The sequence below is a fragment of the Lepidochelys olivacea genome (genome assembly GCF_965140295.1).
Source record: "Lepidochelys olivacea isolate rLepOli2 genome assembly, chromosome: 9".
Classification (NCBI taxonomy): Eukaryota; Metazoa; Chordata; order Testudines; family Cheloniidae; genus Lepidochelys; species Lepidochelys olivacea.
In genome coordinates, this window is record NC_140419.1 from 35,808,521 (window position 1) to 36,096,878 (window position 288,358).

Consider the following 288,358-nt stretch of genomic DNA (forward strand, 5'->3'; position numbering starts at 1 on the left):
AAGCAGGAGAGGAAGTGGTGAAGGGAAAAAAGGAAAAATAAATGGGAGAGGAAGGGGATAGGGCAGAGAGAAAGTAAGGGGATGAATAACAATTGTAATATATGAAATATACAGAGCAAATTTGATCCCAAAGCACATCCGAAAAAAAGAAAAGAATTGGACAGAAAAGTAAAGAGAGAAAGGGAGAGAAGGAAATGAAAAAAAAATGCTCCACAAATGAAGAGAAGAATAAAACAACCAGTTGTCACAGAGAGAAAAATCTCAATTTAAAGGTGACAGGTGTGTAATTTTGTTTTAAAGGGAAAGCTAGCCCATAAAAGAGATGTTTTTAGGTTTAAAAAGTAATTGCCAGATGTTTTCATTCATGCCTTTGAGCAGTGTTTCTTTTCAGTTCTCTAGTTTTTGTAAATTTTATTTAGCTTCATGCTGTTTCATTGCCGACACTCTGTCAGCTATCACTGTAGTACTGAGTAATGTTGGCCCATCACCGCTCTATTAGCTATTCAATTTTTTGCCTTGCTGGGGGCAGGTTACTTATTATTAAGCAAGACAGACTATGTATGTCTGACTATGTGGCCACTTTGGTGACAGGCTAAAGTAACCCAGACTGATTTGCAAGAGAGAGGTGACCAGTTCTCTACCCAAGGTTATAGAGATCATTTTTAAAACACAAAAGCAATGTACAGAGGGCATGGGGGTTACTTTGAGGTGGGAGAGAGTGGAGATACTCCACTATATGGGCCCAAGTCATTGAGTCCACCCCCAAGAGCTGGGGTAGAGGGAGCTAACGAAACTTCAGTATAGCAGTTATGGCCACTTAGTAGCTCTGTTGCCCAACTGCAACCTGAAAGCAGAGAAATGGCTTATCCTGGGGTCCTGCATATGGCTCTCGAAGCAAAAATTGCTTCTTTAGATCTTCTGCCTCCGGGGTGTGCTCCAGTTCCTGTAGAAATCAATGGAAACACTTTTGTTGGATCAGGCACTTTGCATAAAGCAAAGCTGAAATGACAAACACGGATACTTTCCTCCGGCATACTAAGTGTATCACTCATTATTACCATAAACTTTTAGAATCTTGATTAGAATGATCTTTTGTTTAAAATGAACCACTACTTTACCAAGGACACTCCTTTTGCCAGTTTCAAATCTGGAGGGAGCGATGGGCCAACAAAGAAGTGCTAGTTCTTGTTCCTTGTAATATGTCTTTGACAGCAACTATTTTAATATCAAGCCATACCCTTATAGTGGCTTCACCAGATCTTTGGTTGGGGATGGGAGCAGAAAGGATAGGGCCTACCCCCTCATGAAATGAGCAGTTCCCAAATCCTGCAGAACCCCATATCTCATTATAGCCAAACCCAAACATTTAAAAATCACGAGTCAGGCTCTCCAGATATCATGAGAGTGGCTTAAAAATTAAAAGAGTTTTTAAAATCAAAGTTGAATTCTTTTTATTTGTTTTCTGGTTTGAAAGCCTTTCGGTTCATATTTTCAAGCTTTTCTTTGCAACCATGAGGTCTAGAACTCTTTTTTTTTTTTTTTAACTGAAATGGGAGATACTGTCAATCACAGAACTGCAGGATCTGGAACTTTAACAAAATATTGCAAGAATTGGCAATACTGGAAGACCAGGGTCATTCATACAGAGGCCATGTAGTTCTGTACCAGCTTTGGAGCACAGAGGACTGGCCATCCCCAACATCTTCATGGCATGGCCCGCCTGCCCACTACAGTCACCATGGAATTCCCCTGCAGAGGCTCTGTTTCACATTCAATAGATCCTGAAGTTGACAACAGGCTGGGATCACTTGGGGCTGCATTGACTTTTAAGCAGATTCCTTACACTGTTGATCGGAACATGATGCATATTTGCCCTGCCTCACTTGTGGATTCTGCAGACCGTTGTAGTGCCATCAAGGTGACACTCCTCCTTCCACTCAGAAAGGGGGAGATCAGGAGATGAGGAATTTTTCCGCTTGCAGATTCATTGGGCAAGTTCTGGCCCTTGGCTCGGAAGAATATTGCTCTAGTGATCCCTCAAGTTGAGAACGAAACTAATGGCATTCACGTAACCAGGCCTAACCAGAGAGTATTAAAATGATCAATTAATTGCTCCCTAATAAAAAATTTCATCAGAATAAATATAAAAGCCCATGATTTCACTTTTCCTCAAGAGAGTGTTGAATGCAAATCCTAATAAACAAGCAGTATTAAATTATATACCAAACAAACAGAAATAAAAGGCAGGATATTTTAAACTATTGCTTTTATTATAATTCCACTGGAGCACAAATAAATAAGCACTAAATTATTGTAAAATATTGTCAATGCACTAAAGAAAGCAGAATCTCCAAACAACATCTTATTACTTCAGAAGTATCAAAGTACAGTTAATTACATCTTACTTAAAAAAATCAAGTACAAAAATGAAAAGAAAATTATTATGTATTTATACTGTGTATATAGAAATGGCTAATAATATATGATTACAGTTATCCTCTAGCTACTCCTTACTCCTACACAATTTCAGGCACATACCTGACATTTCTAACAAAATATGAAAAAAAAAAGCAGTATGACATTCAGTTTTAAGATATCGGTAAACATATTACATTGGAATGAACACAGAATGGTTTCTTCTTCTTTAAAAACCCTGTATTTAAAAACATAATGCCATAGTCCACTAAAAGAAAAATACCATTTTATACCATTAATTTAATTTAATTTGTTAAAAAGAGCAATAAAAGTAAGCATACATTTGCTAATATACGTAAACACATTTTTAGTGCAAGAATAACGAGACCTGTGACTTTACTGTGCTTTCTTGAAATCACAGTGCACTTTACACAAATTGCTACACTATAATGTTTAACTTTAGGAATTTAAAGCAAAGTAAGTGCATACCAAACAATTTCATATATACAGTCTCCATAAGTGTGTGTAGATATGTGGCCTGTATGTATATTCAAATTGCATATTTATATAACTGCAGCTTTAATGAGCACATGTTGCTAAACACGATCATTCACCCTGTGATATAGAAACTGCTGAGACAATAGGGAATGTAGAAAATGTTTAGACACCATTTTGATGGTACGTTCTCTGCAGTGAATATTCACCTTTTATTCTCAGGCTGTGCACTCTGCCTAATGATAATGTTGTCAAATGGTCAGAGCATAAGACAGGGACCTTATCCTAGCTCTGGCTTTGATTGGCTTTGGCAAGTCACTCAGCATCTCTGCCTCAATCTCACTTTCTATAAAATAAAATGTATCCTTCCTCACATAGGTGTGTGGTTTAATTCACGTTTGTAAAGTGCTTTGAAGATAAGTGCTAAGTTCTATTTTAATTTTTCATGTGGCGTCAAACAATAATAAATATAAGCTATTGTTTGCATGGGATACAATGGTGGTCTGCAAGCATTTGGGCTAATTAACGGATGATGACTATGGTGCTGAACTATATAAGCAAAGCACTAAGTGGTTTTTGTGGTAGTTTAAATGGTCAAGCAAATCTGTTTATGACCAGAATGCTTCAGTACCATGATAATTATTCCTATAATATGTCAATATGAAAAGGATACTGTACAAAAACTTGAACGATTGTATATAAAATTGTTTATTCTCTCCCAAAGGTTTGTATTGTTGCCTCTTTTGAAGGTTTTTCAAGATGTTCCCATTGGAGGCATGAATGTCAGTGATGAACAACTGCTCTTGGGGAATACTTCCAAAGGGAATATTAAAGTTTTTAAAATGACTAATTGCTTAAGGAAATGTGTACAAGAAGTATCATGACTGAACACATACACACAGAAAGATTTGGTGCAGTTTGTGAAAGGGACCAAGTGAAAAAAAATCTCACATTGATTATATGAAAGTCTTTTCTTGGCATATAATCACCCATAACAAGGAAGATAATGCATTTCACCATTCTAAACATTTTCTGAGTAATGAACCTGTTATCTCAACATATTCCGCATGACTAGCAAGTCATTCTCTTTCCAGCAGATTCTGGAGCATTGCAAGATCTCTTGAGTTTTTCTTCTGCCATTTTCTTTCTTTTATGAAAAAAATGAGTAGGCAGAATATACAATTGGTGCCTTTTGGGTACAAGATTTATTTAAAGATTCCTTCACAATTTGTGGTTTTTATGTTTTCTGTCTTTTGGATTGTGGGGGCTTCTTTAAATTTTCATCTAAATTTTGTACCCATTTCAGCCTCTGTATATCCAACAACACACACACATTTCATATATACAGTATGTATATAGATGAGAGTGTGTATGTGTGCATATATGCACCTATACATATACACACACATTATAGCATAATGCTAATATACATACACACATATGAACACACACTTTTATCTTATACAGAAATCCTCAATTTGGACATCAAAATATACATTAGTTAATTAGTTATAAAATATTTAAAAACTTTATTATTATTTCAGAGACTGGAAAGAAACTACTACTGATAAAGTGTTACTCAAACTTTAGTAATATAGATTACAAAAAAACCCTACTAAAATTGGTCATTTTTGGTTTTTTTGATCAGCAGTGATGCCCAGGGCATTGCTGCAATATAGTTTCAAAGAAAAGCCAATATGACAATAAGTTCAAACAACACATTTTTTCTTCTCAGAGAATATAATTTTAAAGGACTATTAAAGAGGAATTTTCATGCTGCCAAATTTCAGAAGCATCGATAGAACTTTAAATATACAAAATATATGTGATAGCATCATTTTATCACTCCATGGCAATACGGATATTGTTCACCCTAAAGCGTTTCTTTTGGAAGATATTTTAATGCACAGCTCTCACCCTCATATGCAATATAAGCCATCTCTTTCTCCTGTTAAAACCAAGAGGTCATAATTCTTTGGTCATGACATAGCATTCTCTTAGGATGGGTGTGATGTCACAGAGGACTATGACCCAATTATCTGATCAGCCAGGAACAGGAAATGGTTACGTGAGAGAAAGGTGCTCTGTGGGTCTGATCCAAAGCCAAGTGAAGCCAATGGGAGTCTTTCCATTGATGTCAATGGAGTTTGGGTCAGGCCTTTTTAAATAATGCTTTCCAATTTGATACAGACCCAACTAGGGATGTTTGGGGTACTTAAAAATAATGTAAACAGATTTTGTTACCTTTACTTTCTGGACCAAAGACAAATGTGGACAGGAATCATGGGTGCATTGCCACTGTTTTAACCTGCTAAACAATGGGTTAACTCATTATCATGTGATGTACAGTTCTTAGTCACAGTGAACCATGGTCTCCTCTAGTCAGCAGAATAAAAGAAGGAAGAGCCTTTAGACCTTTCTGCAGTAAATTTTGTTTACTTGGTTAGCCAAATGTAGCCTAGGAACTATCACTGGAGACTTTAATAACTGATTGACATAAAAAGAAGGGCAATTTATAATAGTAAATTTACCAAAAATCTGATGCAGAACAACTCTTTTTTAATGCAATTTGGACATCCAAATTAAGCATTTTTATTTGCATTGTTTACAGTTTTTACTACTTCCTGCCAAAACCTTTCCCAGAAGAACAAAAGCAACGGATGTCTCTAATGAATATGACTCTAGTGAACTTCTACAGCCCTAGCACCAGGTTGATTTGTACATTGTACTTGTTAAACAAAAGTACAACCACATGCTTTTGTACAGAGGCCAAATTTAGGCAGGTAAGATCATTAAAAATGACAACAACAAAAAAGAGCATTAGGATACCACATATAAAATAGTTAATAAAACAATATAACAGTAATTATATTATATAGTAAAATTCTTCATAAATTTTTGAATTATATATTTTAAACAGTGTATTAGTTCAGGTGTTTTCAATAGATTGGCAAAATATTTACATTTCAATATCTTCTGGATCCAAAAAAATCCTTAATAAATATGCATGCCTTAATCAGCTGGCAATCTATACTTTTCCTTTAAATTGACAGGTGAGCACCACATTGGTATGTTTTTCACTAAGTAGTTCGTCACCTGCAGATTAAGTTTCATGTCACAGGCATTGCCTTATTAAGAAAGGAGGCTACTTGTGCATCTTACAACATTGTGGTGATGGCATCAGCAACAGTCTGGTCATATCGCTGTGTCCCAGAAAACAGTTTGTTGTTTGGAATAAGGAGGAGGGCTGTATTTCTTGGTCCCAGTGTTCTTCTTCCAACTCGGCAAAATGGGCATGCTGTCCTGTTTGCAAAGTCCTTTCTCTGATTTCTGTCGAGCCTTTATTTCTTTGCACAAACAACGCTTTTTCTCAATCATTTCCAGCATTGTATGGTCCCCATGCAACCACTGCATACATGTCACCTATCAAAAAAATAATGCATACAAATAACTGCTTAGCCATAGATTATATTTAGAGTGTTGGCTCCTTGTGGTTACCATGATGTTTGTGAAGGATTATCCATGATTTTATGAACACAAAATCCTTATGCACTAAAAGGAATAAACACAAAAATCTACTTATATATACTAGACAAAGACATAAAGGGAAAATAAAAATAATCCTTGTTAACATTGCAAGCCTAATGCAAGCTAATAAGGTAACTGTTTTTGCCAAATGACGGCTGTTTATTTCTGGATTTTAAATAATATAGATCTTTAAAAGGCACATGGATCTTACCAATATCCTACAGTGTTGAAGGTAAAAATTCTATCCACTCAAAACCATGTTTTATGATGCCTGCCAAATCCAATTTGTCACATTAGAACTGTGGTGTTAATATAAATATAAAGCTAAATACGTTTGGGATTTTTTGTATGATTTAATGAATCCTATTCCGGTCAGATGGTTTAACCTATGCTGTTCTTTGAAGTGTTTCATTAACAAAAAAGCAGAAAGTTGTTTTAAATCTGAACATCTTCATTCATTCACTCTATTGCAAACTATGGTCCTGATCCAGCAAAGCAGTTAAGCATTTGCTTAGTTAAAAGCATATGGGTCATCCTGCTGAAGTCAGGGGAAATAGCTTCTTATCAGTTCAGTGGGGCGACTCATAAATATCGTATGAAGTGCATCACTGGATTGGGGCCTAAACAGCTAACTTTCAAATGTGTCAGTAAATGGATCAATGGATTTTGAGCATATCCTTGCTGTACATCTGCTTGTGTGCACAGATCAGGTAACTCTGCTTTTAGCAAACTTGATGTGCATATAAAAGTGCTGGTTTGTGTGTCAAGATGTGTATTTTGCCTATGCCTTTAACCGCACAGTTGCTCTTGTATAACTGTGAGGCTAAATTTGGAGGCACAGTTTTCATGGCTCTTCTGAACTTGTAGTGAAAATGTATATACTGTAAGCTAATATGGAGAATACGTTTTAAGTTTCACAAGAAATGTTTGTTTACAATTAACTTTATACAGGTAAACATAATCTATGGGCATTCTTTCACCTCCAGGTATGGCAAACAACAGTTTAGAAAAGCACAAAGGCCCTGGTCATTGTTGAAGTCAATGGAGAACCTTCCATTGATATCAATGGGCAATTGTTAATTTGAAATCTACTCAGTAAAAAAGAGAGAGGGAGAGAGAAAGAATAAAAAAAATTGGCACTGCACCTGCCCCTGAGTTCACAAAACAGGAGAAAATGAGTAACCAAGCAGGCAGACCTAGCAGAAATATTAATTATGCACACAGTGATCTCAGTCGCACAAAATAGACAAATTGAAAAAAACAGAAACCCATATATTTTGCTTACAAATGACTTTCAATAAGAGTATTGTTACTTGCAATGCTGGTTTTCAGACAAAACCATGTTCCTTTAAACTGACACAACAAATTCTTCACCTTGACTTCCGTTTAGGATAGGATTTTGTGCAGTACTGTTTTTGGAAGAGCTGATGACAGTGTAATCCTAAACCAGATTAGATATGAGATGTGGTATGGAACATTCTTGCTAACCTAGAATAATGCAGGTAACATATGTACAGCATACCTTTCCTGAACTGAATGAAGTTAAAAGTCAACTAGGAGCCTCATCTGCTTTGCAATTTCTATTTGAGGGTTTGGCTCTCACTTTAGGCGTGTTGTGTCATTTACGACAGACTCCATATGGCAGATGTCATGGTGAGTCAACAAAGTTATTAGACTTGTTATGAGCGCTTTGGGCCTGATCTAAAGCTTGTTGAAGTCAGTGGAGAGATTCCCATTGGCTTCAATGGACTTTGGATCCGAACCCGTGTGACTAAGAGTTTTCCTTGCCACTCTGTCCAAGTGCAATATTTTATTACATACACAGTTGTGTCTTCTTTTTTGTTGGATCCCTCAATGTGGCAGGCCAGGCGCATAGTCTGCACACAATTCGTCAAACAGAATATCCAAAATATATGACCGCATACCAGCATCTGGGCAGAGTTTGACCGAACAGACACTTGAGAGTGGATTTCACTTACAGGCATGCGGAAATACCCTTTTTTTTACCCACCCAGTAAGGGAACAGTGCAAGTTCTAATATGAAATGTATGCCTTATACTATACTCATCAGCTGTAATGCACTGGAAAGCCATCATCAGCACATACCATTACTATCAAGAATAAATTTAATTCATGTTTTCATCCACACACTCGCCCCATTGTGCTCTATTAGAGTTTGCCTAGTTCGATATTTTCTAATGGATTAAGACTTTCACATGCTTTGAAGGAACTGAAGCTGAATCTTTACATCCTAAAAAGTAAAACACCAATTGCAAATCCCTAAAGATGGAAATGGTATTCCAGAATTTGTCTGCATATTAGCAGCCACAAAACAGCTCTGGAATTCCCTGTATCACTGAGCTAAAATAAACTCAAGTACAGAGAATGCAACATTCTTTTGTATTGGTTAGAGCTAGATGAATAGTTCGTAAAGAGCAATTTACTTCATGTCCAATCTATGAGATATCTGAATGCCCTTAACTCCCTGAGAGGAGATACTCAGCTTCTTTGATGTTTAGCATGCAAAGGTTTCTCCTCCAGGATAAATGATGTGTGTATGAAAGCCAAGAAAGAAAAGTTAGTGTCCTCTGTAATCAGCCTTACATCATTATTTGACAAAAGAAACCTGCCTGTAAGCTTTTCTAAAACAAATCTAAATCATACCGGTATCCTTTATTTAAGCAAGATCATTTACCACAAGTTGTGTCATCCCTTAACCAACATATATTTGCAACACATTTAAGGCTTTTGTAAAGAAACACATTGCACAACTTGCATTACGCAACCAAAAACATATGACCAATAATAAAATAATCATATGATAATATTAGACGTGTGTGTGTGTGTGTATACACATCTGAACATATATATTATACATAAAAACATTGTTTATATTAAAAATAAGTCACAGAGATCTGAAACAACTGGGCAGGAAAGAAGAAAAATGGAGAGGTATGGCATTCTGGTTTAGCTTGATTTAGGGCCTAGTTGTCAAAATAAGGCCTCTAATTTTGTGCACATAATCATTTCTATGAGGGCCTCCATTCATGGTAATTTGCATGCACACAACATTTAAGCATGATGCTTAAGTATGTGAATAGTAAAATGTATGGGAGAAATCATGTGCCCAAATGATTGTCTGAACAACATTGTCAGAGCAAAATTGGAAAATGTGGCCTTAGATGTAAACATTACATTTTAAAAAGGCCAGTCCATTTTGAGGGCCTGATCCTGCACCCATGGAAGTCAATGGGAATTTTGCCATTAATTTATACAGGAGTACGTTCAGCTCCTTATATGACCATATGCCTTTTAGAATGCCCTGAAATAGCAAATTAAAAAAGCCACATATGAAGGTTTTTGAAAATGGGAGAATGAGGATCTCAGCTTGGGACCTTCAACTCCAAATAACATTTCTGAAGGGGGAAAACTATCATGAAAGTTTTGAAAAAGAAATCAGTCTAGTGGTTAAAAAGAAAGGCCTGTGAGCCAAGAGATGTGGGTTCCATTTTAGCTGTGTTATCAGATTTCTGGATGATCTTGGAAAATCAACTAACCTTAGTGCCTCAGTTTTCTCATTTGTAAAAATGTATTGGTATTTACCTCCCAAAGCTGTCAAGACTAACTTCATTAATGTTTGCAAAATGCTATAATAGGGAAATAATAATATAATTTTTTTCAGCTCAGAGAAACCATACTTCCCAATTTTAAACTCTAATGATATTGTTTTGTCGAATTAAATTATAAAACTATGGAGTTACATTAAAAGGAAAACTATTATTCATGGGAGAAGTTTGATGAGGAGAGGTTTTATACCTTTCTTACAAACGTCTTCCTTTCTTTCTTTTCCTGACAGAAACTCGCAATGTGGAAAAATTCTGTCTCACTGATATGGAATGCAGAGGAGATGATAATTCATTAATCTTCATAAAGAACTGCAGCAAACTGTCAAAAAGTTTGGTTAATAAGCCCTGCAAAGCTTTGGGTGACATCCAGGCTCCATTTAAGTCAATGGCAAAACTCCCATTGACTTCAATGAAGCCAGGATTTCTCCCTTTGTCACTACGCAGGTTCTTCCTTATGAATCTGAATGCATTTGTTAAGGATATTGAGCCTGATCCAATGCTCTTAAAGTCAATGGGAGGCTTTCCATTGATTCTAGTGGACTTCGGATCAGGGCCATGATGAAGAATGAAATTTAAAAATCCATGTTAATGCAGAAATCACATGCGGGAAAACTCTTTGCTGATACAGGAGGCAACTTTCAGGGTGCCTCATTTTGAACAGAAATTGTATTGTTGTTTTATTTGGTGTCTGTAACTTAGTCATGAGCTACGGAGGTGATTACATCAAAGAGATGGAATTGGGGAGCAAGTAAGAGAGGGAGAGATTTGGCTCCCCAAAACAGCATTATGGAAGGGATTTTTACACCTCAAACACATCAGACAGTTGTAATTCAGGAGAGCCCTAAATAATTAGACGTTATGTGGCCATGCTGTGTGGGGTGTGAGGAGGATTGGCTCCACCTCCCAAGCAAGGGAGAAGCCACAGGCCCAATACCCTTAACAAATGTATTCAGACTCATAATGAAGACCTGCCTAGTGACGAAGGGAGAAATCCTGGCTTCACTGGACTGATGGATATCTTGCTATTAATAATATAGGATGGATATTTATACTCTTGGACCTCTCTGCAGAGAATACTGATATCCTACCTGTGAAAGGTCGCAGTGTTCTAGGGTAGCATTGGGAAATGGTTTGAATCTTTCCTCAATGCTGCATCCAAAGGTCAGTAATGAGCAACTGTACCTCTGCCACCAAACCCCCTTCACCTGTGGAGCACCATTCTATTCTGTAGAACTCCTGCCTTATTCAGTATTCACATGCAGCCAATAGGAGAAATTCTGAGGCTTCCTTTGCGCCTACATGTCAACAATATGGCAATGACATAACTCTGCTGTTCACACCCCATGATAACACCACTGTCACCCAGCCATCTCAGTGTTTAGCTAGAGTAGCACATGGAGTAGGAAGAGCAGGCAGAAATTAAATCCTAGTGAGATGAAAGTAATGCTGACGAGTAGAAGAAGCACTTCAACCAGCTTGCTAACAGAGTGATGCATCAGCCAGTCAAAGATGTGTGCCCACAAGGCATCAACACAGACCAATTTTTTTTTCAACTTCTCACTGCCATCGCTAATATTGGACATGCCTGATTCTGCGAGAAATCCATACTACCCCCTCCAAGTGGTTAGGAAACTGCATCTCAACCTTACTGTTGACACCTAGCTTTGACCATGCATGCTTCCTTGGATTATTACAACGCAAGTTTTTAGACATGAAAGCATCAGCCCTGAAAAAACTCTGACTGGTGCAGAATACACCTCCTCAGAATCATGGCATACTATGAGCACATTTCCTCTGCACTCCACTGCCTCCCTTTAGATAGAACATCACATCAGAGTGTCTCATTCCTTATTTTAAAGGTTCTAAATGGTCAAGGGGCTCAAGATGCCTAAAAGCTTCATTCACTCTCCTGGACTTTGACCACTCTTGGCAGTCCATTCCTCATAACAAAGCTGTTTCCATCAGGACAAACTCTAATGAGCTGGAGACAGGCCTTTCTAAAAGGTGGGTTTAAAACTGTGGAATTCACTCCCACAGGAACTAACGATGACACAAACATCAATACTTTCCAGTACAAATGCAAAACTCATAGTTTGACCTTGCTTTCTTACAAAGCTACATATCACAGATATGTTTTTTTTTAAAATATAGGCTATTGAAAGAGAAAGGAAGGAAGGGAAGCAAAATGCTAACTGTTTATTCTTAACTCAAGGAAGTGCTCAGATAGCTGAGTGATGGGCATGGTATAAGAATCTAAGCAGAATAGAATTTTAAAGGAAAATAGGGAATGTTCTCCTAGAAGCTTCTACTGCAGCAGATAATACTTACAGTCATGAGTCAGAAGGCAAAGCTACAAGGTCAGGAAAGAATTATGAGAATATTACCAGGGCACTACAAACACACTTAGAAACCACGAATTTCTTGACAGGGAGATGACTGAATATAAGTACTTGGGGCAGAACTTCAGCCATCATAAATGGGCATAGCTCCATTGAGTCCTAAGCGGCTGCTTACACCCACATCAACTAAGGATCAGGGCCCTATATTCCAGAGTGATAGACAAACAAATGAGATAGATGGATAAGAAAGGCAGGTAAGGGTGTGTATGGCATTAATTACAACAACAAAAAGATTTTTAAATCAAGAAAAATAAGTACAATGAATGCAACAATTCTTTTCCTTTGTTAAACTAAGCAGGTTAATTTTGTTTTGATAGAGGGAGTAATAAGCATGCGTGGAATAAGGTCAGAAGGAAATATTTTTGACATCCCGACTAATAATATTAAGCAGTTACTGCTAGATACAGCCCTCATCACTCATTAGCTATAGCCATTAGAAACAGTTATTCCCCCATATCTTTTGTCAGTAAATGATACAAAGTCTTGTATTTTAATATGAGATGCTTCTCTGCTGACTTTCAAGAGTCTGGACACTCAACATATAACACAAGACATAAATTGTGTTAACACACTAAACAAACACTTCTTTAGTAGTTAGTAAATACATATACATAACTGAAAAAATATGGAAACACCTTCAAGTTACGTACATACCAAACCATATCCAACAAAAGCAAAAGCATGAAGGAAAGAGAGGGGGAGAGAGAAAGGAAGACGGGACTGAACATATAAAATGAAAAACGCTCGGTATCAGGTCTGTGAACCTGTTTCTCTATTAGGCATAGTAACTTTGTCTGTTCAGGTAATATCTGTTGTTGAATTTCACCCCTAAGGCTTATGTGCCCCCTAAGTCCCACATGAGTTCTGTTTCGACGGATTAAATGATGCGTAAGGTAGGCTCATGCTGGTTCTCTGCACGGGGGTTAGCTTCATCCTACATATCATATTTTCAGAGCTGGTTGAAAAATAGGATGTAATTTGCAAAAAAAAACTTCATGAAAATCTGGTTTAATTTTTGTTGTTGACTTTCATGAAAAAATTATTGAAATTTTACAGCCAGCTCTACAGCAAGTCACAAACCAGGCCAAAAATGTTGACATTATTTTCATTATTTAAAATTTTGATGAAAAATTGCAAACATTATCAACCAATGGTATATTTCATACTTTGGACCCTTTTTTATCCTGTGTGAACTTTTTCCATGATCCAAATAGAGCATCTCTTACTAATGCTCATATCAAGGCATTGTGAAGAACAGATTAGATTATGTAATGTTCCATTTTCTTATGTTCTCAGCAGGGAAGTCTTTGCTGTTGGGAGGCTTGCTTGTTTGTTTTTAATATGGTTGGAATATTAGGTGGTATTTGAAGCTCTAGCCAATAAGGCATGCCCATACTTCAATGGGTGTTTCCATAATTTTTTCCCCAGTACTGTATAATCACACTTACTTTGCTGTAACTGTACAGGTTATTAGGCTGAGGAAGAGGCTGTTCTCTTCTGGTCCTTGAGGTTTTCTTCCCTCTCCTATTGGATGGGCAGTGGGGCTGACTCTTCATTTACGGAAGTATGGGGAAAACCAAATAATGCTTATGTGATCATGAATGTCATGTACAGATATGCCCTTTTTCTTCATGATTACCATATACCATACTAAAAATGACAGTCCAACATTTAATGTAAGGATATACAAAGTGATCTTAGAATGAATGAAATTAAAAACCAACCACAACATTGTTTTGAAGTGATTAGAAATGGCTTCAGCATCTGAAAACAAAGCAACAAAGCTATGTAATATGGTCTGTGAACAGTGCAACAAATGATTTCAATACAGCGAAGCATGCTATTGGTTTCCATCAGGCTAATAATAGGTGAAGAAGAAAGGCTTACTGAAAGCCACTTACCATCCTCTATGAGGAAGTGAGAATGGGCTCAGCATTGCTCCCTCCCCACTTGCCTGTTCTGACATGGCAGTCTCCACACTCTCTTTCCCACTGAGAATCTAGGTGGCACTTTCTCTTGTTTTCCAGCCATCTTGTCAACTGACGTATTTCCACTTGGAAGGGTGTGGAATCACATGACCTCTGATGTTGTCTGGGTCCCACTGGTGCATGTGGGATATGGCTATTCTATGGAGCAGTAGTTATTTCACATTCTCTGAGCTGACACACTTGGCTTGACATAACACAGATTCCCTCACCTTATATTCACAAGCAGGATTCACTCACTGCAGTAACTCAGCAGCCATCCTGTTTCAGAAAGACATAAGGTGACATCCTGATCCTTCTGGAGTCAATGAGAGTTTGGCCACTGACTTCAACTGGGCCAGGGTGTCACCAGCGGTTTGCTAAAACAAATATTAATAAAAGCAAATGTTTCAGCAAAGTCTCTTAAAGATATTTTGAACATTTATATTATGTTGTAAAGGTTTAATTTGGCTAGTCTACTAAAACCACTGCACGGCACCTGTATTGGGAGGATCAGATTCCACTTACACTTCTGCAGGTATAAAGCCAGAGTAATACCATGTAGTTACATGTTGTTACCAGTAGTTACCATGGAGTTACTCTGGATTTACACCGACATAAATGAGAGCAGAATTTGGGCCAGCATATGCAGTCATCTGCTTAGCTCTGCACTGGCTAATCAGTTATTCCACAGTTGTTATATTCAAACATGAATTGGTTATTAGTACAGTGTTACTCAATAGTGACAATATATGCAGGGATGCACAAAGCACACCAAGTGAACAGAGAAAGCAGGTGCTCTCCGCACAATGGCTAGAGCATGTGATAAATTTCCCCCGGGAGCTGAAGGCACCTCTATTTGATCTTTTCTAGACAGCATTCTGAGCCAGCCCTTGGTTACATCAGTGTTCATGCTACAGTGTTACCTATGCATTCACATGCTTATATAGCAGTCACAAATACAAAGGTTGCATTATGCATAACCAGAGAAAAGTCTTTGCCTCCAGTATTCACAAATGCTCCCTTCCAATAAGCACAATGAATAACCTCTCCATTGATGTTTGACTTGTGTAGTCCAAACATAGAGGGATGTGGGGCCATAATAGCTGAAAAAGAGATGATGCCTGCTAAAAAGAACCAAATAAAGCTCTAAGAATAGACTATATTAAGCAGTTGTTATATAGATTTTGATAGCAGCATATGTCTGATTAACATATGTGAATACACATTGGAAGTTTAAAAAACATTTATTCTCGTTTTCTTAATGCTTTTATCCTTTGCTGTCTGTGTTTCCCTTGGGATACAAGCCAGCATGAATCTATTTGGTGTTTTCGTTTATGAACCAAAATCTTTAATGTTGCTAGCACAGATCTGCAAATAAAAATTTGCTAGTTTAACCTGAGCTCCTTCTGCTATGGCAATGAAGCACAAACCTATGACAATGGTGTCTATTTGTTTCTAGTACCTAGGTGATAGAGGGTATATATTTTTAAGCAGATTTGTACATTCTGGTACATTCTGGAGGTGATTCCCCCAGGCCACAGCCATAATTTTAACATCATGATGGAAAAAATATTGTGAAGTTTTATTTGTCTCTCCCCCTACGCCCCCAAACACTACAAAAAGTATGTGTGTATGTCAAAGTTTATGCTACAGGGATATTTTATAGTAAAATTATGTGAATCATTCTTCAGGGCTTGTTCAGATCATGATATAGGCCCTAATCCAGCAAGATACTTAAGCACATAAGAAATATTATCAACTTCAGGGGGAATAATTATGTGATTAAAGTTATGAAATAAATATTAAATATTAAATAAAGCTTAAATATCTTGCTTGAATCAGGCCCACCATGATTAAAGGAATTTTAGCCTAGGTACAACTTTGCACAATTGGCCACGTACTTTGTTGTTTGCCTTCCTCTGAAGTATCAGGTTGTGATCATTGATACAGGCAGGTAATAAACAGACCAACAGTCTTTTCTGTTATGGTAAATCCCATGGTCCTAAAACTCTGCAAACTCATTTTAAATACAAATGATATTACCAGAAATGATACACAATGTCCCTATAACAACTGCTGTAGCATTTGCTGTAAATCTTGACTTATAATTTGATATAACATAAAAAGAAACCTCTTGATGTACTGTATCTTACCAAAAATATGGGTCTACCAAAAATAGAGATAGGGTAAGTTACATAGTCTTGTCTTTAAATGCTGGGTTAACAACAAGAGCAGACAAAAGTACTTGGAACTTCAGGAATTCCAGTAGATTGTGTCAGATACAAATAATCTTTATTCTCAAATTTAATTAACCAATGTTTAAACCATTTAGCATATCTGATCTCAATCTTCCAGTTTCATGATTCAGATTTCCAATTACTAACCATCACAGTTACTTCATACTAAGCAAACATAGCACGTAATCCTCAACTAGCTTTCCTTTGGTCTTTAATGTCAAATTAACTAGTTACCCTCAGACTGTTACTGTAGTTTTCAATAAAACAAACTTTTTGAATGATAAATTAACATTCCTTCATTCAGTTCTCATGCTAATAAATACATTAAGTGCACTCTTGTGCCACAGATCTTCTTGACCTGGTATTAACTTATTTAGAAGCATGACTATTCCTTATGAAAGCTAATCTAGCTATTAAACAAATGGTTTGAAATGTATTACCTGACATAGTGTTATTTAACACATCATGGACTGCAAATATTACAAATGTGCAAAGTAAGAATTATAGAACAGCAAATGTTATGTATAAAGTAGTCTTATGACATCTAATTTATGTGGCAGAGAAACATACACCACAGTCACATTGAGGCCACTCAGGAAAACCAAACCTTAGTCTATGCCTTTTCCCCAGAACTAAGAAATAAACACAGGGCTCAAGCAAACGGTGTGATACATCTTCTTGTTAACCCTGAAAATGGAGAGGGAAATGAAATATTGTGTTAGGGCCGCCAAAGGGGAGATAAGGGGCAGGCTACCCAGACACTACTGAATTTGATTGAGATAGAGACTTTTTATTACCACACAGCATTTACATTGCAGTGCCTAGAAACAAAACTATATCAGAATTTCAGCTCTTGGAAGAGAAGCAGGATAGTATAAAGAAAACACATGTTTAACTTTTCTGAATTTAATTAATCTATTTCCTGGTAATTAAGAATAAGAAGGGCCTGAGCCTTTAGCTTTTACTCCCATACACAATCCTTACTCATGCATCTAATCCCATTTGAATTAGTAGATTCCATGTGTTAATAAGGGTTGTCTAAGGCAGGACCCTTACATTCTTAGGACCCACCCCCCTGTGTTTAGGAAGGGTCTGATATAGCAATGAGTCACTCAGCAAAAGGCAGCCGGACACATACACTTAGTGAGGGACCCAGATCCCAATCTGCAGCATTGAAGTCAATGGGAGTTTTGTCATTGACTTAAAAAGGAACAAGACCGAGCCATTGGGAGGAAGAAATGGATTGTGGTGCCCCTCGATCCTTCATGTCATGTTACCACGTGACCCAAGAGAAGGGAGAGAAGCTGGCAGTAGCTGAAATTTCCAGAACTCTGATACAGGTGCTGTAAACTGTCCAGAGAAGCTCCAGATTTTTAAGCAGGGGCCAAGTTTTGTGGATCTCGGCCCAGTTTAATCTTAATCCACCCCTGCTCCTATTGATATCAGTGACAAAATTGACAGTGACTTCTGTGAGAGAAGGTTCAGTCCCAGGAGCAACACTTTTCTTTCTCAAGCACTGGAATTAGAACTGTAGTATGTCACTATCAAATATGGGAATGAATTCATAATAATGATGCTCTTTATCACCAGCCTTTCTTAAAATGATGCATAATAACCTATTTGTGATTTATTCCTTCAAACGTACATATGGATTTAGCTAATCTTGATTATTGCTCCAAATTGAGAGTACAAGTCTCTTTTTCTTCTTTAAATGTTTATGTTTGTATAAAGTTCTCAACAAAACATGTTCTCAACAAAATGGACACAAAAGGCTTCCTCCTTGTCTAAAAACAATCATTTAAAGATTGAAGATGAAAGAGAAAAAGTTAGCATATTTAGTCCATGGAGAAAATGCCTCCACAGATAAAGTCCTGGTAGTCAGAACTCCTTGGTGGTCTGCTCATGTAGCATGATAAATTCACAAACTCAATCGGACCATGCACCTGTACAAGAATCTGCAGGCCTGGGGTCTCATATTCTAAAGTTGTCTTACATATATGCAATATAGCACTGTGTTCTGTTCCATTTCTTCTTTGATTATGGCCAAATCAAGTCCATGGTTGTTTTTTAAAGTGAACATCATTTGTCAAGGATGGTATCATTATATCATGGGAAAAAATGAATGTAGGATAGTAAGGCATTTAAATGAATCATTATGTGTGAGTGAAAGATAACATTGAGCTATTCAGAGTTGGCAAAGTTTCGGCATGTGGGAATATCATCCGTCTTTCTACATGCATAGAATTGTGCTTAAAAGGCAAAGGTATCCCATGTGTTATTAGTTACTAAGATATACTTTAATTATAAAAGTGCTGAATGGAAGATATTACTATCCAACATTGCTATAGTATGTTTCATTCTGAAGGATCCCAAAGAACATTTCTAAAATAGTGTACAGGAGCCAGTTCACCACCATCGTTAGCGTGGATTTTGGCTCAGGGCAATGTTATACAACCATTTACGTCAGGAACTGTTAAACAATGTAGTAACCAAATACAATGCATGGGTGATTTATGGCAATCCATAAACATCAAGTACAGTTATGGAATGTGTCCTTTTTAAATGATTGGATCTTTGTTGTTGAGACAAAGGACATGAGAAAAAAAATTCCTTGAAAGTCTCCTGGGACCCCTCAATTATAGCCTATGGGTAAAATGGGACTTTTGCTGTTGACTTCAAGGGGGTCAGGATTTCACCCTCTGACTTTAAAAATGAAAGATTTTCTTGCATGTGACTTCATTTAGAATGAAGGCCTTTCACAATGGTGCCTATGTTACTGCCAGTAAAACATTCTAAAAATTCCTCAGTATTTCCTCTGTAAAGATTTGTCTTCTTTCTAACAGCTTTCTAAGTAGCTGCTGACACTATGCTGCAATAACTTATTATTCACTGAGGCCAATCCAGCTGGACAAAATCCCTGAAGAGAAATAATAAAACTAGCATTAAATGGCAACAAAGTTGCCACACTTAAAAATAAATATGGCTTATGTAAGCATATATAATTCTTCATAGAAGACTTTATCCAGTAAAGCACTTAAACACATGCTCCACTTTAAGTATGTTAATACAGTGTTTCGCAAATGGTGGGTCTGATCCACCAGTGGGTTGCGGGAAGGTTCTAGATGGGTTGCAGGTCCTAGGTAAACATAAACTTCTCATGGCTCGGTGTGGCAGGGAGGACCTGGTGTTGGGGGTCTGGGTTGGGGAAAGGGTTGGAGAGTGAGTTCACCCCATACTCTCCCCACAGCAGTGGTTCCTGGATTCCTCTTCCTGCTCTGAGCATTGTGATCTGGCAGATGATTTGAAGCCAGGTCACAGCAGTTTGAGTGACGCTGCGACCCCATGCGCCAGATCATAACACCTGGAGTGGGGAGCGTACCCCAGCTCTTCAGGTCAGGAGCCACCACTAGGGGGTGAGTGCGGGGTGGGCTCGCTCTCCACCCCCTCACCAGACCCTCCCCTCCGCACTCGGCTGGGACTAGAATCGCAGTGCTGGGGCAGAGGGTGCATTTATGTAAGAGTGCGTCACAAAAAAGACAGTTGTTTGGGTCGCCTTCATAAAAAGTTTGGGAACCACTAGCTTGTAACCATCTATATAACACACTTTAGTCTGCAACATGCTTTTAACCTCTCGTCAGCATTTATTAACCCTTTGTAAACTATTTATAAATGTATTCTTACTGTAAAGTGTGACTGACATTTTTACCTGAACCTAAAACTCCACTGCACTGAAAAGGAGTTTCTTTCAAATGAAGAATACAAAATATTAATGAAAACAATACCTTGTCACTTAGAAAAGCAGCGTAATTAACTGACCAATGCCCTGATCCTACAAACATTTATGCATGTGGGTGACTTTATGCACGTAAGTCGTTCTTTGAGTTCAGTAGAACTCTTCACATGAGACAAGTCAGCATTTGCAGGATTGGCACCCAATTGTCTGAGAGCATTAGTTGCAAATGGAAACACTTGATGAACACAAGATGAAAAAAACCGAATGGACAAAATGCAGAATGTTTCCAAACACCTTTCAATCACAAATGACCACTGAAAGATGAGTCTAGGAGAAACAGAGTCAGCATTGCAAACTTAGGTTCAATAAAATACCTTTTAAGGAACAGTAACATGTAAAGCAATAGAAAAATAATCATTGTTAAAGTTCTCATTTAAAATACATGACATTTTTATTTTCATAGTTGAACAAGACAAAATGAAGGTAAAAGTAAGTTATCAAAAGTGGGTGCTGGCATTCATACTTCTTTGCAATCAATGTACACTTAATGTATATGAATAGCCATATATTTCTAATGAAAGACTATGAACAAACACACATACATATACATAGATATATAAACATACTATACATACATACATGGGTGAATATACATATTTATGTGCATACAGTATACAGACAAGATACTATACAACTACAGTAAGTGCAATATACTGTATAAGACTATACAAACATTGAGGGACTCTGATGAAAACATGACAACTATGAGAGCAAATTTGAGTGATTTATGATGTAATTTCCTGTCCTGTGGCATGTTTTATGCATCACACAATTAGAACAGAAAAACATGGTACAGAATATTCAGTTCATATACAAAAAGGCAAGACAACAGAGTGCATGGGGATAGCTGAAATGTGCATGATCAGACAAATAAGGTGGTTTTGTCTAGAATACAGGATCTTCATGTTCCTTTACAGAGGGTGCCTATATATAAATCCATGCTTTCATGAATTCTCTTTTCATGCCGTTGTTTGTAATTTCTGTTTGTTTTCTTTATGAATACTGTAAAATTCTTGCCCTGAGTTGAACATAAATACAGAAAGGAAAAAAAGGAAACTGCTTGCTTTTTGTTTTATTTGTTTTTTGTTTAAAACCAAGGCACAGTGTTTTCAGTAGTGATCGTAACACCATTTACAATAAATACCACAATGGTTATTGTCCTGGCACTACTTCTCTTGTTAACATGATTAAACAAATTGGTTGCATTCAAAAGTCTCAGAACAAATTCTGGAATTAATTTAAGGGGTTTTAAGAGAGTAAGTCAGTTATAAGAGGGCGCCTTAAAGAGATATTCCCTAAAGGAGCAAGGAGTTTTGCAAGATAAAATTCAATTATAGCTAACTTACTAATGTTTAGGAATAACATATTATTTTACTCTCTCCTTAGCATAAATTACAGTATAATGAAATGAAATTTTGAATGCAAGTTACTTCCATTTTTAATAGAACCACGTACAAAGCTCCAAGAGCAGTTAAATAGTAGATGAAGCACCTCTACTTAATTTTTAATTTCTCTGTATAGGCAGGACAGGAAAGTGATTTCATAAATGCATTTCACAAGCCTCAAGAGGTTTAGCCTAACAGTATCAGCCCAATGAAACCATAAGAATTTGAGGCTGCTTACCATCAATAATTGTATCTCACCCCATCTCAGCAATTTGGATGTCTTCTATTGGTGAGGTTCTTTATTCTCACTTTTGCTTTTATGTCCATTCAATTAATAAGGTGACTAAATAATCATAAACACGGTTATGTGAATGAATAAAAGTGAATCACAGATCTTTATATCATCCAAGATAGGTTGTGTATCTGAAAGCACAGGGCCAGATCCTGAGCTGAGAAGCACTCAGAAGTGGTACAGAGGTTGTGGGGTGTGTGAAGGTGGCTTTAAACCAACCCTGTACTTCCCTAATCCTGGGTATGCCTTGTACTGGACTGGTCCCTTAAGCTATTCTGATTTGTGTTGGCTTTTATTGGCCCCAAGGGTCTTTGATGGCAGCCTGGAAAGCATATCTTGGCCTTGCTCCCTTTCTTCTGGCCACACTACCTACTTACCCATGACAGGGTGGCACATCAGGTGCTAGGGACATATTACACTATCTAAGGGATTCCCTGTGTAGGAAGATCTTCCTTCGATTGCATCCAGCTGTTTTGCGGCTGCTTTGCACAGCTGGAGCAGCATAAAACAGTCCCAGTGCACCAACGGACCGGGACCACACTATGTGGAAGAGCTCAAAGAGCAAGCTGACCATACAGGGGGAGCAGGCTCCATTCTTTGATAATGCTCCCTGGACACTGGGCTGCTCTGAGAGGAATTGTGCCGCAGTGAAGCATAATCTCTTCCAGAGCTTCCCAGGGCTGAAATTCCCCCCTTTGCAAAGGACCCCGATCAGACTTACAGCTATCTATCTGCAGTAACCTGGGCCATAAGCACCTCAGTCTCTGAGCACCTTGCAATCTTTCAGGTAGTTATCCCCACAACAGCCAAGGAGGTAGAGCAGTGCTATTATCCCCAATCTACAGATTGGGAACTGAGAGGCTAAGTGACTTGCCCAAGGCCACACATGGAATTTGTGGAAAAGGCAGGACTTAAACTCAGGCCTCCCTGGTCACCGCCGTGACCACTGGACCAGCCTTCCAGTTTGCTTTGGTGATTAAGTGGGACTTCTGTGATATAGAGGCTTTGTGATGGCCCTCTGCACTGGGGCCTCTTTCTACTCGAGCTATACGCTAAAATGTGATCCTTTTTACACTGTGATTTTCCAACAATCAACTGAAAATCCAGCCACTGGTTTGTAGCATGCACAAAAATCCTACATAATAAACACAGCCGGAGGGCCCTTGGCATAGAGCACTACTGCCACACGCCACCTAGTGGCAGAACTCCTCACCTGCTGCTTGCCTCCGCCCCATCCCCCAGACTTCTGTTACTGTTTTAGCTCCCACCCTGCCCTTTCCTGATGGTCACTAAGGGCATCACATGTGACTGCAATCAACAGAAGAGGCTGATTTGCTTATCCTATATTTCTGGTGAGGTCCTTGCCCATTTCAGGACACCATGCTTCTTGCAATGATGCTTTAATGTGGGCTGTGTGCTAGGAACTGGATTTGGCTGCCCTTTTGGTTGGAAATAAACCTCACTGGTAGATTTTGATTTGTCTTCTGATTTTTTTACTTACTTCAGATTGGCTGCAGTGCCCTTGCCAGTTGTGGCACAACAGGCCAAACAGTGCTGCATCAGGGCTCACCACACCTATCGTTGGTTAACCTCTACAAGGACCGATGCAGCCACACAGCTTTCCCTAGCTGTCAACTTTTTACCTGGGTCTCCCATGTATTGCAAAACACACCCCTGTCCCTACCAAAGAGAGATACAGCATTACAAGTGGATAGAAACAAGCTTCCTAAACCCCCATAGTCTGTGACAATGAATGAAATCCCACAGTTGGGTAATGCTACAGCAACCACTTCCAGGAGACCACTGAAAGATCTGCCCCTTCCCTTGTGAAAATACCATGGCTTATCTCCAGGCTTCATCACACAACTAGAAGAGCTGGTCAAAAGCAGGGACACATTTTTCATAAAAAACCACTGTGAAAATGTGTCCCTTTCTTTATCAAAATGTAGTTACATTTGAAAAGTTTTAAGCAGCTCTACTCCTAGGGGACATACATCCTGCAGGTAGCAGTGCTTGCTTTCAAGTTTTCAAACCTCAGCTAAGAAACATAAGTACGAATCTTAAAAGAGTAGAGCAACCTTCCCCCACCCCATCTTAATTCCCAAATATCCATTTTTCTTGAATGGCCACCAGCCATGTTGAGCCTTGAGACGGGGTGGTGATAAGGAGAGATGCCTCAAATGGTCACTGAGGGATGCTAGGCAAAAGGGCTGAGGAGCTCAAGATTTTATCTTCCTGTCCCCTTAACTGATTCTCTTTCCTAGAGAAAAACCTTCTCAAAGCCTGCTTGGATGGTCAGTTCTCCCTTTCCACAGGCATCACCTGCTCCAAAACCTGTCCCAGAGACTTTGGGCCACATTTTCAAAGGCATCTCAATGTGATTTAGTCATTTGCACACACAAATAATAAAATATGCACAGGGAAATCGGTAGTTGAATGTGCAAACACTCTATTTGTGCAAGCAAGGGTAAGGCCAGCTTTGAAAACATGTTCCTTTGTCTCTATAGACAGTAAACCGCCCACACAAAATCTAAAGATTATCATCTGATATAGGCCTACTTCTCCACTCTGTTACACCAGGTTTATGCCTGAGATGGCATAAATAGACCCATAATCTATATACTTTGCAGTAGGGGCCCTGGAACCTACTTCAACTGTATGGTACACCCAGAGCTTCCATAGACCAGTGGTCTGATTTTGCATCTACTGAAAACAGTGGCAAGACTCACAGTCTTTGGCAAAGACTGTCAAAGTCACAAGACTTTGGCACTTCTGACAGTGATTTCAGTCCATGAGGTGAAGGATGCTGGACTCTGGAGAGATTTGGTGATTGCATCTATTTCAATTTTTTAATAAATCCACCATTTGTGGAAGGGTTGTTTTTTGTAACGATTTGTATCATTTTGGACTAATTCTCTGATACGTAAAGCCCGTATTTCAAGCGGAAACTCAGCATAATGCAATGTGGCACCTTTCCTAAGGCAGTAAATTTTTTCACATTGTGTGCTTCCAAAATGTTGACAGCTATTTAGTTGGATTGCCCACAGTAGAATTTTTCCTTAGTGCATGCAAAATAGCTGTCCTTGGGAAAAAAAGATTTTAAAATAGTCCCATTGCTCCCTCTTGTGGTCAGATCAAAGAAAGACAACCTAGATACAGGTTTCAGAGTAGCAGCTGTGTTAGTCTGTATCCGGAAAAAAAAAAAAAGGAGTACTCGTGGCACCTTAGAGACTAACAAATTTATTTGAGCATAAGCTTTCGTGAGCTACAGCTCACTTCATCGGATGCATGCGGTGGAAACTCACTTCATCGGATGCATGCAGTGGAAAATTCACGAAAGCTTATGCTCAAATAAATTTGTTAACCTAGATACAGGGAACATTACACATCTCTAGCGCTCTGCATAACTCATGCTATGAATCCCAAGGTTTCATTAGAAATTCAAAGCTCATCCCAGATTTGTGAACTTTTGCTTAGGAATGGGACCAAGCCATTGCTCACATTTTGAGTGGAGACAGCTGATATACTGACTTGGGTCTGAATGTTGTTATTAGGGTCTGTCTACACTAGGCCAGACTGGAATCCCAAATCCACACACTCTCAAAATTTAGAGGGTGCCTTAAAATCTGAATCCTGTGGCCCCAGTTGACCTCTACTTTTGACCATACACAGGCCCATCTCCTTCTCCTATGTACCACCAGCAGCTCTCCCTATGCCCCCATCCCTGTCACATGTAGCACTCCCCTGGCACCCTCTTCCTCCAAGCCAGACAGGTGACTCTCTTCTGGCCCTTTCTCTCATAGATCTCCAGGAGCTCTATCAGGCAGCCCAGGAAGGCCCATCTCCTGCAGATCATCAGCCCAGAAACCAGCAGCAGCCTCCCCGCAAACCCAATGTGAATACGTCTCCTCAGAACCTGTCTAAATTCAGGAGTCTCCAGTTCAGTGAGTGGTGCCGGGGAAAAGGGGGTAGAAAAGGAGCTCAGGTTGTTTCTCAATTTCTGAGTAGGGAGAGAGATGCACAGGTGGAAGGGTGCGGTGAGGGGGAGGAGGGGTAGGGCAAGTGTTCATATGGCATCTCAAACACCCAGGAGAGGAGAGAGCACGTTTGGAAGCAGAGTTTTTTTGATACGACTTGTGCTTGCAGGATAGAATCACAACCTAACTAGCCTGCTCCTGGGGTTCCTGCCTTTCCCAGCAGCTCAGACATGGCTAGGAATGTTCTAAGGCCTGCAGGGCTTCCCCCAACTCCATCAGTAATTAGATACAAACTAGCTTACTGTTCAAAGGGTTGAGTGACAACCACCCCAAGCCATTCCCTCTTGCAGTCTTGCAATAGCTACTGCACACAACCATTCGATGTGAGGCACAGTTATACTATGGTCTTTTCTGTGATATCCCGCCCTGTCCTTCCTCCCTCCAATTTCCTACTAAATTCGATCAGAGAAAAACATCCATTTCATATTTGCTGTTCTAGCTCCCTCTGGTGGCAACTGAGCTTCATTGTAGAGAACATAATCTCTACAAGCTTCACTAACAAATTCACCATGTTTTTTGGTCAAAACTGGTTTGCACAGGATCACAGTCCTGGCTGTTCAAGAGTCCAGCACCGAACAAACCCAGTTTTCCAGCAGTCAGATCTTGTAGGTGAAGTTTAGGCTGGAAATCCTGTACACATTGGCTTGGATTCCCTCTGGGCTGGCTGCTTCAGTGGATCACTGACCTGGACTCTCCTCTCACTGACAGGATTCCATACCAGGCTCCCTCCACTGGCTTCAGTGGGGTTATTTGTGACTCATTCCAGTGACAGTGAGAAGAGGCTCAGGCTCACTACCCTGAATACAGCACAAATGGCAGCCTCCCAAAAGCATCGTCAGGCAAAAACAGCTCCAAAGAACCACTGCTGCTTTGCGAATGCAGCTCAAACGGCAAGGCTGTTTGCATCACATGCACCCCTTTGCTCTGTGTCCCTTCCAGGAGAAGCTGGCAAGGACTCAGTCAGAACAACGTGACTTTCAAATGGGGCTCCAGCCTTTCTGGGCAAGAACTGTGTTTGTACAGCTTCTGGCACAATAGCATCCTGGTCTATGACTGGAGCTCCCAAGTGCTACAGCAAATAAACTAATGAGAATAGGTTCCCCCTCCCAAGATTTAGTTAAAATGGCTTTTATCCCTTTTTATCTCAATTTGAGTTGAGCTGGAAGTTAAAGTACAAGAAGTTAAAGTACCACGGCATTGCTTGTCGGAAGCAGCATTGCAGAGTGGAAAGTTCTCATGGCACTGCACTGAGCAAACTCTCTGAAGATGCAGCTGTCTGCTACTAAACCCACCCACACTGAATACTTCACATGAATTCTGAGGCTAGACAAATTCACTGAGAAATCCCTGGTTGCTAAGGACCAAACCCTATTCGGTAGGAGTTTTGACACTGACTTAAATTCAGAGTTGTTGTAGGCACCTCTTAAAGAGCTCCATCAAAATCTCCCCTTGTCTCTGGGTCATTTTGGGTTACATTGTTACTTGAGCTGCTTAGGGGCATGAGAGGGAATAAGAAACCCTTTTGGTAATCCTTACATCCAAATACATAGGAGTATGTGGGTGCTGTGTGTCATTTATCTATCTATCCTAGGTACTTGAATGGCCCCCCCTTACAGTAGTTTCTGAGAACCTCACAAAACTCCTGTGAGATGGGGCCGTGCTATTATTCCCATTGTCAATATGGGGAACTGAGGCACAGAGAGGACCAAAGTCACACAGAAAATCTGTGGCAGTGCCAGGACTTGAACCCAGGTCTCAAATACTACGCTACTGTCCTAACCACTGGACCACCTTCCTCCTTCTAATCCCCACAGTTCTGCCTGTGGAGCAGGTGGGCCAAGGAGGGGTCAGCGGGGGAAAATGGGCATAGCCAAGGCTTCCCAGTGCATCAGCCAGCACAGCCACCAGCATGGGGGTATAGACCAGCAGCAAATTAGAGCAAAGGGGAAGCAGGAAAGGGATCTAGCCTTTCAGTTCCTTCCCTAAACCATCCCAGACACTGGGCTTGAGGCAAAAGCCACAGACTACTCCTCAATATACATCCTGAAGAATTTCTTACTGGTGTAGTCGCCAGTGATTGTACAATCAGCCATATGAGTCTCAATCATATACAAAAAGAAACTCCTGCCAAACCAAGGAAACTCACAATTAATCTATATTGTTTGTTCTCTTCTCCACAGATATTGAAGAGGTCTCCAAACACTGAGCACAACAAGGACAGTTAAGGAATGACCCATAATACATAACAACATGCTTAGAGCACAGTACATGTGGGTTTGCATTTTCAGATATTTAGAACTTACAAAACTATAAAATATTTGCGTGTGATTGTGTTAGCAGAGTATAAAATGTAATTGAAAGAAGTGTACAAGATGGTGGGTTAGCCTGCCCTCTGAATTTCTTTGCATGTATTGTTTTCGGGCAGGATGTATAATACATCAAACTTTCTCAGGGTCTGTGGGCCACATCTTGCAATCCTTACCCATCAAATCCCCTCTGTATCCATCTGTTGCCTCTTGTCTTGTACTTAGATTGTGACATCTTTGGGATTTTTGTTCTGTGTTTGTACAGCACCTGGCAGAATGGGGTTTTGGCCCATGAGTGGGGCTCTCAGGCACTAAGGTAATACAAATAATAAATAATGTTATGTTGGAAGGTGTTAATGGTTGCCATTAAGTGGTCTTTGATTTAGGCAGCCACAGATCGGATTAAAGCTGATGGCTGCGCTAATCATGCTTCTTTAAATTTAGGCTAAATGCAAGGAGCAAATAAGACTCTTTATGGAGTGAGCTAGCTGGAAACAACAGAAGCCACTGCTAAAGGTAATAGGTGCATGGCAAGGCCTGATCAGAAGCTAAGCTGTGAGGGTTGAGTAGTTCCCTGTTTGCAGACACAGGGACTTTGGGTTTGTTTGCGTGTGTATGTTAGAGAAAGAAAACAAGCAGACTCAACAGAAGCAGTCGCAAGCATGGCCCTGTAAGGGATCAGGGACTGGGTGTTCCTTGGGGCACAGAACTGATTGGCAGACCAGACTTGAAACTTGTGAGCAAGGAAACTGCCTGCTGTTGTTTGTTCCTACTGTGGTCACGGCAACAGACCTTTGTGTACATGATTGTACCAAAGAATACCCTGGACTTGTATCGTCCATTTTTCCTCCTAACAGAAACAATCCTGGAAGGCCCCAAATATTGCCTAAGCCCTTGGCCCAAAGGGGTAATAATAATAAGTGCCCCACTCCTCTGAAGTTTATGGACAAGCTTGACTTCAGTGAGACCACTTGTGTGTAATTGTTCACAAACATGAGAAAAGGAGAGGTCACAGTCTGTCTCAAAGTAGCTCCCTGAGGAGTTAGACACTACTCAGCATGAGTAAGGCTGGAGGAACCTGGCCCTTTTATTGTAGTCCCTTCACCCTGGTAGCACCCTGATAGCAACATGCTGATGTCAGTTTCTTCCTGATATCCTTCAGGAACCATCTCCAGCTTGGATTTATGATACTGAATGATCAAAATGGCTTTTACTATGAAGTCTATATCAATTCTGTTATGAGCATCAATTTTTACAGTTACCATTTCCCTCATATTCAAGCAGGATGACAGAATACCTCAGTTCAGAAAGTTCTCCACCTACCTCTAACGACTCTATTTCTTTTATATCATGGAGGTTTAATAGGGCTGGTGTGATCTGTTATTGATCCTTGTCGTTCTTGATTGATTTGTGTTCATTTTTCAACAACAGAATTCATTAAGTGTGAAAGTCAGGAAACCAGTCCCTCTTAAGAAGCCTGACAACTGTGGGTTATTTACTGACTCCTCTGGCACTTTTGTACAGTATTGCTGTGGGAATATAGAAGCTTTGGCCTGACAGAAATGTAAACAAAAAAGTACCGCTGAACTGTTTATGTTCCAGGAGGCATAGGGGGCATATATTAATTCTGAAAGCAGAGATCCCAAATCATAGAAATTTGAATTCATTAGAGAAATATTTGTCCAGGTGCTTTAAAAAAATTATAACAATAATAAAAAATAAAAAATAATAATTAATAATTTGCTCTTCTAAAGGAAATCAAAGCACATTGCAGAAATTGATTAATTATAGCATAAGCACAACGCTCTGAGGCATGTAATTATTACTGTACCCATTTTACACATGACTAAACTGAGGCACAAGGGCTAGACTTGTGGCTGACGCAATATGGGAGTACTCACATGCTTAAAGTTAGGCACATGCTTAAATACCTTGTTGCATCAGGGGCAGAGTGCTTAGGTGGCTCTGCACGCTGCCTCCCACCCCGTGCACTGGCTCCGCAGTTCCCACTGGCTGGGAACCGCAGCCAATGGGAGCTGTGGGGGGAGCGCCTGCAGGAGGGGGCAGTGCACAGAGCTGCTTAGCTGCACCTCCGCCTAGGAGCAGCAGGGACAGGTTGCCACTCGAGGGGAGCCGCCCGAGGTGAGTGCCACTTGGATTTCATACCCCAAAACCCCTCTTGCGTACCAACCCCCTGCCTTAAGCCCCCTCCTGCACACAAACTCCCTCCCAGAGCCCGGGCCCTGCACTCCTCCCATGCCCCAACCTCCTACCCCACATCCCCTCCTGCACTCCGAACCCGTCGTGGCCATTTTTCCGCCCAGAACAGCAGGGACATGTTGCCACTTCCAGGGAGCCACGTGGAGCGAGGCAGGAAGCCTACCGGCCCTGCACCAACGGGATTATAAACCAGACTTTCTACGAAGATTAGAAATGCTGGTTTGTAGAGCTTTCCGATTGGTACAGGGCCGAATAACACAGCTTTTACTGTATACAGCATACCCAAATATACACCAAAAAATAGACAGCTAGAAGACACAGCAACTTCTATAGATGCCACTAGGTGGAGCCATCAGTCCAAGAAACAGATTGACAGAGCCAGAAGAGTACCCAGAAGTTACCTACTACAGGACAGGCCCAACAAAGAAAGTAACAGAACACCACTAGCCATCACCTTCAGCCCCCAACTAAAGCCTCTCCAACGCATCATCAAGGATCTACAACCTATCCTGAAAGATGAACCCTCACTCTCACAGATCTTGGGAGACAAGCCAGTCCTTGTTTACAGACAGCCCCCCATCCTGAAACAAATACTCACCAGCAACCACACATCACACAACAAACACACTAACCCAGGAACCTATCCTTGCAACAAAGCCCGTTGCCAACTGTGTCCACATATCTATTCAGGGGACACCGTCATAGGGCCTAATCACATCAGCCACACTATCAGAGGCTCGTTCACCTGCACATCTACCAATGTGATATATGTCATCATGTGCTAGCAATGCCCCTCTGCCATGTACATTGGCCAAACAAGGCAGTCTCTACGTAAAAGAATAAATGGACACAAATCAGACGTCAGGAATTATAACATTCAAAAACCAGTCGGAGAACACTTCGGTCTCTTTGGTCACTCGATTACAGACCTAAAAGTGGCAATACTTCAACAAAAAAAACTTCAAAAACAGACTCCAGCAAGACACTGCTGAATTGGAATTAATTTGCAAACTGGACACCATTAAATTAGGCTTGAATAAAGACTGGGAGTGGATGGGTCATTACACAAAGTAAAATTATTTCCCCATGCTAATTTTTCCTTCTACTGTTACTCACATCCTCTTGTCAACTGTTGGAAATGAGCCATCCTGATTATCACTACAAAAGATTTTTTTTCTCCTGCTGATAATAGCTCACCTTAACTGATTACTCTTGTTATAGTTGGTATGGCAACACCCATTTTTTCCATGTTCTCTGTGTATATATATCTTCCTACTGTATTTTCCACTGCATGCATCCGATGAAGTGGGCTTTAGCCCACAAAAGCTTATGCTCAAATAAATTTGTTAGTCTCTAAGGTGCCACAAGTACTCCTCGTTCTTTTTGCAATTTTAAAGGCACCTAACTTTCTTCATTATTATATAGACCAGTGATTCTCAACCTTTCCATACTACGGTACCCCTTTCAAGAGTCTGATTTGTCTTGTGCACCCGCAAGTTTCACCTCACTTAAAAACTTATAAAATTGGACATAAAAATACATTACTTTCTCATTAGTACCATATAATTATAAAATAAAACAATTGGAATATAAATAGTGTACTTACATTTCAGTGTATAATGCACAGAACAGTATAAACAAATAATTGTCTGTATGAAATTTTAATTTGCACTGATTTCGCTAGTGCTTTTTATGTAGCCTGTTGTAAAACTAAGCAAATATCTAGATAAGTTGATGAACCCCCTCGAAGAACTCTATGTACTCCCAAGGGTTAAACGTACTCCTTGTTGAGAACCACTGATGTAGAGAGACAAGATGGGTGAGATACTACATTTTATTGGACCAACTTCTGTTGGTGAAAGAGGCAAGCTTTGGAGCTACACAGAGCTATTCTTCAGGTTTTTATCATGTATCAGGGCTTTCTGCTCCTTTGCTTAGTACCATTCACAGGGGTGGTATAGTAAACAAAAGTTTGTTGGAGTTGACAGTTATGGGGAGGAATTTTTGGCTTTTGGTTTTCAAATACAGTTCAAAGATACTTTTGGGGGAAAACATTTTCAGCCCATCTTTAACCAGGCCTCCATTTCTGGAGCTGTAACTTTGCAAGGGCAAATAACTCTGGGACTAGAATGGAGGAGGGGATTTGAAAATCTGGCCCTATGATGTATAATTCATCACAAAGCTTCCATATATTACAATGCAAATAAAGTCATGTAACTAAATTAGCACCACTAACTTGGACTAGATTATGCAGTAAAAAAACCTGATTTGCGACATTCTGAAGTGCAAGGTGGATTATGCAGCCCATTCCTTCACTGTGGGATTGCAGAGTACAGGGAGCAAGATTTTCACGAACAGGAGCTAAAAGGTATGCTCTGAAGTAAATATTTAGGCACCTAAATAAGTAACCTGATTTTCCAAAGTGTTCCAATTTACTTCAAGAGGAGCTACAGGATACTTGCCACTTCTGCAAATGAGGTCACTCGGGAGCCTAACCCTGGTTTTGAAAAAATTGGCCATCCCTAGGAAAAGCCACACTACAGGTGAAGTGTACATTATATTTTCTTACCAGGCACCCTAGCAAGAGAATAGACTCCACGGAAACTTCTTCCCCCAAATGTCTTTGGATCGGGAAGGGCCCCTACAACGTTCAGCTAATCTAATGTTCTTCCAGCTCATTAGCCCTATCCATTCTGCCTGGGTAGACTGGATCTGAGTAGGTAAAAAAATTATGCAACCAAAGAATAAGGACATGAAGATCTGTTCTCTTTAGCTGTAACTCCCAGAGCATATCTTTTCTACACAGAGTGTAGCATGCTCAGCAGTTCTGGAAACCAGATCACTTATTTAGGGGATGTCTAGACTCATAGGACACATAACCAGGGGCCCCATGGCCTGACCACTTTTTATGCAGAAGCCACTCAAGACAATCTGACACCCTAGGCAAAACCTCCTCATATGCCAACTGTGATGAGGGGCAGCCAGGCCATATGGGAGTGAGAGGCACTGCAACTGGCCTCCTAGGTCCATTGCGATGGGGCGGCTGGGCCAAATTTGCCTTGTGAGGCAGCTGCCCAGAAATCTGCTGCCCTAAGCAGCTGCCTACTTTGCCTATAGCTAGAGCCCAACTTTTATGGTGGAAGTAGAGACTGGAGGTGAGCAGTGCCCAGAGCAGCAGCAGGATAAGCATGCTGGATCCACAGCATGGTCAGCCCTGCCACAGTGAGTGTACTGTATGGAGCAAATCTATGCCCCCTCCCCACCACATACCTGAGCTTCAGCAACAAAGTAGTGAAGCTGGGGCAGCAGGGGATAGCTGCTCAAGTACATCACCAGGGTACCACTCAGGGCTGCACAGTTTGTGCTGCCCCCGTGCCACTGTGGCTTCACTGTGGCTATTGTTATTCAAGTTCCCTAGATCAAAGCTAGCTCTGTTACGTCTACATGTGCTGGGGTCACACCTCTGACTGCAGTGTAGACAGACCCCAAGATATCAAAATATGGATTTAGGCACCAGTTTCAAAACTTTAGGCACCGATTTTAAAATTCTTGTCCATAGAAATCTGATTTTAAAAGGGTTTACTAATGGATACATTCCTTTGGGGAAGTATGGTGTGTATATCTTTACATGACAGCTGTGCCTATGCTGTTAGCATGTGAACTTCCATCTTTCCTTTACTATAGTAGTAAAGTAACCAGGGAGAGAATGAGAGAACCCTTCCCCTGCATGGGATATTGGGAGGTTGGGGTTATTCTCTCACCCAGGACTGAGATATATGAACTCTGCATTGTGTGCTCTTGGGAGAAGCCCTAAGGGCCACATGATGGGAGCTTTAAGCAGAAAAGAATAAGGGATTAACTGAAGGTCACTCAACCTGTTGTAGCAACTAGCAACCTGTTGTAGACATCATCTTTATGGCAGGAAGACTGCTTATTTGCACCACATCCACTATCTCTGCTTAACTATTTACCTTGCTAACTGGGCTGAGCTGAGAGAAGAGCCATTAAAAGTTCAGAGCAAGAGTGTTTCCTGTAGCACTGTGTAATTTTCTAGTGCTTTCTCCATTCTTCTTTTAAAAGGAAGTTAGGCTCCTGTAGACAAAGATGTCCTGTGACCTTTATTCCCTCTTGTGGACGAGTTATTATTCTTAATCCTGGCACAGCTTTTGAATTCTACTATGATCATTACTGGAAAATTTAAACATTCTTACTCTGCTTACATCGAATATACCTGTTACCAACCCCATTCAGGGAGGTACCAGAATTTAGAAGGTTTATGCACCAACCAGAGATTGGAGACAATAGTATAGGAGCTACACTGCTGTCTTCCAACTAAAGAAAAAAACCAAACCAAACCAAACAGCTAACTGACAGCATGAAGGATGCTGCACATTTGCAGATAAGGTACAAGGTTCACAAAAATAGGCCCGCAAGAAGGCTCTGCATCGCAAAAGTGATGAAATATAGGCATCAGAACTAAAGAAGGATTTTTTCCTCAAGGGTTTCTATTCCTTCAGGGAATGGGCTTTCTTTATTAATATGTGCTAACAGAACTGCCATAAACATGCAACTCAGTACAAGGAATTTTGCTATAATAGTCCTAATCTAACAACAAGAACAACCAGAACAAAAATCAGTTTGCAAAATCCATTTGGAGCCACAAATTGGCAATAGATACATTTGCTATTTTTTAAACTGGTATCTGAAATTCTTTCCTTGTTAACAAACAAGACTGCACACATTAATTTTTTAACTAAACTATGTCTGTAAGGATCCCAGTAACGACCTAGCAGTGATGTTTTATGTAAATTTAAAATAAGATTTGAAAAAAATCCCTTCATACACAGTAATCTAACATCTGCAATGCAGTTCACTTTAAGTGCATCCTTTTGTACCCAAAATAACATATTATGTGTGTATGTGTATGACACATAAGGCGGGTCTTGTGAAGCCATTCATTCTTCACTATCCTGAGACAAACGTGAGACATGAGTTTTTATATTCCTTTAAAATGAGGACGAGTGAGATGAGGCTGGGGAGCAACCTTATACTGAAACCCCATTCATCTAATTTTTTCCCTTTAAATCTGAATCCTGCTGGCTTTACACATACTGGGAGCTCCATTCATTTACAGTGGGTCTACTGACGTGAATGACACCAGCAGAATTTGCCCAAGGACTTCAGAGAAAGATTTGAGAGGCAGTGAGGTAGAATAGGTAGTGCACTTCACAGGGAGTCAGGACACATGGATTCTTGTCCCAACAATACCACTGACCTGCCACTAAGGATTTGTGCTCCATGACACTTTTGAAAACCCCACCCTCTGTCTATTGGAAGCTTAACTTCTCTAGTAAGACTGCCAGTTGGTGCCAACGTGATGGTGATGCATTTTGTCATGTAGACAAGGAACTGAAGCCACTAACTCAGTCAACATAGTAGGCCACACACTACATGGTCATTTGACCACTTCCAATCTAGACTGGATTTCAAATGGCAACTTAATGGTGAAAGGTTCAGAATCCCTTAAACTACCCAGCTACTCAGCAGCATCTATCTTTCTTTACTGTATTTATAATTATAAAATGATCAAGGGCACACCTGGTTTACCTAGCTGAGTGCTAGGGCTTGCCTTTACATGGCTCTTGCTTTGGGTCTTTCTCTTTGAGAATTCTGGTTGCTGGCCTTACATCCCCTATTCCAACCTCCTGCTTCTTTAACTGCTGTTCCCTACTGCACTAGATAATTTATAGCTGTTCTCCATCAGAGGCCAGTCTCTTACTTTGTCTCTGCCTGTTGAAGAAATATTTTTGTTTTATTCATACAGTGAGATCAAAATATCGCTTAGCACCTTATAAAGCACTTTCAATCTTCAAAGTGCTTGACACACATTAACTAGTCAGTCATCACAACACTCCTCTGAAATATGTTAACCACCATTATTACCACAGTATACAGATGAGGAAAGTGAGGCAGAGGATTTAGGTGCTCAAGATTACACAAATAGTTAATGTCTGAGCTGGATTAGAATTTAAGAGTTCCTAGCTTTTCATCCTATGCTCTAACCACTAGACCTCTCCTCCCCACCTGGTGTAAAAAAGATCATATTATAACATAGGTAGGGTTTTGTGAAATGTTCAGCTGCAAACGTGAACCTACCTGAAATCAGTTAATGGGTTTAGGATCTATTCCTACTCAAGAGCATCACCCAAGTCCATGAACATATGGGATAATTGGGCTAACGCAGTAGTCTGTCTCTTTTCCTATGTGTTCTTCTTTCTTGGGGCCTTGTCTGCAAAGAGCACTGGGTGATGGTTATCCCCACCTCACACATTTAGGGTGGATGCCACGCAAAGCTCCTTGCCTCTTAATCCTGAATGATCTTTGGGAAAGCCTGTTGCTGCCAATGCTATGGTGCAGTTAGGGAAAATCAGTCTCAGATAACATAGACAACCATAGCATAGGACTATAATACCCTCTAGTCCAGTGGTTCTCAAAGCCGGTCTGCCGCTTGTTCAGGGAAAGCCCCAGGTGGGCCGGACCGGTTTGCTTACCTGCCGCGTCCGCAGGTTCGGCCAATCGCATCTCCCACTGGCCGAGGTTTGCTGCTCCAGGCCAATGGGGGCTGCGGGAAGCAGCGCGGGCCAAGGGACAAGCGGACTGGCTTTGAGAACCACTACACTAGTCCACAACTGATCTGACTTCCAGTGGGCTAACAGCCCCTATCCTTCTTCACACACATTTCACTTGACCCAGGGTGTTGCATACCACGGTAATATGGGAATATGACTCTAGAGTAGGGACTGAGTTGTGCCAGGGTTTACACAAAAAATCCCAGTGATGTCTGTGTACATAATATAACTGCTATCTTTCATCCTCTCCTCCTGCTTCTCATTGGAGAAGTTCAGTGGGATTTTCCTGCCGCCGCCACTTAGGGCCTGATTCTACACCATTCATGTCGGTGAGAGTTTGGCCATTGGCTTCCCTGGGAACTCAGTTAGGCTAAGGCTCCTCCTATCTATCTTCACTGCTTTCTTTTGGCTTGGCTTTTCATTTCATTCATACAGTGGCAAGGTATTTCAACGCTGATGAGACAACACTAACCAGTGATTTTGGAGTTCTGTTTGGGTATTTGTCAAAAACAACTTTCTAAGGTACCATGCCAATGAGGTTACTCACCCTCTAGGGCTGCCATGTTTGCTGTTCTCACAGGTACCCAAACAAACACACCCATACCTGACCATCTTCCCATACAGCATTACAAATTAGCAGTGTTCAGCATGATTTTCTATTGCCCCAGGGCCTTGCTTTATCCTACATCTTCTTACACCCTCCTGTCAATTGCACTTCCTGGTGCAATCCTGCCTTCCAACTCCATCAATGTATAAGTTATACTAGTTAACAGCAGCGGATGCCTACTAAGACTCTCTCCTCCCACTGTTGTCACCTCTGAATTTGGCTCATAGTCTCTAAAATCTCCCTGCAATACAAGATATTTTTACTATGTCATTTTTAAAAAAAAGGTTGAATGAAGTTTCTAACATGTAAAGAGTTTCATATGGAACACACCAGAGGACCGAAAAGAGATGGACTATAACTCTATAAGGCCTGATCCAAGAACCAACAGAACTGAATAGAATAATACTTTAACAAGCTTTGTATCAGAGCCACAGAAAGCAGTGGTACTATAAGTGAGGGAATGCTTGGTAATATCAGATGACAATATCTACGACAGAGTTGTGAAGTTAATTTCCCCACTTGCGGGGTGCGATGTAATATGCAGTTAACTGCTCTTAGAAACTCTGGGCCTGATCCTTTTCTCCTTGAAGTCCATGAGAGTTTTGCCATTCAATGAGAGCAGGACCAAGCCCTCTCATTGATAATTATACCATCATAATAGATTATTGTGGCACACCAGTGCTTTATTTTTTCCCAACTGGTCAGTTTAAAGGGAAGATTCATATGAATCGAAGCCTAATACTAGGGTAGCAGGGGTTTTCTTTCGGGGAGAGCCATTATACACACTATATACTACACTGTTAGCAAAATCTTCGTCTTTTAGTTACTTGAATTTTTTTCCTGTCATCTTTATTTCTTTCTTCTCTCTAGAGTGAAGTGAATCCTTTCTCCACAGTTCTAATCAACCCTGGCTGCAGCTTCTGGAAGTCTCCTTATCTCTATCATCACACCGAGTTCTGCTTTCAGGGCTTATTGTTTTGTTTTTTTAAATCCGAACCGAGATACTAAAAATCCTTTATAACATTCAAGGTGCCTTTGTGACTGAGTAACCAGCAATGTGTTGCATTGGCTTTGCACCCTGATCAATCATAAATCATATATTACATATACATCGGGCCATGCAAAAATATTCAGAAGTGCAATTGCTCTGATTTTTTTCCGTAGAAGAAAGAACTCTCAACATATCATTTAATTAGCTTGTCATTGTGAGTCACCATTAATTTGCTTATCTAAAATACATTTTGGTAATGTGTAAGATTTTTTTAGGCATCATCTCCAACAGGACACAAAATTATAGTAGAACTTCAGAGTTACGAACATGTTGGGAATGGAGGTTGCTTGTAACTCTGAAATGTTTGTAACAAAACATTATGGCTGTTCTTTCAAAAGTTTACAACTAAACATTGACTTAATACAGTTTTGAAACTTTACTGTGCTTTTAACTCTCTGAATTTAAATGATACAAGCACAGAAAGTTTCCCTTACCTTGTCAAATCCTTTTTTTAAACTTTCCCTTTATTTTTTAGTGGTTGACATTTAACACAGTACTGTACTGTAATTGCCCCCCTTTTTTTGTTGTCTCTGCTGCTGCCCGCTTGCAGACTTCCAGTTCCAAGTGAGGTGTGTGGTTGACCGGTCAGTCCGTAACTCTGGGGTTCGTAACTCTGAGGTTCTACTGTAATAAAACAGCTCTTACTTCAGTTAAGCAAAGTTAGAGAAGTTCAACCAATATGGACTCAGTTGTCCAAATAGAATGTTACTGGAAAATAGGCTGAGTGAATCGGCACAGCTCCATTAGCTGTGCCAATGTACACCAGCATTACAGGCGTTAGTTAGAGCAGAGCTTTTTGCAGAAACTCACAGAGCTGCAATGCAATTAAGTATGGGAATAGCAAAGGGGCCCTAAAGGGAGTTAGGCCCCTACATCTCATTGAAATTCAATGAGATGTAGGGTCCTTATTCCTTTCTGATCATTTGAAAAATCACAACTAAGTAAACAGAAATAATATATATAAGTATAAAAGAAAACCATTCAATACCAAAATGCTTCATGTTTGATGGAAGACATAAATGCAATGTTTAAATGCAGTCGTTGCCCCTATTACTAATCTCTGTAGTTAGTTCTGAAGATTAGTAAAACACCTCATCACTTGTGTGCACTGAAGTGAGCAGGATCTCCACATTAGCAGACAAAACAAAGTTACATGTGCATTTGGCCATGTCTTTATTTCTCATCTCTTTTCTCCAGTTGCTAATATAGGTCTCATTTGCCGTGTTCAGATACTTAGATTTCTTTGTCAAGTGTCCATTGGGCATTTTTGGTATTGTTGAGAAAAGTAGCTCCATTTAAAGCAAGTAGGGTTTTTTCTTAGTTTCGTTTTGAATTTTTTGCATTTTTTTTTTTTACAATTTACAATAAACATAACTACAGCAGACCATTTAATAGTCCCATTAGCACTATATGGCCTTAGGTTGAAGAGAGGCTAGCTGCCATATTTAAACAAAATAACTTGCCGTGTGAGCAATTTTAAGGACAACGATAATTCACAGTGTAATACAATCATGCACCAAGCTCAAAACAAATGTAAGACTGGCACAAATATTACAGTACAACAGGGCAGAAGTTAAAAGGTATGTACAAGTCTTTTGACAAACATTGGTGCAAGTGCTTTAGACGAGACATTTAAAAGAAACACACTAAAACATAGATTAAATTTATCAAATTTTGATAAATTTTAGACAGTAAAAAAGTACACAAAACATGAAAAAAATAAAAAAAAACAACCAATACATATATAGTTTCACTACATCTATATTACAGAATGAAGGAAATCAGAGACAAAAAAGATTTAAGAATTCACAGCACAGAAATTTCTACCAGCCTTGAAGGATAGAATTTCATTGCCAGTGAGAGACACACGCACACGCACAAAAGTAAAAACAAACACAAAAAATCATTTACTGTAACAAATGACAGACACAGAGGTGAGAAACATTTGGCATGTTGCATCACATGAAGTCATTCACGATTGGCTAACGATGGTACCTGGCTGGGTTGGAGATCGCTGGCTTGCCTGAGAGGAGTAACTGATGGAGGAGGCACACCTGATGTGGATGCAGATCGACCTAATCTACAGCTTGCTTTAGGCTCTAGGAAGGGAGAGAAAAGAAGACATATGCCCAATTAATGGGATTGTTGATGTTGGTGCAGTAACTTGACACTTGAGGTGACATAGAGAACTAGAGGTCCTGTAAGTGCCATTCACCTGCCTGCCAACCTCCCCAGAATTTTCCCAAGGTATGGAATTCAGGCACATATTCCTGGACAATGTCTTGGGAAGTTGGCTGAGTCATAAATAAAAGTTGTCTTCTAGGCACTAGCCACCAGTATGGCAAGAGAGAGGCCTGGAACTGACTTCTCCCCACACCTCGCTGTCTCAACCTCTTTAATTTCCAGGAGCATCTCTGAGGCTGAAGAGTAGAGCAATGAGCAGCGGAGATAGGAAGCACGTCCAATTTTCCTTCTGCCCTCCACCCACACGCTGTGGCAGTCCCAGTGCCCAACTCTCTCACTTGCATAATGTGGCAGTGATTGGTGAGGGGTGATTGAGAGGGGTAACTTGTGGCCCAATACCCTCATTCAGCAGCTGAGTGGGATAGATAGTGGAAGAGGACAAAAAGGTGGTGAGGCTGAGGGAAGCGGAGGGAAATCACAAAGAAGACACAGTTCTTGGGGAAGTGGACAAAGGTAGGAGAGGGTGATGGGGTAGGTGGGGAAAATGGGAAGTTAGAGATTTTCCAGAATCAAGACATCATGATTTGTGATGTCATGAGGGCCACACAGAAATCTGAAAGTAGCTGACAGTGAGTCAAGGTCAGCCGCAGAACACAGAGTAGAGGGAAGAAACTTCAAGTTTTAATAGCATGACACAGGCCTCAGCAATGGAGTCTGTGAAGTTGGTTGCATTGTGTTGTCTCCAGCTTGTGTGTTCCCCAAGTAGGAGTGATTAACAGAAGTGAAGGACACTATGAAACAAGAGAGAGATCTCAGGCACCTGAAAAGAATTTTGATGCAGAAGTATTTGATTTCCCTATCCTGGTTTTACCCAGAGACATTTCCTGGAAGATTTCCCACTGAGTTACAATTCAATTTACTGCAATGATCCCAGGATAAATACCGAGCTGGGAGAAATTTACCACCTAATGGTCTGTCTGCAGCTGATTTAGAAGAACATATCTCTCTGGGAATCTGATCTGCCCATCTCTGGTTGAGAGAAATGTTGCTCCCTGAAAGAACTGCAGTGCCCATGTCTCCTCCAGGCATTGGTCTGCCTTCGTCCGGCTCAGAGGAATGTGTTTATTCTGCTTGTATGTTATATCCCTTCCAACAACCCTTTATCGGTCCTGTCTATTTAAACTGTAAACACCTCAAGGCAGGGACTGTCTCTTACTCTGTGTTTGTACACTGCACAGCACAACAGTGCCGTGATTTTATTTGGGATCCCTATGCTCTGCTGTAATACAAACAATAATGCATCTCCTTCATCTGGTTGAAAAGACGTGTCTTCTCACAGTTTATATCAGCCCAAGTTTATCTGAAGGCACACATCTCCCCATGATGATGGTCTGTCATGTCTAGCTTTGATGTGTATCTTCTCATATATCTTATCTGCCTATGTCTGACTAAGAGACATGTGCTTTCTCATGTCTGGCTAAGAACATCTTCCCCCAATGCCATTCTATATATGCCGCTGGATGACCAGAACACACCTCTCCATAGCATTGGCCTTTAAGGATCTGCAGTGGCTGCTGGCTGGGTCACTTCCTCCATTTCATTTTCTGAGCAGGTCAGCAGGCCACCTTCCTTCCATTGCCACCACCCACTTTTACCCAAACAACTCCTTCTGGAGTCTCCAGGAGAGCTGGCAGCCTGCACCAGTACATAATCTGATGTTTTGCCTTTCTGAATGAGGACAGTACACTGTTCAGTTGATTAGATCTGTTCTGAGATAATTTGTTATTATACATCTGAAATCATTTATTTCTTCACACTGTCTGTGTGCAAGGCACCCGATTTTTCCTTTACTAGAATATACACTAGCAACTGGAGTTTTCCTGTTGATTTCCATGGGAGAAAAAATTGGGGCTTATTTTTGTTTTGTTTATCTGTTAAGGACAGATGCTACACTGTCTCTATGTTAAGAAAAATCAGATTCCCATCCAGCATTACCTTGGTTAGTATTGTTGATGTCAAAAACTCCAAGGCATTGCTTCTGAATTGTTTTTTTTTTTTTTTTGCTTTGAGAAAGCAGAGAAAAATGTCGTAATTTCCAATTTGGATATACTTGCTGCAATGAGAGCCCATTGTTTCCTTGCCAAAGACAATCCTTTCATCTGGCATCAAAGAATAAAATCCATCCAACTCAGATGAAATATTAGTTTCTTCTTTTATCTCCCTGGCAATATATTCAAGTGTCAGAAACTATTGCAAATTCCAGCATGGTTCTTACTATGGGAAGTTTCCAATCAATGCTTATCTAGCTTTTTCACATCCAGAAGTTTAGGTGAATAAGAATTTCTTTTTTAAGGGACAGTTCCATTGATATCAATGGTATTATTTTTACACTGAATCAATTGGGAACATGAAACAGAAATTTTTGCTGTGACTAACTTCTTCATGCTGTGGAATGGAATGCAATTTTTTTCCCTAAATGATCCGTCAGATATTGTCTGCACAGCTGACCACACCATATTCAGTGTATCCAGTGCTATGTCTTTTTTGTCCCTTGTGTACTCCTTATTCCCTGTACTCAGCTGACCAGACTTGGAGTACAATGAGCATTTTTCTTGAGTAAGAAGTTCTGAATAGGGTCCCCTAACAGCTGCAGGAGGACTCTGTGTATAATGATGCCCAGCATCCTTTCCCCTTCAGTGAATTCAGTTTCTGAGTTGTGTGTTTCAAATGACAAATTTGAACTTGTCTACAGTGCTCTGTGGCTTCATGCACATTCTGATTCTGGGAGCAAACAGACAGAGTTAGTTTGAAAACTCTCTGCTGCTGTCCCCAAGGGGGTCCCAAACTGTTTGCCAGCAAAGAGGAGGGCTGGCTTCCAGGGAAAGCATGATGGCAAACCTGAAGTGGAGACAGATCAATGTCAAGTGCTAACATAACCTCGCTGAGCCCCAGGTGTGTGCCTAACAACAAAGCAGGAGCCAGTTTTGGCCATGACTGGAGGAATGTGTGCTTTGACATGGATCTCTGGGGTGGTAAGAACTTGGAGTTCTAAATAATTCTGTCCCAAAGGCCACATCCCATTCCAAGTGCAAAATTCCTTTCAGAGCACAGAGACAGTGGCCGTGTGACATTGCTACTAGCCACTCAACTGCTGACAGTTGATCCTGAGGATCTCCTGCTATGCTAGGGAAGTCCCAAGCATATGGATAAGTGCTTTATTAGATGGGAGCCAAAGGATGCCATGTATTTGAACAGCCATGAGATGCCTGTTGTAATCAATGGGCATCACGTGACTTGAACTCAGCAGATCATGTTGAAAATGTCGTGGGTTGTTTTCAAGATTTTATTTATGTCAAAGACAAATATTTAGAAAATATTTAGTTGCTATATTTACTGATGAAATGTTTGTTGTGATCGTTTTCTCAGCTTCAAAAGCCGGTTCCTTCACATTGTGTCATGTGAAATGAAGCACACATTAAGGGCCAGACTCATTCTCAGTGAAGTCATTGAGCAGGATATCAGTGGAACTCCACATGGACATAAGGGATCATGTTGTAGGATCAGTGTCTAAGAAGCAAACCCTGATTTCCCATAAAAACATAGGGCATAGATTAACAAATGGGGGCACCTAAATTTAGGCACCTAAATCTAATTTTATGCTCATTTATAAGTGACCTGATCTTCAAAGATGCTGAGTATCTGCATAGCCCGTTGTCCTCAATTAAGGGTGTATTCTTTGCTAACATAGCAGACATCTCTGTTCTAAGGCCAGAATTTTCTGAAATAATTTAGATTTGTTTTATAACAACAAGAGGTGGTTTCCTGCATTCATCCGTTACACAACTGTTCTGCAGGATGTTTATTTCTGGGTTTGATCAGAAGAGATCTCTTTTATGCATCCCAAGGAGTCATCATTCTGCCTATCCTAATCTTAATTTAAAAAAAAATTCTCTGGCTGTCACACTAGAAACGCTTCCTATCCTGCCACAGTCTCTCCTTTGCACATGAAAATGGAAGTTGCTTATGCATTATTGCTGCCAAGAAGCACATCTTGAATTAAACAATAAGACATGACAAGATGTATATCCTATGCAAAAAAACTGAACATGCACATTTTAAAACGAATTTCATCTATTATTGTTATACTGACGTAACCTCACTGGTCTCCTAATAAATATAAATAATCTGTAATATAACTGGAAATGATCTAATACTGTATAGGAAGAAATCATTTGATATTTTTCTTTCTTAAAAATATTTGACATGAGACCGCCATCAGGAGGCATTCAGTGTTGAAACTTAAGAGCAGTGCATTTAAAAAGAAATGTTTGTATACCATACATGATAAGTCTCTGGAACTCAGTATCATTGAGGGTAATATCTTGGTAGAATTCAGAAACAGGATTAGACATTTATACAGAGCTAAAAAGAACACCTGCAGCTACATAGATTTAAAAAAAAAATTTGATGGGATATAAACCCTTACATTTCAGGACATATACCAACCACTAACTGCTGGGGACAAGGAAGAAACAGCCCATATTGACAGGTTATTCTATAATAGTCCACTACAGGTTTCTTGCAGCTTCCTGTGAAGCAGCTGGCACTGGCCAAAGTCAGATACAGGACACTGGACCAGATGGATGATTACTCTGATCTGATATGGCAATTCCTATGGTCTGAATATGCATATATGCCATAAAATGGTGAAGTGCTTATGTGTAAAGGGTCACAATCTGAAGATTTTTTTTATATGCATGTACCTTCTCCACAGCTTATTGGGTCTCCTTTGTATTCTATCCAAAAATATACTTCCTTCTATAGGGGTAGGCAGGTGCCTATACACTGTCATCTAGGAAGAAGTGATAGAACTGTGTATTATGAACACAGATTTGTTTATACAAGCAAACTTTTATTTTCAACTGCATATGCATCTCTGCATCCCGGGGTCATCTTTCAGCAGGACTTTAATGGAGCACAGACCGCCAGTTTAAAGCTACCCTCACTTGGAGAATGCTACTGCCTGCTATTCAGAGCGCTCTGCTACTGCCTGCCATTCCCCTGGGGATGAATCCTCCTTGGGTGAAGCAGGCATAGGTTGGGACAGTTTGCCTCCCGCGCCATGATAGCAGGGATGAATCAGGCCCTATATCTCTTCGGCCTCCCAAGGGGCTTTTTTGTGTGTGTCAATGTTTTTCCCATAGCGCTTGAGGTTAACAGTTGATTATACTTTGAAATCCTAACCACAAACTCTGATTAAGTACAGTATACGCATTCCTTTCCCGATCATCTGCAGAGTATTCAGCCTGAATGCTAAATGTGTTGGCTGAGCTTCTAATAGATGGCGATTATAAAACAACGCCCTCCGCCCAACAACCAGTTCTATAAACTATTTAAAATGCAATGTAGAAATGCTTCTCTCTCGCAGCAGGTGGTAATGCAAAATGCTACATAGTAGCAATAAGAGAGCAACATTCCAGAAAATGTTCTTCAAAACTCCTGGAGTTAAATTACATGTGCCTCCCATTTTGTAAACCTCCTGTGACTTTGCCCTGAAATTGCAAGGACATGTTTTGAATGCTGGTGTGTGTAAAAGATCATTGACAATGCTTTCCAAATGGAGCTCTCTGAGAGAAACAGTATCATGCAGATAGGGTGCAAATGTCCCTGAGAAATTATTTGATAGATGAGAGAATGATCCAGTGCTGTGAAAATTGTTATTCAGGTGGAATTAGTGACCTAAGGTAATTTAAACTTTGTGTGCCCACCAAAAGGGCCCATGATCTTTTCTGGAGAGGCCTGAGCTCTGATTCCAACCTTACTAGCACCAGTGTAGATCAAGAGTAACCCATCGAAATAGTCAGTGGCGTTACACTGTGTAAAACTGTTATAAACACAATTGGAATCAGGCCCCAGAACAAGTTAATCTGGGTCCCAGATTCCCAGCACAGTTCTAACAGTACATACAATAAATTACATTGACTTGATAATGTACCTGTACCTATCCAGATAAATCTAAACCTTAATTTTTGTTTTTCATTGTACTGTAATTCTAGTTTGTTTGCAACAGTTGCAATCCACAAGGACAGTGTGCTGCACTGGGAATGAAATGCCACAATGAGGAAAAGTCAATTATGTTTTGGTGCAAGAGCTATGGATCCCATCCAGGGAAAAATGTATATGGCTCACCGGGGTGCGCAACTCAAAGGAACTGTAGTAAATAATACATTTGAAAAAACCACAAAGATACTCTTTGGGGGGAAGAAAGAGGCTTAATTCAGCCAATAAAATATTTGTATAATACTAACAATTGCACTTGCCATCTGAGGCTTTGATGGTCTTTGTAGTAAAAGACAAGACACAGCCACAGGTAGCTTACTGTAAGGCCTAATCTGACACCCATTGAAGTCTAGAGAGCTATGCTGATTTAGGACTGGAGCCGGTGAGTGTTTTGCATGATTTAACTGTGAGATGAATGAAGTCCCCCACAGCAGCCTCTGCATAAGGGCTGGATGGAAGTGAAATATTTTGTTTATGCTTTATTCATATTGAGGGATGGACAGAGACTGGGTCCCTCTGATTAATTTTCCTTTTTCTTGGTTCTGATCAATATTATTGTCTAGCACGACTAAAGAGTTTGGTATGTACCGTGGGTTTGAGTCTGTGCTGTCCTGGCATTCTGATCTGGTAGAATCTTTCACTGGTGTAAATGATACTATAATGTGCAGGACAAAGTCCCTTGAGTTTATCTAAAACATTCACAGGTTCTAACCCTATAAAGGTAAACTTTTCTCTTACTCACTTTGCTGCACCCTCTGTAGCTTACTCCCAGCCTCTCAACTCCTCCTCCCTCCTTCCTGTTTCCTGTCCTTTCAGACTCCCAACAGCCAGTGCTTCCAATTCTAATAATTACAAGCAACATCTAAACACCACACCACTCCTAAGATCTAATCCTGCAAACCCTTACTCACCAGAGTAATAAATAGGTACATTTAAAAAAATCCTAATAAATAAAAAAAATAGCTAAATACTTTGCCAGGTATACTTTGCCAATTTACACTGATGAGGGGTATGCAGGATTGGATCTATAAAGAAGACATTTTTTTCCCTACCAGAAGAAATATTCTGCAGAATGTAGTGCAGAGTAACTACAGAAATCTATAATGGAAAAAGTGAGTGAAAGATTGCTGCAAACCTTTTGTCATCTTGGCAAAGTTTGTACAGTTCTACAGTTCTACTGAGTCCTTGTTGTCAGAGCAACAAGCAAGACTTCTTGTCTCTGGGAAGCAAGACTTCTTTTATCATGCGCTGAAGTAGTGTTTTAAGTGAGAAGAGATATCATACTTCTATTGTTATGACAGTATGTAGACACCAATGTCTGCTACCATTCACTCAAAAACATCTCTTCTGCAGAAATGGTTTATTGTTTATCAGTTTCGGTATGAGACACCATCCACAGTCTTTACTCTTGTAGACGATTGTTACTGAGATTACTGAACTATTTATGTCAATTGTTATGAAAGTGGATATTTCTGGAAAACAAACAGGCCACGAAACTTCTTTTTTAGTGATCTGTCACATTTAAAAAAAGTAACACTGCATTGATTATTCATAGTGTTATACATGTGCCAGCTATATTCAGCTTAGATAGACATTTTACAAAATATAGGCAGTTTTTTTTTATTTCAATGGATTATATCAAGTCACTATATATATTATATATATATATAAATGTATATAATAGTTAATGTGATTAATAACACTGATGAATACTAATATTGACTTCTGAAATCTATAGTGAGTTTTGGACTGATTTACATGTAAGCGTAAAAGAGTGGACCTCTTGTTTTCATCTGTTGTGTATATCAATATGACAGTTTTGTTTATGCTACAGCATGTTCTACTCATTATCTTATGTGACATTTGAATTTATTATTGTCCCTCTATGAACTGAAATCTGGAGGATTATTAGCCACAGTGTCCCTCAAAATTATGTGTAATTTACAAATTTTGTTCAAATATTTGAATGGTACAATTTTATTCTTGATCATTAGCTACTAAGGACCTAATTCTGTCTAAATAGAGAAAACAGCTATAGGGAATATAAAGCCTGAACCTGAAAGGTGCTAATGGACAGATTTTTAAAGATATTTGGGTGCCCAAGGATGCAGATAAGTGCCTAATGGGATTTTCCAAAGCATCTAGGTACCTAATTCCCATTGATTTCAATAAGAATTTAGCACAATAGATGAAAAGCTGATTTCAGTGGAAGTTAATCACCTATATGCATCTTTTGGCAACTAAATACTTTTAAAAAGCTGGCACTAAGTGCCCTCAACTTCCAATTTCTTTAGCTCAGCTCCTTGCAGGATTGGGCCCTATATTTGTAATGGTATCATGAGATTTCTTTCCTTGCTCTGCTTGTGAAACAAACTCCCACATACCTGAGCTGCTGTTTCCTGCCAACATTGTTGGACTAACAGAGGATCTTCCCAGTCTACTGGACACAACTGGTGGTCCTGGTGTTCCATCCCATTCCTGAGCTTTTATTGGCTCCCTGGAGGAAGTTGTCCCATGGTGACCTCCTCTCTCTTTGTTTTCCAACTTTGGTAGTGGTTCAGTACTGTGGCTCCTGATCTTCAACTCGTCTAGTGGTTCTACAAAATATACAAAGTCCACATTCCATTATCTAGTGCATTTTAATTAAATTCATACCATGGTATTCTTTAACAGACTAGTATAAAAAGCGATCATCCTTAATTATCCCTCTGGTTGAGTTATGACCACCACAATCAGAGAAATGGGTAAAACTGGCAGTTTTTAATTCACTTGTTTTTGTTGAACTACAATATTTTATGAAAATACTTATTGTGCAAAAAATTATGCCCCAATCAAAGCTCTTTAAATCATATTTTTAAAACTAACATTTAGGAAATTACCTTGAATTCTTTATGGCTGTCTCGTCCCTGCAAACTGGTCCTTCTAGAACTCTCTCTCTCTTTCTATGCAAGTTGTTTCCTAAGGTTTTGTATTGTTCAGCTGATGGGCTTGTGATTCCCAGGAGCATTAATGGAAGCTACATACAATCTCTCGTGCCTGACTAATTTAAGTATTTCTAGTATGCCAGTAGCATAATCTATGGGATAAATTCTGCTTATACAACTCACTTGAATAATCCCTCTGATGTCAAATTAGTGGCTGCTCCATTTGCAAGCACAAGAGTTGTTGTGGAGCGGAGAAGGCAGACAAATGGGAGAGCAGGTGTCCCCAGTGATGCCAGGGTTTTAGCAGCTTTTTCCATCCCTGGTAACTATCTATTCTGTCCAGAGCCCCTTCTTGCTCCTCCCCCATTTCTTCTATGACGGGTCCATCAACAGGGTGGGGCATCGTATTTCAAAACTAACTCACCTTCAATGGAATTAACAGATAGTTTCCATTTCTATTTTCTATGGTCTATGAATGAATTGTATCAAAAACATAAACAGGGGAAGCATTTAAAAGAGACTTAAAACACAACAGTTAATTACTATTTGATCCACTTATGCAAAGCCTGCTGATCTATTTTTTTTCTTATTTGATGAAAAATTCCCTCTGGAATTTTATGCTTCAGATTTATGGCCAAAGGTATTCTTATGGCATATTCCTGATTTATAAACATTCGGGATTATAATGGAAATGCTGGCCCTTCTGAACTTCAGCATCGCTGTGTGGAGCACTATAGGGTAAACACAGTTTTAACTATCTATATAATTTGGAGGAGAAGAGAGAGACAGAGATGTACACAATGCCTACACACAACTATACACAAAATTGTTTATTGTACCTTGAACAAAGATACCCGGTTAGATTTTGGGTCCCTTAATATTTTAATCTGTTGATGAACTTGTTTATGAGAAAAATAACATTTTTTTTTGTAAAATCCCTCAAGAAAACATTAATGAGAAGACAAATTTATCATTTCTAATGAGCAGGTATGCTGTACGTTATGGAATCATTAAGATACTATATGAATTACTGTTGGTTTATAAGCTTGCTACTGAAAAGAGAAGGAAGTATAAGGATTTTAACAATGTTTCTGACAGGAACATTTTTTCATCCCCAAGCGTAAAGGTCCTAGGACACAGTAACAAAAAAGCAATAGAATATCACAAAACAATTCCAAGCTGACGATTCACATAAAGAATATTTAGAGTAATCACAAAAGCACTATAATCTCAAAATCTAACAACTATTTACTGCCCTTCCTTGAACTTTTGGACCGCCTACTTTAATAGAGAAATATCATAAGGGGGAAGGCCCCTTCTTTGTAACCCAAAAGGCTACATAGGGAGAGCACTGAAGAATAGTTTGCATCCATATTACATGACACAGGCTTTTCAGGGACTTTCAGCATGGAATGTCTGCCACCAAGCCTTGTTTATGCATTCTTAGAGAGGCAGGGTAGTGCAAGGAGCTATGTAGAGAAATATAATGACATAGGGATTTATTCATTTAACATTTACACATAATTATAGCAGAAATATATCTATAAACTAATAACATGCGATTCCTGTAAATGCCATGTTACTGGGAAAGTGGAAGAGGAGAACAAATATCAGAAATTCGATGGAAATATAAACCAAAGACACTGAATAAGGGTCGAGTCCTGGGAGGAGCTGACTGCCTTCTTCAAAGTTCTGAGTGCCTATTTTCCAGTAAAACCAACAGAAATTGAGAGGGGCACATGTAATCTCATAGATTCAGGTCCTAACTAATAGTAAATGTGCACACTGAAGTTATGGAAAGAACGTATGTAACTTTACCCAAACTCCTTCATCTTATTGCAGCATTCAAAAGAACTAATTCACCATATCTTTCAATAGCCACTGTAAATGCTTTGATTATTTTAGTGAGAGCCTTTTATATTTGTGACTTCTTACTGCTGATTGAATACAACCACTTGAAATTTCACACACTGACAAAGTCATCCCTTAGTTACAGAAGAAGCACTCCAGTTGCATGTGGAACAATGGGGATCAAAAACACTTCAGTTCACTTTACAGAGCAGCATTTGTACTTATTACTTGATGCAAATGATTTTTCTGAATGTCACCTCTTATTTCTATTAGCTGAATCAAATGGCAGCAATTTTCTGCAAACAAACTGAGCTGTGGAAATAGTCAAAGGCAATTTAAAACAGACTGATTAAGCAATGAGACCCAACAGGCAATCAATTTTGCATGATGTTATAAAGTACTCTGGCAAAAGAGTGAAAAGAGGTGCAATGCAATGCAATGCTCTGATCCTGCAAACTTGCTACTGTGCATAATACTAAAAACCATGAGCAGCCTTAGTGAAATCACTTGCTTCAGTGGCACCACATCTGGTCATAAACATTATAGATAGCAGTGTTTTCAGAGTCAGGCTCTTTCTGTTAATTTGGAGAGACGGCGTAAACGGTCATTCACTTCAGTAGGAGCTATAGTAGTTTCTACCAGCTAAAATCTGCCCTGGAATGTCTTAGGGCTGAACAGTCCTAAAGTTGATCTGCATTAGTCAGTCTTTGTTAGTCAGCACTAAGGAAAAGTGTTTTATATATTTGGAATACTATGAGGAGGAAAATAGGACCGTCTCCTCAGCTGGTATTAAACAGTGTAGCTGCTGTGGAATTGGTGGAGCTATGTCAATTTACCCCAGCTGAAGATCTGGTCTCAGTTTATTTCTTAAGATTTTGTAGAAAATCCGTTTTCACTTGTCAGCCTAGATTTCATATATTTCCACTCCCCATCCTTTTCTGGGGAGCTTCAGCTCTGAGGTTATCTAAAAATTAATAAATCCTAAAAATGAAAAGCAGATTGGATCAGACTATAATCTCATGCAGCCCATTATAGGCCCCAAACATTGTTATTGGATGATACTTATCAGTAACACTGATGCACAGTCAGAAAAACAATATGCTGATATTTTCCATGGCCTTCTGGAATATTTGATTTCACCTGGTTTTGTAATATGTCAAGAACAATAAAGTACATGGCAAAATTAATTTTCAGTCACCTGATCTTGAAGATGGCCCTACTTTACTTAAATGACAAGAGGGAATAATTTCAGCTTCAAAATTTTACTTATATATTATTAATAATATATATATTTACTGCAAATTTAAGACCAAAGGAATTCTTATGTCATATTCTGATTTATAATCATACAGGGTTATAATGGATATATATATTATTCCCTCAAATCCCATGTTTTTGTAAATTCACCATAATACTTCCTGTTACATGTGAAGAATGACTAATTTTAACTGGCCCAATGAAGGTTTGAGAGGGGCAGAACGCTCCCCTCCCAGGCCATGGAACATAACTGGAACCATTCTGTGGTCACTATGACAGCTCTACAGTTATCTGGGCTGTCTCATGCCGTCTACCATTCTACACTACTCTACGCTACTGCAAATGGAACTCCATGGACCACAGCTCAGTGGCCCTTACACTAGTTAAAAACGTACTCATTGTTTTATATAAACGCCTCAGGCACTGATCCTGCAATGTATACTGTGTGAGAAGAAAGCTGCACACATGTGGAGCCATGGTGAAGTACCCATATTGAGATAACCTTATTATTTATCTAAGGCAAAACACATGCTTTTATGGGTGGTTGATAATTTTAGCTGGGACAAGCCAAGACTTAAAGGAATAGTTGTGCCATCCTGCAAAAGCTGTGGAAGGACTTCAGTGCTTAGTGTACCCATATTGACAGTAGGTAACATATACTCTACAGAGGGCTCATCACTTATTATTTAAATGACACAAAATAATGCAAATTGGATTTAAGATATACTATGCTGTTATTATCTCATTCAGATGGCTGGAGGTAGCAAAAGCCATAAAAGCTCTGTGTTAATGAGTTCCTTGAATCACATGTCTAAAGGTAAATCTTTTCACAGTCAAACGCTGAATTTTGAAAACTGAACATCATTATGGAAAGTGTCTTTATTGGTCTATAATTCTTCCCAAAATAGTACATAAAATGTAAATTTCAATAAATCATTTGTTGCTTTAAATATTTATGATACCCCTTCAGTGAGATTCCCATACCGGCGTTCAAATGCTTGAAGCACTTCCACATATCACTGTATTTCAATATTAAGAGATGGTCACTTTCCACATTTATTTCACCTAAATCCCAGGCCTTCTCATTTGATGAGAAAGATGGCAGCTAAAATCTCTTAGGCAGTACACATTTTCTAAATAATTGACATGTATGGTTTGAACATTATAAAAGATCTCTTAATGGGTGCATAGTTTTGATGTGATTTGTGGTTCTGAGGACTTGTAAGCTCTAAACAACCTGAGAAACGCAGCTAATCAGCCACTGTTTAGACCAAACTAATTTGACAATCGGAGCTAGGGAACACATTTTACCTAAAAAGCTATCACTGCAACAAATATGCTCTATGTGGCCAGCCTGCCACAAGCTGCTTAAGCACATATTAATTCTAGGACATAATGGCTTCTTATTGTAATGCTATCTAACAAATAGCAGAATCATTTTTAAAGAGACAAACAAGCAATAGTGTGAAGGAACTACACATGAGGGTTGCTCTGCTAACCTTCTCTCTGTAATCTGTAATTAATAAAGTAATAATCCATGTTTTATTCATTCTTTCTTTTTTCTGTCTTTTATAAATCTAAAATATAAAAAAAAACATTTAAAGCATACAACTCTGTTAATCCGGGGAATAATTTTTTCTACTCACGGTACCTAAAGAAACATATGTGCATAAGTCTTTGCAAGATTGGGATATTGATGTGGAAACCAGGTAAATCACTTGGAGATGGATTTTAAAAGCTCTTAACATTGGCTTTACTTTCCTTCCATTGAAGTCAAGGGGAGCTTTACTATTGACTCCAGAGTGAGTACAGTTAGGCCAATGCCAAGCTCTTTTCAAAATCCTACCTCTAACCTTTGTGCCTCAATTTATTTATCTGTAAATTGGGGATAAAATTTTACTCATCTTTATAAGGTACTTTAAAATCTTGGAATGAGTGCTTCTTCATAATGTCAAAGTATTATACTACCTTCTTGATGTGCACTTCTTTGTCTGATCTGCGCAGACCATCGTGTACAAATATATATTCAAAAACACCACAGAGAAAATAAACTGGGTATAAATTCTGCAAAAGGAAAGATTCAATGCTTTAAGAAATTATATTTATAACAAACAATTATGAATATATTACAGTGCCAACGAAAGCCTTTTTCTGATCTTTATTAAGCTTGTGGCTTGTCTAGTCTGTCTTTATCTGGTTGCTAATTAAGCAGAAGTTTGCTTTTCATATCAATTTTTAATACTCATTTCTTACAGTTAAGTGAGAATTGGAGCAGCTCAATTCAAAGCAGTTCTGACCTAGTTCCATGCAAAATCAATAGAGTGCCTGAAAAAGAGTCTCAGAAACCACCCAACATTCAAGGAGACAAGACTGAAATGCATCTAATGATTAATTCAACATAGGCGCCCATGGAATGGAGCGTAGCAGAGCTAGTAGGGAGGCACCCCCCACCGCCACCCCAGCAGCCTTTAGGTTTATGTGTGGTGCTTTTTTAACTGAAGGTGCTACCACCAGTGACCCTTGGCTCTGCCACTGTTCAAATTCTGGCTCCGCTTCTGGAATGTGAGTTTTTACTCACATCTAAATACAGTGGATATGTACTCTACCTGCTAACAGATGGAATAGGGAAGGGGCAGACAGACCTTGGAAGCTTAGAATTGGAGGCTACCTGTTATTTGGCTGATTTTCTGTAGCTAGGCCTCAAGGCCACAAGTGGGGAATTCTGGGGGATGTAGGAGAGTAAAGGAGGGCACTGGCAGGGGCGAATTTATACAAAACACAATCAAAAGTAGAAATAGGATGATAATTCCATGAAAACGAAGGGTTAATAAAAAATAAAGCATTAGGGTCATTCCAAAATAGAAATTAGGGAAGAATTAAAGCTGAAACATAAAAAAAGAAAACAGGGAAGGACAATAATAGAAATAGTCAGAAAATAGGTAACATTTTTCAAAAGTAGAAAAATAGATACATTTAAAAAAATAGGTAATGGCTTTCAAATAGAAAAATAGGGCCAGATGCTGACAGCTTGGCTCCTATTGGGTAAGCACCTTATTTCATAACTGCAATAGCTTCAGAGTAGTGCCAATGACTTTAGTGGGACTATTTGTGGAGTAAGATACTCTTCGGTGGGAATAAGTATATCATATCTGGCCCACAGAAATGGAAAAAGACATGGGTTACAATAAATAATAAAGTTTAAAATTTAATATAAACTAAAACTAGCAAATGTAAAGACCTAACTAATAAGACATGCATCTAACCTCATTAAACATTTTTCTTGGTTACTGTCTGTCTATTTTTATCATTTCTTTGACTTATCTTTTTTGGATCCCATCCTGCATGTGTTAAACTTTGCTAGCATGAGTAGTCGTACTGAAATCAAGTTGAGCACATGTGTCTTTTCAGGATTGAAGTGTTAGCATGTAAACACTTTGGGGCAGGTACTGTGTCTTCTTCTCTCTATAGATGATCTGGTCATCTCTTCTGGCCTTAAACTCTATGACTCTTATAGTAACCTAGCATAAGAAAGTAGGGATTGGTCTCTTTATACTGTAACAATATAAATAATAGTAGCTGTGAACTCATCAATGGGTGGTGCTGTTGGGGCTGAAATAATGCACATTCTACTGTAACAATATAAATAATAGTAGCTGTGAACTCATCAATGGGTGGTGCTGTTGGGGCTGAAATAATGCACATTCTACTGTGAGAAAGAACTGCTGGAAATTACTGTGAATATATTGTGGTTTATACTGTTCTGAAAATAAATGGTTGGTTGTGAGATGTTAACATAGATACATATATTATTCTGGGGCTCAGAGACTGTTTTGCCACTTAGGAATATCAAACCACATGCTTCAGGTCTTAAGCCAGCCTCTAACTATTTGAGACCTAATGTGGAGGGCAGATGATTCCACCACTGCCTACTGCAAGATTTCCTTCCTATGAAGCATCTTGTAATGGCCCCAGTCATAGAAAGGATACTGGACCACAGGTGCAATCCAGTCTGGTAATAACTATGTTCCTACAGCCTCAGCGTGAAGGATTTTTTCCAACAACTTGTTGCTTGAATGAATAATTGGTATTAACGTTCACTTTGAATAAAAGAACTTGGTTAGTGTCTACACTCATTCAACAATTCCTTTTGCTCCAAACACTGTTCATCACCGTTGGATGGATTCCTGGTAAGCACAGGGTCCATTCCAATCAATGACCTCCTGAGGTCCCTTCCAACTCTGATATTCTATGAATCTATGAATGAAATAATAAGTCTTGAACAAACATTTTCTACTTTTATTTTTAAAAATCTCCACTCAAAAACAACTGAAAATGTTTTGACGGCGGAAGTGAAAAAGCAGGACATTTCAGATATCCTGGGACAGCACAAGAGAAAGTGGTGCTGACTTGGTGAAGCTGAATTATAGGGTCACTTTAACAAAAAGGTGAGTGCACAGACTTCATGGGTACAAGTTTACAGCCTCACTTGCAAATGCAGTCTCTTTCAATAGAAACTAATGGAGCTGTTGAATATTTTTAGTTGAATAGTTTTTCAACAAAATAGAACTTTTTGAATTATACCAACATTTTACATGAATAATTTACTGTTGAAATTTTCCATTTTTTTGGTCAAAACAACATTTTTATTTTCATTTAGTTATTAATTAAACATTTTGTTTATACTGAAATTGAAACAAACTCATGTTTCTGTTCTAATTTAATTTTTTTTTCATCTTTTATATTTTTCCTTTTTTCTCTCCCCCGCCCCCACTTTACCAGTGGGGAAAGGGTGAAAAGAGAAGAGGTGAATAAATATCAAATATATGAAAAAAAAATTAAATTTTGGATTTCAATCAAATAAAATCTGAACACTTTTTAAAAATTTCATTTAGATGATAAATGAAAAAGTCTATGAAAATTTTCAACTGAAACTAACATTGTTTGATTTTATTCAAAGTTTTTCCTGGAAAATAATTGCAATTTTTCTAACCGCTTTGAGTATACCACATTTATTAATGCTAATTTTTGTTTGATGGTTTAATTTTTCAACCAATGAGAGCACCTCCTTTTCATTACTAACAGAAATGTTCTGTTTGTATTTTGTTCCTTATACCACAGTTCAGTGGTTGAAGCACATGACTAAGGAGTAAGGAAATCTGGCACCAATTTGCATCCTGATCCTTCCAAGCTTAACATATGTGCTTAATTTTAGGCAATGTGAAAATGTTTGTGAGGTCATGTCCAAGTTAATTGCAGACCAAAGAGTAACACCCAGATTTACTGACTCCCAGTCACAAACTAACACCTACATTATGCTGCCTTTCTTATGTCCCTTTATCTTGAGTTAATACATTTCAGTGCTACAGTAGATTCACATTTCCAAAACAAGTTGTTTTTTTAAATTATGGATGTAAATCACACATCAGAATAAGGTTTACCCGTGTCTGTCTGGTTCAAACAATGAGGCTTTTTTCTTTCAGCTGAAGTTAGATTATCAATAGCTCTCCTATTCCCACTTAATGCATGATTGGATGTTAATTGCATGTTAATTTTTGTACCAAATAATTATTATGGATGGATGAATCCACTCATTACTAAAAGCAGCTTGGCCCTTTGTACAAAATTAAAGCCCAGTTGAACTTGACCCTTTCTTGTTTATTACAGTAATAAAATTATTATTTCTCTGTGTTCCTGTATTTCTATTTCCAGCCTCAGCTGAACCCAGGAAGTTCTGGAAATCCCACAAGTTTTCCAGCTCAATATCCAGATCAAGGTGAGCTGGATAAACCAAATAAAATATCTCTGAACATTTGAGGTTTGCCCATCCATGATAGGCCCATGTCATTGGTTGTGTTGAGGTAAGATGTTCCTGGCAGGTTTTTTATGGAGAGACTGTGGGTAGCTAAGAGGATACAATGGGCCAAAAGTTATGTGTAATGTTCCAGCTAGTCACATTTACTAATTCTCCCTATCCCCCATATTAGTATCTATAGTCTGAGTATACGAGTATGCTGAGTCAGAGAGGCTTTTTGTATGGAACAAATTTTTCACACAAGAAGTAAAGCCCTTTTACTCCATTGCCAAAATGCAGGCCTAATCCAAAACCCACTGAAGTGAGAGTCTTTCCTCTGACTTCCCTGGCCTTTGGAGCAGTCCTTTAATGACTGCACTTAAGGACTGGGATCACGCTGCTGGGACTCAAATCAGAAGTTCTAGAAAGTCGAGATACTTCAAAGCTCATGTATAAGCAACTTAGTCAACCCAATAAATTGCTATTCTTTATTATGTAGATTGGTATGGAAAAGACATTTTAAGAAACGTTAAGAAGGGCAATAGTAGCTACAAGTGTTGCAAGGATTTCAGAAATTAAGGCAGGAACTTATTTCTTTTCTTTGTTCTTTTCACCCCCATGCACAGTTCCCACCATCTTCTCTCTTAAAATAACACAGATTCTACAGCTAACTTGTTTTACTGTAAGATGTCCAGATAATGCATTTAATTAACCTCAGTCTCTTGTCAAGAAGCAGTGACAGTGGCTCAGGAGATCCTGGGAGTAGCATTCAGATCATGAGCAAGGGTTGGAAAGGTCTTCTTTTAACGATGACTTTCTGTAGCTCTGATGTACACATTCTAATTTTGAAAATGGAAAGCAGACATTTGCTAGCAAAATTAAGTTTTGCTTATGGTAAAATTGGGGAAATTGTTTCAGCTTGGTTGCCTTTGGAAATGCAAAAATGATTTCTATATTGTACAATTGCTATGCTTTTTTTTACCTCTCTTCACTACAATTTGTTTTAAACAAGCTAATTTTGACTGTATTCTGAATAGACACACACATATATACTAGTCCCTACAATGGACTGTATCTGATCTGTGAAAATCTGTGTTATAAACATGCTGGTCCTAAAGAACATTTTCTATTATATAGAAAATATGGAGGGTCTGTACTTTGAATTTTGGGGGTCTTGAAACTACAGAAGCACTTGAATTCTATCCCAGCTTACAAGTATGAAACTCAAAGTACGCACAGTTTTGTGTACAGGCACAGCTGTGAAGTCCTAAAAGCAGCATATTAACACTCTCAGAGGAGAAGATTCCCTGATCAGCCTGCCAGAGGGACTGCCCACACTGTCACATACCCAGAGGAAGGTACAACGGAAAGTCAGACTCTGAAAGAGAGAGGCTGCATCTACACTGTGAGCTAGGGGCATGATTCTCCTGCTCTAGTACCCATAGTCACGCTGAGAGCTAGCATGAGTATAAATAGTAGCAGAGCCGTGGTAGCACAGGGAATGACAGAATAGGCACCGCTGAGCTGTGCCAAATACAAACCTGCCTCAAAATGGTGGGTGTGGACTCAGCGTGGCTCATCCGTGCCTCTGCCGCCACAACCCTGCTATCAGGGCTACGCTACTAATACTCATACTAGCTTGATGAGAGCTCGCATGCACACGTGTACGTAAGCATGGTCTGAATGAGCTCTCCCTTAACATCTGATCATGCACCGGGGAAAAGATTTCAGGAGCAGACCCTATTTGCATAGACACACCTATCCTGCCTAGGTGTTCGGCAGACAGACCTGCTTTGCCAAAGTGATCAATTTTGGCTAGTTTTGGTTTAAAATGCTAGTTATTACTTCATTATTATTTTCACTGAGGAATATATGAGTACCATATATTTATCTCTCCACTCTAAAGGACTCAGATAAATTTCAACAGATTGTATTTATGCAATTTGACTGAAAGTAATGCATATTTGGATTTCTGGAAAACAGCACAAGGTTAAATGTTTTTACTTCTATTTTTATTATTTCTAGGCGCACATCAATCTGTTGTGCATTCTGCAGTTTACATATTTTTAAAAAAGCAGTATTTATAATATATTGCCAGTTTTGCTAGATGACTGTACAATTTTGAATATGGGCTTTTGTAATTACAAATGTCAGATTTGTGTCTAATAGCCAGATGCACAGCTGGTGTAAATTGACACTGCTCCATTGATTTCAACTGAGATATGCTAGATTACAACAATTGAGGATTTGGCCCTAGAGGTCTAATTTTCACAGACATAATTTTTTGTGGCTTAGAAAGTTCTGTGGCACTCAAAACTTGGAGCAAATAATTAAACTCCAGGTCTTCAAATGCAGCAAGTGTTGATTTGCTTATCAGTGGCGTCTATTAAATACAGACCAGAGTAGGTGCCAGTAATTTTATTTATTTTTAAAAGATCCATTTCTTTAAACATGTTTAATATGGCCAAGAAAACCCATATCCTACCTGTATATGTAATAAACAAAAAATAAAGCCTATTTCAACCTCGTGAAACCGTGACCAAAAAGTTGAAGACAGACTTTACTCAATTTCTTTTTTGACTATAGATTTTTAAGGGTTGTTTTTTTTTATTCCTAAAAAGAAATGTTGATTGAGGTCCATACACATCAGTCAGAAGCAGCAGCTGTTTATAAAAAAAAAATCTGAGGAATTATTTATGAAATTACGTCTTCTTCAATGATTCTATATACTGTAGCAGTCCCAAGAGAATTTGATTTTTTCATGAGCCTAAATTGCTGAAGTAGAAGAGGAGACAATGTCATGGTCTCAGTTAACGAAACTATCGTGTCATTTCAAAATATGTTTTCTATTTTAATGTCTGTGTGTAACAAAGACATTCTTTCATTCAAATAATAAGCCACTAATTTTTCTGCTCCTCTCAAGCTCCACTGAAGGCCTCCCTTCTTGGCCCATTCTTGTGCAGGTTCTCCTCCATATTTATTGATAAATACATAAGCAGCTGAAATACAAGCTTTCCTCATTTTTTTTCTGTCCCGTTCTGCCATTTTGTTCTTTTTCCTTCCATTTAATTCCTTTTATAGAAGTGAATGGAGTTACAATAGTGCAAAATGGAGGTCATTCAGTGGTCATACTACAAGGAGTCTATCACCTCAGGGCCAGATTTTCAAAAGAGTCCAGCTTCCATCTCAGCCCCAGCCAGAGTGCTCAGCACCCGGCAACTCCCACTGTGACACCGACGGCCAGATTTTGGGAAGAGTTCAGTACCCAACATGCTGAAGCTGTTCTGAAAAGCTGGCCATGTGATTCTGGTGCCTAACTGGTAGCTGAAGGCTTATGAAAATCTGGGTCTGATGGCAGGTGCTGTGCTCTTTCAAAAGTGTGCCCTGTACTTACCAACAGACAAGAAGGCAAAGGCATGTCTAAGGAATTGAATACAAGGGTGGGGAGAAAAGAGCAAATGAAAATAAACATAAGCATTAAGGAAAGTGGGGTAGGGAGAATTAAGTACTCATACTCCAAGTACAGCAATTAACCTTGCCAGTTCCGATAACTTGTTAATGTTACCTAAAAATTGGCAGCATCCCTATAATATATAGTATATTGTTACCATCAGGAATTAAAGGGAAGTGCTGCAAAGAGCAGCACATTATTTGGTTATCCTGGGTTACTCAGTTATCTAATGCAATTGGCAAGAATTTAAGCATGACCACTGTATCCAGTTATGTTGACTGAGTCACTCAGTTTGCCCAGAGCATATGCAGTATCTGTCTTATCCACATCCTTAATGCAGACTGAATTAGAGAAATGAACAGCCTTCAGATTTTCTCATGCTGTTTTCTGTATACCTGTCTTTTATGTCATCATGTAGATATGTAGCCAACCATGATGATAACACAGAACCAAAGTGAGACGCGCATACACACACACACACGCACAGTTAAAACTACAATAAAAAACTGGCAGTGGCTGGGTCAGTACACATATTGAATCTATTTCCCTAAGTTAAGTATCCTCACACCTTCTTGTCAACTGTCTAAATGGGCCATCTTGATTATCACTACAAAAGTTTTTTTCCCCTGCTGATAATAGCTCATCTTAACTAATTAACCGCTCACAGTTTGTATGGTAACTTCCAACTTATCTGTATGTGTGTGTGTATATATATATATAAAAAAAATCTTCTTACTATATGTTCCATTCTATGCATCCGATGAGGTGGGCTGTAGCTCACAAAAGCTTATGCTCTAATAAATTTGTTAGTCTCTAAGGTGCCACAAGTACTCTTGTTCTTTTTGCGGATACAGACTAACACAGCTGCTACTCTGAAACCTACAATACAGTTGTATCTATAATGCTCTTTTCCGACTCATTCATTTCAGCCCATTTGATTTAGCTGGGTGAAATGCTATTGAAAGCCACAATGAGGGCTAGCAATTTCTATTTGCAAATTATTTATTTCTGTTTATTAATGGTCTTCTTTCCGACTGTAAATTTATAAGAGCTTCGTGTTTATATGCATGTTTTCAAGCTAATGGGAACTTGTTGTAGTTTATAGTAGTGACTGCTAAAAAGACTTGTGTGTTTGTGAATTTCTGCACATATTGTAAGATTATTGTATGCAATGAATAATAGTTGTAATGCAACCCTCTCCACAGGGTCTTGCAGAGTCTGTGGCTTCTGCCCTTTGGAGCATTTCACTGTACAGTTGTGACAGGAAGGAAATGTGTGATGTACTATTTTCAGAAGGTTTGGAGGTTTAGTTAAGCATCCGAAGATTTAGATAATTATACAGATTTTCTGATCCTTCTTGGTGTCTACTGAATTGTGGATTATAATTTCATTATAATCTTTCAGACAACATATATGGGGGGGTGGCTAACCACCTTAAAAATGAACTTATTCAGATTCCAAGCTGCCGTCATCCACCCACAAAGATTTCAAATCTGCTACATGCCAAGGAATTAGTTCACAAAGTGATAGAGAGAAAGCTGAATTTTTCATCCTAGTGCTTTCCAAGGAGCTAGCATATGGATTTGGATTCCCGTCGGACAGAAGAGCATATGGGAAAAGAAAGTTTACAGAAATTAATCAGACCAAGCTAAATGCAAAATTCTCTTGTTAGATCTGTATGGCCGTCCAAGCTAAGTGTGGTAAACTCCTGCCATAGTCATTAGGAGTCCCCGTAGGTAGAAAGGGCAGGATATCAGAGTTTGTATGTCTGGTGGATTCAAAGTGAGAATTTGGCCCTAATGAATGTGGGTTCATACTCCATTCAAATCTGCACTTGTCCAGATTGCTCACTTTCCCAAAACATGGTTAAGTTCCAATTCACAGGCCTTCTGACTTTGGAGTTTTAGCCCGAAAGAGGAGTTTTAGCAGACTTTCTATTGCTATTGCACTATCTTCAGATGTATAATTGAGGTCTGTTTCAGGCAGAGATTTGGGAACATAAATGATTTTTGACCTTAGGTTGACGTAATTCCTGCAGTTTTCTTTTATGGGTAGATACCAACCTCATTCTGCAGCCCTTCCAGATAAATGGATTGAATGGAGTGTTATGCATGCAGGATGACTGCAGAATGCAGTCCAAGCAAATAGCAGATACATACCTGCCAAAATGTTCAAACCTAGGTGCCTACACTTAGTCTCCCTGTTGAGGTATCTAAATAAAAACTCTGAAATGATTTTAAAAGGTGCTGAACTGGCACTCCAGTTGGTTTCAGTGGAACGTTTGAGTGCACAGCAGTTTTCAAATTCATCACATCTAATTAGGTGCCTAATTATAGCTTTAGAACCCTCTCTTTAGGTACCCAAGTTTGAAAATTTTGGCCACAATGTAGCTACTAACATAAAAATCCCAATGAATGGCCAAATTCATTCCTGGTATAAGCAGACAACTCCACTGGGTTATGTTTTGCTCTTAAAATTAATAGAAACTGAGCATCCAAATCTCTTTAGAAATTTTGAAAATCCCACCGCAAATTTAAAAAAGTTACCCTTTAGCTAACTAAATTTATCCCTTAAGTAACTTATTTCTAAACCTAAAAACTAAATAGAGGGTATCTTCAATTGCTATAAATACTGATGGGGTTATACAGTTTAATTGTAAATATAGAAATATTAGATTATATATAAATATATTTGTCATAAAATCAGGAATAAAAATTATAATCCCAAATCAGAGATTTTACAGTAATTTAAACTGAAGGCCTTAATAAAATGTGAAGGCTTTAGCAGTTAGATTTAAAGGTGGCTAAGGGAGCAATTCAAAGATTTCAAATATCTTTTAAAAAAATAAAAGTACTACAGTTTTACAAAAGATTTATAAAAGACACATACTATATAGATTTTCTGTAGTAAAATCCACCATTTAAGCAGACGTCTCTATTTCTCAAACTAGTTTTGAACTATTTTGAAACCATTTTGAATCACATTGCTAAATATATTTTTCTTATTCCTGCCAAGAGTTTCATGATTTTTAAATGTCTTTATACATACGCACACAGATACACACACGCGCACACACACGCGTGGTACTTTTGACGTTTGGGTTTTATCAGGGATGGAAGTGGATGCGTATGGTAATAAAGGGATGAACAGCTTTCATTGAGGACTTTGAGAAATGCTAAGCTGTACCCACTGCACTGTAAACTCAGGGTTCAAACTCAGGCTTAAGCCTAACCCCCCCCCTTCAGTCTATGCACAAATTGCACTAAGCCAGGGCTCAGACACAGGGTCCCAAGGCTCCAAGGGAGTGGATGGTCCAAGCCTGAGTCTAGCTGGGACCCAGGATTCAAGCCCTATTGTTTTGCAGTGTAACTGCAGCCCCACTGGAAGCATGCTCTGTGAGTCTGTCAAAAGTACCCCACAATCCCTTGGGCTGACTTTCTTTGTCCTCTGAACAGGCAGTTTTGGTGAACAGTCAAGTTTTCCCACACTGCACCATGAACAAAGGGTTAGAGTGGCCACATTTGGGAAGGGTGCTAGAAAGTCCAGGATACGGGTGTTTGAATTTGGGCCTGCATAATGCATTGTAGATGCTGGAGCCCCAGGTTTGGACCCAGGGTTCAACAATTCCTAACTTGGGGTTACAAATGAGTGTAGATGTTCAAGCCCTAGGTTAACAAACCCAGGGTCTGCCAACTCAAGTTCTATTAGCTCTGGGCTGACATTGCAGCCTGGACATATCCTAAGAGACCTGGGAGGCTAATGAGAGTCAGAGCTCATCAGCACTGCAGTGACCACTGCAGCCAACTATAGGACCACTCCAGCCAATTTTCAGTGAGCACTTTTATGCCTACAAAGGAGGCTCCTTCCTCTTCTAAAGCTAAAATAAAACCCAACAGTTCAGAAAGATAGCCTCTTCCCATTTCCCTAGGCAACACTACTATGATGCACAGCAGCCTCCCCTTTGGCTGATCTGCTGCAGTGGATCATGGGAGATGCAGTTTAGCTGGGGATTCCAGAGCATAGAGCAAAAGGGACCAGAAGCATCTAAACTACACCCCTGCAGCACTTCAGGCAGACGCAGCTTAATGTTGAGCCTACTTGAAATGAAATGAAACTTTTCAACATTTCCAAATTCAGCTGGATGGCAACCATGTAGCTGAGTCGACTTTGCTCCATAATTGCTACAGTACATTCCTACTACGCCCAATTTGAATCCAAAATCCTGTATCATGCAGTTTTTAAAACTTACATTTAGCAGTGAGTACTTCAAACAAGTCACAGAGGGCCAAATTGCGTAGGCTTCAATAAGAATCTTGCCTGAGATGTGCCAAGAATAAATATATATATTTTTTCAAACTACACATTGATTAGTTTCTGAGCTCTTATTTCATAAGATGGACACAACTTTCTCTTTTTTTTCTACTTCCATCTGGTTTCCAGAAACTCGTTCAGACTAAATTACATTAAGCTTGCAAAAAGAAAAAAGGGCCAGTGCTGGTTTGCCATATATTACATTTGCTCTTCTCTTGTTCAAATAAATGTTGAGTATTACATCCTGATTCAAAATAGTGTGACAGCCTCAGGCTTTCTGCATGATTTGTATGAGTAAAATTTCTTAAATACACCTGGAGACAAGTTTAGTCTACATTGTCTTCCACTGTGTGTTATTATATACCACAAAATGTGACAAGCTTGGTCACAAGCTTTCAAACTCCACAATTTACTCTAATTGTGTTATCGTGGATCTCTCTCTTTTTTTTTTTCCCCCTTTTTTTTGTAGAATTACATGAGAGATATTGCTCATCTCATACTTGGTTACAAGTCATCCTACAGTGATTTCTATTGCTATAATATCTGAGCACAAACCCTGTTCTTGCTTATTGTGGTAATCCCAGGAGATTAAATCATACTGTAAATACCACATGAAGTAAAGCAGGATTAGACTGACAGTCTGTTTACTTCCCCTACACAGCAGCACTCCAGAGTCTTTTGCTGTTAGCTTCACTACATAACATGGATGGTTTGTCCTTAAAGGAACCAAATTTGGCTTCTCTAATTCCTCTTCTCTCTCACTGCTAATGGCCAATAACAGGCACTTTCTCTCCCCTTGGAAGAGCAAACAAAATATTCCTAGGGCAGCCAGTAAGAAAGCTGCTTCTTGTGGAGATCTCAAGGGCAGGATCTACTTTAAATTCATATCTGAAATTCTCCTTGATAGTCTACAGTTAATTTCAGTCAAGTGGACTATAGAAAACTTTTTTGCGGGGGGTCATCCAGGGGTGCTGGAACAATTTGTATAGTGGGAGTAATGAGAGCCATCGAACCAAACTGTAAACCCTGTATGTAATAGAAACCACTTCAAACCAGGGGGTGCTGCAGCACCCCCATCCCCGCACCCCTAGTTCCAGCACCTATGGCGTCATCTGTGAAATGGCAGCATAAAGAGATCCTGAAATTTCAGCATTTGGAACTAATGACACATTCACTGTGGGAATTTCTCAGGGTTCTAAGGCCAGCTCTCTTATGTACAGTGACAAAGAAAGAACCTTAGAATGTATTCATTCTCTGGATGGTGCTGGATTTTTGTTTGCTTATTAACAAACAATAATGTTTATTGCCAGTTTTACTCCTCCACTGTTTCTCTACCACTTCACTTTAATTATTCCTAAATGTTGTAACATACTCCATATTTGTCCCCTATTACAAGAACCTTCTCATTCTAGACCCAAATTTGTTTCCATCCCACACACAAACCTGGTGTTATTGTATTTTTATTACTGTAATTATTTGTGGCAAAACTACTGAATCATGGAACTAAGCTTTCATACAATGCATTTATGTCTGCAGGCTGACAAACTATTGTAGGTGGATCAGGCTAATTTCTGCACTGACTTATACTCTGTGTATCCTACTGAGCCTAATTCCCTTCTCACTGCCACGGTTTTAAATCCATAGGCTTCAAAGGAGTTACTCCTGATGTACACTCATATACATGAGAAGAGACTTGGTCCCAAGGGGAGGTGTAAAACTGCTGTCAGCAACAGAAGAATCAAGTGCTGACTTCAGGGGGATACACAGATTATAAAGCAGTTCAGAAAATGACCCATCTCTCTATAAAACGTTGGTAGCCTGAAGACATCCTAACCACCATCACTTATTAGGATGAAAGCCAGCACAGAATTTGGAACTTTTTTTGTTACATCTCTGCCAAAAAGGTATAATATATGATTAGTACAAACATCCAATAGAGTGCTACAAAATCAGCTATTCTCAAATAAAAGCATTTGAGCTATTCGGGCTTCAAGATATCAAAGTAATAAACTGAGAAATCATATCAAGCTCACTGACTTTACTCATCTATAAAAGCTTAGGGCCAAATTCCACCCTAACCCCTGTCTTTGGTTTCACTGACTTTGAAGGATTTGGGGACATACTAATATCTGTGCCAAGTTTACCCTTATGGATGTTCATCTCTTGCTAACTGCAGTTAGAGTTACACCTTGTGAAGTCTCAGGGTCAGAATGCTGTAAGATGCTGAGCAGCCTCAAAGCTAATGGGAGCTAAGGGTGAGACTGTCAGCCAGGAAACAAAGGTGTGGCATTCTTTTGTTGAAAACAACTAGGACATTTATCATCATGTTATAACATTATTTAAGTATTTATGGGCCTGAGTCCATGAGGTATAAATTCCATGTGAGTTCAGGGCACTTCAATGGCATTGGACAGAACTCGGCACCACAACAGAAACCTTTAAAACCTTTCAGGGATCGGGCCTTAAATCTCTTACAGTTCTCTTTTGCAAGCCTTCATAACACAGGACAAATAGCTTTGAAACCTTGATATATAAAATAAAAACATGAAATATAAAAGCAGTTTTCATCGGTAATCAACTTTCCTCTGGAATGGAATAGGCATATATAATTCATGTTGCTGAGTTATGTGGTTATTTGCACAGTTCTGATTTAATAAAATATGACAAGAGTTATAATGCTGTAAATGAGACAGTTAAACAGTGTATTGAAAACTTACTCTCTGCAGGCTCTTTAGATCTTCTGCCACTGGACGACTTCCTCAGTAAACTTCGTCCTGAGGTAAAGAGGCTGGTTAATTCCTCTAAAGGACTGGTTGGTGTTCTAGAACGTGAACCACTCTGTGATGATGACCCGTAGGTATTGACCGAGGCATTTACCATCTTTCCCCCTTCCTGCAACGTGTTTCTGGCTGTAGAATGAGGCACTGATGGAGAACTTCTTGAGAGACTTCCTGAATGTACAGAGTCATAAGGTGGAGGTCTTTTGAGGCTTAAGGGGGTAAGAGACCTACCCATACTGACAGGAGAGGGTGAGGCAGAGTGACTTTTAGGGTAGCCATGTGGAGACTGTGTTCTGTATAAGGTAGAAGGATGAGGAGGTGAGGAGGAGTGCCCAGGAGTGGTAGTTCCATGAGATACTGTCTGGTCTTTCTCCGGTTTTTGATGGCCCGGTGTATGAGGTGGCAGTGAAGATGGAGAAGCTCCAACTTGTTGTTTGATGTAAGACACATTTTCTAATACAGGAAGCTTTGTGACTTCCAGTGGAGTTAGAGGAGACTCATCAGAATTTGGGGAACACTGCACTGGTGCTGGCGGGAACACCAGTAGTGGAGGTCTATGAGAAAGTAGATTTGGAAATGGTGGGGGGATATCACAAAGCAAGCCCTTGGGAGTAGATGGCACTGAGGACTTGGTGAATTCTAGGTCAGGCACTGTGGGAGTAGCACACTGAGAAGAACAACTGTGATGGTCATATTCACATGAACACTTTGAATCTTGGCCTACATCATCAAATATAGGGTATTTCATCTCCTCATAGACTGCTTCACTTTGGTCATCCTCATCTTTTTTGAAGTCTCTTAGTATATTCCCAACCATTTCAATATAAACAGGCTCTTCTTCTTCTGTGTCTGGGGCAGGACTGCTGACTTGCAATAAAGAGGCATCCCTAGTGAGTGTTGTCTTCATGGGGCCATGCCTTTTGATGTACGTTTCATCAAAAGATGTGCTTAGCTGAGTGTTTGGATTTCGTTTAGGCTTAGGAGGAGGGATCTTCTTGGTATATTCATCACTGTGGGGTCTTGGTTTGGCCGATGCTGAAAACAGAATGTAATATAAATTCATCAAAAATATTTAAACTTCTTTGGACACAGAATTTCTTACAATGTTATCATTCTAGAATGGATTTCTGGGGCCTGATTCACTTAGCAATACTCCAGTTATTCTAGTGCAACCCAACTGAAAATAATGGCCCATTCAAAACATGCCCTTCCCTTTCCCAACCCTGCTACGATGTGCCACAATTATACCTTAGTGAGCACTTCTTCCTCTCACAAAGGTTGCCCTCTCTCAGGCACTTTGGACAGGGCACTTTTCACATTTAAATATTACTCTGCTGAAATATCACTATAGTTTATGAAAACCCTGGAGAGACAACAGTTGTACCTAGGAATGTACTTCTTATGAACATGAAAGAATCTTTAAGACCCCAGACAATCACACTGGAGTGACAGAGGCATAACACTAGAGTAACACAATGATGAATCAAGACTCTTATATTTATGAGACCATTCTGTAGAGGGCATAACAAGTGCATGTTTCGTCCCACTGATGAAGTATATTTGTACTTACTGCGATGTAAGTACTGTAATACTTATCTTCAAAATCATTCTAATGAATCATTTAGATTCCATGTTGTGAGATGCCAAGAGTTCAATGGAAGCTGAAGGGACTCAGCATCTCAAATGATTTGAACCTTTTGAGTAGTTTAAATCTGGAAACAATTCATAAATCTGTTTTTGAAATTACAAGTTGAAATATTACAATGAAATTCATTTGATATGAAAGGTCAAAGATTTAATAGCAACTGTCCTCTACAGATACAACAAGAAACATACACATGAAAATTACATGTAGGTCTCTCTGTATAAATATCTCATTAAAGGTTGGGGTTAAGTCAGTTTATCCTCTTAAATGGACTTAACCAACTCACCTGCAAAAAAATCAGCAAGAATCCTAGCCCTTACCTCTATTCTTGTAGAATAAATATCTCCCCTATGTTGAAAACCCTGACACCTTATTGATGTATCCCACAGCTCTAAATGTCCTAAATCATAGCTCAGTTTAACATGCCAATCTTCCAGAATTTTACTGTATTTCTCTGTGATACTGTCAACTCTACACTTAGAGAATTTTCCAAGTACCTTCTGCTGACCCCTCAGAAAAACATCTAGTGAGTTTCTAACTTTAAATCAACCAGGCAGCACTTGTGGACTTAAAGGACCCCTTCTAGAAGCTCAGCCTCAAATGCACTACTAAAGTCAGCAACAGTACATTGTTCTGCCAGCTGGAAGACCATATTTTGACAGTCTACTTATGATCCCAGCTCTGGGGTAGGAGAGGCTAGCATAATGGCCTGTGTTTGAACTATCTTGTTTATGGGGGAAGGATTCTAGCATATTATTATCGCTATTTTGTCATACTTGTGCTTTGTTACATAAGACACCATTACTGCTCACTGCTAAGACATATGCCCCGTCATAGAATATCAGGGTTGGAGGAGACCTCAGGATGTCATCTAGTCCAACCCTCTAACCCCCTAACGGAAGCTGTGGTAATAAAGGTTCAAGTTAAATAGACTGCTAGTTCTGTTTAAGAATAAGTAGACTTGGGTTTATATTGAGTGTTGAGACCACATTCAAGCCAGTAGTATCTGGATAAGTATAATGGGTAAAAAGGATTTCTTCTGAGAGGAAGGGACAAAATAGGAACTTAACCAGATTTTCAAACCCATAAAAGTTGTACTACAATGTATTCAAATGTGTCAGGAGTAAAATTTACAGAAGGGCCTAAATGAATTATGCCTGGTTTACACATAAAATTTAGGTCAACATATCTACCTTGGTCAGCGGTGTGAAAAATCCACATTGCTGACCAATGTTGCCATACCAACGTAAACCCCAATGTCAACACAGCTAGATCAAATGCAAGAATGCTTCACTGACCTAACTACTATGATGCAGGGAGATAGTATCCTTTTCTGTTTCTGTAGGCTGCGTCTACACTGTGGGGTTATGCTAGCCTAGCTACATGCCAGGATAATTCCTATAATGTAGGCCAGTGGTTCCCAAACTTGTTCTGCCGCTTGTGCGGGGAAACCCCCTGGTGGGCTGGGCCAGTTTGTTTACCTGCCGCATCCGCAGGTTCGGCCGATCGCGGCCTGGCTGCGGTTCGCTGCTCCAGGCCAATGGGAGCTGCTGGAAGCGGCGCAGGCCGAGGGACGTACTGGCCGCCGCTTCCAGCAGCTCCCATTGGCCTGGAGCAGCGAACCGTGGCCACTGGGAGCTGTGATCGGCCGAACCTGTGGATGCGGCAGGTAAACAAACTGGCCTGGACCACCAGGGGCTTTCCCTGCACAAGCGGCGGAACAAGTTTGGGAACCACTGGTGTAGGCATTCAGTTAGGAGGCTAAATCTCATTTCCAAAAGTCTCTTAAGGCAAGTCTCCACAGGGACACTCGAAAGTTATGCTGAATTCATTAAAGGTGTGAATGTAAAGTGCATCAGTTAAAGTGCATTGGCCCTTGTGTGAATACTCTCATTCAGAAGTAAAGTGGTATAGTTCAGTTTAGCTTACTCACTAGAAGGGGGCAACCTGGGAGGCACACAGAGCCCCTGGCATAAAGATGGGCATGGAGTTGTGTAGGGAGCCCCTGAACAGAGGGGAATGGGAGGGTGGCAAATGGGGAATGTGAGTGGGGAGAATGGAGGAATGCAAAGAGCCCTGGTGGGTACAGCAAGATGACCCTCATGTTAGCATAGAGGAGAATACAGACACTGGATAACATTTTCAGAGGTAACTTAGGTTTGGTCTACACTTCAAATTTATTCAACCACACCTATATCAATTGGGGTGTGAAAAACCACACCCCTGATGGAATGCTTCAGTCAGCATAGCTACTGTCATTCAGGGAGGTGGTGTAGGCCAGATCTATACCAGAGGGCTGGCTGACAGATATGCTGACATAAGCTCCGTAGTGTAGTAGCCAGAGGCCAGGTCTGCACTGAAAAGTGAGGTCGACTCAGCTATGTTGCTCAGGGGGGTGAAAAATCCACACCCCAAGCAATGTAATGAAGCTGACCTAGCCCCTGATGTAGACAGCACTAGGTTGATGGAAGAATTCTTACATTGACCTAGCTACCAGCTCTCAGGGAGGTAGATTAACTACAACGATGGGAGAAGCCCTTCTGCCACTGCAGTGAGTGTCTACACTGAAGCGCTACAGTGGTGCAGCCAAACCCTTAGGAACTTGGAGCCTGACTCTGTAAGACTCCTGAAGGCATGGCTACACAGGGACACTCAGGAAGGTTATGCTAAATTAACTCAAGGTGTGAATTTAAAGTACATTATACTCATGTGCCAATGCTCTCATTCACCAGTAAAGTGGCCTCAGTTAGATTTAATTTAATTCACTTGTGTTCCCTCCCTCTCCTATTATCCCCCATACCACTGTCTGTCTACACTCCCCACCCACCCACATATTCTTCTCCCTCATACCACTATCCCCAGTCTCCCCATCCCTCCTTTCCCCCCTTTCACTCTTCCTCACCATGGCAGCTTTGAGTACCCCCACATTCCCTCTTCTGCCACATGGCTGGGGCTATTTGTCCCCCATGTTGTCCTTCCCCCCATACCTGTGTCCCCTATTCTCTCTGCCAGAGGTGCTGTGTGGTCCCCCACAGATGGGAGGATGGGCAGAGCTGAGATGGAATGCTGAAAGTTGCTAATGCAACCCATTCTAGACAATTGCAAAGGTGCTTGAAGCTCCTGGGTCTGCTAACCAGTTGCAAGGGACTCTGTGTGTCCCTAATTTCCCTCCTATCATTTTTCCAATTTTCACCAAAATCATTGGGTTCTTTCTGCCATTGATGCATAGAACTTTCCCTGCAATTTTGGAATTGATCCGATGTGGCATACAAAAGTTTTCACAATACAGACAAATAGACTGAGCTGGCCAGAAAACAAAATTTCACATCTGTAAAAATGTTTGAATTTTTGGAACTTAATAACCCAAATTGGGACAAAGAGCTGAAACGTCCAAGTTTTTTTTCAATATTTTGAAATCCTGCAATATTTTGTTTTGGAAACACTGAAAAAGGGATTCAGATGGAACGCTCCCTGTGTTCAGTAGCAACGGCAGGTTAGTAAGGAGAGAGTGTTCAGTAGACAGTTTATCAAAATATAACCGTTTCCACAAAACTTTACTATTTGACAAACCTGTAAATTGTGACCAAACAATGTTTGGTTTAATTTTCCAACCAGCTCTAAGACAGAAAAAGAGGAATTCCATTGAGTTGTGGGGAAGGCCTTGCTTCTCTTTAAGACACTCTCTCTCACACACACACACAAAACTACAGTGACATGCAGGCTTTTTGCAACTGGCACATGATGCCCTTATCAACAGAAAGGTCAGCTGACCCAACCCTGCTGTATAGGGTGGAAGATAAATACCTATGGAGTGATTTTTTTCCTTCACAGTTATTTTATTTTTTCTCTACCATAGTTTAAATAAGTTAAGCAGGGTTTTTTTAGTAGTAGATTAGCAACACATAATTTAGATGCTTTCCCCCATCCCCAGCAATCTGTAGGACTTTAAATATTTTATAAAATGTTGTTTTTTTGTAAATTTAGGAACCTACTATATATTACTTTTACCAGGAATATGTGGTATTATAAGACACAAGAGAAACTAGCCAAATAAACTGGTGTGGGGAGGGGGGGGGAACGGGACGGGACAGCAGAGGCCTCTGAGTAAGAAAGGGAGCAGGGAAGCTACTACGCACCTACATGGGGTGCCGTGTACTCTCATTCAATGTCAATGAAGTCAGACTTCATTGCAACTGAATGAGAGTATACTGTACCCCATATAGGTGTCAAACTGAAATAACACCATATAGGTGTCAAACTGAAATAACACCATGATGATTCAGGCTTATCATTATTATTAATTATTGTTACTATTATTTTGGAAAGGCTTAGCACACTTCTGTAGCAAGAGATTAACTTTGTGGCAAAACCCACTGCTGCAGAATCATGAAATACCTATTTATAGACGACCACTCAAAGAATTGTAGACGGAACACAAGAATGCTGCAATTAAGAAAACTGTGCAACTGTAATGAAAGGCGCAGACAATGTGTCTGCAAATTTATGTATAACTAACATTTGGCAGTCATAGCTGTACACGAGGAGCTCTGCCAAGGTCCCATAGTTAATGAAAGCAGATTATTTGGCAATCCCTGTGAGCGGAAAGGCAGCATTGCCTTAGTACTTGACATTTATCAGGCCGGGAAAGCATTCAGCATACCTACTGGGAACACAATCTCCTATGAAAAGCAGCTATGGCTGACACATTGGTGATACACACACACTGCAGGGTTGTCTGCTATAAGCATGGAATAATTAAATGCTTTTCAACATGGATTACTATGCCACTGGTCACTTGTTCTTACTAACCTGCCATCGCTACCTTGCTACTATTACTACTTCTAAGCACTAAACGCCTGATCTGAAGCTCACTGACAGCAATGAAAAGACTCTCATACGCTTCAGTGGGCTTTGGATCAGGTCTTCATATCATGCTGTTAAGAGTCTTATTTTGACAGGAGCTGAGCACCCACAAGTCTCACTGAAGTCAATGGGAGTGGTGGCTGCTCAGCACCTCAGCCTGTTGGGACCGTCTCTAAACATTCCAGCATTTATTCATCTTCACATCTTCTACTGTGGCAAAGTGGGAATTTTCTGAAATATTTTTATGAATCTTAAAGCATGCCTCAGTTTCCATCTGAACATGGCATTGCTAACTGATCATCAGTTGGCAAGAGCAAACAGGACAAATGCCCAGTTTTGCAAAAAAGTGGGGTCAGGATGTGGAGGAACATTTGGGAGGAGGGGGCAAATGGCAGTGACAGCTCTGTGCGGGAGGGCGGGCTCGGGAGAGTGGCTCTGCCTGGGCCAGCCACACACAGGTGGGTGGCAGGGGATCTTGGGTCAGCCCTGCATGCAGGGAATAGTGGGGGTCCTCAGGCCAGCCCCACTCGGGCAGGGGTGGGAGGGCTTCATGCCAGCCCCATGCAGTGTATTCCGTTTTCGCTCCAGCAAGACAAAGAGATGCCACAATGACTGAACAATCAACACCCAACTGCATGAAACTCCAGCTGGGAGGACTTGGGAACTGAACTGAAAAACAAGGTGTCAGGTGACTGGAAGAAGGAGGCTTTTTGGAGGGACTCAGGAGCCCAGACTGGAGGAAACAAAGAGAGAGGGAGCCAGAGATGGAGTCCCTCACAGCTTGGCTGGCCTATCAGGGCACTGTTTGACCAAGATGGGCTATGTGGCTTAAGAGAGGGATTGCTGGTGCCAACTGCCCAGTCTTGGAGGCCACGGGCCTGCCCTGTGGAACTTGGGGCCTGGCACACTAGAGGGGTCACTCCCAGGAGACTGGTGACAGGCTGGGGCATAGACCAGACCCCGTGACTCCATGACAGTTTCATCCTGCGTTCCTCTGATTTTTTCATAGATACCTAGAATTTAAAGCCTTTCTTGTGTGACCTCCTATATATCACAGGCCCTTACATTTTGCCCAGTTACTACTGGATTGAGACCAATAACTTGTGTTTGGCTAAAACATATCTTTCAGAAAAGCATCCAGTCTTGATCTGAAGATATCAAAAGATGGAGAATCCACCTCTTCCCTTGGCAGTTTGTTATAATGGCTAATCACCCTCAGTAATAAAAATCTGTGCCTTATTTCCAATTTGAATTTGTCTGGCTTCAGCTTTCAGCAATTGGCTCTTGTTATGCCTGTCCTTAAGATTACAGTTATAGATTCCAGTAGATTACAAAGCCCTTTAGCACCCAGGATTCTCCCCGTGAAGATATTTATACACTAATTAAGTCACCTCTCAATCTTTTTTTGGTAAACTAAACAGATTGCGATCTTTAAGTTTTGCCCTCTCCAGCCCTTGAATTATTTTTGTGGCTCTTTTGTGCACCCACTCCAATTTTCCCATCACCATTTTTTAAAATGTGGACACCAGAACTAGATGCAGTATTCTAGTGCTGGTCTCACCACTGCCATATAGTAAAAATCACTTCCCTATTCCTACTCACTACTTCCCTGTTTAAACTTCCAAGGATCGCGTTAGTCCTTTTTACCATAGCATCGCATTGGGAGCTCATGTTGAGTTGCTTGTCCACTATGACCCCTAGATCCTTTCCAGAGTCACTGCTTTCCAGGATACTGTCACCCCAACTTGTAAGCATGGCCTGTGCACCTTGTTCCTGGATGGATGATTTGTATTGGATGTATTAAAATGAAATTTTGGTATATTAAGGTTTAGAAAAAATTATTTACTAGGACTTTGTGGAGAACAGAAATTCTGTGTCATGAAGGATTTTGAGATTTCAAAATTTGTTTTCATTCCAATTAGAAACAAAACCCCAAACTTTGGAAATTCTCTTTGAAAGAACATTCAGGAGAAAAATTCTTTCAGGCCAATAAAAATATTTTGTTTTGATAAAAATCAAAACATTTCATTTTGATTTTGACTTCTTCATATTATTACAAAATTTTTAAAAAAATCAAGATAAGTCATCTTGAAAGGAAAAAACCAAAGTTTTTCACTTCTGAAAAATGTTAAAATGGAGCATTTCAACATTGTTGGAACTTTCCCCCCTTTTGTTCTCTGAAACAAAATTTTGGCAACATTGACATGATTTTATTTAGCATTTTGATTTTGTTGGAATTGCATTTTCCATCAGAAAATGATTCTAGGAATGGTCTTCTGACCAACTGTATTGCTTACAGTTAAAAATACTTGAGAAACTGCAAAAACAGAATAGTTTTAGACTATCTGAAGCTACTATTCCTGGTTATAACAGGATTACGAGAAACAATTTTGAGATTGAAGATTGAGTATTCAGTGTCTGGACTGTGTACTGTGATTGGTTTGTAATCACAAGCATCACACTATCACAAGCATCACACTATCATTTGCACAGCTAGTTGAAAAGGAAATACAACTTTGGTACTTTGCTACCAGCATCGGAAAGACCAAAATACAGCAGAATCAGCATGATCCAACTGTCTTTGATATCAGCTATGGAGATTTTTTGCAGTCTTCTGCTTGCCATGGGTCCAATCTCCACAGGGGTTCACATGGAAGAAGGCAGAGGGCAGTGAATGTGTGAATTGCATAGATTCACTGGCCCACAAAGTCACATGAGGGGATTTATACTGCACAACCAGTATTCCTGCTCACACTGGTTTCCTGCTCAACCTGTTTTCCTGCTCCATGTCTCAGACGTGGAGCAGCTCCAACCCAAGCAAGAGCCGGCTGGGACTAAGGATTCCATCCCTCTGTGCAAGGTGCACAGACCCTTAACGAGCAATGTAAAACTGTGCCTCGTTTTACCAGCATGATTAATTTGTCAATGTTATCTTTAGAGGGAGAGATGAATATATATGGTTACCACGTTCGGGCCTAGGTCGTGCCTGTAAGAATTAGCTCTGTATTGGGGTTGTGCAGAGCTGCCCACCACCCCAGGGGAACCTTAGGTGGTCCATATAGATAAAATGGATACAGTGCTGGTAGGCAGCCTTTGAAAGCCTAGCAGGAACTCTGAACTTGGCTGGGTGAGGGATGGTTTAGGAGTTGCTATAGTGGTTCTACATCATCTGGAGTGTCCCAATTGCTCAAAGGATCCTACAAGATCCTCTTGTAGGATCTTGGATCTCCTAGCTATAGTGCTGCTTTGTCCTGTTGAAACAGCCCAAACCAGTCACAGCTGGAGGATAGGAGCCACTGTGATCAGCTGCTAAACTTTAGAAATAAGCCAGAACTTTAGCGAATCTAAAACTACTTTGATATCAAATCTCCTATATTGAATAGAATTCTACCACCATTATTAATACCTCCAATGACTGAATGAAGAAATATGGCTAATAAACCAAGATATAGAGGCAGCTGTGCTTTAGAAACAAGAAGCTTAAAATAGCCTACTGGCAGCCCTCCTGAATAAGCAGAGTCTGACATTTTTGAAATGAGATATTTGTAGCACAAAGGTTATGCATAGCTTTCAGACATGCCTAAATGATCTGCCTTTCACAGTTAATTTTGGAAATTCAGCCTGCTTCTTGTCATCCTATCCTTCTGAAGTCTTTTTCCTCTTTAAGGAGAGACTGAACTATGAAATCATGTTGTGGCATTTCTTTTCATTATTTGCTCAGTGTATGGAAAAAAGGACAATTTTTTTAATAAAACGAGTTTGTCATTTTCTACTGTGCCTTAGCTGTTTACCAGATTTTGCGACCCACACATAGTCAATGTACTGTGCAGTTCAGCCCACTGCAAGAAGAAAATTAAGTACATGAAACAATTAAACTCCTACCTTTCAATGTTTAAAAGGTGCCACATCAAATGTAATTTTAAAGCAGAATTTCTTTCTAAACAAAAGATTTCCAGTTGCTTAAATTACAAATTTAAAAAATTTCTCCTTAAAAGATTATATTTGCTTAGCAATAGGAATTGCTCAGGCTATATTTGCGTCTTCCTTAGAAAGGACCCACAGAACAAAAGGCTATAGTATTCCTTTCATTAAAACCCTGTAATTACTGAATATCAAACTGTAGGTCACAGATTACTTTCTTCTACTATAACATATACACCATTTAATCAAACAAAATATGCCCCCAAAGCAGCAAATCAATTATACACATATGTAAGTTTAAGCATTTGAGTAGCCCCTATTGACTTCAATGGGATGACTCACCTGGCTAAAGTTACATGTCACTTTAAGTGCATTGCTGAACCAAGATCTGTGTGTCTCTAATTTCATTCATACCGTAGATGAATTTGGCGAGTATTCTTCATGAGACAGTATTGAGAAAGCAGCATGATCCATCGCAGAGGTGGGCAAACTACAGCCTGCGGGTCACATCCGGCCTGCGGGACCCTCCTGCCCGGGCCCTGAGCTCCAGGCCCGGCCTGCGAGCCCCTGTCCCCTCTCCTACTGTTCCCCCTCCCCCGCAGACTCAGCTCACTGCTCCGTCAACGCAATGCTCTGGGCGGTGGGGCTGCTAGCTCTTGCCGGGCAGCGCAGCTGCAGAGCTGCGGCCTGACCCAGTGCTCTGTGCTGCATGGTGGCGTGGCTGGCTCCGGCCAGGCGGCACGGCTGCCTGTCCTGGTGCACTGGGCAGCGTGGCTGTAGCACCGCCAGCCATCAGTGGTCCAGGCAGCGCAGTTTGGAAGGGGTGGTCAGGGGGTGGGGGTGTGGATAGGGATCGGGATGGTCAGAGGACGGGGAACAGGGGGGTTGAATGGGGGCAGGGATCCCCGGGGGGCAGTGAGGAAGGAGAGGGGGTGTTGAATGGGGTGGCAGGGGGCAGTCAGGGGCAGGGGTTCCAGGGGCAGTCAGGGGACAGGGAGTGGTGGATGGGGCAGGGGTCCCGGGGGGGGTCATCATGGGGTGAGAAGCGGGGGTGGGGGTCAGATAGAGGGCAGGGGCCACGTCACGCCTTGCTGTCTGGGGAGGCACAGCCTCCCCTAACCAGCCCTCCATACAATTTCGGAAACCCGATGTGGACCTCAGGCCAAATAGTTTGCCCACCCCTGTTCCAGTGCACTGGACTGGCACTCAGGAGACCTGTGTTAAATTTCCAGCTCTGTCACTGACCAGCTGTGTGACCTTGGGCAAGTCATTTCATTTTTCCATGCCTCTGTTTCCCCTTATACCCTTTGTCTATTTATACTGCAAGCTCTTTGGAGCAGGGACTGTTCCTTATTTTGTGTTTATACCATGCCTAGCACAATGGGCCCAAAATTTATTATTGTAACACAAATAGTAAAAAATAAAGAGGCTTGGACAATGTATATTGAACACTCGTTATGTTGAACATCCGTCTTTTCCTCTCTGAGGAACTTGCTATAGCAAAAGTTCTTGATCTGTTAACATCAATAAAACATACAAAGCTGTCTTTCGGCAGATGACATGACCATCCAAAATATCATCTCTGCTTTGGCTTTAACACTAGGGAGCATATCTTTGTCACCAACCAAAGCTGGCTCTCAGAGTATTATTGTCCATGAGGGTTGTTTTTTTTTTGTTTTGTTTTGTTTTTTTTTTTACACGGACCAGCTTTCAGTTTTCTAAAAACAAGCTAATAAGAAAAAGTACAGAGAGGAAGGGACAACAGATAAAAGAGCACTCAGTGTAAAGGCCCTTCAAGCAGTAGTTGGTTTTGACAGAAATTTAATGTTGCTACAAATACATTCCCCCACCACCAAATAATCTATGTCCCTCCCTTCCTAGCCCTTGTGTGGGTGGTTAAAGAATGACTCAAGCACAGCCAAGTGAGGGGACTGAAAGATCGCTTCATAAAATACCACTCTGATGTCAATTAAGGTAAATTTACACAGCTTGTGGCAGCAAGCTCCCAAGCCTGCATCAACAGACTCAGGTTTGTGCTACAGCACTTAAAACCGCTGTGTAGATGTTGTGGCTGGTCAGGAGCTAGAGCTCTCAATTATGGTGATGGGTTTCAGAGCCCAAGCCCCAACCGGAGGTGCAAATTCAAAGCGTTGCCCACACAGCTATTCTTAGCATGGTAGCGTGAGCCCCATAAGCCCACGTCCGTTGACCTGGGCTCAGAGGCCTGGTGCCGCAGGCTGCCACTGGCTCTGGAGACACACCCTCAGTGGCCTCAGGTGCTTTCAGGCTACATTTAAGGTACATTCTTCTTCAAGAATGTTTACATCCCAGATTTTGGTCATAATTTCTTTCACCTCTTTAAAGCCAAATTCTACTCTCATTTACACTAGTGTAAACCAATTTACTCAAAAGGAGATGATAATCCAGAATTAACAGCAGTATAAAAGAGCAGAATTTGGCCCTTGATAGTAAATTTGAGTCTGCATTTAATCCAACAATTCCTTCAATGTTGCATCAACATATCAAAGACTGGATAAACACCATGGCCTGAAGATATGCCTCTGTCAGGTTGGGCCTTAGAGCTTTCTGTGCTGGAGGGGACACTCCTCCTATACTCAAGGCCTAGGAGCATCAGACCTACAGGCTGTCTTCTCCTTTCAACCATACTAGACCTCTACTTCTCTGTGCATTTCTCTGGCATAATGAGCTGCATTAATTAACCTCTCTCACAATGAAGAATTTACAAAAGACTCCCAGAATATTATAAAATAACTGATTCCCCTCTCAACTACAGACCTTGTACCTCTAAATTTGAGTTGCATATCCTAGATCCCTTCAAGACTGAGTAACTGACCAACCTTAATTGTCCGGAAAACTGAGATAACAGTGAGCAAGCAAATGACAAATAAAAAGTCAATATTTGGGGAACAAATGGAACATTTATGCTGTCAAGCCTTTCTGTACTATTTCATTCCGTGGAGAGCTCTTGTTTTCAGGCAAAGTAATGCCATCAAAGGTGGAAAAAAATCTCATTTTGGTTTAAAACAATTGTGAGTTTGAAGTGGCCTCCTTCTCCAGGAAGGAAATGATGGACCAGGCACAACTGCTGGCAAATAAAAAAGTGGATGTTTAAGAGTCCCTCTATGGGCAGACGTTGCTGATTAATGATTTCGGAAAAAAACCTCTTTGAATATTGCTGCTACATCCAAATATATTCAAAGTATGCTCTATTATTCTGGTGTAAACCTTGAACAATTCCAGTGTAATGAGTGGAATTATTCCTGATTTATGCCAGCATAATCAAGAGCAGAGTCCACTCCAGTGTCTTCAGAAGATGGTACATCCATAAACTACATCATTCTACAGAATATGCATTAACCTGACTAGGACTAAAGTGATCAGATATGAAAATAGTGCAACTGTACTATAATCTGGAGGACCTCTAGCTATAGATTATATAACCTGTATATAAAATGATCAACAACAAGTATCACTAGATGAATTACATGAAGCATGTGCAAATGAAACTACTGAACCATGCTCAGAAAGAAATCAATTTACAAAACATATGTGCTTGTTTGTTGTTGGTTTTAGTAACTAGTCTGCTATTGTATTTTAGCAGTGTCTGCCTAAGGCTGACGTTGTACAGTAGCTTAACTGGTTGGAGCATTGAATGAAAAAAATGCCCTCTCATTACATCCACTATGAGAGTATGGAAAAGCATCTACGGAGTAACAAAAGAGTAAAGCAGTTAAATTTGAAATCAGCATGTATTTTCACTGTCACCAGAGACATGAAGCGAAGGGCATTTACTGTTCTACTATAAATTAACTGATATCACTATATTCTCATAGTTACTAGCAAACTAACTGCAATTCATAATGAGAATTAAGAATTTGAAAGAGGCTAACTAAAAACAGCCTTTTTCCCCCCACCGTGACTGAGCTGTGCTAGTGTCATGACCGCCCAGCTCTAGGACAAATGTCCTCCCTATGCTATCTCTTATCTATTTCTGTCTAGCTGGCTATCTCATGCTCATCATCATATTTGCTGAATGTCTTACCAAAATGTCTGTTCTGTGCCGTAGTATTGTCTGCAGCTTTCTATAGGCTATGCAGTTTGCTAAGGCAAGCTTAGTAGAACTTCCACTGGCTCAACAAGGAAAAGGATCCCTTTTCACTCAGCTGAGCATTTTCAAAAGCATCTAAGTGACTTAGGCACCTTGATCCTATTGAAATTCACACTGAGACTGAGTGAACTAGGTCACTTAGACATTTCTGAAAATGGCAGGCTGTTTTTGAACCTTGGTCTCGGACACAGTAAAGCACACAATATACACATGCGCATGTGCAAATTCAGCCTTTGTATAAGTGCAACTCTTCTGACTGCCCATTTACACAAGGCCTCAATTTGGCCCACTGGGTCTTGCCATTGCAAAGAGGATTTTGCAATGTAGAGAAACTGCAACACTGGGTCTTAGTGTACTCATATAGAACAACCAGTGGACAGCCTCAGCAGTTGGCAAAGATGACAGGCCACTCTTGCATGCAACTACTGGAGTGAGAGAAAAATACAAAATATACAAAGAGTAAATTCCATCTGAGGGACAGTACATTTAGTTCAGTTATTTGACTTGGCCAGGAAAACGCTCCTTATCAGCTCACCTGGTAGTTGGCCAGGGACTCAATGGTGATCATGTGCAAGGGGACACAGGCGTGGAGAATTCATCCACCAGATGGGGGACTCTACCAGTTGTTTATATTCACTCATCTTCCATCTGCTGATGCCATGGTTGATGTCTAATCTATCATTCATTTACACTGTTCAGGATATGCTTGCCAAACTTCCAAAATAACTTCAGCCCATCAAAGGAGGCTGCCAGATTGGCAGATTACGGATTGTAAATTGCAATAAATCACTTCTGGCTGTTGCACGGGTATGGCAGTCCTTAGAAATGTTTCTGCACTTCCTAAACGCTTTCAACTGGTGTCAAAGAACAAGCAGCTTCCAGTAACCCACAGACAGAAGTTCTGTGCTCTTTGTACAAGCCTTTCTCTTGAGGCCTTTGTTAAAAAAAACAAACAAAAAAAAAACACATTGCTGAGGATGAATGACACCTCTGACAGGCTTCTGTGTTGACACCTAGACTTCATCAAGGCGGAATTACAATGAGAGTAGTACAATGCCAATCAAAAGGGCCAGCTGAGTTGCAACAGCAGAAGCATCAGGAAGGAGAATTATACCTACTGACCAAGAGTTCATTTAAAGGAGCTATCCCGTCTCCGTCAAAAGGACACAGGATAACCCCACAGCAACAGATTATGCAGGTTGTCACTGAGCATTTTCTGGGGTGATTATAATGGTAGTTGAAGTGAACAAAGCATTGTTAGAACAGTTCAGCTGCACTTCACAGGGATCTGCAGCCTGCAGATATAACATCTCTGCAGTCAGGGGCTGAGCAGTTCTCAAATGCTCAGTGTAATCAGTTTTAAGAAAAGACCCTCAAAGCAATTTCACATTTCAGTTCCATCTCCATAGTGGTGGCTCCACCCTCCTCCTCCTTCCCATGACAGGATAAATCGTTGCCATGAATTAAGTGTGGCCAAGTGTGAGTTTTTCTCGGATAAACTTAATTATCTCTCTGATTCTGGCACTCACCATTTTGTAAGTAATTGCTTTCCTTCACTTTAAGGTTCAACTACTACTAAGGTTCAACCCAACTACTATAGGTAGCAAGGGCCTGATTTGGATCTCTCTTATTTACTGGTGTAAATTGGGGCTCTTTAGCTGGTGGTATACTTTTAGACAGTGCTCAACTGGAAGAGGGAGAGCCGCACAGAGGGAAAGTTCCCCATGTCTATCTCCACAACAGCTGGAGGAAGGGAGAAGAAAGTTAGCCTGCAGCTGAAAAGAATGTGTTGAAAGTGACTTTCATTTGGGTAGCTGGTTCCTCCTCCTTTCCCTTCCCTGTGGCTGTTCCACAGTGGTTACTGCATCCCCAACCTTACAGTAAAATGCAGCCCCTAGATAAAAGAAGCAGAGGCTCAGGACGTAGACGTGAAAGGTCTCCCTCTCTTCCCCTGGACATATCATGTAGTTTTTTCCTTTCAGTTTGCATTCATAGCAAGACAAAATGCCTGGCTTAAAAGCATGCTGGGGAGAGGTGGCTGGGAAATGGAATTTCAGTTCCACAAAAAATTTTGAGCCTTCAGAAGTTATTATCTTGAACTGTGTCTTAAAATCTAAAAACTCTAAATTTTTCACAGAACTGAAATTTCTCAATATTCCACTTCAGAAACACCAAAACTTTCCAACAGCAAGAATGTTTTGGTGTTTCTGAAATTAAATATATTCCCCAATCTCTGCTCTGGCACTCTAGCGACACCATAAAGGGGGTATAAATTACATTCACGCTCACTCTAAGGCCCCTGTGTATTGCTGAGTGGTGCAAAGAGGCTTTAGTGTACATGAGACTCAGGACCACAGTATTCTCATTTAAAGCTGTTCTTTGCACCAAAATGGTGCGAGCAGGGATTTTTATTAAAGTCTGAGCCTCTTTCATATGAACAGCTCAGAATCTGGGATGCTCAAAGGAGAAAGCAAAACATTGTAAATTGACTGAATTACTGCCAGGCAACCCCACTGATTTCATTTTATTTGATTGAAGTCAATGGGGTAGCCTGGATGTAAATGAAAGCAGAATTTGACCCCACGTGCTCATTACAGAAACAAAGTTCATTGTTATTTTCCCCCTTATCCTTCAACTATCTTTGCTGTTGACACAGCCTTCTTGAAATTGGTTGCACAGCACAAACTCATTTTGAAGGGAACTAGATGGTTTTTTCTCCCTACCTACGTAAAACCCATTAAAAATTCAAACCTCAGATGCTAACGTTATTCACTTAGAACAGACATGAAGGACACAATGTAGAGAAAAACTGGAAAATAGAGTTGGTATGTTTCACATAACTGCTCACACTGAAGCCATTGGCATGGTCTTGAATAGGAACAACCCTGCATCTGACATCTGGGACAGATCCATTGAAGACAATGGAGCTATGACAATTTACATTATCTGAAGATGTGTCTCCTGGTGCTTCAGGTCGTAAAATGCCTTGCCCCCACTTCAGGAATCCCACATACTGTGCAGATACCAAGTATGAAGGCTATGGTATTAGCAGATACCAAGTATGAAGGCTTTGCAATGACAGCTACAGCAATGATCCAGCTTCTCTTCTGGCAAGCAAGATTCCACAGATTAAGAAGCTTTGCCTTATAAGGTGCTTCCTGTGAAGCACCAAGTGCCTTCAGCTCCCACTGAATTCAATCAGCCCAATACAGGAACTGCTTCACAGATTTGGGTCCTAAAGCTGTGAGAGGAAAAAGGAAACTAGCTGTTGCACAGTATTTATAACCTGGCTCGTTCTGCTGCTACTGAAAAATGAAGCTCTTATTTAATAAGAACTCAACTATGCCATTTAGGCATAGCCCATAGTAAAGGCTGGTACAGAGCAGCCCCACCACTGAGGCAAACTCAGGTCTCCTAGCACCTCCTATGATTGATTTCACTGTGAGTTGATGGTGCTCAACACCTCACTTGAGATGCCAAGTATCTTGCAGGATCAGGCTATGATTGCAGGCCAGATTTTGCCACCTTACTTGCATTGGGTAGCATTACTGACATCAACAGGAATATTGGTAATGAGATCTTGAGCAATTTTTGAAAAAATCTCCCTCTTTTGTTATATCTCTATAGACTTCTGTTTCCATAGTAATTGAGAGAGTTTTTTAAAACAAATCAAAACAAACAAACAAAATCCAAATCCTTCCTTATAGTACATTATTGCCAGCAGTGAGAGACTCCAAATACTGGGATTTTCTGTGCCCTTCTTTTTCTGTTCAGAATGTCTTTCTTCATCTATTTACTGCTGCAGTTCCAGAGGTCACTATGCTAGCACCTGATCCTGCACAGCTTTGATCTGGTGATTACTCCTAATTTACACGAGTAATATATAACAATAATACTTATCTCCTTATGCAGCATTTTTCATTAGTAGACGTTAAACTGCTTTATAAAGGAGGGTAGTATCATTATCCCCATTTTACAGATAGCGAAAATGAGGCAGAGAAATGGGACAATATTTGGCCAAGATCAATCAATGGGCCAGTGGCAGAGCCAGAGCCAGACATAGAACCTGGGTCTCCTAAGTCCTGCTTTAGTGCTCTAACCACTAGGCCATTAATTACAAGGGGACTAATTGCTTGCATGGCGTAAGGGTTTGAATGTAAATAGAATCCTATACTTGCTGTCAAGATCACTCATCTCAGCTTTGAAGACAAACCAAAAAATAATTCAGAGCAATGGATCAATATTTGTGACTTCTGTGTTTGTGTTTTTAAAAGCCCACATGTAAGAACATAAACTAGTTCCATAGGGGTGCTTCGGCTTGAGGTATTGTCATTACTGGCAGCTTTAGAGTAAACTTCATTGTTGTTTCAGTGTTTTCGTGGGGCCCGTGATTCCCTGACTGAGGGACTTGTTGCTGCTGTTGTAGTATTTATTCACCCTAAGTAATAAAACCCAAACATTTCAAAACTTCCATTGTTATAAACACAAATCTAATTCAGTCACACTGTCCCTATGGAGGAGACAGTTAATCAGATGTGGGCTTTCTGCACTTGGGGCAGAATCAAATTCAGCAAAGAGCAGGACTGATATACAAGCCCAGCTACTGTATTCTCAGGGAAGTGACAACGGGCCAAGTCCTTCCATGGGTGTGGCAGGAAGGAGGATGTTCAGAGCCTTCCTCTTCTTGCAAGGCCCACCTTAGGACAGGAGAGGAAGGATTAGCTTGCAGTTAACGCACTGTAATGAGTCATGTAAGCCCCAGATCCACAAAGGTTCCTAACTTCCGTGGAAGTTAGAACCTAAATACCTTCGCAGCTCTGGGCCTTAGTATCTCTGCAAGCTGCCTCTTAACCTGCAAAGCAGTGATGGCTATTTCCTTTCTCTCCTGCTTTGTCTGCCCTGTCTATTTAGACTGTAATCTCTCCAAGGCAGGGACTTTGTCTTTTGCTATACAGCGCTTAGCATAATGGGGCCCTGGTCTCAGCAGGGGCCTCTAGATGCTGTTGGAAAATAAATAAATAATAAATAAATAAATGATAAAGGGCCAGGTTCAACTGCATTCAAAGGCTGCATCTGCACCGTGAGCTGGGGTGGGATTCCCCGGCTCGTGTACACATTCTCACACTAGCACTGTAGATGGGGTAGCAGAGGTAGCAGCAGCAGAGGCATTGCTGAGCCATGCCGAGTACAGACCAGGACGTTTCAGGCGGGTTTGTACTCAGCATGGCTCAGCCCTGCTTCCGCTCCTGCTACCTGTGCTACTGTGGCTAAGCGGCTATTTATGCTCATGCTGGCTCAATGAGTATGCAAGTGTGAGTGTGTGCACATAAGCAGGGATATCATGCCTAGTGTAGCTGTAGCCAAAGAAGCATAGGGACTGTTCCCTCCCTATGCCCTTGGTGTGTGTGGGGGGGGGGGGCAATGGGGAGGGGCAAGTAAGTCTGGGGAGTGGTCTTGCTCCCCACTCTGCACTGGCATACAAAGTGGTACTGGTATGGGGTGCCAGCAGCACCTGGTGTTCCCCCTGTGCCCTTTGGAGAGCCGGAGGGATTCTACATAGCAGACTTCCTCTCTGAGCTCCACCAATTCTACCTCCCCTCCCCGCCCACACACGCCCTGAACATAGAGCCATACATTAGTGGCACACTTAAGCCTAGTGTTAGATGCATGCAGTTTTGTTTTTATTTTTCTATTAATCCTCTCAAAAGCTGGAATTACTCAAGTGTAACTTACATGCTAACCAGTTGAGTAATATTTACTGAAAAAATATTATTCGTGATCGTCTCCGAAAGGTGTTACCAATAAAGCTGTGACAAGAATTATAACATCGTACCAAGGAGTGGACACAAAATTATGGTCTTTAGTTGATTTGTTGACAACAAAGAGGTCAAATGTACTGTCATCCAGATTTTGGTCTCTCTTGCAATCCTGTGCAAGCCACTGAAACCAGCAAACCAGAACGTATACTGAGTTAGAATTTGAACTTGTGTATTCCAGCTCACACGCCTGTAGTTCAAAGCAATGACCGTTACAATTGCCAAGGTATGAACGGTAATGAAGAACCACCACCACCACATGTAGATAATACAGCCAATGATGGAGAACAGAAGATTCTTTGTGAACTTTTGTGTCAAATGGAGCCACTAGCGACAACAGAAGAATGGCTTCCCACAAAGTAGTGTCTCAACACCTACATTATTCAACATCTACACAAATGACCAGCCAAGCTGCTCTGGCACAAGATGATTTATCTACACAAGGAATGTGGAATAGTAGCGAGTAGGTGAATGTACTTAACACCTTATATGAGTACTATGCAGCAAACCAGCAGTGCATTCCATCTCAAAAACCAAGAGGCCACATGTGAACTCAACATCAGCTGGCTTGGAATGAAAATTACTCATTCCCGTATACCTTGGTGTCACTCTTAAACACACACTGTCTTTTAGAACCCATGTTGAGAAAACGAAAGCCAAAATTAGCATACAAACCAATATTCGCAGCAAGTGCATCAAAGTGGGGTGCAGACCCATCCACTGTGTGATCAACTGGCACATTGCTGCTCCTCTGATGAACACACAAATGCAGCATGGGCACAATCCCCTCACACAAAGAAGCTAGATCTTGCACACAATACTGCCTGCTGATTTATTACAGGATGCCGTTGCCTACTGTGACAGGGTCGGGCCAGATGGCTACAGGAGAGTGATAGAAGGCAGATATATTAGCCTCAGGTTAAGTAGGTCCCTTTTCCCTGGGTAAGGTAATAGGGAAGGTTTTTTTTTTTTTTTTTTTTACGTTTTATGAGCTAGTCTTTAATTAGGTGACCATAGACTATTTTTTCCACAGGACCTCTTTTAACATATATATATTGTGACAGGGTCAGGCCAGATGGCTACAGGAGAGTGACAGAAGGCAGATATATTAGCCCCAGGTTAAGTAGGTCCCTTTTCCCTGGGTAAGGTAATAGGGAAGGTTCCAGAACAATCAGGAACTTTCTGGTAAACAATTAAGGCAGACAGGCTGATTAGAACACCTGCAGCCAATCAAGAAGCTGCTAGAATCAATTAAGGCAGGCTAATCAGGGCACCTGGGTTTAAAAAGGAGCTCACTTCAGTTTGTGGTGTGCGTGCAAGAAGCTGAGAGTGAGAAGGCGTACTACTGGAAGACTGAGAAGTACAAGCATTATCAGACATCAGGAGGAAGGTCCTGTGGTGAGGATAAAGAAGGTGTTGGGAGGAGGCCATGGGGAAGTAGCCCAGGGAGTTGTAGCTGTCACGCAGCTGTTACAGGAGCCACTGTAGACAGCTGCAATCCACAGGGCCCTGGGTTGGAACCCGGAGTAGAGGGTGGGCCCGGGTTCCCCCCACCCCTCCAACTCCCTACTTGATACCGGAGGAGTTGAACTGGACGGTGGGTTCCACCAGTGGGGAAGGTCTCTGGCCTGTTCCCTGATCCACTAGGTGGATCAGCAGAGACTGTGGGGATTGTTCTTCTTCCTTTCCCCATGCTGGCCAGTGAGGAGGCTAACTGAGTGAACGGCAGATTTGAGCCACGAAAGTGGCCAAACTGAGGGCTGCCGTGAACCTCTGAGGCGAGAAAATCCACCAATAAGCACAGGACCCACCAAGGCAGAGGAGGAACTTCGTCACACTACCCATATCAACAGCCTCTACGTTCGCACAGGTATTGCTCCTCCGGATATACTCCAGGAGGTTACAGTAGAGTTGAACACAAAAGCTAATGTGCAGATCTAAGATATCCACTACATGACACTGGCTCCAAGTCGACTGAAGTCACAACAAAGTTATCATGCCATTGTTAAACCCCTAACATTGTCACCCAAACAGACAAGTATTCAGTTATGGCAAACAAAGGTGGAGAACGACCTTGTAAGCCTCTTTGCTCCAGCTCCCAGAAGTTGAGGACCTACCTGGTGCAGATCAGCCCTGGATTACATGGTCCTAATCAATGCCATAGTGGAGTTGGCTGGTCTCGAGATGCAATGATCAAGTGGGGCTACATCACTGGCCCCCAGATCTGTGACTGCAGCAGAAACATGAAGCATCTCCTGCAATAACAGTTGCTTGTGCATGAATGCTCTTCCAGAGACCTGGCAGAGTGCAGTGATCAGGCAATCACATGTGCACAGACATGGTGGGAAGCCGTTTGAGGACAAGACAAGAAGAATCAGTAAAAAACACCAAGTCATTTTGGGGTTTGCATCTGCATTTTTTTAAAGTCCCATTCTGGCTCATTATGACCCCATGGAGATGAGGATGTGTTCTGTTTAGGTGTTGCTAGTGTGCGTTCTCCCAACATAGCTCCGTTTGCTGTATTTACAGCATGCCTATAAACTGAAAAGCATGAAGTGCCAAACGCAGTTGCAGCATGTCAGGCATATGCTGCTTGATGTCACCCAGTGTTAATCTATGTGGATGATATGAAAGTGGCAACTTTGTGTATCAACCAAGATGATTATATTCAAACAGTGATTAGATAGAAATTAGTGACAAACTGGAGAATGGGCAGTAGGTTTACTAGGAGTCTGGCACAAAATCTCTTAAGGCTCATTTTGGCTGAGCCCCCTCAACTCTCACTGAATTCAATGTGAGTTGAGGGTGCTCAGCACTTTGCCTGATCAAGGCTTTAGGAAGAAAATGCTTTTAAGTTCCCACTCCATTCAATTGAATGAGAGTTTTGCCATTAGCTTTAATGGGAGTAGAATTAGAGCTTAATTGAACAAGAAGGTAAGGGAAAAGGTACCAGGATAGAAATCTAATTTATTTTCTATAGAATAATGAGTGCAGCTGTGTTCTGTTCTCTTTCCTGTAGCTCCACATGAGTTTTACAGGACATAGGTATTACAATGGATAAGCTCTAAGGATGTGTGTGGGATTTAATATTCTGACCTGATCCCGCAAACCCTTACCCGAGTAGTACCATTGCCTTCAACATTTTCAGGTCAGCTCTAGCAATGAGGCAATGGAAACCAAGCTTTGTTTTTCCAGTGGCTTTTAATGCTTTAGGGAGACATCCAGTAGACTAAAATAATCCAAGATCTGGTTTTATCACAGAATTTCAGCTCATGGCTAGTGGAAATACTGTGAGAAGGCCCATTATTATGTCTCCCTGCAGTGCAAACAACCCAATGAAAAGGTATCTGCTATGTGTACCTATACATTAGGTTAAACATAATGTAACTTAAGTGTAATAAATACATTTATGGATATTGCAGGCAGGCTGTATTTCTCATCTCGTGCTCTTTTTGCATGTGGAATGTCACCCCAAGTAAATGATCAATGTCCATGCACAAAATAGAAATGTGAAATGCATAAAGTGATTTCATCAAATGAAAAAAAGCCATTAAGCACACAAATCCTAGTGCAGGCTCATCTGTCATAGCTACAGTACTAATCATCAGTTCCCCAGCACAGAATAATTCCCTAGCTGGCAACTAGATTGTCATGTCTTTTAATACTGCATGGTCTGTTCTCCATTCGGTGCTTGTAACTTCCATTAACATCAATAAGTATGCATATGTGCCTTGAGTGGTAGAAGATACCCCTGTATAGATTCAAAACTTGTTTACAGATTCCTCAGAAAAAAATCACATTGTGCTCATTGTTCTTGGCAGAAAGCTATCACAGCTGCATTGGAACTTCTGCTTTTGTACCACTTTTTTCTGACCAGAGGGACCAGACAATACACCAGAGCAGATAGCAGGTGGCATGGAATGCCGAGAAAAATTATTCAGCTCTGGGAGTCTGCCAGCGGAAAGTGGGGTTGCAGCAGAAAGGTGGTTACTGAAACTGCAGATCCAAACCTGCAGTGGCAACCTCAGCTAAAAATAAGCAAAGGAGACAACCACCCGTGACGGCATATCTTAGAGCTAACCGAGTGGTTAGACTGAGCTCTTTGCTGTTAGTTCCTGTTAGAATCCAGGCAACTGGGAGCAAGCAACTGTTGCAGCCTTAAGGGCCAAACTGTGGCTGTCTTCTGCGTGGGCAAATACACTCATAGTTACAGGGAGATGTTCCTTGTCCCCACCAGCAAAATCAGGCAGGACCTGATCCTGCTGTTTGCAATCCCTGAATGAAAGGGCAATGTGGCTTTCTGGCCTGAAGACTGGAGCTACGGAGAAATACATGCTGCATTTTGTTTTTGTTTTTTAAAGCAGTGACTGCATTTTTCAAACCCCACTGAAGGCACTGTGTCTACCTCTGCCCTATTTAGGCATATTGGGGGAGATTTTCAATGGCACAGATGTTAGTTAGGGAATCAACTCCCATTAATTTTCAGCAGGAGTTGGGCACCTAACTGCCATCTAGAAAATCTCCCCCTTTGTCTCCAGTCACTCCCACTTAGGTGCTACACCTTTGCAATCCTGCATCACAGCTGTTGCTTGGGAAGAGCTGTAATTTAGCTGTAAGTAGTTTAAGGGTAGTTCAGCTTAGCAGCAGGGTGAGGATCCTGGCAAAATAATATCAGAAAAAGCTACTTAGGTATATGGAGTGAATACTTATTGAGGGCCAAATGCTGTCGTGATTTATATCCATACAACAAGACTCTATAGGGTTACACAAGGAGTAGTCAGGGAAGAACACTGCCCTTGAAATATGAAGCAACAGCCAGGGAAAGCTGGAATGGGAAAAAATGCATTACATAATAAGGATCTTCTGACATATTTCTTCCATTAACAGGCACACAGCTAGGATGGAAAAAGCTGGTTATAAGCCAGGAAACATCATTCTTTAAATAAATTATTAGCCAATGTAGAAAACAAAAGGAACTGAGAACTGCATAAAGCTACTGAAAGCTCTAAATCCATTTCAGTCCAATTTCTGTTTAGCTTATGTGGCAACAGTTCAAGCTCATAGCAGGTGGTTAGCAGCTTGGGTGGGTAAGTAACTGGGAATTTATGAGAGGCACTGCCTTTTGAACAACTCCAATTACAGTATTAATTGTCTTTTTCCAAAGCTACATATTCTCCACAAGTTGACTGCTTATAGAGGTTACTGAGCAGAAGAAATGCTTTTATCAGACAGAATTACAGAGCAGCAGGGTAGATGCCTCACATTCAGGTAAACGCACACACTTAAATGGGCACCATAAGTGAGGATTTTCAAGAATGACCTGTCTCTGCATCTTTTAAAATCTAATTTGCTTTTCACTGGTTTTATGATTTAATTGTTTGTATTGCAGCAGTGCCAAGGACCCCCCAGCTACGGACAAACACAGAAGAAAGAGAGGGTTCCTGTCTCTAAGAGCTTACACAGTCACTCTTTATTCTGTTCTGTTCCCTTCTGTATTTCTTTAAACCTGGGGAGTAAAAATACATCAGTCAGTTTCACTCCTCTTTATATTTGTTATGTGCCATACAAGACAAAAAGCAAGATAATGTCCCCACCCTGAAGGAGCTTACTTTCTAAAATCTCTCTTTCAGGTTGCCAAGCACTCGGGCAATGATATGATGTGGGATGCAAAACAGCTGTTTCTATTGGAAGTTTAAATCTCCATGGAAAGACAGCCTTAGATTTTGTAAAAACTGGGTTTTATAAATCCAAACATGTGGAACAAATGTCACCTGATGAAGGCCCTTTAATTAGTCAGGGGCAGGGGAGGGGCGGAGAGAAGAAGGAATAATATAGCCTGATAGTGTACACAGAGATATAAAAACATACCAATCAAATTAAAGAGAGGTCACAGGAATTTCTCTGTCTTAGAAATTGCTCCTTAAATCACAGACAACTTGAATATGCTGTGAGACAACACACACTGGAGCATTATCACATTGCTATATAATGAGGTTGGGCTAATGTGTGACAGCACAAGTTAAAAAGATTTTTACACTATAGCAAATTTGGAAACAAGAACCTTTATACAAAAAGCAATTTAAGGAGCCACTACCTTTCTGTTTCTGATGCTATTTATGTTTTAAACAAGGAAGGACTTGCTAACTTCCAGTCAAGTTTCTTCTATTTACTGTCAGAGTCATATTTAAAAAAATCTATTGCTATGGAAATTATTGTGATGTGACAGATTCAATATTTTGACTTCACCAGAATCAGGAAGCAGAAGAGAAAGTGGGTCACGAGACACAACCCCTATCATTTTTTTCAAAATGGATCTTTATAGAACAGAATAAAAAGAAAACACACATTGTATTAAAGATGATGTTGACAAATCTCTCCAGTGGTTGCCTGGGAAGTTAAATTAATTTTCTTCCAAATTAGCCAGTGGGCCAGATTATAGACAAGAGTTGGAATTATCATGAGTTGCCATTAAAGTATACCTGCAACATTTTTCTGCAAACATCTTTGCAAAATATCCTATATGTGTTTATAGAAAACAACAGCTTTGTTTCATAATTTTCCATAGTGGAACCTCCCTGATCCAATAGCACAAAAAGCTGAAAGGTCACTTGATATCAGACCTGTCAGTGATACAAGGCTGACTATTGTCTCTTTTGGGCCTTGGGCCAGTGAAATACTGTGGGGATAAATTCTGGAGGAAATGAAGGAAAATTGTGGTAAACAGCTTAGTTTTTTAAATGGCAGCAGTTTAAAGACTGGGTTTGGAGTGTTAGAAGTTGGATTTGGATCTGTGGGCAGAGTGACACAATGGAATATGCATGACAAATTCCATTTTCAGATTGTTTTACCTATCAACACATGTGAGATATAAATCTATGCTCTAATTCAATCTCTGTCTATAAATAGCCAGTTGAGCTAGGAGCTTTGAAATTTTTTTATTGTCTTTTTAAAATCTGATTGGTTAAAAAAGGGTTATAGCATGAGCAAACCCAACAAGTATTTCTGACCACAACCCAGCCCCAATGGACACAGACATGGAGAGCAATATACCACACCAGACATGTAATGTGGGGAGTGAGAGTAGACCAGCACTGACTAAAAATAATCTGTGTCATTCTGACCCTAAGGAATCCCTTTTACATCTCACACTAGCAAGCAGAACTAGCTTGATGTCTCCCAGTAGGGAGCATAGCTAGTTCTCCTGCTCCACTAAAGACAATTCTAGCCTGGAGGGGAGGAAGGAAAGATCCTAATAACTTGTTCCCTCCTAAACAGTTTTTGGTGGAGAAGGAAGGACCTCGTACCCTGCCTCCTTTTCACTATTTCTGCTGAGGGGTTGGGGTGGAAAGAGCGGGCACAGGTTTTGCCCTAAATTGGGAAGATCGAGAAAAGGCAAGAATCCTTCTAGGTTAATTAATCTAATAATGGTTTGTCAAGTTTCCTTTCCCACTCTGAACTCTAGGGTACAGATGTGGGGATCTGCATGAAAGACCCCCTAAGCTTATTCTTACCAGCTTAGGTTAAAAGTTCCGCAAGGTACAAACTTTTACCTTTTGTCCTTGAACCTTTATGCTGCCACCACCAAAGTATCTAACAAAAATAACAGGGGAAGTGCCCACTTGGAAACATCTCCCCCTCCAAAATACCCCCCCCCAAGCACTACACCCCCTTTCCTGGGGAAGGCTTGATAAAAATGCTCACCAATTTGCATAGGTGAACACAGACCGAAACCCTTGGATCTTAAGAACAATGAAAAAGCAATCAGGTTCTTAAAAGAGAATTTTAATTAAAGAAAAAGTAAAAGAAAAACCTCTGTAAAATCAGGACGGTAAATACCTTACAGGGTAATCAGATTCAAAACATAGAGAATCCCTCTAGGCAAAACCTTAAGTTACAAAAAGACACAAAAACAGGAATATACATTCCATTCAGCACAACTTATTTTATCAGCCATTGAAACAAAACAGAATCTAACGCATATCTAACTAGATTGCTTACTAACTCTTTACAGGAGTTCTGACCTGCATTCCTGCTCTGGTCCCGGCAAAAGCATCACACAGACAGAGAGGACTCTTTGTTCCCCCACCCCCTCCAGCTTTGAAAGTATCTTGTCTCCTCATTGGTCATTTTGGTCAGGTGCCAGAGAGGTTATCCTAGCTTCTTAACCCTTTCCAGGTGAAAGGGCTTTTCCTCTGGCCAGGAGGGATTTAAAGGTGTTTACTCTTCCCTTTATACTTATGACATGGTTGTGTTACCATTCCTTACAAAAGCCAATATTGCCTCTGGGCAATATACACCACCTCTGCAACTATTTTTACCGCTATAGTTCTGAAAGAGAGAGACACTTTACTTTTGTAAGTACTCTTGTAATATAACTTTGTCTAGGAAAATGGTACTGGCATAGTTACTTAAACTACAGGTAATACATTTGCAGTGTTTCAGGAAAACTTTATTAATAGGTTGACCTTAACATTGGGTCTCTCTAACACCACATTTCTAAAAAATTGTATTATTTACCTTCAGTCTTGTCCGGTAGTTTCCCACTCTTACTTGTTCCAGAGTTGACCGTTTCAGATGAGGTGCTTAGTTTGGTGTTGGGATCTCGTTTAGGTTTTGGTGGAGGTTGTTTACGAGAGCAGCTACTGCTTTCATCGTCGGTACCCCCAACCGAATGAAGAGACTGGGATCTCACGGTAAAGCCACTAGAGCAAGGATGCGGCAGTCTGTCCTGAGGAGCAGGCATTGTCATAAATCCCATCCGGAAATGTTTGCCCACATAGCTTCCTTCATTTCCTCTCGCGACTTCTCCACCTATGCTGTAAGAGAAAAGACATACACATGCAGGTAAGGGATCTACCTGCATTTGAACAGCACCTACAAATGGGGCCTCTGGACATTAATATTTAATAATCAACATCTCATCATAAAAGCTTTTACATAAAAAAGTTTCAGTGATATACATTTCCATGGCGTGGGGTGGAGAGGGTGGAGGATATTTTTTAGTCTTTTTTTTTTAAAAAAAAAATCTGTGCACTTAGCTAACTTAATCAGAGACAATGAAAATAAAAACAGATTGTGAGGTCAGTTACAATGGTGTAAATCCACAGTAAGTCCAAAGAGGTACCCTGATCTAAAATAGTATGACTGAGATATGGATTTAGCCTTTGGAATTAAAGGGTGGAGATTTGAGATGGTCAACAAAAGGGGATAAAAATTAAGAATTTTAATTTTTTCCTCCTTTTTTAATTTGAAACATTTTAACCAGCTCTGTAGATCGTCCAAAATTGTGTGCATGAGAAGGAAATTTTGCCCAAAATGTCAATACTTTTTCTTATTTATTTTTCAAAAAGTTTGAAACATGATTTTTTTTTAATTCCAAAAATACTGACCAGTTCTAAGAAAAAGGCACCTAAACTGGCATTGACAAGATGGAGAAAGCCCATGTCCTTAACTTGCAACCCCTCTTTCAGATAGTATACACGTCCTTCAGTTTTACAATTCCTTCTTGTGTTCCAGACTCGTTGGTGTGTCATGGCTGATTTGGGCCAGATCTTCTTTTCCCCTAAGGGACCTACCTACCCACTGGCTTTATTTTATAATCCTGCTTTAATGAGCCCATATATCCTGTGGAGTGTGGAGTATCACAAGCTGTTTAAAACTTTTTAATTTCCCTTCTAGCTCTTCAGCAATATATACATTTTTCTCTTCAGCAAGGCTAAAAATCAAACCAGGCCAAACCATTCTGTAGCTATTACAGGCCAACACAGAAAAGCCTTCAGAAGTGAATGTCGGGTAAATTTTTCAAATCATCACAGCATTAAAACTTCTCTTCTGATTTTTACCAACCTTTTCAGGAAACAGTCACCTCTGGGATGAGATGCAGTAGGCAAATGTTCATGAAGAATCTCTCTCTCTCTCTCTCTGAAGTAGTTAGAGGGTGAGGTTTAAAAATCAGTAATAATAGGAAATCAGCTTCAGTTTTAACTATGAAATAGCTACTGCAATTCTACAAATACTACTTTTATATTTTTATAAAATAGTTGAACCCCCCCCTAAAATAACACTACTTTAAGTAGTTAATTTGACTTTTTTATCTGAAATATATTTTTCTGTTTCCCACTCTGACTTTTCTTTTTAAATGGTTTCCTACATGGCTTTTTTCACTCTTATCTCCGGTTTATACAATTTCATAGGGATGTTCACTGAAATCATTGTCAAGTCAAAAATCAAGTTACAATGTAAAATCTATATTTACTGCCATATCCCAAGCATTTTCTATTACTGATCCCACATGAAGATCTGAAGACTCTACAGAATTGTAAGCTCTTTGAACCAGGGATCATCTTTTTGTTCTGGGTTTGTACACCTCCAAGCACGGTGGGGTCCTGGCTTATGTCCAAGGCTCCCTAGGTGCTACCATAGTGCAAATAATAAACAATAAAATAATAAAACATTAAAAAACGCTCATCCCATGTTATTTTAGGGTAACAAGCAGTTGACTTCTAAATTTTGTATGCTGTGAGAACAACATCTGGCGAGATATAATTAGTGCATTTTATCAGTCTGCATCTATATCTAGTATTTGATATATGGTTGTACGCTTGAAACGTTAAAAGTAGTACTTCGACTCAGCTCAGATTTTATAGCCGTGTGACAAGAACCTGCCCACAGGACAAATCCCAAACATCAGAAGTTCAAGAGGAATCTTTTGGAAGAAGAGAGAAAATTGGTCTTGCAAAAAAGGGTATTACTTTAGAAATGTAGCACCATGGATTGATCTGTACTTCCAGGTACTCCTCTATGACTTTAGACATACATGCATCTCAGGAAATAAAAATCATGGGGTCTAGTCAATCCCTGTGGAATAAAAAGAATGCAAGGGAAAAATGCTCCAAAAATAACTCTCATACAGGGAAATGTAAACTCCACCTTATTATCCCATCAAATCTACATGAATCTGCAATGGGAGCAGCAACAAGGTAGTGAGGTAGAAGTGTGAAAGATGAATGGATAATGGGAATGCAGTCCAGATTCTCAGGAGACAAAATAACCCGGAATAATTTAAGTAAATCATAGGTATAGGAGAAGGAAAACTCAGCTGACTTAGATCTGAATGTATAGAGACAGGTACCAAAACGCATTGGGGATGACAGTTCTGCACACAATATTTCTTCTGCAGTACTTATCAGTTCTGGAATGCTGTTCTTATTTATGCTTATATTTCTGGAATGCAAACACAGTTTGTTTCAGTTAAAAACCTTCAGCAACACAATAAAATGAATGGGGATTATATCTGTAACAGATATCCAAACCATTCAGACAGCTAGTTACGTACACTCTCAGTTACATACACCTGAACCATATGGCCTTCATCACAATACATACAACTTCCACTCAATACTTATTGTCAGTGGGTAAATTGTTTAACTTGCACCCATTTTAATATCCTGTTTGAAGTGATCCTTCATTAGGATAATACTGAGTAAGGGGTCTGGCAATTAATACACCTCTGTTTCCGAAAGCTAAGGCCATTTTTCTACAGCTCACTTGAGGATTGAGCAAGCCCTGTGCATCACATTATCCTGCCGTCCCTCCCTTTGATCTCTGGGGAATCATAAGAACACCTTTTTTTTTATTTAATTACATACTTCTTGAGATGATAAGCTACAGCTTATATCAAATACGCACTGTGTACCAGATGAGATAATAGCACATTGACGATTATATGCTCCAAAAGCAGCAGCCTACCACATGACCTCAGGGAGAATCTCTATTAGTTCACAATACTATTTCCACTCTTTTCTAAGTTCCAGCCACTAGAAGAAGAGTCTATTATAAAAGGCTAGAAATTGAACATGTCTTGACATATTCCAGTGATGCACATATATATAAACTAGCACATGTTTACAACCAACTTATTATTGAATCAGGCGTCGATTCCAGAGGGATTTTCAAGCAAAAAAAATCAAAGGTAGTACTTGATGTTTTCCTCCACAATTTGAAGATTAATAATTAAAAACTACCAAGCAATCAACCAACCAACCGGTGGCTGATTTAAATGATCAACTAATCTTTCCATAAATTGTTCTGATAGTATAATGCTCTGATTCGCCACAACAAAAAAATGCCTGTCACATCATTTAAAGAGGATTACCATTTAAACGTATTGAAGGATGCAGGTAGGAGATCCACTTTAATCCTTAATTCTACTGTATTTATATATTGTGACAAAGTTCCTCCTCTACCTTGGTGGGTCTTGTGCTTATTGGTGGATTTGCTCATCTTGGAGCTTCACAGCCCCCCTCAGTTCGGCTGTTTTTGTGAATCCACAGTCCAGGTCAACTCCTCCTGTGTCTGACCAGGAGTTGGGAGGTTTGGGGGCCCACCCTCTACTCCGGGTTCCAGCCCAGGGCCCTGTGGAATGCAGCTGTCTAGAGTGCCTCCTGGAACAGCTGTGCAACAGCTACAACTCCCTGGGCTACTTCCCCACCTTCTTTATCCTCACCATAGGACCTTCCTTCTGGTGTCTGATAATGCTTTTACTCTCAGTCCTCCAACAGTCCACATTCTTACTCTCAGCTCCTAGTGCCTCTTACTCCCAGCTCCTTACAAGCACACCACAAACTGGTGTGAGCTCCTTTTTTAAACCCAGGTGCCCTAATTAGCCTGCCTTAATTGATTCTAGCAGCTTCTTCATTGGCTGCAGGTGTTCTAATCAGCCTGTCTGTCTTAATTGTCTCCAGAAGGTTCCTGATGGTTCTGGAATCTTCCCTATTACCTTACCCAGGGAAAAGGGACCTACTTAACCTGAGGCTAATATATCTACCTTCTATTACTCTCCTCTAGCCATCCGGCCTGACCCTGTTACAATATATAGGCACATTTGTTATGTATACAATGCTCTGAATAGAATATACTAATCAGAAGTAATGATTTCACTTCCATATAGAGATGTTTAGATTGTATACCATAGACCAAATTCTGTCCTCAGAAATTAATGTACACAGCTTTCATTGTGGTGGTGGTTTTCCCCTTTGTCTAAGAAAACAAAGGACCAGGAAAAATGCCTGTGGATTTTATCATCCCTTCGAATGATCTTACACTCCCCAATAAAAATTCTATTTCCTCTAGATTTGCAAATCTTTGTTATATGCCAAATTTACTTCTAAATTATCTGCAAGTCATCATAGGCTGACATTCCAAAAGATTTAGATTTGTCTTGGGCTTTTTCCCATCTTTAAAAGCTCTGGTACTCCTATAGTATAGTAAATCTGGAAAGTCTCCTATTTGGCAGAGAAATGGGCATTTGGAGGTCACTTTGAAATTTCGAGCGATCAGCACCTACTCTTGAAAGAGATGCTTACTACTGGTTACACGTGCGCACACATGAGTGCACGCACCCACCCACGGCTAAGAGTATGCCAGTGCCATAAATTACATTGACATATTAAACTACTCACGCACCCGCCCGTTGGCTCAAAGAGCACCAATGCAATAAATTGCATGCCAGTTAAATAGTAAACTTTACACCTCTACTATGTTTGCCCTTGAACAGCTTTCATGATACTAACTACTGAAGATTTCCTGAGACCTGCCCCTGCAGGAGGTGTGCAGTGTTTGCACCTATAGCAAGACAGAAGTATGAACACAAATAGCCAGAACAAACCTGATGTGTCCCAAGCAAGGACATTTTTTCCACAGGACATTTTTTCATTTTCTGTCTAATTCTTACACATGTACACTAGTAACCACCAAAATGGCCTTTATTAGTAGGGCAGACACACAAAGTTGAATCAATCCCTGGAGTTCCCCAAAGGGCAGAATAAGCCCACAGCTTCTTCTAAAGCTACCACCTGTATCAAAGATGTGACACGAATGCTAGTAAAAGACTAGCCGTCTGTTCCTGGTCCCCGTTACATGACATGGTTACAAAAGGTTAATACCCGTCTCACACTATTGAGGCGATTGTTAGTTGCACAGCAGTAGGTGCTCTTTAGAAGCATGCCTGGCACTTTTCTCCCATTCGCTAGAGGCAGTGAGCCAAATCTTGATCTCAGGTACATGAGCTAAAATCCAGAATAACTCTGTCCAAGTGAACAGAGTCACACCAGATTTATACCAGTATAAATGAAATCAGAATTATCTGGACCTGCCATTTACCTTTGTCTTCCCCCCAAACAAACAAACTCACTGAAGTCATTTTGGAACCTGAGTCTCCAACATTACAATGCCTTGAGCTATGGAGAGAATTAAAGGATTTATTTATGTACTCCTCCAACTTGTAAGGACGAGCTGGCTGGAGCTAGAATGTCCTGCTACAGCATAGCGGACTGAGAAAGATTTATACATACTTTGCTGCATAAAGGACTATTGAGACAGCTACTAGAAATAATTGTGTAGATGATCTCACCCCATTACTTTTGACAGGAAAGTGCCTGAGCTCTCCATTGTACTGGTAATAGGTTCTCTCTCATTTCAAATGTGTATTATATGAGTTGCTGAAAATGTTACAGTTTATTAATATATATGGAAATGCAGATTTGGATTATTCCCTTGGGAAATTTCAATTTGAACTGGTTAGGTGCAACGGCTTCTATGACAGAGCAAAAAATGTGCCCAAGTAACGTTAAAAAAACAAAACAAAAATAAAACTGGACATTTGTCAGCAAAAACTAAGGTAAGGGGTGAATTGCACAGTGATAACATTTAATCATGTAAAGCACTCACGTTATAGACAGAGTAAAAAGTGATGGCTCTTGGAGCTGGAGATGCACTGTGGGACATTGATAGGACATATAGTGGTTAAGTATGTAATATGCGCTTCCTACAGCTCACCTGGCCATGCCCGTTTTGGGCCATTGAACATTGCCAGAACACTAGCCACCTCCTTCTTTGATGAATTAGGGGTCAACAGAGCTTCCTGCTTTCTCTCACTACCCTAGAGACGGTCACAATTTGACACTTAGGGTCCAATTCCAACACTCATATAAGACAGGATTCATCTTAAATTAAAAGGCAAACCAGTGGACTTCAACTGCAGTATCTAAAACATGCACAGTCATTATTCTTCAAGCTAGGTTAAATACGTGGACTACAATCCTTTCCCCACTGAAGTCAGTGCTAGGATCAGCTGGATTTATCTCACTAAATCAATTCCCTAGGGGCCTAGGGTGTTGGTGCACCTCAGTCCTTTCTGTTGTCTGTTTGTGGCACATAATTGTTTAGTCTCCAGATGGCAAAAACACTTTGGTCTAATACTGGTTGTTGGGCTGGGTGCAGTGTTGGCTGGGTGATGCGATCCACAGGCGGTCAAATTAGTTGATCTGGTGATTCCTTCTGGCCTTAAACACGATGATATCAGTGTTATAATTGACTTTGATAGGGCCAGGATTTCACCCGGATTGAGGAACAATAGATGATGAATAAAGCTGATCTGACAACAGGGAAAGGAGGGAACCTCAGTTCACAAGAACTCTGAACACAACTGAACTCAGAACTTGGTGGGCCAAGTTGTGGCCTCAGATTCAGGGTTGCCCTCTCAACTGAGTCCTTGTTGAGGTCAGAACTAGGCAAGGCAGGGTTAGAAGTCACTAACCTAAAAAACAGACTAAATGTGTAGCAAATGCTATTAATAACAATAGTTTGCCCATCTCTAGGTTGATAGCTCTGGTGTCCTGGCCAAATAACTACTCAGCTAATCATATTCAGCCTATTTAAATTCTACCCATGTATTATAGTGCAGTGGTTCTCAGCCAGGGATACAAATACCACTGGGAGTAAGCAGAGGTCCTCCACGGGATACATCAACTTATCTAGCTATTTGCCTAGTTTTACAACAGGCTACATAAAAAGCACTAATGAAGTTAGTACACATGAAAATATCATACAATGACTTGTTTATACTGTTCTATATACTATACACTGAAATGTATAGTGTATAAAGGGGTCAACATCCTGAACAAAAAATAAAACCCTACAGAGTACTGGTTATTTTTTTGATTCCAGTTTGCTTTACTAGTCAGTCATAATAAAAAGCTTCTTAACTCTGAAGTTGGATATTGAAGGCAGAGAATTTACATTAATTAAGAAATACTGGCCAAACAGAAATGGTGGCATTTGCTTAATACTTGGACATTGCTTGTCAGACTGTGGAGTCTTTCTACCTCACTTTTTTCCCCCTAATGTGTGTTACAAATAATGGGTTTAAAGTTATTCTGTTACTTTGCTCTATGGAAATTACATCACGAGTTACTTGCAGAAATGTAATTAAAATTCTGTACAGCAAACTAATACAATTATGTGATTTATATATTTATTTTAGAAACTGCAAATACCTTACAATATCACAGTTCTGAGTAAAGCTGGAGGGATTCAGAATTATTGTGGTTGCTTAAATCCCATGATGTTCAAATACTGTAAAGTCACATCTTCTTCCCTGAGCCCTTCTTACCAGTTCAGACCTATAATCTATTGGTTTCATGCCTCAGGCACAAGCATTCATTTTAGGCACTTCATATCCACTGAGAGAGATCTATTTTTCTCCTTCTGTGTTCCTGCATCTGATATTTTAACACTACTTTTGCAGTTCTTAGTTAGAAGATGCCATGGAATTGCAAGGTGTTCTATTATTCACACAGAACCTTTGCATTTACATTTGTCATTCACAAGCCGTGAAGAGCTGTGCTCTGCCTCTATAAAAAGAGGCTTCTTGTTCTGGCTATGGCAACCCAAAGGAAGTTATAGTAGTGACTGCTCCTTATTCAGAGTAAGGAGAGACACTTGATAGCAGTTGCTGGCCTGATTCATCTCTTGGGTGAGCTGGCAAAATCCAGGCTGTGGGCCTCAGCAATGGTAAGACCCAGAGGAGTGTGTATCTGTGGAGTAGTGTACCACAAATCATTGCAAAGCCTGCTACCATAGGAAGCCTATAGACCCAGCTGGTATACTTTCCATAGTAGATCAGTCTAGTCCAACGAGATACATTAATTCAGAGACAGGGGAAAAAAGAAGATGTTACAGAAATGAACTACGCTGAAAGACAACAAAATGACCTATTGTAGATACAGTGCTAATATTTGACTCAAGAACTGTGTGTGTGCTAGCTAGAGGCATTCTCTTGACTGAATAAATAAAAATTTATTACTCAAAGCAATTAGTATTGTCACAGTTAAGCAAACAGTAACTTATTTTAGGATACTTTAACCCCTTGTTTACTCTTATGCCAATTAATATGCACATTCTCTGTTCACATCAAATGTTCTGAAGATAAAGGACTGAAGTGGCTTTGAAATGTCTGTTCCCCACTGGAATAAATTACATATGTATATATTAGGATGACATATTTAACTTTGTATCAGAAAGGCCCTTTCAAGATTAGCATAAATTATATTTGTAAATTGGAACTAGTATCTTCAGTTTTTAGGCATTCACTATTTTTATCCTCAAACATGATTTCAACAGTCCATTTGATGTAATAGTGATAGATGTGAGGGGGCGGGAAAGCTAGGATCACAACCATGGAGTCAGGGAAATGCACACACCAGTGCTATAATATACAACTATATTGTTTACATTGAGCTACGTCATGTTAGTCATACACACGAACAGCAGGAGCTTTCCAAATTGAAAGGATTCGGCTTGTATTTTTTTTTTTTTAGTTTAAATTGCATTTTCTTTTCAGCGACCCCATTCCTTGTCTCACCCTTCCCATCCTCTCCCAAGCATAGAATGTCTGCACCATGCTACAGCCCAATCAAACCAAAGGTCCTAATGGCGCCTGATTATCCCACATCAGCATCTTACCAGGATCTGGAAGATAATAAAACCTGTAACATTGATACACAGGCCTGAAGTTCAAGTAAAGAGAAACAAAGTTCAACCCCAGTGTCACTTGCTGTACTGGCCAGCAGGAGCAGCTGATCCAGTGAGCAGCAAACACACACTTCCATGCCAATGAAATATTTTACTTCTGCCATATGCATCATCTTTAGTGGCAAGAGATCAGATGCTGCTCAAAAAGTCAGGTCTCTCATGACACAGCACTCAGTACTGCTGTGAACTCCTAGGCTTGGCTCCTTTTTTATCAAAGTCAAGTCTATAAACATAGGGTTTGATCCTGCAGACATTGCACATGCAAGTTATCTCCCTTACCCACATGTGTAGTCCTGCTGAAATTACTGAGATGATTCATAGGAGTTTCCTTTGGTTTGTGCTATTATACCATTTGCAAGAGAGGATTCATGTAGCTCTTTCTGGAGCTATATTATATATCCAGCAAAATCATTTCCCAGCAGACTAGCATGTAATTCTACTAGTTGTTTCCCTATTAACACATAAAACATCTTAAAATGAAGAGATAGGTCTGAGCTCAGAACATTTGATTCCAGAGCCAGAAATTGATTTTGAATCAGGGGTTATGGCTCTTCCCTTTACAGATATGGGGCAGCCACTCAATTCAGAGGAGTTTAGCTTTGAGTCATAGGACATAGCAATATCCATACTGGATCAGATCCCTCTTTGTCAGAACCTCTTAGTAGGCCGATGTGGGATAATCTGGTTTCCAAATTAGGTCTCACCCTGACCTGTAATAATTAGAGATAAGCTAAAGTCCTGTAGCATTAAATTCAGCCAGAGCTGTCCGGAGTGGACCTCCGGTAAATATTTTAGCCCCATGGGGCTAAAGCCCCAAGCCCCCATCCCCACCCTGCAGCTAAAGCCCTGAGCTCTGGTGCACACCCATCTACTATGGGGCAGAAGTCCTGAGCCCCAGAACATGCCCCTCTTTCCCCCTCCCCACCATGGAGAATTGGGGTTGGGGCATAGTGGGCTCTGGGATATACTCCATGAGAATTTAAGCCCTAAGCATGAGGTTTAACATGTGTATGAGCATCTTCCCTTCCCCGCAGGCACAAAGTTTGGGAGTGATCCTGGGTTGTAGCTGAGTCCATCTCTACCTACAACATCAATGCTGATTTCTTAGATATTGCATGCCAGCACTGGCAGTGGATGTATTGTTTCTTGACTTTAGCAAAGCTTTTGACACGGTCTCCCACAGTATTCTTGTCAGCAAGTTAAAGAAATGTGGGCTGGATGAATGCACTATAAGGTGGGTAGAAAGTTGGCTAGATTGTCGAGCTCAACGGGTAGTGATCAATGGCTCCATGTCTAGTTGGCAGCCGATGTCAAGAGGAGTGCCCCAGAGGTCGGTCCTGGGGCCGGTTTTGTTCAATATCTTCATAAATGATCTGGAGGATGGTGTGGATTGCACTCTCAGCAAATTTGCGGATGATACTAAACTGGGAGGAGTGGTAGATACGCTGGAGGGCAGGGATAGGATACAGAGGGACCTAGACAAATTGGAGGATTGGGCCAAAAGAAATCTGATGAGGTTCAATAAGGATAAGTGCAGGGTCCTGCACTTAGGACGGAAGAACCCAATGCACAGCTACAGACTAGGGACCGAATGGCTAGGCAGCAGCTCTGCGGAAAAGGACCTAGGAGTGACAATGGACGAGAAGCTGGATATGAGTCAGCAGTGTGCCCTTGTTGCCAAGAAGGCCAATGGCATTTTGGGATGTATAAGTAGGGGCATAGCGAGCAGATCGAGGGACGTGATCGTCCCCCTCTATTCGACATTGGTGAGGCCTCATCTGGAGTACTGTGTCCAGTTTTGGGCCCCACACTACAAGAAGGATGTGGATAAATTGGAAAGAGTCCAGCGAAGGGCAACAAAAATGACTAGGGGTCTGGAACACATGACTTATGAGGAGAGGCTGAGGGAACTGGGATTGTTTAGTCTGCAGAAGAGAAGAATGAGGGGGGATTTGATAGCTGCTTTCAACTATCTGCGAGGTGGTTCCAGAGAGGATGGTTCTAGACTATTCTCAGTGGTAGAAGAGGACAGGACAAGGAGTAATGGTCTCAAGTTGCAGTAGGGGAGGTTTAGGTTGGATATTAGGAAAAACTTTTTCACTAGGAGTGTGGTGAAACACTGGAATGCGTTGCCTAAGGAGGTGGTGGAATCTCCTTCCTTAGAAGTTTTTAAGGTCAGGCTTGACAAAGACCTGGCTGGGATGATTTAATTGGGGATTGGTCCTGCTTTTGAGCAGGGGGTTGGACTAGATGACCTCCTGAGGTCCCTTCCAACCCTGATATTCTATGATTCACTGTTAGCTGTGATAACATTGCCACAGGAATCCTAGCAGAATTATACACATTGTTATTGTGAAAGTGTGACAGCCATGGCCTTCAAGCAGATTTTTTTTTGACAACTCGGGGTGGGGGTACTTCTGCCAGCCCAGGCCAGGCAGCTCCTCTCCCTCCCTGACTGCAGAGCATTCTACAAACTGGTAGGTATCAGTGCCACGTGCGTTTGGCAGTGGGTCAGCATGGAGCTGGGGATGCTGCACCCGAGACCCAGCAGGGCAGCATGAGATCTGGAGCAGCTGAGAACCTGGCGTAGAGTCAGGCAGCAGGGCCACCCAGTTAGTCGATTCCCCCTGTTGGAAGCAGGAGCCAGGTACAGACTCTGTAGAGAATCACTCCCTGCCCCCCCTGGCTACCCCTAGCTCCCCTGCTGCCCCTATGTTCCTGCCAGCTCCCCCAACTAGCCCTCAGTGCCCTCCCAGGGCCTCCCACTCCTGCACCAGACATTCACCATCTTGGCCACCACTGGGGATTGAACTGGGAACTTTGGCACTAGCTGTGTTAGCCTATACAGCTTGACCTAAAGGACCATGCCAAGCAACTGGGCGTTGAAATAGACTCAGTGTGAATGAAAGGAGATACATAACACACACACTGGACGATGGGTTACAAAGCAGACATTTTAGTCTTCTAATCAAGACTGTTCACAGCAGGGTTGAATAAAAGGTCTAATATTCTCTCTCAAAGGAAAGGCTTACCATGCCCCTGCTGATATCTATTTTCATAATAAAGCACTGGAAACCTACTATAATTGGAATTTAGAGAAGGTACTTAAAGAGTCTTAAAATAGAACTATGGTATATTATGTTTACAGCAAATTTGATTGGAATAAATGGATTCTGTAAAGATATGCAGCTCTCCTAGGTACTGGGCAGAACTGCTCACCAACTACTCCTCAGGAAATGCAATGTGCCACTAAAGGGATGGAAAGAGACAGAGTAGGTGGAGCCACAGATTGCCATGGCTTGCTGGCAACACAAGTGAGTACTATACGGCTCCCCATACAGGGGTGTAGCGTTGTGTGATATCTCGCTGAGGTGGAGTATCTCCACTGCTCTGCCCTCAGGACTGGACGATGATGCTTCAGTGTCACAATCTAGAGACAGATAAAAAACAGCCTGTCAAGTTTCCTTCCCCACTCTGAACTCTAGGGTACAGATGTGGGGACCTGCATGAAACCCCCCTAAGCTTTTTTTTTTTTTTTTTACCAGCTTAGGTTAAAACTTCCTCAAGGTACAAACTATTTTACCTTTTGCCCTTGGACTTTATTGCTGCCACCACCAAGCGTCTAACAAATATATAACAGGGAAAGAGCCCGCTTGGAAACATCTTTCCCCCCCAAACCCTACATCCCCTTTCCTGGGGAAGGCTTGATAAAAATCCTCACCAATTTGCATAGGTGAACACAGACCCAAACCCTTGGATCTTAAGGACAATGAAAAAGCAATCAGGTTCTTAAAAGAAGAATTTTAATTGAAGAAAAAAAGTAAAAGAATCACCTCTATAAAATCAGGATGGTATATACCTTACAGGGTAATCAGATTCAAAACATAGAGAATCCCTCTAGGCAAAACCTTAAGTTACAAAAAGACACAAAAACAGGAATATACATTCCATTCAGCACAGCTTATTTTATCAGCCATTTAAACAAAACAGAATCTAACGCATATCTAACTAGATTGCTTACTAACTCTTTACAGGAGTTCTGACCTGCATTCCTGCTCTGGTCCCGGCAAAAGCATCACACAGAGAGAGAGAGAACCTTTGTTTTCTCCCCCTCTCCAGCTTTGAAAGTATCTTGTCTCCTCATTGGTCATTTTGGTCAGGTGCCAGAGAGGTTATCCTAACTTCTTAACCCTTTCCAGGTGAAAGGGTTTTTCCTCCGGCCAGGAGGGATTTTAAAGGTGTTTACCCTTCCCTTTATATTTATGACACAGCCTAAAAATATTCCTAGTTTTTGAACATAGGGGAAGCTTAATGAACATCAGTGAAGCGGGTTCTGATTGGCTATGTTTTAAAATTTTTGCATGCGAAATGCTCAGCTAAAAGCCAAGAAATGAGAGCTCATACGCTCCCTCAGAGTTTGAGAGTGATTTCAGATTAGAAACCTGCCATATGCAATATTTAAGCCGAGTGCAAATTTGTGTTCACTTTAATGGAATGCATGTTTGCACCTTATCAGAAATGGGTGGAGATTTGACAAAGTTGTACACTTTCAATGGAAAATCATGCTGGGGCAGCATCTATTATGCCCAGGTGCATGTGGATGAATGAGTAAGTAATTATTGAAATGAAATATGTAAATTAATTAACATATGAAAGCCTCTAGTTGTGAATTTTAGCTGCTACAATGCTTCTATGGCTTGGATCAGTAGACAGAGGATTCTTAGATAGACAAGACAATTTCTCATGGGAGGAAATTTATAGAAAGGAATAAAGACTTCCTTTTTGGATCAGATACTGGAAAAACTTTAGACTTGGCACAAACAAAGGAAACATGTTGGAGCTCTCAGAAGTGGGATTTGGAAGTCAAGCACACAGGAGCCGTGCTTTGCTTGCCAAGGTATTACCTTGTCTCTAGCCTTTCCAGCAACAGGCTTATTTCCAGCAATGATTTACAGACACTTTTCTAAGGCCATCTAATCAATATGAGTCTACTTTCCTTTTAAATATACAGCTCAAGTAGCAAGTGCAAAGGGAAACATTAAGGATTTTCAATAGCATGTCAGTTCCCACAGCAGAAGATGTAGGGTGAGATTTTCAGAAGCCCAACAAAGCTGATCTGTAAAGCAGGGGAAACTCCACTGAAGTCAACACAGTTGAATCAGTCGGAAACCCATATGAGAACACAATCAGACTCATAATATTTGTATACCACTATTGCTACCACTACTACTTAAAATACTAATGATGCTTATAATGGTAATGCCTAGGGGTCAACTGAAAATTGGACCCCACTTGTACTGTACAGCAATAGAATAAGGAACAGTCTGTGCCCTGAAGAGATTCAGGCTACCCAGACATGACAGAGAAAAGGTAGGGAAAAGGGTTAGAGCATAAAAACAGAGGGATCAGCAGGCTAAGTGCAAAGAGCATATTCATTCTGAGGTTTCTTTAGTTTTGTCTTGCTATTTAAACCCTTTCAGTGGGGTTATGTAGCAGGAAAGTAAAAACAAAGGCAGGCAGTGGGTTGGAGCAAATAGCCAATGGCAGAATGTTCAGAGTGAAAACTGCAGAGAATAGCCTGAGACATCAGTATCCCTAGGTTCCACTCCCTGCTTGAATTGTTTCTCAGGCTGGCTTCTCCTTGAAGCCATGTGAGTGGAATGCTACCAGGACCGGCTCTAGGCACCAGCAAAGCAAGCACGTGCTTGGGGTGGCACAATTCCAGGGGCGGCATTCCGGCCACCCTTTTTTTTTTTCCTTTTGCTTCGGCAGTTGCGCTCTTGGAGTGGCAAATTTTTTGCTTGGGGCGGCAAAAAACCTAGAGCCGGCCCTGAATGCTACCTGGGTCCTAGTGCCCCCAGGGGTTTTGCCTACACAAACAGGTGTGCTCTCAAATATTTCAGGTGCATTTTTAGATGCTGCATTAAAAACTGACCTTTAATACACAGGTATCCCTTTCAACTTTAAAACGAAAAATCGCTGATGTGCTGTGTTTTAGTAGTAAGTCATGTGATTAAAAATTTGGGGCCAGATTTTCATCTATAACTGAGAAAGGCACAGTGTAAGTTCGCAGGAGCTGCAAAGGTGGCATAAAGCCCACCTTGGTACTTCCCTGGATCATGGGACCCCTGCATATAGGGCTGATCTGCAGACGTAGTCAGAACAGCCTGACAGCTGCTCTGACTTACTACAGCTGCTAATTGTCCCCAGCATAGACACCTCCTGGCTGCACCCTGGTCACATCCCATCCACTGTTAGGAGGAAAATGTAGTGTCTCTACATTACCAGAGAATCCCCTTTCCACATATTTCTCCCAGAGCCAGTTATCATGGCTTTATAGCCAGAATATGTCAGCAGCACCATCCACACTCTGGCCCATTATATTTTTGAAGCAAAATACCCATTCATTCCTTGATACCACCATATGAAATAAATCTATCATATCTCAGCACTACCAGCTTCTTGTACCTTGCAAAATTACTGCAACCTCTGAAAATTAAGCACATTTTTCAGAGGTGTGACTATATATGGACATTATACAGAATGCAATGCACAATGTGCAATGCATCTCAGATGATTCTGAAAATAGAGTCTGTTCTCTCACTCTCCCGCTCTGACTGGTCTCAGGCTGATAAAACAACTGAATCCAATACTGTACATCAATATTGGCAGCTTTCAGAGTCACTTTGCATCCAAGCCTAAAGGGCTGCAGGGTCTTGTTCACTAACATTCAAATTTCCCAATGAACAGCTCTCTGCGGCTCTCTTCATGGCATATCCATTTGTAACAAAATGATAGTTATCACCACAAGATAATATTAACATACTTTATGCCTACATTTGAAAATAAAAAGAAATCTTTCCCTGCCTTGATGGATGCCAATAACTAAGCCAATTTTGTCAGATGCATGGTTATAATAAACTAAGCACCTACACTGAAAGAAAATGGGGGGGAAACAGAAATTGTATTTTTATAAACAAAGTTGATTTAAAATTACATGGCACAATGTGAGAATACGGTTAAGACTCACTGATTTAAATTAGTTCACTGAAAGAAACTACCCAGCAAAGGACTGCATGTCATTTACATGTACTTACCATAATGCTCCAGCATAAAATTCATATTAAGAAGCCAATTCTGCCTGCTGACATATGCATGCATCTCCCACTGAAAACAATGAGAGTTGTGCATGTGCAAAGTCAACATTTGATTTTAAATGTTCTTCTCCTATGTATTCACAAAGGCTATGAAAAGGGGATGCTTATTCTCTTAAGTATTAGAGGCGTGAACCCAAGTCCATTGAAGCAAATCCTACGGGGTCTTAAACATAGAGCTTCACGGTGAGGAATGAAATACCAGCTATGGCTATAATAATTGCAGGTAAGCGGATTACCTTGAAAAAAAGCAGTATGTGTTGAATTTCTATTACTCAGAAATTGCCCCTGCAAATGGAAAGAAAGTGAAGCTACTGTAGCTGACTGGCATCCTTCTGATATAACCCAAAGGGTTTTCAGTACAGCTTGCGAAGCTGCAGCGACATGAAATCCATGCCTAATTCAACAAAAAGTGTTGTCTTCCAGGCTGTGAAAGTCTGTGTGAGGCTCATGCTTTTTCAAGTATTCCAGAAAAAAACACAACCCCACCAGAAGGGGACATAAGTCATGGCAATAGTTGAATTATACCTATGTATGCTCCGCATTTGAACTTTCCAAAAGAATGTTTGCTGTGCATTGGGGTGGTATGAAATTGCTCCCAGAACAGACTGGGATGCTGTAGTGAAATGAAGTCTGAGCCTCATTTTACAAAAAAAGGTATCAAAGAGCACAACATTGTTTTTTTCTTTTTGTTGGGTTAAGGATTATTTTTATTACTAATTTTGCAAGATTGCTGGCAAAACTTTCAGGGATTTAGGCCTTTTTGAAAATTTTACCCTGCAGCAATATGTTCTATTCAATGATGTCTTAATCCAGGCCAGAATTTAAGGAGGCCCTGTGTGAATACACTAGGTATCACAGGCCAGGTCAGTCAGGATTAAAGGATAGCTGTACATCCAGTAGCTTCAACAGAGACTCAGCTTTGCATTCGTTACAGTGGAGTCCTATAGCTTCTCTGTTTAGAGGAAGACCACTAAACACTTCTTCCCACCTTAGTGCACAGATAGACAATAACTACTGTAATACAGCACACCTACTACTGTGCTCTTTCTTGTACTGGCAGCAGAACGTTTACTTTTTGGTAGGATGTCCCAAAAGCAAATCATTTTAAGAGTTAGATAGAAATTTCTTAGGCTGGAGAGGCCTATGCGTATACATGTCCTGTTCCTTCCATGGTTGCTCTGTTCATATTCTGTGTACATGGAGGCTAAAAACAGTTTCCAAGCAAATATATTGTAGTCCAGTGTCACACATGAACTTTGCATAATAATCAAACATAGTAAATAAAAGGTTAATGAGTTCTGGACAATACATGGGCTAAACTGGAGTTCATGTGAGCAGATGTACTCCTGGGAATACTGGAGGATCAAAATATAAGTAATTTTCTAGTCTACACACTAGTGCTGGACCTGAATGCATCTGTAGAATAGTGTGTGTTATCTTCTGAACTGGAGATCTGAAGATAGTGAGTTTATACGTAGAGACCTGGTACAGTAAATTTCTGTATGTGGCTAGACTAGTGTATTGTTCTGTAGACTCCCACCCTTGGATATTCCTTTCTACTGTATGCTAAATAAAGGCTAACCATTTTGTTAAGTAAAACCAAGTGGATATTTTATGGCTTAATGCATAATTAATGCTTTGTTTGGCAGGAACAGGAAGATCAGAGGTACAGGGAAGAGGGACCACTAAAGTACTACCAGTCCCAAACATTCAATAATCCTATGTTAGGTCTCAAAAAATAAAAACAACAAAACAAATCATGAGATTGTCTTTAAAATCATATCTTTTTTAAATAATAAATTTTGGGTACTTTTAGTCTTCCAGTTTTTGAGCCTCTAAGATGAACATGGATCACATTTTCAAGCTCTGTCTATAACCACGAGGGCTAAAACTCCCCATTGTTTTAAATGAAAGCTGAGATTCTCACTTAACCCCAGGCCTCCAGAAGTGGAGGCTTAATGAAAAAATCCACCAAATATTGCAAGACTTGTGATAAAAGTATGAGAGGTGACACCCCTACCACTATAAAATCCCCATAAAGTGAAATACATTTAACCGTTGGACGTACAGAGTAGTTAAACTTGGCAAACTTCCTTAGCATTCCTGGTATTTCACATCAAGATTGGCTTCCCTCCCTTCCACCTAGGCCATTATTCAGTCAGGTCCATTCTACACTGGAAGGCAAACCAAAGGGACCTACCAGCAAGCCATAGGAAGCCATAATGCAGGGAGAGTAATGCTGAAGGCAAAATCTGAACTGGTCCTGAATTTAGAACCCAAGTGTTCCCTCAGGGGAGAAGAGGAAACTCAAAAAAAAGGTTTGCTTGCAAATCTTGTTGAAACCAACAACGTTTTGGACTCATATTACAGCTGTAGGTACACACAGCTACCAGTGTGGACAGGTAGTTTACTATCACTATACCTACCAATTTCTTCAAAACACTCTTGATTTAAACCCAAAATTAACTGAAGCAATAGGACCCCATATATCATGAAAACACACTATGCTGGAAAATATCACCAGGGAAATAGCATTCTGCATTGTTAGGGTGAGAAACTGGGTGGTCTAATGAGCTTTTTCCATGTCTATATCTATGATTCCCGAGTTGCTGATAAAAATAAATATGAATTATAATTTTTATAGTACTTATGAGTCCTTTAGGCTTATGCTCATTAGTGTGTGTTTATTCCCCTTCAAGCTGAGTGGAAGAACAATTAGATTCTTTTTCAGCAGTGGTATTATGGAACACACACATACATACTTTTGATTTACAGAGTGTGACAGGCAATCAATGTGTGTCAGAGAAGACCCACATCAACAAAAAGATTTGTGATAGCTGTATTTGAGTATTCTTTTTCAGACCTGAACAGGGTTTTTTCTTCATTCAGCAAATACACTAGGAATGTCAGACCACCTGAAATCTGTGCTAGGAGCAGATATACTACCTTAAAATGTAGTAAAAGTAAATAGCACTGGCTTTAATGATTAACTCCAGGAGAAAAACATGGCAATGTCTTCAATGGAATCATGTAGTGCACAACAGAAAAAAAGGGAAGCAGACAGATGCTAGAGCCCGTTATTAGAATTTCCCACTTATATACTGCAAATAGTACAAAATGACAGCTAGAAATGCACCGGTATGTCAGAAATACACACCATATGACAGAGATACAATAAAATTGTTTTGGGCCTCAAAAATGACGAACTGAAGCAGAAGTCAAAAAAAGAAAAAAATAGTCTATAAATACTTTTTAGTTTATTCAAAGTAGAAAATACTGGAGCAAAATTAAAGACCAAAAGTCCCTGTTTATTAATGATGGGACATGGCTATGACAGCAGTTAAAGATACTTTTAAAAAAATCCATAGACATGACTTTCATATAAGGTTTAAGTCAGTCATTACAGCTTTAACAGAGGCAATTCAGATAGGCAGTGTTAGAATGTAATATCAGAGACTATGGAAAAGATAGACATTTGTTTCCCATGTGTCAAAGTGGATAAAGTCACTAGCATTTTGCTTTTGGAACCAGAGGTCAAGTCCAGCTTAGTGCCCTAAACTTGTATAACTCATCACCACATTCACATTTGTCCTTTTTGTGATGCTCTCAGTCCCCACTGACTGCACTGTCTATAGACATCCCTATTCGATCCCTTGTCCCAACAAAGCTTGGAACTCCTACTTCCCAGAAAAACCCTAGTTCAGTTCTAATACCTGTGTTTATTTCCATCCAGGGTCCCATAATTAGAGCTGTGTGGGAACTGGAATTTCCATTTCTGGATCAGAATGAAAACAAAGAATGATTTCCCATTATATGAATTTTTCAAAACAATATCATTTCAGGTAAAATCAACACATTTTCAGTAAAACGTTTAATTTGAATTGACTTTTTTTTAAATGTAAAATATGTTTCAAAAAGTTTTGATATGAAAAACCAAAATGTTGTGTTCTAAAAAAAGTCATAACAGAACACTTTTATCTTAAATAGATGCTTTTACTTTTCAAACTTTTCCGATATGAAATTTTGTTGAAATGAACAAGTTTCCACAGAACGTTTCAGTTTCAATGAAACACCATTTTACAAAAGGAATCTGTTCCATCAGAAAAGTTTCAGCCAGCTCTACCCACTCTTTCTAGATACAGTAGAACCTCCGAGTTACGAACACATTGGGAATGGAGGTTGTTCGTAATTCTGGAATGTTCATATCGCTGAATAAAATATTCTGGGAGCTAAACCATGGCTAACAAGTTTACATCATACACATTTTATCTGTTTATTGCTAATGGAATCAGTAACGAAGAGTAAGTCCCTACAAAAGCACACAGCAAAGGGAAAGACGCTGAACTCAGTCACAGAAAAAACAGGTTAGATATAAAGCAGTGTCTCACCTATCATTTCAACCATCAATTTATAGCAAGTAAATTTTAGGTTTTAAAATAGAAAGAGCTACTGTGGGAAAGACATCAGAAAATAAGCACTCTGTCTGTAATGGAAAACTTTGGATGGAGGCTATTACAGAAGTGCAAAGTTCTCCAAGAGCTTTGTAAAGGTTTGAGAGATTTTAAATTGGTTTGAAAGATTTTAAATTGGTAAATGTTGATTTCACTGTACACACACAAACCTATGAAAAATGTTTTCATCAATAATCAAAATTTACAGATCGGCAAAGAAAGAAAAATGCACTTGAAGAATTTAAAGTAAAAATCCAGTGGCTTAGACTAATGAATTAGGCTGGTTACAAAGGAACTAGTGAATGAATAGTAAAATTGAGTATGATTTGTTGACTGAAGGATATTTACTTTGTACTTTTTGACATGTGATGCTGACAATTTGTGTTTTCATGGCTTATAAAGCTTTAAAGACCGTATATGCTGAGATTTAAAATCAAACAATTGTTTGACACCCCCATAATTTCCTGCAACTGTGAAAATTTAAATGGATAAAACTTTAAAAAAACTGTTTTCAAATAAACATTGATATTATCTGTCAAAAATATAAAAAATAAAAATCAAATTCTGTTAAGCCTATTTATAAATGTTAATGACTTATGCCTTGTGACTAATCTTATGAAATAGGTTAGTAACTATTAATCACATTTTCAAGATACAAAAACAGCATGGAGAAGGTACATTACATTCTCAGAAGTGTCCACTCATTTTGCGTGCCAAACTTGAGACCAGTAGGAAAAGGCAGTGTTGTCTAGTGCACACAGCACTGGATTGGGAATTGGGAGAACTGGACTCTGCCACTGACCCGCTGTGCGACCATGAGCGAACCACTTTAGCTTTTCCTCCACCCACTCTTTGTCTGCCTTAGATTGCAAGTGCTTAGAGCCAGGGATTCTGTGTGTACATTGTGAAGTACAATCAGAATTTAGTGGCTGGGTCTGCTAGGCCCCACTGTCATAAAAACTAATAATAATGACTAATAAGTGTCTTGCCCAGTTGTCACTCAGCAAGTCTGAGATAGAGTTGTGGAACAGAACCAAACTCTTCTCCCTCTCAGTCCTGGGCTTTAGCCACAAAACCAGCCTACCTCACACCTAAAGAATAGTAAAACTAGGTGTTTGGGTAAAAAGCCTCCGACTACAGTGAAGGAGAAATCCAACTGGTAATTACTGTATTTTATAACTACATGCCTAGCCAATTTTCAAGAATGTACTGCAGCAATTTGTTTGGCTTAGGAAAACAACAAGTCATCATCTGTTCAGTATATTAACGAAATGTTTGCATGCAGCAGGAGGCTTAAATATCACAGGGGAGTCCCAGAGAGAATAGTCCACTGCTCTTTCTTGTTTCTAGCTTTGAATTTATTCTCATCTCTTCTGTTGTCCTTTTTTCCCCTCCCTTCTGTTCTGTTCAAATAGTGTTTCAGATCTGTTCACCTTAGTTTATCACTTTAGAAAGAAGGGATAGGAAAGAGGCGCCTCAAGAGAAATAAAGGGAATCACTGGGCTTAGAGGGAGATGCAGCTGGGGCACTCATTGTACTTGATCGAATGTACTGGAGTTGGGTCCAAGAAATCAGAGGATGGATCAGTTTGGGGAAAGGAAGGAATGGAGAAAAGGGATGGAGCAGAAAAGATTCATGGTGAAATCCTGGTCCCACTGAGGTCTATCTAAGGCAGTGGTTCTTCACCTTTCCCAACTACTGTACCACTTTCAGGAGTCTGAAGCTGAGCCCTACCACTCAGGGTAGAAGCCCGAACTGGTCACCGGGGGCTGAAGCATGTAACTTAGTTTCATGGAGCCCCTTGTGGCATGGGCCCCCGGGCAACTGCCCTGCTTGCCAACTCCTAATGCCAGCCCTGCACTTGCGACCCCCCTAAACCCATCCTGTGACCCCCTGGGGGTCATAACCCTGACATTGAGAAACACTGATCTAGATGAGGTGAGGTACCCCTGGAAGATCTTTGTGTACCCCCAGGGGTACGTGTACTTCTGGTTGAGAGCCACTGATCTAAGGTATTTCTATAGTCCACATGACCATAGTATCCGAACACTTCCCACACTAATATATTTATCCTCACAACAACCCTGAGAAATAGGAAAGTGCTATTATCTCCATTTTACAGAATGGGAACTGAGGCACTAAGAAGCTAAGTGATTTGCCCCAAGTCACACAGGAAGTCTATGGCAGAGCAGACGTTGGACTCAGGTTTCCCAACTACCAGGGTAGCACCCTACCCGTAGGGTGAGCCTTCCTCTCTGGCAAAGCTTCTGTTGAATTCAGCTAGTCCAGGATTTCACCCTTACAATTCAGTTATGTATCTGAACACTTGTCTCTCAAGCCATGATGAGTCATTTTAATTTAGCAGAATGTTGTTGACATTACAAAGCCAAAATAGAATTCACTACCATTTGACATGATTGACAACGGCAGTCTCTCAGGAAAGGCCTAGCCTAAGAGCATAAAGGGGGCCTGCAATGAGGTCTCACATTGAAGTGCGAGGACAGAATGTGCTTTTGGCTTATCTGCAGCTACCTAGTCATCCCATCCCTTTTCATCTTTCTAGGTTCTCCAGCACATGCCAAATCAGGCAAAAAGAGGGCAGTGAGACACATTCTCTAATGATAAACATACACACGTACACACCCCTCAAAGTGACATAGCCCCAGCACAGTAAAATCTAGTATGTAATGACAATGTTGGAGTGTTTGGTACTTCTGTCGTGATGAAAGAAATGTATGGTAAAGGATAGACAAGTACACTGTGACTGAACTGGTACACTTTTCATCGTAATTACACAAATATGTGCCAAAATTGGGAGAGGGGCTGTTAAGGATTTGGAGGGGGAGGGAACAAAGCAGGAGGCTTACTTGGTTTTGCAGTCAGAGATGGGGAATATGGTACGCATGCTAAGGGGTGCTTCGTGGCCAGAACCGTAGTGCAGATGGACTGAAACAGAGGAACCTGGACACACTAATACTACTAAATATTTACACCCAGCTTGAAACTGGTCCAAAAAAGCATTTATGGAGTTTTGTGTTGGGTGAAAATGTGAACCTATTAAAATTGGATCATTGACACAATATAGTTTGTCAATGCACAGTTAACGATAGTATCGACAGTACCTTTTAATGGAGACAGTTTGATGTTCTGTATTATAGCAATGCATAACAGTCTAGGTTTTGATGTTACGCCTATCTTGCAATAAGGCTTGCAATAAGACTCTTTGATTGAAATTTCATTGGTTTGAAAGCAGTGACTATTATTTCAATGAGCCCATTACATTTCCTTAGAGAAGAGTTTACCTGTTAATTTATAGGGAGAGAAGGGGGGCTCTTGGTATGAAACTTTGGGCCTAATATCAGTCTAACATTAGTATCACCATCATTCATGGGGGAATTAGAAAGTGGGGATGAATGAACTAATTTTTCATAAAGTATCAATCTCTGAATACTCCAACTAAGCCCTTTCTGAAGTATGAGAAATTTAGGATAATTCCCTATTTATCTTAGGTACTTTTATGGTCTCCTTTACCATAGTATCTGAGTGCCTCAAAATCTTGAAATATTTATCCTCAAACCAGCTAATTGAAAAAGGGTCTCTCAGGTTACCACCTTAACTACTGATCATCCTTTCCTCTGCCCCCATCACTTTTCATTTGTACTCACCTCTGCACTTACTGGTTCTAACAAAGTCTGGAAGTGGAGATGATGGTTAGACACTTATAAAAAAAGCTATATTTACAATAATGCATTTCTGACTAATTAGTCTTTATGCTTCTGGTTTAACCTTAGTCATGCCCTACCCACAATAAAGAAGAACTGTTACTGTATTGTGAGATTTTTTCAGCCTAGTTTGGGTATAACTGAATGAAAAACTTGACTAAAGACACTTATTGTGTGCCTGTGGAAGCTGATTTTTGAACATTAAATATGTTAAAAGGCTTCATTCCATACTGAGTACTAAGGGCCAGATTCTCTATTGAGAGCTGGCCCCTTTACTTCACAAATGGGCCTAAGTCTGTCTATATGCAGCCAGCAAGAAATTCCCTTAGTATGGGGGAATTCTGTGCTGACAGAGGCAATACCTGTCCTAACTGCCCACCTCTAGCTGTAGAAGCATGTGCCTCTCTTCCACTGGCATAGAGTCTGTTAGACTAGAGTACAATGAGTCTACAGTGCAATGCCCTGGGTTAGTAGAAGTCGAGTTTAACAGACCCTGGGTCTGTTAATCTAGGGCTTGAGCATCTACACTCATTTGTAATCTTAGGTTAGGCATTGTTGAACCCTGGGTGCCAACCTTGAGCATCTACACTGCATTATGTGGGCCTGAATCCAACCATTCATATCCCAGCCTTCCTAGCGGCCTCCCAAAATGTGGCTTCTGTAGCCCTTCGTTCATGTTGGAAAACTTGACTGTCCACCAACCTTGACTGTCCAGAGGACAAAGAAAGTAATTCCATGGGATTGGGGGGATACTTCTGGCAAACTCAGAGCACAAGTCCAGTGGGGCTACATCTCCACTGCAAAGCAATACAGCTTGAATCCTGGGTCCCATCTTGGAACCACTCCCAGGGGGTCTGAACCCTGGATTAGCATTATTTGTGGGTAGATGGAAAGGGGATTAGGCTTGAGCCTAAGTTTGAACTCTGGGTTTACACTTCAGTGTAGACATACTCTTAGAAACCCTATGCCAGCATGCAAGTTAGACCAGTCCCTTAATTGCTCTTAGTCTTGTTGAGACTGGGACCATGGCTGATGCAGACCTTCCATCAAGATCAGGGAGAGGGAAGCAGCTCTCTCATGTCCCCCATCTCCCCAGTAGAGCTTGGCTGCAACAGAGAACAGGGCCTTAAGGGTCCAATCCTATGGTCCTTTCAAAGGCAAAGCTCACATTGACATAAATAAGAATGTTACCTATGAAAAGACTGCAAGATAGAGCTCTAAGCCCCTGAAGCACACTGACATTGGAATTAAACTCATGCAACGAGGCTGAGTAAAAATGTTACAGAAATCACCACCATAAAGCTCGTTTTTAAAACTGTGTGTTCTAAAAAAAGCAGCTTAAGTGAATTGTGGGGGAAATGGGATGCAATCTGATGACAGAGTTGCTAAAGGAAATGGGTGTTCAGTTGAAATGGGTGTTTTGAGACCACGAATACTTTGCCATGACTATGCGACTATGTTTAAGACCTCGGAATAAAAAGCTATTTTCTAATGCCATCTGCTTTTCTCTGCTTGTACCCCCCACAATGCTATTATGCAGTGCTACTGTTAAACCAGTGCTTCTGGGAATGTTGTTACAGCATGGCAAGAGAAATGGTATTTTCTAAGGCCTGGATCCAAACCCCATTGGAGTCAATGGGACTCTTTCCATCAGACTACAAATTAGCAACAGTGCAGGCAGAAAAATGTTTTCCCCCCCTGTGGACTTGATGGCAATCTCAGTGTTTAGACGGACCAGAACCTTCTCCAGCTTTAATATGTATATAAATGCCAAACTACCTATGCTTGCTTCTCTGTATGAGTACCTAGAACACTGAAATGATTATACATTTTGTAGGACAGGATTGCTATAGTGACTAGATGTGGCAAACAGCCACAAAATTCAGGTTAGGATACATTTGAATCTGGGATTTGGGTTAAGACCGTTACAGAGATAGTGGCCAGCATGAAGTTTGATCCACATCTGGATCAAAGCTGTCCTAGAGTTCACATATGCATGTATCCTGCGTTTTGGTGATTCAGGTCCATCTCCATTAATGATCTGATAAATACATTAAAACTCACATGAACTAAAGTGGAGTTAGATTTAGAACAAGATCTGCCAAAATGGCTGTGATTCCAAAGAGTCGGCTCTTATCACATGATAGGATACCATGATATCTGAGATACCATATGTAACATCCCTTTGCTTAGAACAGGGAAATAAATATTCTGAAGTACTGAGCTGATCTGTTGATTTGAGTCCAACACATGTAAACTAGAACAATGCCTGCTTTAGAATATTTCAATTATCGTTATTTCCCTGAATTCCAGTTTGCAGCTCTTATTTATTTTTGAGGCAAAGCCTGAGAACTTGTATCCCTACTCAGATCAAATTGCAGGTAGTTATTGTGGGCAACCACACACTGTAAATGTCATTGTACTTATAAATCAATAAAGATGAGTTTTATGTATTTCTCTGCTTGATTCCTGTGCACTATGATGTTTACAAGATGGTCAAAGTCAGATAAATCATTACTATCTATGGCAGGAGTAAATGTCTGATCATTAAGTTGGAAGGCTGTGGTTTTTTCCTCAAACCATGTGGGGGGCATGTTATGTTAATAACATTGCTAAAGACAAATATAAATTGATAGGGGCATCAACATCTCCAATATATTCCCCAATGTGAGTTCATTCATATAAACCATGTCATAGAAAGTCCTGGATGAAAATTATAGTTGGCATTTACCTTTGTCCAATGTTCTCCTTATATGTGTATTTAATTATAAAAGAAAAATTTCTCAAAACTTTGCTTTCATCAGTTTTAAATCTTTGTAAAAGAAGCTAATGATGAAGGGCCTGATCCTCCAAGTGCTTATGCACTTGAGCAAAGTGTTTTCAGAAATTGGGCCCTTCTATGATTGCGTGTGCTCATACATCTCAAAATGAATAAGATATTTAGAGAAGTCAATCTGACAGGCAATTGGGTTTGAATATATATTTAGCATTTTGAGGGGGAAAGTTTGAGAACATAAAAGAGCCATTTTTAAACACTACTATTTTCTTAACAAAAACGTTACTAATATGAGCTATTGCAGCTGCCTGTACTGAGGGCAGTTACTTCCTGAATGCAGCATGTAAAATGTTACTTAGCTTCTTATGCTCTCAGAGAGCCATGTATCTTATAGGTTTAACAAGGCTTTCGGCTGTTTACCATAACAATATCACATGGCAGTGAGTTCCATAGATTAACTATGTTAAAACTAGATACTATTTTTAATATATCTGTTTTAAATGTTCTGGTTTATATTATAGAAAAGTGCAAACAGGACAACCCAGAAAGCTTCCTGTATCCCATTAATCAAATTTGCTTGGAAAGGTGGAGAGTCACAGGGAATATGATCATTCCTCTATTATATTTCCTTTTACTCTTCATTCCAAACTAACTAGTTCTTGTCATTTTAGTTTCCCTATACATGGCTGTCAACAAGTTGTCTTAACTATTCTTCCAATGAACTGCATAGCACTTTCTAAATGTCTGCTTACAGGAATAGACTGAGGCACAATAAGCCATTCTGACATCTCAGATGAATAATAAATGGTTTTGAAACTATCCAAATATTGATTTAATGTCTAGAAAAAAATAGCTCTTTTGGGTAGTGCAATAAGTGATTTAAAATACTTATTAAATATGTATTTACTCTATAGATCAAACTGCAAAGAATCCATTCCAGTCTTTTAAGTAACACATATGTTGCACATTTTATAACCGAAAAATCTTCCCTGGAAAGTCACAGACTAACACGGCTGCTACTCTGAAAAAATATTCAGTAATTTGTTACGTATTTATTACTAAACAATGCCAAGGGACCTGATTTAAACCCACCTTGCAAACCTGTAAATTAAGGCTGAGGCTCCTTTCCAAAACTTGTACCATGAAACTCACTTTCCTTTTCCCTGAGGTAAACGCTCCCTGACTGAAATCCTAGTGCCATTGAAGTCAATGGAACTTTGCCTTTGACTTCAGTGTGGCCAGGATGTTGCTCCTTGAATTAAAGGACAATGCTTGTTTCCAATCAGGGTTTCCTTTACTTCTGCCAATTTAAGCCAAACTCTTGCCAACAACATGATCTTTCCTCACCAGTGGAAAGGAAATGTTTAATCTTGCTAAGCAAAGGCATTCTCAAAAGAACTTCAGAGCATCCATATTATTGCTATGTAGGCAATACAAGAGATAAGGTCAAGTTGGCACAGCAGACAGAAAATCTGAGATTATTCTTGTTGGCTGCCTTTTGTGAGGTTTCTGTAGCTTTAAACTTTTCTGTCATTATTTTCTGAATATTGGACCTTAAATAGCTAAGAAATCTGCCCATATGCCAAGACAGTAGCCATTTTGTTCTTAGTGTGACTACAACCTGCACCAGAGGGGAGACACACTGTGCTCTCTCTTTGTGACTTTACTTTTATTCTGTCTTGCTACACTGTTTCCAAAGCTCATGATTTTATCATGTCTCATGATATTGAGTGTTTTTCTTAAAGCCCCAGCTTCTGCAGTTATGTTATTTCCTGAGAATCTCAGCTTTCATTTTTTAGTGAAGGAAATTTCTATTTCTCATGCTGATGGAAGAAAGTTTGAAAGTGTGTCCTAAGTACACCCTAAAAGTTCTGAAAAACAGGAGGCAAAGAGTGAGCCCAAAGGTTTGTATTGTTTTTAAAAATATCATTTTTAAGCCAATCATTTTGGGGGGCCTAACTCATTATTTTTGATGCATGTGGGGGTAGCAATACTGTTGCTGTATTTTTCTTAAGCTAAAATAAATTGAATTTGAGATGTAAGTGTATATTCTCATTTTTTATGAGGGAGCACAACACACATGAGTGCTAGTAGACCCTTTAGCATCCTAATACTCTGCCTCCCCTCTACTGTGGGAAGTCACTCTTGGCAGGTCTAATATCCAACAGACTCACCAGGTCCCTCCTATGCAGTAATCATTTTTGGGTGGCAGGGAGGGTGGAATCTAAAGGTCCAGATACAGCCCACCCTCTCTCTGAGGGAGAAGTTGTGAAGTCCTGGCAGTAAGGAAAAGTGGTCACAGCAGGAAAGCAGGCCAGGGGAAATGGGGTTTTCCATGAGAAAGTGCAAAAGCCAAAACTACTCCTTTCCAAGGGTACTGACCTGCCTCACATTACAGCAACCAGAAAACTTCCCTTCTCTGTAACATAGTAGTTCCTATTACAACTAGTGGCCTAGCTGTAGCCTCAATTAATTGACTAGACTCCCAGGTGTTAAATACTTGCAGATTAGCCTTTATCCTAAGGGTAAAATAACATGCACAGAACATTTGAGATTTTTTCAGCGTAAGAGGTGGAGATATAGCTGCATGACCCCCACTCAGATAAGATATGTGATTAAATCCCTGCATATGGCACCATAGACCTTAAGGTTTTTTAAACCAATTAAAAAATTTAAATTGTGATTCAGAAGTCACAAGCATGCATGTTAATGACATTCTGACAGCAGATTTTCACGTAAGATTAGTGCAAAAAGCCTACAGAGAACACAAGAAGAGTAGGCATGCTGAAACGGCACAATGATAGGGAATATACCAGCAAACAGGCAATGAGGGTGTGGGGGGGAAGGTCACCATGACAAATGACAAAGTGACTAGATTGAGAATTTCCAGAACAGAAATAAGACAAAACCCAAAACATGCTGAAGGTTTGACTAGTTCTCCCCCTTTATTGGGTGGGTTTTTGCACTTGATCTCTTCAGAAAAGTGCTGAATGTGCTCTTTGCTTATATAAGATGCTTTTAGCAACAACAACAAAATAAATGAACAAACAGAGGGCATGTCAAGATGAATCTGTGTGCTTCTTGAATAAGCCTCTTCTAATTGTGCTAATGAGTAGGTAATACTGAAGGGTAATGTGACCAGACTTATATCCCCCAAAACCAGAAGAATCAAGATGGTAAAAGATACTACAATAGGTGAATAGAGTTTAGACGTTCACTCTAGACCCAGATGGAAAGGAAAGCTCATAATTGTCCAGGATGGTCATCTTGTTAATGCTCCTGGTCAAGAGAAAGGAGTTTCGTGTTACACTGCTGCTTTACCAAAGTCTCCCTGGGTGACTTTGGGCAAGTCACAAGGCCAAATCCCAAGTTGCAGCTCATTGGTATTCAGTGCGTTGGGGGGAGGGCAATCACAAAAAGGTGCTCTTTGCATGCACACTTACCTTAATTCTGGGGCTGGTTCTGGTACAAATTCAAGCAGCTTTAGGGTGGAATATTAGAGAATATTCATGGACAGCAAATGTTGAACTCCTAAATGGGGATATTTATACTGGAAAGCTAGCACCAAGATTCACGCTCATCCAGGCAAGGAGAAAATAGACCAACCATGTAACCTGATTCCAGCCACAATTATTATTATTAAATAATTTATATTGTAATAACACTTAAGGACCCCAAACAGGGATCAGGGACTCATTGTACTATGCTCTGTCAAACAAATAACACCTACAGTTCCAGTCTCCAAGAGCTCACAGTTTACAAAGACTGAAATCTTGAATATAAAATATTCAAAACAAATTGCTTACAAACTGCTTAACAGATCAAGCATTATTTGTAGAATTTAGCCAACAAATAATTTGTATAATGAATAAACATATAATACATACATTTGTAAGTTGCTGTTAGGCAATTCACAGCAAGGAAAAAAGCAAAAATTTGTCAGTTATGATTTGCTATGAATTATTTTCTCAGCTCAATATTATGGGGGTGGGGAGGAAGGTAGATTTGGAATAAACCGAAAATTTCTAGTTTTGTTCCTCCAGTTGAATTTAGCTCTTAATGAAATCAGTTCCTATTTTTCTAATTCTGGTTTACTCACAAATAATAAAAGACAACATTGTTGCATTTCTATGGTCCCTACACAAGTGTTAAATAATGAGTCCCTAATTCTGCCATTGATTACAGAATTGGGAGCATTCGTTGGGAACTAGGCAACCTGTCTAGAAGTGGAGAGAGTTTGGGCTAGAGGAGGAGTTAAGGGACACGGAGGACATATTTAGGATCAGGAAGAGAAGGTTTTAGGGTTTGGAATGAAAGACACAGGGACAGATGATTGATTGATTTTGAAGGCAGGAATGAGAAGAAATGGAGAAAGAAAACATGGAAGGAAAAGAGAGACTAAAAGGGTTTGGATAACTTCAAACTGGCCATTGTGAAGATCTGGAATCTGGAAGCCATTTGCCATGTACATCAACAATAATTTTATTTTACTTACAAATTTATGAATATTACATTTTTATGGCCACTTTTTATATTGTCTACATACACACTGTTTTATGTATATAAGTCCCAAAACAGATGTGAATTTTTCATAGCATATCCAGATTCACTACTTGAATTAGATAGCTGCTAAAATGTATATGCTTTAGATATCCAGTGTGAAATAAATGAACTGAAGATGTTAGCAGAAAAATAAAGCAGTTTAAACTCAATCTATGGAGCTAGCTCCAAATTGCAGCCAGAGATGCAAGGTATGAGTCTTTTCTCATTTACACTACTTCAATTCCTGTGACTTCATTGGAGTTACTCCAGATTTACAATGTAACTGAGAGGAGAGTCAGGCTAACAACATATCAATACCAATACATTCCTAATTAGGATCAAGTGTTTTGAAATTTTTATTTCCAGCTAATTAGTGTTGCTATTCTATTACTAGGTTATGATTGCTTTCGGATTCTGCAATAAAGAATGATTGATATCTTGACTCAAATAAATTATTAAGCAAAAAAAAAACATAAAATAAAAAAAGCATCTCTAATTTGTGTATTTACAATGCTGCCAAAACCTAACATTAAAAAAGGTCACAGTGGAGGATCCAAGCCACACATCTGATAGAATGTAGCCATCTGGAGAAGATGTATTTGGAAAGTATTTTAGCCACTTGGAAGAAAGTCAGAGGGTATTTTACAGGTACAAATTGAGATACATTGACAGAGGTATATGGAAAAGCTTTCAGAACCCCTGTTCCTTCTCTTTTATAGGCAATAATGTCACCCACAAAGTGATTGAAGAATTTAAAAAGCCTTACCTGCAGGTACAATCAGAAATGGTAAAAAATTAGGAAACATTGGAACAGTTGTCCAGAAGATTGTCAAAGCAAATTGCAGATATACAGGACATTGCAAATGTCATTCATTTAGTAGGTTACTAAAACCCGTTTAATGCATGGTACAGAAAATTAGCAGCAGCAGCAACAAAAATCATTTTAATCTAAATGATAAACCTCTATCAATTTGTATATAAATGTCCAAATGAATATAATATTTGTAGAGGTGTATCCGCCTGCCATAGAAGTAAGCAGCAGAAATCCCATGGATGTCAATGAGAGCATGGGCATCCCATTAGTATCTGTCTCTCATCACTGAATATGTTGTCAGAGTTGCCTCTCTTCCCCCATCTTATCCTTTCTCACCTGGTGAAAATCACCCTAGCTCCACTGAAGTCAAGAGAACTATGCCAGTTTACACCAGCTGAGGATCTGACCTGTATCTCTTGTAATGTGTGTGTGTGTGGGGGGGGGGGGGGTGGTACAAAGGAGGAAAGTAGTTTAACTACTTTCAAAGACCAATTACAATTTTATGAGAAATGAAAATCTTCAGCAATCTATCAGTTTTTACAAGGAACAGTAAAAGTTACGAAATAAAATCATGACAATTTCCCCTTCCTCAAATAAATAACAGGAAAAGCACTTTAAAAATAAATAAATCAGTAAATGGATCAGGGTGGTTTGGAAGCAAATAATTGTATTTTCCATTTGTTGAAACATCATATCTTTATCATCATAACTTTAATGACCATGTGTTTAGTCATTCACGACAGGTTTCAGAGTAGCAGCCGTGTTAGTCTGTATTCGCAAAAAGAAAAGGAGGACTTGTGGCACCTTAGAGACTAACACATTTATTTGAGCATAAGCTTTTCGTGAGCTACAGCTCACTTCATCGGAATGCATCCGATGAAGTGAGCTGTAGCTCACGAAAGTTTATGCTCAAATAAATTTGTTAGTCTCTAAGGTGCCACAAGTCCTCCTTTTCTTTTAGTCATTCAGTTTCCTGTTACCATGGGTCATTTTTATGAATATGAGCCTGGGACGAAACGGGACTGATGCTTCTCAGAAAAGTCTAATAAATCAATTGATGAAATCCTTATTTTTATTAAGGAGGATAATGAATTGTAAACCAAAAGTAAAGATTAGAGCCTATTAATGAATTCTTTAATAATGAGCTAAAGTAACAAACTGGAATGATAAATTCCATTATAACTAGTAAGTAAAAAGCTGATGTGATGTATTACCAGTGGGATCTTTCTTTTATCTCACCTGGTAGCCCTGCTGTCTGTGAGCAACAAGGGTCCTTCCAGAAGTCTCGGCCATGGCACGTCAGAGGAACATACAGTGAATCCTGCTGTTGAATGAAAGCTTTCAGCTAATTGTTCACTCCCTGGTGCCAACACAGTCTGATTTCGTATCAGTTTTACACAGCAATGACAATTCAATAGCATAACTCCATTTAATTCAGTGAAGCTATACCTTGGTTTACAACCTGGTGTAAGTGAGATGAGAATCAGGCTGAGAACATAAGTGTAGGAACTAGGAGCGCGGGGGGGTGCTGCAGCACCCCCGGGTTTTGTATGGGGTCTCAGCTGCCAGCCAGGGTCCTGGCTGCCGGCCCCATGCCCGGGGCTACCCTGCTGGTCCTGGTCCTGGCTGCTGGCCTGGGGTCCTGGCTGCCGACCCCGCACCCAGGGTCCAGGCTGCCAGCTCCACAGCTGGGGCACCGCTCCTGGCCCTCGCCTGATGCTCCGCACCCACCTCCAGCTGTGGCCCAAGCCTCAGCCCCCTTAATCCATCCACATCCCCGCCTCCTGCAGCCGCAGCCCTGCTCCCGGCCCCAACTCTAGGGGGCAGTGAGGGGCGCAGATGGGGCAAAGGGAGTGCTACTCAGCACCCCCACTCTAAAAGCTGTTTCAGTGCCACTGGCTGAGAGCTATTCAGAAAGCTAGGTTGTTATTGTTTGAAAATACACATGTAAATACCTCACACATACACACTCCTCCAGGGAAATAATCATGTAAGTCTCTTCACCTAGAAGTGACCAAACAGAAAAAGAAAGAGCTTTTGACATTCTGCTAGGAATGGATGGCATAAGAAGACCTTCACTCTGTCTGGTGTAGGGAAGGTGCAAGGAGCGCTCATTGCCCCAAGAGGAGTGAGGTGAAGGTGGAGATGGAGCCACCACCTGGAACAAGCTGGACATATCAGTGGGATTGGAGGGAGAAGCAGGCCAAACTACCTGAAAGGTGCAATCCCTTTCTGAAGCACTGTCCTTCCGTGTGTCTTCATGGCACAATCTAATTCATAATGGCAAGAGTCAGAGGTTATTTCCAGTTATGAAATGGGTGTATCTGAAGCATTCTCCTCATACAACATATTACGTTATTTTTCATAAGAGCCACTAAGTCAGCCAGTCATTAAAATCAAATTGGCCTGAATTCCAGATTGTGCTTGCTTGCAGTTTTCCAAGGCTGCCATGCCAGCGCCCTCATCTATTTCCCCATGAAAATGTTAACAATTATGGGTTCTACAGACATGTAATGCAGGAATTTTGCCTAATTAAAGCTGAAAAGATTTAAAGACATTTTCCTTAGAGAAAACCCATCTAAGATCATTAGTTTTTTTTCATTTCTTTGGACAGGTTCTTTGTGTGAAAAGAGATTTCTACATTATGGGATGCCTGAAACCTATATTGAGGGCACAGGAATCAAGAGCACAGGGCAGGATTTAACCCAGAAAATGACACTGATGTCCATGTCATTCTGACATTTAACCAACCCATGGAGACAGTTTGTAGGAGTTGGGTTTTGTCACACTAAAATATACTGTTGCTCTACACATAATAATAATAATAATATCCAGACTGTATGAAATGCTTTTCACTCCAGTACAATGCTTTACCTATAACTCAGCAACACTAACAGTGTAGCAAGATATTATATACAATGAATTACATTTCTAACATAAAAAAACCCATCTAAACCAAGTTTCTTGTTATCCTATAAGTTCAAAACTAAACAAAATGTTACATACAAAAAATCTCTTTTAGGGTTTGATTTGACTTTCCACGGCCCTATATAAGAGTCAGCCTATTGTAGCTTATATAACATATGCTATTTCATACACAATCTATTCTTCTCTAGACTCTAGCCTTTATCCCCATGGTATCTTACCAGGTGATCATGCCCCTCCACCCTCACACTGGGCAATCCCACTGAAGTCAAAAGGGACAGATCCTCAGGTGGTATAAATCAGCATAGCTCAAGTAAAGTCTATGGGACTATGCCAGTTCAAACCAGCTGGGGATCTGGCTCACTGGCTCTACTTCTGGAGTAAGGATCTATTCACTGTAGCAAAATCTGGCCCTAAATAGCAATTTGCTTTAAAAAAAAAAAAATCAAACCCTACCATAAGGAAAACAGAAACTCCATATCTTTCTAGAACAGACCCCATATGGAAACATTACAAGTCTCTTTAAAAGGAAGATTAACTTCATTTCTCCCACCATGATGCTGGAATACTTAAATTCATATGATATCTAAAAATAACATGCTGAATCTGTTTGTTTAAGCTGGCAAACTCGGGTGATGGTAGTTTTCATTTCATGCAGCTATACCTAATTTGCTACAGTTAAAACCTATTTGAAACATGCTGAGCAAGAGGGACAAGCAAGGTGTCTGTCCCCTTGTCTGCAACTTAAAACACCACACTAAATCTTGCCAGTCACTGCACACATCTTCTGTCCTATATTTAAAGGTCACATTTGGCCAAGTAATTGTTAATCAAACATCCACACAATTTAATCAATTAGAATGCAGATTGTATTTGTACCCTCCTGTAGCTGCACGTAAATTTTCCTGTCATAGCTGCGGCTCCTTTTTCATACCAAACTGATCCAATTTTCAGCAAAATGGCAAAGGGTAATGCTCCTCTTTTAGATGAGATGAATATAGAATGTGCCTTTTTTGTTTTGTTTTCATACTTAAAGATCAAGGAGAACCTACATCAATACATTTTTGTTTAATTATACAGTAGCTAAGGGGCTGTGACTCAGTCTCTTTGAAGTGCTTAACTTCTCTGCTACTTTCTCAAGTGAAATTACACACAAAAGGGAAGGTACTCATCCCTCTGAATAGTATCAGCTTAGATCTGTGTAGAGAAAGGAAGTCAGATATATTTTCTGATTGATTAATAAAATGTAAACACAGCCTTAGATTAAATAGTGGTCGGTTTCCTGAAAGATGGGTTGTCAATAATGGCTAAGATATTTACATTTAATCTTAAAATGCTGAAAACATCTTTGGGGTCTGATGCTGGCCCCAGTTGAGCCCAAGGGAGTTTTGCCATCAACTTCAATTGCAACAGCTACAGTCCCTGGACAGACTTTAAGGTAATTATTCATTCTTTGTTTAGGGGGTCACTTTCTTCTTCATTGGCTTCATTCAATTTATGCAGAAAAATATTTAGCTTCCACCATGTGACGATTTCTTTGTCCTCATTGGTAGCTTGATCCATCTCCCATCTAAGTCAATGAGAAAACTCCCATTGACTTGAATGGTGCAGGATCAAGCCCTGGAAGAAGTTAGTGTTTCTACGGAATTCCTCACATAAACAAGGGTTTTAAGCATTGGACATATGTCCCTTGGATTTGAAATTCATAGTAAAATTTTCTTAGCACCAATATTAGAAGTTGGGAACAGCTAGTCTTAGGGTCTATCTATCACCACCACTATGGTCTCTTTATTTGCCTGATGGTAAATTAATAAAAAAAATATTTTTCAACTTGCAAAATGTATTGGAAATATTTTTCTGCCACTTAAACACCTTTATAAATGCATTTTTAAGCATGCAACCTACAAACTCTACAATGTGCTTAACACCAGAAAAGAAAACCTGAAGCAAGAACATGAACAAGAGATGAACTAAGCTCTGTTGTCTCAGATTTTTATTGAATAATGGAGACCTCTCATCTTAGAATCTCCAGCTGTGAGGTTCCCCAACCCCCAGCCCATATATTTTTCAGACATCAGGATGGCAACATTTACTAAAAGATATTGAGTGATAGCTTTAGCAGTGAAAGCGATGCCAATTCAATTACACAGATGATTAGTACCCAGTAAAGCAGGAGAAGAAGGGAAAGATTATCATTTAAGCACGGTATGTCAAAGGACAAACACTGATACTTCTTCTGGGATTTCCACATTTCATAAAATAAACTTAAATTATTATTTATGGAATGTTGATCCTCTGCTTCACATATTTATATATATATATATATATATATAATTTAGAACAACAAAAGATCTATGTGCTGTTTTGATAGAATGTTGCTTAATGAAGGAAAAGGTTGTTTTTTTTCTAAGTGTATTATTTATGCCTGCCATATGACACACATGGCTTGATCATGATAGCAATAAATCACATTTATCTCTGTGTACTTACAAACACTCCCTGGAGACCAATAAAAAGGCATATGGCATAATGGAGTCATCTGTTCAATTGTAATCATTATTGTGGTACATATTAAATGTACTGTACTGAAGGTGAACTGAAAGTGCTATGGCCTGTTAGCTTAGACTTTTTTTTGGGGGGGGGGGGGTTGGTTTTATATTTTGTTTCACCTGAATTTAGTACTCATGAAAGGCAGCAGATTGGCAGAACTGATATGCCTACACTGTAATCATGGAGGGTAGATGTACTCGAGGTAGTTTTAATCCACTGGAATCAACAGTAAAGCTGCAGCAGTTCATGCTTCAGTACTGCTGTACAAGACTACCAGGAATCATGGGCAATAACTCATGGGCTGCTGCAGCTTCGCTCCTAGATTAAAGCTAGCTTAGTATGTCAACAATCATACACAGCGTAGACATTGCAGCGTAGACATACCCTGAGAATGAAGCCTTCCATCCACAACTCAGGTACAACATTGACAGAACAAGCAGAAGTTTTTCCCACTTAAACACCCTGCAGAAGACAGATTTGTAGGTGTGAGAAAGTATTCTCCACATCTGTTCAATCCTGCTCTTCTGGAACTATTGGTCAGATTTCATTTGAAGAGCATAACTTTGTTTCTGTCGCTCAGTAACTGGCACTGCCAATGAGAGTGTCAAGAAGGCTACGAAATTTAAATCCAAAGTTAGATCCTCAGCTGAGTTTTTCCCAGAGTTCGGGGCTGTATGAATTTGGAAGAGTTTTGGTTCAGGCCAAAACCAAAAGTTCAGTTTCCAATCCACCATTTTAGGGGATGAAGATCTAGTTCAGGGCTATCACTAATACTGTGTAATGACAGTGAACTTTTTTTCCACGACGAACTGGACCAATTAAGTCAATTAATTTCACATCGGCCTCGAAACTGTCAATTGGTGGTATAAAAATAATGGGACATCTACTGGTCACGACCAAGCTGAGCCAGTGTGTTAGAGCAGAAAATCTCTAACTCTCATCACAGTTCCTCTGAGCCATCCAGTCATTCATCTCACTCTTCACTGAAAATATATGGATGCATTGACAGATATTTGGTGGGAATACTATTTGGAAAGATTTCTTATTACACTTCTAAATTCACTGTTTTAAAAATTTTCATTACATGTCAGAATTCTGCAATCTAAAATTCTGAAATCTCAATTCACAGTAAGGTTTATTCTGGCAAGCTGCGACTTACCCTGAATAACTATCTATTTTTTTCCACAAAATGTAGTTTGATATCGAATTTGTCAGTTACACAGATCAGCCAGAAAGTGGTCTAACCTCAAAATTTACATCTCAACAACAGTTGTAAAGAAAGACTTTATCTGCTCTTTTTGACAAATCCATAATGAAGAGAAAACCTGAGAAATTATTTTCAATCTTTTATTACAGACTGCTGGAATTACACTGGGACAGAACTCTAGGTGTTCAAAGGAAGAAACCTGTTATTACTTCTTATTGTAGTATTATAGTAGTCCCTAGCAGCCTCTTAATGAGGTATAATGACCCTTTAAGACTGGGGAGTGGGGGGAAACTTGGAGACCAGGTTATCCCACTGCAGGAGTTCTGTTCCACACAGAGACCCAGGGAACAGAGGCAGCTGTTGCGAGAAAGGAGGTAGTCTTGGGGTAGCAGTCGATGTCCAGAAAGACCCCAAGCTATTGGGTTGTTCAAGACTTGGACTAGGATACTTCGTATGGCACTGGGCAGGGCTCCCCGCTCTTTCAGAGAATGACGGCTGGTTCCAGGAAGGAAGGTAGCATAGAACTTGCCTCTTCCTTCATAGAGGGAGCATTGCTGTTTGGCACCGGTCTGGCTGCTAGCCTCTACCAGGCCTCTACCACCTTCAAAGACCCCCCCACACACACACACGTACAAGACTATATAACTCCATCAAATGCATATGATGGAGTAGGGAGAATGGGACTCAGCTGTTAGGACTGTATGTTCAGAGTGTGAAAGGAGAGGTGAACAAAACTCACCCCAGAAAGGATGGCTGGGGAGGAACGAATCCTCCAGCCCAGGATGCAGCAAGGTAAAGTTGATTTAAGGACTTGCTAAGTGCGGCCACAGTCCCTGCTGCAGTGAGCTCACAGTCTAAGTAGGCAAGGCAGGCAACGGTGGGAGGGGAAATAAAGGCAAAGTGATTTCCCCAGGTCACAGTGCAGGTAGGTGGCAGAGTCAGGAACAGAACCCAGGTTTCCTGATTCCTACTTCAAAAACCTGTCCACCAGTTTAGGAGGTCAGATTAAAGGAAAGTTCCCCAAAATTCTAGTTCTGGCAGTTGAAATCCAACAGTGACTACAGACATAACCTTATGTATTGTACTACCTACATAGTTACTGTGACACCAATTCAGTATTTGTGTTGAAGACTCATGCAAAATAAGCCTTTAATGTATGAGTGATTTTTGATTTTTGCATTTTACTGCTTTTCCCCTTTGAATAAGAGATGGATCATATTTTCAAAAAGCTGCCTCTCACGGAGCATGGCAAAAATTGCACCTGCATCAACCCGGGTGGAAAAAGGCAGGGATGTGTCATGAAAACAGATGCCTGTGCAGGATTATGGGGTGTGGAATTAGAGCCCAGGTTGATAAGACGGAAAGGTTAGTGACTTACGACTCTTAAACAGAGTTGGTCATATTGCAAGAAGTGTTCATGGACTTTTGCTCAAAATTCTGAACAGCTATTTGGTTCTCCCATATTCCTTACCCTTTTTAGTCACTGTTCATGAATGAGCTTTTACTACACTAATGATTGCTAAATGGGGGTATGAATCTTCTTAGCTTCATATGAGCAAGAATATTCACTATTCTTTAACAGATAATACTGAATAAATGCAAATCTATATAAAAGTTTCAGTCATCCAATCAGGAGCAGCACCAATACCACGTGACTCAGGTGACTGGTCACATACTAGGAACAACAAAGAGAAAACAAACAACTCACTGGTACCCAGAGGCTGAAATTTACTTGTATAAGCTATTCTGTGAATCTGTATGAATAAACAAATACATTTGTAGACATCAGGATCAATTCACTAATGATTAATGAACAGAAAAATAGGCTGAATTTGTCAAATACCTTATTCTCCACCAATAATTTCAACCATCTCTACCTTAAATGAAACAAACGGGCTTTCAAATAGTCACACATGCAAAATATGATCTCTTCTTTCTGTGACATGAGATGAGCTATTTTTTCCCCAAATACTAGAGTATGTCCTTCTATGGGATTGTCTGTCAAAGCTGTGCTCAGAAAAGCATGTTATTAACTCCTTCCAGAACCAATTCTAATACCACACAGTAGGCTAAATTACCAAAGGCTATAACTTGACAGTTTGGGACTCACTCTACCCACTCTGACCCTGAAGAGTGAATATGGATAAAGCTGATCTGTCAGAGAATCCTTCATAGACGGGAAATAGCCCTGACAGTCTTAGCTCTTAAAGGAAATGATTTAAAAGTGAGCTGGCCAGGAAGGAGAGAGAGAGAGAGAGAGAGAGACTATGAGTGAGCACTGCCAGTAACTTTAAAGCTCTTCTTTAAGTTACAACAGAAAGTCACTTGAAAATGTTTATTAAGTGGATTCTATCTATGGATTAATAATTTAGTTATGCACTTACACTGTAGCTGCATTTTTAGAGGATTTCATTCTGCAGCGAGTTTAGCCAAGTAATCTGAATATAATTAATCAATCAATCAATAGAAGGGATATATCCAGACACATGCTGGTTTTTCTGATAGGCTTGGCAGACCATGTGGTATACAGAAACAATATACAGGAATTGCTGTAATGGATCAGACATGAGGCCCATCCACTCTGATATTCTGTTTCTGACTGTGACCGGTGCCAAATGCTTCAGAGGAATGTGTAAGAACCCCATTGTAAGCAGATATGGAATAAACTGCCCCCCATATTGTTTAGAAATAGGCTCAATCCCTGAAGCATGAGGCCTAATATCCCTTGTACAAATTTCATTAATTATAATCATTGATATTCTTGATATCCATATAAACATCCCACCCCTTTTTGAATCTTGTTAAGTTCTTGGCCTCAACAACTTCCAGTGACAGTGAGTTCCACAGTTTAATTACACTTTGTGTGAAAAAAGTAAGTCGTTTTCTCAGTTTTGAATTTCCCACCTTTTAGTTTCACGGAATGCCCCCTTGTTTTTGTGTTACGAGACCGGGGGAATATACATTCTCCCTCTACCTTCTCTCATTATTGTATATACTTTTATCATGTCTCCTCTTATTACTTTTCTTTCTAAGGTAAGCAATCCCAATCTTTTCAGGAAAGGTGGAGTTCCTGTATTCCTCCAAACTGCAGGTACTGCTGTCTACCCCTTTCATGATGGTCACAATGGGAGAAAGGACTCTTTGGCTTGGTCTGCACTACAGACTTATGTCGGTATAACTACATCGCGCAGGGGTGTGGACGCAGTCATACCGACTGAACTCCTAGTTTAGATAGTGTTAGGTCAACAGGGAGGTGGAGCACCTACACCGACAGGAGAAGCTCTCCCATAGGCATAGGTAGTGTCTTCACTAAGCACTACAGTGGCGCATCAGCTTCAGTGCAGCTGCTGTGCTTTATGTGTAGACAAACCCTCCATGTTGCCCTCGTTCCCTGAGCATCCCCACTGGGCTCTGACACAATCCAGCCAGGTGTGGAGTACCAAACCTGCTGTTCAAAAAAATACTCTGCTCTCATGAGAGGTCCCTCTATGGTATATTCATGTACAAATGGCAGCTGATTGAGCATAGGATTACTGTCACATGGCATGTGTTGCACACTGCCTTGATTTGACATTCATAATTCCCTGACTGAACATAAGAATGCATAAAACATGCTGGCCATTGCACGCAATGTGAGCAGTTACTTCAATCACTCCACACCTTGAGGGAGAGGAGATGCATGACAGCTGGTACTTGCATCAGATCAAGCAGGAGGTATTCTCCAGATGGACTTTCACCTTCCTTCTGGTTGAACGACTCTGTACAATGAAAAACCATTAATTATTTTGCAATGCAAAATATAGGTGCTGAGAAAGGGAGCTTGGTTTGTATGGTTTATTTGTTACTTGCTTATGAAGTCCTAAGGAAAGCTAAAGTATTATTATGAGATATGCGCTGCCTGTGACATTTTTGTCTCACTTGTTGTAAGTCCTGCTACTGACAGCAGTGTGATAGCATGTAGGTTCTTGGTTAGCCATTAACTAGTCAAATACTACTCAAAGGGAGTTCAGATTAATGGAAGTTTGCATGAGTAGGGATCTCTGGTACTTTTTTTTTTTATATATATATAACAGCACCCTTGTATGATGGGCAATTTGTAAACAAACCAGACCAGGAAATGAAAAATAGTTGTTTGCTTTCTTACAGATAACATACAGCACCAAATTTATCCCTGGTGTAAACCTATTAAGTAAATAAAGTTGCACCAGGGCTGATGACAGCCCTAAATGTTTCAGGGCAAATTGTGATTTTGTAGTAACATATCATGTAAAGTTGTGGAATCAATTTATGGCTTGTCATCTGTGCAACAACAATAAAATCAAAGTAGGTCCAAAGTTGCTCCACAGCATATAGATGCCCCACTCTGTTGAAGAAGATGTGTTTCTCTAACTGCAGCTTTTTATATGAATTGCTTAACATTGTATTTATGTCACCACACAAATCTTAGACTACATCAACTTTAGCTGAGGGTTAGTGCTTACAAAAGGGACACTTGAGAATCACATTTTTCTCTGAAGATTTTGTTCCTACTAAGGTCTCTATGACTGGAAGATCAGATAAAAGATTTTGATTAGTTTACTTTGCACATTTGACAACACTTTGCATTTTAGTCAATTACCTTTCCTGTCTCATGATCTTATTGAGTACCTCCCTCTGATGCACTGCTCTGGGTGGGAAATTTACATGCATTCTCCCCCACAGGCCCCAGAAGAGAAACAGCAGCAGCAGCAAATCAGAAAATGAAAAAGCAGCAGTCAGAACATATGCACCAATATATTTGGTATTCTTGGGCCTACCCAAAAGACCCCTGAAAGAGAACAGAAAGTCCCTGAGGAATATTTTTATGAACAAAAATTAAATCAGAAATCCGGTTAAAATTATTAGCTAGTTTTCAAAAGAAGCAACTCAGCAATGCCCATTTAATATGGGGAGAAGTTTCTCGATGTGTGCTAGCTTCCTTGGTCCAAGATCTTTTTTCAATGTGTTTGATTAAAAGGTTTGGTACAGTAGTCAGTCTTAGAAATGTAGGGCTGAAGGGACCACAGGAGGTCCTCTAGTCCATCCCCCGACACTGATGCAAGCTTAAGGGCTAAGTACACTAAAACCATTCCCCACAGATGTCCGTCTAACCCAGGGGAGGACAAACTACGGCCTGCAGGCCGAATCTGGCCCGTCAAGGCTTTCAATCCAGTCCACGGGATTGCCAACTCCATGGCGCAGTGGAGCTAAGGCAGGCTTCCTGCCTGTGGCCCCATGCCCCTCCTGGAAGTGGCAGGCACAACATCCCTGCAGCCCCTGGGGGAGGAGGGGGTAGAGGGCTCCGTGCGCTGCCCTCGCCTGCAGGCACCACTCCCTGCAGCTCCCATTGGCTGGGAATGGGGAACCATGGCTAATGGGAGCTTCAGGGGTGGTACCCACAGGCCAGGGCAGTGCACAATGGAGCCGCCTGCCCCACCCCACTCCCAGGAGCCACTGCCGGACATGCTGGCCATTTCTGGGAGCGGCGTGGGGCCAGGGCAGGCAGGCAGGCAGGGAGCCTGCCTTAGCCCCACTGTGCGCCACTGCCACCCCGGAGCCGCTCGAGGTAAGTGGTGCCGGGCCAGAGCCCACAACCTGAACCCCTCCTAAACCCCACATCCCAACCCCCTGCCCTGAGCCCTCTCCCACCCCCCTCCTGCACCCCAACCCCTTGCCCTGAGCCCCCTCCCGCACTCTGCACCCCCTCCTGCACCCCGACCCCCTGCCCTGAGCCCCCTCCTGCAACCCGCACCCCAACCCCCTGCCCCAGCCCTACATTCATGGCCCTGCATACAATTTCCCCACCCAGGTGTGGCCCTCAGGCCAAAATGTTTCCCCACCCCTGGTCTAACCTGTTCTGAAAAGCCACCAATGGCAGGAATTCCATAATCTCCCTTGGTCAGCTGTTCCAAGGTTAAATACCCTTATAGTTAGAAAGTTTTTGCTAATATCTAACTTGAATTTCCCTCGCTGCAGATTAAGCTAGTTACTTTTTGTCAGCGGACATGGAGAGCAATTCATCATTGTCCTGTTTGCAACAGCCCTTTAACATATTTGAAGGCTTATCCAGTAAGGCCTCAGGCTTCTTTTCTCCAGACTAAACATACCCAGACTTTAACCTTTTTCATAGGTCAGGTTTTCTGAACTTTTAACATAGTTGTTGCTTTCCTCTGGACTCTCTCCAATTTGTCCACCTCTTTCTGGTGCCCCAAACTAGCCACAATACTCCAGCTGAGGCCGCACAGTGCCAAGTGAGATAGGTTACAGAGTACAGCAAGATACTACATTCAAGTCAGTAGTATAGTTAATCAACTTTTCCACTCTGAAGTCCATCCCCATCATCGCACATGAACCAGACTTTTGAAATCCATCTAGCCAGAGGCTGTGTATTAGGGTTAACACCATTCTGCCATAACAATTCAGGCAGCCAGCTCTAGTTATTGTATAGGATCCTGATTTAAGTACAGTAGAGTTTTCTTCAAATCCCAACAGGTCATACGGAGGAGATAATACAAATTGCTCTCAAGCTACTGTATTTCTATTCAGTATTTGGCTACTTAATCCCCTCAAAAATTTAACTTCAGGGCATTCTCGCCACATGTGAGAAAAGCTGCTCATTATATTACAGCCTCTGCAGTCCTAGTCTGAGAGCAAGTTTCCCATTTCATTCAATCTGTTCAGGGTAAGGTTAGTTCTCCAGGAGACCCTAACAGTGTGTGCAAACTCTTGCTAGTATGTCTGAATTCAGCGAGCCAGAATTTTGTTGTGGTTTTAAAATTGCACAGAGTTGAGGTTTCATAGGGTTCAATAAGTTTAATACTTTTGGAGAGTGCAGTGAATGTGTTAATAGCTCCATGTTTTTGTGATTAGTTCTTTATCATCAGTGAAGTTATTAAATACTTGTTCAGTCTCTCATAATGGCTTCAAAAATAATGTTCATCAAGGGTACAAAAAAAGTCTGTGTCTCAGAGACTGGTGAAGAGAGAGCTCCAGTTTTACACCTGGCTTTAATTTGTTCAAATGCCATATCCACTTCCTATGTGTTATACATACTCTCTCTTACCAATATATGGTATGTATCATTTCATCCTTTTTTGAAACACATCAGGTGAAGGTATGGGTTGAAAGAAGGCCCTATTTTTACCATCAAAACAACTCTCTACAGCTGGTGCTAACAGTGTTGATTCCTACCTGTGTGGACAGAATAAACAGTGTTAGGTAAACATTTCAACCTAGCTATATATCAGAGATCACACATGGCTCTCCAACAAGACCATGATGTTGGGGGTGGGCGGGGGTCTGACCACGCACAGGCATAGCTCTCCAACCTGATTATAACATGATTTGGCCATAACTATGTTACACAACCATGTTGAAAAATGATTTTGTAGCATAGATAGGGCCTAACAGTAGGACAATGGGATGGAATTTCATAATTTTAATTACTTTTCTCCAGGTAGTAGACATATAGGCTGGGTTTCTCCAATGTTCATTGCAGTCAGTGGAAAGGACCCCATTGACTTTAGCAGCCTTTGAATTGTACCCGCCCTATGTGCCACAAATTGATTATCCAAAGGCCTGGGAAAGTTTTGTCTGGATAAGAAGAGAATACTGTGTCCCTAAAACGCTCAGTGCCTGGGAGTTACAAGAATATCCTGATCCTGCTATGTACATTCTGGTTCACCACACATTGTCATTTAAGATCTTAAATGACAGCCAGGATCATGCTAGTCATTGATATAATTGTGAAATATATATATTATGCAAGGAGTTATGTATGTATATTGAAAATATGTTCCTAAAGTCTGTATCAAGGCAGGGCGGACAAACAGGTTTCTGCCAGACAACGGATGTATATTCTCCTGTCTCTCTGGGTCTGCATTGCAAATTAAGCATTGAAAGCCAACACAATGCAAGTTCAATTACAAACAAAATCAACAAAGTTGATGACAGGAAATCACTGAATAAACCACAGGGGTTGTCCTGTGGCTGGGAAAAGACAATGAACTTTGGGGATTATAAGAAGAAGGCAAAACATATCCTTTTATTCTGCACCAAGGAAGTAATCATGCAGCACAATTACCGTTCATGAAAATGGGATCACAACCAGCCTTGGTTGAAATGCTGCAAAGGACATTTGGGGTGAGAAACTTCTTTAGACCAAAAGTTAGCCTATTAAATTAGTCACTAGAAAGCACTATACTTTTAATTTGTTTGTAACCTGTTTACTCACCATCTTGTAAATCTTGATAATATACTTACAATCATATCTCAGTGCTGCGGTACTCAGTTAAGTGCTGCTTCTGAGTTGAACTAACTAAGCTGATGTGTACACTGTTCCCCTGAGGGCAGCAGTCCTGGGAATGATGAGTGTTCAGTGAGAAGGGGCTGGACACTACAGGGGAATGCTTCAAAGGGCCTTGAGGACTGGGTACATCTATTGTTAGACCTCAAGGCAAAGAAAGTGCTGACATAGCCCAGAGGAGAGTACTTGGGCAGTAACAGATTGGAGGTGTCAGGGAACTGACACACAGTTAAGCACAAACAATTCTTTATCTTGCTGGAGGCAAGGTGGCTCTCAGGATGCTCAGACCTGTGAGCCATCAGAGATGTATTTTATTATTTTAAAGTAAAAAGTAATGGCAAGAACCTGGGAAGAGGATATAAGTCAATTCTAGCAAGCAGGAAAGTGAAGGACAAGCATACTGTGCAGTAACAGAGAATCTCTAAGTAGTCTGGTCACATAGTATTAATCAGAGTCATTAATTGAAGCATTTTGCCACTGCTTGCCAAATGATTTGTTCATCAAATCGATTCTTCTGGTATTTGACTGGCTGTAATAAATATGAAGACAGAGGAGTAACCCAACTTTGAATTGTAACTTTAAAGAAAATAGGATTATACGCCTTGATACTCAGTGTTTAGGTGTGACAATGAAGAGGATTATAGAAAACAATAGCTAGATAGTGCTTGTGAACGGAAGGGGCCATTGAGGACACACAGAATTAGAGCCTGCCCAAGGTAAGCCGTACAGGCAGTCAGTCTTGGCAGGTGTGAAAGGCGTCAGGCAACAGCTGCCCCAAACTCATCAGATCCATACTCAAATCCTGAGTCTCCTAACTGTCCAAAACGTAATTGGCCCATTTAAACCCAAAGGCATCCAAGCCCTGTGTGCCCTTGCAAGTTCCTATACCAAGTAACCCAGAAGTGTGCAGTGCAACTTCAGGCATTCTTGCAGCTCTCAACTCCTTCAGCACAGTAAGTCAATCAATGCCCAGTCTCAGGACAGGGCATTTACTCTCTCCCTCAGCTTCTGTGGGTATGAAAGACCCAATCATTCAAACTCTACCAAGGGAAAACTAGCCCCTGCCTCCAGGACAAACTGCCTAATTTTAGGATCTTGTTGGGAAAAAGTACTATAAATGAACGTAACCTCAGCACCTGCCCTCACACATTGTGGCATCCAGGCCCATGCAACAAAGAGAGCCCCGCTGCTTTAAAGTCCCAAATGTACTCATACAATAGCACGTGCCCCAAAGCCTTGCAGTTACCCAAAGTGTCCTCATCCCTGTGCCAAGAAAAGCAAAAGTGTAACCATTAACCTACAAGGGAGGCAAGTCAGGAAATTTGCGGCAGTAGGTGAGGAGCAGGAACAGCCTGCTTCTGCTGAACTTCTATGGGAGGACCCTGCCTGCCAATCCCAGCATCCCTTGGAATTACTGGGACTGGCCAATAGCAGCCCCTCTACCTAGGGAAGGATACATTGGACATCAGGCATTGCAGTATTCTCCAAATGTGTGGCCCATCATCCCTGCCTTGCCCTTTGATCTAGTATGGCTTAGATGGCCAGTACCTCCACCCCCTATGTGAAAACAAATTGGGTAGCATAATCCTTAAATGCCCAGAGAAAGTAGGAGAACTGCTTTCAGGCCCCAAATGAAAGAAGGTAATGCATGAAAAGAAAAATGCTTAAATGAAACAAATCCTCAATTCATTCTTTCCGTGAATTTTTAAATAGTTGCCTTCCTTAACTTCTCCTTTTCTCCTATCATCCTAACACCAGCAGTTGGCTGAAGGAAAATTGTATTGTCATAATATCACTAAGTTAATGTTTAAACACTAATTCTTTTCAACCTCAGATCTCTTTTTCCTTCCTTTGATGACAGTCCATGTGGGGGTTACTGGTAGCTCAGAGGTGATGAGAAGAAATAGCTTCCAGTCACTACACGAAGAAATTTGATGGGCACACAGCAGGCTAAGAAGCTGCAGGTGCCATAGAATTATATCTGACCTCTGCTTCTTTCCCTTTCATAGAAGGGACTTCATGAGTTTTGATTCTTGCATTTGCTAGCTAGTCTTTTTCCTGATATTCCTTCTTTTCTTATTCTCTGGCATTTTTGTTTCCCCTCCAAAAGGACAACAACAAGAAACAAAGATAGATGACTATTACAGTGGTTCTCAAACTGGGATCCGTTGATCATGGATGGTCCATGTAGTACATCAAGGTGGCCTATGGAGCTATTTCCATCAGTCTTCAAACAATTTTTCTTACTGCTAGTTATAGAACAATTCAGGCCTCTTTTAGAATTCTTAGAGATTTTTAGGACCATCTAAACTAAACAAACCAAATGCCTTTATTCATTGCTGCTTCGTGTCTTTCGTCAAAATTCAGCCATGATCAAAATTTTCTTGTGGTCACCAACACAGGAAGCATAAAACACACAAGGCAGACCAAAACATCAAAGTGTCCTGGAGTGACTACAGTAGTGGGGGGCTAATAAATGTAAAGCTCTTCATCCAGGGAGAAGAAATCAAAAGGACAGAATGGTGGATTGTAACAACGCTGCATAAATATCATGATTACTTCCACAATGCTTCCTTAATTATTGTCCTAATATTAATGCTAGAGCTGGTAGAAGCAAAGTGTTCCATGAGAAAATTTTACAAAACTTTGTGGGAACATATCAATGCCGATTGTTTTGACTGAAATACTCCATATTTTGATGTTAGAACGGAACATTATCCCCCATTTGTCACAGCCTCCTGCTGCTCTTTGTAGGTCAATCACCCTGATATCTCTCAGGTGTGGCTCATTCTGTAATCAGGATTCACTAGCTCCAGCCCTTAAGGGGCAAGCCACCCTGTTATGCCTCGCCATTTTGAACAGAAAAGTCTGATGATCATATTTGTAGCTTTCAAGATAATCCCAAGTCACACAGTAAGCTATATTCCAGTCTCCTGGCTGTTAGCCCCACCATCACTCAGATTAGAATTAGATCGCTTGAAGTAGTGAAAAGCAGTGAAAGCAATACCTTGCTAGCTAAGAAGAAACAAGCTTCTGCTGGATGCTTTTCATAAAACTGGCAAAAATCGCCCCTGGGGCATTTTTATGACTGATAAACAAAGAGCAAAGTCCATTTTTATGCCTGATAAACAAATAGCAAAAAGGCTGACATGGCTGAATTTCACTGAAGATATTTTTCAGACAAAACAAGGAAATGAGAGTGACAAATTAAATGGATGTCTTAGTTGTAGGCTCTTTCTCCTCCCTTGTCCTAACTATGAGAGGAAATGGTACAAATTAGCATTTGTAGGTGTAGCTTGCAGTATATATTGTTTCCTGCAGTGTGGGCTGTAGAATTCTATTGTTTTGAAAGTAAAAAGAGAAAATGCCGTTCCGTTTACAAACATTAAAAAGTTAATATTTATCAACCACATTTTTGGTATCATTTTTCTTCTTTTAAAAAACTCCGGTATCTCATATTACCAGGTGGTAACTTGGCCAATCTTCACAACAGTGAACTCTTAATAATAAAGAAGGTGTCAGTCAAAGGGATATACACAAGTAATGATTACTTCTCTCAATCGAATGTATAATTCCATTCATGCTGATAGGCGATCCATGCATGGATTAATGGCAGCCCCATACATGACTCATAAAGTGCCTGCTTAATTCTTGCCCCCATTTATGTGTAAACAATCTGTTTAGCATATGCAGTGTAGAATGTGCCACTTTCCTAATGAATATAAAAATATTTGTATATTTAATAATATGTGTGTGTATGCATGCTAGGCCAGGAGTGCAAATATTCTCCACTCAGGCCAGCTCTGAAACCACCCACCGTTTCTTGCCCTGCTCTGATCCTCAAGTCTGTTGCAGTTTAAAAGGATTGTGGGACTGGAGTCATGGAAAGAAACTATGGCTTGTTTCAGAGGGGGCCAGGAGGGGTACGCTCTGCTACTACTCAAGTAGGTCAGATAGTTTACTACCTTGCTTAATGTGTTACTTCTGGAAAGCGTCAGTTTTTAAATGGCTTTACAATCAGGAGTGACATCACACCACTAGACATAAAACTATCCAGATATTGTAAAGTCAATTAAGCAGCTCAGATACTGTAAAGTCAGTGCCAGAAGGATTGTTTCCAGAAATAATAGCTTCAGAAAGAAGGGGGGAAAAATTATGACTGCAAGTAGCAAAACAGAAAGACAGTCCATTTCCTCCAGGTCTTCAGTTACCCCAGTGTATCTGGAGAAACCAAAATTTCAAAACCAAAAGATTAATCTATTTTTCAAGAGTCTGCAGCAATATCTCTCTTGACTTCATATTCTAGTCAGTCTTCTTCAAGCAAGCAGCCCAGGTAGTTGGTAAGGGGCCACTGGCTGCAGCGTTCCAGTCGGTGGAGATTAGAGATATTTACCTGCCCTCACATTCTTGTGTTCAGCTTTCTGTTGTTCCTTCAAGCATAGAATGAGTAGAATTTTAATGAGTTGCAACCTTTTGCTTGAGGTAGTATTCTGGCAAGTTCTCATGCAGCAGCCAGGTCTGGATTTTTCTTCTTTTCACACAAGAGCTGGTTTCTCCAATGTTTTAATGAGCTATCTAGTATACTACAGTGTTTCTGCTGTGACACAAGAAGTCACTGATGTAATGCAAAAACTATGGTAAGCAACATGCATGTTTATTAGACACCATTCTAAACTGCTGCAGAGCTATGTATTATTCCATACCAAAAAAGTCAATTCTTGTAACAGATATTGTTTGTTTGATGCAGACCCTTGTGGGCCCAACTGATATCAGGACCCCATTGTACTAGGTGATTTAAATACACATAAGAGATAAGCCCCATCCCCAAGAGTTCACATTCTAAATAATATAGCCATTTAGAATAGATTTCATTGCTGTAGAGCCTACAGCCCTGTGGCCTCCTCCCAAACACCCCCTTGTGACAGCCCTGCAAGTGGTCCCTCACTTCAGTTTCCCTTTTGAGTCCCCCAGTAACTCCATTGAAGCTTATCTTCTATTCATACATAGTTTATTAATAAATAGGGTGACCAGATGTCCCGATTGTATAGGGACAGTCCCAATTTTTGGGTCTTTTTCTTATATAGGTTCCTATTACCCCCCCACCCCCATCCTGACTTTTCACATTTGCTGTCTGGTCACCCTATTAATAAAACATAATGTAAAAATCCCAAAGCATAATCCATATCACCCCAGTGCAAAAAGCCTTTAAAATCATAGATCCTCCTGGCCATTGACATAAGACATACCATATTGTGGTGTCTTCTGCCACACCCAGACTCTTTATCAGTCCTCCTCTGTCTCTCTGCCAGGACAGCCACTCCAGCCTTCCTTCTCCAGTGAAATCCCACTCTTCCCAGAAAGAACCCCCACAGCCTCTGCTGGTAGCATCCCTCACTCCCCCTGGCCCTTTCACTGTTCCCCAGGGTCCAACTTTCCAGCAAGCAGACATCAGCAGGTAAACCCATCCACTGTTCCCCCTCTCTTGCCTTTGTCTCCAGGTCAGAGCCAGCAGGCATCTCCCTCTGCTGCTTCTCCTACTTTCCGCTCCTGGCTCTTTGGCTTGAAGATGCCAGCCAGCAAACCCCTCTTGCTGCTCTCCTGTCTTTAACATTTCCCAGGGACCACTTTCTCTAGCAGCTCTCATCTCCTACCCTTTCTCACTGAACCAGTCCACTCTAACTCCCACACTTATTTCCTCACCAGGCCTCTTATAGCCCCCAGATGCTGCCTGCCCTCTTAATTGGCCCAATTGGAAGCATGTGGACTAGAACAGGAGTGCTAAGCCCAGTTTCATTTAATGGGCAGGCTACCCTGCTACAAGGCCTACATTATTTGATATTAGCTTTTTTAAAATGATGCTATGTGTAGTTGCAAATGTAATATATATGAAATAGGATACATTACATTTTTGTGCAAATAAATGAAGTATAATTCTCTTTTGGCTAAAGGTGTGCAGGTTCTTTACTACTCCCAAAAATGCCTCCAGTAACTTACAGGGACAAAATGATGTTTTATTGCTACTGGGGTTTCTCTGTTCTACTACTGCTGCTGGATGTACTGTCATTAGCACCATGCCTCTAGAAGGGAAGCAAGGAGTTATTTCTACCATTATCTGTCTGCCTCTAGAGGGCAAGTATGGAGTTATTTTTGGTTTGCATCCAAAGGAAGAATTTTTTGCAAGGAATCAAAGGAAATGCCTTCCTGTCTTTCCTACCCTCTGAAAGAAACACAAGATAAGAAGATTATGTCTGAAATCATTCCTGCATTGATGCCTGGCAAAAGAATGGAGTGCTGGCAGCTTTCACATCCCTGGTCCTTGAGCTGCCAGGGGCTAGTCTGGCGGCAGCACTGGTTAGGCCAGCCCTATCTTGCACTGGCTGCAATATCCCTATGGGGTTTGCAGCAGCTGGGGAATAGCTGAAGTGTAAAATTGGCCTGGCCATGCCTCCTTTTACTTATAGCATGCATCCTAAGGGAGATCTCAGAGCCAGCACAAAATAGCCATAGTACAGGGGTGATTTCAACCCCAAGTTTTCTTCCAGAGAGTTAGCTGCTGTTATGCAGCACCCCTGAATTTAGGGCTGCAATACTTAATTTACATAAGGATCTAAGAATGAGAGTCAGATATAGTGAAAATAAGGGCTCAAACTCTGGAAAGCTTGTCTACTTGTCACGTGGAATATGGGCATAATACTAAGCATTGTTTAACCTAAGTTAATGCAGTTCCATTCAGTGCAGCAGAAATGACAAAGTACCAAAAACAACAACAAAAAATGAACTGTATTTTTAAAAGCATCAGGTACAGTAGTATTGATTCCTAGTAATAGATTTCACCTGGCAATTGAAGTAAAAGCATCTTATGCTGTTTAAGTGCCAAGGGCCATGATCTAATCACATGTGTAGAAGGATGAAAGTGGTTTAGAAAAGGGGTAGAAAACTGAGTGTATGAATTGCTATTTCAAACCATAAAAAGGTTTATTCTATGGTGTTTAAATATGGAATACATCATGCAGTCAGAGGTTTACAGTGAGGACAAAGAAGAAAAACAGAGTGTAGATAACATTAGAGGACACATCATAAGAAAATACCATTCAAGTTGTGCAAGATCTAATCAAATAGCCTATTGCAGCAAATCTGTATGCTCAGGACACTGCTAATTCCCTATGTGTGTGTGTGTGTGTGTGTGTATGGAATGGTGATTTAGCCTCTTTGAATTCAATAAAAACATAAACAGTCTCCTGGAGCCACAGATCCCATCAAAGTTTATTGGCTCTCTGTTGCAGATAAACACCATGTAAAATGGCTGGACCTCATAATAAACAATGGAAGACAGAAATATCCCAAACATCTCAAAACAGAGAATATGTGCAAAAGGAAAGACAACCTTTGAATCACTCATTGTGATCTCAGCATCTGGGTTTTGTTTGTGTTCTTTTTATGTTATATGCTGTGGGAAAGCAGTTGGTGGTTACACAATAAGAAGTGTCTTGGAAGTACTGCATGCTGAAAGAACTGTAAATTTATATATATATATACAATATTTGTTTATATATAGCATTTACAAAATTGATATTCAGTGTGTATATTTTTCTTTAACAAAGGAGTTTGTACGTTTGGTGTCTATAATGATAGGTATGCTCTTGATGCACTTGACAGTAGAGCTATCTGAGAAGTGCTTTTTTCCACCACCCCACATGAACAACTGATGATAATAAAAACAAAAATTCTTGTTCATCAACATTTTTTCATTAAAAAATAGAAAACCCCAAAATGTTTTTATTAGTTTTCAGCAATGAGCAAATCTTGAGAAACAGCTGATTTTCAAGTTTCTGACTTTTCAACAACTCCCTTCCCTCCCGCCCCCACCAATAATGAAAATGGACATTTCCCATGGAAATTCTGTGAAATAAGCATTTTGCATTGTAAATGCTCTTCAAGAGCCAAATGCGAGCTGAATGGATTGCTAGAACTGTAGACACACACAGAAAATGAAAATGATTTTATCAAACAAGTCAGTAGAAGCAGGATAGGCTCATGGCTGTTCAAATTTAGAGTTAAGTTCCAAGTAGGTTCCTATTTCTTTTGAATAACTGCACATCTCTAATTCAAAGTAGGGAAGGGGATATGATTTCCCTGAAGCGGTGAGTTTTTCCTGACAGTGTAGCGAGAAGGAACGTAATTGTTTACAGCACAGGTAAACTACAATGAAAAAAAAAACGCATGAAGAAAATAACTGTGTTTTCAGTCTCCCTAGTTTCACCTCTTTTTGTGTTCAAACACAACATATGTGTTTTTCAAAGCAATCAAACTTACCACTTTTTCCCTAGCCTTCATTAGCTGACATTCTTCTTCCTTTACTGCAGCAGGCTGTTTTGTCTGTGTGCTAGCTCACACATAGGAGCAAGTGAAAACAGTCCCAAAAGAGAACGTAACCAGCCACCAGGAAGTCCCCTTTGAGCTCCTGTGATCTAGCAGACAGTTTGCCACAAGACACTTGCTTGGTGGATATCATTCATAATACGACTACTGGGACTTAATCCTTTGGCTATTTATGCTGAGCGCTGCCTTGGGGCTGCTATCAGTGTAAGTTAAAAAGATGATTACATGTGAAATGGACCATTCTGGCTGCAGCTTTCTCGTTTGCGATGCAGATTTCAAAAGATGGATTTAATTAGAATTTAACCTAGCTACCTCCTAAAGCAAAAGAATCAGAAAACAAGTTTGATATTGAAGGGAGATGAGGATGACTCCTCCAAAAGAGCTGGGAGGGCAGATGTTACTTGGATACACATTGGATCATCCTAAAAGCAGAGCAGATTGGCTTTCACAAAGGAGCTGTCCTAAGTGGCTTGGTAATAGAAGAGCTGGCTGAAAAATATCTAAATTTGAAAATTTTCAATGAAAACCAAGGACAAGTTTTTCATGAAAATGTTTTCCATTTTCTGGCCTGCTCTAGACAATACATTGGGCCAACAAGTGGAAAACAAAGGCTAACAGAGAATATATTCGCAAAAAGAAAAGGAGGACTTGTGGCACCTTAGAGACTAACAAATTTATTTGAGCATAAGCTTTCGTGAGCTACAGTTCACTTCATCGGAATGCATGCGATGAAGTGAGCTGTAGCTCACGAAAGCTTATGCTCAAATAAATTTGTTAGTCTCTAAGGTGCCACAAGTACTCCTTTTCTTTTTGTGAATACAGACTAACACGGGTGCTACTCTGAAACCAGAGAATATATTCTGTCCTCAGTAGATTCTTTCTATGGCAAAATCAAAGATACTGGGCAATATGCTACTGTTACACAGCACTCTGTCATCACTGAGTGCTTTCCATGATCCTTACAAAGATTCTGGAATGATGTACTGCATGGTCACTGACAGATGCTTGCCACAATTCCAAAACTACTAAGGCAATATGAATATTATTTTTAAGATAGGATGACCATATTTTCCCAAAGTTGAAAATAGAACACTGCCCAGGGCTGGCCCAAGTCCCACGCGGCCCTTGTCTCCCTCCACCCCATGCGGGGCCGGCCCAAGGTCTCCCCTCTCTCCGTTACAAGTGGGGCTGGCATGAGTCCCCATGCCCCCGCATGGGGCCAGCTCAAGGCCCCCAGCCGGTCTGAGACCCCCCCACCCCTGTCTGCATGTCTACCTCTAACTCCTGCACTTGTGGCTGGCCCAAGACCCCCTGCCACCTGCCAGCACAGGGCTGGCCAGGCCCCAGCCACTGTCCCAAGCACTCCCTCCCATGCAGGGTTGATGTTGCTGCTCATCCATCCGCCTCCCCCCGTACATTTCTCTGCGCCCCGCTCAGGGTCACGCCCTACTTTTTTGGCAAAACAGGGCATTTGTCCCATTTGCTCTTGCCAACTAGAACAGGGGTTAAAAAAGGGACTGTCCCCGTCAAAACGGGACATATAGTCACCCGATTTCAAGGCATTATTAGGTTGGCCAGAGCTGCTTATTCCTTTAATAATCTGATGAACGCCTCAATCCTGTGCATTTAATGTTTTTTAAAGATGCATCTTATCTCCACAAAAGAAAAAAGAATGGAAAATGTTGAAAAAAGTTTCAGAAAGAAACAAAAAAGTTACCTCATTTACAAAACTCGTGCACTTAAATCCAAGAAAATGAATAGTTTAGGATAGCATAAATCTTACACTACTTAGATAATAAGCACAAGCACATTTTTCTTACTGAGCAATGTATATTTCATTGCAATACAACCTTAACTCTGACTCAAAATAAATATCAGTGGTAGTCTCAAAGTATGAACTCAACACAACATCCCTTGGAGAAAGAAACAGATGTTATATATGTACACACAGCAATGACTCATGGTGATCAGGCTTACATGCAAGTCTGCAGACATCAGTAATATTTTCATAACAAGAATATTACACACTATTACTCTTAAACTAAGAATATGTTATTCTGAGGAAAGAGCAACTATAAGTACTTTACCAAAACATTCCACAGTCCATCAGTGGTATTAAATTATATTTAGCAGAGTACATCTGTGATGGGGTATACAAACCCCACAGCGCGGTAGAAGGAGCCGTTCTGGGTGCAGCTGATAGAAGAGCTTAAAAGAGAGCCACACTGGTCAGAAAGGAGCAGATATGATAAGAGGAGAGAGCTACACTGGGAGCTCTTGAGTAAGGGCACACCTGAAGCCCTGGCTGCACGGGAGAAGTCTGTATAGCAGCATTAGCAACTACCCCAGGGACTAACTCTCCCCTAGTCATAGAGAACCCTTCACTCCATCATCTAGTGGATTATTTGTGACTCCTGAGGCTTTCTGACCATGTTCTGGACTGGGTGGGTTAGTGGTAGGAATTAAGCACTTGTGTATGTTTGATATCACTGCCTCTTGTAGGGCCCTGGGCCAGAGCCTGGTGGAGAGAGAGGATGTGGGCTTCATAAGAAGGGGACACAAACCCTTTCCCATCTGGAGATGTGGGTGGGTGGGTGACAGAGGCATTGTAAGACATGAGGCAAGGGGTCACAGCCCATAGGGGACTATAGACATGGGCTGAAGATTCTCTTCCTTTGTAAGGGATATTGGACTTGTATATTTGGTTGGATTCTGTTATGGTGAAAGCGGATGGACTCAGCTAGTAACCTGGCTGGAGGGCTGAGTACTATTTACTAGAAAGGAAACTGCCACCACACTGGCGTGACCACTGGTTGTGTGATACTAAAGACTGGGGGAGTGTTGTGACTCAGTTACCTCACCAATAGGCATACTACCCATAAACTTATCCCATCACAACACCTAACAGAAATACGTAGATAGCAGAATCAAGATAAACAAAGCCAAGGGGTGGAGATCAGAGTTAAGTGGTTGAGGTATTATATTATATTTAGTAAGAAAAATAGGTTTCTGTTTTTCTGGAGATGAGGTAAGGTCCTAATCCTTAACCATTAATTTTCCTGCTTTTATAGTAAACTATGTGGTGGATAATTACATAACTGTCTCTTAGCAGCCTTCAATGTTTTGAAATGAAGGATTTATAAAAATATATTCTGTTGGTAACATTTATCTGCAAATGTTAGGCCCAATCTTACAAGCCCTTCTTGCACAGAACTCCTAGGTTGAGGCCCTTTAAGTCACAGAAAGGAGCTACTGATGACAGATACTGTCTGGCTTGTAAACTTTCGGGAAAAACAATATACTGAAAAACAGATTGAGGACAAATGAGTGAACGAGTAGAAAACAACTACTCAGAATATTTTGTCATGGGACTAAATAACCTTTCACATAGTTTTAATTTCAGACAAAAAGAGACAGTAACCTTATAGTAACCTTTATAGTATAATTCTTTTGATGAGGAAAAAAAATCCAAGGAAAAGAGGTTCTGAATTCTGGAATAGGAAAAAGGGGCATATGCATGTGCATGAATGCTTTAATGGAAGTGGATAAGGGGTAGGTGATCTCCTTTGAAAATCCAGCACCACTTATGGGTGCTGAGCACTTTGGAAAATCTGGCCCTTTGATTAGAAGTAAAAGACTCAATATCTCTTCCCCATGCTAATTCAGCTAATAATACGAGGATTCAACTTCAGTGGTGTCTTTATTGATAGAATTGGCTTGTCCAAAATCTTTGCTGAATTTCTGCTAACGACAATCTGGGCAGTGAATGACTCTTGGCTTTATTTAATGCCTCAAATCAAGAAATGATCCTGCAAATTGTCTCCCTACAAGGTTGATATTAATAAGGAAACACCTGAAGGAGACAATAAATAATGACATAATCACCCCATGGTGTTATGAAAGCAGCATTCTAAAGTATATCACCTTACTCAATAACAAGGCACTATCTTATTCTGGTGTATCTAAAGAATGTCTCCTTAGTGAAATGTTGGTTTTGCTTCTGAGCCCTAGCAAAAATGTGTGTGTCAGTGTCAGGATCTTCAACTTTTCCATGATAATGAATACAACATTTGCTTGCCCTTTAAGTGACCGTGTTAATGTACAAGTACACTTGCAAATTAATTCCTAGACCAAGCTCATGCTATTGCATTGTGGATCACTTTCAAAATGATTACCGAAAAACAAAAAAGGAAACCAGGGTTTAAGCAGCTTCCTATGCACTGGTGTTAACTAAAAACATTTCCACATAAATGTGACTGCTTGAGAAATAAAGATGAAAGTGTGATTGACTTGAATTGAAAATCGAAAACAGGCTTTCCTCAAGTTCAAAAGCTACACTACAAATCACCAGAATCATTAATTCCAGCATACAGGGACTTGAAAGGTGTCCTCTTTGTAAAATGGGTTGCCTTTATATAACTGGAGCTAAATGACAGCTGCATAGCTGAAGCAAAAGGCCAAATAATTGATTTTTTTATTAATTAAACTAACAAACTCTTTATACCTTCTTGTCACTCTGCCAAATTTCCTCCCTCATTTTGTTGATGCAGCACATTGCTCTACTTAACTCCTCCACTGTAACTATGGGGTCATATGTAGTGACTGTAACTTTAATCAAAAAGGACAATCATAAACTGTATTGTTTTGTATATAATGCACTAAATTGATAAAGCCAAAGGCAGGCAACTTTTTGCTTTTACTCGTATTTTACTGTTTAATAATATACTGCTTCAAGTGCAGATGCATGTCTGATCTAAGTCCCACTTCTTCATTTTAGTCAAATGTACACACTTTGAGATATATTTTTATCCTAACAAAGTGTTGGCCAAACAAATTAAAGTCCTCATTAAACCGGGAATAAAAAATGCACACTATTTCAGTCAGATCTCATTCTCTTCACTGACTTTTTTCCCCGTGTAGATTGTATAGGCAGTACAGAAAAAATCTGTGTCAAATAGGGGGCAGGTTTTAAGTGGCCATAAATACCAATTATAGGCCATGTGCTTCCTTCCTCTATGCAACGTGTAGCATGACAAATGCAGCAGTAAAGACTCTGTCCCTGCAGAGGCAGGAGACTAGTAGCTCAACAGCATACCACCTGCTGACCTTTTACACATCACAAAGGCCCTCAGGTGTACATTCTAGGGGCTCGGGGCCTTTGGGGGAGCAGAGACAGTAAGGAAGAGCAGACTGTCTTTGCAGCATGCTTCCTTCATAAGTTACCAGTTCTCAGACCAGCAGTAACTCCCCCTCTGAATCTGCCAGCCTGCTCTTTCCGATGGGTAAGCATAGCTGCAGATGGGGAAAGGGAAGTAAACAATAGCAGCATAACTTCTAAAGAAGGGCAAGGACAGGAGCACCATGGTGGTTCAAATGCTCCAAAAGAATGGCTGGGGACTTGCGAAGTCACTCTCTGCTGTCCTCACAGATATTTTAAGGGAAGTATGCAGGTGCTCTGAGCAGAAGCCTGTGGGGGTTTCTGAAGTTTGTCCTGGCAGGTTAGCACATGACCTGGCACTGATAATGACTCCTTAATGTTCCTAAAGTGCTCTTAAGTAAAGGCCCAAGTTCTGACCTCGTTTATACTCTTGAAATCTATAGGGTTTTACATGTGAAACTGAAGGTAGAAAATTGGCCTGAAAAGTGTTGTGCAGTATAAGTGCCTGTGATGGGGTGTACCCCACACAGGCCCTGACTGGGTTAATGTGGGCCTGAGAGGCCAATTAACATACCCGAGAGCACCTTCCAAAGAGAGACAGCCAGGTTTCATTGATGATGAAGCCCAGCTAGGGAGGGACTGGTGGTGATTATGAAGCCAGATAGTTGAGAGCAGAAGGGACTGTCAGGGGAGACAGTCTGCAGTCACTCTTTGCGAATATAGAGGTGGAGAAAAAGAAACCCACAGGGAAAGAATAAGCCCGTGGAGTCTAGCTGGAGTAGAGAAGGCTGGCAAGCAGTTGGGGAGGTATAAAGCAGCTACTGGGCTGGAGCATGCTCTGGTTGCACACCTTGAAAGAAGGGCAGGATTTGAACTGCCAGATAGAGAGAACCTTGGGAGGGGTTCTGTGGAGGAACAGAGTAAGGGGAACTTAAGAAGCTTGTAGGGGCAAGCCTGAGGAGGGCTGAAATTGTTTATATATATATATATATATATATATATACTTTTATACTGGAATTTTGTTATGGGATTTGAGGGGAGGTCTCTGAAAGAAGGGTCAACCTAGAAAAGTTGGAGGGAAGAAGGTCTGAGAAAGGCTGGATAGGAAGGACTCCAGGGAAACAGCAGCAAGGAGTGGGACTGTACAGACTTTGGCTGCAGGTTATAGATCCCTGGGTTGGAACTTACTGTAGTGGGAGGGCTTGGGTTCTGCTACCAGCCATTGACAAGGTGGCTTGAGTCTGGAGGAGGGGACAAGGGTATGAGGACCAAGGACTTGGAGTTGAGGTCAAAGACCCTCTTTTGTGAGGATATTGGACTATTTTATGTTGGGCTTTCTGTTACATTGGATCATGACCTGGCCAGAGGGCTGAGTTATGGGAAGAGAGACCACCAGAATGACTGTCAGCAGGGGGTGGCAGACTGAAAGACAGCTGCTATACCATGCCTGGCCACAAGGGGTGCTCCTGTGGTGAGTGAAGCCCTTTGCAGTGCCATTAATGCCCCATTGAAATCAAAGGGCCTTTCTACTTAAAAAGCAATGGCACAATGTTGCCTGTTATGGAATCTATTAACCTTTGTATGGTCAGTGTTTTATCCTATTGAAGAAATGTTGCTGAAATACCATTTATTAGTGAAATGGAAGTGAAGAAAATGCCAAAAGAGAGGACTCCATCCACCTCTGTCCTCCAGGTTTTAATTTAAGAAATAAAGTCGAGTGGGGGGTGTTGCTTTACTGCAAAATGTTGCTTTACTGAGATCTCCAAGTAAAAAAGCATGGAATAGAAGCAAAACCCTGGTGGTCTGTCAGTTTACTGACATTTTTCCCCTTTAAAAAATCTGCCAAATATAGCAAAGATCACATGACAAAATGGCATCTGTGTGTTTAAGAAGCTACTCTGTTCTTTGGCTCTGAACTAGCACATGTATCATGTGATGCAAGGGTAGCCATGGTAAATACATATGCAATTTTCTGATCTGCTCCATGACAGATGCCTCAGAATTCAAATTAACATTGCAAGAATATGATTGTATGAAAAAGCATTTCTAGTCCGGGCTTAAGTTTGGATATGAATCTGATGGAATTTTAAGTAAAATATCTGTTCAGTAATAATCAGTGTAATACAGATAAAGCCAGTTTTTAATTTCCAACTGAAGCCATTTAAATTATAAGTTACCAGTCTGATCAAAAATAATGTAATTTTGACACATACACCTTACAATACATGAATATCAATGTGTTTTCCCATTTCAAGTGCACGCTAAAATATAATATTCTAGCTACCAAAACATGGTTCTAATTAGTACTGGGAGAAAACACAAATTTCTCAGTACTATAACAAGACCAAAACATATCTTAAAAAATTAAAGTTCAACAGGAGCTTTTTTAACCATTGTAATCCACTGACTGCCTGTCAGCTCTGAGAAACTTGTGTGAAATGTAGCTAAGAGACATCATGGAATTTCATTAACATCTGATGCTAAAGTTAGGAGACTGGCTAATTCAGTTGGTTGATAATGGACTACATAGCCTTTCACTTCTAGCTGTCTGGTTGAACATGGCCTAAATCATTAGTAACAGAGGGCCAGATTTACAAAGGTATTTACGCATCCAAAGATGCAAACAGAAGGTTCGTCACTTCTGAAAATCCTAAATGAGTTACATGCTTAACTCATGTTGAACTGAACTTTCAATAGGAGTTAGGCGCCTATTTGCATCTATATGCACCTATATACCTCTGTAAATCTGGCTCCAAAAGCTTTACCATCTAATTTATCTTCAGCTGTCAGTGCAAAATGAGCTGGCGGTTTTAGTCCAGCTGCAAGTGGAGAGATTCATGGATTCCAAGGCTAAAAGGGACCATTGTGATAATCTAATCTGACCTCCCATGAAACAGACGATAGAACTTCCCCCAAATAATTCCTAGAGCAGATCTTTTAGAAAAACATCCAATCTTGATTTAAAAATTCTCAATGATGGAGAATCCACCACGACTCCAGTAAATTATTCCAATGGTTAATAACCCTCACTTTTTAAAAACAAACATGCCTTATTTCCAGTCTAAATTTGTCTAGCTTCTATTTCAAGCCATTAGATCATATTATATACCTTTCTCTGATAGTTTAAAGAGCTCATTATCATATTACCCAATGAAGGGACTTATTGACTATACTCAAGTCACACCTTAACCTTTTCTTTGTTAGATGTAAGGAGTTCAAGGCATGTTTTCTAATCCTGTATTCATTCTCATGGCTCTTCTCTGAACCCTCCAATTTATCAATATCCTTCTTGAACAGTGGATACTACAACTGGACTAGTATTCCAGCAACAGGAGTGGGGTCTCCTCACTGTACCAGATATAGGAGCCCAAAACTCTCTTTCTCAGATCCATTAAGGGATGCTTTCCTTCCAATCCTTTTCTAATCTATTTTATCCAATGATCATAATGAGTACCTGCACTGGACATCTACCCCGAGGTTTATGTACTAAGTTGCTTAATTATAACCTAACCTCCTGTCTCATTCTACTGGGTCCTCGACCTGCTGTCAGGAATACAAAACAAAAAATAAGCCTGTCACCCTGCTTCAGCCATTCTTGTGATGAGGAAAAATTCCTCCCTCCCCCGGCCCCCGTCGCCCAGGAAAAAATGGTGCTGAGGAGTGCACGGGGGGGGGGGGGAAAGCAGGGGCACAGACCCCTCCAATAATTGGCAGGGGCACAGAACTCCTCTGGCCATGGGGCCACAGCGGGAGCTGACAGTTCCTCTGGCTGCAGTTCCTCTGGCTGCAGCGGGCCCCTCCAGTCATGGCGGGGAAGGGAGGAAAGCAGGCCCCGCCAAAAGCAGTAAAATGTTTGTTCCTGAGCAGACCTCTGTAAGGGTGATTAGCATAATGTCCACAGCAGGTCCTGAGGAAACCTGGTCCTTCTGCAAATTTCATGGGTGTGTAGGTGGGTGCTGCCAGCCCAATCCAGGTGAAGGAGGCTTCTCCAGGCCTGCATGGGGATAGAAATACCCCTACTGATGGTCAACAGGAAGGACACAATCCCCATCCTGTCTGTCCAGCTACTTCCTGCCCTTCTGTACTCTCTATCCCTGTAAACTTTCCCCACTTGTCCTCTTAACACTTGTTGTAAGCGGAGCCCTTAAAGAGACAACTACTCTTTTCTTCTGGCCAGCTGCACAAGAACTCACTGCATTGAGCGGAGGTGAGCACATTACTGACTCATGAGGCAAAAGAATGAGCAGAGGCCTCCCCAACCCAGTAAGGGAATGAGAAGCTGCTGCTGGTTTTTTTCCTTTTATTAGACTACTTTGGGAATTTGGGTACTTCTAGCCCCCTTCCTTTTTCTCAATTAGTGTTAAAAAAGGATAAACTCTGCTCTTCCTACCATTCATATTTTTTGTTTCCTTTCCATGGAGTGCAATCTACCTTCTCTCCCATAGCAATAAAAGGGAAAATAATCATTACATTCAGTGTCCTGATTTAAAAGGATCACAACACTAAAATACAGCACACTACACAATATAGCAGTCTATTCACAGTGAATTTTAGTGTCTTCTGGTTTTTTGTTTTGTTTTTTAAAAATTTGATGTCCACCCAACTGACACCCCTGTCACTTTTCTAATCTAGATGTCTCGCTGATCATGAAACTAAGAGCTGATTGTGCAGATTTGAGCTGAAACGAAGATAAACTTCAAACCATATAGTATTTAGACCTTGATATTCATCTTCATCTCTAAAGTACAGAGAACTGTTTCTGGAAGTAAATAGCAAATTTTCCCCTGCAAAACAGCAACTTTTAGCTTATTACAAAATTGCTGACACTTCCCTCTAGTTCATATCACTTCCAAAAGTTGGGAAAATTAAATCGCAGTTAGTTTGCACTAATGTGATTTTGGTATCAGCAGATGTATTTAAATTAGTCTCTTTGTTTACTGATTTTTCTGATTTACATAATCTGGGACTACTGCGATATTGTCCCTGCTGGTGTTATAATGCTGAGCGTGAGAAAAATAACTTCTGATGTATACCAACACCACAGTTTCAGCCCTGAGCTTTTTGCATATAGCAGGAATTTTCTGTCCCTCAACAGCATGCAGAGAAGCACAATAATCTTTACGTTTAATATAGAAGAGTGTTCTCTTGATGAACTGCATTTTTAAATGATCCTACTCCAATAGTAAGAGACACTGCACCTTCATTTCCTTTTGTCTTTAAAAATTCAAGTAAAAGCATGTTTCAGAAATTAAATTATAGTATAAAATTAGCCAAAGTATGAAATACTGCATTCAGGGAAAGGCTGCACCAAGCAATTCACTTAATAGCACATGTGATCTCAACTTAATAACTGAAGTGCCCTCAGTTAGCAGAGAATCTATTGGTAAGATATGTCCTGTATAATCCACCAGAAGAGGGAATGGATTAAATGTAGGTAAATTTTATTAATTAGTAACAAGCCATACAATTGTTCATATTTTCAATCTTTTAAAATTGTGATTGCCTAATGTAACTCACTTCCAGCCAAGAATAGCGGTGTTGGTTTTAGATATTTATAGCTCTTTCACTATGGACACATTCTAGACGTGCCTATTAACTCTTTCTATGAAGATTTCAAGCTATTCAAACAATAGCTGTTAGATGGAACTCCTCAGTATATCCCAGCAACTAGGGAACTGTTTTAACTTATCCAATGCTGCACTACAATACAACTGGAAATGAGCAGTCGTTTAACCCCTAAATCATAAGGTTTTTTTACCTGTTGTGTATTGTCTAAATGTTAAATTGTGAGCTGTCTCTGGCCAGGACTGTCTTTGCATTATATGTTTGTACAGTGCCTCATATAATGGGCCCCTAATTTCTATTTGGGGTCTTTAGGCACTGCTGCAATAGAAATAAATAGCAACAACTCTCTGCTTTTGACTGGACTTCTGCTATGGAAGCTGAAGTCATTTCATTTATTCATTTCACAGGCTATGCAGCACCCTGGGTAGGGAGTTGCAGTGTGAGCTCTCCTACAACAGTCCACCAGCACTTTCAACCCTGTACTGAACCTCTCTGACTCTGTGGAGGTGAGAAGTCATCCTGTTTTCATGTTAGCTGAGTTGTGGCCTCTCCGAAGAGGAGACTGTCATTGGCACTAAATTATGAATGAAGGTTTGTGCCGAGGACAATTTTCAACAGGGAATTTTGTTGACACCTTTAAACTGAGTTTACTTAGGACTTCAAGCCAAATTGGAATGGAAAACCTCAGAGGAAGAAAAGGTTAGCTTCTAAACCATGCAGTGCCGCCCCCTCCAAAATCTGCTTCTGCTTTAATCTCTCATTTCTCAAATTTTAATCCAATCACATACAAATCTAATATGCACAACAAAAATGAACCTTCCCCTACATTAATGTTTTCATATAATTTCAGTCCTCCACCTAGCACACAGCACACAAGTAACACCCATTGACATATGTTGGCTTTTGTTGCAGAGCAGGCATGTGCTACAATAATTTCTTTTCTGATGCATGTCCAAACAGGGCCCTCTTCTCCTTGTCACAAGTAAATAAACTCACTGATTAGATTATCAAGGCACCATAGTGTGTACCAATTCCTCTTAAAAATAAATCGTAATGAAAATATTTGTAACCTGAAATATCTGAGGGGTGCTAATGTCTAGAGAGAGGGGAGAGCACAGTTATCAGCCAGTTGGGTGGGATGTGACATAATCCCCTCTATTATTAATGAGTGCAAAGTACAGCTGGAATTTACAGCCCTGAAAAAGGGAATGACCTGAAATGTGTTTCAAAAACAATTTGCCTGCTTCAGTTTTGTTCAGGCTTACATCTAGGTGTTTATAAATGATGGATTTTCATAAGGCATAAAAACGATCCACTCATATTATCCTTGTTATCAGACATCTTTGGTTCTGTTTCTTCCCCCTGCCCTGTGTTGAGTGGCACTTTCCCAGTTGTATGTACAAGCGACCGGTTTGTCAACAGCTCATAAGTGTGTGTTTGTGTGCTTCACTACTGACTGCATTTTATGGCTTATGGATTCAGAGAGTTCTTTTTGGCCTCTCTTCCACAACTGTTACTTCCTTGGGCAGCGTCATCCTTTCCCATAACCATTATAGTTCAAGCCACATGCAATGACTCTGTGTATCAGGAGTCAGTGGAACTTCACCATAGAATATATTACTGAAATTGTGAATTTATTTTTAATGGTAGCAGATCAATACTTACAAAGCAACTTTTCCAGCTGAACTGGACTAATTGCTAATGTATGTGATTCTGCTGTTTTACTGAAGGTATTTCTTTATTAATGAGATCCATTCTGAATTCACTAAAAAGGCTATAAGTGGGCAGCCTTGAAAATATGCTCTCCTTCTTTTCCTGCCCAGTCTCTATTTGATAACATTAAATCCCCTTCTGGAAAAGTCCTATGGAATTTAATAGATAATGATAACCTTTCTATCCTATTTTTGACCCATATAATTTCTTCACTTTATAATCTCCTGTCTGTAGAATTCTGTACAATGGTTAAAAATTCATTAATTTTCTAATAAATTCTGCACGTGTTTAGAATACTTTGTATACAACCCTATAACATTTCTATTGCTCTATAGTGGTTTCATTTCTATTAAGTTCTATAGCCCTCTCCATAAGGGACACTACCACTTGTTTAAAACATTTCTCCATTTTCTGCATTAGATTAGAAATACCCTGGCTATATTTTTTTAAAAAATGTAAGCAAGAGATAGCAAGGAAATGTAGAAAGAAAGGAGCAGAAAAACAAGGGATTAAAAGTGGCCGTGGAAAATTCTTGAGACACTTGTCAATATGCCTCAGTCATGATGTGTAGGGTACCATAAAGAATGATGGAGCCAGGAAGTCTCCATGATAATTCAGCCTGCCAAGAGTGCTAGCCAGGCTGTAAGTTATAATGTGAACATCTGGCCACTAGAACATCTAGCCACAGAAACTGGAATGAGGCCAGCAGTCCATGTCACACCGGTTACCACACAGCAAACAGGTAGCAATAACTTTCAACCATTATGGACTTGGGCTGTATTTGAACTTGTGACTTCAAGAGGAAGGGCCCTGTATCCCATTACCAGTCCTCTGAGCCATCTATGTCCATTCCTCTTTTGTCCTTTTAAATTTGGCTAATGGAAGCCAAATCAAACAACTAGGCTTTGTGGGGTGGCGAGCACTGGGGGAGCTCACCTGTTCACATTACAAGTTAAATATCAGAAGAAAGAGACCCTCAAAACTGTATAAGATTTACTTGAAATGAATCTCGTTATTTTTCTACCAATCTCATGATTATTTTTCTCTGTTTTCTGATTTTGATCACTTGGGGTTGGCAGTGCTGTCACAGTACCGGACAGCAAGTAGCTGTTTGCCTCAGCTGGTAAATATTGACTTGTTTTGCAAGACTGCCCTAAAGTAATATTTCAGGAATGACAATAGTAATACATTTGCTTTGGGGGTTGTTTATTTTGTATTGTACTAATGTGGGTAGCCATATGGGTCTGAGTATTTGGGAAGGAGGATTTGTCAGCTGGATCATCTCATCTATTTACTTATAAATGTAAGAAAATACATGCAGAGGTCAACAGGGAAAATATTTTACTTGCTATGGGTAAAAAAGATGTTGCTACACTAACTGAACTACATGGGATCATAAAATGATTTGAGATTTTCACAAAATAAAGTTTTTAAAGTCCTGTGTTAAACTGAAATCTCTAACAGAACCTTAACTACAGTGTTGGGACCAGCTCCACCATAATATGACTTGTATCCCTGTATAAATTCCACAGAGTTACTATACAGCATGTAATGGAGAATCATGAAGAAATCAGAACTTTTACTGATTAAGTTCCTCAACAGCACATGCCTCTTGATTAAAACATCAGGTTATGTCAGAAAATCTCCTTTGTCACTGAATGGTAAACCTTGTATTGTAAAGCAATAAACTGATGAGCTCATAATTAACAACCTCTCAACAGAACCTCATATCTGCACTTGCAGATGTTTTCACTGAGCCTATCACCCACAATGGCTGCATTTATTCCACTTCTGTGTTTTTTCTTGAGGTCTGGCTGCAAACATTATCTGCTGAGCATGAATATTCTAACATGTATTTTGAAATGTGTAGTTGACTGAGCACAATTTCAATGACTGGCAAATATTTTTACTATTTAAAAAAAAACAAGTGTATGCATTCTTTTTCCTAAAGTATTTTCTCAATATCAACATATTACTGAAATTAAGTTCACTGTGAACTGTAAGTTGGTAATGAAAAGACTTTCCTTAGGCTATTTTTATTCTGATATAAACATTTTGGTAGAAGCACTTTAACATGTCCATGCACACTATTTTGTTACTCTAAGATTACACATTTTCTCTGCTAAATAGAGCGTTTAGCAGTAAATAAACCCATGGACCAAAATATTTTTCATCCTTGTTTGCAGTTACATACATTTACAAATGTCTACCTTTTAGCTGAAGGATGTCCTATGTCCTATTTAGAAAGAAACCTGAGGACATAACCATTGAAAACTACAGACAGTGCCTCCACACCCTTAAAAATACATATTGAAAGAGAGAGAGAGAGAGAGAATATTATCTTACATTTTGCTGATGGGTTAGTCTTCAATATGTGATCTGCCATGGGGAAGAGAGGTTAGGATGACAGCTGTTCATTACAATTCCTTCTTTATTAGAAGAGCTTAATTCTGCTTTTGGCTGGCTGGCCCATATCTGTTAGCTCTAACTCAAAACAGCACTACTAAAAGCTCCTCCTTCATGTCGGCATCTGTTTATTTACTTCCAATAACAAGCAAAAACAAAGCTTTCCACAATGCCATTTCACAGTGCTAGAAATGGTCTGCGAGCAAGGTTAACTGCTTGAAACAGGAAGAAATACTCTTACAGCTATGTCCAAATCTTGATGGGTGGAGATTCGTGGTCACTCACACCATCAGATTAGCATGAGGGGAGTTACATTTTTACATGTGCATCAAGATAAAAATATTCTCTATAGAATTGGCAGCTGAGGCGTGGAAGACTGTAGGACAAAACTGTTGAATGTACAGACATCATTTTTACCCTAATTTATATGTCATGCAACCCCAGAGACTTCATATGGCTGATGTGACTGTTATTTCAGTTTTCACATGAGAATTTGAATTCATGCATTTTTAAAAAAAAATGCTTTCCAGTTGAGTTTTTATATAGGGCAAGGTAGCATGGACAAGGGTATGGAAGTTTAATAGGCTTAAAGCCTTTTGAATTTATGTTTCAACTATGGAGGAGCTGGCAGGCAAATACCTGCCATCATGGGTGCCTGAGGATAAACCCAAAATACTCAACCTTCCCCCCGGGCACCCTGAATAGAAGAGGCAACCAGGCGTTTTAGTCACAGAAGTGCTGCCTCCAGTAGGTGGTGCACTGTTTTCTATTAAGAGTGGCTAAGACACATGTTCCAGCATTGCAACTCGATTCCTAATGGAAGCCGTAATGCTTCTTAACGTTGTATTTGTAACACATAAACTCTGTAGGCAATATGGCAATGTACCGCTAATAGTTTCCTGTCATGCTGGATAGACCAGCCTTCAAACTTGAAGAAGAGCTCTGTGTAAGCTCGAAAGCTTGCCTCTCTCACCAACAGAAGTTGGTCCAATAAAAAATATTACCTCATCCACGTTGTCTCTACCATAAAATAGTAAGACCAGAAAAATAAGATACAAGAAATCAGTATGTCCAGAAAGTAGGTGCTAACTTTGTATGAACACATATTTACTGTTTAATCGCAGTCCTTTCTCAGCACATTATCCTTGTTTTCTTTACATAACCATTAAATACTGGGCTAAAATTAGGTCAAAAATTCCGATCAGATCAGCTGACTCGGTCCAGCAAGATGAGAGAGAGACTAAATTTTTGCTCAGTTCAGTATGAGGCATGTTTTATTTCTTTATTTCTTGATAATTACAAAATTATCCATAAAATATTTCTTCCATAATTAACGTATCAACATGTGTTGAATTAACAATCATACCAAAAGGTACATCAATGCCACTGTTAGCGCACAAATACAATGTGATGTAGCACTCCCAACCCTTTCTCAAGAAAAATGTATAATACAAGAGCATTTTAATTTTTTGTAGGTCATTTTTCACATTGTATTTGCAGAACACTGGCACCATCTAATGTATTTCACTGAACTATTTTACTTGTCTTAAAAGGTTCTACCCATGGAACTGAGAAAATAAATAAGTTACTCCATCCTATTTTGTTAACAACCATGATCAACCTTTTTCTAAAAAGAATCATTTTATACTCAAAATGAATGGCTCCCAAAAATGGTATTATGAATTCCAGGGAATATTTTGAAAATTGTATCCTCAGTCATGAACACCTCTCAACCAAACCATAATATTTGTTTTGAGTTTTTTACCTTGGCACACTTCCTCATGTAGTCTCTGGTCTTTTCATGATTTTATGCCTGCATGTGTTCCCTAACAACCTCTGTCGCTCTCTAGATCACATGTGCAGGAACCAAAAGTAATCTAAAAGTCCAAAGAGTTAATAGTGCAAATACTTAAGGATAGTTGCATGAAACAAAGAGGGAAACTAATAATCCCATGCCATATTTTATGCCTGCCACTTGTCAACAGGGAACATGGCACTGGATAAATCCCTTGATGTCTCAACAGGGAGCAGACTTGCTAGCAATCAACTTAAGTGGCTTTTGATTTTAGACAAGTCAGATTTCTTCTAGATTATCACAGTTTTCAGTTCTCCTAATAAAAGGGGAGAATAGCCCCTCCCCCTTTCCCACCCCAGACTCTGTGCAGGGAAGCCTGTGGGAGGGAGCTAAAGGAAAGGAAAACTCCATCAGGATTCCTTTGAGGAAATTGTTATAACTTGTTTCCCAGCCCATGGAACATTCAGAAAGAGGCCAAAGCCATTTTCAAAGAGTTTTTATGCCTCCATGCAGATGTGGTGCCCCTCAGACATACCAGCTCCCTGGCTGTGTCTCTCCACTGCAAGCACTTCTGAAGCCAGCAACAGCCCCGAGGAGGATCCCTGCTGTTAAGGAGGGCTCCATCAGAATGGTACTGTAGCCTCAGGTTTTATTATCCTTCCTGAAAGACCGCTGGGTGGCATGATGCAAATCCATCCCCATATCTACCTCCACCCAACACACCCCTGACTCCTTTCTGCCTGAGAAAGAAGAGATTTTTACCCCACCGACCCATGCCTGGCACACAAATCTGGGAAGGATGGTCTGGCTGTGGATGGTTGGCCTCTTTCCTCAGCCCAGGATGGACTCATTTCCACACCCACGTCGTTCTGGGCACAGTTTGATTGTTTGGTGGCTGAATTGAAAAATTAAAAACTAACTAAATAAATAAACAAAACAACCCCAACAATTGGCTCATTTTGACTCGGGTGATTTTATTTTTTTTATCACTGAAACAAAGTGTCCAAATGGTTTGAATAACTTTGACATTTAAAAAAAAAATCCTTTTTTCCCCAGCTGAAACAATTTGCCAAATGCTCTATTTGCCATCCACTAACTAAAAACAAAACCAAGACATTAACACCTTTCTTGTGGTTTCCTTGTTTCTTTGTTTACACCAGGGAAGTTTATCAACAAATTTCCCCTATTGCTAGGATCAGCTCCACCTGGGCCATTTTATTTTCGACAGGCTGCCTGCTGCCATGGCATGTAGGTGACAGTGAATAGGGGTGCTAGTAACTAATAACTCATCTACACTAGAGCTCCAGGGCACCCAACATAGGAGATCAGCCAGCATTAGCAGCAACAGGCCATTTCTGGCAATATTCCTCTCGGGCAGATGTGGCTTCTGTGTATTTTCTTCCTTCCCAAGTGTGAGGTCTGTGGAACTGTCTGTGTTAATATGTTGCACAGATATTTACCTGTTAAAATCCAACAGTAGGTAAGTTGTGTGTGTGTGTGTGAGTGAGTGTACGAGAGAGGGAAAGAACAAATATATACATTATATAGCTTGTTTGCTTACATAGAGAAAACAGAAAGGAAACCAAGATGGCACAAATTAAACAAAAGCACAACCAGCATAAACCAAAACAGAAAACTAACCTGCTTTCCTTATGGCCAGTTAATGTAACCTTATAATGTCATATGTATTACAGCTGAACCACCAAAAAAACTACGGTCTCCACTCCCAAACATTCTGAAACACTCTAAATACAGTATGTCCCACAAATCCCTGTCAGGATATCCTACCCTCAAAAGATTCCAAAATGCACGTTTGATTATGGATCGCTGTTCGCCTACCATGTCACACTGTCTTTTCCCCCTTCCCCAAAAACAAAAGGAGCATTCAAACAGAAAATCCAAAGACATCAGCAAACATGGCCGTCGCAATTTTGGCTTTTGTTGCTTTTCCCCCCGGAGCGCCAGATCTACTTCTATTGCTCTATTAACATTCCATCAGAATTAATGGACTATTAAGGTGTCCCTGGAACGTTCAGCAGCACAGCAGGTCTGCTTTACCTGTACACTACAAGGTACTTTTTGCAACATTTAATCACTTATATTACTATGCTGAAGATTCACACTGGGGGAAATAGTCAAAGGGCCTCCTATCTGTGTGTGTGTTCAAATCCTTCATTTGCATATGCAAGTTTAGCACTTAGATGCGTGGTTTGTATTTATACAATTTGTCCTTTCCCTCAAATCAATGGCAGATTTGCATATGTAAAAATGTCTTTTGCTCATCCTTTTTTCCTGTCCGTGAAAGTTCATAGTTCTCATTGACATCCATGGGAATTTGAGGCTAGATCCAGTAAGCACTCTGTTCTTAAACTGCACATTAAAATCTATGGGAATTCGGTATATAGAATATTTACAGAATCAGACCTTTTGTGCATATATGGAGTCTAATCCATTTCCATTGAAATGAATGATAAAGCTTCTGATGGCTTCAGAGAGAGCAGGATGATGGAGAGATGCCATAAATAGCAAATAAATTATCTGAGTTCTCTGATATTATTAAAGTAAATTTTTTATATAAAAGCATCAAATCAAGAATAATCTATTTTGAGCCACAAGGAATATTCCCTAATGTCCCAATCCTGCAAACACATAGGAATGTATTTAACTTTACACAAGATGTTCCACTGGAGGGATTACTCATATGCATAAATTACATATTTGAAAGTGGTTGTAGGATCAATTCCTAACTCTCCCAAGAAATGCAATTTAATTCACATCAATCTAACTTTTATTTAGAAATCACACTGGTGAGGGTCCCAAACTCATACCTTTGGTTAGAGATATATTCTGTTAGTTTAGAGTATCGTCTTTCTCAGATTTCTGAGGACAGAGCCACTCTGTCATTCATGCATACTGTAAAACATATGAGATGAACAGCTCAGTGTGGGGCCAGATCCTCAGCTGGTGTAAATCAGCATTAGCTACAGAGATGTTACTAGAGCTGTGCCGATTTGTACCAGCTCAAGGTCTGGCCCCTTACTTTTCAATCAGTTTTATGGACCATACAGCTGAAGCCAATAGTCAATGGGATTATTTTCTCATGGCCACTTCCTGGCAAACCATGTTCTTTTTATTGATATATTTACCGTTTTATTGCTTCTTCTTGTTTTCGGCGTTTTTCATTCTTTTCTTTCAAGTAAGCCAGGTTTGTTTCATTCCTCATGCGATCATTCTCTCGAGCAATGTCTGATGCATTCTGTATAACCAAGCCATCATAGGCCTTCATCCCCATATCTTCAATATATTGGAGAAAAGTGCCCAACGTGACCTCCTCCTGATTAGAACTCATCATCTTGCAGGAGATAATGGACGAAGGAAAGCAACACTTCCTGCAGGTTGAAAGACACATGATACCTTAATCAGTGAGCAAATAGCTTACAATTTATTACAGATAATATGTTGTCACCAGCAATTTGCAGCGCTTGGCAGGAAATATTTTTGAGGCCAGCCTCCTTCCTAAATTTATAGCAAACAAGGCAAAACAAAAAAAAACCTCTTTTCATTTAAGTTACCCAGAACCATCAGGTTATGGACATTGTAAGTTTGTGTTATCGTGTGATCTTAATATTGTTTCTCTGCTCCCCTTTCCCTCCTCCCCTTCCAATTGTTTATTACATTCGCTAAATTGTATCTTGTCCTTGAGTTGATTGTAAACTCTTCAAGGCAAGGACTCTGGGTCCCTTTGTGTTTGTACAGTGCTCAGCACAGTGGAGTAAGGAGCCTACCTCAGGTCCTAGGTTCATCTTATTTACTAATGTTTTTAAATCACACTTTGAATTGCCATTTATAAAAAGAGTTAATAAATGATTGTAACATATCAATCATAAGTAGCATGCATTGTATATGGCTATAAACATAAGGGGGTTGTAAGCCATAGTTTCAAGCAATTTATTGGACTCTATAACAATTGGTTATTTATTCATATATATTAACCATTTGTCAATCCTTTATAAATAGAATCTTCATATAAAGTGTGAACATTTTTTCTGTCTGAGGTTTTCATGTAGTCTCCATCACCTCACAGTCTTTTAATGTATCTATCCTCACAATGCCCAATGAGAGAAGTACTATTATCCCCATTTCACAGAGGGAGAATTGAGGCACAGAAAAACTAAAGTAACTTGTCAAAGTCATGCAGGGTCTGGGTTGTATGAGGAGGAAGGATGGTATCATTTCTCAGACAAGGACTGAGTCTATGTAACCATAATGCAGCATAAGAACAATGCCAGGACAGTGAGAACACCTTAACTGATCTTACTGAGCAGGCAATGGGAGTTCTGTCTGAACGTGAACTGTAGCATAGGATCCACTGTTTAACTAGCATCAAAATATTTCCTCTCATTGTTATATAGTGTTATGTTTCCAGGCCCATTTCAGCATTGTTTCATGCTGCTGGATAAGTAAAATTCTGAAGTGGACAGTTATTAGTTTTAAATCCAAAATGAAAATCTCTGATAGATTCCAATAATCACTGTGCACCTGTGGGCACAGCCCAGACCATGAGACAAATTCACAAAGGAAACCAAACTGGGAAAGGTAGAGGTCCTCCCCTCCCCACCAACCAAAAAGAATATTCTTTTCTGTTTAGTAATTTTAGCTGTTACTGGTAGCAAAAGTAAGTCAGGTTTCAGACGGAAATATTTTTGGTTTCCCATTAAATACAGACAATTTCATTGCCTTTACTTCCCTTTTTTTACAAAACAAAAAATATAAATGTAAAAATGACTTTAGAGTAACATTAAAGTTGGGCAGTTAAAATCTTAAAAGTCAGAAAGGACTAAGGCCCCAGTCATGCAATCTATTTCCTGCAGGCAAGCTCTCTGCACCCATGCAGAAGTCTCCCTTTTAAATCCACTGGGGCTCTGTGTGGGCACAGGAGTCTCTCTGCATAGAACAATATGCAGGATCAGCACCTATTTTAAGGATCTAAGAGCAGAGTCAACTTGGCAGCCTTGTTTTTGTGTAATTTCATTGGTGTTTCAACAGAAGTGAACTTGGACCAACATGGCTACGTTCGTAATATTGTGAGTTATGGAACTATAGGGCATGAGATGGTAGCCCTTACTCCGACAAACCTCCTTTTGCCTTCAATTTAAATTCTGCTTGATTATGGAACACAGGACTAGACTCAGAATTGTTCCGTCTCCAGAGTTTGTTTTCTTTTAACTAGAGATTTAGAATCTAGTCCCTTCCCTTATTTTAAGGTGATTTACATTTAGCCAAACACTTTCTGGGTACGTCTACACAGCATTTTGGAACAAGTGGGAGTGAGCTTCCCAGCCTGGGTCAACAGACTTGGGGTAGTAGGGCTCAAGCTAGCACTCTAACTATAGCTGTATAGAGAGCGCTTGGAAGCTGCGGTTCAAGTTCTGAAGCCTAGGAAGGGGGATGGACTTCAGAGCCCAAACTCCAGCCCAGACTGCAACTTCAAAGTGCTGTCTATACAGCTATTCTTAGAGCACTAACACTCGCTCCCCTAGCCTGAGTCTGTTGACCTGGGCTGGAAGGCTTGCTCCCATTCGGTCCAAAATGCTGCATACATGTACCCTTTCAGCGTACATAAAACAATAGCACATGGGGTAGTAATAGAGTTCCTTTAAGGTAAGGTTCATTCAACCACGAAATCCTGACTCCATTAAGTTAAAGGAAGTTTTGCCATTGGTTTCACTGGGGACAGAATTTCACCCTTGAAGAATATATTTACTATATGTTGATGAGGTTTTGGGGGCTGATCCAAAGTTCATTGGTCAATAGAAATACTCCCAATGACCTCAGTTGACTTTGGATCAGGCCCTAAAGAATTATTAAATGGAGAATTATTCTGATCTTTTTCACTGAGGCATGCAGAACTTAATTTGTTTATTACATGTCCTCCACACGACTTGGTTACTGCATCTTATTCCGTGTTCTCTTTTTCTGAGGCTTAAAATATGCAGGCATTAAACAATATAAAAGAGCTGCTTAGCTAAGGCTCATGGTACGAAGAATTTTATTTTTTATTTATATTAAGCCCGAGGTCAAAGCAATATGGGGAAGGCAAACATACATGTGCTCAATAGAGATGAGTCTCTGTTTTGCTGTATGCAGTGGCCAGATATTTTATTATATTGTGTTATTGTTTCAGTCACTATTTATTACTGATCATGTAGATAGCACTGTACATTTCTTTGGTGTTTTAGAAACATAGAATAAGACACATTCCCTGCCACAAACAGTTTACAATTTAAGGATGCAATTTTGCAAACACTACTGATCACAGTTCTAACTACTGTCATAGTCCCATTGAAGCCCACTCCTGCAATCACTTTATACTAAGCAAATCACTGTCTGCTTAGTCCCAAAGGATTCAGTGTGTTGTATTGACATCCGTGGCACTACATATTAAAATAAGTTGTGAGATCAGTAGCAAGTATTTGCTGGATCAGATCCTCAGTATCTGGTATAATTTTTGAATTTTGCAATCTCATGGCATTTGCCAGTATTTGAAACTTCTATCTGCCATGCTTAAATAGGGCATAAACTTCAAACAGCTGGGACCAGTCAAAGCTTAGAGTACGTATTACTGTAAACATTGTTACTTTATTAATCTATCCAGTGTAATAAGACAGACTGATTTTTGTTAATGCACAATTGTGTCGCTTCAGACATTTTATTACTTGAATATCCAGACTGGTGAGAATGTGTAACCAATAGATGTGGCCCTTTGAGTCATAATATACATGGTCTGTCACTCTCTCTTGGTAAGGTAGGTTGTGGACAACCCTGACCAACTGCTGACCAAAGGTTTTAATTTCTGGTAAACTCAGACAACAAACCATTTCCAGTCATCTGTCAGAGGAGAGAAAAGTCAAGCAAGTATTCTGTTTGAGTACATTTACATTTGATTACACATCTGTAAATCACTAAATATGTAATGTAAGCCTGAGGTGAGGCAACATTTTGTCACCCCTGTTGTGCATATAGTGCTCCTGGAGTTTTAATTAGCTGGTGATGAGGGGAGGAGACTCATAGGGCCACTTGCATAATCAACTTGCTTTCAGTGCATTTGATTTCTGAATCCGGAAAATACTGGCTAATTGTGACATGGAGATCGCGTAATTTGGAAAATTCTCTTATACCACTTTCCACCCCTCTCTGTGTGGATATATATACATGGGGAGGGGGCTGTTTCAAAAACACCTAAATGTCAGCCTAATTCTGCTCCCAGTGAAGTCTGTGGTATGGAATGGTAATGATAAGTCAATGCCACTGATTTCATTGAGCACTTTTGGCAATCCATCCTACAGTGAGGACATAACTAAAAAGGTATCCAAGGCACACACTTCATTTCATAAAAATTATATGAAAGGCAAATGTGTCAATTACAATAAATCTGGTCATTTTCTCAAGTGTAGCTGTATATGCTGGATGATTTGGCAAGCCTATAAAGACTGGTCCAATATTTATCCCCATAAATGTGCTATGCTACTGTGAATACCATTATATTTATTAATGTACACAATAGAATAGAATGCAAAAATGTAACAAATTGATGTTCCATAATATCAATGAGTAAGCATTCTGGGGAGGGCCTTGGAAGTTAATCGCTGTACATTAGCAGGACAGTTTTTTGCAGTTCGGGCAGGATAACCCCTTCTTCAAAAAACATCAAGATCTGAAAGTCTCATCACCTTCTTCTCTCCTCCAAGTCAAAGTTGAGAGACATTATGAGGGCAACATGGAGCAGCTTACAGTGACACTGCCCATGCAATCAGCTGTCCGCATGAAAGAAATTAAATTAGATTTTTGCCAACTCTTCTACAAATGCATACAGTTTACTGGCAAGTGCAAGCAGTTCCCTGACTGATTTTTGCCTATTAACAGGACTGAATATAAGAGAATTGTAATACTTCAGATGTGATTTCTGAAAATGTGGGTAAATAATGCACGGTGTTTCACAAAGCTGCTATGACATACTCTAGTATATCTTTATACATTTGAAATACAATTTTCTATTTGATCTGATGCATAATATACAGAATCCTAGTATTAAAAAACTAACACCATCCAGAACATGCACAATCTATGTGTGAGGAATGCTAAAGTCAGACTACTAAGTGCAGTGATTGCGTGTAATATCATGCTGTTGCTATGTTGTAAAATTCAGAGAAGTGGCTCCACCTTTATTCATGGTTAGGCCACCCCAAGAATCTTCACAGTTGCTTTTCACCCTGCCTGATAGCCTCAAAATGCAGCTGTGCTACATTGAAAAATGGCAATGTTGATGTTAAACTGAAAGAGCTTGTTTAAATAGTGACAAAGGCGCTGATTGCTTTCTTCTCAAATCAATGGGAGGCATTTTGTTTTTTTAAACATAGGAGGACTAAGGCTGACAGAACTCAACAGTGATGTAGTACATGTCATGAATCCAACCCTGGATTCGTGGGGGATATGTATTCCACTTCATTCCTGCTTTACTCCCTGCATACTCACGCTCCTCTCTTTTACACCCCATTCACTCTAGTGTTACTTGTCAGCTATCTCAGCAAAATGCAACATTTCAAAAGCATTTTGCACAGATCAAGCATGCTAAATTGCCACCCTGCCCTTTGAGTTTGTGCTGCAGTGTTCCAGTAGCTTGCAAGGCAATAAGTGCAAAGTAAACAGACCACATCTGATTTTCACAAACTGCTGACTACAGCCCCATTAATAAGGGCTTCATGGTATTAGGGTGTAGACAGTATACTTTTCCCTCACCAAAAGAAGCGACTGCAAATACATCAGCAAATGGAAAGAGACGCTCGCTGCCTTCCATGAAATCGCTTCTATACCTCTCATAATATTTCTACCCCTGTGCCAGGCAAGCTTCCATATGTTAAATATTTGATCTGATTAATTGTTTAAAGGAGAAGCATGAACAAGCAATGCATCAATAAAAGGCAAATAATGAACAGGCATGTTGTTTGCCTAAGTAGTACTACACTAGATTCTAATGTCAAATAGAGAGCAAAGTCTCTATGAATTAGGCACTCAGGCTTTCCTAAGTCGTACCATGTAGTTTGATCATTTTTTTTTTATTAAATAGAAGCTAATTTAGTCTTAAATGCAAATAATTTTTACAAGTTATGTTTGCTAAGATTACATACTATCCATCCTGCAGTCATTACACTGCACAATATGAGTGATATGCACCAGCACCTGAGTGAAAGACACAGAAGCTAAGTGATGCTAAAACCTTCACTTGAAGAGGTTAAAACTGGCTCTTTGGGAAGAATTAAAAAAAAACTGCTATGTATATTTAAGAAAGTATCCTGTGGCTATAAACTTTCACCTTTCAAGTGTAAAGGTCATTCGATCAAGAGTTTAAAAAAAAAAAAAAAAAAAACCAAAACCTTGGAATTTGAGTCACTTCATGCTGCATTTTGGGCAGCAGAAAGATCATTGCCTACAATGTCTCCTCTCTGCTTTAGAATTTAGAGAGCTGTTGTTTACTTTGCAATAAGACACTTTGATCAAGGTGCCTTTTCAAAAAGATAGAATATGTTTCATCCAAAATACATGTATTAAAATGTAACAAATCTGCATTCGTAACAGCAAGCATTCGGTGTAATTATGAGATTTAGATTATCCTTATACTACTGGGGAGAATTAGAAAAACATTACGGGCAAACATATATGTGTATTTGAACTCAAGAAAGAAAGAAAGAAAGAGCTTCTTGTGTATGTGATTTTTTTCCTCCCTTAAGAAAATGAAATGGAGATTTTACTACTAAGAGTAATGTATTAAAATGTTGTAAAATATTAATAGTGTGGCATGTCTGATAAGTAACTAACACAGATGTTATGAATCATATCAATTAATACATCAGAATATAGCAAAGAATGTTTTTAATAATTTAGCTCTGCTTTTTACAAATGAAAAATCCAGCTCAAAATGTTCCTATTATAAACATAGCTAATGTGTGTAGGTACATAAAAGAGTCTGAGATACATTTACAGCATTGTTTAGTTAAGGAATAGTTTGATTAATCTGCCAAAAAAGATAAGCAAACTTTGGCATTAGACATCCCTGACTACAAATTATTCCAGTTTTGTAAGTATAATTTTTTTAACCTTCTCTAATTAGCACTGTATTCTATTAACATGCTCAGAGAATTTTTAAAACATGTACATACCAAAATTTAAGTCCACGGGGACTGCTAAGTGCAATAATCAAAGGTGACTTTTGTCTGTAAAAGCCCTTTCCTGTGGTTATCTCAGTGCAGTCTGAAGGAATATTTCAGCACCATAAGAAACAGACTTGCAATTAGGCTCAGTTTTTCTTCAGTTAAAGTGCATTAAATCTTGTTGGCAAAGATGCCCAGATTGTAGAATTCTGCATCACTAGAAGTCAGTGGGTATGTTAAAGATCTTCTTGGTATAGGATTAAAATGGCCTTTAAAGTTTGGCTTTTAAAAATGCAGTGGCAAGAGAAGACAGGTGCTTGCTTCTTTAAATCCACATTCAGAGAACAGAGGGCATAGATAATGGGAGGGTACAAACAGCACCCTGCTTTCGGTCCAGCTGAGAAGAAACTGGATGATGTTTACCCACTTTACAACGTAGAAGATTACACCACCGTCATATGCAATAACACAGAGATTGCTAAGGTGCCTCATTTGAATGTATTCTGTGGAGACAAAAATAAATGAAAGAAAGGAATAGAAAACATCCTATCCAAATGGCTTCTTGCAGCAGAAAAGATGCTCTCTCTCTCATTGCCACTCAGATACAGAAGGTTTGAAGCAGTCTAGCTTGTGGCATCGTCTCTCTCCCCCGTGACTTACAGGCAGGCTTGCTCTCTCCAGCTGCCTTAGTCTGTTGATGCTGCTGTTGATTAATCAGGGATTCTCAAACAAAGAGCAAGCCTACCTTCTGATATAAGTAGTAATCTGGTTCTCCTCTCTTTCTGCAATCCGCTTGTATTCAGCAGCCAAGCAGCCAGCATTCTAGTACCTTGGATAGTTCCTGCTCACTAGGCCCATTGGAAAACGGTTGAGAAGAAGCAAGTGAAGAAATGACAAGAGACCAGAAAACAGCATCATTCTACTTCAGATTTCAGCTCCCGGGGGTTCAGTTGCTCATTAAAGCCTCCTATCTAGGCAACAGATCTCTCTCTTATCTCCACTGTACTGTAGTCTGATTAGCAAATAATCCAGTGGAAAAAAAATCTGCATTAACAACACCGTACATCATATTTAGCCTCTGTAGGTAGGAAAGACTATGAAACACACACACCTTAAAAGAAAAAAAGAAAAAAACCTGTTCTTCCTCGGAGAATGTGTAAGTTAACCTTTAGCCCATGTTATGGCTCAAGGAAATGAGCAACCACTTAAACGGAACATCTAGGTCTCAGTTTGATACCTCATATTGATATATCTTTTGCACTCACCCTCACTGTAAAGCAGTGCAAGGCACACAATTACTGCTGACGCAGATTAGGCTGCTGCTCGGGGAAAGATGGGAGGAGCTTTTTAACCTCATCAAAACAACCTTCCACCACCTGCTCCCATTGCATGAGAACAAAACTATCCTACTTGGACAGAATAAGCGTGATCTGTATGCTGCTTGCTTTTTTTTTTTTTCCCCATGAGAGACGCACTCGAATCCAGCATGCTGCATTATCAATATCCAGAACATAACTATGCAGTTTTATATCTCCCTAAATTTGCAAACTCACTTTCTCAAGGAAGACTTTTATTTGTGTTTCTTAATTTTTCACCATATAATTTTATTTGCTCATCTTCTATTTGCTCTTCCTGGAATTAATGCAGCTCATCTTTGTCACCCAAAGCTGCTAGATCAGACACAAAGCAAAGGCGCTCAGTCCTAAACCGTGAAGCCAGTGAAAATGGAGATGTCAAAATGTACACAAGAATGTAAGTTACGCCGTTGTCTAACTTCAATTCCTTCCCCCCTTTCCTGCACCCCCCCCTGCACACTGAATCAGTCACTTCTTTACCTTGTGTGAATTTTAAATCTAATATTATACTAATGTTTGAGTAATTTTAGAAAAAAATAAGAAGTGAGGCTCACTGGATAAACTCCCATCAAATTGGTGCATATACACTGCAAAAGCAATATTACTACACACCTAAATACTAGCAGTAAGCAGCCCCTTAGACAGGACACACACATACCTTACTGGTAGGAATAATTTGTGCAGATTCATTATGTCTTTGCTGGAACATTGGAGTGTGCTCTGTTTAGGCACTTCTGATATGCACCCAGAAGCTTTAACTGGAGCAAAAGCTAACTGTAAGCTTCCTGAATAGTGGAATAACTTGATATGTGAGCTGCAGCCTGAGAAGCACATGCTACTAAAAATTGTTTAAACAGTAATAATAAATAATTCAGTTACAATGTACTTTGTGAAGGTGGCTGTGCCAGGACACTCAGGCTTGGGGTGCACGACCACATCCCACTGCACCTGTTACAGTTTATGGATCCTTTAAAACTGGGAGCTATAGTTTCTAGGTCATGTGCTTGCCTCTTAGTCATGTGCCCAACAGGAAATTTCATATAATGCTGTCAGGCAAGGGAGCAGGCTGGAGGGACCTGGGGGGAGAAGAGGACTGGGAGAGACCCTGCACCTGTCAAGTGGAAGGCCTGGAAAGGACACACCTGCAGGAATCAAGAGCCAGCTGGAGAGGGCTGTAAGGACCATGAGCATCCGGAGAAAGGGACTAGGACAAGAACCTGAGGGGCAGTGAGTGTTTGGGTTGCTGTGTTTTTGCTTCTAACTTCATAAAGAAACTTCCTGAGAAGAGGAATTGGGATTGTGCTGTTTGGAGCATTATTTCCCCTTCCTCTGGTGGTGGATCAGTCCACACGCTTACAGTGGAGTTAAGATCGCTGCCAGATCATAGTGCCTTGTGCTCTGCATGTTCTTCCAGAATTTCAGAGCCCTCAAACTCTGCACTTGAGAACTAGGACATGCTCATTTAAGATCCTTCCATGTATCTCTAAGAGAACCTCACTGTAAACTTATTAAAACCCGAGAAAACCAGGGACTGCACAGCCAAGGGAATGCTTACAACCCAGTATCTCGATCAACCTTAACTCTGTCCCCAAAGGCAGGAGAGAAGAGATGTCCCTCAAGCTGACTCGGGAGCAGAGCTAGCAGCTCCCTCCTTGAATCAGCTTCTGCCCACGTCAGAGCGTGAGCTTCAACTGGGAGAGCAGAGTTGTGATGGAGAGCCTTGGAATGGAATGGCTAGGGGAAAGGGAATACATTCCCCAAGGCTGGAGGAAGGGCATAACTGAGGGACAATCAGGGAGGTCCTGTGATTATGCGTGGGCGTGGGGAGTGAGGCAGCGAGAGAAGTATGCTGCCGGGGTAGAGGGACGTCTCTATCCCTGCATCTCTGCCACTTCCATCCATGACACCTGTGACAGAGAGCTAGGAGCCTAGAGCTGACCCAGCACTCTGGTACTAACTCTTTCCCCCTGGAGTAGACTTAAGTGGAGATGGGTGCTCAGTGGCTAAATTAGGCAGGGGACTAACAAGCTAATGAGAGCAATCAACCTATCAGATGGGAACAGTTAAAAGTCAGAAGGAAGTGCAAGGGGGAAGCTGGCCAGGGCCAGGAGATACAGGATCTCAGGATGAGGAGATATTTCTTCTCCCTCCCTGGAGTGTCGGCTAAGGGGGAAGTTTATGTCCATTTATATGTTGCTGCACAAGGTTGTACACTCTTGAACTGTTGGAGGGGAACTAGTAAATAACACACTGCTGCTTATAAACCTGGAAAGCATCCAGCCTGTTTGTGTTGGTTCAAAGGGCGGAGAAGGGAGCCTGTTTGCCCCCCGCTCCCCTTTTCAGGAAATACTCCCCCAGCTCTGGAGGATCTGGTCTGGCTTCAAGAACCAAGTCCCAGTCTGGTGGACCATCTATGGTTGGCTAGCTGGGGACAGCTGCTGGTGGAGTTGAGCATTAGCTGTCCTCCTGATAGAGCTTCCACACCAGCTTCCTCAGTCCGAGCATAACAGGGACCATGGAGGGGACAGAGACAGGGAGAGCTGGTGCTGAAACTGTCAGGACATCAGCGGACAACTCAGCTATAGACTCCAAGCTGTAGTGGCTACCCGTGTTCCACAGAGCGGGCAGTAGCATGGAGTACAAAAAATGAGTCACTAAATGTTTTAATATTCCAAGTTGTGCACCTTTCTTGGTAGTATGCCCTCGTTCCCACCATAGAGAAACTAGGGATGTATTTTTTTCTCTCCTGCTCACTATTTTTAACTGAGATGTAGGCAAAAATATGTGAGAAGACTTCTGAAATATTAACAGCTCAAGAATCCCTAGTTCAAATGACTTCATATCCCCCCCACCCCCCTTCCAAATTCTACCCTGGCTGCACACCTGCACACCTAAAAAATGTCAGGCCCATCTGACTTCTTTTGTGTGTTTCTCTCACGGGGAGATAAATAATCAGCTTTAAAAAGAAACTGAACTGCAACCTGGATCATGCAGTAGTTAGCTGCCACTCCTGATGACAGGGACTATGGTCAAGACTGGAGCATACACAAAACCATATTTGCTCAACATTTCAATGGCCAGATCTCCTGTGGAAAACGGTATGCATATGGGCATCACATCAGTCAGTTCTGAAGTGTAATACTCCCCTCATGATGTTGCTGTGTGCCACATTTCTGGTGGTCACTTATTGTACAGCATCTTGCCTGAATCTCACACTTTAAAATTAATTTGATCTATATGCACTGAGCTTCCACCTACCAAAAGCCCAGTCTCCACTATACAGCATTCTGAGCATACTCTGTGTTAGACTAAGGACATGCCACCGGGTGTGAAAACCCCACAGTAGGCCAGGGCACGAAGGGGTTAATAATCTGCCATGGAAATGGGGACTGAGATCAGCTCCCCTTTGCAATACCTGCCAGAAACTGCAAGCCCAGAGGAAGAGCTGCCGTGAGTAAGGAAGGTCTCAGAGTATAAAGGGAACAGGACTGGCCTCAGCAGCGGGCTGCTCTGCCAAAGGGCTGACCTTCCTTCCAGACTCCAAGAGAAGCCCGAAGTCTGCAGCCAGCAGATCAAGCAAAGGGCTTCTCTGGGGAAGGGAAGGCTCATTTTACAGGCTATTTGACCACTCAGAGTGGGGCAGACTGTCCAGCTCTCCCTGACATAAGGGGAAAGCTAAGGACAAACTGCTTACAGGTTTTTGTGGTTCTGACTCACTCTCCAAACTTGGCCAAGCGAGACATATTTGAAAAACTGCCATCTGCACATGCTCAGTAAAAACTTCTAAGGTTTTAGCAGCAAAACTACTCAGAAGATTCCATCCTCAATGAGCATACTCAAGCCTCTCTCAGCTCCTAGTGCTGACCAGGCTGCACATGTGCACCCCTACAGAGCAACTAAGCATGCTTCATCCCCTCACAGCTGCTAGCTGAGAGAGACCATGCCAAACATGCCATCCCTACACAGTGACCAAGCATGCTCTAGTCCAGGGAAACAGAAGCAAAGCTAGACTTCACCCGTAATGGCTGCTCCCAGCTACTTGGGACCAGGCACTGGAAATAAGAGCAATAAGCCTGTCTCTAATGTGCTCTCAGTGACCCCCCCACACACACCCAGGCCTAGGCATCATGGAGGAGAAAAGCAACTAAGTCTAATGCTGAGAGGTCAAAAACCAGACCAGCAGGGAGGGAAAGGAGTAGATTGGAGAAAGACTTTTAAACTGGGACTGGAGAGGGAGTGAGAAACTCTCTGGAACACACTGGGCAAGGAGATTGGGACCAGGAGCCAGTGAGGGAAATGGGGGTGAGAAGTGGGAAACCACTGAGGTCGGACAAGGAGCTGGAGGGACAAGGAATCTGGGACTGGTGAGACAAGGAGACTGGGACTAGAACCAGTGGAGAGGGCAGGGAGGGAAGACAGGAACAACAAGGAGCTGGAGTGCAGAGGCAGAAATGGGACTGGCTGGGCAAAGAGACTGTGGCAAGCAGCCTGGAAGGAGAGAGACTAGGGCAAGGAGCCAGGAAGGGATTGGAGAAGGGGGACTGAAGTGCTTGTTTAGTCCAGGGAGGTGCATGAGGACTGGAAGTCAGTTGTGGGGAGGGGGAAGAGACAGATCAGCTGAGGCACCAGGAGAATGAAAACTGGAACTGGTTGGGCCAGGAGACTGGGACTGGGGTGTGAAAAGCCTGGAGACTGGGTAGTCAAGGAGAATGGAACTTTGACAAGGAGACAGAGGCAGGGAAGAGACAGGTTGGAGAGGATGGAGCAGATGGGGTCAGGTTTGAGGGGAATGGGCAGAAGAGTCTGTGTTCACTAGGACACACGCCCCTCCAGAGACTGGAATGGAACCCAAGATTCCTAAGTCTCCCCTTTCCTTTGCTGCCAGCAATCTCATCTGCAAACACCAATTCAACTACCTTCTCTGGGTGGACAATTCACAGATCTCTCCCTACTCCAGACCTATCTTCTTCTGTTCAAACTAAAATCTCAGCCTCTCTCTCTGACATCTCAGCATCAGCTCAAAGTCAGCATAGCTAAACCAGCTCTTAATCTTCCCCTCCAAACCCTCCCACCACCTACTTTCTCTGTGGCCAACAACACCATCTTGCAACTTAGAAACCATCCATAACATATTTTTTTCACAATGAACTTATCAGAACAATGTATTGAATTAACAATCATACCAAAAACGTATGTCAGGGTCATTGTTAGTGTGAAAATAGAATTCAATGTATAATTCCCAACCCTTTCTCAAACAAAACGTATAATACAAGGGCAATTGCAATGTGAAAAATGTTCTACAAAAATGAATTTGCATAATATTGGCACCATCTAATCAATAAAACTATCTCATCCTCCTTCAAATCCTTCCAACTCTCTTATGCCATAATACTTATTAAAAAAAAAAACCATGACAATGGTTAGACTGCTGTGTGTCGAGGCCAAAGCTTATCATGCTGATCAATAATGTCTGTTTCCTTGTACTCCCCCTTGTCTGTATTCATGTTTTGTCTTATGCTTCGATTGTAAGCTGTTTGGGGCAAGAACTGTCTTTTGGTTCTGTGTAAGTACAACACCTAGCACAATGGGGCCTGATCCATGCCTGGGGCTCCTACCAGCTACAACACTATAAATAATAATAATCATGTATCACCATTCCTTTGCTGTCAGCAAATGTCATCTTCAGATGTAGGATAAAGATTTGCATCTCCACACAGCCCCTGGGATGCAGAAAGCTGCATATTGTTTCTACTGAAGAAGGCTATTATAGTTTATTTAAGCTCAAACTGAGTTAATAAGTATTTAAGAACACCAGTAGGCTAATTAGAGGGGAAAGCATAGGAAACAAATGAAAGCTTCAGTCTATATTATGGACCATTCCGTTCTGTTACATCACCTTTCTTTAGTTAATCACAGCAAGGCTGTCTGAGGTTTTTAGGTGGGCAAATGCAGCTAAGCGGCAGGGTTGAGGAAGAAGACAGAATCCCGAAAGGGACTTTACTCAGTGAAAAGAGAAATATAATTACTGATTGTCAGGCATTTCTAAATCTTAATTTGCATAATCACATTTAAAAAACCTGCAACAACCTTTTATGAACATACAGGCACAAAAGTCAGTGCTAGCTGTCTGAATGTAAATTATGCTGAGTTTTGATTTTGTATTGGGCAGTTGCTACCAGTCTCTGACCATGCTAAGCAAATGATATAGTTCAGTGAAAACCTAATAACTCCATTCTGCACTGAATTTTACTACACAATGTACCAAAAAGGTAAGAGGAAACTTGACATCAACACTGTAATCATGCTTACACTGTGACGTACGATCGAAGGAAAATATTATCATTTGTAAATGCTACGTACTACAGGATATAGATATTAAATATTTTAGTGTCAAAGTAGTCCCAGAATATCCATTCCTACCCTCCTCTTTGCTCTGATGAGATGATATAAAAGCTCACTAACTGAGATATTGACTTTCAAACTATATTACTAGAGGGTCCCACGGTGTTGCTTCTGTATGCTGAGCTGTACACTCAGAGAAAGCAGCATGTGAAACTGCTGCCTGTGATGTGTACGCAGCAGCAGGGGGCGCCAGAGAAATTCCTCTGCCTGCAACACTAGGAATTATGGAATTATCCGATGCAATGTTCAGACTTTATTGCTGTACAGACAGACAGACAGACACGAAGAGTATATTTATTATATGCTTCTACTTGCATTTTATTAAATACAATTAGAATGGAAGAGAAGCTTTTCTGGAGGTAGAGGATCCAATTCTATAAAGCTTGGTTTCAGAGTAGCAGCCGTGTTAGTCTGTATTCGCAAAAAGAAAAGGAGGACTAGTGGCACCTTAGAGACTAACCAATTTATCTGAGCATAAGCTTTCGTGAGCTTCATCGGATGCGATGCATCCGAGAGCTACAGCTCACTTCATCGGATGCGATGCATCCGATGAAGTGAGCTGTAGCTCACGGAAGCTTATGCTCAAATAAATTGGTTAGTCTCTAAGGTGCCACAAGTACTCCTTTTCTTTCTATAAAGCTTAATTCACTTGAATAGTCATTGCCTATAGCAGTAGGCCATATGAAGTCAGTTGGAACTACTCTTGTAAGAGCTTGCAGGCTCATGTACAAGTACAAATTAAAAAACAGTTTCTTTCTACCTTTCAATGAGAAAACCTGCAGTAAATGTGAATAAGCTCATCTTACTTGGGCCCTGTGTTGCTCCAATTGAAGGCAATGGCAAACTTTGCATTGCATGGGAGCAGAACTGCATCTCTTCCATCTTTCTGATATTTGGAAAATTAAACTAGCCTTGGCTACATGTCAGGCCTGTCCCTGCAAGAGGGACATCCAATGTCCCTCAACATCCAATGAGTCAATAGGAGTTTAGGGTGTGCAAGATATCACACTGTTATCACATCCCAGCAAGACACTATTCAGTGCACTGGGAGTAGTTTTCAAAGACACAAATAGCAGTTAGGCACCTAATTCACCTAGGAAGTCAAGGAGAGTTAGGAACGTAACTGCCATTTGTGCCTTTCAAAATCTGTCCCATTGTCCCTCAGTGATCAAGTTTTCCATGTTGTTCTGATCTTGGATTTATTGTTTAGGCAAACCTTCCATTAAAATCGATGGGGAGCTTTGCCTGATTAAGGAGTGAAGAACAAGGCCCTACATGTATTTGCATACACCACAAAGATCGTGTCCTGATTAAGACAATTTATTCTACATGACATCTGGGGCAGTGGGGCTGTTTGTAAACTGAACTGTGCTGTAAAATATTTAATTGTTTTGACCATTTTAATTTCTTCTAATGGATTTCAATGACAATGGATTTCTTTCTTAAACTAGATTCAATTCAAGGTTGCTATCCAAACCCTTTAATTATTGGACAGTGTATGTTCAATGCTTTAAGTAGCACTTACAGACCCCATGAGCTCCTGCCAAAAATCTATTAAAGCTGGAAAAGACACATTTCTATATAGGATCCTGAAATATGTATCAAAAAAGTAAATTTTAACACAGGATTTCAATTAGGCCAGCTCACCACAACAGTTCTCCAGAATCTCAGTTTTTGTTTTAAAGAAGTGTAAAGTCCTAATCCTACAGACACTTTCACTCATGCTTAACTTTATGTGTATGTGTAATATTCTTGACCAAATTACTTGTATGCTTAAGTCATTGCATGATCAGACTAAGCCGCCAGCGCTTATGGTTGCAAATAAAGCCTTGAAAATGTCAAGCCTGCCTGAGTTTTCAGAGAGCCCGGAACAATAGCTCTGAGAAGTATGATCTACCACATTCCTCTCTGTTAGTTATTAATGTGGATAAAAGATGGTAATTTAATTGTCAACACTGTTAACCATTTCCCTGATGACCAAAGCATGTAAGGAAGGAGAGGTGTGTGATCATATTATGAAAATCTGCACAATCTCTTTCGGCACCACAGATTCATTGGTGCTCATGAGAGGACAACCTTGTCTATTTTCCTCAGTCTGTAACATGCCGCTACTGAACCACAGAGAAGGAGGGGAGCCAAGGTGAACAACTGAGACTTTCGCTACACTTAAAACTTACTCTAGCATAGCTAGGAGTGGGGGGCGGGGGAGGACAGGACAAAACAAAACATACATCCGTGGCTTACATAGTTATTCTGACAAAAACCCTAGTGTAGATGCAGCTATGCCATCAGAACAGTGTTTCTGTCAGTATAGCTAATGTCATTGGGAGAGGTGGCAGAAAAACTTCTTGTCTGTGTTAGTGGCTTCTACTCTAGGGGGCTGTACCAGCATGCTATACCAACACAGGCTCCAGAGTGTACGCATAGCCAGAGTCTCAAAGGAGAGCCAATCATCCAGAGTGCTCAGAGGCACCCAAGCCCCAGGGAGAAATAGCCATATTCTGAACCCCAGAGGGAAAAGCAAATCTGAGAAACCCAACAGATCACACAATCATATTTTGAACACCTGCATTGTCTACTGTGAATGAAATCCCATTTTGCTGTCTCACATTGGTGGAGATGGATTTGTGGCTGGAGTTTAGAAGAATACCACTTTCTTTTTTCCCGTTTGACCCCTGAATATGCCTTCATAAAAAAAGTATTCAAACTTGAAATCTTATGATCTTAATACAATCTACAAATATTTTGTGCAGCTCTGTAGAAAACTAAGTCCTGTCTAGCTAGAGTTTTTGTACAGTATCCAGCATCCATTGCGACTTCAATGGGATTTGTGGTTGCTCAATACCTCAAAGTATCAGGCTGCTAGATAAACACAAACATGGTAGGATTATAAAGGAATGAAAGAGCTCAAGGAAGAGACAGCATCTTGTACTAATGTTCTCTAGACACAGACAAAAATAAGAGATGCATTGACTAAGTAAATAATTGATCAATTTTGCTACATTTTAAAGATATTTAAAAGGAAATTGTTGCTTCTGGCTAAACTCCACTTTTAATTTATTTTTAATAGGCATTTAGCTTTATAATGAAATTAAAACAGAGGCTATTTATTAGACTTTGTTCAATCTAATTTACCTTACCTTTTAAAAAAGCTAGAGCATAATATTGGTTTTCAGAAGTATACAATAAAATTAGTATAAAATATTTGTTGCTACAAACCTGTTTATGTTGGTGCTATCCAAGCTCTTGAAAGCTGAACCCCACTCCTGGAAAATTAAACTAATTGAATCTCAGCTGCAACCTCGCCATGTGTTGTTAAAGGACTACCCATCTTAGTTATGTGCTTGTGTAAATCTTCATAATATATGTCCTTGCCTCTCAGGTATGGCCTCTCCTCTCTTCCAGACTGATGAGAAATGGCATAGTTAACCATGCTGACAATTAAATAATCATAATTGGAAGTTAGACTCCATTGAAATGAATAGAAAAGTTCAAATCTTGGAGCTATTGTTTCAGGCTTTCTGCAAACTCAGGCAGACAGCTCAGAATCAGTTAACCTCACTTCACATTTTCAGGGCTTTCTTCACAACCATAACAGTGAAAGACTTGCTTTCATTTAAAAATGAAAGCTGAAAAACTAGAGAACAATTTAGAAGATGGTCCACACACCCCTCACGCACCAGCTAGTCCTTTATGCTCTCCCTGCCAGAGGGAAATGCTACACTTCGCGAAACAGTGGTTAACATGGCAAAGGAAGGTTCATTGATGCTGAGTGTAGAGCACAGGCATTGAGGGTTTCATGTATGAGCACAACGGAAACTGTGACGAGCAGTCATCAAGTTACTTTGTCCTAGTAGCAGGCCTGAAGCCAAAGAGAGAAGCACATAACTAAGCACCTGATTTGCATGCTGTGAGCCATCGCATTTAAGCTTATGTCCTCTCAGACACACATTCTCCCTGAACCCTTGAGAATAAAAGGGGAAGAGCACTAGGTACTTGAGAATCAGTTTCATTTATTATAGAGGACAAGGGACAATACTTAATTTTACTTGATCCCATGCCTAGCATCCAGTCACACTTTTGCTGGAGCACAGCAGTTTTGTGATCTCTTTGGAACTCTATACCAGTTTTATACTTAGGACCATATTATAGGGTCAGCTGTGGACATCCCAGAGACACCAATGAGACTTGTAGGCAAATTTCTTTAAACATCATGGAATTTTTAGTTAGTAGAAATAACCCAAAAGGAAATGGATCAGAGCGAGACAGGGAGGAAAGAGATGAGAAACAGAAGAAGGAAAAGATGGGAGACACCTGAGAAAAGAGAATACAAAACACATTGGGGATTAGAGAAAAAAAGTCCGGAAACCCACAAGAAGAAACATAAGGAGAATGGAATGGAGCTGAAAGAAAAGGAGGAAAGTGGGAGATAAGAGACAAAGAGAACGCTTTCAAGACAGGAAGACACACAAGGCATTACAATTAGCATCATTTATTTTTGCTCCTATATTTTTTGATGAAGGAAGGATGTTAGGAGTCCAGGGAGCTGGATTTGGAGAGAAAGGAGTGGTCTAAGCAGTGGATTTGAAGAGGCAGTGGAGGATGGTCTACTTGGTGCAGTGAGGCAGCAAATTAAAAGATTTTGCATCCATCAAATTTTGCTATTATGTAAAATAAGAAACTATCTGATTTTGCATAGAAATTTGTACAAACTTAATAGCCCCTCTCGTTCTTTAAACTTGTCCTTTCCCACATGAAAAAAGGCTATTTTTCACTATAAAAGGGAGCTCCTTTTTAGCACCAACACCTACAAATAATGGCACCCATTTTGGCAAAATGGAGCCATTTTCAAGTTCAGAGTAAAATGTAAAAAACTCACATTTCACTTTTTTTGTGAATAGTTTACATTCTTCTGATTACTATGGAAACCACCAAGGAAACATTCATTTCCTGGTCAGTCTCTAGATAAACAATTAAGAAAGTCAGATCTCCATGACCACAGACAACTAATAATTGGATAATGACAGTTTAACATATTCCTGCAGCCCCCTCCCCCCCATTTCATTAAAATATTGTGATCCTTTGTACTGTCTTGGTATAATAGCTACTCCTATCAATGGATGTGCTGAAAATGCCCCCATGAAGGAATTAAAGAATGCAAATGTGGAATACCAATTAACCTCTTTACAATTAAAAATGTCCCTATCTATTATACCACCCATTAGCGATACTCTAGTTAATGGTCTGTTAACATTTCCATTAGACCTTTTCCCCCTGCACCCACACAGAGCTAAATCCTGGCTAATCACCTTGAAAACTTATCCGTGGATTTACATGGCACCACATACATGGTTCAAATGAGGTAAAATATGGATACACATTACTTTGAGCCATTACATTCTAAGTACGTACACATCTGCTAATGTACATTAAAATATACTGAGTGATTTTGCAAGATGTTTTTCTCTCTCAACATTAGTACAGTTATTTCATCTACAAAAAACAAAACAAAACAAAAATCCCTAAATAATTGTGGAGGTCTGTCTCAAACTAATATGGTGAAAGTTGCAGTTTGAAGCTTTGTCCATAACTGACTCCTTTCAACCAACATGTTTTACATGATAGGATTGTCTTTTCAGGAGATTTGGGACAGTGGGTTATGTTTTGTGCTATGTGCTATAATTCCTAGACACTGCAGGGTCAATTAAGGACAAGGGTTCAGCCTTAATAGCTCAGAATCCCCTGACATCTTTATGGTTAAGCCACACTCTCCTCATTATTGTAATGCAGACTTTTGCATGTCAAATTCATTACAAATTTAACATGTTCATGTATATTGCATTTGTCAGTCCTTGAAACATTAAAGACATATTTAAACATTTTATGGAGAACTAGGGAAAAGAAAAACAAAAAGCACTGGTTATACAGACAGGAAAAAAGCCATATGAGCTAAAGCCTAATCTACAATTTAACTCTTGGTTTCACCATTATATTTCTCAATATGTTCACAATGGTATTGACTAGTGCTTGTAAAAATGCATTGGCAACATTCTGAGTATTTAACTTCCACCTAATTGTTGAACTTATTCGTCTGTCAACTTTATTCTCACTTGGAGGCTATGTAGCTTTGATGTGAACTAATTAAATCTGGGCCATGTAAATGGACTACCACTCAGCAACAAAAAGCTGTAAGATGCTCACTGGTTTAAAAGAGTTGTAATGTGTTGAATAAAGAATGACTGACTTTTGGGGAGGCTAGAGTTTTTTACCAGATGTATTTGGATAAACTGAAAATCCCAACACATTTTATGTACATTATGCATATTGAATTATCAATTAAAAGAACTAAGTTGTAGTTTGATGCCCAGTTTTTGTGCACAGAATCCACAAACTTTAGAAGCAGAAAACAGAGGTTCTGATCCTGCATAGATGTGCTTAACTTTGAACCCTGGGAGTAGTTCCATTGAATTCAATAGGACTACTCCCTTTCATAAAGTTCAGAACATACACAGGGTTTTGCAAGATTGGGGGCTTTGTATGATTACATGACACCAACTAATTTTCTAGTTTACCATTTGTGTTGTACCTACTTTCTAACACTGACAAGCTTTTCTTTATCATGAAGCTATAACAAGCAGGTGTATGCCTTAAATAGGAAAACTGAATGCATAGTAAAAACAAACCAAAAAAATCCCCAAAACTTCTTACAGGAAATGTATAATGGTGACAGAGTGAAAGTACAGGCACTCCAGTCCAGAATCCTGTAAACTGGTGTTATGGGGTGGGTTAAACCTTGTTGAAACCAGTGGGTGTAACAGCTGCCCTTCATTTGGGATAAACGTAAGAAGCAGTTAAGCTCCTTTATGGAATCAGATAGCTGAAGCAAAGGCAGCTGCCACCCAAAACGTAGGCACATGCAAGGCACATGTAGGCAGAGGGATTTCTCAGGGTATTATTTTATGAAGGTTTTTGTGACTGAGATAGAGGAATGAAAATCAGAGAAAAAGAGAGAGAAGGCAATAAGGAAGCACCAGAGAGCCAGAAAAAGCACTGGGAACATGGTCCTGAGAAAAAGCTAAGAGAGCTTTTGGGACTGAGTGCTGGCTAGAAAGGGGTTTGGACCTGTCAGCAAAGAAATGGTCTCCTGCTGTTTGATTCTTGCTGTGTTTAGAGAAATAGGACTTTGTCATGCTTTTGAAAATAAACATGATTGCATCAGAGAAATATCTGGTTCCAGCATCAACTTCTCCTTCTAACTGAAAAACGGCAAGACTCTGAATTTTGGCCAACTACTCAGGTCAAAAAGAGTTAACCAATAGAATATACCTGAAGCAGTTAAGGATTTCACATACCCCATTCCAGGCCTGAAAGAAACTACATTATTCAACTAGTATTGCTATCCATGTAACCTTTTCTTTTAAAAAAAAAAAGTAAATTCTCAACATGTCAACTGCTTTCATTTATGTAATTCCAAACCATGCCTGTCTATAGAACCAACAATGTGAAAAAACCATGTAGCTCTTGCTGGACCCATTGCTGATTCAAGCAGGTGAATGGCCAAACATCTAGCACAGGGGATAAAATGACCTACTAGTGGGGCACAGAAGATCCAGCAATGGCACCCGTGGTCGTTGTCCACCCTTTAGTAACTTTAACAGATTAAGGTCCACAAGGCCAAGGCTCAGTATTTGCTGCTCAAGTAGAATTGTCCATAATTATTTATCATTATAAATTATATAGCATCACTGGTGTGAATGGCATTTAGAGACACATGAAGACAAAACCCCTGCCTAGAAGAGTCTAAGCAACTGAACTCCACTAGCAAGCGTGCACATGATGACTGTGTGCATACACCGCTGCAATAACTGTGCATTTAAACTGCTTACAAACATAATAATTCAGTTGACTTCTGTTGTTCTAAGAGGATGTAGGGGAAAGAGGAGCAATAGACCAGCCTATAATAATGTGCTTCTTGCTTGCCTTGAGTTTGTATATCAAACATCAGTTACCTTTTTGTTTTGTTTGTAGGATTCTGCTTTTAATAATTATTTCCAACATGTAAACCAGGTGATACAGAAGAAGAAAAGAAATGAGTATTTTGGCTATCACAGTGCACAGATCGTCAATGGTAAATGCAGTATCCTGTTTCTAACCTGCTGCTTCATAAACCATTGACATTCAGTTATTTATCCAAGATAATACTAATGACTCTGGATTAATTGGCAAAAGTCACACAGTAGCACAGATACAATCATATCTTCAAACAACCTTAAATTTAGTATTCTAAACTGTTCACAGATTTAATCAATCTGAAGACCCAAAATGAGTATCACAGGCCTAGAAAAAAGAAAAGGAGGACTTGTGGCACCTTAGAGACTAACCAATTTATTAGAGCATAAGCTTTCGTGAGCTACAGCTCACTTCCTCAGATGCATATCGTGGAGACTGCAGCAGGCTTTATATATACACAGAGAATATGAAACAATACCTATTCCCACCCCACTGTCCTGCTGGTAATAGCTTATCTAAAGTGATTTCCAGCACAAATCCAGGGTGAGAAAACCTGGATTTGTGCTGGAAATCACTTTAGATAAGCTATTACCAGCAGGACAGTGGGGTGGGAATAGGTATTGTTTCATATTCTCTGTGTATATATAAAGCCTGCTGCAGTCTCCACGATATGCATCTGAGGAAGTGAGCTGTAGCTCACGAAAGCTTATGCTCTAATAAATTGGTTAGTCTCTAAGGTGCCACAAGTCCTCCTTTTCTTTTTGCGAATACAGACTAACACGGCTGCTACTCTGAGGCCTAGAAAAGAAAATTATGCTTATTCCTGTTTATTATTTAGATTACAGTCATCTCCAAAATGTGCTAGCTGAGAGGGAGACACGTTCTCTTCCTGAAAGAGCATACAATCTGAAAGACCAAAGCAGACCAAAGTAGACAAAGCAAGGGAAAGGGTATAATTAGAGTTAGCTGGATGTTTTCAGTGAAATGAAATTCCACTAAAGCCAAAACGTTTTGCTGAGCCATATCAGTTTTTGATGAAGTTTTTAGTTGGGGAGGATTTTTCCCCCCAGAGCTCTCTGGTCAGAAGTGATGAGAGAGAGAGAGGCAGAGAGAAATTGAAAACCTGAACTTTTTGATTTAAAAAATTGATGTTTTGATAATTCCATTTTGTGACAATGTTCAAAAAGGTTTTGCTTTCATTGCACTGAGGATTGAAAAGACAACAGTTACACCTACATTTTCCTAAGCTTGGTTTTATCCCATCACTCCAGGTTATAACTCCCTGCAACACTCTACATAATTTCTTACTTCCTTGGTGTTTATGCCTATCAAATATCTGAAGTACTTTTAGTTTAGTTTACTGAAATACTCCCCTCCACACAACCTCAGCTATTGTCTAGCCAAGCTACTCACCTTTAGTCTCTATAATCTTACCTCTAGATCTTTCTCTGCAGACACTCAGGCTGTACTTTTCTGAAATCCAAGATTTGTTGACATCTTTCTGATGTTGAGAAGCCCAGTGTTTTTATTTCTTCCTGAAGGTCCATTTGCATTGATCCTGTGTCTCACTGGTGCTTGCAAAACCTCCCACTTTAGCATCCAGTGCAAAGCTATATAATGGGCTGGTTATCCCTGCTTCCAGTTAATTAAGAACAATGCTAAATAAATATTACAATATTAATATCAAAGTCAGTTCTCATATACCTAGGGGGTAAATCCTGAAGCCTCCCCAACATGCCCAACAGTGACAAGTGCCTTGGACATAGGGCAGTAATGTTTGCCCCACTAAAGGGGGGGCAGAATTTGGGGAGATCTTATGGGGCCAGCAATGCTAAATAATATAGCATTTGAGTGACGTCTCACACTAGGATAAATTAAGAGTAACTTCACTGAAGTCAGTGGACTAATATTGTAAAATTGGTGTGAGAGGGGAATCTGGTTCACAAAGACTTATAGATCCAACAAGTGTTTCTCATGTAGAGAAGCATGCAGCCCAAGGAAACTATCTTGGAAATCCCTCTAAATCTCCTCTTCGATGTTCTTTGTTCAACAATCATAGTTTCTACATTTACCACACACACATACTCACACACCCCAACCCCTATCCATCAGCCAAATGGCATCTGATGCCAGCACTTGAATAAATGAAAAAAGAAACAGTCTCTGATATTGTTCCAGCTGCGTAGATTCACTCCTCAAAATGAACAATTCCAAGAAAGATACATAAAGTTCTCTTTTTCGTCTATTATCCATGCCCTTTTTTTTCCTAAATTTAATTCCACAGAACACACACAAGTACTCCCTAATCTTCAGCAAAACAGGCCTTGAAGTTTAAACTTTCCCTAATTTAAACAGAAATCTAAGAACCAATGTTCTTTTTGTGGGGCTTTTCTTTTTAATCATGGCAATGATTCAGAGAGAAGATATGAAATAGTAAAGGCAACTTGAACTTTTTGTGAGCATACATCAACTCCAGAATGAAAGGGGCATTATTACTTCTTATCTGTTGCTTCTCATTATTCATCTGTTTCATTCCACTTCATTGCTGAGATAGTTTAACATTCCTGATGTCAGATATTTTACTAGTTTAATTATAAATATCTGCAAGGGATAAAAGAAGAGACAATAATGCAAAACACAGACTATGGGATTTGTATTTAATTTCGAAAGAGCAAAATGTTGTTACTACACAATTTTAAATGATTTAACTCAAAGGGTACTTGATAAGGGTGTGACACTTAGGAGTGCTGAGAACAAACGGAACTTTATTTCTTGGTCCCGTCACCTGACCGAGGTCACGGTTACAAAGAGCAACATAACGGGCACACAATACCAAAGGTCCACTGACTCTGCTTGGTTTCTCTTACAAGCCCTACAATCCCAAAATATGAAAATTAGTTTATTTCAAAGCACACATCCATTCTAGATTAAAATGAGCACTGGCTGAAAGGTTTACACATGAGTCATCTTAGTGGAGTAAGGGGGCTAGGACTTAGCCCCAATCACAGGGGCTGACTTTTGTTTTTGCCAGGGGGTGCTCCTTTCTGCACCCTCCCCCTGTGCAAGTGGGGCCTCGGTGGGAAGAGGCCGAGTGAGGGTGGGGCCTTGGTGGGAAGAGGCTGAGCAGGGGCAGGGCCTCTGGGCTGAGCAGAAGGCAGAGCGGGGCCACAGTTTGGATGCCGGGGCCCACAAAAGACTAATCTGGACCTGCTGTGCTGAGCAGCCCCTAATTTTTTTTTTGATGGGTGCTTGAGCCACGGAGCACCCACAGAGTTGGCACCTATGGCCTCAATTTTAAAAATATTTTGAGCGCTCCCTACTCTGCCAGATACACTGGCCCTGTATACATGAGAGAGCAATGTTGTCCTCTAGAGTTTGGTACACCCAGGGAATGAGGGTTCTGCTGCCACCACACCACCAGCTTCTTCTTTAGTTCAAGGGATAGAGTTTTGGCAACAGCATTCTTGTCCCCGCTCCCCACGTACATATCACTTGTATAATTGTCACAGATTTCTTACACATTCATTTTTCCTATCAGAAACCATGGGTAATTCAAGCAGCGACACTGACAGCAGCCTTAGAAAGAACCTTTCATCCTCTTCTCCTGGCTGATATATGACAATACCAGCTACCAGTTGTTTGCAAAAAGGTTGTAAGTGAGTAAAAGACTATGAACACGTTTCTCACATTTGATGTGCAGAACTCATTGCACTCTTGAGACAATCTCACATGATTGGCACTAATCAAAGTATATAAATCATGACAGCATTGACCCACTTGGAAGAGTACAGGAATCCTTTCCCTGATATAGATTTTCCACTAACTTTCTCTGAGCACTAACCTAAGATGTTAGCATCCTTTATGACTTCTTTAACCCCTTTGCTGCACCAGTAACACAAGCATGTCAGCAACTGTCTTGCATGAACTCAAAGAAATGTATGTTTCTGTACACACTGTCTACAAGGAGGGAGCACATTTTCTAAGACTTAACTATATACCATAGTTACATCATGTATATCAAAAACTATCAGTTGCATACAAGTACCTCTAACACTTGTTACAATGACCAGTTATGAATGACCAGTACAAGTCACAAATATACTGTTGACTTCAATGGGAGCTGCTAATGTAGCTGCCCAAATACGAATTTAGGAGCCTCATTTTGTGCATCCGTTTGAAAATCTTGGCCACCATATCTTGCTCTTAACATCACATGATCAAAACCTGTGGCTAATGATGCCGTCTCACCTTTGTAAATGGCAGTGAGATCTCTGCAGGAAAAGTGTAGGCACCAATTATGATAATTTCAGAGAGCCATGAAACTAAGAATTTCCATACACAGCAATCGAAGCAAACCTCCTGCCACAGCAAACTCCTTCAAAAACTAAAGCAACACCTTAGGAGGCCCTAGGCACCCTATGCATGAAAGCTAACAGAAGTACTGGGGAAAATACTTCCATCATATGAGCATCCAACTCACCTCTGAGTATAATTTTGGGGCAATACAGCCAGGGCAATACCCCGCTACATACTTGATCAATTACATTCCCTTCTCGTATCAGTTAACTATGTGTTTCCAGCTATATCGAAGGACAGGAGACACTTGATATGGATTTAATCAGGCTGCAACTTTATTATTAGATGTCTGGGACTACCCGCAGATAAAAGTGTACAGTATTTATTCCATAACTACCTGGGGGGCTTTCATCAGCTCCCCCTCTTTTTCCATCCAGGTCCCTCCAGCACATCCATTGCCAGGACCTTACTATCCACCCCTCCTCAGAGGAGGGTTAAGGTGGGCTACAAGAAAGGGGGGGGAGGTTGTCTCCTTTCCATTCCAATCATAGGATCCCCAAACCCCCTACTATTCCATTCCTTTAACCAGCACGCCCATTTTAAGTCCTTTACCAGGCCATTTATCTGGTCATGCCTTCCTATGCCTTCTATGACGAGATAACTGGCTCTGTGGGTGAGGGGAAAGCAGTGGACGTGTTATTCCTTGACTTTAGCAAAGCTTTTGACACGGTCTCCCACAGTATTCTTGCCAGCTATTTAAAGAAGTATGGGCTGGATGAATGGACTGCAAGGTGAATAGAAAACTGGCTAGATCATCGGGCTCAACAGGTAGTGATCGATGGCTCCATATCTAGTTGGCAGTGCCCCAAGGGTCGGTCCTGTGGCTGGTTTTGTTCAATATCTTCATTAATGATCTGGAGGATGGCGTGGATTGCACCCTCAGCAAGTTTGCAGAGGACACTAAACTGGGAGGAGAGGTAGATACTCTGGAGGGTAGGGATAGGATACAGAGGGAGCTAGACAAATTGGAGGATTGGGCCAAAAGAAATCTGATAAGGTTCAACAGAGACAAGTGCAGAGTCCTGCACTTAGGACGGAAGAATCCCATGCACCGCTACAGACTAGGGACCAAATAGCTAGGGAACAGTTCTGCAGAAAAGGACCTAGGGGTTACAGTGGACGAGACACTGGAGTCAACAGTGTGCCAAGAAGGCCAATGGCATTTTGGGATGTATAAGTAGGGGCATTGCCAGCAGATCGAGGGACGTGATCATTCCCCTCTATTCGACATTGATGAGGCCTCATCTGGAGTATTGTGTCCATTTGGGCCCCACACTACAAGAAGGATGTGAAAAAATTGGAAAGCGTCCAGCGGAGGGCAACAAAAATGATTAGAGGATTGGAACACATGATTTATGAGGAGAGGCTGAGGGAACTGGGATTGTTTAGTCTGCGGAAGACAAAAATGAGGGAGGATTTGATAGCTGCTTTCAACTACCTGAAAGGAGGTTCCAAAGAGGATGGATCTAGACTGTTCTCAGTGGTAGCAGATGACAGAACAAGGAGTAATGGTCTCAAGGAGGGAGCGATAGCTCAGTGGTTTGAGCATTGGCCAGCTAAACCCAGGGTTGTGAGTTCCATCCTTGAGGGGGCCATTTAGGGATCTGGAGCAAAAATTGGGGATTGGCCCTGCTTTGAGCAGGGGGTTGGACTAGATGACCTCCTGAGGTCCCTTCCAACCCTGATAGTCTTTGATTTTATGCAGTACCTGCACTGGATGTCCAGCCCCCTGCTTACAAAATAAGTTGCAACATCTAGCCTACCACCTTTTGTGCTCACCATAAAAAGTCTTCCCTGACACCCACCATGGGAAAGGAGAAAAAAACCCCACTCCACCGAAGACAATATGGTAGTGAGGGGAAAATTCCTTCCCAGCTCCACTAAAAAAGGAGCAACTAGTGCCAGGGGTGCTGGAACAATTTATATAGTGAGGGTGCTGAGAGCCATTGAACCAAACTGTAAACCTTCTATATAACAGAAACCACTTTCAAACCCACAGCAGGTTCAAACCCCACCTGATAATCACACCTCAAGGGGAGGGGGGCTGGGTGCTTCCTTCTTGCCTGCTGTGAGAAGAAGGGGATTTCCAAGACCAGGGCTTGCACCTTTAAAGCCCTCCACCCATTACATTTCCAGGGGGTGGGTCAGTGCTGCAAAGCTGACCACCACCTACCTTTTTGCGGTAGTTTCTGACCTAGTCTCCTGCCTCCCACCCCCACCATAAAGCACAACTGCCTTCCTCTGGCAAGCCTGGACAATGTCTTACACTGCCCCCCCACACACACACACACTTTAGGAGTGGTGTGGTCAGTTTGGGATGCTGACTCCACTCTATCATCCATCTCTGGTCTCCTCCTGAATATCTTTCAAGTTTCCTTTACCTGGATCCCCAGCTGACACCCAGGCCATGTCTACACTTACCTCCGGAGCGATCAATCCAGAGGGGGGTGATTTATCGCATCTAGTGAAGACGTGATAAATCGACAGCCGAGCGTTCTCCCGTCGACTCCGGTACTCCACCGGAGCGAGAAGCATAGGAAGAGTCGATAGGGGATCATCAGCAGTCAACCTACTGCAGTGAAGACACAGCAGTTAGTAGATCTAAGTACGTCGACTTCAGCTACCTTATTGACGTAGCTGAAGTTGCGCAACTTAGATCGATCCCACCTCCCCCACCCACCATGTAGACCAGGCCTGAGTGATAGAAACTGGAGGGAAACTAGAAGGTCACTGCTAGCTACTTCCAATTTCCTATGAATTTGCCTCTACTGTCAAAGGAGGAGTAAAGAGAAACAGATCTGAGGAAAGGAGGTCTGTGATTTGGGAAAAGAGAGTGTCTTCATCTGATTCCTACCTTTGGCCATTTTTTTTTCCAGGACACACTGTCTTGGAGGAATTGTTCTACCAGGGGTCTCTCCATGATGATCTTGCTCCAAAGAGCCAGCAAAGGAGGGGATGTGAGTATCATGGCCCCACAATCTCACTATACTACTGAAGTAACATGGTCACTGCTAATACTATGGCTACAGAAATCATCCACTCTGAATTTGTCTCAGCTCAGACAGTTGCACTAAATATCACCTTCTGATAGTAGATGGTTAGAAAGTATGTCAAGATGTTAATCTACTGAATACGTGCTTAATAAAATGACAAAAGTAAACCACTGGGTGAAGCCCAAGAACAATAGGCTAAAAGAAAAAATAAAAAAAAACAAGAAGGGAATCAGTCAAACATGCAGGGAAAAAATATAACTAGCTGAGTTAGAAAAAACTTTTAGAGAAAGGATGGTTAATAAAGGTATTGCATTAATAATATTCCTTCATGCAAATCAAGAAAACATGACAAACATTTCATGCCAATCTCTCCCTCCTCAAACTCACATTTTGAGCACTGGCATTTTGTCTAGTGACAAGCAAGGATGAGTATCTATTACTGAGTATCAAGGATGAGTGTCTTACTTCATCCTGATAGTCTGGGTCAGGTTCTAAGGAACTCTGGGACTATGGGCATAATGCCTGTCAAGGTTCCTTCCCCACTCTGAATGCTAGGGTACATATGTGGGGACCTGCATGAAAACCTTCTAAGCTTACTTTTACCAGCTTAGGTTAAAACTTCCCCAAGGTACAAACTATTTTACTTTTTGCCCTTGGACTTTTTGCTGCCACCACCAAATGTCTAACTGGGTTTATTATTGGGAAAGAGTCATCTGGAAACATCTTTCCCCCCAAAGTCCTCACCAAAACCTTGCACCCCCGCTTCCTGGGGAAGGTATGACAAAAATCCTCACCAATTAGGTGACCACAGACCCAAACCCTTGGATCTTAAGAACAATGAAAAAAGCATTCAGTTTCTTACAAGAAGAATTTTAATAGAAGAAAAAGTAAAAAGAATCACCTCTGTAAAATCAGGATGGTAAATACCTTACAGGGTAATTCGATTCAAAACATAGAGAATCCCTCTAGGCAAAACCTTAAGTTACAAAAAGACACAAAGACAGGAATATCCATTCCATTCCATTCAGCACAGCTTATTTTCTCAGCTATTTAAAGAAATCATAATCTAACGCATATCTAGCTAGATTACTTACTAAATTCTAAGACTCCATTCCTGTTCTGTCCCCGGCAAAAGCATCACACAGACAGACCCAGACCCTTTGTTTCTCCCCCCTCCAGCTTTGAAAGTATCTTGTCTCCCCATTGGTCATTGTGGTCAGGTGCTAGCGAGGTTATCCTAACTTCTTAACCCTTTACAGGTGAAAGGGTTTTTCCTCTGGCCAGGAGAGATTTTAAAGGTGTTTACCCTTCCCTTTATATTTATGATAGTGCCATGCGGGCCACCCAACAGCCACAACCACATCAGAGGGTAGATTGATGGTGGTGGCTCCTACACCCACCTGGCAGTGACAGAAGCATGGCTAGGGATCTGCTGTTCTCAGGAGTTTGATTTGGAACCAGGTGATTTCCTCCTTGGTTTTATATGGCTTCTGGAGGTGGTTTGAAGACTTAAGCAGAGAGGTTTATGCTCAGTTCACATTTTCAAACCTTTTCTCCCCCACATACTTGAGGGATAGAAACAAAATTCTTTTAAAAATGAAAATATGGTGGCAGACACTCTGTCCAGGAAAGAGGGCTCTGACCTGCTGCGTCTGGGTCAGCCAGTGGCTAGCTCTCCTGCAGTTTTGTAAGGGGAACCCTACCAGCATCCCAATGCAAGGGGCTCACTGATATCTGACAGTAAGTGCCAGCTGGCCTGACCAGTTCAGTGTATGTGTAAATTGGTGCTTCGGTGCAATGGTGCTCCCTCTTGGCCAGGCGTGATGTGCACCTGAACTCACTCGGCCTGGCGGGGCTATTAATCTATTGGTGCCCAGGGGTCTGAAAACCCTCTCTGCTCTTATGGCTGTCCAGGGTGGTGGTGGTAGGGGAACCCAGCCTTGTCCACACCACTGGGTTCCAGCTCGGGGCCCTCAAGCTGGATCAGGGTCCGTCAACTCTGGCTGTGCCCTGAGCGCTCCTTCTTGCCTTCCCCCAGGTTTCTGGTCACCTTTATCTAAGGTGTTGGGGAACAAATACAAACTTTAAATTCATGTTGGTTTAAAAGCGGTCCGTGAAAATCTCCCCCCCCCCCCCCCCGCTTTCTTTCAATCAAGTACTTTAAAGGTGTGCCTACACTGTAGAAAGGACTTTCAGGGTATGCCTACATTGCAATAAAACACCTGTGCCTGGCCAGCATTAGCTGACTCGGGCTTGTGGGGCTCTGGCTGTGGTGCTATACAATTGCAATGTAGACATTTGGGTTGGAGCTGGAGTGGAGATCCTCTCCCCTAGAGGGCCTGATCCAAAGCCCACAGAAATGAGCAGGAGATTTTCCATTGATTTATAAGGACTTTGAATCAGGCACATAAATCAGCACTAACTCTACTGAGGCCAGGGGTGAATCGTACCCTATATGTTCACATGCATGAGTTAGATGGAGCTAGCTGTAGCTGACCTGAAAATTTAGAACAAATTACTTTAGACAATGCTGTAAAGTCTATAAATATCATGAAACAGCTGTTACATATTTGCTGCCTGCCTATAATTTTCTCTATTATGAAAACTTAGTTTGATAACACCAATCTGAAACTACCAATAAGCAGTGATCAGGAAGGGTTTTAAGTAAAAATTTTAACCCTCTTGTGAAATTCTAATACTTTGCAAAAGAAGATTGAAAGTCCCAGTTTTAGTTCAGTTAATAAAATATTGTGTTTGACAAAAAAAATCTGTAACAAACCATTCATGCATTTTAACATTAATATCAACATCAATATTATTTTTCTACTAATCCCTGACTTTATTATATATTCTGTTTTAATTGTAGAGCACTGAGAGTTACTAACCAGGCCTGTCAGAACTGGGACTCTACAAGTATTCTGGGAGTCACTGTCCCTCAGAAAGTCACAAAGGGCCTGATCCTCCTCTCATACCGGTATAAATCAGGATTCACTCCAGGGAAATTCTGTAGGACCTTTCCAAGGTATAATACACCATTCTAGCTCCGTCAGTGTATATATTATGCCTACCTAATCTCTTTCTAGACTCAAGTTAGAGACTGTAGGCTGAATGTCTGAATGGGGGAGGGGGACTCTGACCTATCTTTCTGTTCTCCTGATCCTGGGGCAGCCAATGTTTGATTATTTTATGAATGGTATTTAATGATGCTGCCTGAGAAAGGGGACTGGACTCCATGACTGGGGAGGTCCCTTTGTAGAGAAAAAACTGCAAATTCCATTTTGTTTAGGCACTTCGCCATTTTGTTTGTAAGGAGTTGTTGTTTGTCCACCATGTTGGTAAGCTTCTTCTTGAGACAGTTGGTGCCTTTTTCTCTCTAAGGCAGGAAAGAGCAAGGATCACATGGCCTGTGATCTGCCTAGTAATAGGAAAGCATAAAAGACTGCTGCACCCAAGAGGAGAGGCTGTCCTTCCTGGTGGCAGCGCAGTACATATCCTAGCCAAGACTTCAAGGGATCTACAGAAGACCAAAGAAGAAGATCCAAACTCCATAGTTCCATCTATCAGTTCCTGATTGATTTCTATCTTATCTGTATCCTGAACTCCTGTGTCCTCACCTTGATGTCCTGATGTATTCCATCCGTGATGTCCTCTGTCGTTGGTCCATTCCTCTGAACCTGGTGTAGTATACTGTGTACCTCTGTACCTTAGCTGTAGTAAATTCTCCTTTGTCCTTATGGGTTTGGGACCTTGACTTTATGTCAGTTTGTTGTGCCAACCTGTACGCCCTTTGTGTATTGTTTTGCTGGGGGTCCAATAAGTTACTGTTTCCTGTTTGAGTCACTGTTTAATAAACCAGTTTGCTTTATAGTTAATCCTTCCCTTAATTTTCTCTCCATTGATAGATGTGGTTGGGGGAACGAGTCTGCTGTGTGGGGACTCTGAGGTGTGGAACCTACAGCACATCCAGTTAACCACAGGTAAGATCTGAGTCCTGGTTAACACCTTTCTGTCCTAAATTCTTCACATCCACAGATGCATGTGCATAGGTAATTGACCAGATAAGGTGCATCCTACTAGAGAATCAGACAGACACACAGCAACTTACAAGGGTGTAATTTACCACTCCATCTTGCACATCAAAGTTGTCATAAGGGTATGCACTGCAGGGCCAAAAGAAAGGCATGTGTAACAAGGCATAAATTGTAATAGTCCCCACCCTATTGTAATGTACATCTTACTATGCTTTCTTTCAGCACTTTGGCCTGCAGGTGACACCAGCTTAGATTCCCTTATACTCACTCATCAGTCTGTGAATATAAGGGAGTTGAAGGAATTCTGAGGAGGGTATAACAGAGTATACGGATCTATGTTATGCCCCGTTAAACATCACCTATGAATATCCCTCCAAAACTCTTCAGGTCTAAAATTAAAGGGAAAATGAAATGGAAAAAGCTATTCCACCAAAGAGGAAGTTATCCTGTTCTGGAGACTCCAGTATAGCCTATGTCAGATAAGACGTGTTGGATCCCTGCTGGGTGTTTTGTAAGTTGCTGAAGGATTTGGCTGGGTTTCTATAGAAACACATTGATGCTTTTATATATAGTCACTATGCTTTTCAGCTGATGGCATCATACACTTATCTGTACATGTGTTTTCCAGAATTGTTCTTTGTCTTTCAAAACAGGACACCAGATAACGAGGATGCCATAGATACAGTTGAAGATGAAAGGCTTTCTGTACTAATGATGAAAGACGTAAATAATAGTAAAACCATCATTAGAATATGTTTTAACACTGTCAAACGTTACCTGTAAACTCATTGACCAGCTCCAAAGCTTTAAAAGTATAATTTCCGATTGCAAGAACAACAAAACAAACCTGTTTCTTCCCTTATCTGCAAAGACCTCCACTATCCTAGAACATGACTCCTCACCAGAATCTGAATTCCATATCTGTGATTTGAGGGCTGAAAGCAAATACCCATAAATATTTACTTAGCCATATTTCTGTTTTAGATTGATCACTACATGCAAAACAAGTATAAAAAGTCAAATTGCAAAGCAATACAGAAAGCAGTCTGGCTAGGACACGCTGCAGTTAAAAAGTGTATTTAACACATGCATTGCTGAGTATTTTGTTTTCATTTCAGGTGCTGATATTCAGCCATCTGGCTTTCCTTGTGGCTTTTTTTTTTTAAATAAATGTTCTTCAATTGCATAGGATACAGAAAGAAGAGTGAATCCATTCTTTAATAAAAACCACTGCAGGCTACAAACTGCTGTGCCATTGTTAAACCAAGATGAATCATTTGGCAAATAAAATTTCTGTACCAGAGACTATTTCCCAAAGAATTCTTTGTTATCCCTCTTAAGTCTTCCTTTTGTTCCCACTACTGCTCATCCCAACCACCAGATGGCTAGAAATTTATAATTAATAGTATTCATTAAAAAGAAATACAGGAACTTGAATTTTTGAATAGATGTGTCCATTTCTTTCAGTCTCAATGAAAAGTTAGAATTTTTGATAAAACAGATGGATATTCACCTTGTGACATGCCCAGGGGCAGGGAGTAATTTTGAATTTATTATCAGTGGATCACCTTTGAACCTACAGCATGCAAACATTAAAATTCAACTTGAGTTGTATGAAACACTGGATGATTAAAAAGTTTCCAAGTGATGAAGCACCAGCCTACTTCCCGTAATCACTACTAGCTCAAGCCTATGCAGTCCTAAGCACCCACAACTCCCTTTGCCTCCAGCACAGAACAGGATTGCGCCCTTACACAGCATTATCAAAAACAAGTCAAGATTTCCAAAGTGACCAGGTATTTTGGATGCCTCCATTTTTACGGTTCCAGCTGGGACATCATAAAGGGGTTTGATTTTCAAAGGGAGGTGCTCAGCATTTGCTGAAAAATCAGGTTCCTTTTAAGGCAACTTCAGTTAGATCCTCAGAAATTGAGACCCCCAAATTCATTAGTCACTTCTGGAAATCTTGGCCTGAAGAACTGATCCCGCAGTCTATATTTACACAAGTAAGAGTTGCAGGCTGTGCTCCGAAAGACTAAGAAATGTCATATAGGAATGTTGTTGTTTTTTGCAGGGAAGGGGAGACAAGAGAAGATGGTTAATTTTGTTTTTTTACACCATTTCTGCTTGCTGAATTAATGGAACAGTGGAACATATCTACTGTACTATAGATTATTTTTATTGTAGCAGCAACAAAAGGCTGTCAAATTCCCTCAGGACCTTACAATCTAATCTATGGGGACTCAAATGTCTTTGTTATGTATTTCAGATATTATAGGGAATAATTGTATGGGTGCATAGCAATTTAACATGTTCAATAGAAGGAAACATTTCTAGGACTGGGTAGTGGTGACATGCTGTGAACATGTTTTCATATGGGAATCTTAGAGGGCCTTATAATGGCAGGTGTTTTCTAACGTTCTCTACCCATATAGCCAGAATGGTTTGTGCTGGACTAACAACCCAATTCTTGTCAGATTTTAACATCCATTCATTTTTAATCCTCTTTCCTTGTTTATATAAATTACCGTGGCTTGTTATCTGTCAGGATTTGTATCTGTGAATTTAATGGAAATGCACTTCTCAAAATCACCCACACTGTCAACAGCTCTAATTTGTTTACGTTGAATCAGTCTCTCCACCCCCCATTACCCTTCTGTTTCATACCATTTATATTAGCTTGTCAGCTGGTTGGGGGTGGGGAGAGGGAAAGGAAGGACTGCTTATGTGAAATCCTGACAGCAGGAAGATTGGATGGCTCCAGGGACTAACAATGAGCTTCAGATCCTTTCACAGCTAACCTATTAGTTCCAATCAAGCCCTGGTCAATAGTGACCAAAAGTTATGACCACTTTATTTATTTATTTATTATTCAATTCTATTTTACTCGGCTGATTACGCACAAAGAGCTTTCTATGGTAGTGTGGTGTTCATTATTCATAATGTCCTAGCTGGCTACAATCGGTCAAGAAAGTCACCTAATGTTGTTCCTGGTCACTGAAGGAGGAGTGCACAAGGATGTCTGGTGCAAACACAAGTACATAGGTGAAATTCTCTTTTTGTGAATATTTACACATGCAACTTTGTCTATAGGCTCACATAGCTATAAGCTATATATTTCTTTATGTATGACAACTTGACATATATTTTTAGAAGAAATTAAAACCATTTGGCATGCAAGCCATTATTATTTACTAGGCATGTTGTAGTAGCATACCACTGGGACCAGTGCTGCACAAAACACAGCCAAGATGGTCCAAAAGAGCTTACATTCTTCTTTCCACTTCTCTTCTTCAAGTAACCTAAACAAGTAACCAAATCAACACACATCATAATACAGTTTATTGTGGGTGACTGTGGGAATATTGATAGAATACGCAGTGCTTGTTATTTAGGTCCTGATTCAAAGTGCTTTGCTGAACTGGGGCCTTAATGCCTGAAGGACAAATCATTGACTTATAAGACAGCCTGAGTGGCGGTGCAGTGGTCTGGGTTTCTCTATGAACGGTAGGATTGGGAAATCAGTGGCCAGGCCTAGTGGTTAGCATAGGGCTGGCACCCCACACCAGTCCGGGTTCAGAATCAGAAGGCCAGAAACTGAGAGTAAGATATCGGGAAACAGGCTGAGTCAGGAAACCAGGAGGTCAGGACCAGGAGACAAGAGCAGGTAGCACTGGGTGAACATTCCAAAGCAGGGTGAGACCCAGTTATACAGACAACTTCCTGTTCCTCCTTCTGGCTTAAGTAGGGGGAACGAGCCAATCAGGATCTCTGGGATTCAACCAAGCAGAGTCCAAGGGTGGAGTCTCCTATCTGAGCTGCACTTCAAGGAGTCTTAGTTCTAGGTGATGCCAATAAGCCTGGTGGTGGAGGGTTGGAGCGTGATGATCACCCAAGCTGAAGAGCCGGGTTGAGACATTGGGTCATGACAATGAGGGGTGGGAAAGAAAGGAATCCAATAGAATCTGTACTTTAGAATCCCACCTACTCCATGGCACCTACTTGTAGTCTTGAAGCCAGGGACATAGCCACAGGTGGGCTGGGGCATAGCCACAGGTGGGCCACAGCCCACCCACTTAGCATCCAGGCCCACCCCCTAGCCCTAACTCTGCTCCAGCCCCAGTGCTTGCCCTGCTATGCCCACCCACCCCACGCTCCAGACAGGAAGTGGGGTCCAGAGCTAGCCCCACTCCGCCTGCCCAGCAGTCCTGCCAGGGAGTGGGGTCGGGGTGCGGGGGCTTACCCCACTCCGCCCGGCCCTCCAGCTGGGGAGCGGGGTCAGGGGCTCACCCTGCTCTGTCCACCTGCCCAGCACTCCAGCTGAGGAGCAGGTCGGGTGACCAGATAGTAAGTGTGAAAAATCGGGACAGGAGGTGGGGGGGGGTAATAGGCACCTATTTAACAAAAAGCTCTGAATATTGGGACTGTCCCTATAAAAATCGGGACACATGGTCACCCTAGGAGCAGGGTCCGGAAGCGGGAGCTTGCCCACCCAGCTGAAGTCAGGACCTACCCAAATGTCCCGTCCTGGCTATGCCACTGCTTCAAACTACTATAGTTCCCACAGTCCTGTTCCACGGATGGCAGTGTCTGTTAATCTCTGTAGCAATGAATCTATCAGCTTTGCCCCCCTTGCTCTTCAGCCATCCTCTGTGCACGAAAGCATACTAGGAGCCCGCATGCGAAAGGGAATGTGTACCTCCTGTGTGGGCTGCCCACACAACACTGGTTCCATTGTATCTGGAGACCTCTGGAAGATGAAGCAGGGTTTCCACTAATGGAACATAATTATAATGAAGCATGACATCTTTATCATTATGAAGCCAAGTCAGAATTCTATAGGGGTTTACTCTTTATCGCCTACAGTTTAGAGAATGTGATCGTGCTATATGAAATGTGTGCATGGTTTGCTATTGCAACTCTGCTGTACATCATGAGATCCATAAACCTGGTAACTAGTCCTCTGGGGAATGGTAATTGTAAGTTGTTATGTTAAATAAAATCCAATATCTTGAACTGTTAACAAGGTGGAGACTCCTACTTTTTAAAAATATAAATAAAATACATCTCATGTCTGGGCTTTGCTTGTACAGTTTTCTAAATGTATTCTTCTGCCAGATTACCAAATATACACCCCTGTCCTACACACGTAGATGGACATCCTTAACTCTTAACCCTTCATGGCCCCATAGTTTGAAGGATTGAGGCTATAGCATGTTACTACATGGTTCTATTTTCCTCAGAAGATAGATCCCAGAAACTTAAAGGTCTTCCTCTTCCTAATGCTACCTCCCACTGATTTTAACAACTAATCCGGATTAATGAACTCATTCTTGGTGCATATTACTTTACTTGCCAACAATTTAACTTTATCTCATCTAGCAATGAACAAGACAGGTCCCATGCACATACAAAATTCCAAGAAATATATATTTAATGTCATTCTCCACCCATTTTTGGCTGCATTGAATTAATCAAATGGCTCTAGTTGTGTGCTACCTTTGTCAGTGCTCTTGGCCTAGATCCATGCCTGCCAGATTGACAATCATTTGCAGGCCAAACAGATGTTTTTAGCCTTTTGCCAGCTGTTCAGTTCTTTTAACACTTAGCACAATGTATTTTTTTATTCCTTTTTGTCTCTTTTGTATAGTGGCTTTCCCAGTATTGGCGGGATTTATATTGACTGCCAGCCCTGCTCTCTATGATTTATCTATAGTATTTCTGGATATTATGACAAACCTTTCTGCAGAAAGATGATAAAAATGGTTTACTTCATTTGATCAGGCTGAACTCACCACACTGTCTTATCATTTGTATGAATCTAATTCATACAACAGATACTTTTTAAATTGCTAGAACTTTCCTATTGAAGTCTTAGTTCTTATAACAACTAATCCTAATAACTGCTGCTATCATGTCGATGTGCTTCCATTATACAGACCAATTTTCAGGATTTTTTAAAAAAACATTATATGCATGTTCATGCTTTTGGCTAAATTTAGCCCACAGGATTTCAAATTGGGGGAAAGGGAAAAGAGGTGAAATCCTGGCCCTACCAAAGTCAATAAGAGCACTTTCATTGATTTCAATAGGGCAGGATTTCATCCTGAGTGAAATATTTATCTTCAATCCAAAATTTCTGAGTTTCAGAGAAAAACAATGTTAGGATGACCAAGTTTTCTTGTTTTTAAGATCAAAATTTTTTTTTAAAAAATATTGCAGATAAAGAATAATATGCACAAATTGTTACTGACATTTTGGAAAATCCAATTTAACCCTATTCATCAAGGCATTTTTTCTTACACAGCTATCTTAACAGAGATTTTTAATCACCATTATACTTTTTACACTATGTTGAGATGGGTCCAAACCAAACCCTTAGATCCCTATATCCATAAACCTTAGGAGTATTTGAAATTTGAGCTTGAAATCAGATCCAAATTTTGCTGCTCTCATACTTTGAGCCCAAACAGCCTAAACTTTGGGATTAATCTTGATGTGGCTCTAACTCTGAAATTTGTGGTTTAAGACCATCTTTAATAAAATTATGGTGGAGATTTGCTATGTGTGCGCATATGCACATGCACATATCCCTTAATCCCTTCCATTCCTCATTTCCTCCAAAAGATCAATTCCCTTTGATAGCAATGAAAGGTGAAGGTGATGATCGGCACCTCTGAAAAATCAGGCCACTCTTATTACAGTGCCTAAGTTTAAATTTAGGAACCTAACTTTAGGGACCCAAGTATGAAGATGTTGGCCAAACCCTAAGGAAAAACAAGGACATTATCCACCCCACACCAGCTGCAACCTGCATCCACTATGTAACACATTTATGGGGAAGCTTCTTGGGATTGTGTGTATGTTTATCGCCCCACTACTGGTTTGAGTCAGCTTTTCTATAGTGACGTTGGGTACTGTGCTGGCTCTCCCCTTTTTAATGTTGTGTAAGAAAATGAAAGTTTTTGTAAAGAGCTCTTTCATACTCATAGGTCACTTTAATATCAAGAGCCAATCATTTACACAATCTTGTAAACAATAATATTGCTTCTGCCACAATAGTTTCACTACTAATTCACTTCAAGCTTGGTAATGACTGTTGTTCTACTGTTACTATTCTGCTGATATTAAGCACAGATTACTTTCACATCTTCAACAGCACAACCCTAACCAAATTACAGGGTGTAAATGTTAAAGCATGTCCTGAGTTTCTCTCTTTCGATTTGTAAGCTATGTTTCAGGTTAATTATAAACATGAAATATTCAATTTCTTTTTCAAACTGACACAGTAGAGTTACTCTGGGATTACAGCGGTGCAAATGAGAGCAGACTCTGTCACTGTGTTCCCGAGTTGTTTATATGCCATTAAAATGTAAGGTCAATTAAACTGTCTGGATACGAATGTACATTTGAGACCAAATGTGAGTGGTTTGGCTGGCTGCACAGCAGAGAATTATGTGGAAGCCACAGGTTTAGGAAAGGCTTTCATTTTTTCCAGTGGGCAGGGAATAGAAGTATTACCAAAGGGACATGGGGAATTTATGGTGCAAGATGCTTGGCTCATTCATAGAGCTAGGTGACATTTTTGATCAACTTTTTTGGGGGGGCAAGCTGTTCAGATTCAGCAAGACTAAATCATGCTGATTTCATCTAACTGTCTGTTTTGGAAAAAGCCCAAAAAAATCAGTTTCATTTCAACATGTTCCAGACAAGATAGTTTGATGTTTCTGTTTGAAATTACCTCACTTCAAAGTTTCCTTTCATTTAATTTTTAAAAAAATCAAGGGTTTTAAAATTATCAAAATATTTGGGTTTTTTTAAACAAAAGATTTAGTTCAACCCAAAATGCAGTGTTAGACTCATCAAAATTGCAAATGAATTGAAAAATCTGCTCGGCCAGCTCTACTTGTTCATACCACATAATGGCTTAATATTGTTGCACTCAGGTCCTGAAGAAGGGTTATTTATTCCTCCCCAAAAACACAATTTGTCTGGAGTCACACAGTTTGTATATAGTTTGATCTAGCCTAACATTAGGAGGTGTTCAGATTTAGGATTTTGATTCAGCCCTTTAAAGAGTTAAACACAGATGCTAAATTCAAATCTGGATCCAAAATTCCCCAAGGGTCACAGGAGTTACAATCTGGCATTATAATTCAAATCCATATTCAGAAAAGAGGCCAGGCCTACAGAAAAATGCAGAATGCATCTTACATTTAGTCATAGCCAGTAAATTATACATCCCTATAGCATCATAGTGGACTTTGAAAGAGCCCCCATCAATTAGCACAGTGATGATATTACTACAGTACATTAAGTCAAAGAACTGTGAAACAGGATGATCTGGTTGCTGATTAGGTAGATGGCACAGCAGAAGTACAAACATTTGTTGTGTTTTCGATATTACATTTTCCAATGTAAGGTATGTAGCTCAGTGAGTAAACTTCTGTGTCAAACCTAGATAGACTTATGGTGATGACTTATAGTTGTATTTTCAGAAATGGCAGGTTGTAAATTTTTCAAATTTTTCTGGGTCATATTTCACTCGTGTCACAGCTTTCTTCATATATGCTGTAAAAATATTGTGAAAATGATAACCTGGTTACTGGTTGCTCTGTGTGTATCTATATCCAGATCCACAGGAGAGGACACAGGAGAGGCTGGTTGGCCTTGCAACCATCTCAACAGAGCATGAGCTGGCCCAGACTGTGGACCTTTAGGAAGCAGTTCAAATCTTTGCAACCAAGAAGACACAGAAAGCACCACTTTGATTATTCAAACAGATAAAAATGCCAGTGTTTACTATGTAGACAAGAAAAGTTAACTTTCAAATGCCTGAACAGCAAATGTAAGTAAGTATTACTTAAAATTTTTGAACAAGGCATTTTAAGTTGTTAGTTCTCCTTTATTGGGGTAGGTAGCAGAGCAGTACCATGAGAGGAGTAAAACAGAAAGAAGGCAGAATTGAGACCTTTCAAAGTTTTGGCTCAGGAGAGGGGGCATGGGGGCGTCATTTGAGCTCCCCGCCTCAGGTGCCAAAATGTTGTATAACACACACTTAGCTTTGAACATCCAACACACATTTATCTCAGGGTTAGTGCCATTTTGGCGATACCTAATTTCAGAGCCCCTTTCTAATGTTCTAATGTCTGAAATGGGACAGAATAGCATTAAGTATTTCTCTTTATAAATGCAATTTAAAGGACTCTGGGTCAGGTATTAAAAGAGTTTTTGCTAGCTTAGCTGAATGGACAAAGCACTCACCTGAGACACTTAAGACATAAATTTTTAGTCCCAGCCATAACCTCCCTCTTATACTTATTAAATGTATACCTCATCATCCCAGAGGCAATTGCTTGTCAGCGCAGGATCTTTGCTGCTGTGTTGCCCCTGTGACAGGATGTATAAACCCCACACCGATAGGGACAGGGCTGGGGATGCTCTCTGTACTAAGGTAGCCCTGCCCTCTGGCCTGAGAGTCACGCATGGTAGGGAGGAGAGCTTTAAAAGGAGGATGTTGCAGTTTTCAAGGGTTAAGCTCTGAGAAGGGAATGATTCCTGAAGCAGCAGGAGGAACTCCCCATGCCAGAGACTTTTCAGTTCTGTGAGGAGTCCAGCAAACCCAAGGGGTAAGTCTGGTAGGGAGAGACTGGCTTGGCTACCTGGCTGTAAGGACTCCAGTAAAGGTGATCCCAGGCACCCCTGAAGTAAGGGTGTTCACCTGGAGAGGGGCATGTTTTGTGTTGAGTCTGAACTCCCACCTGTAAATAAAGTAAGTAGGCCTGCAAGGGTGGGGCCCACTGCAAAGATCAAGAGCAGTTACACTTAAAATCCTGCAGCGGTGTTGCTATAGCACGTAAGTGAGGACACTTGGACGGGAGAGCTTCTCCCATTAGCATAGCTGTCTACATGGGGGTTTGGGTTGGTATGACTACGTTGATCAGGAGTGTGGATTTTTCACACCCTGAGTGACATAATTATACTGATGTAGGTCTGTAGGTCTGTGTAGACCTAGCCAGAGAGGCTGGGGCCTGGACTGGGGGACCTGTTGGTGCTAACTGGGTGTGGCAAGGGGCCTCCAGTCAGCTAGGGAGGCACCTCAGAGAGCCTCCTTTTACACCCACATTGAAAGCATTGCATTTGATAATGATCATAAGGACTGATTAAATTGCTTGAGGTAAGACAGCTTAGCTAGTTAGAGTAGCTCCATGTGGCCGCAGCAGTGAAGTAGGCAAATTTTCTGCTGTTCTATTCTGAAGACTTCTGTAGAAACCTTCTTTAGATCTAATTTTGATTCTTGAGATTAATGTGTTTTGAGTTTCTAGCTCTTCAATAATGTAGCTGTAGAAATACGCTTACAGTAAAAATTTCTAGACATTTTCCCATCTTGCAATATTAAAATATTCCTTAAGTAAGGCATTTGTATTATTGCAAAATGACTGACCTAGAGGTCAACTTAGAGCTTGCTCTAAACTTTCTAGATGAAAGGTAATTAACGTGACTTTCTTCTTGGCAGCTTTTTCAAATGCATTTGATTTTAAGTCTTTTTTTCAAAATGCTTCTTTTGTGCATTATCCCCCAATCTGACTTCCTTAGCTGGTCAGAACAGAGAAGTGCTATCTGATTATCTCACCACAAATTGTTTTTTAAAGCTGATAAATGGACAATCTCAGATATTGGTTGCCTACTATTTCATAACCCACTCTCATTACTATAATATCAACAGTGATACCCCTATTGCCATGCTGGACAGCTATGATGAAGCAAAGCATTGTTATTTAAAGCTAACAATTGCAGAATGCAGAATTGTTTGGAGTTTTGGAATAGTGTCATTTTGAGTATTATTGTCTATTAGTAACAATGACAGTGCAATTCAAGCAGTTAATGAAGAGATGAGCATAAGCCTGAGTGTGAATTCCAGCCTTTGGGCCATTTTCATAAAAAACCCAACAACCTACACATGATGTATGCAGGATACTTGAGTGCTTTACTTCAGAAACAGTGCAGATCTACACATGACATTCCTAATAGATCTTAAAAACAAACAAACAAACAAACAGGAAGATTTTGACAGGAATGTTTCTCACAGGCTTATTGGTTGCATAACTCAGAAAGAGCTTTGTCTGATATGCGTATCTCTTTAAAATACACTACAAGAAAACTTTCACCATGTAGAGGATTATTCACACTATACCAATTTCACTCTAATGCTTCCACACTCATCATCCTTCATATTAAAAAAAAAGAAGCATCAAGTCTACACCATCTGTGTTGCCCCCCCTGTATCAGCTGTAAGAGACAGGGCAAGTGAGATCTGGGTAACTTTGCTCTCTGCTCTGGTGGTGATCAGTTGTGACACAGGTGTCATTTATGTCGCTGGAGGGAAGATGCCAATTGCACAGCTCTTACAAAACTCTATTCGTGTCAGTTCATGGATCCTCTGAGGATACTACATCCCATTTGTTGCCTTAACAGGGAAAAATTCTGCAGTAATGGTTGGGCACAAGTAGGTTGGGGGTACAATGGATGAAATGAAAATCCAGGAAAGAGAGGTTGCAGACAGGGGCTGGGTGAAGTAAGCAACAGATAATATCTGGTTTCTTAGGAACTAGACAGGTCAACCATACTGCTTAGCTAAAAAGGAAAACTTTGTCAGAGTGTCCTGGGATCTAATGAAGGACGTATTTTGCAGTGCCCTGCTGAGTTACCATGGCATTTTTAATCACCTTTCATTGGAAGCATGTCTTTCTGTTTTCTGTGCTCCATCAATAACACTTGTGTTTTTATGGAAGATAACTGGGACTGGATGCGAAGACTAGAGCTAGGGGTTACCACTGGCAAGCCTAGATGCTTCTTTCCATAGGAACTCTGAGAAGATCAATTCAGAAGTGAAAGCACAGCTTGAATAAGCTGTAAAGGGAATGGAGATTCCATTCAGTGACCCAAGGGACTCTGAAATATGCCAATGTGGGCAGAGGGGAGAGTTCAATGATCTGAAGGACTCCAGGAGTTTCACTTCACAATTTGTCTCTTGCTTGGTGAAGTGCAAGAATGAGAACAATTAAATCACTCAATCACCCAGTAAAATGCAGAAAAGCTCTAGTAAAACTTCAAGAACTTGATGTACCCACAGAGCTATTAAATGATGGAAAGGCCCAAAAGAAGATGTTTAAATTGTAAACTTGCTGTTATCATGCACTTGTGTCCTTCAAGCTCTTAATCAGGCTTTTAGGAGGCAGTGGTACATATGAACAGCAAAATATACGGTATGAACAGTGTCAGGCTATTTAATGTAGTTATAATATATTCCTTGTTTGAACTTCAGAAAGTCTGTGTAATATTAAAGAATATTTTTCGAATGACAAATATGGTGTTGTACACCATAAGACTCACTGGATGTATTGATCCATCTGATTACAATATGTTGCATTAACATATCATCCTTAAAAGTACAATTTATGGATGGTAAAGTGATATAGTTAGTTACTTATTAATCAGAAGACCTTTGTAGAATTTTATTCTTGCAGTATGCACATTCTCTTGTTTGAAAAAAGTACAAAAAAGAAAGAAAAATGAAAGAATAGAAGCAAGAAATCTACATGCATAGAAAATATATTTGGCTGGGTGACTGTAAGAGTCAATTAACAATTGTAATTAACTTGGGAAAACAACCAACTAACCTCATGCTTCACCTGGTTGAAAAGGCTCTCTTAACTAATTCAGTTAATGATTGTGTTGCCATAGGGGCTCTGACTAGTTCAACAATCTGCTCCCAGCCGTGGCAATCCTCCTGGGGAATCCTTGGGTCAGGACCTCCTCATTCTTCCTCTCTAGCATTCCATCTGAGCATATCCACTAGACTGATTCTATATCAGTGTGTCCCCATGGCAGCATGTGCCATTTACCAAACAAATTAAGTAAACAAGTGTGTAGCTTCTGTTGTATTTCCCAAATCCCTCCTTTCCTCTCCATCCCTATAACTACTATGTGCTCCTCCACTCAAACAGACTATCCAGTCTCTCCAGACTATCCAGTATGCTGCTGTTAAAGTTAAGTTACCTGCTGCTCTGACCATGTTACCCTCTTCTTAAAATCCTGGACTGACTTCTGAACTCCTTCCCTATCATGTTCAAAGCCCTACATACCTCCTGCATTTCTTCAACTAGTCTCTCATCTCATTATTTCCCCAATCACAACCTTATAGTCACAGCCAATTTATCTCTCATAGCTAATCCCTTTGCCCCTTCTTCCAGAGGCAACTCCAACCTTCCCATGCTACCCTCTACACTTGGACCATGCTCCCATATCGTGTATTGGTCTTCGTGTGAAGCAGGAAAAGCACATTTTAATAATGAATTTGAAAATTAAAAACTTGACAGCGTACATGTTATGTGACAATATAAAGAATCACAGAATCTCTTTCTAACGTTCTACCTTCATTAGAATAATGGAACAGTTATCTGCAAAGTCCATCTCTCTCTTTTTCATGCTTTTTCATGCTTCATGCTTTTTTCATGCATGAAAATTTTTGCTTAGGAACTTCCCCAACCCTATTCTGCCTGGCTTCATGCTTCTGATTTAAAGAAGGAATAGCAATATTCTCAGAAGAACCAACAAAATGCAAATAGAACACTGAAAACACCTCATGATTTTGCACTGAGGCAAGCTATCATGTGATTGGCTTAACATGCACCCCCCCCTTTGGGGTGAGTCAAGGGCTTGAACTCTTCCAGACTCCAGTCCTCAGCATCCAGCAGTCAAAAGACAAAGGTCCAGCCACGGGAGATTCAGCTCTCTGACTAAGTCCCACAGGAGTCTACCCTTTCTAGGGTTATTGTCATTGAAAATATGAACCACCACCCTCAGCCCATTGTGGACCTCTCTTCCTTCTAGGGACTCTCAGCAGGCCCCATTACAGTTAAACATCCACTGGAGAATTATTGGTAAGAGTTCTGGACTATCAGTTGAGTCCCCTTTCACTCAAGGTATTCAGACAAGCAATGGTCACATGAGTAGCCCCTATTTCCAGCTTCTGGACTAGAGAGTGGCTGAAGTTTGGAGGTCTTTCCTCCTCACAAGGCTGCTGCCAACTGACCTAAGCCCCTCTTTCTTTAAGTCCCTTCTTCCAGTCCTCACACTGTTTTCAGGTAGGGTGACCAGATGAAACGGACAAAATATCAAGACACATGGGGGAAGCAACAAAAAAAAAAAAAAAACAACACCGGAGCAGCCAAAGCCGCAATATCGGGACAAATGGCGTCCAGACCGTGCATCGGTTGGGACACGGGACAAAGAACTAAAAATCAGGATAGTCCCAATTTTATCAGGATGTCTGGTCACCCTAACCCCAAGGAAGTTCTACATGTAGAGGATATGGCCGCCATATTATTTTCAACATAGTGAATGCGGTGATTTTCCCCATGCTCATATGTGAATGTAATGCATAAATGACTGCTCACCATATATAATTTCCTCACTAAACGTGTTCTGATGATCTACAGAAAAGTAATACATGATGTTTCCCATGTCAAGATTCTCCTCTCCTCTCTACCCACCCTCATAAAACTTAACTAGAGGTTCAATCAGAAATCATAAACTCTGACTGTAATACCTTATGTTTGATTTAAAAAAAAAGTTTTCATGGTTTGTATGTATAAAAAGATCTTCTGTACTTTCCGCAGTATGCATCCGATGAAGTGAGCTGTAGCTCACGAAAGCTTATGCTCAGATAAATTGGTTAGTCTCTAAGGTGCCACAAGTACTCCTTTTCTTTTTGCGAATACAGACTAACACGGCTGTTACACTGGAAAAAAAGTTTGCAGACACTGTGTGAGACAATAGCAAGATGTTCAGATTTACTGGAGAACAGCTGTAGTGTAGAAAACTTGTAATAATTAAAATAGTAAGTATCTTCCCTAAGGCTCTATCATGGGGTTCACTCACTGTTAAGTAGCCTTCTGCTGGTTGCTATGGGGATTATCTCCTTCCAGCTCTGATACCCCATCTGCTGCTCATTCTCACACCCCACAGCCTCTCTATGCAGGGTGCTATCTCTTTGTAGGGTAGTCAAGTCCTATTGGACAACTGTCGCAGGCAGTCTTCTACTCCACTGCCCAGTCTTTGCCACTTCCTCAGGGGCTGGTAGGGGAACCTGGGCCTTCCCACTCCTCCAGATTCCAGTCCAGAGACCCTTTGACTAGCAACTGTGGCTGATTTCTCCCAGCCCCTGTTGCAATTTCACAGGACTCCCTCCTAGGTCTTCTAGTACACCCCCAGCTCTCTGGGTTTACTAGCCCAAAGTCCCTCCTTCCAGGGAGGGACTGCAGACTATCTAAATCTGTAGCCCCAAACACAGCTCCTTTTTCTCAAGGAGTTACTAATAATTTTACTTATTATTGACTATGCCTTTCCACCCATGTGCACCTTGGGATGGATACATTGTGTTTGCAAATGCCTGACAAATGAATTGCAGGGACACAAGACCAGGTGGGAGCAGTGGGGACAATATTGTCATACAGGGTTACCATACTGTCACCAAAGCAAGACAGTTGGGGCAATGATGTGGTAGCAATAATAAATCAGACAGTCCATGTCTGGTGTAGCCTCCTAGATGCTACACAGATAGCTCAGGCACACAAGGAGATAAAATTACTACAACAGCACAGATACCCTTTCAATCTAAAAAAAGGGCTTGTCTACACAGTGGGGCCATCCACACTATGGGGGTGTGATTTCTAAAGCTCACAAGTGGGTTGCGCATTAGTTGGCCCATATAGACTGGCTAGTCTGCACTATGTTAATGCACACTAGGGAACCTTTAATATGTACCAGCAGGGTCTACACGGACCACTTAATGCACAACATGCGAGTGCACTTTACGAATCACAACCCCTTAGTGTGCATTACACCTCTGTGTAGATGAGTCCTAAAACTGTTAAAATTTTACAATGAAGAGACCTGGAAAAAGAGTGTGTCTAATAAAGGGGAAATAGAGGCCTTTCATAACATTCATTAAAGTACCAGGTTTGCATTGCAGTTTCTCATTGCTGTCCCAGCCCCCACAAATAACAGCCCCTGCTCCTACTCTAGTCCAGGCCTGCTTTTATTTGTTCTTCAGTCACACAACGGATTCTGGGAGACACCTGGGCAGCTGGTAAGAAAGGGTGATACGCCATACTCACCATAAGATGGTGGTGAAACCACGGTGGTATATTTATTTTTGGATGCTGATCAGCTGAAATCTTCATTTTATGAGAACTCATTTAACAATCTTTTCTAGGACAAAGAACTTATGAACACAAATTGCTCATCACTGATGACTACCATAAAGTGTAGGCTGTAGCCAAAAAGTTACACTTTTATAGAATGTTTGCAGCGTTAGTCCCAGGTTATGAGAGAGACAAGGTAGGTGTGGTAATAACTTTTATTGGACCAACTTCTGTTGTTGGAAGGGACAAGTTTTTGAGCTTCACAGAGCTCTTCCTCAAGCTTGTCCCTTCAAACAACCAAAATTGGTCCAGTAAAAGGTATTACTTTGTCTACCTTGTTTCCCTCACTTTTATAGAAAACATTTTTCTCCTCTGACTCATTCCTCTTATGTCGTTATCAATCGTACTTCAACTAGAGAAGATATCCCAATTTATGTAGGCAACACAGTCAGGATTCATACTGTGAATTTGTTTTTTAATTGCAAACTCATCATGTCCCTCTTTCCCCCACAACAAAATATTATTTTACCAAATCAAATGGATGTGTCAACTGGAATACAATAAATAAAAGGTGCATGCTAATTTATTTACACAATGTATTAACTTTTGATAAACATGTGAGTGAAAATGCATAATCTACAGACACAAATCCACAACAGAATACAGTAGCACCAATTAATCAATCTTTTTTCAAAAAGAAAAAACACTCCATGAAGCTAATCTGCAAGGCACAGGAATCTAGAACAGTAATAATTAAAAGTAAATGGAGGGAAACCCACACACACAGAACAGAAGAGGAAGATCTGTTCAGAATGTTACTTTGAAACCTCAACTTCTAATATATCTCGAGCAGTATTAAACACCACCACTCTTTATATCACTGCCTCTTAGGGTTTAATACAATCTTGAGTACAGCTTCAGGACAAAGCCCGTTAGGCTTTGATTTCTCACTGTATGCCTTAGGACTTCAAATAGTAAAGCACTTGCAAGAAAAAACAAACTAAGCAATAATATACTGTGGAACTTAGGCTCCGATCCTGCAAGCTGTTCCACATGGTTAAATCCCTGTCCCTGCCTTTGCCCCGCTAACATATCTGATAAAAGTAAATAGGCATGTATGTCATGTGTGTATATATATATATGACTTATGACTTGATATATATGCCTACAGAGGATCAGATGTTCCTGGAACCCAATAGTATAGAAACTCTTTGTGTGAGAATAATTAGTGATGGACAAGGTTCCCTGTTGCTTATTTGAAGGCTGCAGCCATGGCTGAGTAGTAAAGAACCTCAAGCATCTATGTCACTATTATACACCCAAAAGTCACAACCACACCCCAAATGCTCAGCTGACCTCCTTTTGGGGCTGTGGAGGGCAGCTTGTACCCCTGGCCCTCCAGAGGGCTCAAGGGGACCTGGGGTTGTAATATTACTCAGTTGCTGCATAAAGGCACAAGGCAAGGGACAAGCAGAACCTGCGCCTTGTATTTCTCCCACCTCCAGACAATCTGCAGAAGATGGGGAACAATTTCGCCTTTAATTTAATTATTAATTTTAATGAACTTGGAGTCACTTTGTGTAAGCATGTACCATCAGAGAAAAGAAAGGGGAAATATTACAAATGTTAAGAACACTTACCAGCTGAAAGATGCAATATCCAGGTACAACATGACTACTTAGGATCAGAGCTCCTTGGCTCTGCCAAACGCAAAAGGACACCTCAGAAAAGCCTGCAAAGAAATAGTTCCCATAAGAGGGCAACTCTGCACAGAAGAGACTTAGATCCCCATCCCGTCAACACTTACACACATGCTTAATTTCACAGCTGAGTAGGCCCAGTGAAGTTTCTTTTTTCACTCTTTGGACCCCTTTATAAGACCCCTTTTCTTATGAATTACTTTCCCAACACACTCCATCTGCACTATGGTCTGCATTGCACCACAGTTTTAGAAACACTGTCCTGTGAACTTAAACTTTGTAATAAAGATGCAGCAGGCAGAAGAGCTGAAAGGGTGAGAGACTGAACTTCCTGGGTTCAATCACCAGACCAGGATCAGGATTAAAAAAGGTTAATACTAAAGCTGGGTGAAAATTTGTGACTTGTCATTTAAAAAATGAAGACCAAAAGTTTTCAGTCAAAATTTTCTATGAAAACTTAACGTTTTCCATGGAAAGCAGACACTTTTTGTGGAAGTTTTCCATCAAAAAGCTATTTCAGTTGAAAATTTTCAACCAATCTTTCAGATGATAGAGGTCAATAGTACTGTTAGACATTTATATAGTGTTCCACATCCAAAGGAATCCCAAAGTGCAACACAAACTTTAGTTGCAGCAATTGTATATAGGACTTGGTTTTTCTACTACCTACCTATGTGGGGCTCTGCAACAACTATTTCACAATACAAAGCAACAGCAGGTCATAGTTTGGGAAATGAAGAAAACTGCCCTGAAACTGTAGCGGGACGTGTAGTTAGGCAGAATGCAGTTATACAAGTTGATATATGGCCAAATCATTAGGACTAATACTCTTCCTTCTGAATATTGCCATGAGATATTTATGGCCAGATTTTCAGAACTGTGTGCATACAGCTGTGTGCACATTTGCCATGATTGCACATACTATTTTGGCAATGCCTGCACAAAGAAGCAGTTATTAGCAACTAGTTACTATTATTATCTCAATTTTACATCTAAACAACCATGGTAATTGTGTATCCAAACGTCCATGTGTTTTTGCAGGCACGGAGCTGAAAAATCTCTCTTTTATGGATCACAAATGGTCAGGAGTCAGAACCAAGGAGTCAGCAGCACATTCTCCCTAAACACTATAGCCAGGCACCAGTTCGTTCTGCCTCAGAGAAGAGAGTGCCCCCGTCTGAATTACAAGCAGCATTTACTATAGTATGCGGGATTTCCCTAGCTGTTGCCCATCCAAGCTCTGGCACAGCATCCCCTGCTTAATTTATGAGAGCTGATGAGATCACAGCTTGAGATTGTATGGCTACAGGCTATAATCCAAGAAGCTCCTGCCTTTATATTTACTCTCAGTGTTTCTTTGGTCTAAGGAGGAAGAAAATAAACAGGTGGTGAATGTCCCAAGAGCGAGTATAAGGAACAATTCACTTGTGACAACTCTTCACTTGCTCCTGGAAATGGAGTTGTTTTATGAGTGTTATTTCTCTAAGGAGCTTTTCTGCTTCATTTCTTGAACCATTTTAGGGTGTTCAGTGAAGAATGGATAAAATCTAGAACTGCATTTTGAACAGTTTTCCTCTTTTCCTGTTGTTTCAGTTACAGTAACAGCTCTTTGAAGCATTTTGTTTACTATTTTGTGGTGGGATAACAGTTTTCTCTGGCCACCTTTTGTTGAGAACATTACTTGCCTCTAGCTTCTCCACAGAGGTTAAGGAGGAGAAAATTAACCTTGCTTTCTACTTCAGAGGCAATGGCACTTGACTGCAAGCTGCTGTGAGGTAGACTGCAGGGTCAATATTTCAGTGTGTTTAAACATGCAAAAGCTACAATTGAAAAGTTTGGTAATTATGAAAGGGAGCGTGTTTGTTAGTTTGTTCTGTCCCAAAGGAATTCCTTGGTGAAATGGAAGGTGGGGAGCTGTAGTTTTAGTAACAATATTTGGAATAGCTTTTGATTATTTTTAAAAGCAAATTTTCGTCCCACAACAGTAACTAAAGTGACTGGGTATAAATGACAGATACAGCATCGCGGGAACTCCAAAGAAATAATATTCTTGATATGCTAAAAGGAATCTTCCCAGGGGACAAAGGAAATGAATCCCTGGGTCATTAGAGTGATGATAGTTTGGGCTGTAGCAGATTCAGTCAGAGAAATCTACTTTATTTCCCCCCAATGATGCTTTTTTCATGGTCTTAACGTCCTCATTGTTAAACAGTGGGTGCTGCTGAACGGAGAGCTGAGGAATGTAACTATGATATTAGTTACCTGATGATGAAAAGCATGGATTACTTCTCAAAGCATATGATACATAAGATATTACATTGTCTAAATATACTGCTAAGATCCACTATATTCAAATAGCCATTAAAACATAACCCTCTCTCAGACATCCATGCGTACAACACACTTAGCAGATAAACGAGATGAATGCCATTAGCGTTCCCAGTTGTTACTCATTCCTTCAGAAATGCCTCTTAATGGAAGGCATGAGCATAAAGAACACAATCATATCAAGTACAGAGGAAAATGCAATTACAGAAATTATTATATTAGCCTTAGAGTGCACTCTCTTGTACCATAACCCTTTCTTTTGCAATAAAGTGCATGGATGTCCTAATATGTAAGAGAACATAGAAAGGGTCCAATTCAGTGCTCCTTGTGTGAGACAATTGCTCAAGGGCTTCAGTGGAAGATTTTACTATGCAAAGACTTCTGGGGTGAGGGATCTCACGCTACACAAGAGGCAGTGTTTTATCCTGGGAACCTCTAGAGAACGTTTTTATACGATGTTTTGTTTCAACCCCTTCCACGCTGCTTAAAAATTGGCTTATCAGTCTTAATGACCTCTGGGACATATTGCTTCGTGTCTTGTGTCAGCATTCCTTATAACTGTTTATTTTATTTCAGTGAATGTAGTGCTTGTGAAAGGTGACAGATTGATAGCACTGGAAACCAAGCGTAGGATTTTCAGAGCTACCTGGAGGATTTGGTTCCATTCATTTAATGGGAATTGGGTACCCATATCCATTAGGCAGCCTCAGTCTAAAGTTCTCTGACCATGGAACAGACACACTATATAGAAAGCAACAAGGCAAGCTTCCCCCATGCTTCAGCTAATGTGCTTCACCCCACAACTTTGTACCAGTTCAATCCTTAACCTCTCTGCTGAGACTATCAACAGTGTGGCCTAGTAGATGGAGCCCTGGACTGGAAGTCTATTCTTGGCTTTTCTGCTATCATGCTGGCTGATGATGCGCATGTCCTTGTGCCCCAATTTCCCCCTCTGTAAAATGGAAATAATGATATTTATCTTATTTCTAAAGCACTTTGAGCTCTACTTATGAAAAGGGCTATGTAGGAACTAGGTATTGAGTGCCAACTAGATTCAGTGGTGCTAGTGACATATACCCGGAGTGAACTTGCATTACCAGCTCATTTTGCAAACAGCAGGTCACCAACCAGCTTTAGAAACCAAAAGATCTTACTGCTGGTTTTTGAGTTCTTGTAGAGTTTCATGACATACAAAGGCAACTATATAGTATTATACATTTTATTTGTTTAAGCCAAGATATTTTTGCTCAACCTCACTGATGGCGTATTAGTAGGAGTCGATGTTTACCATTATTGCTATTGCATCTTGGTGTATCACTAGGGAAAATATTATCTAGTGCTTAGAGTAGGCTACTGGGAGTATAAGAAATTGTTGGATTCTTTCCCAGGCTCTTCCAGATATCCTTTTTATTAACTCCAGACACTACACACACAAAAAATATCAGCTAAATAAATACACGGTCCTTGGTGTATCTTACCTTAACTACACACTCACAATACAACGTGGCTAAAATAAACACAGATTTAAATCGAACCTGGAAATCACCAAGGCTCATATATTAATGAAGATAGATTTTTAAAAATGATTCCTTTTTAATTTTATGCATGTAGTCTGAGTATGTCATGCACTTTTTATTTCACTCAAAATAATAAGCACAGAATTAGAGACATTTAGGATAGAGAAGACCTTTTTGAATATTCCTTTGCCAGTATATCATTGTTCCCTACAGTTTTGTTCAATCTGGTTTTCTAAGAGTTAAGTGATTGTGTTTCTATCACTTCCCTAGAGGCTGTATTCTACAGCCTAATGAATAGTACTCTCAAGGTTTTTCCTGATATTGAGAATATATTTTTCCTTTCCTCTCATTAGACCTAGATATACATGTGTATTATACTAAAAATTCCTCGTTCTCAGTGATGTTTATTACCTTTAAATATGTTGTATCTGTAGGTTATTGTGCTGCTCTTTTGCCTTCAATTAGCTAAACTATGCATATTTAACTCAACCTTTCTTTCCATGTGATACAGGAATGGTATGCAACACAAGAGACACACCTACTTTAGGTGACTACCTTCTCACTAACAACACCCTTCTAGTTCAGGTTAACCTTTTTATAGGTTTCACCTCCCCGCACTTCACCTCCCAGTTGCCATTGCAGGGACTGTCCCTTTACATTCAGGAGAGCTGAGCAGCTGTGGCCCTAAAGCAGCCATTTTCTAAATGGTTACTGTTTGCTACAGTTTCCTTTCTTTCAGCAGGTGAGTACTAATTTCTGGTATGTTTTCCCTTTCTTATTCCCAAAGAGAGGGAGCACATTTTGACATTACATATTAGTTCCGTCAGTCCCTGATTCATTTCTGTTGCTCTTCTCTGAACTGCCTCCAATTTCTCAATATTATGCTGGTAAAATAGTGTCCATAAATGAATACCATATTCCAGGCACAGTCATTCCTGAGCTATATAGAGGGGGACTTTGTTTGCCTTGTGAGGTGATCCCTTTCTGTATGTAATGCAAAATCATATTGACTTTTGCTTGCATTTGCCTCTATATCACATTTCATGCTCATGCCTGATTTATCGCCTATTCTTACACTTAGGTCTCTTTCAACCTTACCACTTTCCAGGCTTCTAACACCAATTAAGTACATGTTTTGGATCATTTTCCTCTCAATATACTGACTGGCAGTTTTTCAAGGTGAATCAAATTTTATTTCTACTCGGATATCTGATACTTAAGTCCCCTTGTAGTATTTTTCTGCCTGACTGACCTTTGCAGCTCCACCTCATATAACTCTTTTCCTCTTTGCTACACTCTATGGTATATCTGGGCTATGCTTCACTTTATAAGTACTGCTTTTAGTTATGTTTTAACCTGCCCCTGTGACAGCTGACCAATGAACACTAAACATTTAATGTTCAGTATTGTTGACTGGCATTCTCCTTAGAGTGGATGAAGGAAAACAATTCATAGATTGAATAGCTGCATGAAACAAGCTATGCTGCAGACTAAGGCCATTTGGTGGGGGAGGGGCATTCTGTCCCCCAAACCTATGCTTAGTTTACTGTATAATGTTTGTTTACCTGAGCCATGTTCAGAGAGGGTGAATGTTCTCTTAGTGGATAACAACAATTCTTATAAATACTAAGTTTTCATTGCACTCTCCTTAACTGTGGATTTGGTTTCTTTGATGTTTGTGTTCAGTAAAATGGTTCCTTTAGATAACCAGTAGCAATTTGCCTGTCAAATAAATAGTTAATCCTGAAAAGGATTTATGCTTAATAATTCCACTGCAGCTTTATGCAGTCACAGAAACACTGTTTGCTGGTCTGGTTAGGATTTTTTAGGAGCTTTTGAAGATCCTGATTTCAGAAAAGCATCCTAGGTTACAGAAGCTGAAGAAGTTGTATATTACGTAGGATTTTTGAGTTCAGTTATTTCCACTACTCTGGTCTTTCCAGTAACTGGAGCAGAATGAATCCTACTTTACCTTAATGCAGCTGGGGGAATACTTTTCATTTACCTTTAGTCTATCAAGAGGGAGCTATGAAAAATTGAAAGCCACAGCATTTTCCAGGGGATAAAGCTTTCAATATTATTTTAAAATAATTCCTATGGATTTCAGCTGTTAACTAGTCAAAAATATTCTTGGATGTATGCAAAATGTTTCTCACGTGGTAATTTATTTCTGATAAAGAAACAGACATTCCTTGTGTATTTTTTTTTTTTTTTAGATTCTTAAGCAGTGTGTACTCAAAAGACCTCATCATCACAAAGTCTGTTTCTATGCAACTGTGAATGAAATGTCACAGCCCCTCATGCTATACATGCAGCAAAATGTAAACAATGGAACTCTTCCCTCCCCACCCCCTATCCCCAAGTGAGTGGTAACACGTAATTTTTCTTCAACAAAGCAGTTTCAGTTTGAGGTTTTTCCTGTTGATAGTAAGAACAGACTTGCTCCACTATACATTTCTGATCCCCTATTTCTCTCTCTCTCTCATTTTTTTTAAGGCACTTAAAAATGAAGGCGGGCAATGAAGTGTTCTCATTCATGGATTCTGGGAACCTCCCAATTATTTTGGTCAGTTGCCTTGTAGTTGTAACATATACATGAACACCTTGAATTGGTTCTCTTGAAGGCATATGAATTTCTAGAGCCATCGAAAGACAGACAAAAACATCCTCCCACAACTTCTGTGGCATCATAATCAAGGATGATGGAAAAGGATTATAGCAACACAGAGATATGAAAAGTGCACAAAATCTGAGCATTTAGGATGCTCCCTACAGGCTTTCTTTAGATGGCATTTTTCTCTAGAATTTAAGCTTTTGGGTGTTTTAAAATACTGTATTTCTAATGCATAGAAATTAATCCAAATCAAGCTTCATATTTTACAGGAGGGGCTGAAATCCAAACCTGGATCTGAAGCGCAGATTTGCAAATGCCTCCTATCCTTATAACGGGCAAAACCAAATTGCGGATTCAAATACTCCTGAAATTTGGGATTCAAAGGCCAGATCTGAATTTTGGGACTTGACCATTTACGTATTAATCGCCAAATTCTGCTGTCAGATGAGTGCACATCGGAATAGAAGTGCTCCATCAGATTGAAATAAGAACACAAAAGGCCAGGTTGTGTCATTTAGCCACTTCCTCATTCCGGGTGTGGTGAGGAGCCACCCCAGGGGAAAGCATAATTTCCTCAACAGCATTTAGAACAGGAGTGAGAATGATGTCTTTCCCCTGGCATGCCCAGTCTGTGGTGTGAAGCAGGGAAGGGACCCTCCTCCCTGTCCAATCTGGGGTGGATTGCTCCACTGGGAGACAGCCCTGCACTCGCCAGAGAACAGGAATTGCTGTCGTCTGTAGCCCTTTTGTAGGGAGGGTGGGGGCCAACTGGGGAGGTTACCCCCAGCCCATACACCTGTGCAATGGTGAGGGGCAATCTCCATAACAGAAATGTTATTTCCATGGGGTTCTCAGTGTGAAATCCTATTATTATCCTTACCAGCTACATATTGTTATCCGGAAACATCCCATTTGAGGTGTTTATACAGTGTGATGGAGTGTGCTTGTCACATCTTAACATTCCATCCATTTTAAATGGAATTCAACACCAATGATTAAAGATATGGAGGGACTGATTTAAGGGGTAAGATCTAAAGAATCAAATATGTATAAAATAGCTAAATAGTGTCAAAGAAGAGGATATGACAACTGTCAACAAGCAGTTGAAAGGTGTGACTGCCAAGGAGGGAGATGAATTGTTTATGATGCTCCAAACATGCAAAGGTAGAAGAAAAATTTTGACAACCTCTCAGGAAAATGACTGGAACATTATCTCCTGGGAAGGGTTGGGAGCCATACATAAATAGAGAGACTGGAGATGGACAGTAATCTGGATCTGTGTTAAATTTACACAAAGGATCAAAGTTCAGGTTCAAAGCTGATGTAATATAAAGGATGGAGCTGGGATTCGATGTCATTGAAGTCTTGCATTCTGTTCTTACTCACATTCCAAAATGATAGAAGTCTGTTGAGATTAGCTGTTCTCACCAGATGTCTCCCATTTTGTGTAGATTTTATTCCATGCTTAAAACTGGAATCTTCATGGAAGTAACCAAATGCCCTTTCTCTTACAGAATTGAGCAGTTTTCCAGATCACATTAGGAATTCTCTCACTAGGCATGGTTTCCCAGAGCCCAAAGAAGCCCTCCTCATATTTGAGGCAGCTTCCTCTGGGCTCTGGAATACCCAGTTGTTTCAACTTTCCCCGCCAGTGGCTGAATATGCTCTTTATATGCATAAAAACATAACACTGTTCACCTGGGAAGGCAGGAGAAAGACACTGGAGAGCCAGAGGGGTGAAGAGGGTACTGGGGATCCACAAGGGGATTGTGAGAATGCACCATGATGACAACAATCACTTTCTCCCTGCTTGATGTGGGAGTGGTGAGTGTCATAGAAGTCTCTGGTCATTGTGCATCTTAGGAGATGTAGTCTGGTCAGAGAGCCTTACCCACAGTGGAGAATGGGAGCAATAAGGTACTCAAAGTAAAGACGACACAGAGCAGTGCGAGGGATGGAAGAGGCCTCTGAGCTGACCCTTGAAAAAGGAAACCTTCTTAGTGGCTGATGGGTTGAGGAGAGAGGACAATAAGCTGTCAGTCTGCCAAGATAACCTGAAACCACAGGAAAGAAAGGGCAGTGTTTGCGGCACGGTAGTTGGTCAGTAAGCGAGAGGCCTTGAATCAAAAGGTTTCCAAATCTTATTGCAGTAGTCAGGAGAAGAGCCTACGTCACATGACTTCCCCGCTATCAGCTCTAACCTGCATACAACTTGTCTCCTGAGGGCATAACTGTTACCTTTCATTCTAGATACTTGCAAATTTGTATGCCATGTTACATCTGCACATGATAATTAGTAGAAACCATTATTTCCCAGGGAAACAATGAGAATTGGAGGCAAATGCTCCTGGGCTATTATACGGGGTAATGCTTTTGTTTTAGCTTCTAACAGTGTGAAATTTACCAGGCCTCACCATCAGCTTTTGGCAGAACTGATCTTCAGTAATTACCAATTTCCCTACAATAACCCATTAAATTAATAAGAAAAACAACATGGTAGGCTTCATGGATTTAAAAAATAACAAGCTCCAAAACTAAACCTGATGGCCCAGCTTGGCAGTCTAACAGCAATGCAATGTACTATTATAGTTCTCAAAGGTCGGAGCTCAGGGCCTGAGTTTCCTGGGTTGGCAGAAGCTGGAAGTATGCAGATGAAATTCATTCAGTCCAGGGGGAATGGGAGCATTCTGTATTGTTCTCAAGTGACCTCTTTTCTCTGATTCAGTTGTAATATTGATACACCACAGAGACAGCTGCCTCCTGCCCTCCTTCTGAGGCAGGAAATTAAGTCATCTCTCTGAAGTGCCTTTGAGGATGTGGAGGATAAAAGGGGAAAATGAGGGAATCCAAAATTATCTCACAGGGGACAGGAAAGAAGGTTAGGGAGTTGAGCTGGTCTTTCATAGTCTGATTCTCTATCATATCAAAGGTGGATTATATCACTTTTCACAACTGCCCAGGTTCAGTGAGGGTTTTGATGGGATGGGGAAAATGTCTTCTTTTGATTGATAAAGTGTTGGCTGCTCTGACAGGTAAGACATTAGACTTCATGGACTGCAGGTCCAGTGTGGTGTAGCATTATTTTGTTCCTCCACCCACTCCAATTATTTAATCATATGGGCCTTTTAAAATGTGAAAATGCCTTGACCCAGTTTATCAGTAGTTCTTTTAATACAAGAGATTTTCTCTCAACATCCCTCATACAAATTAAGATTTTTTTCTCTTTATTCGATAGCTTCCCCCACCCGGCATATTAAACTTATGTGTTTGAAAATGACTTGTGTACTTTATGGAAGTAAATCATTTGCAAGCAATATCATGCCTAAATCGGTCTCCTATGACAACTGAGTCATTTGCAGCCCCGCAGAATTAGAATTGACACTAAAAGCACAGGATGATTTAAGGGAAATGACAGACTTGTGCTCCTGCAGTGGTAAAGTACTATATATTTTAAGAGAGAAAAGGGCCTAGAAGAGTGCATATCTCCACATTTCTTATTCACCATTAAGAACCTAAAGACACTTGTGTAAAGTAATATTATATGTAGTTTTAAAAAGCAATACCTAATTAACATTAGATTTTTAGCATCTAGGACGCATCAGTTAGCCATTTTTTCCCCCTATACAAACCATGCTGTGGACATTTGTGAATATGCAGCAGCAGCACAAATAACAGAGAGATGAGAAAAGCAATATAGGAATAGACAAGTGGTCCTGCGCTAATAGAGAGAGATCATGATGATGGAGATGAAATGTTTGGTCTCTGTGGGCAACGTAAAGATACAGAGTGCTTGTTATGTTAATACCCCCTATTGTTTGGTTTCTGGAGCCTCACTGGGTTTAACTTGGAAGTACTCTAGTTGCTTGTAACATGTGCAAAATGGCACCTGGTGTCTGAGACATGCAGCCTGGAGCCTATATTCTCTAGCCAAATCATTTGCTGCAAAATTCCAGATGAATTAAAACTGGAGGCTACTTTTTAGTCTGAGCACTCCTTGACTCATCATGCCTGTCCTTTTCCACTCCCCACACCTCCGCCCAGCCTGCCTTTAAGCAAATATGAGTGACTAATTAGGTTTGCTTACCTCTTTGTTTGCTGATGACTCCCTTTCAGCGCCTGCTTCTTTTTCACTGGCTGGACTATTGACCTTCTTTGGGTTCTTTACCATCTAGCCTCCTCCATTTTAACAAAGGTGAAACACCTCATTCTCTGTAGTTTAGCTTCCTTTGTTTCTACCTCTAACTTCACCTAACAGTCCAGCATCTCCACCTTTTCCCTTCAACTTTTATTTTGTCCCCTTGTAGTCTTTGTGCATAAAGAGAAACATAGCACATCAAGCTGTTGAGGTTCTTCAATGCTATTCTTTACAAGTGCTATTGCTTCCTTAATTCAGAATCTCTTGTTACTTGTTGGAACCTATCAGTTTCAAGAGGCCTGATTCTCTTCTCACTGCACCTGTGCAAATCAAGAATAGCTTAATTTAAGCCAGCAGTGCTACATGGCTGTTAAATCAGGGTAAGTCAAGTGAAAAGAGAAACAAGGCCAGTATTTTTTGTAACTCCTCTGTTTGCAATCTCCTGTCCATTGTCTAACTAACATGTTCAGTTATCTGTACTTAGTACCACTTATCTCTGTTAGTAGGTTACCATTCTGTGCCTAACTCCCACTTTGAGCAATTTACCTTTTTTGTGTGAATTCAGCCTGTGTGGGCTTTCCTCTTAGTTGACCCATTAGAACTCATGCTGAATGACACCTCCTTTCTAAATGTCTGAAATGGGTCCTGCAAGCATGTAACTAGAGGGGCAAGACATGGAATATTGCAGAACATTAGAGGATGGAAGAAGGTACAAACTAAAAATAGGCCCCAGAGCATAATTAAGAGGATCTGAGAGAGCCATACTGCCAAGTGAACAGAATGTCTGGGAGTACTATGAAGGTGCCGGGTCTCTCATATGACCACTTTGTGAAAATCCTGGCCTCATGGAAGATGAGACATGCACTTCACTTTAGATTTCACTGTGGGAGTAGAGGATTTCACCATATCTCCATAGCCTAGCATTCCATAGATTTCTGCCCCCCTGCCCTGGTCTTGCCAGTTATTTGGTTTCCCCGAGCCCCTTTCTTTGAGAGAAAAATGCAAAAGAAACTCTGGTAGGTAAACCGCAATGTTTCTTGAGTATAATTCCCCTTCCCATGGGCTTTCCTCCAGGGAGGGAACATGTGGCCTGGTATTTTTAGTGAATATTTTTTATTTTGTGAGATAACATTTTAACAAATCAATTTTGTTACTGTGACTGTTAAGTACATTATGAAAAGATTATGCCAGCATTTGGTTTGTGTGTATTCTAAGTATCGTTCTGGTTGTAATATTCATGCCCATGTAATTAAATGCTGTTTTGTTGCTGGAATGTAACATTATTGCCTCAGCCAGATAATTAGATAGGCTGTTCATATGTGACATGCGATTTCTTTGTCTTTGAATTTTTGTTTCACTTTTGGGGAGCTAGGCTAAGTCTGTTTGTTTAATAGACACAAACTTGAGACCAGTAGATGATAATATTTTATGTGGTGGGGGACGTAGCAATCAGGCTGATGCAAGATTCCTAATATGATATACCATGGTTGCTGAAAGAGACTTCAGAAAAATATAAGGCGTCTGGGTTTTGTTTTCTTTTTACCTTTTTTAATTGAAAAAAGGGAAAAAATACAAAAGTAATTGTTGGAAAAAATATGCTAAATATCACATTGCTGGGGAAGCCACTTCTTTTAACGCTTGCTCATGCTTTCCATTATATATCTTGGCCCCAATTCTCTGTTTTGTCTGAGGCTGAGCTAGTCACAGGAAAGAAGGTAGCAGGCGAAGGTGACGTAAAGATTCTGGGGCTGACCAGCATAAGTCAGAGCCTCCTCTGGATCCTTATAGATAGTAAAAATAGCTAGAACATAATTAAGTGTAGGCATGTCACCTTGGTATTCCTACCTACCCTCTTATCTACCCTCCCCCAACCTACCCATGCCACAGTCTATGCTCAGCACATTATGATTCTTTCCTTTTCTAACCACTTTTCCCTCTGCCTGGTTTATTTTGATTTTTTTAAAGAGAATTAAATAAAAGCATTTATGAAAAATGAATTTGCTGAGTGATTTATGTTCCAGAGGTTAATTGGTAACACGCAGGCAGAGTGGTTAGTTTTCACAACATGTTTTCCCTTTTTGTATGGTTCTTTTATAAAATATTATCACATAACATTTTTACTATGCAAGTTCCTTTACAAATCAGGAGAGTGACCACATCATTGATTTCAAAGGGACTTTTTTAGTAAAGGAATCTGTGGTTAGTGGAGTATCTTATCTGATAAGAACTTCATTCTCTGAGCAATTTGGACATCAGTTTCATTATGTGATTTTTTTATTATTATGGATTATTTTATGAAACTGAGTTTCATTAAAACGAGAATGGCACATGCCTTCTTTGTTTGTTTTTTCAATAGCACTTTGCATAAAAATACTAGCCTGTATCTTAGATTGTGTAGAAAAATATTGTTTAATTAGAATACTATTATTCCTGGTTGACAATGCCGAGGCGAAGTGCAAGTAGCAATGTTTTCATACAGAGGAAACAATTAGTCCATCTAGTCTGGTATTCTACCTCCAACAGCAATACTCGATACTTCAGAAGAAGACAACAAGATAAGGCCCCAATCAAAAGCTCACTGAGTCCTTCCATTGATTTCAATGGGTTTGGATACCCATTGAAAAAGATATAAAAACCTAAAGTCTTCTAAGAATCATTAAATATTTAAAGTTCAGTTAGGAATAAAAAAAAAAATTAAGGATTTAAGCCTTTTAATCTTTTCATCTGCTCTGACGTGAACTCAAAGGCTTAATCATAGAAACGCTCGGCTACTTGCTGCTGATGCACCAGTCAGCTTTCCTTTCCAGTATAGAGAGCATGGTAAGTAAGGCTAATTTTTCAAACTGACAAGTCACTTTTGAAAACAGTTTTAGCATGTTGGAATAAGTCTGCAAAATGTAAAGAATATGCTATTCTGAAGGAATATGGGAAATGTTAAGCTGATTTGTATTAAAAGAACAATTTGATTGGGGAAATTTCTTAAGCATGTCATCTGACATTCTTGCTGTGTTCTAGAAACAAAATAGCAAGAAAAGGGTGTGGGGGGGACTCAGGACATTTAAGAACAGAGTGCTTGTAAAGTGATAGGAGGAAATAATTTTAAAAGTTACCAATGTGCATTGTACATGGGCAAAGCAAGGAAGAAAGAAACAATGGGTGGTGTTATGGGATTCTCAAGGGTTTGTGCCCTTTAGGTGTAGTATGGCTGAGATTCTGTTAAGGACCTGATAATCTGTATCACTCCCATTGACTTCATCAACATTCGGTGAACTCCCATTGACTTCATCAAGACCAATAAGCCTGGTAATGCAAAACAATGTGACTGAAGTGGCTTTGAAAGCCCATCTCTTCATTCTGGGTATTCCCTTCCTGTGTTTACCACCACTGTCTCTCTTAGAACCACAGTTCACCTTCTTACCCAAACTTTGGAGTGTATTGCACTAACCTGACTCCTTCACCTTGCCGTTTCCCAGCACTTAGTGTACATTTTCCCTTTATTAGCTGCTCTTTAAACAAGAGGCTAGATTGTTGCCTTCTGGCCCCTGCATGAAAAGTCACAGGAGGGGATATTTTCCATTGCAGAGATTACCCCAAAACATGCTGGGGGTGGGGGAGCAGGGTTTACTTCCCCTTGGTAGAAGTTTAGGTGCCATCACCCATATTTCTGCCAGATTTGGGAACAAAGGTTCATTCATATAGAAGCCCTGGGTATCAGCACCTCTCCATGAAGCAACAAAAATCAGTTTCTTGAAAGAATTTGCCTTCCAATAAAAATGGAATATAGTTTCACTCAATAGGTTTGGGGAAGTCTCTAAAGAAATTAGGTTGCTAATAAGGGCAGTCACTGAAGAGGTTTCACTGTAAGTGTAAGCAGGGTCTGAATGACTTCTCCCCGACAGCTAGCTGGGAGGGGAAGAGACTTCAGGAGCAAACTGTATTTATATGAACACACCTACTCTGTTTTAGATATCCAGTAGATAGAGAGGTGTTGCTCAAAGTAATCAACTTTGGCAGGTGTTGGGTTACAAATCATGTTAGTATTGAATGCAGGGGTACTGAAATGCTGTTATTAATGTTGTTGTCATTATTGTATGAATAAAGGGGAGCAGAACTGTACTTAACCTGTCCCAAATGAGGGGGTCACCCTCAGTTGAAAGAACCTCAATAAGCCAGGGACTCAAATCCAGACCCCTGTGACACTAAGAGGGGGTGGAGACTGGTGTGCCAGCCAGGAAGTGTGGACTCCCTCTAAGGGTCACCACTTTGGTTTAATCTGTTCTTCCCCACTGTTCAAAGAAAGAGCTAAATAGGCTTTATTAGGAGCATCTTTGTTATGTTAAAGTGCTCAAATGAGAGCTGAAATCACTTGGGATGGGGCAGTGTTTCTACCCAGCCTGCAAAGAGCTGAAAATTACTAAGAGACTGATGTGCAGAGGTCACAGCAGAGAGGCAGGTGGCATCAGAGGGTGACTGACAGCCAGCCAGCGAACTAGTGGCTGGTGCGGCAACGAGTGGTTGGCAGGATGGCCAGCAGATAGGAACTGCAGCTGGCGGGGCGGCCAGCTAGTGCAGGCACAAGCAAGGTGCCTTATTCCCCAGGTGGGAGGTGAACTCACATAGATGCACCTCTGAACCCTGGGTCCTCACTGACCAAGGAAAACCACTGTGAGTGGGGTATGGTGAGGGAGCAGAGAAGGGTACAGAAAATGAACTTTTGGTTGTAGAACTCAAGAACCTAAGGAGGAAGGCACTCCCCCACGCTCTCTGGAGTGGGTGTCCTGCTCACAGTGTTATGCTTATGAATCCCACGTGTGGCATTTTCCCTAATTAATGTCAGGTGACTTCCCTCCTTTCATTAAAAGTTTCTTTTCTACATTCAGACTTTGTGCTTGCGAGTGGGGAAGTATTGCTTTCAGAGGTGCCCGGGGGTGATGTGTAATTTTCCAAGGTTACTGGGTCGTGGCTTGAGTCAGTTCTCTGTTGTACTGTTGAAAAGGAACCCCTAGACATTGAACCTGGACCCGGTTGCTGCCTGCTCCACCTAGCAGACCGGTTACAAAAGTAATATAATCCTCCTGGTTAAAAACGTGATTATCTAGCATAGGACACTTGCACCACTGACTTCCTTGTAGTTCTGTTTCAGACCAGTTCACATGATGTTTCCGGATCAAGGTATTCACCTTCTATCCTGACTTTGTGTACTTGCCTCTATCCAGTGCCAGCTTCAGCTCTGAGGGACATCCACTTTTTATCCACCTCAGCACTGACAGGGGGGCTTGAGATGAAATCCTTTTTGTTGGAACCCATTTTTCTGAAATCTTGGAAGACTGTTTTCTGCAGTGATTATTTTACTGCATTTTGACTCTTTTTACAAATGTGGATGTTTTGTCTTTTGCTCAAACTGAAGTAAGCAAATAATTTTAATGAATAATCCAATCTTGCAAACATTTATGTGCATACTGAGCCTTGGTGAAATCAATGCTTAAAGTTAAATATGTGCAACAAGTACCTTGATGAACCAGAGCCCATATAAGAAAATGGGAAATAGAATAACAGCTCATGAAGTAGGACTCAAAGATATTTATCTTTAAGACAATAAAAAGTGTACAAAAAGAAGCCAGATTTATGAAAAATTTCCCCATTACTGCTTGCCTAGGGAAAAGAGAGCATGGTGATATAAATTGTATAGATTTGTATTTCTCGTCCTCATTATCTGCCCCTGTTTCTGACTAGAACATTCCCAAACTGCATAATAGGCAAAACCCCCGTTGTGTGCCAGGAACCCTTAGCTGCTAATGAATGCTGATGTGGAAGAAGTGCTTGAGTAATTTTTCATGTAAAGAGGGTCTACAGTAGGTCAGTGACAAACATGAAAAAGAAGGCAAATGTTTAAAGAGAGTGATTTAGAAAGATAATTTGCATGATATTTTCTTTCTGTCAAACAAGAAAAGAAAAGCTTCTAAAAATGTAAGAGAAATAAGAGACTGCAACACTGTCTGTGTATGAAAAGCTATCAGAATCTGAATTGAAAGGTGACTTTTAAATCAATTAGAATCCTGTCCCACAATATAGTTTGGTTTTTAACAGTGTTTCAGTTCATGTAAGGAGTAGCACACTTTTTTTTTCCTTGTTTTGTTTGTTTATCTGTTTCAGATTTATATGTGAATCAGTCTAACATAAGGAAAGCACCTGGTAATGTGGTTTACTGTGATGTACTTAAGGCCCCTGCTAGAGGAGTATGTTTGGATCCAGGGTTCTAATTCAGACTCATCTAATTAAAACTGCAGCCATTGTCTTTTGCTGAAAGGGTGTTATTATTTTTCTGTGAAAGTTTCATTCCTAAAACATAATTAATAATGCAAGAAATGCAGCTGTAATACTAGTGCAAACTTTCCCAAGATTTTTGGAATCCATTTTCTGTTTGTTTGTGAAAGCAAGTCACATTCCTTAGCAAAACCTTTCTTGTTTAAATACTACAAAGTCATTGGAGGTGGTTTACTCAATACTCCAAAGTCTAATACAAGTCTCCTTGAAACTGGAAAGGTGACTAAGCCTATGATTATCCGCATCTCTCTTGGTATCTGTAGCATAACACTAAATTCAAAGATATTCTGATTATAATTTTTAATGATCAAAATAATTGCCTTTAGCTGCCTTTTACTTAATGGTCTATCCTCTGCATCAATATGCAGGTGAATTAAGTACATAACTCCCTCATGCCTTGAAATAAGAACAGACCTTAACGTCTACGAGCCTGTTTCAGTGTGGAGCTGAGTACCTTCAATTCCAGTTGACCGCAATGGGTGTTCAGAGTACTCTCTGCATCCCAGGAGGCAACTCTGAATAAGAGCCCAAAATTGTTTAGACAAAGTCCGAGAACAAAGCAGTCTTATGAAGTGAACTAAGCATATCCTGCAGGACGGAGTTCATTATGGATTTCACTATGTGAACCCTCCACTTCAATTTGCATTAGGTTGAAAACAAATCAGTCCAGGAGAGTTTGCTGCTTGGAGGCCTGAATTCAAATTCTAGCATCCAAAAGGAACCTCTATGTCTCCCTGCATATGTGGAGGAGGCCTTGGTATTCATCAATTGATCCCCTTCCCTCCAAAAAGGCTCCAGGAATCCACTATTTAACTTAGATCCACTATTTAACTTGGTAGAGGAAGATTGTGATTAGGGAGGAAATGCCTAGTAGTCTCCTCCTTACTTCTTCATGTTGCCAGTTGACTTCTTCCTCAATCTTTGGACAGTTCACACATTTTGCACTGTATGAAGATCTTTCATCATTAGTTGCAGTATATTTCAGACCTCCAGCCCAGGCTGCCCTAGAGTAAGTGTGAAGTTCATTGTGAATGTTTCCCATGGAACTATTTACATCTTTTTCCCCCCCTAACTTCAAATAAACTGGTTGCACTGCAAACAGCTCGTATATCTTTAATAGATAATTGCGTGCTTGATCCTGAAAATGCAGAGGGTGTATGGCAGGGTTGTCTCCCAAGTTTGTAAGACAATATTATCCAGAATGTCATTTGCACACAAAATTGCATATAGATTTGATAGCACAGAAACCAAATGAAGCACTTTCTAAATGAAATAGGAACTTCTTAAATAAGTCATTGAAATAGCAACAAAAGATAATTTTTTGGTTTAACAGTAGCATTTATTCTTTACTTAGATTTCTGAGGCGGTTCCTTTAGCATTTTGTGAAATTACTTCCAAAATCAGTGTTTATGGCTCAAAGATTCATATCCTAGCAACTGTAGATACTTTAGAGATATAACTATAATAAACTATATATAACTGTAATAAACTAATTCCTATTAAAAATAGTTTATTTAAAAAAATTCCTCTGATCATCACCTGATATAAATCAATGTAGCTTCAGTGCATCTATTCAGAGTTACACCAGCTGAGGATCTAGCTTACTAACTTCTCATCTGAATAATAATAATTTGCACTCTCAAAGCATCTGCCATCTGATGACTAAATAGTCATAGTTCATTAATGTCTAGAAAGCTTCACAGCTCTCTATACAAATAGTTAAGTATTTTTATCCCCGTTTCACAGGTGGGGAACTGATGCACAGAGACTAAGGGCTCGTCTACACACAATTTTTGTATGTCTATAACTGTATCAGTTTAGAACCAGTAAATGTACAGAAATAAGTTATGGTAATAAAAGCCCCATTATACTGGTATAATTGTGTCCACACTAGGTGGTTGCACCATATTTACTATATTGTTTTTGAAATCAATGTAATTAAAGTTGGTACAAAATCTGTGGTTAGAACAGCCTGAAGCAACTTACCTAAGACCACACAAAGGTATGTGCTCAAGCCAGAAACAGCCAGCTCTTCTGACTCCTGGTCCTGTACTTTATCTGCTAGACTGCCCTTCTTCAGGAAGATTAGATTGATTTATAAGACACCAAATCACACTACATTTACTCTTTTTTTAGTATCCAAATAGTTTTTTATTCCTCTCTCTTCATAATGGTCCTGATTTATCACATATTTTAGATACAAGGCACAGGGTGGGGTGACATCAGGCTGAGAATAGGAAGGAAGGAGGGAAGGTAACAATGTAACTTGTTTTCAGCAATATGCACAACACTTTAGGTTTTCTTATTTTTAGAATTATAAGCGAATTTAGCCTTGTGAAAATTGCCATCTCTTTATCAGAAGAACTTACGGCTCCCATCACTATAGTACTTCAGCATTTCACAGTCTGTAATGTATTTAGCCACATAACCCCACAGGGAGGTGGGGCAGTGCTGTTAGAGATGGGGAACTGAGGCGCAAAGAGATGAAGTGACTTGCCCAGGGCCATGCAGGAAGACTAAGGCAGAGCTCGGATTGCAAGTCTCCCACAGCCTCGGCTAGCACCCTAACCTGGACCATCCTTCCTCTGTAGTTTCTGGGTGAACAATCCTGCAGGATGAGATCTGTTTCTTCACGTGGCAGGCTGGATTAAGGCATAGGCAGCCGAGGTACATGCCTAGGGCCCAGTTTGTGGGGAGGGGGTCAACCTGAGTGCTGCTCTGACCCGAGGTACCATGTCATAATGCCACTCACTCAAATTAGGCCCTGTAAGGGCCTGCCCTGGCTTTCACCTGGTTCCAACAGCTTGTGTCCCTTCTGCTCTGCCTGCAGGACTTGCTCAGCATCAGCATTAAGACCAGCTACAAGTATGGGGATTTGTGGCATAGGAAAGCTGGCCAGAAGAGGGGAGGTAGGGAGCCCTCGTGGAATGGACAGGTCAGGGGTTTGCCCAGGGTCCAATAATGGATGAATCTGGCCCTGCCATGTCCACATGGAGCAGCTCCCCGCAGTTAGACTCTTGTTCCCACATGGAGCCTGAAGAAAGTCAATGGGACTCTGAGCAGGCACTGAGGTCTGACTGCATAGAGCTTACTGCAGGTTTAGGGCCTTGATTTGTATATCAGAAAATGTCCAAAATACATTGTGACCACTATAGAACAATGTATATCCTTAAATGTCTTTAAAAACAAAAATATTGAGCCACATCCTCAGCTGGTGTAAATCAGCAGAGTTTCAATGAAATCAACAGCACTACTCTGATTTACACCCCCTGAGGAGCTGGCCCTACAAAATATAAAAATCTTGAGTCCCTTCATGTGTGCCAGGCATCAACGTGTCCTACATTTAAATGAGTGCACAATGTGTATGAAAATGAGATTAAGCAGCCAGTGCTTGTGTACTGTAGCAAAGACAAGTGCTATGATTGATCATATTCTCAGTACTAACAGAAGTCTAATCTTATTTATGAATCCTGTTCCCGGCTTGTAAGTAAATAACTGGGCTGGGGGACAACAAAAACTTAATATGGTTTCAAAATGTATGTGAGTATCCTAAATCCTCTACTAAGAAAAAGCCATTTCAGAACACATGGGTACACAGAACTAAAAGTAAGATTATTCCATAATTATCATTGTGTGAGGGTGGTTCATTTTGTGTGTATAAAAGGAAAAGAGAGATGTGTACAAGTGAAAAGGATAAAGTTCTAATAAATAACTGGACATCCTATTCATTAATAATGAATGAAAGTCAAAAACAGGTTGTCTCTGTCTTATGCAGATGTAGTGGCTTAGCCATTTTTATTAAAAGTCAAGATGTGGGAATAACAAATATGCACAGACAGCAATCTGGCCAAGGATATTAAAAATCCTTGCAAATGTTTCTTGCATGACAAAATCCCAACAAATGCTTTCACGCATGGCAACTATGACAATTGAACTTTAATCATTTAAAGAAGCAGATATCTGATCCAAGATATTAGCCAGAGGTAATGAATTCAAATGATATAGTGTTCTCAGGGTTTGATCCTGCACTCCTTGCTGAGGATTAAATTCCAGTTAACTTTCACAGGTGTCAGACTTCACTGGGAGTGTTACCCATGAGAGAAATATAGGGTACACGAGTACACAATTCTGACTAATGGAGAGCCTGTGTAGTCCAGTTGATTGAGCACTGGATTGTTACTCAGAAGAAGTGAGTTCTGAGCCTGGCTCCATCATTTGACCTTCTGTGAGACTTTGGAGAGGTTATTTTGCTCCTCTGTTTCCTCCAGTTTGTCTGTGTTTTCTACTTAGGTTGCAAGCTCTTTGGGACAGAGTCTCTCATTACATATTTGTACAGTCCCTTGCCCAGTGAGGCCCTATCTTGGTTGGAGCCTCCAGGTGTTATTGTAGTATATAAAAATAATAAAGAATAATTCACATTTATAAAAGAAAGGTCACTGCCTCTCTTTACACAACTACCAATTTGATTATTTCTGTGTCCACAGGGAGAGATTGCTACATAATACACTAACTTCATCATCCTTTTTGGATCAGACTTTCTAAAAACCTGACCAAATTTCCATTCTAAGAATTAGACTAAATGCAAATGAAGAGGTCTCCTTGGAATTATCATATATTTAATCCTGTCAGCTACTGCGGAAGATAGCAAAGCAGAAGATGCTATTTTTAGGGAAACAGCCTACAGTTCTCATAAATTTTTAGAGATGTTATCAAACATCAGAGGAATTCTATGAATGACACTATGGGTATATTCCTCCCTCAGTATAGTTGTGTGACTAATACTAATGACTTTTATGCCTTCCTGTCAATGAGCACCTACAATTAGCAGCCGCATTCAATCCTTGGTACCCTATTGACTTCAGAGGGGTCTCACGGGTTGTCAAGGTTCCTCCCCCACTCTGAACTCTAGGGTACAGATGTGGGGACCTGCATGAAAAACCTCCTAAGCTTATCTTTACCAGCTTAGGTCAAAACTTCCCCAAGGTACAAAATATTCCACCCTTTGCCCTTGGATTGACCGCTACCACCACCAAACTAATAGTGGTTACTGGGGAAGAGCTGTTTGGACACATCTTTCCCCCCAAAATACTTCCCAAAACCTTGCACCCCACTTCCTGGACAAGGTTTGGTAAAAAGCCTCACCAATTTGCCTAGGTGACTACAGACCCAGACCCTTGGATCTTAAGAACAATGAACAATCCTCCCAACATTTGCACCCCCCCACATTCCTGGGAAATGTTGGATAAAAAGCCTTACCAATTTGCATAGCTGACCACAGACCCAAACCCTCGGATCTGAGAACAATGAAAAAGCATTCAGTTTTCTTACAAGAAGACTTTTAATAAAAATAGAAGTAAATAGAAATAAAGAAATCCCCCCTGTAAAATCAGGATGGTAGATACCTTACAGGGTAATCAGATTCAAAACATAGAGAACCCCTCTAGGCAAAACCTTAAGTTACAAAAAAGATACACAGACAGAAATAGTTTTTCTATTCAGCACAGTTCTTTTCTCAGCCATTTAAAGAAATCATAATCTAACATGTACCTAGCTAGATTACTTACTAAAAGTTCTAAGACTCCATTCCTGGTCTATCCCCGGCAAAGACAGAATATAGACAGACCCAAACCCTTTGTTTCTCTCCCTCCTCCCAGCTTTTGAAAGTATCTTGTCTCCTCATTGGTCATTTTGGTCAGGTGCCAGAGAGGTTACCTTTAGCTTCTTAACCCTTTACAGGTGAGAGGAGCTTTCCCCTGGCCAGGAGGGATTTCCAAGGGGTTTACCCTTCCCTTTATACTTATGACACGGGTGTTACTGAACAGAATCTGTCCCTGTGTGTTTTTGTTTTACTTAACCTCTGCAGTGCTGCCTTATGCACTGTAGGCCAAGTTCAACTCTCCCTCCAGCACTGATAGAAAAGAGAGACATTGTACAGTGCATGCTCTGCTACAAGAATCCTGATAGCAATGGTGGAACACGCTGTTGAATGTACTTTGTTGTTCCTCCAACCATAAGCAGAGTGAACTGCTGGCCAGGGGTGCTGGAACAATTTGCATAGTGGGGGTGCTGAGAGCCATTGAACCAAACTAAACCCTGTATATGATGGAAAACACTTGAGTTAGAGGCAACTGACATAAGGGGCACGTGAGAATGTTTTGTTCTGAGGGTAGAAGAATCACCAGGTTTGTCACTGGCAGGTAGGGTTTCCGAAGCTGGTGGGGAGGGGGGAGATGTTATATATAAGTCACTAGATGGCAAGCAGTGATTGACCCTCAATTAACCATTTGAGGTATGCACGGTGAGATCACAGTAGGATAGCAGATGGGAGGGTAGTAGGTGCACGCTCAGATGGGGATACAAAGGCGTGCAAAGGGTGGGTGCTTGTGTATCCACACGTGATGGCCCTTCCTGCCACTGGCTCTCCAGATTGCCCTTTCTTGAGGTTTTGGAGTGGAGTGTGGGAAGAAGGGAAGGTCTGCTGGAGAGAAATGGGACTCAAATCAGTTGGATGCTGTTCATATTTGGGGGTCTGAATATTTCCCTAGTGCTAACATCCCCATATATGAAGATCCAAATAATAGAATATTCTCACATCACTAATGTTCGGCTCTTATGGTAATTAAAGGTCTTATTGCCCTTTCCTACAAGTAGTGTGTTAATCCCATTCTCCTGGCTGCCTTCCAAATTGAGTAATTATTACCATGCCTATCTAAATTACTCCTACACTTTCAGCTGTGTGTTGTGTTCTACTTCTCTCCCTGACCTAAATAACTGTATAATGTTTCTGGGTGCTGTTGAACAGTTTCACTATTCAACCTTAGGCAGATGTTTCAGTGGTGATGAGGAGTTACCGCTAGGTAGTTTGTAATTCCTGCATAAAGGGTGTAAAGAATTCTGTAGGAAGAAAAAAGGCTGTATACAATGTTAATTGGCTCAAGATGCAGAGTTCAGCTCCAGATTCAGATCTGAATCTGGAGCTGTCTCTAAACCCTACCAAAACATGGTCCATTTCTGTTTTTATACTAGAAATTACAGCTAGGGTAAAATTTTCAGAAGTGCCTGAAGCCAGATTTTACCCTTTTGCTGGTATTGTAATGTTGGTTTGTGGTGTGATGGTTTTTAAGACATTTTTATACCAGCAAAATTTCTAGTGTAGATGCAATTATACTGGCAAATGAGCACACCCAGGGCCGGCTCTAGGTACCAGCTAAGGAAGCAGGTGCCTGGGGCGGCGCTCCGACCGCTCTTGGGGCGGCGCTTGGATTCTCTGCGGCACTTCGGCGGCAGCTTCTTCACTTTTTCCTCTTCGGCGGCACATCAGTGTCTGTTTTGTTTTATTTTTTCTTTGCTTTGCCACTTGGGGCAGCAAAAAAGGTAGAGCCGGCCCTGAGTGCACCTTTTTGCCAGTGTAAACTGCACCTCCACTAGGAGAATTAAAGCTGTATAGCTACGCCTGAAAACCTTTGCTAGTGCTTTTCTACATGGCAAGTTACTGAGTAACATGCCAAGGTATGAATCTACAGTGCACTAGTTTGCTACATAATGTCCTCATGTGGACACTGCTGCGGTTCACTGACTGTCCTGGGCCACATTCCAGGACTTCCACTGCACTGTATCAGTGTCTATGCAGGATGTTGGTTCACGGCAAGCTGGTATGCTGTAGATTCATTCACATCCTGGCTTGACGCCCTGTCTAGATGAGGCCTAAATCCCATTTTTCAAAAGGGATCTAGGCACTTAAGTTTCTTTGAAGGTCAATGGAACTTAGCCTCCAAATCAATTAGGTGCTTTCGAATTGTTGTTTAAGCAATGGAAATGTGTTCGGCCTCACTGCTAAGCCAGCAGAGATAATGTGGTACCTTCACTAATAAAATGAATTTGATAATCAGCATTTACCATCTCTATGTCAGAATTACCTTATGGGTTTGATTAGTAGTGCCATTTGCTTATTACTATGGGGTGTAATGCTCACTGTAAGAAACAACCCCAAATAAACCAGCGGGGCCTTTAACTAAACAATGAAGAATAAAATTATGCTAATTTGATATATTAATCCCTACAATTTATATAAAAACCTGTTGGGATTAAAATATCAAATTAGCATAATTTTATATCTATATGAGGTTTCTGTGGTCTGAAAGCTAGAGCCATGATTTTCTGTGCTAATTCCATGAGGCAAGCTAACCAGAGGATTTTCTATTTTCAAAACGTGCAGTAGGTGTGCACACTCCGTGGATGGCTGAGGGGACAGCCTTTCTGCTTTATAGCTAATAGCTAAGACTACTTGGTTATTAATGTCCAAGAATCTATTATTCTACTCACTTGAGAACTGCTGGCACTACTAGACAACGTTCCATCGTTCTAATATTGGGTCCCATTAACAGTGATTACCAAAAATTATTAACCATTTTCATTATCAAATATAGGAAATCAGAGACACGACTGAGATTGTGTGACAGATTGTGACACACAAGACCACTGTTCTTTGCAAACAACTCTCATCTCAGACCTGATAAACTCACTGCATCAAATACATTTCTTACAGGGTATTTGTCCATAAAGGGCAACATGCAAGATCTCCACTGAAAACTTGCAATTTATCGATGTTTATAGCTGTGGTGTGATGTGTGCATGGGTAATATTTAAGGAATAATGTAACTATATTGAAGTGTATGCCCTTAAGATTAATGGGATTCACTAGAAAGTGATATTAATTGGTGACAGCCTAGTCATGCAGGAGGGAATTGCTACCCCTCCCTGGCTAGCTAGCGTATGCAAGGCTCAGTTATCTACCATTGCCCCATCACAGAACAGCCAATGGAAACCCATCAGAGGCAACTGTAGACAGGCAAAGCTCCTTGAGGTATGAAAGGAACATTATGTCAGAGATGAGATGGTGGTGTTGATGAATAAAGACAAAAGATTGTTTCAGTATAACAGGGTGAGGAGAAGCATTTTGTATCCATTCACCCAGTTACCTCAAGCAAGTCTTGGGGGCATGGGGTAACAAGGTGACTCACAGTCCCTTGAGGACCATGAGAACCATCACACAAATACACAATGGACACACACATTGTATGATAGTTACAGGGTTTATAAAAAAAATTCCTTATATAAATCATAGTAATGTGACAGCCTTATTCATTATCATAAATCTACATTTTAAGTATATGCTATATTACTATTAATCTACATTGTAAATAAACATGGCTATATTTTTACTATAAATCTACATTTTTTATAAAAATTTTCAAAAAAAAGTTATTACTTTGGCTTATTACATTCCTGCATTGTTTTAAGTCTCTCTACATCATGTTAAAGTTTCAGTGGGTATTTTCCTAAATTGGGCTGTTACCTAAAGCTAAAGGTCTTTAAGATTGTAATTCCTTCCATGCTGCAAAGAAATGTGACATTTCAAAATAATAATCAGGAACTTCAAAATGCAACTCATGAGTCATGTTCAAATCCTATTAGTTCCTCTAGTATGGTTCTGTGATTTACAGATTGAAAATCCTACTGTTGTTTGCATTCTCATTTAATTTAGAATGATATGAGGTGCCAGAACTTTTTACGGGAGGAAGCTAATAACTCGTAGCTATATTCGGTGGAAATGATATTCTTCCCTGCTGTAGAACCCTGTAGATCTGGCTTCTGTATCTGGTCCAGCTATTCAATAAGAAATCTGGACAGGCCGCTTGAGTCATTTTTAATCCAATCATTGGGTACGTCATGCAGAAAGCTCAAGGTGGTGGCTAGGGTTGTGGAGTGAAGCCAGTTTTGGGATAGTAACATTCAGCTCTGAATGCAACATGCAGCCAAAATGGAGATTTAATTGTAAAAAGTCTTCTCTTCTCCCCCTGTAGAACATCATAGGTTCTCTTGGTCTAAGCATCACCTTATAAAAGTGAGATATTGCCAATTCTTCCATATACAGGTACTAAAAAAACTGTATTGTAATGTTTACATACAAGCTGCTAGAGTTAATAGTGTTGCCAACTCATAATATTATCCTGAGTCTCACATTATTTGGTGGTTTTCTTAAAGCCACCTGCAGTCCTGTGAATGTGAGAATTCATTTTTTAAAAAAGGTAAGTTTCTAGCCCTCATGGTTGTAGAGAAAAGCTTGAAAACGTGACCCAAGGATACCCCAAAGACTGAAAAAGGTTCCTGATTCTGAGCTCATACCAGTGTAACTCTAGTGATTTCAGTTAATTTGGTCTCAGAAGTTTGATTTACAGGGTGGTAACAAAATGGTGACAAAAATATTGACCGAGTGATTGCAAATGTATAAAAATAAAGAGTTTATGCTATTTATTTAGGGTGCAATCCTAAGGACACAAAGCTTCTAAATAGTAAAATAAAATCGTGTCAAATAGTAAAACATTTTTATTTCAAATATTTCCTGATCTCAAATGTCCAAATTGAAGGGAAGAATATTTGGGAAATGAAACAATCATTTAAAAATTCCATAAAATGGAAAATGATTTCAAATTTGCCAAATTTTCCACAAAAATTGTTTTCTATTTCCCAGCCCCCTAGAAGAAAGTATTTGTTGTCTCTTCACCTGTTAAATGCATGGCAACTAGTAGCCTTGTGAAAAATGATCTTTCCCTGTATCTCCAAAGATTTGTTACTTGTGCTTGAGATCATAAATATTTCTGTGTGTACCTAAATCTCAGTCATTTGACAATGGTAAAGAATCATGCTGAAATTCATTTTTCTCAAAGAATAGACTAACAACTTTATAAAATCAGGAAAATATTATCCTGGTGGTATTACCGTGTAAGTTAACTCTCTGTATGTCATTGCTGGGCATCTGCTTAGAATCTACCTTAGCCCCATCCTGCCTTGCTTCCTGATGCACGTTTAATGAAAAAAAAATACATATCATGCCACAGGTATGATCCTGCAAAGATTTTCACATGCACTTAACTTTACTCACAAGACTAGTCCAATTAAAGTCAATACAATTGCTCTCATGAGTAAAGTTGAGTACATACAAAGTCTTTGCAGAATCAGAGGCCTAAGTCACCTTAGGATCACTCAGAAATTAACGGGCTGTCCGCTTTCATGCTTATCTTTGAGTGCTATTTTTTTTAGCCAGCCCCTAAATTTTGCACACACATTGACTTGTATACTCAAAATCTGAATATGTGTATGCAAATCACAAGTGCAAATCTGGTGCCTGGTAAATACAATTACCTATTTGCATGTGCAAATGTTTTAAGATTTTTTTGTGCAGGCTAATAGGTGCAAACATAATAATAGAGGTCACTTTTTTGAAAATTCAACCAAAAGAATCTGCAAAAGAGTTAGCGAAGGCTGCATGAGTTCAAGATTTGCTAAACAGAAAATGTCAAAACTGTTTAGTTGATGTGGACTTTAATGAATCTGAATAAAACCCATTTCTGCAGACAAGCTTTTCAGCTGAATGCCCTCTTCAATCTACTGTGTTTCATTTTGTTATTTTATCACTGACATTTTACCCAATCCTGTCCAAGGTCCATCTGCTGGTCCATCTGTCTTCAACATCTAGAGTTCAAATATATGGTGAATGATATATACAGACTATTAAAGAACAGCAGTTAATTACAATGTTAAACATAAGAATTACATATGTGATATATTTTTGTTAATAATCAGTGTTATATTAAGGCAAAAGAAAGTTGGCAAATTGGCTGCTAAATATATTTTATATCATGTAACAAAAATATGTAGGTCAGATGAATTATTATAAGTGTCTGGGGTTTTTTCCTCAGGCCTTTTGAACAACAGCTGCTGGCTGTGCTGTATTCCAGTTATATAGAAGCTTCTCAACACAGTTCTCTGCACTACAAAAGTCAGTTTTACATGCTAAGGAAAATGTTCAAATTTACCAGCCAATTATTTTTCATTCACAATAAATTAAATTACAATATGATGATCAACTTCAAGCAAGGAAAACTACAGTGTTATTCATTTAAAACTGAGTAACAAAATTCATGGACAGCTACTCTCCCATTGAGGTCAATAGGAGTCTTTCCATTGACTTTAATGGGAGATGCGTTAGGCTTTTAGTCAGGCTGTCTGACTAAGAGTTAGAAGAATAAACAGTGCACTGTGGGGACAATCTTGTACCTGCTGGCAACGGCTGGAAATGTGCCTGTGAACAAGGAGAAAATACACATAGGAAGCAAGCAGCAGTTCTAATCTCCACCCCAGTCACACAGTGCATCAGGCAAGTGGCTATGGAACTCGTAGTGGGCAGGTGTTGGCAAGAGGTGGTTTATGTATACTCTCTAGGATGAGGTAGGCAAACAGGAGTGATGTCCAGCACAGCCTAATAAAAGGCACAGTCGCAGGGCAATTTGTGCATAGTGGAGCTGGTCAAATAAGAAGGAAAAAAATTGAATTATTCAACATTGACAGAAAAAAGTCATTGAATCAGTTATTACCAAAATATCATTCAGCCATCTGTAGAGCTGAGCAGAGAATTACCCAACATAGCAACTGAGCAGCTCTAGAAAAGGATGAAGAAACAGGAGTTCCTCCTCCACTCCAACAAGTAAAACAGCATCAAGTTTGAGACAATTGCTAGTCAGAAACTAATATGCAAGGTGGAGCTTATAGAAAAAGGTTCCTGTGATAGTCCTAGCCCTTGAGGGTGGCAGATTGGCAGGGCTTTTCACTAAGGCATTGCCCCGGACATAGGCAGTGAGATGGCTAACGTAGGCTTCTGTATGTATGTCAAATTAATAGGTGTATGTAAAAGCCAGAAATCCTGCATTCTGTTAATATATTTAGAAGGTGTCAGCTTTGCCAGACACTATAGCTATGGTGATCACACTTATGAAATCATCTCTTCAATTTTCAGAAAGAATTTTAAATATAGAGAACATTACTGAACTGGTAGAACGTTTCAAAACAGAATAAACTTTGTAAGGCTAACCTTTCCATAGTGGTGCTGAAAGGAGTTTATGTAGCGTATGATAAACTACAGTTATGAAGGAAAATTTTCATACACATGCTTCCAGGGTTATTTTTTTCTGCCTTCTAGACCCACCAAAGCATGGTCTCTCTATTTTCTGAGTCCTATGTCTTTGAGGCCCCCACGTTTGGTTGTCCTACCTCTATCTTTGTGTCTGTGTGTATGTGTGTCTGTCTCTGGTTGGAGCTTCCCAGTTTCAGCCTCTGTGATCCACTTATTCTGTCACACTTACCTCGCTAGTACAACCTTTCTCCTCCCTATCAAGTTTGTTGTGCTTCCAATTCTGACTGAATGTACTACTGCTAAGTAGTGATAATGCATCATGTTACTTACCTTTGCCACTTACTACATTTGTCACCTTCTTTCCTGCTCATAAAATGACTGGTTCTTGGTGGCAAAGGAGGGAGTACACTGTCAGAGTCACTTGCCAGTCCAAAAGAGTGTTAACTTGAACTTTCTTAGGTTTGAGTTTCTCTGTTGAGAACATTTGGAACACAGGCATCAACTGTGGATTTATGCCACCTGTATATGCCACATGTGAAAATGTCAGGAGCTACATAAATAGATTGTTTTGAGCTGTACTGCACCTGAAATATTGAGGGTGGGACTATCAAGAGCCATGGAGATGAGGCTAAAGGGAAAGTAAAAGGGCATGGAGAGATAGGGGAAGAAATAGACGGATACAGGAGGTAAGAGGACAAAGTTGTAGAATTTGACAAGGGGAAAGTGGGTAGATGGAGACAGTGCAAATGCCAGTTCCTCAATCCCACAGGATAGATAAAGAGGTGAAAAGTCCAAAGCCCCTAGTGGAGAAACAGTACAGGAGAAGTGCCTATCCCCTGGGATGAGAGAAGAGGAGAGATGTCTTTTAAAGGTGGCAGAGGGGAGTAATAGGATTTCCAGCCTCACGTGGAAGATGCCAATGGAAGGGGATGAAACGCGTCACTGAGGTTCTCTGTCCTTCCTCCCTAGAACGCTGCAGATGAGAGACCATATCATTGGGAACAGAAGGTTGTACGCATTGGGAGCTTCTGTCCATTGTATATGCTCCACAAATTCTGATAATTGTGAACCTCAACCTTTATATAATTACGATATTCACATCCAAATAACCTAAAATTCCCCAGGATACACATACAACCCTCCAGTGGCTAGGGGCTTGGCATCTCCCAGACCTCTGGCTTATTTGGACAATTGTCCCTGCACACTTTTCAGATGTTGGCAACTATATCAGCTTTGTTAGTGCACTCAGTAAGTGTTATACTATAGCTGTAGCCGTGCAGAGCACTGCTGATTACATGCCCCAGCCTGTGCTGCCAAAAGCCTTGAAAACAGAAAGCGATGCACCCCAATGCAAACCCCGTGAGCTGATTGCTAGGATGGAAAGGAAGGAGCGACTGGGCTCAAATTCCGCAGCGGGATCACATACTCCTCAGATAAAATAAGTCAATTAAGTTGGGGATTTATTCCAAAAATCACGTGGCTTAACCCTGCCCAAAACCATCAGGCTGGTGTTATGAGTAGTGATGCGATTATGGTGGTCAGGGATGGATGAAGTTGGTGGGGAAGCAGGTGAAACAAATTTTCCACAGCCCTCCCAAAGCTGTGAAAGCAGTTTCTGCCCATTAAAATTGTCAGTCCTATCAGAGGCTGGCGGCGAGGTGGCTGCTTCTCACTATCAGGAGTCAGAGTTATGCCTCGGATAGCAGTTCTCAAACTGTGAGTTGCAACCCTGTTTGAATGGGGTTGTCAGGGCTGGCTTCGGCCCTGGGTGGTGGGGCTCAGGCTTTGGCTTCAGCCCTGGGCAGCAGGGCTCAAATTGCAGGCCCTCTGCCTGAGGCTGAAGCCCTCAGGCTTCAGCTTTGCGCTGCTGGCCTGGGGCTCGGGTTTTGGCTTTGGCCCCTCACCCAGGGAGGTGGTCTTGGGCAGGCTCAGGCTCCAATCCCTTCTCTGGAGTCATGTAGTAATTTTTGTTGTCAGAAGGGGGTTGCGGTGCAATGGAGTTTGAGAACCCCTGGTCAAGGACATATGGCCACCACCACAACCACACAGGGTAGGAATAAGTGATGGGTTTTCAGAGAGATAGAGGTTAATTGTGGGGCTGGCCCATGGTTGTGTACTAGGATCAGTGTGGAATATATTTATCAGTGATCTGGAAAAGAGGTTGAACAGTGACAAAACTTACAAAATGACACAAAATTAAATAGGATAGGCCGGAGTGAGGAACTTCTAAACGTAGCTAAGTGAATGGGCAGCACAGTGATAAATGAAATTTAGTATTGACACAGCAGTGCACATCAGAAGAAATCATTTGAACTACTCAAAATTGTATATTTTTCTATTTTTTGATAGGCAACTAGCATACATTTGGGGTGATGTAAAATATCTGATGATGATGACTGTAGTTAGTTAGACTACTTGTGATAATAAGCACTATGCTCCATAGTAAGTGTTTGCAAGATCAAGACCGAATACGTGAAAACTCAGTAATGGAGTGCATTGTGAAATAATTCCCCCCGCCCGTTTCAGATGGATACAATACTCTTCAATTCCTGTACTTTGCTGTTGCAGAGGTTGAAGTGTTGATGACATTATAGAAATGTGAGATATAGCTTTATTATAATTTAACAGTTTGAAGCAAAACAAAATTAATCATCATTAAATTTTCAGTGCTAATAACATTGTTACTCTAATTTATTACATTATTTAATTAAATTATTTAAATTGGCTGGTACTCTCATTAAAATTGTCTTTTATAAAGCAGATCCCAAATTTTTTAAAGCATAATGCTAATCCCCACAAAAACTATTAAACTCTCGTACTTCTACGTACATACTGAATTATATGACTGTACAAATGTAGGCAATTCATTTTCCTCAATTATCCCATTTCTATATTCAATAGTTGACATAAGATTTGTTGTCTTTTTGTTGCTTTTTAACAGCATCATGTAGAGAATCTAAATGTTGCACTTAATTTATTTTTCTGCTCGAATGATGAATGCCAATTTGTCTGGAGGAGACATCACTGTACTATCAGCTAGCATTTCTGTCTGTGCAGCAGTAAACACGACATATTCTTTAAAAAATGTGTTGTGGGATTAAGAAAAAATTATTACTATAAGAGGTTTTCTACAATAAAAAATAAAAGCATCAAAATTTGCTGTCATAGCCTTTTAAGTTAACTGCAAAAGCATGCTTAAATCTTATAATTTTGGAATGAGATGCCTCTTTAAAAGACTGAAATATATATAAAGAAAAGCTGTCTGGGTGGGTCATCCGCTGCAGAGACTGAAGATGGGACCTCTGAACTGAAAACATGAGTCCCACTCCCAACTCTGTTAGCCAAGTCTGTAACTGACACTTCAACTTCCATATGTGGCCCAGCCACAAGTAGAGGAGGACAGAGTACCACACTGTGTGGGTCTGGGATTTTATATATCAAACCCAAAATTAAAAAACTGTCAAATTTAGATATATTTGTTTAATATTAATACATTTTATTTATGAAGACCCTACTCCAATGCATTTGGGCAGGACTCAGATACGGCTGGTGCAAAGTGGTACAGCGTACCTGCACTGCATGGAAGCAATTTATCTTACTCTCCAGAACCTCAGCTTTGAAGTTGTTTTTTTTTAAAAAAAAAGTCTTTAGCTGTTACGGTTGTGCAGAAAAAGTCAGACCTGTGCACTGAGCAAAACTAAATTAGATATATCTGGATGAGTCTGCTGAGAGCCTGGAACAACAGCTCAGAGAGGCAAGAACTGCCCCGTTCTTCTCAATGAGGACATTAGCTCAGATTCCTAGTGATGATGATTTAAATGTCAACTATTGTTACCTATTTCATTTCTCATACAAGAGACAAGAGGGAGGCTTACAGATGTTTATGAGACCTCATTTTGGTGCTACTAGTGGATGGTGTTTGGGAAGTACATACTACTACTTTTTAATTTTGCCTAATTGAGAAAGAGCCAAGTCTAAGCAGATTACCAAAGCCCCTGGCAGGTTCAAGCCCCACTGAGGGGAAGCTCAGATCAGCTCTCTGAGTTCCACTAGGCTATTTGCACAACTGTATTTTGAACATCTGCACAATCTACTTTGAGCAGCATTTTATTTTACTACTCATATGGGTGGAACTTATTTGGTGGGTGGAAAAATACCACCAAATTTTCCCCATTTTGACCTAGTTGTGGCAGTCTTTTATGGTACTTAGCTTGGAGGATCCTTGCAGACTGTTGGTGTTTTATAAATGATAATGCATGATTACAAATATAGCTATCTGAATACAGATTCTTTCTGAGTTTCTCAGTTCCTCTCCACGGTTGCTCTATATGGTTAAGACAACTGGCTCTGCGGTGGGCCTAATTGAAAGTCCAATCAATATCAATGAAAGACTCCTGTTTTGTGTCAATGGACTTTGGATCAGGCCCTAAGTTTTTTGCAGACATGAAAATCTATATCAATTCATTATGTGAGGCCTTTCATTTTTTCTTCACATACAGGGATTTTTGGGCCGAATCATGGTCAGCCCTTGCGTGTGGATTCGTAAGTAAAGGTAGGTCACAGAGGCACCTGTGCAGAGGCTGGCTTCAGTTGTTTTACTTGCCCTCCTTGGAATGCTAACCCTCTTGGGGAGAGGGGATCAGAGGCTGGCTTTCCCAAGCCCCAGTGCTTGTGGGTACAGTGCCTCCCAGAACCCCTACTGGGGCAGGCCAATGCCTTAAAGGCAGATCTGAGCTGCAGGAGTATCAGTCAAAATCTAGCTAGATTTTGACTGGTCCAAAAATTGGCCATTTTGACAACTGTATTTTATTAGTCATGTCACACTTAACACAGCACTCTGTGTTCAGCTATCCAATGCTGTTCTCTGTTTTTGTTTTCTTTTGTGCTGATGGAAGGTGCCAAACTGACAGCCCTATAAAGTCTTCTGTTCAATCACAGACTAGGTAACTTCCTGTGAAATAACAATGCAAGCTTCAATCCTGACACGCTAAGAGACCTGCTAAGAAATAAAAGAACAGTATACTCTCTCTAAGAGTGTTAGTTCTTGGTCTCTCGGAAGAGACTGCCAACAAAGATACCCCAATTAGTGCTAATGGTGGTATAGTGATGTGGAGAAATTACCCACTCTGAAAAAGAATGAATCTTCCAAACTCCTTTGTGTGGAGCTGGTCAGAAACTGGAATTTTGAATCAGAACGAAGAGCCATAATTTTCCATGACACATAATTTCAAAAAAAAAAAAAATATATATATATATATATATATTCAATTCAGGACCATTTCAATATTTTGTTTTGATAAGGTAAAAACATTTCATTTCTATAAGATGATACACATTTTGTTTTCAACATCTCTGGACAGTATAATAGAATATTAAATATTAAAATTTCATTGAATTGACGTGTTCACAGGAAACACCTTGATTTTGACAAAACAAAATGTTTAAAGGAGTCCTGCACTGAGTTTTTCTGTTTGTTTGTTTTTTGTTTTGTGTCTACTCATTTCACACACTATCTTGTACAAAGGGTGAGTGGGCTGGGAATGTAGAATCTGTATCCAACAACTTTTGGCCAATAGTGAGTTGAGGTAGATTTGAACTGGCAAAATAAAGGTGAAAAGCTCTAACATCTCCTGAGCCATCAATCTACTGGCTGTACTTCAGTAAGTGACATTAATTGCAAGGGAGTGTCTATCTTCTTTTTGATTTCTAATTGAACTCATTCCAACATACTGTACTTACCTGATTGTACTGCCTCCTATATCTATCTATATACATATATAATTTCTGTGTTCAAATCTTCATTTTCCGGGTCTGACTGCAATGTCATGAGGGCCTTGGATAACAAACAGCAATGAAAAGTTCAAATATAATTGACATCTTTTTTTCTTTAAAGGTCTCATAGGGGCCTTCCAAGTTAGTGGAGGGGTGTCTGTCTATACAGGGGATATTTTTATATCATTCTGAGTACTAATACCTCTGTATGGAGAGGCCCTGAGATTGGTGGTATGTGTTCATTCATTCATTTATTTTGTAGTTACACACCTTGCTTTCTTTGAAAGCTTTTTTTTTCTAATGTTTGCTGATCACCACTTAGCCGATTCCTAAAATGCTTGAGATAGATTTTCCTGGATCAGTTCTGACAGTGTGTCCAAACAATCTCTTAAAGTAACAATACTAAATAAATAGCATGGTCTATGGTCATTCTTTCAGACTCAGCTCTATCCATATCTCCTCTCTAATCACATCAAAGGACTGTCTGGGAGACTTGTTTTATAATAATTCAAGCAGTAAGCTTCAGAAAGAAGAGGTGAATAGGAATCTTAAATGTGGGAGGCACATGCCATTACATTTGGTATAGTGGGTTGAATGTAATGCACAGTGATTCGTGAATAAAGCTGCCAGGTCATATTTGTTTTTTCGTGGGTATTCATGCAGGTCCCCGGTATTTGTGAAAATATTCACAAATCCCCCCAAACTCCATGAGTTGGATTACTTTCCTCCTGCAATTAAAAAAACAAACCCTCTGAGAATTCCTCACTTAGCTCTACTGTGGGTCGGGGTTTGCCCAGAACTCCCTGTATTGTCAGCAAGAGGCCAGAGCTATCCAGGCAGAGACTCAGTGTTTCCGTAACAGCTCTGGTGCCTGGGCTCACCCCTGCCCGAGCATCAGTACTCCACTGGAGCTCTTTGTGACAAAGAACATTTATTTTGTTCTGCGTTTGTACAGTGCCTAGCACGGTGGGGTCCTGGTCCCTAACTGCAGCTTCTAGGTGATACCACTATATAAATGATAATTGGAATAGTGCTGCCAGGGAACCCCCAGGCACTGCTGCCCTGGGGAATTCTGTTAAGTGCTTCAGTTAATAAAGCTTCTTATTGAAGTACAACTCAATTTGTTCGAAGTTCAGCTGACTCAGCTCTTAGCTAACCTATTGCCTATTATCCTAGGTCCCCTTCCAGTGGGCACAACCCATTCCTGCAAGGGGGTTGGGGGAAGAGAAGCAGCCAGTGAACATGCCTTTAGACACTTCTGACTGGATTGGTAGGTTTTTTGGTTGCCACCTGTGCGCCCCCGCACACACACATGCACCAGAATGCTGTTTCTGTGGTGTGAGCAGGGTGAATGGAGGGCTCTTGGGGTTTGCTGAAGCAGGTGGATGTGGAGGATTTGGTTCAGGAAAATTTTAAAAGGGGGGGGGGGGACATGCAAATAACAAAATCTCTATTTCTGATATGTTAGAACATAAGAACGGCCATACTGGGTCAGACCAAAGACCCATCTAGCCCAGTTTCCTGTCTTCTGACAGTGGCCAGTGCTGTACTATATAGATGTGGGTTGACAATTGTTTGTCTGTTTATTTCTGATTAGACTGGAAGTTCTTTGGGATAGGGATTGTCTTTTACTCTGTGTTTGCACAGTGCTTATCCCAGTGTGGCCCCGATGTTGGCTGGAGTCTCTAGACACTGCTATAATGCAAATAATAACCTCACTCATTCAACTGCAAGACTTTCCCAAGCCTCATCCAAACACAAACCTAAATCAAAGGACCCACGTGCAATGTTTAATATGCAAATGCTGTGTGTGTTATAATCCTGACAGTGTATGTATCTAATTGCTGACCTGTGCATGTGCGAGTCCAAGGATTATTAATAAAATCATTTCCTTTTTAAGTATTTATTAAAATGACTTGTGAAGACTTAATGACATAATCTAGCATAGTTCCAGTTGTTATCTCTTTGGAATTCACAAAGTGCCATTATTGCTTCTCTTTAACAATTTTCATCTACACTTTAGAAACCTATATCATCTAAACACTGGTCTTTTTTTTTTCTTTTTTTTTAAAATAGTGCACACATTTACAATCTTCCAGACACTGTTAGGCTGGAAACAGATGTGAAATCTAAATCTATCATACTTTAATTTAGTGCAACTATGTGCACATCTGCTGCACACACATCATTTTGTGTAATACTAACCTTAGCATATCTAAAATTATCAATACAAAAGTCAATGGACCCTACAGTTAGCCATAAACAATCAGCATGATGCCTAGGGAAATACTGTCAATCTAGAATGCCTTTTAATAGTATCTGGTGTTATCATGAATACCTTGTGTTACACAATTCAAAGAACTGACACATCTGCCCAGGCCCAATAGAAATATGGTGATAATTTTTTGTAAATTTTCAAATCCCACAGAATTCTCGCCTTTTTTTTCACATCTGTATTTTACATAGGGACATAGGATTGGACATAATGCTTCCTCTGACAGCCTGCACTGAGTTTTGCTGGACTCCATATACAGGAATGGTGTCTAGAACTAAAAGTTGTAGTACACAGGGGAAAAAAGTTATCACAGCTTCATTACTATGTAAGCACTCCTTCCGCACGGAATTATGGGTAAAATCCAAGCCTCACTGAAGTTAATGGGTGTTTTGTCATTGACTTCAGTGGGGTCAGGGCTTCACCCAATCTGCATTCTGTAAAATCTGTGTCTTACACATGATTTTTAAAAATATTACAATTTGTCACTTGAAGAGGATTTGGTAACAATTTATAACAAAGAGAGGGTGTTAAGGTGATGTAATGCATTAACAAATGCTGTCATTGGTATAGAATATTTACAATCACTCTATCCGGGAATTATCTGACCAGAAGAGAACATTTCACTTGAGGATAATGGTTCATTTTTAATATAAATGGTAACTGACATGTTACAACAACGTTAAATAAAGCCATAGAAAGGTGTCACAGACTGCAATTTTATGTTTATAAAAGGAAAATACAACTGACCTAAACAAACAAACCCCCAAAAAACACATAATCTTTAGTGTTCTAGTTCATAGTCTGTTTAAGAGTAGCTATCTTCTGCAGAAAAATATAAATAAATTTAGTTGAGCAGAACAGCAGTACTGTATATTTACATAATGGTCATCAGATTTTGATTTAATTTCATTTGAAACAAGGTAATGTGATGCATCTACTACTTTTGTACAGGACTGAAATAAAATTTCTTCCTTTAAATACTGTTTATAAATTGATTTGTAAATGAAAAGTTCAATATAATTACTACTATATTAATTATTATTGGCTATACATTTATTTGCTTTTAAAAAAATCATTCGTCCTTACACTTTCTAGGATTAAATATGCAGCCATATTTTTTAAGATGTGTGTTATATTTTCTGGGATATGGGTCAAATCAAATGTTAAACTGTATTAAATCAAAGAGGACACCGGTCGGTATAAAGAAGATTTTGCAGGCTCCAGTGACCTCACGTGTGGTGTAGAAATCAACAGAGCTCTGGTTGCCTGGTGCAGCTGTGGTTGCTATGGGGATGGAATCATAGGAGTATTCCATCTGCTGAAAAAGGGACAGCTTGGAAACCCCCTTGCAGGTTTGAAAAAGGAATGAAGTAAACAAATGACTCATCTGATTATGAAGGCAGATTTGAAGGAGCAGCTCTTTAGACAAATCCAGTTACGTTAATAATAAACCCCTTTGGTTTAAAAATTAAGATCCACTCATGTTTTTATCTTGAAAGAAGTTTTAAAAAAAATCATTCACATTCCAGTCAACAATCTGGACAAAAGCAGAAATGAAATGTGAATGTGCTCGTCTGGCCTCAACGGTATCCTCTGGTGTAGCTTACAGTATTTTACATTTTGTTTATCAAATTCCTGCGCATTTGAATTTGAGTCTAAAAGAATATTAAAACAGGAGTGATGCTGAAAACTAATAAATCCAAGGACAAAGGTCCCTAACTTAGGTCTCTTTGGTACAGAAACAAAATCCTTGTTTAAATTTGTATATCTTTGTACTGTACATTTTTTTCTGCCTCTCACCAAGATCAGCATATTTGTTTGTTATTATCAGTAACCGGTATTAAATAATTGTGCATCAAACCAGAAGCATTTGGAAGAACTCTAAACATGGACAGTATAAATAAGATATAGCACATACATAACAAAACTATAATGTTGTCACTGTAAAAGTCTGGGGGACTTGATAATCCTGCAAAAGTTATATAATCATCACAGGACAACTAAGTCCTTCTCACTTGTCATGCAGGTTGACATCATTGACTTCCTGCATGTAGGAAAAGGAAATTCTGGGAGAGACAGCAAATATCAGTGGTGTGTTCTGCATGGCTGTCACATTTTGCACTGCATGGCACTGTATTTATGAATATATTACATATTTCTGTTTGTAAATATTTTCTAGGATGGTCATCTATAATCACAAGCAAAATATAGCATTGTCCCAGTTATGACGGAATCTTAGGCCAATAGCAGCAGCAGCTCTGGTACCATGCTGATAAGCATTTTAGAAGTACCTGGAGAGACAGAGATCAATGAGCATGCCCTAAATTAGCTTCAGCTCAGAAAACAAAATGACAGACTAAACACACATCCTGCTCTGGGGAACTCAGTGATAAGGTTAACAATCTGTACTACCCAAATTTGTGTCCTGAAACACTAAGCAAAATCCTGCTGCACTTACAGGAGGAAGATGGAAAGCAGAGCCTCTTTTTCCCATGCTACCAGAAGAGAAGGAGCTGTTCATAGCACCTGAAAGCCATTGGAGAAAGGATGAATACATTAGCCTGGGCCTCATGGGTTTCATTGCGCTTCTGCTGAAGTTAATGACATAACTCCATTGACTTGTATCGGTACAGGATTACACCACATATCACCATGGGCGTGTAGTCAGCAGGTAAGGTGGTGTGATCTGGTCTCCAGCCAGCTAGTGTATATGTTGTCAGCAGAAGCAAGTGCTAGTAGGTTACAAACATTGTTCACCACCAGAGGACTAACACTGTGTGCCCTACCAGGCAATGCTCCTTTCCAGCTAAGGAACAACAGGACCCAATGGCCAGCCTTTTATTTTGCTTAAAGTGAATTTAGTGACGTATTACACCACCATGGGTTCAGCTCTGATTGCTACAGTTTCAAGCTCAGAGTGAAAATAACCTCTGGTACTGATCTTAGTTTGGAGACTATATGAACACATGAAGTCCAAGGATAGTGACCACAGACACAATCACAAGTACAAAGTCTTATCTGTACTACAAGTTTTATTAAAGCAATAAGTTACGATTACCCATGCATATAAAAATCCTACAAAAACCTATACAATAATTATAACTGTAGTCATAGTGACATTCTCAAAGATATTCTAGGGTCTGATGGACCTCCCAATAGACAATCACTGCTGGAGGGATGGTTCCTGCTGCGGTTTCCCATGGGGTCATCCCTTGGGTCTTCCCACTTTTATCCAACCATGGAACCCACTTTTATATTGTAATTGTGACCACACCTAACACCTTATGCATATCTATACTTTCAAACCCCATTAATATTGGGGTACCCCATTTTTCATAGTTTGTTCTTAGTTCCTCTTAGTCTCATTAGCATCTACACACAACACTCGAAGATGCTACAATTGGGCATCTCATGGTCTTGGATAATACATTGGTCTATTACAATCCATTTTTCTGTAATCTCACCTATTGGCAGACCAGATGCAGTGATCTTGATGGCATAGGGTTATTCCTAGTCACTCACTCATGTCAAGCATCCTTAATTCTATGGCCTAATATGGCTAAACAAACAGCCTTACGGTTCTCAGCCTGTATGCTTTGCATTCCAGACATGCTTTACTTTCTAGCAAACACACACTCATCACTCCTAAATATGTATCAGTCCTATACTTCTATAATTCTACAACTTATATAATGAATGTATGCTAAATATATGTATGAAATAGCATATGAATTGATCATAGCACCACATAATACAATGATACATGGATGATAAAATGAACTACTTGGCCATACAGAATTTGACACTAGAGCCAGTTAATATAAAATATAGATGCTTCCTAGGAAATATATAAAAATGGAGACAAATTAGTCATCATGGGTGGTACTTCCAAAGAGGTCTACGGGAGTTAGGTGACCAATTTCAATGGGCTTTCAGCATCTGTTGTCCTTTGAAAATCCCAGCCTACTGAACTAAACAAACTGCTGTGCTGCATAAACTTCAGTGGGCTTTAGATTGGGTCCAGAATAGGGGGCCTATGAAATACCCAAGCCTAGAATTAATTACAATTCTACAGACTCCAGAAGCCTTTTCAACGATGCTAACCACTTTGTTTTTAAGTCTCTAATTCATACCTCCCGGGAGCATTGTGATACTTTGTGCATGAATCTTTGTAACATGTTCTAAGACCCTTGAATGAAAAGAGGTAGAGTATTTAAAAAAAAAAAAAGTTGATGTAGTCCATATTAACCTAACCTCATGTGCACAGCCATCCTCAGGATGTTCTAAAAATGAGGGGTGTGTGAATAAATAGCAAGCAGGCACTTGCGAAGGATATTATTTAATCAGACTGTTAACCTTATGGGCCAAATACATCCTAGGGTTAACACTGATTTCCAGATGTCCTTTATTACACCTGACATAAATTTGACCCAAAGACATGCATCTTTAAAATATGAAATGTAATTCCATTGTATCTATGAAATCCACTGAGTAATGATTATAAATATTAATTGCTTTGATACATGACTACTGGCTCAGAAATTAATAGTTATTATGGAGGAAGCCTTCTTAACACGACTCTAGTAGCCAGAGCTTCCATTTTAAATTTCTATTTTCATAGATTTATCATTTTGCCCTAAAATATTCCAGACTGAAATCTTGCATGAGAACTCATCTTGGGTATCACATCTTCTTTAATGAATCTGCTTTTTGAGTTTCAAAACTGCCATTGATTTTTTTGTATTTTAAGAGAGTTTTTTGTCCCTAAAAGGAGTTAATGTTATTGGGTATTTAAAAATAACTGATATGTTTTCTTTAGATGTCTTGCTACCACACAGAGTCAGAGCGACATATGTTGGGCTTGATTCTCTCCAGTATAAGGGCAGCTTTGTGCCACACGGCCATGGGAGAATCATCCCAATGTAGTGAAGAGAAGATCTGTGGAAGGTGGAGAGCTGCCATTGCAGCTCCTATGCGGCTCCTGGCTTTTATCCAATGTGGCCAAGAAAAAAAGGCATGTCCATGACTGACGTTTGTCTTGCAGATCCCTGGCTGCTGTAGCAGCCCCGTGTGGCCATTGGCCGTCAGTGCAGGTTGCTCTTCTTTGATGATCCAGTGAGGCACGATCCAAGAATTGGCTGAGGGAAGTGGGGATTTAAAGCTATCTTTGTCCGCCCCCATCCCCGAAGTTTTGCCAAGCACTCTTGAGCAGAAAGAGGATTGGGGATGATATCTGGGATGCAAAAATAAACTCTAAATATGGTCCATTAGATCAGAGCTGTGTGAAATGTGAGATGTTGCAAGTAGAATTTGAAAACCTCATTTTTGAGAGAACTTTTTATCTTAGCACCTGCTTTGACTTAAGCCCTTTTTTAATGCCTCCAGAGGACTTGATTAAATACATGATTACACCAGAGGAGACATTGTGTTCTATCTGTAGCTGTAGTAGTCATCTTAGCATATGCGCAACATGCCTCAGGTGGCATGTGACCAGCACATATCACTGAATTCGGTCCACTGTTTGGATCATTAGCTTCTCTGGCTTGAGCTGGGTACCAATGGAGAGTGCAACATGAACAGCCCCCCATAGCTGTAGTGATAGGTGAAAAATCTGTTTAAATCTATAATATTGAATATTACTGTTACACAGATTTTATTGTAGTAGCTCTTTCTAAATACGTATTTTGACCCACTCAGTGAATATTAATAATAATTTTACATTTTCATAGCAGCTTTCATCCAACTGGATCGCAAAGTGCTTTACAAACTTTAACCTAACAGATTGTACAAACTATATGTAGTGTCTAGAAATCACTTAGCCATTTCTGGGGAAAACATAAATTAACAGCTTAGTAGTTAATGATCTCAAGAATAGTAACATAGCCACTTGGAATTACAGAAGGAATTTATAGAGGAAGAACTGTCCAAATTAGAATTCAGACAGGACTCCTGGATTAACAGCCCTTTTCTTGCTAATAGTCTTATGGGATCTTTGATGGCACAAACATTCAAGGATGTTAGTTTTACATCTCATGCAAAAGACAGCACTTCCCCCTAGAGTGATTCCCTACACAAAGCTGGGATACTGATTTAGCATTGCCATTGGGCCACTTTCTGCCCTCTTTACATACTATGTGATCTTATTTGGCCAAATTGTAGCCTCTTACAGCAGGGTTGAATTTCACCTGTTGAGTTCAATTGGAGTTCAATTGGAGCGAGGAGTGTGCATCAGAGCAGAATTTGTCCCTCTGAAAGTAGAGTGCCACCTACTGATTTACCAACATAACTTCTAGCCTCACTTGGGTTTCTTGTAGAGACCTGCCATTCAAATACAAATCCAGTTGCTCTTATGAATTTTGACAAGATCACAGTTTAAGGTAGTATGGTTACAGGGATTATACATTTTCATGTACTCTGAGTGCTGTTCCGGGATGAGGAAGAGATTAGCAGCGACACTGTCTTTTGTTGAACTGGGAAAATCAGGGAGTTACAGATTTTAAATTAGAAAATATAAAACAGTAACAAATAGATAAAAGGAAGAGAGGCTGTACAGGTGGTGCAATGATACAGTTCTGTACTCACATGCAAGAGGACCCACTTCTGGTCTCTCTCTCTCTTAAACCAAGCAGAAATTGTGTAAGTATTATGTATGCAGTGCACTCAGTTCATGGTAGTCAGAGTGCTTTGGACATTCGTTAAGGAGAGGCCATGATGAACTGGGATGGGAGCCACAGCCATTCCTTCTTGGACAGAAGTCTGTACCATAACTTTGACAGTGGGCCTTAGTTGGGGAGCACATAATGGCTAAAAATGAAATTATTACTCTACCAGAAGCATAGAAAATACTTCACCCTGAGAATATAAGCATAATACAAATATTTATTATAATGAAATTTTACATTTATCATTTGTGTGCTTTCAAAAGCAAACAGTGTTAAGTAAAATAATTGTACATCTATGAGAAACATACTACAATTCTATTTACTTTTGAAGAACTGCTTTCACTGAGAAATATCAAAAGCTTCTTCCCAGCTGACCACAATCCATACACATAATTACAAGAATCATGTGTAGGTTAGAAGATACTGTATGTTTGTGTCATAACAATAACATAAGAAAAATACTTAGCCCTTATAGGTCAATTGCAGGTAAGACGGATAGAAAGGCCAAGTTGAAGAGAAAGAGGCAAGCACAGGAATAATAATATAAGATGTGATTGTTTTGTTACAGATAATTTTAGGAGTCACGGGGCAGGGGAAAGATGGATCCTGAGTTGGAATTGGAAGAGTAGTTTAGTTAGGTGCAAGACAGCTTTTCTATGTAGGAAGGAAAATAGTTGGAGAAGGAACTGTGCTTGCTGTGGAGAAACAAGAATGATATGAGAATGCTCTATGTTCGTATATATGTAAATAGATAAGGTGCCCGTAAGTGGTGTTTAAGAATATGTAGCATAGCTCCTGGGTTTTGATCAATAAAATTACTTGTTGTGGGCTGCAAATGGCTTCTTTTGGGTAGCTCTTTACATCAGCTCTTTACAAGGAAGGTGGGGCGCAGGGGGAGAGCAGCAGAAAGGTGTAGCCTTCCAGTAGTACATGCAACGGGCAGAGAATAGAAGGACGTTTAGGGAAGTGGGGATTATAACCATGAAAGATTTTGAAGGTTAGGATGTATATTTAGTGCTTTATCCTACAATGAACAAGAAGCTAGTCAAGATTTCTCAGGACATAGCTGGTGCTTTCAGGTGCAGGTGGGAGACCTGGCCACTGCATGTTGGATAAACTGGAGTTGGTAGGGTTGGTGCTGAGAGTGTCTGAAAGAGGAAAATTAAAGTTTTGAGTGTGAGAGCAGATCCACTCATGAATAACAGGGGAGTGGCAGAGTTACACTAGTTAGAATTTACAGCAATACAGAATTACTCTAATTGCATAATTGTTATTCCATTCTGTTAGTATTTAAGTGCCGTGTGTTAAATATAGACCATGTAAGAGTTGGGGGTATAATGGATCCAACAGATTCTGCTCAACACTGGGCTACCCATGAGCTGTGCTGCTACTGTGCTCTTCCTAGCTGGCCCTACTCTTACCATTTTCTTGTCACTTATTCCCTGTATTATTGGAAGAGGACAAGTGAGCAGCAGCAATAGAAAATCTTTTCTGCCTTTTCCAAGTCAACTCCCCACACTGAGTCCTCAGAGATTCTGTAACAGGGTGAGCTGAACCCTCCAAGGCCCAATTCCCAGCTTGGAACTTAACCTGGATCCCCATTCTCCCCACCCCCAGCCATATACACACATGCACATCACATGACTGAGAGGCACGCTGGGAAATCCAAAAGGCAGTCTTTTGGTAAGAGAGAGACATGAATTGGGACATGAATTGGGACAAGTGTGTTCACCCCAGTGGCCAAAGAGAGGCCTGGAGAGACTTGGGGAACAGCAGCAGTTTGGCAGAGGACTACAGGAAAGAGACTGGATAGATGGCCTAGAAAAAGACACTAAGAAGCTGCACTGGAAAGAGTAATGCTGGGTTTGGAGTTTGAGGGTTAGACCTTGGAGTAGATGGAGGCCCCAGGCTCCACTACAGTGCCACCAGGAAGTGATGTGGAAGCCCATGGCAACAAAGGAAGGACTAGGAGAGGAAACTGTAGTCCAGAAGTGTTGTTACAGGCCAGAGATGAGCGACGGCAGGTTAGGCCCTTGTGGGGGGGCTCTGACCCAGTGAAGAGACTGATGAGAAGACTGTGGGTTTTTCATTTTGTTTGGAATTTTAACTGGGCTTTGATCCTGGAAGGGGAGGACTCTTTTGCTTTGGCCTGAGGGTCAAGATGCTACAATCACTAATGTGCCTGAGCATCCAAATACCTGAGGAGGGGGAAACTGAGTCAACAAGATAAGGGGCAATGAAAGCATGTGTGACCTGATGTCTGATCACTATAGATAGTGAAGCCTCTGCCCCCAGACCCAGTTATTTCTGCATTTTAAGCCAGTGGGACTGTAGAATCACCATAGTTTTGTTCTTAGAAATAAAGCAGTGGAATCTGCTGCTTTGGAGGTGGAAGCTAATTGTCCATTGACCATTCTGTCTAGGGCAATGGAAAGGCTAGAAGTTACCCTTTTGAGTAAATTGGATGCCTCGCAGGCTTCACTCAATAAAACTGAATCCAAGTAAAGACTGAAGAGGACACTGTTGAATCTTTCAGCAAGACAATTCAAATGCAACCCAAAGGTTTTGAGCACTCTACTTTTAGACTTATTGTCAAAGATGACAAATCAGTTGGATGCTGCAGGGGACCAATAGATAATAATTCAAACTGCCTGACATTTAACTTCAGGAAATGTAAAGACTTCAAAGCGCTGGTGTCACACAAACAATCATATAGCACTGAGAGCACTTTTGTGAAGTCTAGACAGAGAAGAAAAACTATGTATCATCATCATACTTTATTGGCACTGAGACCTTGGGCCTGAATGATACCACACAGTAAGAGCAGGAAAAGTAAAACAAAATGGGATTCAAGATAAATCCCTGAGGATCACTAAAGCATCCAAAAATGTTAGATATATGAAGACCAATGATGACTTATTGTGAGCTGTCAAAAGCTAACATTTCAACTGTACCAATCAGTGCCTGATAAGCAATCTAATGATGCTGGTGTTGTAACAAGAGTTAACGGTCAGAAATGTTGAAATTCTGCAAGTTAAATGGGAGGAACAAAGATTTGCTATTGTCACTGCAAATGTATGCAAGGTTTTCTTAGTGTTAAGAACTAGACAGGAAGCAGACTAGAATTAATAGTCTAAATCATGGACCAAATTCTCAACATCTGAGTCTCTTTTTCTGTATCAAATGCTGCCATCAAACTCATCTCCCCTTTCCCGTTGTTCCAGCCATCTTCCCACATACCATTACAATCCTTTTTCAACTTTCCCTAGCTCCACATCTCCTTCTGTATCCATTTCAAACTCCTTATCCTCACATTCAATGCTCTGAGCAGTTCTTCCCCATCTACATCTTGCCACTCACCAGTCCACCCCCTACTCTCCATTCAGATTCTGTTGTGCCAATTCAACCTTTCCTCCACCTCATGCCATTCTCTCCCCTATTACTAGAATACCCTCCCTGAACCTGCATTTCACCCAGCCTCTCCTTCCTCCTCCAAATCCCTCCTTAAAACTTACCTTTTTTCTCCAGTACATCAAACAATAATTGTCTGATAATACCCTATAAGCAATAATGAAAAAAGTAACACCCTTTCTGCTGGTCTTTGTTGTCTGCCAGCAATTTAGGGCAGGACTTGTATTTTTAATGCTCTTTGTGTAATTTAATGTCCTTTGTGTAATTCCAGTGATTCCAAGAGAGTTACAGGAGAGATTAACTTGGCCCAATGTGTTTAAATTGAATCAGAAGCTGAATGTTTTCAATCACTTCAATGTTTAGTTTTCAATAAATTTTATTAAAAACAGGAATTTAGAAACTGAAAATAGGAAGGTCAGGTTTCTTAGTGTTTGGAATTTAACTATTTTTAATTAACAAATAGTGCAGGGGGCAAAGATGATCCTAAGCAATAGCTGTTTGCAAAATATCTAATACACCAGAAGCCAACTCGGCAAGGAATCCAATATATAAGTAGTTGGATGTGATCCGAATCCTTTTCACACTCAGAAATTGGAAAAAGAAAAAGTCCTTGGACAGTAATATACAATAACTGCCTCTTCAGACTGTGTGCTTTTGAAGTAGTATTTTACTTCGGCTTATGCAAAGCATGTTCTGAGGGTCACAGATGTAGTTTTGCCTCAGGTACGATAATGAGAATCCATCAGACAAGAGTCCCTCATTATCCAGGGTCTGGGGGGAGGGCAGGGGGAGATCTTATTTTTCATAGATTTAGGTTCTTGTTCTTTAATTTTATTTTTGTTTGTAAAAATGAATCACTTCCTCATGCAGCTATGTGTAGTGTCATGGGGCGCAGACTCACCAGCAGCACCTCCCGCTGGTCATCTCAGGGAATTAGCATTCCAGCCTCCAGAGCGCCCTCTTCAGGCTGGTATCTCACCTTTCTTCTGGCTCCTGTGTCTGTCCCAGGACCCCAGTGCCCCTTTCACTGGGCGCAGCCCCCTGGCAGTACCCCACAGTTCTGGGTCTCCCCCTCCCAGGGGAACCCCCAACCCACTATCCCTACCTTGCCTCAGTCATAGGCTCTTGCCAGTCACCAGCTAGCCCCCCTTCACGCCCTGGGGCAGACTGCAGTATGAGCCACTCATCACAGGCAAGGTTCGGTTGGGACCTGCTGCCTCTGTCTAACCTTGGGCTGTCCCCTGCAACCCCAGTACCTGTTGGACCTAATGCTAGGCCCCAGCCTAGGGCTTTCCTGGATGGAGATCTCCAGCCCTGCTCCAATCTAGGTACTGTGCTTAGGTCCCTCCCTCTCAGAAGCAAGAGTGCTCTTCTGCTCTTGGCTTCCCTGGCTTTTATAAGGCCCACTGGGTCTGTTTGGGGCGCGGCTCTCAGCTGCGGCTGCTCTGCCAATCAGCCCAGCTCTTCCCCTGCCCCAGCCTTCTCCCAGGGCTATCTTAAACCCCTCTGGGCCTGATCGGGCGTTCACCCTGCTACAGGTAGGTAATGTACTTTCACATACAAGGCTGAATATAACAGGAAACTTTAAACAATGGTGAGCAATTCCTCTTCTGGCTAGTCCCACTGATGCTCATAAGGGTACCACAATGGGGCTCATAGTGATTTGAGACACTTAAAGCAGTAGAATGGGGTTTCTGGACCATCGGGGGTTCTCTTACCCATTCCCCTCCTCCACCTTTGAGTCAAGAGAGTGAAAATTAACAACGGGTGTGGGGGTGGGTGGGGCAGGATGGGAATGTCCTCATCTTTCTGACCCAATTGGACCAAGGAAATGGTATTTATCAAGTTGGGGGTTCTTCCTTGTTCTACACCTTGGTCCAAGGAGTGCAGGATTGCAGATAAAGAGTGAGGTACTCCACTTTGTTTGCTCCCAGGGCCAAGCAGAAGGGATATACAGGATCTTGTATGTGCATTGTCTTCATCCATCTCTATCTGGGTCAAGGGACTATGCCATGCCTGACTGGAACCCTGTGCTTCTTTTCTCTCCATTTGAGCTAGGAGACAGGATCTTCTCTCCTCTTCCTAGAGTGGTATCATAGAATATTAGGGTTGGAAGGGACCTCAGGAGGTCATCTAGTCCAACCCCCTGCTCAAAGCAGGACCAATCCCCAACTAAATCATCCCAGCCAGGGCTTTGTCAAGCCTGACCTTAAAAACTTCAAAGGAAGGAGATTCCACCACCTCCCTAGGTAACACATTCCAGTGCTTCACCACCCTCTTAGTGAAAAAGTTTTTCCTAATATCCAACCTAAACCTCTCCCACTGCAACTTGAGACCATTACTCCTCATTCTGTCATCTGCTACCACTGAGAACAGTCTAAATCCATCCTCTTTGGAACCTCCTTTCAGGTAGTTGAAAGCAGCTATCAAATCCCCCCTCATTCTTCTCTTCCGCAGACTAAACAATCCCAGTTCCCTCAGCCTCTCCTCATAAGTCATGTGTTCCAATCCCCTAATCATTTTTGTTGCCCTCCGCTGGACGTTTTCCAATTTTTCCACATCCTTCTTGTAGTGTGGGGCCCAAAACTGGACACAGTACTCCAGATGAGGCCTCACCAATGTCGATTAGAGGGGAATGATCATACCCCTCAATCTGCTGGCAATGCCCCCACTTATACATCCCAAAATGCCATTGGCCTTGTTGGGAACAACGGCACACTGTTGACTCATATCTAGCTTCTCTTCCACTGTAACCCCTAGGTCCTTTTCTGCAGAACTGCTGCCGAGCCATTCGGTCCCTAGTCTGTAGCGGTGCATGGGATTCTTCCGTCCTAAGTGCAGGACTCTGCACTTGTCCTTGTTGAACCTCATCAGATTTCTTTTGGCCCAATCCTCTAATTTGTAATCCTCTGTATCCTATCCCTACCCTCCAGGGTATCTACCTCTCCTCCCAGTTTAGTGTCATCTGCAAACTTGCTGAGGGTGCAATCCACAACATCCTCCAGATCATTAATGAAGATATTGAATAAAACCAGCCGCAGGACCGACCGTTGGGGCACTCTGCTTGATACCGGCTGCCAACTAGACATGGGGCCATTGATCACTACCCATTGAGCCCAACAATCTAGCCTGCTTTCTATCCACCTTATAGTCCATTCATCCAGCCCATACTTCTTTAACTTGCTGGCAAGAATACTGTGGGAGACCATGTCAAAAGCTTTGCTAAAGTCAAGGAATAAGATGTCTACTGCTCTCCCCTCATCCACAGAGCCAGTTACCTCGTCATAGAAGGCAATTAGATTAGTCAGACATGACTTGCCCTTGGTAAATCCATGCTGACTATTCCTGATCACTTTCCTCTCCTCTAAGTGCTTCAGAATTGATTCCTTGAGGACCTGCTGCATGATTTTTCCAGGGACTGAGGTGAGGCTGACTAGCCTGTAGTTCCCCAAATCCTCCTCCTTCCCTTTTTTAAAGATGGGCACTACATTCATCTTTTTCTAGTCATCCGGGACCTCCCCCGATCGCCATGAGTTTTCAAAGATAATGGCCAATGGCTCACATCTGCCAACTCCTTTAGCACTCTCGGACTTATGCTCGTCCAGCTTTTCTAAATAGTCCCAAACCACTTCTTTCTCCACAGAAGGCTGGTCACCTCCTCCCCATGCTGTGCTGCCCAGTACAGTAGTCTGGGAGCTGACCTTGTTCGTGAAGACAGAGGCAAAAAAAGCATTGAATACATTAGCTTTTTCCACATCCTCTGTCACTAGGTTGCCTCCCTCATTCAGTAAGGGGCCCACGCTTTCCTTGACTTTCTTCTTGTTGCTAACATACCTGAAGAAACCCTTCTTGTTACTCTTAACATCTCTTGCTAGCTGCAACTCCAAGTGTGATTTGGCTTTCCTGATTTCACTCCTGCATGCCTGAACAATATTTTTCTACTCTTCCCTGGTCATTTGTCCAATCTTCCACTTCTTGTAAGCTTCTTTTTTGTATTTAAGATCAGCAAGGATTTCACTGCTTAGCCGAGCTGGTCGCCTGGTAAAGAGATGACAGTATGATACTTCACATGGCTCTTGGTTTCTATGAAATTCCTCTCTCCCTGGACCCCTCCTTCAAGAAACTTTTTGTCCATGAGGCCTTTTAATGATCCATCAAATACTGAACATAAATTTATAAATTAATAATACTCCATCAAGAGTGAAAGTTTTACCCACAAGTCCACAGTGCTTTACTGTATATATACAACTATATCTCGATTGTACTTTCTGGACCAAATTTTTCCGTCATATACTGATGTCAATCTGCAATAATTCCACCAAAGTGGAGTGACTATATTACAGGTGACAGCAGAATCTAATCCTCATTCTTTCTTGGGGCTTGTTTACATTCCATGTTGCATGGGTTTCACTGAAGATGTGATTTATAAATTGATTTAGTTAAATTGGATGTGTGGACACTTTTGGTTTAAACCAGCCTTATTTGGGTTTAGTTTAAGTTAATTAGGAACAGATTTAAACCACACTGCAATAAATCACTGTCAAACTGAAATAAGAATGTGCCCACAGATTTGCACCAATGTAACTACACCTCTTTCTTTCAACCAATGCAAGTTTGTATGTAGAGAAGGGATTGTACCCTTCTGCATCTCTGCAGCACTTTGCACACTGCTGGCACTTACTATATATTAGTAGTAATATACACTATACTCAATTTAGACAAGAAGCTACTATCTTGCTTGATTGTATTGCATGTTTATCAAAGCAGGACTGAACAAACCGGGCCAATTTCTGCTCTTCTGTTCTGACTTGAGTGGGATTGCACAGGTGTAACTAAGAGCAGAATTTGGCTCAATTCCTTGATTTGCACTTATAAATGGTGAACAGAAAGGTGAATTTAAGACAAAAGAAGAGGATTCATCTGATCACATTCGAGGGCTTCACGTACTGCATACTGAACAACTGACTGGCAGATTGAGTATGGCAGAATGCCAAACTTATTCGGGAAAGCTATATTATTTTACACTATTAGATTACTTAAAGGCTTGCTGCTGAGGGACTACACAGCCAGAAGATCATTCAATTACCCTAATAAAGAAAATACCTTCAGATGTCAGTTAAAACATTGTGTACATAGTGCATTTATTTTTTAATCAATTTGTGCACTTTGCTTTTTTTTCCCCCTAGCACACAAATGCCTAGTTAGTTTTGAAATAAGGTAGATTGCAGGAATTATATAAAATACCTTTTTTTTTTTACCATTCAGTAGAACACATAGTGCACCAGACAAGAAATATAGCAGAGAGTGTTTTATTTTAACAATAGAAGGCCGGATGGATAATCCCTCTCGCTCATGGGTGAGCAGTCCCCTGACAGCAGTTAGTCCCATTTCCAATGGGAGTAAAAGGTTCATAATCTAATGGTCTATGCAGTTTCCTTTTTAAAGAATAAAGAGTTATGAAATCCTTCTTAACAGAATACTGCTGCAAAATTCCAGCAGGTTAGAAACAAACTACATTCTTCAGATTTTTATTTTTCACAACATATGCCTGCATGAAAGCACTATTAAAATGAAAATATAGGCCCTGATTCAGGAAAGTGCTTAACTGTGTGTTTTAAGTGATTTCCTGAATGGAGATTCTTCCCTGGATCAGGGTCATAGCAAACTGCATTCAAATATCCATCTCATTCTGGAGAAGGAGAAAGAGGAGAAGAAGAAGAAGAAGAAAAGGAACTTTTACACAAATCTAAAACTGGACCTGAGCCTATTATTTTCATTTTGATTTGCTTTAGGCAAACTTAGAGATGCCAGTGGTTCAGTCATTCATCTGCCCTTGCCACTTCCTGCTCTTAGCACATTGTCAGGTCTCCTTGCGGGAAGGGTCTCAATGGTTGGTGACCATGTTCTGGATCTTTCAGGGGTGGCCATTCCTCCTTGTGCTTCATTTAAGAGACAAATTATTATTTCCCCTGTTGAGAGAGTTTTAAGCATGGTTTTGTAACTTAGTTTAAGCCACAATGTGGGCAAGGCTTTTACTAATCATAATCTAAGTTCTCATATATGCACAGGTACACCTTAATTATCCAGATGGTTGGAGGCTTAGCCAAAACGTAGAATTTCAGAAACTGGGAATTCTAATTTCAGAATTCCACTTCTGAATGTAAGAAAATCAGGATTCCAACAATCAAGGTTTTTCCAGAATACCAATTCTTAACTTTGAAAGTTAAAATTTGAAAACCTAAAATTAAGGACTAAATCTATAGTTATGCAACTTAATGGCTTTATCAGGAGCTGTGGATACTCCACACCTTTTAAAATTGGGCCATTTATTTAAGTGCCCAACCATAGACACCAAAGTTTGACAATTTGGGCCATGCTATATAGATATAATTCGCTATATTACTATTTCTCTATTTTTAATACTTAGTTTTACTTGCAGGAGTTGCTAATTAAAGCATTAAGTCTAAAAAAAATCTTCAACATAAAGCCAAACAGAATCAACCCTGAGCTTCAGTACATCTTTCAAAATGTTAATTTAACCTCACAAATAAATTTGGTGAAAAGGGAAAAGAGCTTTAGAGTGACCCATTTAATTAAATGTCCCATTATAATCCTACCCAAAGCTGCAGTGATTCCTCTCTGACCTTTAATAGAGAATTTGCACTTTCCATAATTATAATGGCTTGTTAAACTAAGCTAATGGTGCAGCATCAGTACACAGAGAGCTAGTTAAACTCCAGAATCCAGTGCATGTTCCTAGTACCCAGCATCTCTTTGGTGAAAGCTGATTGAAATCACAGTGGATTATTCCACTGCCCACTGGAAGACAGCCTTAATACTAAACTCTGCTAAACAATGTCTGCAGCAACGTCTTTATCAAATCTGAAGGAAGATGTTGCTGCTTCTGTCTGGAAGTGTCTGTGATGTTATACCCCATATTCTTCATAATCTGTATGCATGTATTATTTCTGTATCTAAAGTTAAGAATATTGTCTATGTAACAGTTACAACTGTATGGGTATGTGCTTGGGAATCGCCCACGAGACGGTAAGCAATCAGCCTTAAGGCTCCATTAGCCAGGATGAAAGTAAAATGGAGTTCTTACCAGTACGGGTCCGCTCTCGCCCCCCCAGAAGGGGCAGGGCCTGGGACAGAAGGGTCAGCATTCCCCAGCCAGTCCATCTGAGCTCCCTGGACTGCATCGCCTGCGGCTCCGGTGGCAATTTAAAAGGGCCCAGGGCTCCAGCTGGCACTGCCATGGTAGCAGCAGCCGGAGCCCTGGGCCCTTTTAAATCGTGGCCCAGGGGCAGCTGCTACTTTTGTCCCCCCACACACCGTAGATTTAAAGTCATGGGTACAGGCTGGTACTGGCGGCTACCTTTTACCAGTACACCGTCCCAGCCTGTACCACCTTACTTTCATCCCTGGCCATTAGGAAAAGACAACGAGTCTTTCAAGATGTGGATCCCCTATCTTCCCAGGAGTTCCTTCCTGTTGATCTTGCAAATAAACCTTGTCTCATGGTTGCCCTCACACTGCAAGGTCATGTGATAATGTCACCTGGTACAAAATACCACCTTGGACATTGCTGGTACTTTTCCACTGGAACAAAGACTTCCCGCCTTATGTAAACTCTTTGTAAGCCAGGGAAGCAAGGCAATCTTGGCTCTCCATTGCCTCCCCACACAAGAAGGAAGACTGCTGAAAGCTTCTGAAGAAACTAAGGAACTAAGCTAGGGGAAGGCAAGGGCTGAATCCAGGCTGAGAACAGGAGCCTAGCCTGTAATGTGAAGAGACTTAACTGGAACTCTGAGCTGCAGAAACTCTACGCCTGCCTAAAACAACATTTTGGCTAAGAAATTACTATGTGTAACCTGTTTCTTTAGTGTATTAAGCTTAGTTTGCGTGTTTGTTTTATTTGCTCAGTAATCTGCTTTGTTCTGTTTGCTATCCCTTATAATCACATACAATTTACCTTTTGTAGTTAATAAACTTATTTCTTGTTTATAATATAACCCAGTTTGTGCAATTCATATCTGGGGGATAGATGGGGATGTAGAAGCCCTCTACAACAACATTCCACACAAAGATGGACTACAAACGTCAGAAAAAGTATCCCCGATAATGTCACGGTAAACCTGGTGGCTGAACTTTGTGACTTTGTCCTCACCCAAACTATTTCACATTTGGGGACAATGTATACCTTCAAATCAGTGGCACAGCTATGGGTACGCGCATGGCCCCACAGTATGCCAACATTTTTATGGCTGACTTAGAACAACGTTTCCTCAGCTCTCGTCCCCTAATGCCCCTACTCTACTTGCACTACACTGATGACATCTTCATCATCTGGACCCATGGAAAAGAAGCCCTTGAGGAATTCCACCATGATTTCAACAATTTCCATCCCACCATCAACCTCAGCCTGGACCAGTCCACACAAGAGATCCACTTCCTGGACATTACGGTGCTAATAAGCAATGGTCACATAAACACCACCCTATACAGGAAACCTACTGACCACTGTTCCTACCTACATGCCTCCAGCTTTCATCCAGACCACACCATACGATCCATTGTCTACAGCCAAGCTCTACGATACAATCGCATTTGCTCCAACCCCTCAGACAGAGACAAACACCTACAAGATCTCTATCAAGCGTTCTTACAACTACAGTACTCACCTGCTGAAGTGAAGAAACAGATTGACAGAGCCAGAAGAGTACCCAGAAGTTACCTACTACAGGACAGGCCCAACAAAGAAAATAACAGAACGCCACTAGCCAACACCTTCAGCCCCCAACTAAAACCTCTCCAACGCATCATCAAGGATCTACAACCTATCCTGAAGGATGACCTATCATTCTTACAGATCTTGGGGGACAGGCCAGTCCTTGCTTACAGACAGCCCCCCAACCTGAAGCAAATACTCACCAGCAACCACACACCACACAACAAAACACTAACCCAGGAACCTATCCTTGCAACAAAGCCCGTTGCCAACTGTTTCCACATATCTATTCAGGGGACACTATCATAGGGCCTAATCATATCAGCCACACTATTAGAGACTCGTTCACCTGCACATCTACCAATGTGATATATGCCATCATGTGCCAGCAATGCCCCTTTGCCATGTACATTGGCCAAACTGGACAGTCTCTACGTAAAAGAATAAATGGACACAAATCAGACGTCAAGAATTATAACATTCAAAAACCAGTCGAGAACACTTACATCTCTTTGGTCACTCAATTACAGACCTAAAAGTGGCAATTCTTCAACAAAAAAACTTCAAAAACAGCCTCCAACGGGAGACTGCTGAATTGGAATTAATTTGCAAACTGGATACAATTAACTTTAGGCTTGAATAGGGAGTGGATGGGTCATTACACAAAGTAAAACTATTTCCCCTTGTTTATTTCCCCTCCTACTGTTCTTGTAAAGTGCTGGAAATGGCCCACCTTGCTTATCACTACAAAAGGTTCTCCCCCCCTCCACCCCGCTGGTAATAGCTCACCTTTCCTGATCACTCTTGTTACAGTCTGTATTGTAACACCTATTGTTTCATGTTCTCTGTGTATATAAAATCTCCCCACTCTATTTTCCACTGTATGCATCCGATGAAGTGAGCTGTAGCTCACGAAAGCTTATGCTCTAATAAATTTGTTAGTCTCTAAGGTGACATAAAGGGAGAGGCTACAGCTATGTGACAAAATCAGAAAATTGCTTGAAAAAGCGATGGAATTTTTTATGGAATAAAAGTTATGCCCTTTTCTGTGAGAGTTGTTATTCACATTATGTTAAATTAATTGACTGTATAAATATGGAACCCCACACCTTCAAAGGAAATGTAATCAAGTCCTCAGGATGAAGTGAACAATTCAAAAACTGAAGTTTGAAACGGGCAAAATTAAGGAAAGAATAGAGCCAGGGCATATAATAGTTTTCATGTGAATCGCATTTTATTGTTAGAGCAATGTACTTTCCATTATTGATCAGTACCACTGCTCTGACTAAACAAGACAGCAAAATGAAGCACAGATACTTCTACCATTGGATTGCCCCAAAGCCTACAGTTTCTCTTGGACTGAACTGAGAGAGAACAGCAAGTTCCGGAAGGATTCCTTTGTTATTTTGCCAGAGAAGCTCAGAGTCTATGTGCTGTGTTAAATGATGGGTCAGTTCAGGCAAAGTTAGAACTCAGTTAGAAGTTGTTCAACTATAAATCTTCTTTTACATGTTCGCGTGTGATCATCTCAGATGCCTGGAATGAGAAATCAGGGGAAGGTATAACAAGAGAGAATGTATCCAAAATTTTGTGTCTGTGGAGTCAGGGGAGAATTGAGTGGAGGTTTCCTGTTTGAGTAGGCAGGGAAGGGAAGGAAAGGAGACCTAGGGATTTGCCATAGCTAGGACTAACATGCCAGCTGATTCCCCATGATGCTTAAGTTAATATCTTTCCTGGGCACTCAATCAGCAGGAAGCAGCTCATATGGCATGGCACCAGAACATCAGTAGTAACTATCATACTAGCATTTCAGCCTTTTCAGGGTGGAGTGCAGTGGGGTTATCAGGACTTGTGGGAGACAGAGGCTACAGTGTTAGATGAAAAAATAAAGTGCTTCTCTGATATCACTGATGCTTGATTTGCTTTACAAGATTTAGTGCTAAGACAGACCATGTTCCAAGGAAATTATGTCACTGACTCACTTTCAAGTCAGCCTGTGGGTGGTTTGTGGAAAAAGTTGTGACTGAAAAACTGTCAAGAGAGAAGTAAAGGCTAATGGGGAAAACAGCATAAGGTCACAGAAGTCTATAAATTCTCCTTTAATATACCCCAAGGGTTGTCCGAGACATATTCCTTAAACATAAGGAAACTTTATGCAGTAAGGGCGGTGCTGTCTGAACACTGAGAAACTTACTGCTTTACTGGCATTGGATTATTATACCAAGTTCACTGTTTGAATTCCTGACAGTCACCTTTCCTGACAGGGCTCACACAATTCCTCAAATAAGATAATATGGCTGTATGGTGGTGACAACCGTAATGATCTCACAGACATTTTTTTCTAAGATATGATATTTGTCAGGTTCTTATATTGGGGCTAGAAGAACAGAACCATAAAATGGAGCCCCTTTCCAGGTCAACGGTAGCTTGTGTGAACAAGAAGAGTAGAAATATGTAGTGGTTATTGACTCTCTTTTTCCAGATATATCAGGGTAGCTTACCTGGGATAACCAGGAGCCAGGTTTTTGGAAAGCTCAAAAGTACATATGCTTGTGGTATATGCCAAAAGAATTAACAGTAGTCAGGGACCCAATTTATATCAGCAAAGGTTCAGAGCTACAGAAAATAGAGATCAGCCCACTGACCACAAGTCCTCATTACCATTACTTTTAGCTAATGGGGCTGCAGAAATGGCAATGATAACTGCAGACAAATATTGCAGCAGAAAGACTTCATTGTTTTTTTAGTCTCAATGAGCTGCAGTGGAAGACAGTTTTGCACTGGCTAGGAAATTAAAACCAGAATCCCATTGTTGGAGTGAAATTTCAATTTGAATTGTTAAATGACAGTTTGGTACAGAAAGCTGATGAGAGAGGGAGAGACATATCAATACTTCTAAAAAGAAAAGGAGTACTTGTGGCACCTTAGAGACTAACCAATTTATTTGAGCATGCTCAAATAAATTGGTTAGTCTCTAAGGTGCCACAAGTACTCCTTTTCTTTTTGCGAATACAGACTAACACGGCTGTTACTCTGAAACCTATCAATACTTCTATAACACCTCCTGCACTCTGGACCACTAATCCATAGAAAGAAACCTACCATTTGTTTCTAATTTACATAGACATACCCACATTGGAGCTAATGTGCACCAGCTGAGATCTTGACTTCATAAGCTTGAAATTTCACATTTCCTTCATAGCTCATCAGAAAATCTTCATTCTAATAATCTACAAAAAAAAAACCCATCAATTTCTATGTGAGGCAGTTCTGTTGGGTATTCTAGCAGGAAATAGGCTCAGCTGAGGTCACCAGCTACATTTAATGTCTTTTAATAAAAGTTGAAGTTGAATGTATATGGTGGAAGCACCAATTCAGGTAGTCACTAAGAGGTGGAATATTGTCATGTGTTCATCAATAGCCTAAACCTATGGAGAATACTTGGTTTTGGCAGAATTTAAAACTTTCATTTCAAAAATAATTTTTAGCAATTGTGACTGCAAAGAAAGCCTCCCAGACCTGAACCTGTAAATTGATATGTGTGTTGCAGAGAAGAAAATGAACTCAGTATTAAAGTTCAGGGACTGGGTGCTGTAAGCAATTGCATGAAAAGCTTGCTGTCTTCCCTCCTCATAGCTATTCCTGTTTCCTACTTACAGGCCCTATTTTACTATAGTTTTCTTGCAGGCAAGAGGCTCTGGAAGAGTCGAACTTCAACACTAACTTCAACAATACTGCTTGTCAGGGTTTAGTAGGGATCTCTTAAGCCTTCTCTTCCACCACTAGCTTCAGTGAGAAATAAAGGCACTGACAGAATCAGGCTCTTACTGCCCATGTACAGTCTGAGGTTTTCCAGTCACCTTAGCACACTGAGGCATGTCACTCCAGATTGAAAGCCCAGCATAGTGAAATAAGGTCATTTAGGTCAATGTGTCAAAGAAATTAATTGATTTCCAAGTGCATTTATTTCAATGGTTGGCCAACTAGCAATGAGAAAATATTCAAATTGTCACAATTCACTAGTTTGTTGATTTGAATCGGCAGTTGGACAGTTGCAGAAATAAACATTTTTTTTCTTTTTACTTTATAAAAAAGCAAACAAAGACATCAATGCCAAACACTATTTTAATTCAGCCATTTGGTGGAGAATATAAACACAGCTGTTAGGAAATTCAAAGTGATTGTTCCCACAGCAACTGTAACTCCATCACAGAGCACATATACAATATGCATATGGTCTCTATTAAGACCTAAAAATTTAACATTGTCTGTAATAATCCAAAATATTACATGTGCGCAGAAAAAGATCTTTTTTCTGGGGAAACCATTACTGAGTTTCCAGACTCCTATATTTCGTTTCTCAGCTATAACTTTCCATTAACATAGTTTTTTGGAAATTAATTTATATAGGACATGAAAACAATTCCATTTACTGCCAGTTATTTGTGTAGTATCTCAAATGTGAAGATCAAAGTAATTAATATACTCCATTAAACAGCTGAAATACTAAAGAGTGTTTCTTTAGTGTAGGTTGTTTTGTAATCAGGTTTAATTAAAACAATTTTTGTGCATTTCATACAAAGAGATTCAGATATTTATTTCATTGTAACTATAGTCATTTAACTAAGGCATTAGTGATCACAAAGATGACATTATTAGTTCTAGCCCACTTACCATGTATTTTAGCTTGAGGCAAAGCCAATGGATATTTACCAAGACAGGCAACTATTATTTTTTCTATTACAATTAAAATAAAATATTACTAACTGGGTGTATTATTATTTGAATTACAGTAACCCCTAAAGGCTTCGACTGAAGATCAGAGCCTCAGTGTGCTAGGCACTGTACAAACACATGGTGAGAGACAAACAGCTTACAGTCTGAATACACAAGGCTGAGAAAGACCATGAGGGAAAACAGAGATAATCTTTCACACCACTTGCTGCTGACCATAATACAACTTCAAATGACAATCGGGTACAATGCAATAAACAATGTGCAACAGCTCAGCTGTGAAGACATTGAGCAGTTAATT

General features: G+C 40.5%; 1 protein-coding gene across 2 annotated transcripts; it reads right to left on the reverse strand.

The window, feature by feature from the left end:
- Positions 1-5,913: 5,913 nt before the first annotated feature.
- Positions 5,914-182,799, reverse strand: NYAP2 (neuronal tyrosine-phosphorylated phosphoinositide-3-kinase adaptor 2). Of its 2 annotated transcripts, XM_084640003.1 has the most exons (9): positions 182,275-182,799; positions 181,539-182,032; positions 174,471-174,713; positions 98,488-98,786; positions 69,534-70,631; positions 49,616-49,828; positions 40,983-41,086; positions 13,912-14,013; positions 5,914-6,333 (listed from the first exon to the last, which is right to left on the reverse strand). In XM_084640003.1, the coding sequence occupies exons 3-9, from the start codon at positions 174,674-174,676 to the stop codon at positions 6,106-6,108; spliced, it is 2,250 nt and encodes a 749-aa protein (XP_084496129.1). In that variant the 5' UTR covers positions 174,677-174,713; positions 181,539-182,032; positions 182,275-182,799; the 3' UTR covers positions 5,914-6,105. The 2 variants fall into 2 exon arrangements, with proteins under 2 accessions (XP_084496129.1, XP_084496130.1); XM_084640004.1 differs by lacking the exon at positions 13,912-14,013 and having other exon boundaries at positions 181,539-182,799.
- Positions 182,800-288,358: the final 105,559 nt, after the last annotated feature.

Coding starts and splice junctions, on each gene's coding strand:
- NYAP2 (XM_084640003.1), bottom strand. CDS start 174,676: ATGATGAGTTCTAATCAGGAGGAGGTCACGTTGGGCACTTTTCTCCAA. Junction 98,787..174,470: donor CAAGAAGAAGCAATAAAACG/GTAAATATATCA, acceptor TTTCTCTTACAG/CATAGGTGGAGAAGTCGCGA. Junction 6,334..13,911: donor ACCTGTACAGTTACAGCAAA/GTAAGTGTGATT, acceptor TTTTTTTGATAG/GTGACATGTATGCAGTGGTT.